At 36.9% G+C, this 243,793-nt stretch overlaps 3 protein-coding genes across 6 annotated transcripts; 1 reads left to right on the top strand and 2 right to left on the bottom strand.

Annotated features, from left to right (window-relative positions):
• Window positions 1-1,726: 1,726 nt before the first annotated feature.
• LOC121640477 lies at window positions 1,727-13,372 on the bottom strand. 2 transcript variants are annotated; one of them, XM_041986260.1, is made up of 16 exons: window positions 13,063-13,372; window positions 11,163-11,245; window positions 10,883-11,040; window positions 9,872-10,062; window positions 9,124-9,228; window positions 8,469-8,607; window positions 7,675-7,825; window positions 7,350-7,482; window positions 6,664-6,816; window positions 5,720-5,757; window positions 5,554-5,583; window positions 5,286-5,452; window positions 3,907-4,373; window positions 3,640-3,739; window positions 2,900-3,218; window positions 1,727-2,648 (listed from the first exon to the last, which is right to left on the bottom strand). In XM_041986260.1, the coding sequence occupies exons 3-16, from the start codon at window positions 11,012-11,014 to the stop codon at window positions 2,566-2,568; spliced, it is 2,208 nt and encodes a 735-aa protein (XP_041842194.1). In that variant the 5' UTR covers window positions 11,015-11,040; window positions 11,163-11,245; window positions 13,063-13,372; the 3' UTR covers window positions 1,727-2,565. The 2 variants fall into 2 exon arrangements, with proteins under 2 accessions (XP_041842194.1, XP_041842203.1); XM_041986269.1 differs by having other exon boundaries at window positions 11,163-11,194.
• Window positions 13,373-13,517: 145 nt separating this feature from the next.
• Window positions 13,518-24,889, bottom strand: taldo1 (transaldolase 1). Its single transcript, XM_041986280.1, has 8 exons — window positions 24,704-24,889; window positions 21,087-21,210; window positions 20,697-20,804; window positions 19,985-20,116; window positions 17,121-17,296; window positions 16,804-17,001; window positions 13,914-14,059; window positions 13,518-13,832 (listed from the first exon to the last, which is right to left on the bottom strand). The coding sequence occupies exons 1-8, from the start codon at window positions 24,801-24,803 to the stop codon at window positions 13,800-13,802; spliced, it is 1,017 nt and encodes a 338-aa protein (XP_041842214.1). The 5' UTR covers window positions 24,804-24,889; the 3' UTR covers window positions 13,518-13,799.
• A 4,455-nt stretch (window positions 24,890-29,344) lies between these two features.
• On the top strand, window positions 29,345-214,580 carry tspan4a (tetraspanin 4a). Of its 3 annotated transcripts, none has more exons than XM_041986311.1 (8): window positions 29,345-29,466; window positions 80,098-80,177; window positions 147,899-148,090; window positions 164,166-164,240; window positions 190,452-190,553; window positions 192,489-192,620; window positions 210,348-210,431; window positions 214,077-214,580. In XM_041986311.1, exons 2-8 carry the CDS (start codon window positions 80,115-80,117, stop codon window positions 214,143-214,145), a joined length of 717 nt encoding a protein of 238 aa, XP_041842245.1. In that variant the 5' UTR covers window positions 29,345-29,466; window positions 80,098-80,114; the 3' UTR covers window positions 214,146-214,580. The 3 variants fall into 3 exon arrangements, with proteins under 3 accessions (XP_041842245.1, XP_041842236.1, XP_041842227.1); XM_041986302.1 differs by lacking the exon at window positions 29,345-29,466 and adding an exon at window positions 77,886-77,991; XM_041986293.1 differs by lacking the exon at window positions 29,345-29,466 and having other exon boundaries at window positions 79,685-80,177.
• Window positions 214,581-243,793: the final 29,213 nt, after the last annotated feature.

Raw genomic sequence — 243,793 nt, 5'->3', positions numbered from 1 at the left:
GTTATTTCACTTCTATATCCAAGAATCCACCTCTGGTGACAGTGTTCTTCACTACTATATATATATATATACTTATTTTTTCAACTTTTTTTTTGCATTGTCTGGTGGCATTTGAAGACATGAACATTTAGCTTTCTTATCTTTTCTGTCTTGTGATGTTATAAGAAATCACAGTTTGTAACTGGAAAATCTTTGGCACTGATAGCTGATGAGGGAACTGCTGCATTAGCTATTCTCCACTTACCGATGTTTAAGATTTTCTGAAATAAGATGTTTACTAGACTAAATTAAACTGGCAAACAGGTTATCATTTTTTTTTTAAATGGGAATCAGCACTTTTTCTATGAATTTAAAACAGTACAAATATATAATATTTTTTAACTTTTGTTTTTTTTAGCCATCTGCTCACTTGTCTTTTTAATTTCAAGGCAAAAGAGACCTATTTACCAAATATTAACATAATGTAGAATAAAATTTCATATGGTAAGGCATTATAGGGTTAAAGTAACTTTAGATTTATTTTATTGATACCAAATTACTCATAATATTGAAATATTCTAACATGATCAAGCTTCTCGTAGCTAGTAATAGGACCTTGGAGCTTAAATGATTGTATCCCACTGTTCTCCAAAGTTTTTTTTTGTTGTTTTTTTTTATTAAACTTTTATTATCAAAGTAAGATTACAAAGAACATCAGGGTCAGTGGGTTATACGTCTTTCATTATGATGATGCAATGACTTCAGTCTCCAGTGTCTCTGCACTGAGACTTGTATGTCATCCATTTGTCCCATTTAGCACTGAATTCAGTTTGTTTTGGCTCAGTATGTATGTGAGTCTTACCACCTTGACAATCTCCACAATTGTGTTCATCCATTTCCTCAAAGTGGGAGGGTCTTATCTTTGCAATTTCCTGGTTATTTCCTTCTTGGCCTCAGCTGGGAGTATTTTAACCAGACACCTGTTGTCACCCTATACATTTTCCCGTGACACGTTACATAGGCAAGGCAGGTTTATTTGTATAACAAATTTCATGTGCAAGACAGCTTAAAAGTGCTTCATCTAAAGCAGAAGCATTACAACAACATGTAAAATGATTGAGTAGGAGAATTAAAAAATACTAAAAAAGAATAAGCGAGATGAAAATAAAAAAAACCAAAAAAAAAACCAAGACAAACTAAAAACAATAAAGGAAATTAAATAGAAAGAGAAGAAGTTCAATTAAAAAGAGAAAACAGAATACAAACAAGAAACATGATACAAACAGACGTCAGGGGGATATTACTGTCCATTTACATATGCAAGAAAATATATTTAAAAATAAAAATCTCTACCTTAATTAAAGCAGTGGCAAATAAAATAGTTTTAAGACCTAATTGAAAGGAGGCCTTTCTGTGTATGTAGGTGTTCTCTACAGGTACTTCGGCTTCCTCTCACCATCCAAAGATATGAACTTCAAGTTAATTGATGTTTCTAAATCAAAATTTTTATTTTCCTCTCCGAATTGTATTAAATTACGATAAACCATATTTTTAGAGTGAATCTAGTGATGGAACAAAAATACTCTCATGTTAACGTACTTGTGCATCCTTCTTACCTATTATTGTTGGTGATGTTTGTATTTTTACTGAAAATTGTTGGCTTTTCTTATACTGCTGATGCCATTTTCCTCAAATAATAACTTATGTATGAATTTGTCACAAAATACACAAACACATATTTTTTTGTGCCAAAGTGTTTATTGATGTTTTTCTGTTTTACAAAAATATAATTTGAGGATTACAGAAAATTATGTTTGTTATTTTAAAATACACTTGAAGTAAAAAGTGAATGTAAAATTTGCACAGCCATAAATTTTGTCTATTGTTTCTTCTTTTAAAACTTTATCTAGGCCCAACACATAATGCCAAAATTGGAAAAAAGGTCTTATTCAATATTTTACTCATCTTTAATGTACATTCTACGATATACATACATATATCCACAATGTTACTAAAAATGTAAAATAAGCTGATAATATTTAGCAGCTGTAACCAGTAAATGCAAATAGACTAAAATTGTTTTAAAATGCTGCTCAGTATGAACATCCATTCATACAAACAGGTTGTTTTAGATGGATTTAATTATTTATCTTTAGTTAGTTTAGCTTTGCTACAGTAGTGTATCCAAGCATACTTCTGCCTGTGTGTGCACATTAAATACGTTGAATAAATTCAGTGTCTTTTGCACAGTAAGTACAAATACAACATTTTAACATTTTCTAATATTGCTTATTTGATAATATATCAATATAGTTATAATAAAATTGCATTCATGTATTAGAAACAAGAAAGAAGTATTATGTGCAACATTGCGTGCAGATTTTGCCAGTGTCTCAACTGTCAGGCGTCACTGGAGCACAGTTTTCTAAAAGCTAGGGAAATAAAAGCCTTTTATTGTCTCATTTTAATCTTTTATCTTCTACCTCTGCTTCTAAGACAGAAAACTGTAAGGTTCGTTTGGTTAAAAGTCCCAGACAGAAAAACATGCAGTGCTCCAGTCTGACAGATCATTGTCCAGCAGCACGATTAGTAAAGGATGATCTTTTGAAGAAATATTCTGATAGTTGCCAGAATAATCCCCATCGACATGGATGTGGCCATTTCTGGAGCTGTGTAAGAAGAGGAGTTGCATAATCTCTTAAAAAAAACAGTAAAACATAGATATTGCTCATGGAAATAACACATTAAATATTACATTTTTGGATGAACAATTTTATATGGAATCATTTAGGAGTATGAAACGCTCAATATTGTCCTCCAAACTGAAAAGAAGTCCACAAATTAATAGGCTAATTAATTTAATGACTTAACACATATTTTAAAACAGTAACTGAGCATTGTTCAGAAAATATCCACCTACCATGAGAAGTGGTGGTGCTCTGAGTGGCTGTGGTGACTGCAGCAGAAGTTGCTGAAGTAGTTAAGCTAGTAGTTGATGTAGTGGTAGTTGATGTAGTGGTAGTCACTGTTGTAGCATTATTTGAAGTTGTAGGGACAGTTGTTGTGGATGGCGCAGGAGTGGTGACCGTAAGGCTCACAGGACCTGAGCGGACTGTGTACGTACTGGTGAACACGCTGCCAACCAGAGTCCTCTGATTTGTGGCGCGGCTGCACACATCCGGGCACTTATCAGAAGGCATGGTGGTGATGCACAATTGGACTTTGCACTCGACAAACATCTGCAAGTGAAGAGACAGTTAACAGTGGGAACAAATGGTGCAAATTATATTTCATAACATCAGTACATAAATCAACATCAGCTAAAAAAAACCCTCACAAAGATGGAAAAATGCTAAAAACAAAGAAAAGCTGAAGAGACGGTATCTTAGAAAATTCCATTAAAATATTTCTGTTTGCTCCATTGATGGACCAACAATGGATCAACCAACGTTTCCATTAAAATTTTGTCAAAATCCAGGAATTGGCCCAAACTGTAACTTAATACGTCTGTTCTTGTTGTTGGAAATGGTTTAACTTAAGCTAAACATCAACAATATATTGCAGAGATTTACTCAGCCCTGCCCTAAGTTAAGAATTTAGAAATAATACACGGAAAAGAGACATACACGTTATGTGTGTGTGTTGCATGAGTTGACTCACCGTTGATCCGGTAGTCGCCATTTTGCTTAAATCAAGACGGTAAATCTTGGAATTTGATTGAGACGTCACAATCTCTAATGTGTTGTTGGACGTCACGCACCTGAAACAGAAAGAGGGAGTGAACCATCTGAATTATGTAACATGCTTAAAAATCAGAGGGGACTGATTTATATTTCTCTGAGCTCACTGCATATATTATCTATTTCCATCTATTTCCATCAAAATAATTAGTTCAAATCATTTCAGGAAAAAAAAACAATCACTGACCCGTTATCCATGATGGGATTACTCGTTGCAAAGTCCTCCGTCTCAGACTGAATGCACTGGGTCACAATCATCTCAGCTCGTTCCACGCTGCAGTTGGACAACAAATAGAGGTCCAGCTGCTGGATCTTGGATCCGACGCTTCCTGTTGCTGTGTCATTATTAACAGAGGTGGTACTGGAAACTGCCCGGCGAGCTCTTGCTGGTGGGAGGAAATTAGCGCGAAACTTGGGAGTGACTGTGAATTTTGAAAGGGGCCCCTGTCCTGGAAAGTGAAATTCTATCCAAACTCTAAGTTCACCAAAGGTCTCCTTCTCTGTGGGCATGCTGATGGCATACTGTGGTCCCTTGACTTGGGCTCCAGCGATCCGGCAGGCCAGAGGGAGGACAAGGGAGGGCTGGCGGCTGACCATAGTGTAGGGACGCACACTTTGCAAGGTGTTGGTGTAAACCAGCTCTGAACCAGAGTGCTAAGAAAAAAGAGGGAAATGAGAGGAAAAAGCTGGAATTTAGATTATGAGTATTCAGTCAGTGGCAAACATTTTTGAACCTAAGAAACCTGAAGTATATTTGAGAAAAGTTGTATGTATTTCAGCTTGGTGAAGCCTAGAAAATTGTTTTATATATAATACCTTTACCTTCATTTTTCACCTTCATCATTCAAACTGGAAATATTTAATAGTTTGTAGATTGCTCTGGGCCGCCCTTGTCTGCCTCTAGCCTGCACAGAGACGTGGTCGCATTTGTACAATCACACTCATCTCTGATCACTCCTCATTCCTCACACTCTGCATGCTGACACAGTCACTGAGTTGTCCAGTGCGTTTACACACTAAGAGCTACTAGTCTGGCCCACTGTTAATCAGATTGTCATGTATGTGGCCCCTGAACTAAAATGTAAATGGACACCCCTGGTTCAGGGGTAACTGAGCTGAAAAATGATCCTACAACGATGAAAAAGGTTTGAGAACCACTGACCTAATTCCATTAATGACAACATAAAACATGAAAAAAATAAATCAACTATAAACATATGTATCTAGAGTCTATTATATATGTATCTATAGCCTATTATAAAAATAACTTTTTTTTGCTTTAGATTCTTTATAACTTTTTTAATGACAAAGTGTCATATTTATTGAGGATGAAGACGCTTCCTAATAACTTTATCAAGAGTTCAACATTTTATGGTTTAGTGGTTTATGGTTTGTTAGGGCTTCAGTAGAACTGTAACAGTTAATTGTTATTCAGTTAAAGTTGTTTCAGCCTTTAAACAATTATTTACATAATGGATTGAAAATGTTTCAGGTCTTAAAAAAAGAAAAGGAGAAAACTACAAACAGAAACTAAGAAAAGCAAAAGAAAACTGTGCAGAACTTTACCACAGTCTTTGTACCACAGCCTGAGAGGGAGATGTGTGCAGTCAAGTGTGTGGTGTTGTAGGTGACGGGACAGGTGGGGCTGTTGAGCTGCAGTTCAGCCAGCTTGATGTTAGTGAGGGAGGCCAAGGGCAGCACCAGAGTCATCTCGGTCTTCTCACATGTCAGCTCTACAGGCAGACATCAGCAGCAGATTATTCCTGAACACATCTAACAATCTTTATCTTACACACAACACTTCAATTTAACTAAATATGAAAAATTTCCAAACCTGTTCCAGCAGGAAGCGTCCTCATTTCCTCTAAAAGGATTAAGAAAAGTATATTTTAGCTGTCAGTATATAAGAAAGCATGCAGTGAAGACAGGAGTGGTTTATTGTTGGTTGCAGTGAAACACAATTAACATTCTTATGATGTTTGCAAAGCTGAGGGCCTTACTTTGATACAGCCACACACAGCGCAGGTCTGACTGCAAACTGGAAAGACAAGAATGCCGCCAAGTGTCACAAACATGCAACCTTCATAATATGCATATTTATGTGGTACTGTAATAATGGGTGGGCACAAATAATGTAGCTGTAATAACAAACATCTGCACAGAGAGACAGTGTGTGTGATGTAAAGGAAAATCAAACACCTCATACAGTGAATACCACATATAAAAAAAACTGCCTCATCATTCCCAGGACAAAGCTGAGCACCATTGTTATTGTTATTCAAACTTATATTTCTTCTGCTATTTTAACTGAACATTCTAGTAAACTCAGCTTCACTATATTTTTCATAATCTGAGTGTAGTTATTACACTGTGTCATACATTTTATTATAAACTAAGAAAATATATATACATATAGTTTAAAAACAAATAAAAACTGTATTCTGCGTTAGATTATATCAATTACATAAAGAAGTTCTTGAGGCCACTTTAGAGCTAACTTTTCATAGAAATAAAAATTCTTTACATATTTTGTATATCCATAACTTTATTACCAAAAAAAGAAGGGATTGCTCTGCTTAGTTTAGTTTAACAATATTAGATGTATCAATCATCCCTCAGCCTCCCGCGTGTAATGTAATAAATTTTTTTTTTTTTTTTTTTTGGGAAAGTAAGAGGGAGATGATTAACTTTAGCTATGCATCCAAAAGAAAAATAACCAATACTGCTTCTATAAAGCAAGAATTAAAAAATGAATAGAAATAGAAATAATTTATCTAATAAGTTCCAAACAAACAGAAAACTGTATTATATACATAAATTCTATCTAAATTTGATTCATTACATACATATACATATTTAGAATAGGTAAACAATAGCATTTAATAGCGTTTAGGACTTATGGACTACAAGATTCAGCAGAAGTGGCCACAAGATAATCACAAACCTTTTGGTATTGGCAGCAAAGCAGACGGGTAAAAGACGGGTCAGGTTGTTTTCAGAGCGGATCCAGGCCATGCTCATTGTTGCCAGGGAGCCGACTGATATCAAGCCAACTCTATAAAGATCAGGGGGGCCGACCACAGCGACTTCCAAAACACTGCAAATACAGAGAAAAGTTCAGCTTTCACTTACATGTTTCACAGCTCGATTTAAGTCCATTTACACTCCTCGTCAACCCAGGCAGATAATAAATCCACTCTCGTAGAGACACCAGAAGAAAACCCCAAATTACTTCTTGTCTTGTATTTTATTTTATTTAGCAAACTCTCCAGTTCACACATTACATGCCTTAAATTGTGTTTATGTATTATATACTTTTATTTTGCTGGGGAATGGGGATTAAGGTACTAATGATGTGTGCAGTCTGATACCAGAGGAACTGGCCAGATTCTCTCAGTGCAGCCGAGGCCTCATTTAAGATGAAGAGATGTTTGTTTTTGTTTACTCCCTTTTCTCTAATTACCTTACTGATTTCACCCACAATGTCTTACTGTGTTTTTAAAGCATTTTATTGCTTATGGCTTGTTGGAATTTTACTTTTAGAACTGTGGATCAACTAATGTTGTAAATATGCTTAATGAATAAACTTTAGATTGATAATGACATATTAACAGCCCCTCCGTGACACACCTCTCCAGCTCTGACTTGTAGTTTACGTTGAATTTCACCTCCTGGAACGGCAGGACAAACATTACAGAGTTGTCTTCAGGAGTCCCATCCATTGTCACCAGTTCATCGCTGCAGCTGTAAGCCGACTCTTCCACTGAAAGAACAGTACAGATATTTTTGAAACTTCACATAATATCTCAACAGTATGAAAGACTTGACTGAAATTATTTTTCAGATGCCTTTTTTCAAAGCAATTTACAAGTGAGGAACCACATTGAAGTTTCAGTACAGTAAGAAAGCCTGGCATAAGTGACATTTTATTAAAAAAAAAGTGATTCAGACCCACCACTAAGAGAGAGGTGAACAGGAACAGAACTGAGGGGTTTGTTGTCAAAGACTTGGCTTATTTTGGGCACAGGAATCTGGTCCTCAGCCATCAGGTAGATGAAATATTGTCCTGGGGCTGCATTTCCGGTGAATGACATCATGCAGTTTTTCTGGAAAGACAAAGTTGAGCTGAATGTTTCTGGAATAAGTTTCCTGAGAATTCCAATCAAGAAGAGTCAAATATCACCAGAGTCGGGTTGCAGTGACAGCAAGGCAAGATGCAAAACAAAGTAGTTGCTGTGGGGCCAACCAGTAGGCCACAAATGACTGGCGGTTAAATCCTGCATCAAACTAAAACCAGTTTTTCTGCATAAATTATTTGACTGACGCATGATATGAAGTTATTTGCGGTAACTGGAAAACACTTTTTTTTATAAAGACAGCATGCTGGGAAATCAACAGTAGGTAATAACTTCCTGTTTTAAGTCTCTACAACTGAGCTGAGTGGTGAAAGAAGAAAATCACTGTTTTGAGAGGCGTTGAGTTCTTCCCCATTCAATTACTTTCATTTAAACTTCACTGTATTGGTTTTAGGTTTCAGTGTCACCATTCACCTGGTAAAAGCACAGGAATGAAGCCAGATTTGCCTACTTTAAACTTTTTTTTCCTTTTTTTAGAATATAAAACTAACATTCCTCTAATAAATAGGAAATCCTTTTTTCCAGACTGAAAAATTTAACTTTTACAGAAAAAAAAAAAAAAAAAAAAAAAAAAAATCTAATTTAGGTCAGGAAATCTTGTAGTGAAACTCACCTCGTTCAGTTCAATAAAAGGGAGCTGATTACAGTCAACACACTCTCCTTTGTTGGAGCTGGCAAAGCGGCATTTCACAGTGTCGCCGTCCAGGTCTTTTACTGACAGATGGAAGTCCTGAGGACAGTTCACACGGGCCCTGATCCGATTACAGAGTGAGAATAAGCACAGAAAAAGAAATAATCAGCTATAATGAGAAATAACAGTTAATATTAAGTAAAAGAAACACCTTCCCTTTGTTTTTATGACTAACCTACTTATTTAATCGTCCAGCAGTCACAACCCAACATGTTAAAGCTCAAAATGCCCCTTTGTCCACATTTTTCATTTATTTTGCTCTCTAACCATCTGATGGGAATATCAAGATCTTTTAAGACCATTGTGACAGAAGTGAAAGAAATCTGTAAAGCTAAGAAGAGCTGAGACTTGTGTTCCTATGCTTTTCTGAAATTCTTACAAAGCAAAGCATTTCCCACCAGCATCAGAAAAACCAAGTGGGTAAAAACTTTTCAAACCCATGAAACGTTGCCACTTGATTCATTCAACCCTGTGAAACTTCAGCTTCTTTCAGGGAACATTTTCATTTTTGTTAACACAGCAGGAGAAGCGGAAGACTGTTTGCTGGGACATTTGTGTGCTTCTGTAGGTGCATTACCTCAGCGGAGGCGGGAGGGCCACAAAAGGCGGTCGGTTGAGCTTCCCATTGTTTGCCCGAATTTTCGGCTCTGCATTTATACGTACATAAAACTTTGTACTGGGCCTGAAAGGTGTAAAAAAATAAAGTGCATTAGGAACAAAAACTCCTTTTACTTGAAAGCACCTGATTCAAATTGGCCCAACAAATATTAATGAAACAATTAATGTTACAGATTAATTACACATGATTAATACACAAGCTCAGGATATTCATATTCTGTATGAACTTCTTGCTGTAAATGTTAAAGATAATTACACTTTGAAGTTTCTATTTTACAGAAACTAAGAACTAAAAACACTAAGTCATGAGATTAGAGTGAATTATCAGAGTATGTAACAAGACATGAAGAGAAATCTGCAAAGATTGGCAAAAAATAGCAAACGAAAAATGTGCACTTCTAAAAAGATAATCCATACAGTATGCTGTCAAATGTATTAATATTGTGTTGTGTCACTTCATCCTGGAGGAAAACAAAACAGCCTTTTTCACCAATTTATCTAAACAACATCAAACACAACTGTAAATCACCACAAAGAATATTATCAGGTTCCACAATCTTGTGAGTTACTACACACACATGAAACACTCAAACAACGAAACAAAAAAAAAGCTTCCTTCACGTAATCACAGCTCATATGGATTTACTGTAAAGGTGGACTGTAAAACATCAGCAGGTCTTAACAGAAGAAAAATGTAGGTCACATACCCTAAACTGAGCTCAGCGTTATAATCACTGGGAACGGTTTTCTGCCACTGGCGGACACACCAGCCGGGGTTGGGTTTGGTGCCGTTGAAAGGAAACGAGGTGAGGTAGGTCACACAGTCCTCTCCTGTCGCACAGACTGATGAGAAATCGGGACAAGGAGATGGAGTGATGACACTGAAATGAGCCCGAACCTGCAAGGAAGGAGATGAGGCGTCATTTTGTCTGCAGCAACCAACACATAACAAACCCTACATATTTGCATCATTATTATATGACTGATGACTGCTAATGTAAAACTCATAAAGAATCACAAAATAAACGAGAAACACAAAAAAAGCACATTTATCTAAAATTATTAATTCAATTTATGACAATAATTTGTTGAAACTGCAAGAAAGTAAAAGTAATAATTAAACTGTATATTGATGGAGTCACTAGTACATTGTATTGCAGGTTTTGGATGTTTCTCTGGTCCAACACAACCAGATCAAATGGATCCAAAAGTGTGTTGTAAAGTTTTACACAATAACCCATTAATTAGTGTTTTGAAGAAAGAAAACATCTAAAACGTGCAGCACAGCGGCCCTCGAGGACTGGAGTTGAGATTCCTGCATTAGTGGTTTAAGTGATATCTTATCTTTTTTTCTAAAATATAAATCTACTGTAATTATATGTTAATAGATACAAATTCCAACTCGAGTGAATTTAATTAGAAGCCTTTTTGATTAAATTACAAACACTACAAATTTCTTTACTTATGATTAAATCATGGAATGGGCAGATTTTGGATACAAATAACTTTACACACAGAACTGTTTTATATAGTAAAATTAAGTCTGTAAACAAATGTAAGGCTTGTAGAGAAATTATCAGGGATTTGGTACATGTTTGAAAACTCAACAAAGCTTGAGAACACAAATGAGTTTTAAAGAATCTCTATCAGCACATGGCTTCTGGGTTGAAGACTAGGCTTGTGGACACTGTGATGTAAAACTAGAAAACATTATCCACCGTTTTCCCTCCATCGCTGCCCAGAGGCACAACGTTGACTGTGAGCCCCAGAGATGTGGCTTCGTACAGCGGGCTCAACAGGAACAGAGTCAGGCCCTGAATCAGGATCCTCAGTTTGAATCTTGGTAACATCGCTCAGTATGACGACTAGTCCAAACCTTTGGGGAAAACAAAGAGTGAAATTCAGACTGAACAAAATATGTACTGTTCTGAGTAAATTCTGACAGGTTAAGGATTATCTCTCAAGGATTACTAAAATATTAATGCAGTCCAGACCTACCCAGCATAACGAGTCCCACTGAAACCAGTCTGCTGTGTGGTGAAAAAGAGTGGATTCTGTGTGATGTGGTTGTTACAGTATTTCTTGTAAGAAAATGGCAAAGAGATGATAAATGAGTTTTCATTAGTTTAATGATGAAAATAAACAAGTTTTTACTTTTGCTGCTACTGGTGTATGCAGTCCAAAGTTAATGATGCTAGCTGAGTAAAAGTTTGAAAGACAGAACAGCATGCTTAACTGCATAAAAACGTACAAACATTGTTTTAGTTCATAAAAAGTGATAATTCAAAATGCAACATATTATAAACATTATTATATTGTTCTATAAATTAACTAGTTTTGTTGCAGCTTCATTCAGGATTCTTGGAAATTTGACTTTCTCCAGTAAGAAAAAAAAGTATTATTAAAGAAACTAGCATTATAATCAGGCATGCCCCAAAAACTAAAAAAAATCCCTTTTTTTTGTTTGTTTTTTTGGTGAAAGTAGGCACTTATTCATTGTTGTTTAAAACTCCACAACTATCATCTGGACTGTGTTACAAACACTGCATCAAAATCCTTGTGGAACCTTTTTATTTTGGAAGAAAGAATGAAAGAAAATTACCATTAAACTAAATGTGGGAGGTGGAATGGTAGGTTAAAGGGGGAAACAACGGACATTGAGCAGTGACTTTGCATAAACATGTTCCCTGCAGCATGCAATGCCTTGTCAAACACCTGTCGTGGACATTTCTGATTGGATAATCTGGATACATGTCTATACAGTTACTTCTGTGCAAGGCAACTTACCATGACTATGGGTTTTAGTAAATGTTATTCATAAATACAACAACAAACGTTGGACAAATGAAGCCAGATACAACTTAAATGAATATACCAGTGTTGATACGGGGAATGAGGAATCATGGTCACAATGTTTGAAATAATGTTAAGCCATGCTCATTACCATTAAGAAATGTGGTTTGGGATTTTTTTCTTTTTTCTTTTAAGTGAAATAAATCAGTTTTTATACAACTTGTGGCTCTCGTTACAAAGGATCAGGTTATGGGTTAATGCAACCGCTGTACCTTCAATATCTAACACAACACATTCAAATTCAACACATCTCGGATTTGTAGACAAACTACATTTATGGTTGTTCAGTTCAGCAAGTTTATTTCTTCTCATAAGTTGTATAGTGATAAGTTTAAAATATGTTTTAGAGCATTTTCTTCTGTAACGTTTGGCTATATATTGTTTAAAAAATACAGTCAGACTCCCCAAAGGAGTAAAGTGTCTGATATTGAGTAGTCTTAAATGTACTGGAGAAAACAGTTAAATTTTAAAGACAAATTCACTATACAGATTTCAACCTTGTAGTTTTCAACATTTCTAATATTTAACTGTTTGTTTACATTAGATACAATTTTGAAAAATAACATGAGTGACGAGCTAAAAACTCAAGATTGTCCAGTGTTTAAGAGGAACCAGTTAATTTTGCTCTACAGAATGCCAAACGTTTCTGAAACTGTCCTAAATACATTTTAGAAATCAGACATTAATCACACATTAATGCGCAAACACACGCTACCAGTCAAAAGTTTGAACGCGCTTCACCGTCAGCTGGAACATTTGTTGTTACAGCCTTGATATCGTAATTAGGCCTGGTGGAGAAAGTAAATATTTCCACTCTTTATCTAGGTCACTCATTGGAAACTCTGCAGAAAACTACTAATTCTGTATAGAAAAGATAAAATCCATGTTCACTGTTCAATTTGTGTAAAAGCAGCAAACCATATCTTAGAAAGTTTTATTTTAAATGGATAATGGCTTAAATGTATCTTAAATAAAACAAACTTCTGAGTAAACACTAAAATATAACAAATCCATAAATAAAGATTGAGAAAACCAGTGTATTTACCTTAAGCCTCTTGATTCTTACTTTCGAAAGTTGAACTGTGCGTGATTAGTCAAAGTGTTCTTCTTTTACAAGACTTGAAATTTAAAGGTGTTGCTCAGTCAACTGAGCATGAACAGAATGGAGCTAAACTGGCTCTACCGGCGGTCATAAAAGAGGTAAGACAATAGCTGCATAGCTTTGAAGTCTACAAAATCTAAGCCTGACTACTCAGAGCTCATTGCCTTGTAAGACATAGAAAGCGTAAAAATAAAAACCCCAAAACATTGAGATGCCTTTTTTTTATTATTAAGAGTAAAATTTCAATATTTGGAAGGAGAATGGTCCAAGTATCTTTGATAGAACATGGTTGAGAGGAAAAAATAAAGAAATGGTCAACAGCAAACCGTGGTCCTGCCAAAAAGCATTCGTGGTCCTTTCAAGTAATGACATCATCAACAGAGCCAACGGTGACTGAGTCAAGCTTTAGATATTTATTTTGCAACCTTGTTCATCTTTTCTGGTCAAGTTTCTTTTAAATATTAAACCATTTCTTTACAAAATACATCCACTAGAATATTTTTCATCATTTATGTTTGATCAGAAAACAGTCCAGCCTAGGAGAGGAACTGTGTCCATTCAGGAGGGAGGTCCCTTCAGTTTGGTCCGATTTGGAGATGTGGGCCCTCAGGTGCTTTGGATCTTCCCTTCTCTGCACCTTATACCTGCTCCCTTGCAGTTGTAGACACCAGATCTGTCCATTATTGGCCATTTTTCACACTGAGCATTTTCTCCTATGGTGAAAAATAAAATAAGTCACTAGTTTATGCATCATTTGTTCATGATTAGAAAAAATACTTTTGCAATATTCTTACTTTGATCATGGTCTCCAGTTTGATGGCGTCAGCGGCAAACTTGCGGATACCATCAGACAGTTTCTCCACAGCCATGCGGTCCTCGTTTTGCTGCCAGCGGAAGTCCTTCTCATCCAGGTGGACCTTGTCCAGTTCGCAGGCCTTGGCTGAAATATTTAACCATTAAGGTGAGTGAGGAAACAGAACAAAACTGGCCTGAAGTGGCCGGAGTTATGTTCTCTGCTGCACGACCACAGTCAATCACTTAGAACAACGTGGATTTCTGAGCACCTTCTCATGTTCTGAGACGATTTATCTCCTTAAAACAAGTTGAAATAATTCAAGGTATGTAAGGCTTTTCATTTCCTCAACATCCCAGTTGTCTTTTGCCCACGGCATTGGTTATGTTTTTGAAGAACTATAAGTTATGTAATGTTGAAACTTGTGACATAAAATGCTGACAGAGTATGGTTCTTTATTTTATTTGTGTTTTATTCACAATTGTCTGATGTATGAGGTTATAGTTCTTATTTGTGAACTTGTGCTGCTCAGTCTATTTACATAACAGACCTTATTCCACAGCAGGTTTCACCTGAGATGGTAGGAGGGGTGTTTCTCAGGTGTTTTAAAACCAGGACTACACTCCACCTCTGTACCTGTCAATGTTAGTTACTTGTAAAACAAAAAATCCTCCCAGTGATAAGCAACCCTATTCTGGCTCATTTAAAATGTCTTGAAGACCCACTCAGGTTGTTGATAAGGACACTAAGACTTGTTCATCCTGATGCTGAAATAATGTCAGATTAGGATTGTTAACAGCAGGTGTACGACGGTTTCCAAGAAGACGAGCTCTAACGGCTATAGCATGGGTGTCCAGCTCCGGTCCTCGAGGGCCACAATCCTGCAGGTTTTCGATGTGTCCCTGCTCCAAAATCACCTGAATCAAATGAAGGAGTAATTGTGCAAAACATTTCTTTTTTGTCAGGTGTGCTGAAGCAGGAAACATTGAAAACCTGCAGGACAGCGGCCCTCGAGCACCGACTTTGGACACCCCTGGACTATAGGCACTATAATTTTCGACAGGCGGATGGCAGGCATAATTTTACTTTACGGGGACACCCTGAAACTCAGCTGGCCGACTGTGGGGAGACTGTTGACATGAATGTGTTGCAATCGGAGAGAAACAGCTATAAAACCGTAATATAAAACACGAGGAATAGAATGCAACATGAAAGCATCCGTGGCATGACCTGTAAGTAAAGAGTAAAGAACTGGTGCTCATTCACTGTCCGTCCATTGACTTTTGTCAACGTGATAGAAGCACAGACACAAATAAATATGTGGTCATACCACATTAAGTATCACTACTGCATAAGTGTTTGAAAGATAGGGCTTGGTTTAAAAAAAACAAAACAAAAAAAAACAAACAAACAAACAAAAAAAAAAAAAAAAACCACACCCCAATTTAAAAATCTATTAAAATGTAATAAATTCAATATCAATTCATAAAACTTGTAGATTTTATTTTTTTTTTTTTTTTAAATACGTCCTCTTTTCCGGTAATGCGACCCTACTCTCGCAAGACTTACTGAGGCTCAGCGAGATCTTAGCACACACATGCACACACACACCTGCCTGCCCGTGTCGTCTCCGTCCAAAATCCTCTTCTCTTGCTGAGATCATGTCAAATTCAGAAGTTTTTATTCACCAGTGTGGATTACAATCACCTGTAAAGTATTTTGCTGTGTATTACCATTCACATTAGCAGATAAACCTAGGACTGCACGTGTCTCTATTGAGAACAACAGGAAGTGATGTCACCACGCACATATGTACTTCAAAATAAATCCCATATGGTCATTTCAAGTCATTTCCTCTACAACAGGTTTACAAAAAGTTAACAGTCTGATGCTATTTATGTCATTTACATGACGGCGTGTCATAGCTGCGCCTGGTCTTTGTGTCCATGCAGTGAGCGTACACACAGATTCCCGTCAGAGGACAGAGTGTACGCGTTGGAAAAAACATCAACCAGCTGAAAATTGGCCAAAAATATGAGAGTTTCCAAAATTCTCTCAGGCAGGTGAAGAAGGAAGCATCTTGCTCCAGTGAGCAGCAGATTTTGTCCTGCTCCGGTGTTACGCCAATAGCGTCATGGTCTTCACGGAAACCTGCACAGCTAAACAAGCTGAATTTACGTCATTCTAGGAATTTTTGAGTCGTATTACGGGTTTAAATGATACAGTATCCTTTGTAGGTTTTATTAACATCAACACGTTATCTGAGATCTGAACTTTAAGAATACTTAGATCGATTCCACTGAATGAAACTGTTTCATCAGGTCATTAAAAAGTTTCACTTTTTTCTGTCCTCAGTTTGTTTTTGTTTTTTTGCCCCCCATCACAGCATTTCTGGCTGTGAATTGGGGGAAACATTGTATTGCTATGGTATTCCAGAAATTCATGTAGATGCGTCAGATCAGATTAAAATTATCCGATTATCCCCAGATAACAACCTTCGATTGTTACGTAAATGGACTCAGCATTTTATAAAAATATCTGAGAATGTCTTTAATATTCAAGAAAATTAGGTGTTGCTACACAATTAGCTGTAAATGAATCGATACTGAATTTAATCAAAATCACATCGAAATAGGCTGCTGTGAATTGAATGAATTCGGGGAATTAGTGATGACACCCAGCCCTACTGGAAGACGAACTTGTTCTGCAGTTATTAGTGTATCTTTTACTAGTTTGACAAAAATATGGACTATTTGTTGCACTTTATATCAATCCTCTTAGGTACATTAGTTTTATTTGGTTATGGGTGGAATTAAAATGTTACTTTAACCATATGGCAACCTTTTTATAAAATAGTTTCCCCTGAAACAAGAAGGGAAAAAAGGCAGTACCTTTCTCCACACTGAGCATTTCGGTGATTGCACTGTGATCCTGGCTGAGCTCTCCCAGCAGACCAGGGGAGATTGTTAGCAGATCACAGCCGGCCAGGGCCTTCACTTCCCCCGCGTTTCTGAAGGAGGCACCCATCACTACAGTGCTGTAACCAAACTTCTTATAGTAGTTGTAAATCTTCGTCACACTGACAACACCTAGGAAAAAAGGAAAAGAAAAAAAAAAAAAAACAATTAAAAAAAAGTGAAATATCTAAAGTTACAACATAATTAGAAATGATTTTCGAATCTAATCTGATTTGTTACAACCAAATCACCTGGGTCTTCATGTGGCTCGTAGCTTTTGCGGTCTGTATTCTCCTTGAACCAGTCGAGGATACGGCCAACGAAGGGTGATATGAGTGTTACCTTCGCTTCTGCACAGGCCACAGCCTGAGCAAACGAGAACAGGAGCGTCATGTTGCAGTGCACGCCGTGCTTCTCCTCAAGCTCCCTACACAAACAGGAGGGGACAACATTTTAAATAAATCACAAGCAGAATATCCTCATGTTAAGATGCATCCATCTACTTTACATTTTATGCAGAACTTCCTCAATATAGAAATAAAAATGGAAGAGATTACCCCCACCCCAAGAAGGAGGAAAAAAAAAAAAAAAAATCAAGCAGGAATTTAGACTTTCAGTCTCAATTTGGATTTAATCAGGGTGTGAAAGTTTGCCTGTATTCACCTCCCTGATGCACCCTTAAGCCTTTAGCTATCAGTAAAAAACTGGCCTCCCACCACTGGCCACATTCTTCTCTATGTTAGTGCTATTAGTAAACAACATCTGCCCCCCCCCTACTCTTATTTTTCTTTTACTATTCATTGGGGAATGACTGACGATAATTTGTAGTCTACATGTTAACCCACTGGTTCTATAGATAACTGGTTCTAAACTTTCTCCCCGCAGCAACGCATGCTGAATGCCTCGAATGCCACAGATGATCTCATTTAAAAACCCTCTGAGAACGCCTATATCATAAAAAGAATTTTCCATCTTTCGTTAGGGTCATAGAAGCCACTCACAGATCATAATTCTGAGTTGAGAATGTGTGAAACCAGACGTATAGAGTAATTTTTGCTTATTTAAGGGGTTTGACCTTGCATATTCCACACCCCTTCCTCTCCACCTTAGACCTGGGGCAGCGGTGATTTGTTGGGCTTTGTTTGGATGTGTAGACGTAAACAAATGTAGATTTTTAGAATAAAAACGTGCCCTGATAGTAATCTTTAGCATTGTTGGCATTTCTTTGGTGTAACTTCACTGGACATGCGTTTGTCTCAATATTAAACTTTCAACGCTTCAGTGTAAAGTATCCAAGCCACTTAAAACATTTTTCAGCTAGATAACTTGGTTTAAAGTTTTCTGTCAAGTCAGTTACTTTTACAAGTCACTGACAGTCACTTGTAAAATAATCACATAACTGAAATTTTGTCTATTCTTCACCTGCTGTAAATGTCTATATAGATAAAAAATCTGAAGAGAAAAACAAATGTTTACAATAATGGGATAAATGAAAGCAGCAAATTCTCAAAAATTTAAGCTGTCAAAGGCACAAGAGTTATATGTTGCACTAGTTCCTGGATGAAGAACCAGCACTGGTAAAATGTCACCTGCTGGGTCCCCTTGCTTCACCAGCATCTGAACAAACAGTACTTGAGTAAACTGCAAAGGCATCTTCCAACCACAGGCCAGGATATCCTGCATCTGCGGAGGAATACGTACCAGTTTACGTAGCAGTGTCACTGCTAGTTTGTGAGCCAGTTTTAAGTTCTAATTCTTAAGGACTGGTATGACTGACCGCTACAACTATGTACATAAATATGTATGTTGGTTTCAAATTGAATTTGGTCCTACAAGGCTCATAGTCTTTCAGGTTTTCAGTGGCCCCCTGTTCCAAAACACCTGACTCAAATAAATAAGTCATTGTGCAGAACTTCATAGGCTGTTGGAGGCAATGAATTTGTGTCAGGTGTGTTAGAGCAGGGACACATTAAAAACCTGTGGACTACGTTTTTGTATGCAAGTATGCATGCACAAGTGCATGTACAGAGGTGTGTGTATACAGATGTGTATATTAGTTGATATTATATCCACTTTCTTTTGTATCTGCTGCTTCCCCTCTTTATGTTCACAACACAAAATCTATTGCCAGAGTTAATTGTTAATTGTTTCTGGATGGTGAAATATATTAAGTTTGCCATGTACCAAGCCTTTGAAAGTTCTATAAAAACCTAAAAGATGGAGAAAAAAAAACAAAAAAAAAAAACAAAAAAAAACACACACACACAAAAAAAAAAAAAAACCTGCTGGACTGTGGCCCTTAAGGACTGAATTCAGTAGTCCTGGTGTACATTCTCAAAAAGAGACGGGCCTAAAAAGAGGCAGTGCAGTAGACGCAGCAACGCATGCTGACAGTTCATCTAAAAAAACAAAAACAAAAAACAAAACAAAAAACAGAACAAAAAAAAACCCCAAACAAACAAAAAAATCTGTTTGTCTCGTTTTCTCTGCATATCACCAGGTCAGTTTATAAACACAGATTTAAACATGCCATATTGAGCTTAATCAATAAATGCCACCTGAAAATATACATTAAAAAGAGGAAAAAAAATCTCAGTACTGTTAATAAATATAAGTGCAAATGATGTTTAAGAATTCAGCTCCAATTAAGCATTAATTAAGATGAGTAAATGCTACATTTTTATAACATGACATACAACATTTTATCCAGTGTGGTTGGTCATTACTTAAGCACTTCTTATTAAACATATTAAGAAAATTAGATCATACATTTCATAGTGAAATTAAAAACTAGAAAACCACAAAGATAAAAGATAAAAGCATAACAGTATTGCTGTGTCTTGTTAACGTCAAACAGAATCATGATAACTTTCTGTTGTCACTGCTGCCTCCCCACTAAAAGGAAAGGGAGAGAGATATTCACCAATGCTTCAGATGTGCTCAACAGCTGCTCAAACTTTATGGATAAGCAACCTAGCATGGATGAAACCTGCACTCTTAAGACAAGGGACATACTGGTACAACATTTAAAACTTTTTGACACGTCATGTGAATGGTGAATTACAAGTTCCAGGTATAATTATTAGTTCCCATGAACGGTGAACATTTTACATACTTGCCAGCCTGAATTCCCTCCCACGTCGAGGACAGTTTGATGAGTACACGCTCCTTGCTAATGCCCGCCTCTTCGTACAGAGCGATAAGCTTCAGGGCTTTCGCCACCATTTCATCTTTATCAAAAGACAATCTATACGATACCAAGAAACAAAATAAAATTAAATATTTGATCTCAATTCAAAAACCATTGCAAGAAATGCTTCAGGTCTGTGTCAGATTAACGTGAGAGTTCGTATTTCTGCTTCCAGTTTCCAGTGAACGTATTACTGGTCCCCTGTGTTGTCATGTCTTTGAGCAAGACACTGAATGAACCACAGATAATTCTGTGATTGCATCTAGATAAAACCCTAAGTGCAGCCAATTTGCCTAGATTCAATATTTCTGATTCAGATTCCTGTGTCTCATTTCCTAAAGGAAAAGGCACACTCTTGACTTTATTTTTTAAATTCATAAATTATTGATCAGTAATGGTGGGTGACTGATTAAGGGAAATGCTTCGAATTCCTTCCAACCCTCTGGATAGAACTGTGAAAAACATTATTCCTAGATAATGATGTTTGTTTACCGCTCCAAGTTTAACATACTGAGTACAACTGCATCCATTTAGAGGTCATTTCAGTCTACTGTGTAATATTGTGTTGAAATTCAAGAGAGAAAACATGAAACGGTTTCTTATCAGAAATAGTGCCTTGTGACATGTTTGCACCAACCTGGCATCGACCTCTGTAGACACTCTGCCCGGGACCTTCTTCAGAATTTCTAGTCCGAAACTCACAAACAGCTTGTCCATCGTGTTGGCTACCTGCTCCTCTTCAGTTCTTAAAAAAAAAAAGACAAGAAAAATAATCTGAGCTCATTATCAGAGTTAAACTAAGACACTGATACTAAAAATACATCGGATCAGGTTAAACTTGTGTCTCAACTGACATTTGACAAGTTTTGTACAGGACCAGTAACATTTAAAGTTCAAAATCTTAACATTTTTCTAAATTAGTGACAGAGTTTCCTTTCTTTTTTCAGTAAATTACTCGGACTAACATTCAGGTTTGTCTGAGAGTATAATCCAACATGGTTTCACTCCATTATCCCCAAATACTTACCCGCCTTTGGCAATGCCATATTTAATGGCTTGGTCCAAGAGGGGCTGATAGGCTGGCATCTTGGCAGCAGCCAGGATAAGAGATGGGTTAGTAGTTGCATCTTGAGGCTTGTACTCATCGATGGCTGCAAGGACAGACACAGCAAAACAGATCAGTCGTATATCCATGATAACAATCTGGTTTCTTACAAATGTAAAACCTTTCAATATGGAAAGAAACATCAATATCCATGTGCCAAAAAATGAACTGACAGACCCAACCACGTCATGGATTTAAAAAAAAAAAAAAAAAAAAAAAAAAAAAAAAAAAAGTATAGATATTGTTATTAACTAAATTGCTAATGAAATGTTTCACTGTCTGTATGTGAAGACTAAACACAAAACCACAATATTTAAAATTATTCCTAAAGTGTAATTACACCAAATCACAGACTACAGATGAACTCCATTTTTCCTTTGTGTAAGTACATAACCTCATAAAAGAAAGCTGATATAAAGAGCTACATCACCAAATAAACACACTGCTGCTATCAGGAAGAAAATGGTGCCACCTAGTGTATAAATATGCTGCTGCAACATTCTCTAAATAACTTATGTGAAGAAGCTCTTGGATATCAGTTTCTTCTCTCAATATATAATTAACATTTTCAAACAAGTAAAGACTTAAGTAGGGTAATCAATGATAGTATTTTTATATAACTCTTGTGCAACGCTGGCAATTTTCAGGCTTCAATATTTGATCAATAAACCTCAACTGCTAGAGCAACAAAAGCATCTTCTACTGTAAATATAGCAAGTATGCATAACTAGGCTTTTGATGATCTGCAAATGGTGGTAAAGATTGTATTATGTATAACATGCAGCACTTTAAATTATATTAAAGTTAATACTACTAGATTCTAGCTTCTCAGCCTATATGCACAATCACAGGGCCTTTTCATGGACCTCTGCAGCCTCGGTGGTAGCAGCCAAGTTCAGTTGGTGCTGCCAGCTTGATCCTCAGAACAAAGCTGGTGTCTGTTCTGTTCAAAAAGACGAGATCATTTTGCACATCAGTGGGTTTGGCTTGGACTGGACACACATAGCTCACTTTGCTGATTACAGCACACTCCAAGAAGCTGGGGTCTTGTCTGTTTGCCCACTGAGGCAATACAAACCTTATGCAAGCTCCAATAATACTGTTATTTAAAATACACTTTACATAGATCATTATGGGTATAAAACGCATGAGGTAACTAAAACCTATGATAAACTATGCTAATTTTCTTGAAAAATCAGCTATTAAAAAGTAACTTTTCAGGTATTCTTTACAACAGACATTAGACAGTTACCACAAACAGGCAGACTGTGATGTGGTTTAAGTTGTTGCATGTGACAGTTAAAGTCACATGATTTGGTGTCCAGCTGAGGTTCATGTAAAGCATGTGAAGAAACATTCAATTAGCCTCAAAATAACTTAAGGGCATTCTTTCCTTTAAAGAAAAAGCAATGAGTAAGAGCTAAAACGAGATTTTACCAACAAAAACTGTTCTCTACAAAAATTGTTCTTTGATGCACTGAGATGTTGGAAAGATCATAGAGATCATAATATAATCTTTTAACATTTTTTAACATTTTTTTTCTGCATTATAGAAAAAAAAAATCCCATGACTCAACCCTTCACCCTCAACATACCTGTGATGTTGGTTTGAGCCCAAATACTGTGTCAAAAGTCACACTGACATGGTATCTAAAGGAGGGTATCCTACCTAAACCATCAATACCTGAGCAGACCAAATGGTAAAGTAAAAGGTCCCTGCTCAGCCCCCTCCACTCACTTTCACAATATCCCCACAAGCTCCTCTTGCCCCACTTAAATGAAGAAATCATGTGGTGTTAACACCATGTTTCATAAGGTTTCTGTGTGAAACAGACATGTTGCAGCTTGATGTGAAGGTCTAAATATCCAACAGGTGAAAACCTGAGAGTTTGCAACATTAATGTAAAAAACCCCAGATTATATTAACCAAAACAGTCATTGTTTTTTAAATAACAAGATAATGTAAATCATGACAAACTGTTCTTTTAACTCAGATTTTTTTTTAATCAACAATGCTATAAGCAGTACCTATTAAAAAAAAAGTTTAAAATGATGCTACTGATGTAAGAAAATATTTTCTACAATTCTTTGCACTCTTGCAGTGCTGAACTGATGGGTTGCAAACTGCCAAATGATCCACACTTGTCATTCTATGATGTTATTTTTACTGTTTATACTTTTAGCTTTCTCTATAGCTCCAATGAGTTTCTATGTTTTTAAATTATAAACAAGAAATTGTGTAACCTTTCAGGATAATTAAAACTAAGGTTTTCTGTTTGTTTACGAACCAAAACATATTTGTTTAAAAATTAATGACTAAAAATTAGTGTTAGTTGCAGCCATAGTTTGCCCCACTAGTTTAGACATGAATTTTCTTGCATTTGAATAAGACAAAGCTGACCTCAAAATAATGAGTCTAAAAACTTATATACCAGTCTGTCTTGTTCTTTGTTTACTTTGTGCAGGGTAGTGTTTTCTTTACCATTATGATTTTGTCTTAACCATATCATTTTAAAAATATAGGACTTTGTGAAATTCGTTTTTAAAATGAACACATAATCTGACTTTAGTTTACAGTATATTAATTTGATCAGTCTTATTTTACTGCCACTTACTTAAAACATCCTTATCAGCACTGTCACTTATTTTCTAATAGTCCATTTTCTTTCTCTCTTTTATTTTTTTTTTTAATTTATTTTTGTTTTTGCAGTTTGAGTTATTGTGGCACTTTTCTATGAAAACTGCATCAAGACGTGCTTCAAAACTACAGAAAACGAAATTAGCAGTGAAACGAGAGAGTAGTTAGTTAACTGCCTAAGCAGACACTCTGGCCTTGCTGAGTGGGCAGGGTAACTCAATCAGTTTTCCATTGTTAAAAACCAGTTCTGTCATGTCATCCTGAGTTTGCAGGTTGTGCACAAGGAACTAGCTGGTTTGCATCACCATGCAGTTGGATTATTGCGCACAGTTCCTCATTCTCACCGGTCAAATACAACCTTTTCCATTGTGAAAGAAATGAAAAAGAAGGAAGGCGGAACTTGGAATGATATACCTCCTGTTGCATATTAATATTAAATGCAATATAGTTTATAACATCATCTTCATCATTGTTTAGTCACTATGTTGTCTCAAATTTCGCACATAAAACTCTTGAATATATGTAAATATCTGTAAAACCCTGTAGGAAGCATTATATTATTTAACAATTTTACGTTTAACGGAATAAGCATAGACATCATTTTAGCTAGCGCCGTTAGCTTAAGCGGCTAAGATAAATGTTAGCTAACGTTAATAACAAGTAATCAATCTACCAACTTTAGTCATTTATCAGTAAACTAGCATAGTTTCGCATGCGCTAGTTAAGTTGATATTCACAAAGCTAATATCAGTCGGCCTGCCTAGCCAGGGGCAAATTAATGCTCACACCCACTGAGTGTTATCGACCTGGGGGTCAGTCCCATTGAAAGCTGAATCCTTCCTGGACAGTTACTTAGCATGCTAACCAGCTAACATTAGCATGTGGTAGCTGTAGGTTTTACCGTTAAAATCGCCCGTGTCTGCCACTACCACAGTGAACTTCTTCAGCTGGTTTAGCGCTGACTCCATCTTTCGCCGTTTGTCTGGAGACACACTAGACATGATGAGCGCAGGCTGGGACCCTTTTATACAGACAAAACACGTGAGCGCAGACGGAATGTCAGAGAGACGAGAGCGCGCATGAGACTAGGAAGAAGTCACCGAGATCGCGCAAACAACAGTTCCAGGAAGCAAAAAGTGAAGTATAACATTTCAAATGAACACTTTAATATAATTTATTTTAACACTGCGTATATAAAACATGTCTATTTTTCCTGGCAAATAAAATTTCTTTTAAATAAGAGAAACAGACACATATATCTTGTAAAATGCAGTGCAGTTGTCACGTCTGAACTGGATTATAACACAGTTGCATGTAAAAAAAAACAAAACAAAACAAACAACAACACCAACCAACCAACCAACCAACCAACCAACCAACCAACCAACCAACCAACCAAACAAACAAACAACAAAAACAAAAAACAAAACTAACAAACAAACAAAAAACCCAAGTGTTTTACCATTTATTTATTTAAAGGTTTATAGAAGGCCTAATTTCTTAATTTCTGTCTATTGCATCAGGATCTTTTGCCTCTCACAAAAAGAGAGATAAAATATAATCAGCAATAACAATAGTAACATTTAAAATGACAAAGTAAAACACTTTGTTTTGTATTTTTGTCATATTAATCTTGACAGTATTTATTTTTATCTTTAGTAAGAGGAAATCATAATGCACATGAAGACTGAAATGGACCTCATTGCCAGTGTTTAGGATGGTAAAACATCTAGAAAATGTCAAGTTTTGTATTTTTACAAATACAATGAAAGATTCAAGTAAAAAACAGTGCTTTAGAGAATCTACACTATGTAGAATAATTCAATCCATATCTGAAGAATAATTCAGTCCATATCTGAAGAGTCTAAGAGCCCCCCCCCCCCAAAAAAAAAACAAAACAACAACAACAAAACAAAAAAAACAAAACAAAACAAAACAAACAAACAACAAGCAGTAGAATGGTCCTTTATGCATACTTTGGATACCTTGGATACATCCAGTCAACCCACACATGATGAATGCCTCGATACAATCAGAACTGAATCATGAAAAGTGACTGACTTTAAACAAAAACAACTCCCCTTTTCTGTAACCTCCTTAGCCATTTGTTTGGGCAAGTTTGAACCAAACCTTGACAATATGGGAAATATAATTCTGGTGGAAAAATACAAAAGGTCTTCAATTACCCGGTCAAAGAAAACGAAAAACACACTAGAGAAGTATACAGCTGTTATATACAACCAATAACATTATAGAGACTGTACTATCATAGATCACAAGTAAAGTGTAACCTTTGGTTCAGACATGTTAATGAATCCTGATGATCTTTGAAAATGAAAATTAGTACTGGGTAACTAACTTGAAAGGATTCACTTTTTACCTGCTCTGCAAAATCATTTAAATTAATCCATTAATCACAGCATGTTGCATTGAAAATGTAATATTCTAAATATTTAATCATAAAAAATGAAAGTCATCTAGGCAGTATTTAGATGTTAGATTTTTACTTAACTTGATTTTGATTGTTTGATTATGTCTTTAACAGTACATGAACACTGGTTCTTGGTAAGAGCCCTCTAGTCCCCTACTACCACTGTGGGAACAATGTTTATTTCAGAAACCATTACTGTCAGCATGATCTCTTTTCTTGCTTTTCAGCAAATGTGCCTGAATTCAAAGGCAATAGATCATCCCCCAGGGTTTAACAGCACAATGATACTGTCATGTACTTTATAGGACTCCTTTATAGACATATTAATGTTTAATATCACAGCTAATGTGTGGCACACTGATAAATGATAGCACAGGCCCAAAAAGAAATAATAAATAAAAAGTAGTGATTATCTGTAGATAAACATCCACCTTAAAGTTATAAATAAACAAAAACATTCATCAGAAGAGTTATGATTTTATGTTAAAGTAAAAAAAATAAAAGCATCATTACAGTTCTTTATTATGTCTGATATGCCTGTTTGCTAAGCAAAGTTTGTAGACCTGTTTATTTTCTAGGTTTTGTATGTTAGCTCTACAGTACAATCACTCAGATTATTTAAGGAATGCATAAATCACACATATTCCTCTTTCTTTCCAACAATCTGTTTTCTTACTTTCTTCCACACATTCAACTCTTGGACTATAAAATTAGCTATGTGAAGTGTCAGAGTCATTTCTGTGGAAGTGCTGCAGTGCACATATTGCACTACATTTATATTACAGAGTAACGGGAAGAATGTGCAATAGCAGAGCCATTTTATTTGCCAACAGTTGCATGCAAGTCTGAAGAAACTGAAAATGTTCTATATAAGTATGGTACTACATAAGTATGCAACTACCAAATGATTCTAAGGTGGAATTAGTTTACATAAATTAAATACCATTTGTTAGTTTAGTAGAAAACTTGTGATAAAAAAAGTCCACTATATTTATTAATTAAAAAAAAAAAAGAAAAAAAGAGAGCCAGAAGCTGAGAAGCACAGGCTTAATCCATATATCTGAATAATACTTAGGATTTTATTGGACCTTTCAATCTTGCACCAACATTACAACTGTTGCCATCCCTACCTGAGCAACTCCCCCTGTCCCTAACAACAGAAGAAGTGGGAACTCAGCTCAGGAGACTTTAGCCAGGGAAAGCTGTAGATCCAGGTGGAGTGTGTCCATGGCTTGAGCAGTCTCTCTTCAGAACCTCTTTAGCTTTCAGGTGGAAAAAGTCCTGCTGCATTGGAATCTTTCTGTCTCATACTGATGCCCAATATGGGGCGACCAGTGGAGCTTTTTAAAGCTTCCTCTGCACCTCTCTGTAATGCTTTTAATGTTTTATGTAAAACATCGAATTGCCTTGTACATAAATGTGCTATACAAATAAATCTACCTTGCCTAAACCTGCCTTCAGTGTCTGCATTGGCAAGCTGCATGTGTTTATTCATGCTGTCATTGCAAGTGGCTTCATATGGACATAGAGTGCAGATGTCTCAGCAAAGTGGTATAAAAAAGTCACTTCAGTGCTAGGCAGGGGACTGGACTCTTTCAGAAGGGTGGTGGAGTAGCTGATAAGGAGCAAACTGCCCGCTTACAGTGCACAATAATGAACACCCTACTCCACAACACCCTGACAAGAGTTGCCAGTTGTCACAGCTAATATATAAAACATGTTAAGCACTGAGGATCTTGCACTTTTTACTCTTTGCTCTTTGTTCTCCAAGTATAAATATATGACGATGTTGTTGTCATTAGTTTGTGTTTCTCCTTTTCTTTCTTAGCAAGTATACCTGGCTTAGAGTTATGGTGTTTGTTGACCCTTCTGTCCTCTCTGTCTCAGACTGTTCAAGGCAGATGGCTGCTTTTCCTGAGCATAGATCTGCTGGAGGTTTTCCTTCCTGTTAAAAGAAAGTTTTTTTCCTTTCTACTATTGCTTGCCACCCCATGTGTATTCAGGTTTGGGGATTGAAAAGTAACTTGAGAAGACTTTAATGTTAATTGGCACTAAATGAATAAAGCTGATTAAATCAGATTGTTTTTTACTCAAATAAGAAACCTTTGCAAGTCCAGGACATGGCTGAAAACCAATATTTAACTATAATGATCTCCAGGCCCTCTGGCAGCATTGCATTAAGAACAAACTGCAGAAATCACTGCAGTAGCTCTAAATGGCTTCTGGAAATAATAAATTACTACAGTTTGCTGCTTTATCCACAAATGCTAGTTAAAACTTTACCATGCAAAGAAAAAACTTAAACACTGCTGCATTCTCTGGGTCCAAGTCCATTGAAGATTCATTAAGGGGACGATGAAAAATGTCCTATAGAATGACAAAATCATTTTAGGAAACTATGGACACACATTCTGTGAGCTAAAGCACAAAGCAACCATCCAGCCTATCATCAGGTTGGAACTGATGATTATTATTTAGGTACATTAGTACACATGGCATGGGCAGCTTGCTGCCATGCAGAAGTCTTTCCAGGCTTATTTCAGCAAGACATAACCAAACCATCACAGGCCATCACAGTAACATGGATCTGCAGTGGATGGATGCTGAACTGCCTGGCTGCAGTATGGACCTTTTATTATTTTGGGGATTAAAAAAAAACAAACAAAAAACAAAACAAAACAAAACAAAAAAAAAAAAAACAGAAGAAATGAAGCACCAAAACTGTTAAATAGCGAAAGAGTAATATCAGACAATAAAGCACACAGTCATGCAACATACTGGCAAACATACCCTCTGTCCCAATTATCATTTTCAATTAAGTTGAGAGTTTTAATGACTTGCGAATCATTGCATTGTTTACATTTACACAGAGTCCCAACTCGTTTAGAAATGGCTTTGTATGAAGCCATTTATATTCATCAGATGCTGCTTTCAACTCACCTCCAGAATCACAGCAAATTAGCCTCAAAATTAGTTTTGGAAATAGGAGGCCCACAGCTCTATAGATGATTTTCTTTTCTTTTTTGCCCTGTGCTGTAGCTTTTCTACTCACTAGATGTCACTATTTTTCTGTTGGCCAGTCTGTGACAGCCACATGTGCGTCCATGTTGAGAGAGAGAGGGAGCAGAGAAGGAGGGAGTCTGTGGAAAGGACCAACTTCAGAAGTTTTGTTATACACTGAGTGAAGAAGAGGGACAGCACGGAGTGAGTGCAGAGTGTCTGATAAGACAGTGGTAAGTCATTTCCACTTTTCTTTTTACACCTGTCAAGCTCTCGTTTGACTTCTCTTTGCTTCTTCCACTTCCACTTTATTATCATGTAATCCTGACACATATCAGAGACTTTGCTTTGATGTTTCAACTTTGATAAATTGTGAGCTTTTGTGAGTGGAGTTTGTCTAAATAGAAGGGATAAACTACATCCTTAAACTATGAAGGGCAGGATTACATCAATCATATTTAAGCTCAGTGTTCAGTGTCACAAATGAAAATCCCTCCTTAACGCTGTTCTGTTGTTTTTAGGTAGTTGCCCATACAATCTCATCGTTTTATCTGTGTGTTGTGATTGTGGAAATGAGATGATGTGTGAGAATGGAGCCCTCTGATTGGCTGAGGAATGTTTTCCTGGACCTCGTTGAAACAGACAGAAATAAACTTGTGGAGAAGAACAACATAGCAGAATACCAACCATTCCACAAGATATCCCCTCCCATCAGTTTTTCTTCTCTTTTTTTTCTTCTTCAGGGGTTACAGGAACTTAAGGCCTCACTGACTGCCCAAAGCCAAGGCTGGCTGGCAGAGAGTAAAGGAATGTGCCGCTATACAATGTGCCCTTATGTTAGGTTAGCAGAGGTTATATGAAGCTGTTCCATATTACATGTGCTACATTAAAGAATAATGGCAACTTTATTAAATGCAGTAAGGCTGGATAAAAAAAGAAAAAGGGCCCTAGAATAGGAGATATTCAGGGCACTGAATTCCCAGAACAAATTGTAGGCTTGTGATATACTTCATTTTTGTTTTTGTTGCATTTGTTTCACTCAAAAGCTGAAAAAATTCTCAGCTGTCCAAAACCATTCGCACTTAAAAAAGATGTGCTGGCATTCGTCTTCCTGAATCAAAGGAAACGATTTTACATTTTGTGCTGATTCTCAATAGTCACACATGAAGAAATATATTTTCATGGAGTTAGAAAAACCATTTTATGTGTACTGACAGAAGCCACAATAGATCTGAATGCAATGCAACTAGAACAACGTTTGAATAACAAGCAGCATTCTGTTTGTCAGCAAGAAAGTATCACATTTTGTAAGCAGCTGCTGTTTTGAGCACATGTAAACAGTAATGGCTCCATTTAGCTGTCTTAGACATTTCTTTTACCTTAGAAGTGCTGTCCAAATTTTTCCTCTGCAATTCATATATTTTGACATACAGTTAGTCTCCATTTTATTGCAGTATGCAGACAAAGGTCGGAGCTTTGTTTGGAGGTTCAACCTGCTCAGAGAGGCGTTGATGCTTAAGCTGCATTCAATGGTGTTGTTGAATTATAAAACAATATACTCTCTGGTGTATCTTAAGTTATTTCTAAATCATAGCAGTAAAACTAATTTCATGTTTAGATATCAAGAATTCAAAAGGCTGCAGCTTGAAAGGGGTTTGAGATAAAGGCATACAGTAAATGAGATAAATATGAACATGAGATTATGATGGGAGTAAGTTTACTCATCTCTTTTTCTTATTGAAGGAAAATAGCTGAGAAAGTACTTCAACAGTCAAAAAGTGTTTTGTAGATGCTTTCCCTGTAATCTGCTCTGTATCACTGACAATGAGCACATCCTCATGAGCGCAGTAGGGTGTCTTTCAAACTCGATTTTTCTCATAAACATTTAATATATCCAACCCCCCAACACACACAAGCAGAAAAAAAAAAAAAAAAAAAAAAAGAAGAAGAAGAAACTCATGTTAGGACCGAAGATACATGTGTCTAAAATCTCATTGTATAAGGAGGTAACAGGTTCTGGCTCTCTTTCTGTAGATATGGCCTGTTTGCTTGGTGCCATATTAACTCAGTCTAAAAAGAAAGTTTTATTTATTTATTTTTATTAATATATTTTTGCATAAACATGACCTAAAAATAATCCAATATTCCAGCAAGGCTGATAAATTATTTGACTTCATATATGTCATTTATTTATTAGTGAAAAATGATTTGTGTTACTGACTGAAAAGCATACGTGGACGTTTGCTCTCATCCTCCTGTGCACAAATAACTGCAGCTAAACAGTTCTGGCTGTAAATCAGCCTGAAGAAATTTTAGTCAATTTCTCGGCCCAAACAGCTTTAACTCTTGAATGTTTGTGCGTTTTCTAATAAGAACTGTTCTCCAGGGGGCCTTTCACATTTCTATTCCAGAACTTTCCAAAACATTAACTTCCTTGCTTTGGGTCTTGGTTCATGACCCACTTTCTCCTGAGACATAATTCATAGACCGATGACCTGACATTTTCCCCCAGAGTTTACTTTTATAATTTAGAATTCATTGTTCCATCTGTGATGTCCAAACCATGATACTACAACCACTTTGTTTTACCCCTGGGAAAAAACTCCTGAGCTGAAATGCAATGTTTTACTTACTGTAAAGGAAACAATCTTTCTAATTAGAAGCACATTTGTGCTTATTTGAACACAAAACACATGATATTTTGCAAACTGCAACGGTTGCAATTGTTTTTGCTGAAGAGAAGTGGCTTTTATTGTTGCTCCTCAGCCCAGTTGCACCCCTGTTGTTCAGCATTGTCCTGATGGTGGACTCATACTCATCAATATTAGCCTATAAAAGTGAACTTTAGTTGCTTAGAAATAAACACATATTCTTTTGTGCCCTCAAGGTTAATTACGAGTCTTGGAGTAAACTTTGCTGGTTGACCACTCCTAGAGAAAATAACGGGAGAATGTGGTCTTGAATGTCTTCTATTGGTACTCTGACTGTAGTGATGAGAAGTCCAAACCCTTTAAAATGAGAGTTGTAACCTTTTCCAGTCAGAACAATGACTGTTTTTTGTGGTTTTAAGCAATCTCCTTTGTACAAGCTTGACAAGCTGTGAAGTTCATCTTTGACACTATGACTGATAGATCCCTGTTCTTTACAGATAATACCTGAATCTTATTTAATTTTCAGTTTAACTCATGATTCAAGAAATCCCCTTGGTTTTGCTATTTAAATCTGTATTATTGGATCATTTCCATTATGTGTTCACACAGAGCAGTTCAAGTGTCTCAAGAACCAAAATGTTTCATGTGAAATATGACCTATCAGGTTTCACATGTTCTGTCCATTTTGTCCATGTTCTGTAAAATCTGTGCAGTTTCAGTTTTATTGAGAATGAAATTCTCTCCATGACAACGATTCTGTGGAAGATGTTGATCCAGTCCTTCACTGTTGGTGCTTCAGTTGTAAGCCACCTCCTGGTGACAGCCTTCTTACTCGCTGCCAGAAGAATATATAGTAGCTTCCTTTCTTTACTATTCTAGGTTTCCAACACATTATTCCCCATGTATTCTGAATAAGCGCACGTATTTTACTCCAATAATGATGGAAAACCTGACAGGCCAAAAAACATGAAAATGATGAGCACTGGGAGCTCCACACCTCTAGCATAAATCACTGTTTACATAGTTTTTTTTTGTTTTGGTGTTTATGGACCAAATTACAAATAGTTATTAAGTGTTATTGCCAGTTTTCTTACAAATGCGGGTATACATGTAATAAAAACATATAATACCCCCGTTTTTGGTTGCAAGTTTGATTCTCTTACATGTTCAAATACATACACGAAAAGGGCTCGACTATAGTTTATCATTAAAAAATAACAAAACCTGACGGATCAAGTAAGTCAATCATGATATAATTTGAACCTTTAGACTAATAAAATAAAATTATTCAGTAGTAGTTTTTTAAACAGAGCTGTCCTTTTTCTTTTAGCATAATTAATGGAATAGCTTTATGTAATCTGTTGGGATTCAATTTAAAGTCTGTCATCGCAGTAAAAGTCATGGCACCAGTGCTTTTTACTTAAATAAAGACAACTACCTCAGAGAGAATAATTTTCAATTTAACTGATGATCCAAGAAATCCCCTTGGCTGCAGCCCATCATGAAGCTCAATTAATGATTTTTGTTTCATTGCTAATTAAATTACTATTTTACATGGATGTGCTCTGGCTGGCTGATAATTCATCTGCTGTGCAGGATGAGGTTTGTGGTTGCTCTTGAGCATTTGCCTGAATAATTTTTACTTTTGGTGTAAATTTCTCAATTTTATTTCTATTTTTAAATTCAGACACAATTAGTATCAATTAACAGAAGAATGTTGCAAATGAAGTAACTGTCAGCTGCAGCTTGGATATGAAAAACAAAAGTAGGAAGAATTTTGGAATAAATATCCACACTTCAAAGAAGTTATTTACACCTCAACTGCACTGAATATAAACAGGGAGCAAATTTTCCCTTTAGAAATAAACCCTTGTTCCGTTGTTCTATATATAATCTAATGACTACAGCTGATGAAATCTCTGCAGCTCAGAGTGACAGTCAGAAGCAGCCTTGACACATTCCAGGATGGGCAGATCGTGGAGAGAGAGAGAGAGAGAGAGGCAGCTTCCTTCCTCCATGTCCTCCCATGTGTCATCAGCTCCAGTGTTGCTGAACCGATGATAAACTGATGGCTCTGGACAGTTAGCAGCTGCCTGTTGTTTACATTTAGCTTGCAAATACTGAGCAAAGCTGCTATCTGTAACATTTTTTAATATAATGTTTACCTCTTCAGTTTTCTACTTTGTTTTGTAGCATCTAGCTAGTCTGTTCTAAGCAGTGAATATATGTTTGTGAGTTAAGGTGTCGACTGCTTTCTTTAATAGTCACAGCTGGTGTTGTTTGTGCTAAGTATAGGTCTGTGGTCAAACGTTGGGCTTCCCTAGGTGTGGCTGCTCCCAGGGTGATTGCCGTGAACACTGGCTCTATAGACGGTGGTTATAACAAGGCTGCATTGTACTAGTGCATGTGGATTTGTGTGTATGTGTGTGTATGTATGTATGCCATGCTCAATTCACTCACCCAATTTTCCCTCAGTTTCTCTTTCAGTGCATTTTTTTCTTTTGGTAGGTTTCAGCTGGTTCTCTCTACCTTTGTTCTCTGAGTAGATTTTATGTTTGTAATTTTCAGCCTTGTGTCCGTGTGCTGCAGTGTTCTTCAGGCTTTCCACATAAGAAAAAACTGAGAATGATGGGACTGAGTATTTCATGTTGGATAAATTGTAGGTAACATAAAAGGTTTTTTCTTTTTCTTGTTTTTGATTCAGATTTTTTTACTCTAAGACCAGTCTGCATGATAACACGAATGGAAAATAGGCATGCAGTATATCAATGCAACAGAAAAAGGATAAGGAGAGGTAGAGCAAAACCAATGAAATATATTTTGTTTTATCCTAACAGGATGCAACTCCTTGGACCATTAGATTATACCACAGCAGATATGAGATACTACAAAGAATAATAAGGCCACTATAAATTAATTAATAGGCCAAACAGGCAGAGTATTAGACAAGAAAAAGGGGGATTCAATTTTCAATCATAGTAGCAAGTCTAAATTAAAGTGATAGTTTTTTCACTGCTAGCAAAACATGGACAAATTTGTGTAAGTACCAATGGGCGAATGATGATGAATCAACAACAGAGATTTCAACAACAAAAAAAGAAGACAACAAAATATAATGAGGCATATCTTGCCCTAGGCTTGAACAGGTAATGGTCAAGTAATGGTAATCAGCACTGGTGGGTAATGAAGAGAGTCCAAAGTGTGTTGTATGTCTCAAAATAGGAGTGCCTGACAGCATGAAAACAAACAACTTACAATGCTACTTGGGGACTTCTCATCCTGAACACAAAGAAAAAGCCAGATGATGACTTTAGAAATAAACTACTCAGCTGTTGTACATAGCAGAGCTGTTTTACTAAAGCAGCATTCGTCTCATTAAAAGCTCTGATGCTCCAAACACTAAATGGCCTAAGCTTCCTCAGTCCACACTGTCTCTTCTTGTAGATAGCCTCTGTATATTTCTTGTATCCTTGATTTAAATAAGTGTCATATAGACATTTCAAATGTTAAAATTGAAAGTCTTTTAGTTGAACCATCACAATGTACCTAAAAATTAAAGTTGTAAACCGCCTTAGTAATATATTTTAAATCTGATTAAACAATAATTCATTATTATCTGACTGTTTCATCCATTAAGGGTTACGGGGAAGCTGGAGCCTAACCCAGCATTTAGCAGGTGAGAGGCGTACACCCTGGACAGAACACCATCCATAGCAGGATCAACACATTTAACTGTGTCGGCCAACTGAACATTTAAGATTTAATCTGGAATAAACTACAAAAATCTGCATGTTAATTAGTAAAATTTTAACTTGTTGAATAATGAGACAAATTTTAAATTAGTCTATGAAATCATCTCAAAATGTATTAGTTACTCAAGACATTTAAATACAGTGTTTTAGATTTAGTTTTTAATCAGCCACAAACCTTTGAAATCATACTATCTGACAATTTTAATATTTTTCATTTACCTTTTGTGTTCTGGCTCTTAAAAATGAGCATAGCCTTAAAAAAGTAGTATTTCATTGAGGAAAGTAATCTTACTAGATGTGAAAATTCAAGCTTAAAATGTAGGTTTCTTTCATTGTGCAGCCCAAGATTGCACAATAAAATAACAGATGTGCTGTAGGCCTTATTCGCAAAAATTAAAGGCTGCACACTTTTGAATTCATACTGAAGGAACTGAAATGAAACTTTTGTCATAGAGTGTAAGAGATAGATTCACCGCTGCCACAGCCAGAGGAAAGAGACGGTGATAATGGCAGTGGATATATCTTACCAGATGGCAGCAGGGTGAATAGGCTGTGGCTGTGGTGGATATATTTTGGTTATGATGCTTTTCTTCCTTTCATTTAGACGAAACAAGCATCAAAACACTGTCAATCTGTCTGTTAATTGTAAACTTGCATCCAACAGCTGTCTGACAAAATAAAAAACTGCAGTTAGAGGAAAACTGGTAGCCTGGTTCTGTCAGGTAAAAGCATATACCCACCAAGACTTGTAAGACTTAGGCCTAATAATTTAAATGATATATTGTTTGTTCAATTGACAAAATAGAACTTCAAAAGGAAAGTTTGTGATTTTCTTGAAGAGGATAATGAGATTTTTATTTGAAGTTTGTTTAAGGTCACCCTCAGCACAGAGAGAGGGGAATAAACCAGTGTTTAACAACTTGAAACACACTGACAATAATTTGCACTTAACAGCCCACACCTGATGCAATGAAGTTGTTTATTTTTCAGCCTGTCCTCTCAGGCTATAAGGAACCAGCAGGCCTTCTTACACTCTGAAGGGTCTGTTTTGTGTGTTCCTCCTTGCTGAGACTCCACTGAGATGTTAGAGTGAAAACCACAAACCATAACCACACACTTTCAGTGGCGCTGACTCCCAGTCTCACGCCCAGTTTAACACAGAAAAAAAAACACAAGGCAGGGTGTCTTTTTTTTCTCCCCAAAATTTTATGTTACCTCGACTATTCAAAGCCTTTTTTCCCTTCCCTGTTAACTATAAGATACTACACAAAGATACTGTCCTAATTTCTTTTAGTTTATACTTCTTTTGTTTTTTAGAGGTGCTAAAAATAGCAGAGGGCATTTACATTCTGTCTATAGCTGCACATATTTAGCCTTCCCTTTGGTGCAACTGCAGACTAATCTTTATGTAACATGTAATTTTGCATTGCTTGGTGAATTCTTTAAACATGGGATCCCTCACATTTCCTGTATATTACACAATGAATTACATATGAATGTTATTTTTTTTCCATCGTTTTATATTGAGCAGCCTGCTGAATAAAGAAAAGATCTCAGTGGAGGCTGAAGCTAATTTGCATTCATTTCTGGCAGCCACTTGTGGCCAGTTTTTACTGATCTAAACAAATTTAGTCTAACTTTGTAAAGGCTGGATCCCCAGACACTGATCATGCGATAGCCTCGGAGAGAAAATCAATTTTCAAGACTTCAAAATGTCTTCTAGTTGTAGAAGTACAATCCTCCTTAGAAAGTGTCCAAACCCCAAGACATCCTGTAGTGTGCCACATTGAATACAAAGTAAAGTGGAATTAGTTGTTGACACAGAATTGCCTATGAATAAAAACTGAACAGTTTTTTTTTTATCACCAGGCTTATTTAATCTGAGACTTTGTTCACTAAAAGAATGCATGTGCTCCTCTAAGCATTTGTCTTTGACTCTTTTTGAAATCTAAATGTTTGTTAGCTGTTCAAGATGTGTAGTTTTCAGCTCAATAGGGAGCTTTTTGGAATTCTTTCTTCAAGTCCCTGCAGAGACTATGATTAAGGCTCACTGTGTTTTTGTTTGTTTTGCCTCAGCCGTTCAAACTCATACTAAAGCTATTTCATCTTATGTTCTTTTTAGATATGGATTACACCAGGGGTGGCCAACGTCGGTCCTCAAGAGCCACAATCCTGCAGGTTTTCCATGCATCCCTGCAACAACACACCTGACTCAAATTAAATGGATCCAATAGCCTATAAGGATTTGCACAACGACTCATTAGTTTGAGTCAGGTGTGTCGGTGCAGGGATGCATGGAAAACCTGCAGGACTGTGGCTCTCGAGGACCGACACTGGCCACCCCTGGATTACACAATCAGCAGCCTCTCTTTGCAACACAAATAATTAATTTAATTAAAATCTCTCTTCTTTTGACCTAATGGAGGTACAAAATAATTCATGAATTAACTGCTGATTAAGATTTAACTTTTGTATGCTACTCTACTGCAAGCTGCATAGCCAGAAATGATGGCTACTTTTTCTTGCCCTTTAAATCAGCCAAATGCAGTGTTGCTGGATCAATATCGCATAAAATCACTCTCTACGATCTCTAACGGGCTAACTAAAAGTTATCAACAAAATCTTTATTTCACTTTGGCTCTGCATGGCATAAAACACCAATGTTTTGTTTTAATTTTAATATCGCTATCTGTACCCTTTTCTGTTGATTTCCCTTCCTTCTAGATTCTCTGCAACATGGGGTAACTTGTCAACGTATGCAATGTAAATAGATACGATTTAACATAAAACTGTAGTAGGTATTTAACAAAGACTAAAATTGCTCAAAAGTTACTAAACTTTGTGGGCTGCAAAACAATCTTTCAAAATTGTGTCACACGTACTTTTTTAATTAGTTGACTGTCACAAGTGCTCATAACTCCTAAATGATCAAATTCTTATATTTTCAAGCTCTAGAAACTTGAAATGTATACATTTTCCTTTCTGAGTTATAAAATATTTGTGTTTTATGTAAGCTGTAGCATTAGTGATGTTGCAGGAGAATCACATGTTCAAAAATCTTTATAAGAATGAAGGGTTTGACTAATGTCAGAGATGGGGACTTGAGTCTGGGACTTAGACTCGTAATAGAAAGACTTGAGACTTGACTCGGACTCACGATTTGAGACTTGTGACCACTCTTTTTTTTCATGATTTTCTCTTCTCTCTGTCTGATCGCTTCCTGTCTGCTGTCATTACTCCAGACACAACTCTGACATAAACACAGACACACTGTGCACAATCAATCAAAACATTCGCAGCAACTGTAAATACAGCTGTTGCTGTAGCGCCATTGTAACTTTTGGGTCTGTGGTATAAAAATCCAGGATGCCGGATCCACCAAATCCCCCTTCATTCAACCTAAAACATACCTGGAGAGGTTAGTTGCCATAATAAGAAAGCTAATGCTAGCATTTATGTTAAGCTTGGAGCCACAGTGGCATAAATGTTAGCATGCTACTATGTTTGTACCATCAGATTAGCTCCATTGAATGTGTTCAGAAGAAGAACGAGAAATTTACTGAACAGTTTCCATAAATGGATGACTTTGCCACGTTAAACTGGGATCAGACCCACTGTAAACAATGTGGTTTTACTGGGTCTGTTTTTTAAAGAAAATCACAGCTGTTGCTAATTTAGGAATTTGCAGGATTTTTATTGGGTCTGTAAGTATTGCATCTAAAATAATTCAAATATTGAGTTTTTTAAATTTAATTTTAAAAAGTTTAAAATAATTGTAATGTACTAGTCTCAGGGATCACCAACTGTGGACATGTTGAGCCACTGTTCTGCAGATTTCACATATTTATCTGCTGCAATACACCCGAGTCATATTATTAATGGGTCATTAAGAGGCTTGTGTAAAACTTGAAAACAAGCTGCCATTTGGATCAGGTGTGTTGCAGCAAAGAATTCTAAAACTTGCAGGACAGTTAGTGGTCCTGCACTAAAACATAGCATACTGGCCCACCTCTCTACATTTATGGGAAAAACAATACAATGAACTGCGGTATTAGTATTTTAAAATTCTCTGTGGGTTCAGATGGATTTTGGTTCACATTAAAAACTCATGGAATAGTTATGTTAAGAACATGTTTAGTAATCTGAATAAACTAAATATTCTAAATAATGTTCATCTACAGGTTAGACTGCTTTTTGTCAAAGCTAATTTGGGTTAGACATGAAAAAATTGGCTTCGATAATAATCAAAGCAATTATAAATAAGTTTCCATACATAAAACTCTGACTCATATTGATGGCACACTGACATTTACAGTATTATGCACATGACTAAAATTGCCTTTGCACTGCATTTTTATAAGACGTAGAAACTGAGCCCTACAAATCTATTTTTAGCTTGGAGCATCTTGTTACAGCAGGATTTAACTTTATGGTACACCCCAACAACTGGATATCAAGGTACACTATGGCTAATTCAGCAAAGAAACCTAAGAGGACATTATCAGAGAAAGTGAGGAAAAGACCGAGAGAAAGTGACAGATCGAGAGATAAGAGTGAACATTAGACTTTTATTGGCAGGAGAAAGCTCAGAGAAGAGTCAAGATGCAAGACGGGGGTGCCAAATTGTGAAAATCTGCCAAGTGAACTAGTGCCTCTTTAAAAGATGGTTAGGTTTTAAGATTAAAAACATGGTAAGAATTGAATGTTAATAAATACAAAATTACTGGTTTGCATCACAATGCCTAAATACTTCCTTATGCAAAACAACTGAAAACATTAAATCCTAGAATTTCAATGTCTTTAACAGGCTTTGACTATGTAAACAAACACATTTTCTGTTGAGATTGGGCTGATTTGGGAGTTTAATTTAATTTTTAGGGCTATTCCTTTTTCACAGTCTTTGCTAAAGCACAAGTGATGCAAATTTAAAGCTTCATAAGTGCACCAGCTCCAAACGACTTTTGACAATCTACAGCTGCTCTGGGATCCTCTAAGTGGCTGCCAGACATATAGAGAATTAATGTGACTGCCCACAAAACAGAATAAGACTTTAATAAGATAAAATGTTTTAACTTAACTGCTTGTCCTGGTTGTTATGTAATCCAAAAATGGCAGTTTACAGAAATGATGAAGGTTTAGCAGAGGAACTGCAAAGTTTTTCACACGGGCATTGTTAAGCCTCATTTGAACTGTACTCAGCAATGTCTGGAACACAGCGCAGTGAAATTTCCCATTTGAAATCCTTTCAGCCAAATCCGGTCAGTTTATTACCGCTCCATGGTTTTATTTCCACCTTTCACTCTGACAGTGTTACCTGCAGGTGCTGCAACCTGCAGGTAACACTGTTAGTCCGTGATCGAAATGGTTATAGGGCATGGGAACTGACGTCACTGTGCAGTGCATTCTCGAATGTAAACAATACTTTGATACCATTTTCTGAGGCCATAGAGAAAAAACCTGACCATTGCAGATCGATAAGTATTTAAACAGACAGGCGAGGCGAGAAGACGCTATACGGAAAAGATAACATCGAACTTAATGATCCATATAAAATGTTGGCTGAGTGGATCTTAGACCCGACGCCTTACCTCCTCTGACTTTTCCTGACATTTTTGTGTATCTGGTCTGTGGTGTGAGCGCCTTTACTGGGGCTCAGGTGAGAAATTTTATGTCTTTGGTGACTCATGTACAGTTTACAAACCCTCTATTTACTTGATCTAATGGCAAACAACAAAGGGACTATTAGGAGAACTGTCAGAAACAGTGACACAAATAGCTCCAAAATAGCCCTCGTTCTAGCTGGGTTACATCTAGCTTCTCATAGCTCGGGTAAGTTCTGTTTGGATCCCATTCATTCACCGCACGATGTTTGACCTGGCCTTCCTTAACCTGTTTACTTGCTTTGTTGACCCGTGTTAGGTTAAAAACATGCTTCATTTTCTTGGCTACGGAATAAATTAAGCACACAATTGTCTCACTAAGCCAGAATGAAACTGCCTTCATCACACTTTCATCCAGCCTGGGATATCAGTGAAATTTATATCTACACCATCTGCATCCTCCTTGTTCGTTTGGACAGATTTTTTTCCATGTCGGAAAAGAATAAAAAGACAGTCCATTTGCTATTTTTTCCTCTGTTGATTGTGTGTGCAGACATTGTAACCCACTATGCAACAAGTTCCCCCAGGTTGATCAAGGCACCTTACGAGTGGCCTCCAACATTGGCTATTTTTGAAGGATTTAACAGGAAGTCCTCAAAATGTGGAGCTGTATTTTTCAAGAAATATAAACGGCTGAAATTATGTTAAGAATGTCCATTAAAGAGGGCATGGAGATCCAGAGACAGAGAAGGTGAAGCAGAGGTTTGGAGAAAAAGACCGAACAGATCCAGAAATAGAAGAAGCAACTTCTTCTATTAGTGGGTCTGATTTAGGTCATAAAGCCACAGGAGACGGCAGATGCCCACAGAACATCACAGAACAGAGCATTTTATTAATTTCTGTGGTGATAATGAAGGTGAAGACAACCCAGATAAGTTTGGAATTTATAAGGAGTAAATAAAGAGTTTGATCCTTTTCTGGTCAGATTTTACCATTGACCATTAAAATTACTCCTGGATTATTCTGTTGTATTCTACATGAAAGTAAAACTACATAATAAAATCATGTCCTGGTTGAATCAGTCTGCAGAGCAGTGGTGGTGACCTGTGACCGGCTGCTCAGTGGTTAGATTCCTGTTTGAATCAGTCTGCAGAGCGGTGGTGGTGACCTGTGACAGGCTGCTCAGTGGTTAGATTCCTGTTTGAATCAGTCTGCAGAGCAGTGATGGTGACCTGTGACAAAGAGCATAAAGCATGTTTAGAAAATGGATAGATGAACAGGCCTGCAAGTTGTCTAATAGGAAGTGGAATTAGGTATGAGGCTCTTCTATAGGGGTGGAAAATTTTTTGGACACCATTAAAATTTTACACAATCTCAAATGTTATCATGAAACTTTTAGTTTTGAATGTTTTCTTTTGTTTTTTTTACGTTTTGGTGTAGTAGTTTGGCTGTGACTGTGCTAAAAGAAATTGCAGTAGAAGACATTAATATCCAGGTGACCTCAAAATTTGACAAAATCTATGGAATGAATTTGCTGGAATCCTTTCTTTTTTAAATTAATTTATTCCTTTACTTTGCAAGGAGGCGCTGAGTGGTATGAATTTTACATGTAACACCTGAAAACGTTAATTATAACATTTGGGCAATGTACTTAATTTTTTTTTAATTTGCCATCACCAGTCCAGCAACCAGCTAGCTGCCACCTTTGCAAAGATAGGGTGCCCCCCTCTTCACATGTCAATAATGGAAGAACTTGATCCTTAAAACCAACAAAATTACCCGTTTGGAATAATTTCAGATTAAACTGATCGACTGAAGAACCGCCCTTAAACCAGTTTGCCTTCTTTGCGGACGTGTGCAGAAATAATTCTAAGACTATCTGCTTGCATGAAGCATGTACAAATAAACTCCCCTGCTGATCCTGTTATGCTGAGAACAGCAGCTGCATACTGCTTTGCTCCACCAAGCCTTAATCCTTGCTGTTTAGTAGCAGAAGTAGATAAGAAAATTAAACTTACTTGTTTAAATGTAATATCTTTAAATAGATTGATTTGGCACAATAAAAATCACAGTTAGGGAGGAACTCAGTTGATATATTGATCTGAAACTATCACTATTGTTTATTAAGTTAATTAGGATAGTTTGCATGAAGCTTTCAAACCTTCTAGTCTCATATCTAGCAGAGTCTATGCTGTCACTCACCTCCTTTCCAGCTGTATCTAAATGACCTTTAGTGAATATTTTCTACCACTTCAAAGCAAAGCAACTCTGATGTTCTTCTGGTCCTGATCTGTCACGTGACTTATTCAGAATCCTCTTTCTTGGTTGCTCAGTTTGTTAAAATGGCCGACCCTGGGAAGAAACTGCAAAGGCTTACTTTCATTTTTTTTAATGATACCACATGCTGAGCTCTTTTAATCTTTAGTTTTTAATGTTCAGCTTCTCTTTCATGTGTGAGGCAATGCATGTTTAGTTTTATTTCTAATTGTATCCATTTACAGCGTCCAAGCTGACAAGCTAACTCATGTTGCAGAGAATCTAGAAGGCACTGAGGGAAAATGGGATTTTTCTTTTTTAAATTTTTTTTTACAATAAACAATTCAAGTAAGGATCAAGTAAAAATGATGCATGTTTTTATGTTCATGCATGTGTGCATGGAATATAAACAAAGTCTGTTTCCTGTTAAGTTGCTTATTTTTAACAGAATATTCACATTCATTTGGCTTTTAAATGCCCCGAGGTATAAAACAAAACAAAACAAAACAAAAAAAACAAAACAAAACAGATTTTTATCATTTCATTTATTTATTTAATTTTTGTAGAATTTTTGCTGTGAGTAATCATGCATATTCTTTACTTGAACAGTGCCTGTATTTCCCTTGATATGCCCTATTCTTTGAAAGCAGTGACACATTGATGGCTGAGTAATAAAGAACTTATTTTCATGCAATTTTTGGGTGATTAATCTTATTACATTTCCAATAAGCTCACCATTTCTAATGCCACATCTCATTATCCCCTTTCAGGAATAATTTTCCCAACACTGTAATTAATCCCCATGTAGATGTCTTTGTTGCCTTGATTACTGTGCCCTTTGTAAGGTCTGCTGCATCCCGGTCAAACCTTTCCACAGATGTTTATTTCATACATGTTTTTTTCCCCCCATCCTCTTAAAAGTATAAATGGATAGGTAAATGGCTCTACTATGCACAGGTTCTAGTATTTCTTATGGCCCCTAAGGATAAAAAAAAAAAAAAAAAAAAATCCTGTTAATATTTTTTTGTGGGCAATAAAAGAATGACTGAGATGACAAAGACAAAACTTTGTCTGAAAAAATAGAGATAAAAAGAGAAAAATGATGGACAAGACTCACAAAATTGCTTGACAGATGAAACAGCTACAGACACAACTTGTCTTAACAGACCAACCACAAAGACCAAAAGACAGTAAATGCAAACACAAACAACTTGTCAACATAAATTACAGTAACTACAAAGAGATGCACAATGGCTAAAAAAACACATAATGTCACATAATGACATGAAGGAAAAACAGCTTCAAAGTACCTGCAAAATATAGCAAAGAAATAAATATGAGGAAGGACACAGAGCATCAAAAGTCATTACATTGTGTGAAATAATCACAAAAGCCAAGAAATGAAGGTTGAAATTCTATATCCAAGAGATGTTGAAATAAACATACAAAGAAATGGAAAGCAACCTCCGGTGAAATTACAATGACTACAATCACTATTAAGAGAAAAAAGACAAAGGTACTTGACGTGTCTAATAAGAAGTGTTAAAAAAGGCATAAACAGATGCAAAGGGATGCAAAATGATTATAAAGAGACATGCAATTATTACAGATATGCGTCTGCAAAATGTGCTCAAAGATCAATACAAATGATCTTTCGATTCACTGAAACATTTATTTTCAAAACAGCATAAAGAGAAATACACACCTTCAAAGGAGGTGATTGTGTACAAAATGCTTAAATTGTCTCTTTATTTTCTGTGTTCCTATCTAGGTCTGCGATATCATTAACATTCATGGTCTGCCTCTTCTCAGTCCACAGCGACTTGTTCTCATTGAGAAGTTCACAAGGTACTTCTTTACTGCTACAGCCTATGGATTAGTTGCTATGGTGACAAAGCTGTCGGAAGTCAGGAGGAATATGCTACCCATTAGTTATGTTTTCCTTTTCCAGTGGAAGATATGTTACAGAGAATTTTGAAAGGTGCTTTTTAACTATCAGGGAATTAGTATTTTCCACATGAACTGGAAATATCTCAACAGATATTTATCCTCTTGCTGTGTCTTCACTCTGTCAATTTATTTTGAAGTTTACCAGTGTCTCTGGTTGTTACTCATTATTTCTTCAAAAGACAATCTGGTGGTGTTTGAAAATATGTCTGATATTCAGTGATGCTGTTAGGCAATATCCTGGTGGGCACTGCTAAGAAAATGCATTTTGTTTTGAAAAAAGACAAATTATCATTTTTGATACATACAGTATATACTATAGGAAATTTGTTTTCATCTTTAAAGAACCACATTTTATTTCTGCTTTTGGGTTTGTAATTTAAATTTTTTTATAAATACATATTTTTTTTATTCATTTTAAGTATGTATATATATATATATATATATATATACATACATATATATATATATATATATAAATACAGGTAACTTTAAATATGTGTCAAAATGACCTATAAACGTAATATAACAAATATGTGTACAAAAATTACCTTTACACATATATTTGTTATATTTGTAATATGTACAAGTTTTATTTTTTGTAATTTGTTTGATATTTTTGTAAGATTAATATTGATTTAATATTTCATATAAATATAAGTTGGGCTGTTTTTTTCAGTGCAAAATAGTAAATTTTTGCATTATCCTGTCTGTGTGTTGAGCCTATGCATAACCACAGATCAAACAACAACTTGTTTCTCACTAGCCAGGAATATGAGCATCTTGCTCCTTTGTTTTTTCTTTAGTTGACAACTGAAAAAGCGAGTAAAACTGTAGAAACATACAACAGAAAGAAACTTAGTGTCTGTTTAGCACTGTGTCTACCACTCCTATTAACAGGCTATAACAGGAAGCTCCATGTGGCATTTTCTAACTGCTCACACACATTAATGAACAAATAAACCGACAAAGTTCACTGTTCATGTCTACAGTAAACATATGTGTTAACTAAAGTAAAACCACACTATACACTTACTGTTGTGGGGAAACAAAACCAGCAGAAACTTCAAGGGGAACTCTAAACTGTGATTTTACCATAAACAGCAATGCATTAAATAAAAGCTCAGCCTTATAAAACACATATTTCCGCTATAAATGAACATCATATTCATTGTATAAATAAAACGTATTGCAAGTAAGTCACAAAATATAACAAGCACATTAAAACATTTCCTTTCAATACAAGTGTTAAGCCTGAGAGCAGAACAGTTCAACTTTAATTTACAAGAAATTTGAAATCAATATTAATTTCACAAAATAGGAAACACAATATATGAACACTTAACACAACTTACAGTTATATATTACCTTTATATACAGTTTATGTGTCATCCTTTAAAAATGTATATCTATCAGTAACAAAAAGACTCAAGTCCAGGTGTCACAGAGAGGTTAGAGTAAAAATTTATTGAAAAAGACTGAAATCAAAGACATAGAAGAAAAAGATATTAGCTGGTTTTGGTGTTATTGTGGACTTCCTTGACAATACTAAATAAATAATGACAGCTTTATACTCAAAGATGAGAAAGAATATAAGGCTTTAATGCATGTTATTAAGCCCTGCAGTTATATTTGAATTATTCAAAGATATGTGACAAATAACATTTTGATTTACAGTCTTTCACAGCTTCACATTTAAGTTTTCTCTTTATCTGTCAAAATTTGGCACCTACAGTTTAATGTGTTGGATGTGGCAAAGACTGCCAAGTCAGTGGGTGTTTATGTCAAAACCAACAACTGATGAAGCTAACAAACTGAGTATTGTTATTCATTTGGCAAAACAAGTTATTCAGTCTTATTTGATGAGCCCCTGGACATAAACAAGAGCACCCACACCTCGTGACAACCCTGTGCGATTGTACCAAAATTACCAATTTGTGTGACTGCTATTCCTGCACAGACCTGCCTTTCAGATAGACTCTTAGCCTTGAGAAGACTAATTTGTGTTTTTTATGTCAGTGTATAAACTGCCTACTTAAAAAAAACATAACTGTGATTGAAAGACAAATGTCCCTGGGACTAAAGGTACAGCATCCTTTAGGAAAAAAAACATAAGGTAAGGCAAGTAACATCTAGCTTAGTGGCTTGCTTCCCTTTGCTAAGTCATAGCATACCAAGCTAATATAGCTCCCCTCAGCTAATGGTTAGCATGCATAGTTTAGTAATAGCTACCGACTTTTATCTTACAGCTAATGATTACCATTTTAAACCCAATTCAAGGTCTCATAGTGTACTTGTGCACAAGACTTATATGACATGAATTTGAATCAGGATTTCTTTTTTTTTTCCACCAAAAGAACTATGCCTATTGCAGATAGGCTAACAATACATGCAAGAGATCAACCATAACAACATGAACATTTGTTTAGAGGAGGGTATGTATGAAGACTTATTTGTCTTTCACCTCTTGGATTAGTGTTTGAAAATTGGACCTATTTAGGTGTATACATTGATCCCTTGTGTAGAGGCCCCAATCTTCACTTGTGGAGGTGCAAACAATGCCAAGCCAATTTAAGAACTGCCATTTGTAATTTCTAAGAGTCATTAAGGATCATAACTGTACATTTATTACACGTACACACAATGCATTCGTCTTTATGCTAAAGGCAAGTGCGCTGAATATAAGGAATATAAGGAGTTTTGAAAATGTCAACATTGTCACCATAATGGGAGTTGCTGCATTATGTGATGCATACACAAGTACTGTAGCCTATTATCAAGGTAGATGTTGTGTATTGGTGTTAAATTTAGCACATTTCTAGTTAAGCAACTTAACTAGAAACTTAACCTATTTTAGAGCAGTAACCACTTAAGTTAAAAATATAATAAAATGTTTGTGCACATATTTGTATTAGGACATCTGTCAAATGTGGATAATTGTCAAGGGATGGGTTCATTGCATCTGAAAAAATCTCAGAATATCTGCTGCATGCAGTTTTGCTGCATGTTCCTGATCAATGAAATATATAATTGCATTCAAAACACTGAGAAGGCAATTTTATAGAGCTAGATTTCTGTACCTTAGGAGGTTCAATGAATATAAAACCTCCATGAATAAACTATTTGTAAAAGTAGAGAGAGTAAAAACCAACCCTGCTGTTGGATGCATTACAAAGAAAAAAGAAAAAAGAAAAAAACAAACAAACAAACAAAAGCAAAAACAACAACAAAACAACAACAAAAAACAAACAAACTGTCACCAGAAAGTTTTTATTTTGAAGCAATATTGGCTGTAAACACTAGAAAATGGTCACCTAGCTATATTAAAGTCTGACAGGCAGTCATGCAGGTGTTACTGCCCCCTGCAGGAGAACGTCAGGATTTTTTTTTTTCAGAAGTCAGTTTTTTGAACTGGGATCTCAGAAGAGTAGATGTGGGGTGAGAATACTTTAGATGTAGACTGCATTCAAACTAATGCTGAGGCAGCATAGTAAGAAATGATTGTGAAGTCTTTAGAGTGGAAACATTGCCATAACAACTCCCTTCTGTGGAGAGCAATTTGACCCTGCAGAAGACAGAAATGACTGCTCTCCTCCAGTATGTTTTGGTGTTTAAAGGACTCAAAAATTTTTTTACCATGTTTTCTAGCATGTATGTAATGTTAAGACAATTTGGTCTAATCTTAAAGACTGTGAAGGGTGGGACCTTCAAGCAGCAGACAAACTGTCAACTGAAGGCAGAGAACTTGATGCTTTCCACCTCCTTCCATCTCCCAGTAAGAGCTAACATGAACATAAAACCCAGACCTAACATGCAACATGAAAACTATCACGGTTGTCATGTTGCAAAAGTGAACATATGAAATTGTCATCAGTAGCTTGATGAAAGTGGAGTCTGTGGAAGCAGGGGTACCTATGTCTAGTCCCATTACATATGGACAAGTTGCAAAAATTAAATAATTTTCTTTTTTACAGGTTCTTTAGGTGGGTATTTTTTTGTAGTGTAAACACACATCAGTCCAGATACACAACACACACAATTACAGATACAGAAAACAGATAATGATATTGTCAAAGCTCCCTAGCACAAATCTAACTGGGTACTTTTAGTTATATTATAGTATCACAACTGTCAGGAACTGCATATAATCCCCATTCAGTCCCTTTAAATGAAAGTTTAATATTTAATATCTTCAACAATGATGCACATTTTATAGGTTTTTCATGTTGTCTTCCCTCTGCTGTTGGGATTCAGTAACATTGTGAGTCACCATAGAGACAAACTAATAATTATAAGACAAGTAAATCTCAAGGATACAGACATCATATAACAGTTACTAGATCTACAGTGTTTACTGTATTTAGATTGGCAGAATTGGACATTCATTCAAATTCCTCTACACAACATGAGAGCTAAAGGGTTTGTAAGAAAAAAAAAATTGTCATCAATTTGTTGCTATTGACTTGTTGCTGTCCTGGCAGAATGAAAAGCACTTCAGCCTTGTCAGTTTTATTACAGAAGGAACTCAACATAAGAGACCAGGGGGAGTGCACTACTTGAATGTCCTTCAGGACCAATTTTATAAGTATTTTCAAACAAAATTAATGTTGGATGAAACATGATTCTAATATAAACAAACATCACCAACTCATCTCCTCGCAGTTTGTCAGGTCCTATGAAGGATACCTTTGAGACTCAGGCTGAAGGGAGTTTTTTTGTATCATGTATAAATAATACCAAAAGCCTTGTGAGTACACGACTGACGAAGGTCCTTAAACAAAAGTGGAACTCACACATTCACACACACTGAAGACAAGAAAAAAATGCACAAAGACTGAAATGCATCCATTGATGTGGCTTTGGCTTGGTCTGAGTTGTTTCATGCCAGCTCCAGGGACATTATCAGTGCTTAGCCCTCTGCTGTTTACTGTCTCCTGGATCAAGCAGGCCTGCCCACACACAGCCACCTGTCTGAACACAACTGATGAGATTACTCACGGTGGGATTTCAGCTGAATGTGTGTACATGTGTGCTTGTATTTTGATTTTCTAGTAATTCTAAGAATGAAGGCCTACAGATGTCTTTAGGTCTGGGTTGAAAGAATACCTAAGAATTTAATTCACACATTTATCTAAATTATTACATTCGGTCTCCACATTGCATCCTATTAAGACTCAACAGCTTTGTTTAGTGGTTTAATTATTCATAGACATACAGCAATCAGAAGGTGTCTATGTTTGCTTATATTCCTTTTTAACTGTAAACTTTGAGTGTCCTTTTAAATTGATCTACATTCATCTGCATGCATTGCTCATGAGGAGTCTATCAAGACATCAGCACTCAAGAGTTCATTAAGAAATCACTTGGATGAAAATGCGAATTAATTTACTTTTAGCAGAAATTGGTATATTTAAGGATTAATGCAAATTAGAAAATGAAAAGCCTGTTTCTACCTGCTCCATTGAGTTAACAGCAACAGAGCATGCTAGAGTCATTTTTCAACCCTCATGCTTTTATGTAAAGTTGTGACAGCCACCTAAAGCACCTTTTAGATATGCACTGCTTTCCATTAATCTTGTGACAATTAAATGTCTAAATCTCATGTTTGAATGAGCAACCTGGTACTTTTCCATTGTTTTGGTCATAAATCAGACAAGTTCGGACCAGTTAACATATTACTTTCCATGTGACACAAATCTAAACACTAATGGATATTTAACAATATTTTAAATGGCTCCCATTCACAGCATTTTCAACACAATGAATGCCTAGAGAGGTTTTATTTTTGTTGACACAGTGTTATGTTATTAGAAATCTACAGCATCATTATCGTTGACTATAGAAAGGTTTTTTTTGAGCTGTGCCTTTTCATTTCAGAGTGATGACAGCAGTGATGTTGTCCTCAGGATAAGTCAGAGATTAAATTGCGATAACAATTAGGGGTAAGTCTTATTTTAAAAGTGCAATTAAACCCTCAGAAGTGCAAATGTGACTTATCAGTAACCTTAAGCATGCAAAACAGTGATACTTTTAGCCTCTTCCACCTACTACTGCTACGTTTTATACAGACTATAATGTGCTTGGAAGGCTAACATGAATTGTTGAGGCAACATGATATCGTCTTGGGAGAAAACTGTGTCATTGCTAGGAATTCTGGGTAACAGCTTACTTGAAGCATAGCCCAGTCTTGGACAAATGGCAAATTTTATACATCAACCTTGGTTCTTTCTGTCAGTTTCACATGGATGTTTGAATAGATTTATTAGTTACATAAACATAAATGCAGCATTTCTCTTATACTCTTATACTCTTGACGAATTTAGTTCCTTTTGATGACCTTGGCCAAAAGTGTTCACACACAAAAACTGCTATGAAATACAAACATCAGTATGTTTTTTTTTTTAAACTTCTGTCCTTCTTGAAAATAACAAACATTCAATATTTTTTTGGATTTTAACCCTTTAAATGTCACTTTGAATATTTGATTTAGTGCCTTACTCATTATAAATTAACACAAAAACAGATTTTTTTTCCGTAAAATAAATATTAGATGGATGGGTCTTTTGTGGTGATTAGAAACTTGCATATGTCAAAGTCAACAGCTAAATTGACTTGATTCCATTTGTAATTTTTATGTAGTCACAGAAACCTCCTCTGAGGACTTTCATAGCAAAACTGTACATGTGCAAAACTTCTATCATAATATCATAAATGATCATAAAGCTTTATTTCTTTGCTTTTTTTTAAAGAAATCATATGAATACCTTCAGGCCTGCTCAAAACACTTTTTAAGATCTTTAACACTTTAAATACCAGTTTAATTATTTGAATGATTAATTATTCATATACAAAACATGTGGTAATGGGGCTTTGGTAGTGAGAGTCTTGGATATGTCAAAGTTCAGGAATCCTGGTATTTTTGCCATTTATATTATGGCGCCATGGGGGACCACCAACAGACACCAGGATTTTCTTTTGTGTAGGTGTATGTGTGGAATTATTTCCTAATCAACATCTAAATGAACACTTTGATGATTAGTAATTTCACACACTTGTGCAAAGAAATCTCTCTTAGTGACCCCTGGTGGTCCCATGATTCCATACTAGAACTGTCAAAAATACCAGGATTCACTGCATTTTTGTAATGAATGAGGATGTAATTTAGACAATAAACTGGCATTTAAAGGGTCCTTGGTATTTTTTGAGTAGGAGATGTTTCGAGCAAGTTGTTTAAATGATTTATGAAAAAAAAAACTGAAAAAAATGTTGATGTATGATGATTTTATAGCCATTTTTGTGCATTGACGCGTTTGGCCATGAAGGCCACCAGAGGGCACTAAATTTGAGGAGGGCACAAGGGTTAACAAAGCAATCAAGATGTTAATGTTAAGAATTTTATGTGTAAAAGGGATTGATGAAATCACATTTAAATGCAGCAGCAAAGCACTTCTTTTAAAACGCCTGATCTCTGAAATGATGAAACTCTGCTGAATGTTTCTGGTTGTGCTGCAACCTTTTCTCTCTCACACACAGTGAGCAGCAAAGTGGAGTGTGTTCCAAGATGAAGCAAAAGATAACTGTTTAACAGATGAAACGTAGAAAAGCCAAATTTTCAGCTCTGTGGTATGTTTTACTCAACAACAGTAAACTTCATTCAGTCATACACTGCCCACTTTGTTCTGTATGTAGATAAGTTGGGAACAGACCCATTTTTTTAAATAAATGAGAATATGCCATTTTTTAACGTGTACAAGGGGACAAATCAGACCATCTTATCTAAGCATGCAATGCACAATGGTATGTATGGGATGGACCTCACCGCTTCATGATAGACTATCCAATACATGTAAATGGTGCAAATGGATACACATCACCATAGTCTAGCACAGACATAAAAGTATAACATGAAAGCAACAACAAGTGTCTTTTTTGGGCTCCAACATGATTCTAACAAAAGTAAACTTTAAATTCTGTAAGAATTTTGGTGTTATACCTCACCTGATGTATCATCCAGTGTAGGCTACTGTATGACTGACATCAAAGTGACCAGTGTCTGACCAAATGCTGCAGCTTAAACAACATCAACAAAGCCATTAAAGTTAAATGTTTCATTTCTGGAAATAGCTTTTTGGCTTAAGTAATATTTTGGTATTTCATACTTGTGAAAAAGGGTCTTTACAAATCAGATTCATGTTGCTGATTCAATATTTGACTCAGATTTAAAGAGGAGTCTTGCAGTTTGGCTCCACAAATCACATTTCAGACTTTCCTGTATGTGTGGGCATGTGTAGTGCTGAAATGACACAATCAAATTTGGCTAAAAAAAAACTAAAAAAACACTGAACGTAGACACTTTAAAACCTCAAAAGCAATACAGCTCAGTCGATTTTACTTTGCAAATAAGCATTAGCCGGATAATTTCAGTAATAGGATTTAACTAAATCCAGTGTGATGTGAAATTTTTTTTTTACAGGCTAAAATCTGGAAGAGGCAGTCGTGCACTGTTTGTATGAGACTGTCAACTGCCTGTCTCCATGTTTTGACAGTGGGGATGGTTGTTACATATATCTGCATGGCACAATGAGTTTTATATATATCAAATGTGTGTTTGTGTCTGAATAATAGATAGATAAATTCATAGCAACCCCTTGCTGCTTTCTTCTTCCAGGATATTTCCTCCCTTCATATCTGTAAATGCATGTCCAGTTGTATGCATATTTGTCTCTTCTTGGGCAGAATTTCACTGCCAAGCAGGGTAATAACCTTTCTGCTGGGAGGGATTACTGTAGCAGCAGAATGCAAATGGCAGATTTGACACATATGCATACATCATGTTTGCAGGTGCACAGGTTTTCCACTGGCTGCTCAGAGGTGTGAGTCAGTCATAGCAGGAATATTTGGTGCACTGATTAAGATGAATAGATGGAGATATTCATAGCTTTCAATGACTTTTTGTGCCAGGTTTGATGGATTTTCACAGACAGGTTGGCAGTATTTTTCACTGACTGATTAATGTTGCATCTGGATGTCATTTCCATGTCAGTTTGTGAAGTGAGAAAAAAAATTATGGCACAATCAAGTAAGAGATGCTGTTTGTTTGCTTTCTGTATGATCTTCATCAGGTGTATTTATATGAAATAAACTGGACTAATAGGAGGTGTAAATAATGTAAGAGTAATCCACAGTTGATCTCTTTAACTACTTGGTTGTGTTAATCACCATAGCTTAACCATTATTTACACACAAAGTGGTATATTCACCATTAACCGTGGGCTTACTCAAAACACAGCTCCTTTTCTAACTTACTAATTTACGGTAACTCACCTCTACTGCCAACCACTGCAATTCAATTTTTCTTTTTTCAGTTTTGTTGCATCAGGTTTTATTTTTATTTGTCTCATCTTAGATTTTTGATCTGACATTAATTATAGCTGACTAATTACTCTGGTTGGAGGTGATGGTGGGTGGATATTTTTAAAGATTTGGGTAAAGTTCTTTCCCATTTCTATTCTTTGTAATTATCAGAACAATCTGACATTCATGTCTTAACCTTCCATATATTTATTAGTTAAAAACAGAATACACAACATAAAAGGTCAAACTATCTCCTTAACAAATTGTGAGCTACTAAATAATGAAATGTCAAAATACTGTTATCCATCAGGGAAGCAGAAGGAAAAAAACCAAAAGGGCTTATATGATGCAAACTTATGATTCTAGAAGTTTGCAATATCTAACCATTTCTCAGTCATCTTTTGGATTAATGGTTCAGAGTTTGGCATCATTCCCACACTGTCACACAATTCTGCTTTATGAGAGATTTTCAAAGGCTCTTATGCAAAAGCATAGTCTTTTCCTCACCCAAAACAGAATAATTTTGTTGATTTAAACCAGCCAAGTAGTAACTGAGAGCACAATAATAAAAAATTGGGACATAAAGAAACTGGAACCACAGTGACAAATCTTCTACCGCTACCACCCCATCAGTCCTCTCATATGTGAGTAGATTCTTGTAGATGACACCTGCAGAGATGCATGCTACATTTTAAGAAACAAGAGATGTTGATATATGCAGAAGTTCCAGATACATTCTACGGCATTGCTTTATTTCTAGCAACTGGACTGGTGTCTGTAATTGTAAGGATAATATGTGCAGAATTATTCAAACATGCAAAACTATAAAACAAAATCTCAATTATTAGTCCATGCACAACTACAGAGTGATTAATGCTGTACCCATCAGGTCTTACAGTCCTTTTTCTCTTTGTAAATGCAGGTTTTGTTTTTGCAGCCTGCTTCACTTGAAGCATTATGTTCTTGCACTTTATATTGATTGGGGCATGCACTTTGATCACTTTAATTTAGCCCATTTGGAACTAATTATCTCTGACACAGAGGTTATGTGGTCAACACTGTTTATTTGTCGGTTTCTAAACAGGATGAACCAAGAAGTTATTAACCTTTTTGCATAAATATCTCACCAGAGATAGGGCATGACCCAACTTTGATGTGTTTTTAACAGTTCAAAAGTGTTACAAACTATTACTTATTCCTTATCTATTCAAAAACACTATTTAACTTTGAGAAAGTAATCTTGAAAGTCAAAAGTCTAACTTCAGTTAGCTGTGGACCTTTGCAAAATAATAATAATAAAAAAAGTAAATAAAATAAAATAATATATAATATATTATATTATATATTTTTTGCCCTTGAAAAACAAACATTTTATTAGTTCTACTCAGGCCAAACAATGTTTGAGTCAGAGATTGTTGTGAAGTCACAGTGTGACCTGGGGAAGGAATTTTGATAATATATAGTATTAAGTAATTCATTATATCTAAATCTGTTTATTACTTTTTGTGTTGATTTATCTGGGAACATTAGAAAAGAAATTACCTGCAGATAACTTTAAACCAAATTATTAGTTTCTGTAAAGGTGATGAAGAAAGCAGTCTGTGTTATAAAAGTGGTATAAATAATTAAAGTTCAATTTCCTCAGTCACCATCCCTGATGATTGGTAGTTATGTGTTGGCTATCTGAGCAGCCACAAAAACAAACGGTGATTATTTATTGCTTAGATTTGTGTTTGGTTGATCTATTACAGCACTGAGCTACAATACAGAAGACACGTGGTTGATACACTTGTAAAGTGAAAACACCAACATGCTGTACAATGTAAAGCCATTTAGGAAGTTCAAACTCGATGCACACACCAGCTAAATGAGTGGCCTGTTTCATATTTGTCAGCTGGTTTGTGAGCTACTCTGGCAATGAGAATCTGGTAGATTTTAAGGTAGTAAAATACCATTATGAAACTGTACAAGTACTTCTTGTACAACAACCGTCATTGCTATGCTCTGTCAGTACATCTCATAACAGCAGTGGACTGATTGTGTGAGTGAGACAAGCAGATGGAGAAAGAGAGCGGCAGATGGGGGAGAGAAAAAAAAGACAGTACCAACTTTGCAACAAATGGGCTTCAAACCTAATAAGACCTGCACATTTCCATGTGGAACAAATTCTTTATCCACTCCATCCAGGTGGTTATTCTGATTCCAGCTTTTACAAACAGGCTAATTCAAATCAAACAAATTGATCTAACTCTAAGAGAATGATCACTGCTAATGGAAGATTTCCTAACTTCATAGACATATATTAGAAAACATATACCTTATGTTACTGTGGCAAAAACTGGAATATTAAAAATGTCATTTTTTGTTTTTGTTGACAACGTCTTTGATTTTGAAACAGACAGACTAGACATCCATTCAACATAACACTTCCAAATGCACTGTTCAAATACAGACTATTGAATTTTTAATATATAAATATTATGTTTATATCACTTACATACATGTACTATGTTATTATATCATTATATCCAATCCAATCCAACTTTATTTGTAAAGCACTAAAACAGCCATAGTGGACAAAGTGCTGTACAGAAGACTAAAAGTACAGAGAATAAAATAAATCAAAACAATAAAATCAAATAAATAACACCAGTTAAAATATAAAAACAGAAGCAAAATGTTAATGTCTCAACAGTGTGAAAAAGCCAAGGAGAACAGGTGAGTTTTAAGAGGATTTAAAAACAGGCAAGGCTTTTAAGGTAATATGGTGCTTGGTAGTGAGCTGTTGATTCCATCCATCCATCCATCCATCCATCCATCCATCCATCCATCCATCCTATATACCAGTTTTCTCCTGTTCGAGGTCACAGGGGGTTGGGCATATGGTATACATTTGGGGGAAAGGCAGGTCACCATCCCCACACAGAGCGAATACAGACACAGACAGAGTCTCTAATCAAAGCAAGAGGTAGCTGTCACATAAATTAACACAAACCAACTTAGTGGTTAGCATTTTTTTCTGCTACACTTTTCTTGTTGTTACATATAACTAGAGATATATGTATAATTTATATGTATAAATAATAATAATAAATTGCTCAGCTGTCACATGAAATTTGACATAATCTTGCAAGATGGGGTTGAAAAACGGTTCAACAAAGGAGTTTTTTTTTGTTTGTATGTGAATATAAATATTTGCCAATTGCAACACTGAAGGTGTCTCTCCTTTCTTTCTTATTTTATTTGTTAAAGATCCCTTTAATATTTTCACTTAGATACATCCCCATTGCAACTGATGCTCCATATATATACCCTGATTTAAAAGAGGTTATGGCTTTAGATCTATATTGGCTTTGGCACTAGTGTTTTACCTGTAATTGTTCTGGCAATATAAATGTTTAGCAAATGGAATATGGTATTTTGTAAGTAACACAAATAAAGCCTGGTTTTGTCCAATTTGATTTGTAATACAGAGCTGTGGCATTAGGTTAATGCATTATTTAAATAAACACACAGTTGTTGCAGTGCCAGTCTCATCCTGTTTGCTTCAGACAGCCTGAACATGTACAGTATCATAAATGTAATGTTATGCTTTGAGTTGGCTTGTGTCATTTTTTATATATTCTACAGGCTTGCAAGTAGAAGTTTATAAATTTCTAATGATTTTGAGTAATTTCTCATTATTATTGTACTACGAGAAGCCAATATATCGCTGACCAACAGGAATGGCAAAGGCAAACACTGTTTCATTGTTCATTTTGAATGCAGAGTAAAGGACATGTTCGTTATATGATACACCCATATAGGTTTACTGTGTAGGGGCTATTAAACTGTCAACTGCTTTAATAGAAAAGCTGGGTTTTGCATATTATAGTAAGTCTCACTTAGACACCAGAAAACAGGCTTTTGTTCTGGACTAATTTCAGCTGCAAGTGAATACACAGGGGGAACAGACGGACAAAATTGGCAGAGCTCCTTGTATCAAAGGACCATGCAACAATGTGGCTCGTTCATGTGCAAAGTTGTTATAATACATCTATGAAACTCATATGAAAAATCTACCTTGGCAAAAATGCTGAACTCACCAGTCTTGTTCATTAAAAAGATTGCAGATAAGACATTGTCAGCTAGATATACAGACTTTTTAAAAAAACATACTTTAAATCAAGAAATAGCTGAAAACTTCCATAATTTTGTTTTTCTACAATTTTTTCTTTAGACTGAGTACATGACAATGTGATGGTAGAACAATAGAAATGATTATGTGATCCTTTCAGAAGGTAATTCAACACAGACGTAGCAAAAGATGTTAGATGTTTCCAGTCAGCTGTATCTAAAAATTTGATCAAGTACAAAAGGAAATGGGAAGGTTGTAGAAACATATAGGTGAACAAAGAAGACTTCAAAGTGTTGGCAGAGAAAACTCAAAGAAATATACCTGAATATAAAAAATGTTCAACAAAAGAAATAAAAAAAGAAAAACTGATGGTGCATGCACGTTTTCTGGTTGATGTCCAGTAAAATATATAAAGGTAACTGCCTGATGAAAACAAGCACATTTCCACTTTCATTGATGGGGATGATGTCAGGTAAAAGCCCAAAGGAGAAGGCAGTCATTACCGCTACAGTACATGCACATATGGACATAGAAATGTTTCTACACATTTTTTCTTTCAATAAACAAAGTGATGATGAATTGTCAGTCTGGATGGTAATTCAGCTTGCAATAGAGCAAAGAATATTACAACCCCTTTTAGAAAGATGTATCAACTCAATGGCATGGCCAGCACACTGTCCGGATCTCAGTCCATTTGAAAACTGATCTTGGAAATAGGAAAATGTGGTTTATGACAAGGCTCTTTCTCACAAAGCTGAAACTGCTATGCAAGAAACCTGGAACCTCATAGATGAGGACTGTAGTTAATAATTTTTGGAAGTCCATGTCTCAGGGAATTAATCATAGCAAGAAATGTTTTAAAAAAGCCAATTATAACAACGTTATAATATTTATATATATATATATATATATATATATATTGTAAGTGTAACATTCAGTTATGATAAATGAGTATATTTTGATTAAGCCTCCTTTGAACCATCTAATAATATCAAAACAGAATCTTATGCTGGACTTTAATCTACTCACTTGTTTCAACTTGAGCAGTGAATACGTGCATTAGAGAAAATAATAGCTTTATCTTTGAAACACTGAATGGCCTTTGTTTCCCTATCACAGTGTGTTAGGTCTGGGAGCAGGGGAGCCTACTGGGTATAATTTCTATTTTAGGTCACAAAACAACCAGCTTCTAGTCAACCAGCTGCAAAACACAGACAGTGACTTATTTCACACTCTTTTACCTTGATGTGCAGAAAACACAAAACTACTCTGAAGCCCACATCCAAACTCATTTCTTATACAGTACGTTTGTCTGGATTAAAGTCTGACATACTGTGTAATTACATTTGTAGGCTCTTCAAGAAACACTTGCCTGTTAGGTAATAGGTTGGCTCACATACTTTTCATTGTTACTTAATTGTTTTGTGCTTCCCCATGTAAAATCCCTCTGTTGAGTTGAGACATTCATTAAATCTGTTGTTAACAGGAATAATTAATTGTAAATCATAATGTACAGAGGTATAATTAATGCATTCAACTTATGGTCACCATGTGTTAGTCATTATTCTCCCTCAGGTTTTATAGTCATGTTATCCATTTGGTGGTGAAATTACAGTTCTTGTTGATAGGAGTTTTTCAATTTGCGTTTGATTTCCTGTACCATGTGAATACAATGTCTCTGTGAGCCGCACTGCTGTGATATTAGCATTACTATACCAGTCTCACCAAAACGGACTCCAGCGGAGGGCAAGGGAACATGTAACTTTAACTCTGTGGGGTAAAATCAAAGTCCACAATCTGTGTCATATCTCTCCCTACAGATTCAGTTGAACTCATGTAATCATGTGACGGGTCGTGCATACTAAGTAAGATAATTGAAAAAGCTGTTTTTCATCAACTAAACAACTTTTTAACACAAAACAACTGCCATGATGTCTTCCAGTCAGGTTTTAGACAGCACCACAGCACTGAGACTGCTCTGACCAAAGTCATTAATGACATATGTTTGAACATAGACGATGGAAAAATGTCAATCTTAGTCTTACTGGACCTCAGTGCTGCATATGATACAGTTGACCACAATATATTACTTAAAAGACTGGAGAACTGGGTGGGCCTCTCTGGCACTGCACTACTCTGGTTTAAATCTTATTTAGAGAATAAAAAATACTTTGTGTCAATAGGTAACTTTACATCTGAGCAGACGAGAATTACATGTGGAGTTCCCCAAGGTTCCATCCTGGGGCCTCTTCTGTTTAACATCTACATGCTCCCGCTGGCACAGGTCACAATGAACAACAAAATTAGTTACCATAGCTATGCAGATGACACACAGATATATATTACAATGTCACCAGGAGATCGAGGCCCTGTACAGGCTCTTGGGAAATGCATTGAGGAGATTAATGACTGGATGTGTCTGAACTTTCTCCAGTTAAACAAAAACAAAACTGAGGTGATGGTTTTTGGAGCCAAAGAGAAACGATTAAGTGTCACCACAGAGCTTCAGTCTATACACCTAAAAACCACCAATCAGGCCAGAAATCTGGGTGTAGTAATGGACTCAGACCTTAACTTTGAGAAACACATTAAGGGAATTACAAAGTCAGCCTACTATCACCTTAAGAACATATCTCAAGGGTAAAAGATCTGATGTCTCAGCAGGACCTGGAAAAACTAGTCCATGGGTTCATTTTTAGTCGGCTTGATTATTGTAACAGTGTCTTCACAGGTCTACCTAAAAAATCAATTAGACACCTGCAGCTTATTCAGAACTGTGCTGCTCGAGTCCTCACTAAGACCAAGAGAGTGGACCACATCAGTCCAGCTCTGAGGTCTTTACACGGGCTGCCTGTTCGTTAGAGAATAGAATTTAAAGTTCTGCTGCTGGTCTATAAAGCTCTGAATGGTTTAGGACCAAAATACATCAGAGACCTCTTGACCCAGTATGAACCTACCAGAACCCTCAGGTCATCTGGTGCCAGTTTCTTATCAGTTCCCAGAGTCAAAACCAGACATGAAGAAGCTGCATTCAGCTTCTATGCTCCACATGTCTGGAACAAACTCCCAGAAAGCCTCAAATCAGCTGAAACACTTAGTTTATTTAAATCAAGGTTGAAGACCCACCTGTTCTCTACTGCATTTCACTTATTTTTATTTAGAAATCCAAATCTGCATTTGGTTCTTTTACGCTGAAATCTTAACTTTATTTAGTTATCTGAGCTTTTTTATCTGCTGTTTTTATGTAATCAATTTTATCTTTTTTTAATCTTTGTTTTTCTTTCTTTTTTTTTCTTTCCCTGCACCTTGCTGTAATGTTTTTATGTTTTATGTAAAGCACTTTGAATTGTCTTGTACATGAAATGTGCTATACAAACAAATTTGCCTTGCCTTGCCTACTGTTGCCTAGATACAAAGCCTGTCACTTCAAGACAAGACCAAAGATCCCCCTCAAAAGGCAAAATTAGCACACGAGGTGTCCTAATTTTGCTTTTATGCTATTGAAAGGTTTGACTGGAAGTGGTCATTTATACCTGACCAATTTAACTTCTCTTTCAGGATAAAAATACATGTGTATAATCAGCAAAAAAACAAACAAACAACTACAATAACAGCAAAAACAGGATTTATATATATCTATATCTATATCTCTATATATCTATATCTATCTATCTATCTATCTATCTATCTATCTATCTATCTATATATATATATATATATATATATATATATATATGATATATGACATATGATCATAATGGTAATCTGCACTGTTTTCACATCACTGAGGTTTTGTTCTGAGTAAAGACACCCACCATTAAACCCATTAAGTCTGCCATGTGTGCCAGTTAGTGGTGAACATGCTAGCTGTTTACAAAGTGATGGTGAAATTATAATAACATATCATACCATACCCTATGATGATATGGTGTGGTATGGTATGATAGCATGACATACCACACCACACTATGCAGTGGTATGGTATAAGGTGCAAGTGATTAGATTTTGGGGGTGATCACCGCCTGGATCCAGACATTTTTCAAAGGACTCTTTACTATGGGGATATAGGGATAATTTTGCTCTTAGAGCTTCTGCTTATATTTATGAAATGTGCTGATGATGTCAGTGGCCAGTCTGGGTGAAAATGCCAGGGTTGAATTTTTGTCCCGGTCCACGCTTGTCTACAGTAGCTGGTTTGGTAACCCATTTCAATTCAATTCAATTCAGTTCAGTTCAATTCAATTCAGCTTTATTTCAATAGCATCCATTCACAACAAAGTAATCTTAAGGCACTTTTAAAGATACAGTCCAGTCGATAATTCATTCTACTCCAAACAAATCCATTTTGTGAATATTAGAACTGATCTTGAAAGACGAATATGTGTCATGAGCTGTAGATGTGAGGACCCATGTGCAGGCAGAAATGGCAGGAGGCAGACTGGTGCAGGTGAAAGGGTTTAATAAAGAATAACTTAACTTACAGAAACAAAAAGACTCCGAACACAACTCCAAAAACAACGAACTGGCAAAGGAGGAACTTAAACCAATGCCTTAAATACACTGAAGGAGTAATCAGGAATAGGTGGAGTACATGAGCAATCAGACCAGGTGACCTAATGAGCAGGAAACAGAAAGCAACACAGAACACACAAGGAAAGGAGCTACAAAAACAAAACAGGAAAAAGAATTAAACATGCACATAAACCATGATCACGACAATATGATATTTAAAACAGATTTAAACTGCCTTTAAAATATTTTTGATAAGACATCTGATTAATGAGTATCATTTCTATCCAATATAATATTTCCTGAACTCTTTTGTTTCTGCTAATTGTCTTCTTTCAACTTTCATTTGTATTACTGCATTAAATTTAAATCTATTCCTATGTTACATGAAAGTATGTGTAATCTCCTTTTTGTCTGGACTCAGCGATTATCTTCAGGACATCAGATAATCCCACCTACTTAGATGTCAGAATTTTGCTAATTATTCTATTCTAGGTTGTAGTTTTATTCATCTTAAGGACTCCAAGTGACTAAAAGTGTTTGCTAAACTAAAGGTTCTACCCCACAAAGTCCTTTTTCCAAATATAATATCTTAATTTATATCACTGAGCCATTTTATTGAGGGCTCATAGATTATTTATTTTTCCTCATTTTGCAATGCCAGTTTCAGTTTGCACCAAAGGCACAGTGTTTTTGTTTTCTATTAGTATCTGTTTGTCAGTAGTGCAAATTTAAATACCACATGACTTTGCTTAGTTGGATGAAACATGTTTATTTCCCACAAGAGCTGTTGTGATTAATCTTCCTACCTCTGAATCCTTAGTGATCTGTGGTGTCGTGCTGCTGTTAAATTGTGTTTTCAGACAGCTCATCTGACTCACACACAGCTGTGTATCAGGAAAGTCATATCCGGACAGCACCTGAGCCCATCAATTTCTCAAGTCAGGATTACTTAAAAGTGATAAGTGTTGAATAATCAACAACATGTATATATAGCAAATTTATATAAAGCAACAAGGCAAGTTTATTTGTATAGTAAATTTAATGTACAAGACAATTCAAAGTGCTTTACATACACTTCAACTTTATGTACTGTTTATATGTATATTGAATGTATACTATACAGTATATAAATTTTTTTTTTTTAAATTTAAGAAGCAACTTTAAGCTTTTGCTAAAAAAAATATGATACTGGATTTTTGTTGAAGAAAAACATGTTTTAAATACCGAAAAGCCTTAGTTGATCTATAACCTCGATTCATGACCTCATATTAATATGCAAATAGTAAAAATGCATATAAAGTATGAAAATGTCACCTTCCCAGAATAGAATCATGTTAAAAGCATGAACTGGAACTATTTTATTGGGTTGCATAAGCTAAAATTCTACCAGGCAAACAGCTTTAAATAATTTGACAGTCTTGAGTAAAGCCACTCTCATTTCATGTGCTCATATTGCTGCTCTGAGCACACTGCTGTTATGCTTTTAGCCTGTTCTGTCATTCATTGAAGATTTTCATAGGAGACTCATATTTCTACATTAAACGAGGAAAGGAAGCCCATTTTCCCCTTTATGGCTGTATTGATTACAACATTTTACACTGCATTCTAAACTTTCAGTCTGAAGACAGATTCATTTTATCATGCTTTGTACCACATTTCATTGCTGCAGCCAAAACCTTTGTGTTTTTTTTTCCATCTGTGTATTTGTACATGCTGTGGACTTCAAAGCTGCTGCCACCCCCAGGGTGCTGCTGTGCATCTACTTTGATTGTGTGCTGATGTATGTCTGCGTGTGTGTAGGTGTGTGTGCATGTGTGTTATTTGTATCTGGAGTCAGGCTGTGTTGATGTTGGGTCAGGAATGACAGGAAGGTGTTTTACTTTGGGGCGTCACAGCATGTTAATGACAATCTACTTACAGACGCTTAATGAGTTTCTGCTACGTAATTTATCTCAGTCTGTATATTTAATGAGAGTAACAGAAGATTGTGCCAATTAGAAGCATAACTGACATCTACATAATACCAGCATTATTCTGTATACTGTAAATACGTAATTTTATTTGATCATGTTAAATCACATTCTATGATATGATGAATGATTGAAGAATATAGATCATATCTCGCAAATATAATATTAAGTTAGCACAGTTATGATAGCTGATAGATGTATATTTAGCAGATTTTGCACTTTGTTGAACCTCAGCTATAAACACACTGCTGGATCAGGGATTAGTGATGAGTGTCTGTAGCCATCAAAAGTCCAGAGGACTCACTCAGGTAACTCCCATAACAACAATACATACCTTTAAGGGTATGTAGTTTGCAGTAAGAACACTGAGCCGATGTTGTTACCAGTCAATGGTTAGCCCTGTTAGCATGTTTCTGACATTTTTTAAGTGCTTATGGTTTAAATTCTCTTAGTTGACACTCTCCTGGTGGATGTATGACGTGTATATTAATAAAAGCATTGCACAGCAATTAATGAATGAATGAATGAACAAATTTATTTCGAACAAAAAATAAAAAATATAAAATAAAAATATGTTTCAAAACAAGAGAAAACAATTCTTTAGAAAACCAAAACACATTGCTTGTACAAATCAAAATGTTAACAGGTTCGAAAAAGGAGTGGGAAGAAGTATACACTTTTTGTTACTCCCACCCCTTCCTAGTCATCTTTTGTTGTGACGTTATATGTTTACATATTACCAATATTCTTATCAATATAACTTTTACTATGCATCCACTTTTATTGACATATAACACATAAAATAATTTCTCTTCCATATATATTTGTATACACACATACATATTCAGACTACCAGTTTATCACATAATAATATATCACCTCATATATAATACAGTATAGCTATGTTTATCCCTCCTCTTCCATGTATGTTACTAGAATTAATTCCTTATACCTTTTTTTAAATATATTTATGTTTAGGCTCTGTTTTAACCTATCATCCAAGCTATTCCAAAAATTCACCCCACAGTTTGATATGCACATACTTTTCAGTGTTGTTCTTACTTTATGTTTTTTAAAATTTAGATCTCCCCTTAGATTGTAACCCCCTTCCCTATCGGTGAATCTGTCCAGAATGTTTCTTGGTAATAATCTATTCCTTGCTTTATACATTATTTGAGTAGTTTTAAATTTAATCAAATCCATAAATTTCATTGCATGTGATCTAATAAAAAGTTGGTTAGTATGTTCCCTAAATCCTGTTTTGTTTATTGCCCTTATTGCTCTTTTTTGCATTGTGCATATCGGCTGTAGGGTGCTTTTATAGGTATTTCCCCAGACTTCCACACAGTATGTCAAATATGGTAAAAACAATGAAGAATAGAGAATATGCAATGATTTCTGATCCAACATGTGACTACTTTTCCTAAATATTGCAGTGCATTTTGCTAGTTTTGTTCTTATGTGGCTTACATGTGGCTTCTAGCAGATTTTGTGGTCCAGAAGTACACCAAGAAATTTAATTTCATTTACTTTTTCTATTTTCATATTGTCAATTATGAGTTCTACATGTGAATCAATAAATTTATGTCCGAATATTATAATCTTTGTTTTACTCAAATTTAAGGATAATTTATTTTTATCAAACCACAGTTTCAATTTGTTTATTTCTTTTGTCATCTCCCCCAAAATCTGCTGCAAATTATCCCCAGAATGAAAAACACTTGTGTCATCTGCAAATAAAATAACTTTAAGTAACTCTGATACTTTACATATATCATTGATGTAGATGATGAATAGTTTTGGACCCAACACTGACCCCTGCGGCACCCCACATGTGATATCCATACACTTTGATTTATGATCCCCAAGTTGAACAAACTGTTTCCTGTCCTTTAAATAGCTCATTACCCATCTCAGCCCCACCCCCCTTATCCCATACCTCTCCAGTTTACTTAACAATATGTTGTGATCTATGGTATCGAAGGCCTTCTTGAGATCTAAAAATACTCCCACAGCTATTTTTTTATTATCAATACAGTCAGTGATTTCTTCAGTTAATTCCATCAGTGCCAGTGATGTTGATCTGTCCTTTCTAAATCCATACTGGGTTTCTGAAAGTAAGTTATGTTTTTCTATGAATTTATTCAGTCTCTCTGCAAATAGTTTTTCAAGAATCTTGGCAAATTGCGGGAGAAGAGAAACAGGTCTGTAATTGGTAAAATGATGTTTATCTCCATTTTTAAACAATGGAATTACTTTAGCCAGTTTCATTGAATTGGGAAATGTACCTGATTGAAGAGACAAGTTACAGATGTAGGTGAATGGTTTTACAATTTCATTAATTACAGTCTTCACTGTTGTCATATCAATATCGTTCCAGTCTGTTGAGGTTTTATTTTTACAATTTCCTACTATTTTAATTATTTCTCTTTCATCAAGTGCTTCCAAAAAAATTGTACTTGGATTTTTCTCCACCATATACTCTACATCTCCCATTTCAACTGAATCTGGTTCCTTTATTTTTTTGGCTAATTCTGATCCCACCGTTACAAAAAAATGGTTAAAACCATTCGCCACATCAACCATATTATGAATAGTCCTGTCCTCAACAGTGTAGTATTCTGGGTAATTTATATTTTTGGAACTTCTTCTCACAATGCCATTTAGAATATTCCATAAACCTTTAATGTTATTTTTATTTTTTTCTAATAGTTTATCATAATATTCTTTCTTACAATTCTTCTTGATATTAGTTAGTTTATTTTTATATTTCTTATATTTTTCTTCAGCTTCTAATGTCCTCTTTTTTAGAAATATCCTATATAACTTGTTTTTCTTCTTACATGCTTTTTGCAGCCCCTTTGTGATCCACGGACTGTTTTTATGTCTATCTGTATACCTACATGTTTTTACAGGACAATTTTTATTATATAACAATTTAAATATTTCTAAAAACTTCTCATATGCTTTATTGGTATCTTTTTCTTCATAGATGATATCCCAGTTCTGTAATGATAAATCATTTTTTAATGCAATCATGGCTTCTTCAGTTTTTAATCTAAAATATCTACATTTATTAACATTCTCTTTCTTTCTGCAGTTATAATCATGCAAGGCAAAAACAGGTAAATGGTCACTGATGTCTGTTAGAAAAAGTCCGCTTTCTGTATTGTTTTCCAGTATGTTTGTAAATATGTTGTCTATTAGAGTTGCACAGTGGGATGTGATCCTGCTTGGTTTGGTGATTGTTGGATACAACCCTATGCTAAACATCAAGTTTATAAAATCTTCCGTCCCTTTATGTTTCCTTGGATTCAACAGATCAATGTTAAGATCACCACAAATGTACAGTACTTTTTGTATTATTGCTTTTGTAAACATGCTTTCCATCCAATCCTTGAATACATCAATATTTGAACCAGGTGATCTATATATACAGCTGACCAATATATTCTTCATTTTTTCCAGACAGATTTCTATTGTTATACACTCAAGTAATTCATCCACAGCTTCAGTCATATTTTCAATAACTTTATATTTTAAACCATTTTCCACATATATTGCCACTCCTCCTCCATTTTGGTTTCTCCTATTTATATAATTAAATTCGTAACCATCTAGTTCAAAATCTTCTGATCCTGTTTCATTCTTAATCCAAGTTTCTGTGACAGTTATAATGCTGAATGGAGTACTGAACTGGCTAAGATAGTCTTTAATTTTGTGGAAGTTGGCATATAGACTTCTGCTGTTAAAGTGAATAATTGATATTTTGTGCTTAGCTTTGATTTCTGCATTGTATTTATTTTCTGTATAATAGTTGCAATTGGTAATGATATTGGTGAGCAAGTTGTTTTCCGGATCAATATTATTTTCCATATCTTGTGTTTTATATTCAGTGTAAGTAAAAGTGTCCAGTTCTTTAGCCAGATGCTTTGTCATGATTGTTAGTTGTATTCAGTTCCCGCCTCTCTCCATTTAGCTACTCGTGTGCTTCCATCAGAACTTGTCCAATTCCCCAATGTCACAGATAACCAGGACCTTGTCCTCTTCAGGAGTACCATTCAGTTTAATAAATACTTTGCAGTTTTGTGTCCAAGTGTTCTGTATTTTTCCTTGCTTCCTCAATAGTCTTGCCTTTCTGGCTATATCTGCATTCTTTTTAGTCAAATGTTCATTCAGATAGACATCCGATCCCTTAAGTTTGCGCCCTTGTCTTAACAGATCCATTTTATGCTTTTTATTTGCAAAATGAATTATTACGGCTGATTTTCCCGTGTTGTTATTCCGTGGGAGAGGGTGACATGCGTCGATGTTTTTGTCGCTTACCTCAATCCCTTTGGATTGAAGGAATGCCATCACTTGTTGCTCTACAGAGTTCGCGTTCTTCTTGCTCTGGTTCTCTCCCTCTTCCCCCGACACTGCTCCTGCATATGACCGAGGTTTGATCGGCAGCCCGGTCACAATGATTTCATTTATACGGGTGTATTGCTCCAGGTCTGTCACTCGATTCTCGAGGTAGATGATCCGCTTCTCCTTTTCTATGTTCTGCAGTCGCAGAGTTTTAACCTCTTCCACCAGGTCCAGGATGTTCCTTTGTTGGATCCTGACAGTAGAGACTTCCCCAGACAGAAAGTCCAGGGATTTCTTTATGTCCTCTATCTCCTCTGTTGAGGGAACTTTCTTCGGCCCCATTGTTGTGCCGCTAGCTGTCAACCGAGCTGTGCGCTGTCACTTGCAACAGCCGGCTCCACGAGCTGTCAAATGTCTGGACTGATCGGTTTTCTCAGTCCAAACAGTGGTCAAAACCAGTAGTCTGTGTCAATCCGTTCCAGTTCCTTAATCCAAAATCAGTTATTAGAGAGGGAAAAAAGTAACTATTTTTCCAAACTTTTCTTCTGAGAAGGACGCCAACAGCGTTGTGACAGTAACCGGAACACTGCAAACACTGACTACCTAGGGGAAACACTGACCCAATGTGATGGTGCATGGATTTAAAGACTCAAAGGCAGGGTAACGAGGCAGGAAGCAGATTGGTGCAGAAGTCAAGGTCATAATAACAAAAAGTCAAGATTAACAATGATGAAGACTAGGGAGATGGGACGATACATAACAATAAAATGGCAAGAAGGAACTGAAACCAACGGGCGTAAATACACTGAGGACAACTGACAAGAAACAAGTGAAGAAAGTTAGACCACTATGGTTATAAAGGGGGGTCCCCTTAGCTCTCCTGTAATTCAAACCCTGCTTGGTAGTGTTCAAGTGAAAATGAAAATGAAGTGAAGTGAAAATCATGTCTGGGGACATAAATCAATACAGTTAGTTTTTGGGACTATTTCACTTTACTGAGAGACTGGGCTGTGTGTTTAGTCCTTTGCATATAAGATCAATAGTTCCTGGATGTCTTGTTCAATTCAGTGTTTTATCAATGTTTATGCAGGGATTAGTGACCACACCAGTTATGTGTTTTGTCAATTAGAAAATCTTTACATTTACACAGTCTAGACCAGAGATGTTAAATTCCAGTCCTGGAGGGCTGCTGTCCTGCAGGTTATAAATATTTCTCTGCTTCAACACACCTGACTGAAATCAATGGGTTATTGTTTAGAACTTGACAACAAGTTGGAATAGCCATTTGATTTGAATCAGGTATGTTGGAGCAGGAAAACATCTAAAACCTGCAGAATAGAGGTGCTCGAGGACTGGAGCTTTACATCCCTGGTCTAGATTGATAGTTTCTCTTGTGATGAGAGTGTATTGTTAGGAAAGAGCTAACAGTTCTACAAACTACAATAGTCATTAGCTCCAGCAGTGCAGACACAAAGAAGACAAGCTACTTTCATCCATTAGTTATAAGAACTAGGGAAAAGTTATTCTGATCAAAAAGCAGCTAACAGGAACAGTGTGTAAGACACACAAGCTACATAAAGCTACTAAAAAAGTACTTGGTCATCATTTCAATTAGTCTGGTTACCTAATACAAGATCCTGTGGATCTTCTAAAGTGGATAGCTCCACAGGAACTATCCACTGTGAACTCCTTTGCAACCCCCTCCCCCTCCCTCCCCCCTTAGGTACAATATTCAAATATGTACTTTTAGACACGTTATTCTACAGTTATTTCTATATAAAATTACATAAATAATTAGCCTTTGCAGGGACCATTTCTCACAACCCCGAGAGTGGAGTGGGTTTAAAATCGGCTGATTAATGACTAATGGTAAATCGCAACACTGTGCAAAAGGGAGGCATAAAAGTAATTTTTACACATGCACTGCAGCCCCTGAAATGTTATGAACATTTTCCGGAGGGGCTGCATGTAAAAACATGAAGGACTCTTTCAAGTTACTCTGCCAACTCCCCGGTATTAAGTCCAGAAAATCTTACAAAGGGACTTGTGAGAATAAAGCAGGTAATTCTCTGGAGTTAACAACAAGCTAGTGCATTAGCTGTTCACAGTTTCTGCTTCTTACTCTGCTCTGCTTTCCTTCCTGTGTGTTGATTTCCACTCATTTATCAGTATTATTGTTGACATGTAGCATCGATATCAATTCAAAATCATTTATCATGACAGATGGGTGAAAGATCAAAGAAGCCCCATCCACCACTGTGAATATAAAACACTGCAATTCCACAAATAACTTCTTTATACACTGCCTCCCGAGTGGCACTACAGCATATATCTAATTGTGAAACCATATCTAACCAAGGATTATTCTGTTGTCTTTTAGGACTGTCATTTTTCTTTAAAGCTTAAACATCTGTTTGAATGCAGGGAAGCATCAAACATCAGGACCCATCAGTAAATTGTAATATATTTAAAAAATTGCATATTTGAAAGTGATTTGATTTGATCTGGGACAACGAATCTTATGACAACTTCTTTGCCACATTTTTTGTCAGTGCTTGAAGGGTGGCCACATAAGACATCATACCAACTGAAATAACAAAGCACTGATTTTTATCTTGTTAACCTGTGTGTATTCTTGCTTTTGTTACATCATCAAAGCCTATTTCTAAGCTTGCCAGGACTAGTAGACCTTATGGGGGACCAAAGCTCGATCCTAAAAAGTCAAACAATATCTGGAGTCCTGGTTGGAGTTAAGTTTGTTACATACATAGAAGAGAGAATTTTTATTTTTTCTTAAGGTGGCACAAATAAAGTTAGTTCTTGCCTGGTTATTTCATACTTCATAAGAAGCTTTGTCTATGGTGGAGCAGGGATTTGTGCAGGTGGTGTCCGTGTCTTTATGTACCTTCCATGTGGTGTATAGATTTTCGTACTTCCTCCCCACCTTGGCCAGCTGTTTGTTAAAACTATTCATTCAACCATGTTGAATCTTTCACATGAGCAGGAAAGCTAAAATTACAACTTTTGGCTTCTCTGCTTTTCTGCATTAACCACACCCCTTCAAATTTCTGACCAATCAAACAATTGTTCTCAGACACCACATGAGAAAAAACGTCCGCACAGATGATGTTTTGAAAACAAGCTTAAAAAAATCCCAAAAGAGGGCTGTGAGAACACAACAACATCATTTTGGTCTTACTACTCTGAGCACAAGAACAAAGTTCTCAGTTCTTGTGCAGTAGGTTTCGGCTTCAGAGTAAGGTTTGGGTTGGCCTGTATACAGTTGTCCTTACTAAGGTATCAGTACCACAAAATACAAGCTTTTGTGATCAAGACTGTTTCAGCAAGGCCAAATGTGCTTTTGCTGTCAGCTATACTGTTGCAGGGAGAGGTAGGCATCTCGCCCAAAGTAACAAAACAAAAGAATTTGTATTTGTGCAGCTTGATAAAAATTCTATATTTTCATTTGCTGTTTTTAACTGAAAGACATGTATTTCAGCATGAGATTTGTTCATAAAATACTTTTTAAAACAAAAAAATCTGTATATAATTGCTGTTTGTTTTAATGCAAGCCAGTAAGTTCTAACGTAAATCCAATCCCAGATAAGCATGTTTGGGCCGAATCTGGGCTGCTTTTTGCACTTATGGCTCAGTTACGGCACTGGCACGTTGTGTGGACCATATGTCAGTCGCCACCCTGGCTTGAATCGTGGCAAGTCTCCTGCAGGCCACTTGTGGTCCAGATGCAGCAAGAATTTTGTGGGCCAGAAGTAGTCCTGATACAAAAAAGCCCACCTCGTGGGCCACATATGGTGATCACGTGTTTGGGTTTTGGCAGCCACACTCACATTTAGTCAATGCTCTAAGTCAAGGCCAGATTTGGGCCAAAAAAAAAAAAATAAAAATAAATAAATAAATGCGCAGTTGGGTTATGACCCAAACATTTTTGCCATCAATGATGAAACAGCGGTTGGAGGAATAAGATATTTAAAGTTATACAGAACACAGCTGCAAGATTCATACTCAGGGCTACAGCTTGATAATCCTGCAACTGACCTCCAAATACAGACTTTGTTTATAACAGTCCTCTTGTGGCAGTTTCATAGATTGCTTTGAGACTTTATTCCGATGCTAAGTTAATTTAACCCTTTAAAAACGGAGCATCCGGAAGTTTGCGATTAGCATAATTTCAATTAAACTGCTCTAAAATAAAACAATAACAGCTAGAACAACAATTGTTGTTTTTAGCTGAAAGCTAAGACTCTCACCTTTCAAGACATCACTACGAGTCAATGACGTTATCACTTTATGCTACGTGTGATGCACAGCGGTCATAAACACACAGTGGCACCAAGAAGTCGTGGGAGAGTAGGAGCGTTCAGTGTTGCCTAACAGAAATTGAGAAAAGGCGAGAGAGATGGAGAGAATATTTTTTTCTGCAGTTTATAGTGTGTTTTAGATAGTTTTTTTTTTATTTTACCACCGTTAGTCAGTAGTTTTAGCACAGAAAATTACTCATTTTTACCACAGATCTTCAGCAGGCTTAGCATAGTTTCTTGTTTGTTTTTAGCACAAAATCAGTAGTTATTAGCCTAGTTTACAGTAGTGTAGGTTTGATAAGTCTTACCATAGTTCCCTGTTTTTTCTGCACATCTGAAGTCAAAGGCACAGAGGAAATACTCAGGTGAGGGAGCTGTTGTGAACTTACTGTACAGTACTTACACAATAAACATGCACTCTGTACACAAAAATAGGTTCAGAAACAAACTAATAAACAAAAATATATATATATAGTTGAAATAACTTTTCTGCATTTATAAGTGTTTTGATTAATTGTTTTTGTCTGAATTTGAATTAGCATTTTTTTTAAGACTTTCAGTGATCCATAACGTTTTTGTTTCTATTGTACATATTCTAGTATGGTGGCCGGAAATACAAAATAAATTTACATCCAGTGAAACATGTTTACATTTCGCGGTACAAATTTACATTGACGCAAAACACTTTTACAAGTTTACTGAAACACTTTTACAAAGGTATGACCCGGAAGTGATATTGTGAGGTAGGGGAGGGTGTAAACAGGGTCATATCTTTTAAAAGTATTTTGGTAAATTTGAAAAGTGTTTTGGTAAACTTGTAAAAGTGTTTCGCGTCAATGTAAATTTGTACTGTGAAATGTGCACTTCCCGGCCACCGTATTCTAGGGATATAAAGCACTTAAAAATGCTCCATCAAATAACACCAGAGTGTAAAAAATGATCATGTGTATATTTCAGTTACTTTGTATTGCAGGTGAAATCAGTAAATCAATCAAAACACCTTCGTACTCTGTTTCTAAAAAGGCGTGTATCCCAAAAACATAAAGAGACAGACTGTAGCAATAACATGTATTGCCTAAAGAATCATTTTATTTATTTTTTTTTAATGTTTTGTCATGAGACTAGTCTCTGGAGATGGATTGCCAGCTCTTTTTAGCATATTTTATTTTTCCTGAAACCAATGTATTAATTTAGTCTGTCCTTGGAGAAGCTTTTCCAAGTGACATTCATCAGTTGTGAACACTCTTTGCAGTGCCAGCTTTTCTAAGCTCTGAAGCTAAATAAATTTCTTTTAATGCCAATATAAATGAGATGTTATACATGGTATTTCAAGTGAGATTCATTAACAGCAGCTGGTGATATTAAACACTGAACCAATGTAAATAAACACAGTTGTAAACAGCGTATATGAATGCCACTCTGCTACAGACAGCATAGCCCTCTTGATCAGGGTTTGGTGATATAAAAATATTAATTTGCAGGGGAAACAGAGGAACAATGATCTTGTAAGTTTACTTTGCTGCCTTAACATCACAACAACATCAACACTGAAGCTGCGTTTTTAATTGTTCTCTCTTACATTAGAGCTAACTAGATTCTACACTGGACCATTTTTATTTATTTATTTATTTATTTAAACCATGATGGTGGGGTCCCTGGGTTCTGTCATTCGCTACAGCAGAATGATGGTCTGGTTGCCATATTGGGCCAAACAAATTTATCCTGGCATTTATCCTGAGCCTTTTGGATATGGGGCACCCCTTGTATCTTAATGTTATTCTTTGTTATATTTCTAAAATATGTTTTTGCTTATAACCGCTGGACCAGAGAAACAGCTAAAGGAAAAGGTGAATAGAAGAGAAATAGGAAGAGAAAAGACAGAAAACAGGAGAACAAAACAAAAGGTAAAAAACAAACCACAACAACTGCAATCAAAGTTAAACAGAGCTAAACTAAACAGCTGCTACACCTGTGAAGAAACAGTAAACATCCTAAAGTTTTCTAAGAGAACACAACAGATGATCTATAGGGGGACCTGTGACAGGAAAAACTGTAAAAACCATGAAAAGCAACGAATACAACAGCAACTAGTATATGTGTGTGGGTGTGTGTCTGCATGTGTGTATGTTTCTGTGTCCAGAAGTGTGGTTGTGTTTGTAGGTGTGTGTGCTTAACATTAGGGGTGAGATTTGTTGATTGATCATGCAAAGACAACTGTGCCCTCCCTCCAAGGCTCAGAGGCAGACCAAGAGGGCCCCAAGCCCCGAGCAACCAGCAGTCATCACAGAGAACAGAACTGAGACAGCCCACAGCAGGAACGGCAATGCGTCCAGACAGATGGAGGCAGAGCACTTCACCAGTGTTTAAAACAGACACCCAGACACGCCATATACCACGCAGCTCACCCCTCAAAGCCTTGTGTGTGTGTATGTATTTTGTAGTGTCCTTGTTTTTATGTAAAGATGACTAAGTGTGATTAAAACTGAGAAGCAAGCCACCCCAGGGTGCAGGAGAAGCAGCCACTGAGGCCCCTCCACCACACCCCATGCAACATGCATGCTCCCTAAAGCCTTAAGTATGTGGATGTAAATGCAAGAGCAGGGGAAGGAGGGTTGTGAGGAGTGGCAAGACCGGGGAAAAGGGAACCTCCCCCTGGAAGATGAACCGCTCCTTGTGCGGCAGTAGGCACCCCTGTTTCCCATGACTCCCAGGGCAGAACAATCCAGGCCCTCCAAGCCCAGAGCCCAAAGTTACAGCAGCCAGAGACCCACAGCGCACCCCCAATTGCTACCACGCACCACACCCTGGAGATTGTTATTATTATTATTAATAATAATAATAATAATAATAATAATAATAATAATAATAATAATAATAATAATAATAATAATAAGAAGAAGAATGTACACATGTATACTCTTATAAACACACATACACATATACAAATATTCATATATACATACATTCACCTTCCCAAACATACGTCTAATAATAATTGTTATTTTAACATGCAAGTCACAAAGTTTTATTTGGTCCGGTTTGTCACCATGACGCCACCACGATCCCTGATGTCTAGCAACTCTCAGTTCTAAACCAGCAGTGGTTTGGTGCTGCTCAAACACCAGTTTTCTTGGCTGGCAGTATTGTGGCTCATGACAAGAACTGTTTTAAAGTTAGATTCTGGCTTCAAACCAACATCAGAGCTGTCTCAGTTGAATGGTCAAGTTTCTATATGTTTACGTAGTAACTGGTTACTTTTTATCAAAAGAATTGCAGCTGTAAGATACAGTCAGAGGACTTTACTGATATGTGATTGAAATCAGAATGAAGGTTGAGTTTGAGAATGGGTGTAGTTTGTTTGAGTTAAGAGTGCCAGATGTAGAAGCAGATGGTCCCTTTGCACTGCACACCCCTGTCACACAGAATCTCTCATTTCTTTGACAAATCACTGTAGAGTTACTAGAGGAATTTCTAAACATCTTCAGCGTATCCATTTGTTGTGTTTAATAAAGTTAAACTCAACAAGGGTAGCTGGTTTTGTTTTTATTGTTTTTATAGTCTAATCAGTGAAAGTCAAAGTCTGTCTTCATTTGGATTTTCTCAAAAAATTCTCAAAGAAAACACCTACAACCCAACAGTCTTGCATGCTCTTTTCATGTCTTTTAGATAGTAAGTCACACTGAGGCTTCTGTGCTACCACTGACTTTACAGTCTGATAAAAGTGATTGGAGGAGACAAAACAGAGATCCTTTAAATACTTGATGCAGCCAGTAATATAGTCTATTCCCTCTGCAGCTTTCATATATGCCTGTGGACTCATAAAACCAGTGACCCAGATGGCGACAGGGCTTTGGAACGCATGCAGTGATTTTGTGTGAATGTCAGCGGCAGTGCACGCCTCCCATATGTCCACGCAGGGATGTATTTCAGGTGAGCTGCTTGTAGAGTGAGAATCTGCGCTGTGTGCTGATTCACAGATATTGTGTGACCCAAGTTCAGGTCCAGAGGGAGAGAGAGAGAGAGAGAGTGAAAGAGGGACATGACTGAAGCCAAGCACGCAGAGAGCAGCCAGGGTTGCGCACAAGAACAACCTCTGCATGTGGAATGAGTTCTGGGCAGGAGGCAGAGGGGAGAGGAGGACGACACACTACTCCAAGTACAAGCACACACACAAAACCTGGTATGTTAACAGCACACTAGGTTTTGTGTGCGTGCATCTGTGCTTGCACATACATTGTGTATGTGTTATGTGGTAGATGGTGGAGTGTGCATGAGGGAAGATGGAGCTGCTAAACACTGATTGGTTGTTGCGCCCTGGTGGGGTGTGGCCAGAATATGAATGCCTGCCTTGCTTGGCTTTCGCTCTGGCAGGTTCTGGGGACAGTGACCGGAGAGGGATGGGGTGTTTGAAGTGTGTGTGTGGTGGAGAGAGCATCGGCACTTGTGAGAGAGTGGAGGAAAGAAAAGAGAAGGGGGAGGAACAGAGAGAGAGGTTGTGAAGAGAAAAGAGGGAGCTTTAGGCAGCGAGGCTGGACTACTGCTCAAACACTGCAGTCTTTCTTTGCTTCTCTGAGGAAACTGTCTTCTTGCTCCTTTTTCTCTCGCTGCATTGCCATGACCCTGATGGACACCCTGATCTCTTTGCCAACCTAGAGAAGAGGAAAGAAACGCTGTAGCGGAGGAGAGAGAGAGACACAAGAGGAGGCGACACTGCACACTTTGCCTTACTGATGAGAATCTGGAAATGAATGAACCGCCGTCAGCATAGAGGGGGAAAGCAGAGAGGATCACAGTAGTAGAAAAAAAGAGTTAAAGAGTGTAAATTGCCAGGTGTGTGAAGAATAGGCTGTAAAGAGACACATAGTAACCCTTAAAACCCTTTTCTAAGGCAAAGGGGACAAGTTAGGGAGGACGCATCCTGCAGGAAGAAGTAATTAGGCAAGGCAGTGATTCCATGGGAATACTACTCCAAGAAGCCAAAGATCGGTCCAGTCAGAAGCTTCATTCATTATTTATTTGTCTTTCCAATCTTCTTCTCACATCCATAACTCCATCTTTACCTCTCATCTCCTTGTCTATTTGAGTTCTTTCTTTTTGCATGTCAGCAAAAGCACATCAACAGCCACAACCACATGCTGAACACTCAAACTAAGACCACAGCTCAGCGTTGTTTTCTCAGTGGATGTGTCATCTGTTACTGAGTAAAAGAAATTCATTTAGCCAAAGCAAGGGTGCTGGTACTTGCTGGCCAAGGTGCACCTGATCAGGAACTTCTCATGAGACCAGGTAGGACACATTTGCATAATTTTGTCACCTCCAAGCAGCTGGAGCGGTTAAGCTTTCCAGTCATTTGCCTGATTGAACTGTTATGAGATGAAACTACAACCAAGCTTATCGCATAGACATCTGTGGTTTAGGGATTATACAAAGGGAAACAGGGATGTGCAGATGTATTTGTGTATGGCAGGACTATGTCCTAAATACACAGAATTATACAAGTATTGTGCCAGGATTATGCAAAGTCTCTTGTTGAATATAATGGCACCATAAGATTAAAGAGAAGAACTCAATTCAAGTGAATAGCAGCACATTATCTCCAACTCAGATAAAGTGTGACCACAGTTTGTTAGGGGGGTCTTAATTATTTGAGGTTAAACTAATATTCGAAACATTGTGGAAATCCATCTGCCAATCCCTGATGGAATAACTCCCCGTGCCCGATTGTGGACTTTATTTAAGACTGAAGTGCACAGAGTGACTATTAAAGACTTTTGAAGGCTCATTTAACTTCCACAATGAGACGCTCAAGCACAGACGAGACTCCGTATCGACGCAGTCCATCTCTGGACAGCAAACCTGACACACCACCATTCACCTCCGGGTTTCACCGTTTCAGCGGGGAGTTTGAGTATAAGCGACCACCTTTTGCGTTTGGCTTCCATACGACGAAGGGGCCGCAGAATTCCAAGGGGCGCTACGCCCAGGGGAAGAAGTATGTGGTGTTTTACCTGGACCTTTCCTTCATATTCCTTCTAGAACTGCGGCGTTGCAGGATGGCCGAGGGTTGCATGATGGCCCTGCGATATGGAATGGTCTTCTTCAACCTCCTTTTCTGGGTAAGTTCTTAATCATCTTTTTTGTGCATGTGGATGAGTTTTGGGAGGCATTTGTTGGCAGAAAGTGACGCTTTACTTTGTTGACTTCAACATTTTTCTTTCTTTGGTTCTCTGATTTCTCCTGTCTTGTTTGAACGGAGCTCTTTTTTATGTGTCAATGCAATCACAGTGATGATAGACGAGTGAGGAGGGCTGATGTGAGAAAGAGAAAGATCGTGCATGTAGATCATGTTGTACAAAGCCTATTGTGTGGGTGAGTGATTCTTTTTCTGTTCCCAATACACTAGTTTCAGTGTGGGTGTACACTGCATTGTTTTCTGTGTTAAGCTGTGGCATATTGGGAGCCTGCATTGTGTGCAGACTTTAATCACAGTGTTGCAATTGTGCTGGAGTTATTTACCTACTGCTGCTATATCCTCCTCCGAGCACAAGAGCACTTCACAGTCCATCAAAGCATCTGCTGTCAGTCTGCTCTATCTGGCTGATAGTATCTGTTGGCTGTGGGGACGTCGAAACTCCAGTGTGTCTTCCTCTGTCAGTCTCACTCTGATAGCCCCACAACAGATCACTTTCATTTGCACTGTGACGCCTGTCGTGCTCCCTTGCTGCACTTCACGTTTAAAGATCCTTAGCTTGTGTTTTCTTTGCCACAGACTCCCACTGTGTAATCTGTCGTAACTTGACAGCGTTGTGAAGGGAATCTAGCCTCTGTAGTTACTTGTCGGGAATTGCTTGATTTGTCAAGTGTCTGTTCTTATCGGAAATACAATGAAATGAGGCCTTGGATGGTGAAATGTAATCTAGCAACTACAATGCAATCTCCCTCAAGGAATGAGGGACCTCTTCACCTGCACGCCTGCTATCAGCTATAACTGTTGTCAAAAAGGGGTGATGGTGTTTGCTATTAGCGCATTGTGTGTGAGTGTTGCTGCCGGTGCTAAATAATGATCACAAAGAGCTATAGCCCTATATTCTTGAGAAGTCATCTTTGTAATGATCCCCCATGTTAGAGGAGAAGGGCTCCAATGTTAAACCAGACATCAATCTGTGCCAAAGTGGATGCAACTAAATATTGGAAGGTTCATCCACACCCATCGTTTACAGGTCTTATTCAAACTCTTGATTTCCAAGATTTCCTGACAGTAAGATCATAAGATCACAGACCTGACATAATACGTTTGACTTTTAGTTTTACTTTCAGAGCAACACAAAAAATAAATCCTGCAGGGAAAATGATGACGATACTCTCAGTATCAAGTCTCATATTGGTTATTTTTATTGGTGAGATTTCTTGCACCTGCACTATAACTGTTAAAAAAAACTGACACAACATTTTCAGAGGAATTAATGTATTAAAAAATAACACTACCTTAATCAAACCAAGGCAGTAGAGGTGTAGAAGTGCTGTAACAGTCTTGTGAAACAAAAGCCTGTCAAGCACACAATGTGTCATTATAGCGATATAAATTTCGCTGAATAAGGTCTAATATGTCCCTGCTGAAATAATCAAGGACTTTACTAAAAACAAATACATGAAACACTAAAGAATAAATTATATAAAGTAGTGCATTATAGAGTTACTTTTTTTCTCAAAGTAAAGCTACTGAAGTAGAATTATCTTTGTAAGAGCCAAACACTGTAAGTTAGCCACTCCAACAGCAAAAATATTCAGGAGAAGAACCAATCTGTCTGCCAAGAGCAGTCAGTGTGCAGCAATTTGTTATGTTGCAGATACGCATCGACAACTATTTTAGAAAGTGACAAACGGCACACTCTGAGAAAGCCATCAATCACAAAAGCTAATGTTGTGCAGTGACACCCTAAATTATTATACTTAAAATGAAAATGACTTTGTTGAAAAGGTAAAGGAACGATATGACTCCACATGCTGTGTGAGAGCACAAAGTCTATGCATATCATTCTGCTAATATATTATAGATGTTAAGGAAACACTCCAAACTATGCTTTCAGTATAAAAAATTCAGCTCCTTTGATCCCTAGTCTTTGTACTATACAGTATTAATAACATATGCTTCCTGTCTCTCCTTCATTTCTCCTCTTGTAGAATAAAAAAAACAACTTTGTCATTATTTGCCTGTTATGTGATTATGATGACCCTGAGGCCATAAGCTTAAATGGTATGGCAGTGGTGCTTTTCTTTGCTTTACTTTCGATCCAACTTATCTTTTCCCACCGCGCTTCATTTTGAAGAAGACAGACTTGTGTCCACAATTGTGTATCTTCTTCTACCGTGTTCAGGTATTATATAAAGGTATTATATTATATATTCAGGTATTATATAAAGGATGTACACTAAAGTGTGTAGTTTTTCTTTTTGTAGGGCAAATAAAATCAATTTCTCTTGACCTGCAAGAATAAAATATTTGTAGTTTGTTCCTACAGCTGCTGACATTTTATTTTTGATAAATTTAGAGGGAGATACAGTTCTTTAACCTCTTATGACCTAAAATGAAGCTACCTCACCACTATTTATTCAAACTTTTAATATCTTAAAAATACCTATTTGATTCCACTGGTGCCATGAGGGCAGAGATTTTAAAACTATCAAAGAAGTGTCTCTTAGTGGTGTGTTTAGGTCAAGTGAGTATAACAAGGTTTTAGATTGACACAAGACACTTTGCTGTGTTTCTTTCCAAGTTAATATGGTGTATTTCCCTTGCTTGCCAGTAAACTGCCTTTCAGCCATGCAGTGCTCCCTGGAATCAGCAGGATGTGAAGGAAAACCAAATGTGCTGCAAGAGTTTGGAGATGCTCTACCTTTTTTGTGGCTGGATAAAGAGATGATGCAAACCTCTGAGCCTCTTCTGGTTTTTAATTTGATATGAATCATTTTAACCACAACCACTAATACTCAGTTAACACCTCCATCTGTGGTGAACTTCTACATATCTGCCATACCCTACAGCTACAGGTAAAAAAGTATGAATGAGGTTATGTATAGGTATAGATATGAAAGTTTTCTCTTTGACTACCGTCGTGATTCAAGGATGGGAGGAAGAGATTAGGGCCCACTGAAAAAGACAATCAGATGAATGTTGTGAAGAAGGACAAGAAAGAGTTGAAAGGGCATCAGAGATGAAGATGGAAGATGGAAGAGGGAGAGAGGAGAATAGATGAATGAAAAATTGAATGAGTGGGACGGAGGATGAATGGGTGAGGGAGGATAGATAAATAGATGAGGGATGAAGGATGAAAAGGATGAAAGGATGAAGGATGGATAAACAAAAGGTTCGAGGGAGGGAAGATGGGTGAATAGATGGGTTAGGGAGAGAAAGATAGATAAAAGGATGAGACAGGTAAGGATGGATGAATAGATAAGAGAGGGAAGGATGGATAAATGAATGGATGAGAGAGGTAAAGATGAACTGATGTGAAACAGACGGATGAATGTGTGAAAGAGAGAGGATAGATGGATGAATGAGTGAGTGAAGGATAAATGTTTGAGGGAGTAAGGAGAAAAGATGGAAGGATGAAGGATAGATAGATGGATGGACAGATGGATGAAAGGAAAGGATGAATGAATGGCTGTGGGAAAAGGACTGATAACCAGATGGATAAATGGATGAAGGGATGACATGATGGATAAATGGATGGACAAGGGAGGGAAAGATGGACGAATGAACTGATGAGAAAGGGAAGGATGAATGAATTGAAGAGGACGGGAAGGATAGATAAGCAGATGGATGTGGGAGGGAAAGAAAGATGACCAGATGAGGGAGGAGAAGGATGGAAGGATGGATGAAAGAAGATGAACAAGGACAGAAAGAGAGGGTGGAGTTGAGATAATGAGACAAATAGTGCTGAGTGGCTGAACCAGGTAAAAGAAAGTTCAACAGGTGATTAGAGCTGGTTGAGGTGTGGCCCTGTTCCTGGAACTAAGTTAACAGGTTAACTTGATAAGTTATATTCATTCAAAATTTAATTTCTCTTTAAAAATCATACATCTTTCTTAGAGCTAAAATGGTCTCCATGCAAAAGAAATCCATTTGTCTTTTTTGTAAATCATTATTTTATCTTTTTCTTTTTTTTCTACTGCAGTTGATAACACAGTTCTGGTTTAAATTGTGAGAAAATGGTTCCATGTTCCTAAAGTAGAAGAAGCTGTAAGTTTAGTGACAATAATACACAAACACACACACACATACACAACAACCAGACATGTCAAGCTTTTCTGGTACAAACTGCCTTCTCATGTGGCTGCAAATTTGTTCTGAAAGCAACTACAAGATGTCAGGGAGTCAAAGTGTGACTGGTTAGTGAGAACGGTGGCTTTGATTGAGGTCAGAGCTGCTGGTTTGTTGCTGCTGAATGAAGATGATGGCTGAGATGAAATGTCATGCTCAAAACATAATGCGATAAAGACTTTGCTACAACAATGACAGGTTGCACAAACATAAAACTTTACTTAACAAAAGAATGTTTACTTTAAAAAAAAAAAAAAAACTGCCATTCTTACTGTATGTGTAATTTTTCATTCACTCTCAACTTTTGAAGTCAAAGATGATGCATTGCCCCCCTCCCCAATAGTTTTAAGCTATTTTTACTCCAAAGTAAGCAGATTTTTTGCAACGTCAGATGGGTTTAAACTTATCAATCTCTCAGATTTTATGTCCTCAAACAACGCAGTTATTGATTTGAATAACTGACAGCTCAAACAATGATTCAGGCAAAAGAAAGCAAGAAGAAAATATTAAAATGATCATTTTACATCCCAGTTCATTTAATTGAAACTTCAATGAAACTGATGCATTTGTCCTACAAATAGAATTCACATTTATACATAAATAATTAGATAAAAAAATTTGAAAAGGAAGTTTAAAGCCTAAAATCCCACTTAGTGTTATCAGTGGTTTAACTAGTTCAATCATTACGTTACATATTTGACTTTTTAAGAAAAAAAATGGAACAAAAGCATTGAACAAGTTCATTAATTTGACTGCGATTTAATGCTTTCATGCCATTAAAAGGTGCATCAGCTTTCAGATTGTCATGGAAACGTTCCTTTTTTTGAGCACAGCATGAAAAGGAAACAGCAGGTCTGTTTGTGTGGGCGTAGATGTGTGTGTGCCCACATACATGTCACACACTGAAGTGCAAATTAAGTCAACAGCAGTAAAAAATGTCTCACTCACACTGAAGGCCAAAAGGGCTTCACTTCATTTTACTTTCCTGTTAATTCATGTTACTGTAAGTGTTGGGAAATAAGCTCAGTGCTCTGACCTCGTACATTAATGCCTGCGTGGGTGAGAGCTGCCTGGATATCTCTTCTTCCCTGACAAAGTGCCAAAATAAAAAGCAACACACAAAGGGAGAAATGGATTACTGTGCTTTGGGTAAGTGCTGATTATACCCTAAATCGAAGCGCAATGACTCTTCCAGAAAATTGGCCAACTCGAAAATTATTCACATCACTAATTGTCTGCAGCAGAAACCACCACAGAGCTGGAAGAAACAGCCCACAGACACAATACACCAAAAATAAGACCCTCATTTACAGACACTTTTTAATGAATTTTGTTAGCATAAACGTGTCTTTTCCACACCACAGAGGGGAGGAGGGGATGAAATTAAGCAGCAATAGGCTAGACTGGGACAACGAAAGGAAGAGAGCAAGCAGAAGGAAGAGACGGGAGACATGTCCTCTGAAGTTGTGTTTACTTGTCATCATAATGTAGGTCAGAGCCCAGCGGAGGATCCGTAGATTGCTGGAGTTGTGAATAGGTTGCATTTGTCTCCACTGATTTAGCCAGATCAATAGAAACTGTCTTTCTACTGATTTGACATCTGTCAGCCCCACCCAGCCCATCCCCTGCTGCCGCACAGTCCATCGATTTGCAGCTGCACCGATGGGGGGACGTGCAGAGCATGAGCGGTTCAGATAATGGGCCTGCAGTTTGCATTTGCTGAGTTTGGCATGTTTGTGCACAGAGCTCGCAGGCAGCAATGTCATTCGAATGTGAGGAAATGTCTGGGCATTGGAAAATAAAAAAAGGAGGACTCTGGGGATGTTTTCACACTTTTCCTTTCTGTGTATCATTATATTTAGAGATGATGCCATGTTTTTGTATCCATACATCAAGTGTTCTACCAGGTCTGACATTCTGTCATATTAGAGCAGCAGATAGTTTTGGGAGACTGTGTAGTTTGAATTGAATGAATGCACATACTCTCAACTGGAAACCTGCCTATACTAGAATTTATTTGTGACAGATTTAGTTGAAAATGTCCTCTGCTAAAGCTTTCCAGGGTTTTTATTGGCTCATAAAGAGGCTTTAGGTGGTGCCTTGGTGCTGCAGCTCTGCTTTTATCAAGGCTGCCAGTTTAATACTAAAAACCCTCTGAAATTCCAGTTTTCAGCATTTTCAGAAACACGATTTTGGCATGGCCATAACACTGACCTACTTGAGGCATTTATTTAGCATTTTGAAATCCAATTTTGCTCATGTTTCCATGGTTGTAAAAAGGATCAGCCACATAAATTTTTCATGTCATAGATGACAGTGATATTTTAAACTGTTTAATTTGTTATTTTATAAAAGGATTAGCTCAGATTGTCACTATTAGGAATGAAAGGTTTTTACACTGAATGCCCAAATTTGTTCATTTCAAGTTTGAACATTATAATAGAAAGAGATTCTTTAACTGATTTACTTCAGGTAAATTCAATTGACAGTGAATTTATTTTGTTTTTCTCTTGATCCATCAAGGTGTCAAATGAGTTTCCATTCTCACCCATGATAAAGAATCCAAACATTCAGGGACGCCCCCTGATTGTAAAAAAAACTGTTATCTCTGTAACCTGGCTCTGTTTTGCAAAGAAACAAAGCTGATCTCAGTTCTTTTTCTTATTTTATGAGGATATTTTTGTCACCTGCTTAGCTTGACATGTCACTTTTATTTTTATCCACTTTTCAAAAGTTAAACAAGTTACTTTTGTATTTTGCACCTCTGATTATTATCTCACTAAAATACAAAACCAGATATATTTCTCTGTCCACTGGTTACTTATCATCGCTGTTTTACATTTAAACTGCTCCTGCCTGCTTTGGCGACCTGCAGACATAAAGTAGCAAGACGAATTCTCAACATATTCTGAATAACAGAATTTTACAGCAGGTTTGTGGTTAAAATCATGGGCATAAAGCCCGGTTTCAGCCCTACAGTTGCCATACTCTGATCTTATTTGCTTTTTGTGCTCACTGGAGGGTGTTTGTGTCACTTGGAGTAAAAATCAACCAGCCACGGCTTCTTAGGTAGAATCAGGAATGTCAGAAAGATGTAAAAACAGAAGCAAAAGAATTGTGGAAAAAAGATGAACAAGTGTGGGCTGTTGTAAATCCATGTACAGAGATAACTCTTTAATCTTTCATTGGTGAAAAAATGTTTTATGTCAGCTAGAAATGTCATGGCTTAAACAGACATGAAGAAGGTCAAAAGTAAACAAATGAACATCCTTCCAGTTTGAGATCCATATGAACGCACAATCCACTTACCATCATTGGTTGGTGGATTTTGTGGATGGTAGCTTACTGGCTTACCCTGTTTCCAGTATTTTTTTGCTAAGCTAAGCAAACCAGCTCTTGGATGTAGCTTGATGTTTTACCATCCATACATGAGACTGGATTAAAACGCTTCATTTAAATCCTGACAAGAGCGCAAATAAGCTAATTTCCTAACCTCTAAACTTCCCCTTTAAATGGAAGCAGCCACATTACCACCATTCATTGCAGAGTGTGTATGTTTATTTTCTGAATAACCCATTTAAATGAAGATTCATTATCAGCTACACTTAACTCAAAAGAAGAGCTCACACTTCTCTCCAGCACATTTTCATATTGGCCTCGGGACTGAGTGGAAGCACTTAGTGAGCAATGTGCTCACTGTTTTGTCAGTATTCTGACAGTGAATTATTTCTACTGCATCAGTCTGGCATGGCTGCAGTCAAGCTGCACTCTGCACACAGATCGTCTGCTCAAGGCAATAAATGACACCTTTTTAAACAGGTGTAACAAGACAGTCAATCAGAGAGCACTTCCTCTGGCAGAGTTAATGTCCTGTCTAATGTTTTAAAGACAATTATCTGGATGGGCACCAAAATCTAATTTATTCTTCCCTTGCTCATTTGTCTCTTCCCACCAAATTAAATTAAATTAAGAGGTTTATTAATACTTAAATATGTATAATTACATACTATTGGAAACTATGAAGATGAAATCAATGTGTTGCAAAGCGTACCACTAAGGATCAACACCAACATGTACTGATTTTTTTCAAGTAGTGGGCCACCTATGTGCATACGCTTTCTGTAATTCAGTGGGTCTGTGCAAGTGTGCTAAAATGAATAATTATTGAGTAATTGTAGCTGACAGATCTGATTCATGAAGTCTTTTTAAATATTCATGAAGACACTTGAAGATTGGGTGCGTTCATGTAAGGTGCAGCTTCATGTAAAATCAGCATATAGCTATCTGTGTTAAAATAGATTAATCCAACAGGTGTGTCATATTTAAATTTTTATCTGGATTTAAGCCTCTGCCTATCATGAAGTTTAGGAGTAAAATGATTTTAATAATAATCTATTTATGCAAGATTTATGCCGAGTCAAGAGGCTGCTGATTAGTATAATCCCACCAGTTCATAGTTTGAATTACTCTGCTGGCTCTGTGTGGTTATGTGAAGAGTTTAGGAAGGCGTCCAACTGCAAAACTGGCTCAAAAGTTGCAGCATGTTTGTAAGACATGAAGTAAATTGAGTTTTATTGTGTTTGCATACAGAAGTGGGCTGTTATCTTTATATTAGCAAGGGATCCTACTCAGTGTATTCCATTACAGATGGAGTTCTTGAAGGAGGCAGTGAGCTAAAACAACTCACAAACTGCTGAAGTTGGGAGGTAAAAGTGCCTAATTGACAGTGTGGTATCATGAAGAAGGTTTAGTTTAGGGTGCAGTCCCAAGTGGAATGCATTAACAGTCGAGCGACACTAAACAGAGAATGAGTGGATTTTTCTGCAGCTGAAGAAGGAGATGCTAAAGGGATCTAACAGTAGAAAAAAAAAAAAAAAAAAAACAAAACATAAAAAACAAGTCTGATCTGAGATGCAAATGAAAGCAATGGCAATGTTGATTATCAGTAGGGCACAGTGGAAAATGACAAAAACTACTTGGATCCCTTTTGTTTGAAGAATGATAAAAAGTAAGTTTTTCCACTGCTTTGCCCCCTTGTGTGAATATTCTAGAGGATGCACCACATTTTCAGTCAGTCCATTTAAAGAAAATTTAAAAAGACAGAAAGAGAGGATTAAAGAAAAAAAAAAAGGGGGGGGGGCATCTTTTATTGAAAGTAATTTAAGCTCAACATCAAGCAGCAGAAGAATAAGTAGTGCACATTTAAATAGAGGCAGAATTTCTCTCTGATTGTGGTTTCGCTATTTCAACGTTATTGACTTTTCTTTCCAAAAGTGCCTTGATTGTGTGATTCTCTATTCTGTCAATGGTGTCTGTGATGTCACAGGAGAAGCTTAGCAGCCCTCTCAATATTGTCCGGCTGTTGGGCTTATTTGGTGTGAGATAGGGGCACGCCAAGTCAGGCTTTTATATTGTACATTTCATGCATGAGCAAAACACAATGTGGCTCCAATAAAATGCTTTAGAATTGGAAGAGATATGTTTAATAGCAATAATAAAAAAGAAAAAGGCACAGACATGCCTACAAATAATAGAAGAAAAGCATTTTCCTTTTCAATTTCCTGGAAAATTTCTTCCACACTTGTTTATGCCACTTAAACTCTGCAACCACCTAATACAGCTCCTCAATCAAGTTATATCAAACACACATTAAATTTTATGCACCAGCACTATTTCATTAAATGGAAAAGATAATGTTTTGAGTTTGTTCTAAACATATTTTCTATAAAGTCAGCCTTTTGCTGAAAAAAAACTTTTGCTTGACTCACTTCAATGTCCAACCAGAACATGTGAAAGCTGCACTGATTAAAAATATAAAACTTTGCCATTTTCTACAATATTTTCAACTGCTCTTTTGTTTTTTCTACTAGGTTTAGGATTTAAAAGTACATAGTCAGGACTAAGTGACCTAACCAAGGGGATGAATTTGGATTGGGTTTACAGGTTCACAGACTATTTTTTTGTTTTTGTCTCTGATATTGGCATTTCCTTAGCAGTAAAGGAACACTATCAAACGACCACAAGAACTGTTTTAGTCAAAAGCCACACTGATGAACTTTGGTAGATTTTCTCAATAGGGCGCCCCCTGATGATGGCTAATTCTCTCTCTTCTCTGGGCCCTCTCCAGCAAGTAAAAGTCAGTACAATGTTCAATTTGATCATATTTGTTAAGGTGGGTTAATACTTGCGTGATGTCTGCATGCGGTCGGTTATGGCGTATCTGATGCTGGTGAGTTTGTTCTTGCACTCGAGCGTGGAGGGAACGTGTCGTTTTGGTGTTGTGTTGCAGTTTCTTCTCCCAATCTGGAGGTGGCAGCAGGGGTGGTATCGGCCGGTAAATTCACCAGGTCGGAGTTCTTTTGATGGTTCACTTCAGTTCCGGTAGATATTTTCTGATTTTAAACAAAAAAAGTGTCCAGTATGGTTCAGTGTCTTTATTAACTTGTGGATAAAAACAAAGAAATAATTTGATCAGCTTCTCATCAACTTGATCCACTGGGTGTTGCTTTTAAAAATTTCGGTTACACAAATTCAGTGAGAAGATACAGAAATCCGGAAACTCGAAATCCCAAATTGACCAATCATTAGGGAGTTCTTCTGCATAACTGTCTTGTAGCAAAGATGCACGTCAGGTCTGGAATAGGTGTGCGTCGGGCCTCGGTGGAGCTACACAGACGCTGCATGAGTATAAATCCGCCTTTGAGCTTGTTTCATACTCAGTGAGAAGCTTCATCTGCAATGGGACAAGGATTACTGCAGGGGGGATGTTTGTGTTTTTATGTGCAATTAACAGCTGACCGGGTTATTTCATATTTAATGATAGATTTTGTCCGTGGTAGGGTGGGTTTGTGAACGCGGTAGTGTCCGTATCTATAAACTCCACATGTGTTGTATACATTTACTTAGTATCTCACCATCTCGATCATCTGTTCATTAAAACTGTCCATTCGAACTCGCATTAGGGAGAACGTGGGAGCCACAACTATCCGCTTCATTCTTTACTGTGTTAACAATGCCCACCTCAAATGTCTGACCAATCACACAATTCTTCTGGGAGCCCCACGAGAAGAAAGGTCTGCTCGGCCGATGTGGCAAAAACAAGCTGCAACAAACCACGTCTGCGAGAGCAAAATGACGTCATTTTGTTCTCATGGCCTCGAGAACAAGAAAAAGGTTCTTGCTTCTCTCGGAGTATGTAACAGCCTTTAGATTGTTCCTTTCTCTCTTTCTTTCTATTTGCGTTGTCTAATAATATCCTCCAGGGTTTCTTTGCTGAATCAGCCATGGCGTGTGTTTAAAATAGACAGTGTGTTGAGATCTAGTTGCTAGCATGATGTGGTGCAGTAAAGTGGGATGGAAAAAAAAGGTTGCATAGTGCGGTTTGCTGGGCAACGACGGCTACAAGAATGTACATAATAAATGTCACTGTGCCATCAAAATGAGTCAGAAGCTGGTGACATGAACCATGTGGTTGACCTACTTGTTCATGACACTATCAATCCAACCATTTCAGAAATTTGAACACAAATCCATATCTCCCCATGCAAAATATAAACCAGTACAACAGTGGCGATCATATTAATCAGCCTATTCATAGAACTATTAATCACAATTGCCATAGACCATGAGGTACCTTTTTCAGCTCCTCACTTATATTTAACAGTGGAATTTGTAAAATGGTACCTATTGTAACAATAAATGGGTTTTAAAAATCCAGGCAATTCAAAAATGAATGTCTTTTTCATTTAGATGGCAGCACATACTTAAACCATGTGATTTTCTACCATTTCCACCTCTGCCACAATGAATCTTTTTTAAATTTCTTTCAGTGAGAGAAATGACATTGCCTTGTTTTTACAATTCCTAGTTTGGCTCATAAGTACTGAGGGTGATCCTGAGAGACTCATGCAAATTTTCATCGGTCATAGAGCAGTGGCCCCTTGTTTTGATGGCATTCATATGAGAAAAGCTTGACTCACAAGTATAAGTAGATCCAAACATTGTATTAACAAGACCATCTTTCTCACCGAGGGACACCGATATGTGTTTACATATTTAGAACCAAAAACCATTGCACCATCGGCCTGCAAGTGCTGTTTTAAAGCAAATGAGGACTGCAGATCAACTAATTTTATTTCAAAGGTGCCCTCATTAATGCAAGACATTGCCTCTTTGGCTTTGACACAAAAGTCTGTCTCATGTTTAACCGAAAATGGATCACGAGCAAACTGCAGTACCTCCATAGAAATGCTAAAGTCTTTGAATCTTTTTCAGTCAATTTTGTCATAAAATCTGTCATAATGGGCGTCATCTCTGTCTATAAATGTGTGAGAAGTTGAGGGACGTGCAGCTCTTTTTGACACAAGGTCTGATGTGAAAATTGTTAGCTTTGTCTTAAAAGCACAAAGCTGGAGAGCCATCAGTAACCTACAGGCAAACTTTTTTGTAAATTAAGATCTTGTGCCCCACAAAACGACACAATACAATATAAAACATCACCTCACCTGTGGTGTGTCCCTGAGGTGGCATACGCCCCAAAACCCCCCCCTGAAAGCAAACTCTGTCAGAAAACCTCACGAAGATGCAGAGCTGAGCCATGTCATTACAATCTGTTGATCCATCCACGCCGACCGACACCATGTCAGCTTTTTTAAGTTCTTCCGACAGCTTTGTTGAAACATCCTTTGCCAGCAATTGCACTGTGCGAAGAGTCATTTCAGATAATGGAAGTTTTTTATGGTTAAAAAGAAGCTCTCCTTAACTTTTTCATCAATGATAATTTCATCAGTGACGGCAAGTATACCATCTCTCACAGATTCTCACAGTAAAAGGTCTCTTTTGTCCGGTTAAAATCCAAACTACTCACAGAGATGATATCATGGATGTCTCCTGTTTGGTGCAAAAGCGACTGATGGCAACTTGACTCCTTTGAAAAGATGAAAGCAGCATCTGTAAATCTCTTCATTCCTTGGAGCCCTCTGGAAAACTTTGAGAAAATGAGACATATTTTGATTTGTAGTGCTTATTCAAGTTGTATTCTTTTATCACAGCAATGCAGTCCTTGCAGAGAAGGCACATGGGTTTCATACTTGTGGTTGTGGGCAATGTAAATAAATAGTTTTCAGCCCACAAAAAATTTAAAAAAGGCTGAATCTGACCCCTTTAAAAGTGAGCAAAAGAATCTTAAAATCAATGCAAAAATGGACGAGCAGTCGGTGTAAATCTGCTAAAACCAATGTGCATATCTTCTGTGATCTGTGAGATGTGCAGCAGAATTCTGGAGGAACTGTAGATGATAGAGAGATACGTGCTCAAGACTAAAATATGAAGAGTTGCAGTAATCTAGAGGTTAATGAAGGCATGAATACATTTTCTTAGACAGACATAGGATTTTGCTTTGGCAGTCTGCTGTAACTAATAAAAACTTGACTACTGTAAAAACTTGCTTCTCTAGTTAAATGGCACTGTCTAAAAACACTCCAATATTTCTAGTACTTTTTTTTTTTTTTTTTTTACCTAATCTGTATTACTAACATAAAACATCAGTATTGTGGTGTTCAGTCCACTTTCAGTGTGGTGGGAAAGATAAATTTTGACCAAGTTTTAAGTCTGTCTGTTTAGTGTTTGTCCCTTGAAGAAGCAAAAGCTACAAATACATATAAACAAACACACAAACACAAAAAGAAAAAAAAGAGAGAAACAAAGAAATCTATGTTTTTATACAGAGTTGATATGAGCTACCAGAACCCTGCTTTGCATGTCAGGCGCTGAACTTACCATGCATCATGACCAAGAGGCAACCTCCGCTAGTATAATGTGAAGCCTATGCAGAAGTGCAAAAAATTGCAGTTCACCCCTCATCTGCTAGGGGCTGGCACCATAAAAGAGTCAATCCCCATAGACTCCCATGTTAAAAAAGTCAACTTTACAGCAGAAATAAACATGTTCAAAGCCTGGTACAAAAAGCCATTTTAGGATTAATAGGTCCAGTTTACCTTCATGACAACTGTGTGGGGGGTGAATTTTTTTTCTAACTCATCCGTTTGGATGATATTTAATTTTGAAATTTGACATAATTAGGGGTGTGTCCTTTTGATTGACAGGTATCCAATCTCTGTGACAAGAAGGAAGCGCGCAGCATAACCGTAGTTTTTAGCCGGCAAACAGCGCGCCTTAGCTTTAGCCCGCCTACCTCCGTTAGCTGGTTAGCTACAGACAGCTCCACCTCTTTGCCCATTTTTGGATTTTCCGGGAACAACGACATGTGTGACACTGTCAAGATAGTGACGGTGGGAACCGCCCAATGAGCTTCAATTCAGCTCTTCAGAAACCTACGGGTGATGTCACGGAGGCTCCGTTCATCTTTTATATACAGTCTATGATCATGAACAAGACAAAACATGGCTATTTTTTTCTATAGTTTGTCCTTGAATTCACATTTATATATCAGCATTTTTTAGCTTTACTGGATGCTGGACACTCAGATCTAAAACTGTAAGACTCATGAACAGCTTCGTCCACCAAGCCATCAAAGCCATATGTCCAAAACATGAACCTCATCACTTCGTCTCATTAAGGTGTTTGTGCCAAACTGTGGAGAAAGTGTGTGTGTTGGTTTGGCTTTGCATCCTCCATGGGTACAAAGCCCATCCAAGAGGGAGAGTCACCCACACACTCCATAGTTATGCACAAACACTAAGGTACTCCAGCATCTGTTTGTGCTGCAGCTGCCTCCTCACCTGTCCCTCTCCTGTTGCTCCTTGAAACATGACAACGGCGCTAAGACCAATAATAATAATATCAGTGTATGACATTAGGGAGTGTGGGCAGCTAGATGTAACCCAAATCCAATGTAAACAAATTTGAAGCTGAGATTTTGAAATTTTGCCTAGGTGCATTTTTTAGCTCTTAAAAGGAGGACATGTCCAGATAAAAGAGGACATCTGGTCACACTGTTTGTTGTGGTTTTCCTTTGTTCATTCCAGTAAGTTTTGATTACTGACTTTGTTTCACACCAGGTTTTCGATACTGACTACTACTCCCTTGTGTTAGTCATTACTCCCTCTGTATTCTTTATATAATGCCCAGATTTTCTATCTTCTTTGCCAGATCATTGCTTTATCCTCTTTATTTTAATCTTGTACCATTCAGCCTGATTTGTTTTTTCGGGGTATCTTTCTATGGGCTTATTTCTCCTGGTAATTCTGCACTGCTTTTAGGTGCCAGTAAGTTATTAAAAGTTAGTTTTCATTCTTCATTCTGCTGCCTCCTGTGTGTTCCTGCTTTTAAGTCCTCTTCAACCAAACATCTTGACATAAATCTTGTTTTGTGTTCACTCAGGCAAGCTTATCTGTCCATTCGGTGTGAGGGCTGAGTGGAGTTCTTGTACAGGAGTGTCTGGGAAACATTAGCTTTTTACAAGAAGGTGCTGAAGTTGTGTAGGCCCAACCTTTTTCTTTCTAATTCAACAACTTGCAAGGCCACACCTTCAAATCTCCACACCAGTCACACTGACAAGAAACAAAGTCTTTCATGTTTTTGCATAAGCTGAGTAAGCCATATGACATATAAACTCATTACATAGACACTTAAAGGTTAAATGACTTGGAAATGTCAGGTTTTAAGGTTTAGGGTTTTGGTCACAGCTGCTTAATTGAAACACCCAGTATTATAATTTAGTTTTTATCAGTATGGAAACAACCAGAAGCTTAACACATAACTCTAAATCTACTCAAAAAGACTAAATAAAAGCAGTTTTTGACCTCAGGAACTGAGTTGTTAGTATAAAATAGAGCAAAAGAACAAACTATCATATTTATAAAGACAGCGTGAAAGATGAGTCAGTTTTCTGAGTAAACCAACCCCTTCCTTACACAAAGGTTGGCAGCAAAACAGCATACGCCCCCACTTGAACTTCAGGACCACTGAAAACCCTTTACAGTACAGGAACAGAGTACATCCTCACAGCTGAAGTTATATCAGCACTCAGCCTTTAATGTTGTGTTGTTGTAAATCACACCTGTAAAAACCTTCCTACCAGGAGAGCCTCACCATCAGCAGCAGTTTAATTAGAACAGCTAACAATACTCCCTTTTGACATCCATGTCCAACACCTGCTTTCTAGTCACACTCATTTAAAATCTCAGCAAGAGTCTTGGAAATGGGTGATACATTACACCATGCTTTTTTATTATTTCCACAGTGTGGTACGCAATTAACACAGCTGGTTTTCAGTGTGTATAAAGTGTTTATTTAAAAAAAAAAACTTTCTTCAAAATCCAACTTCTTGAGAGAAAACCTTGAAGGATTCTAAACTGCTTTCCACATTGCCTCGAGCCATTACGTTCCTCTGATTTAAACAGTTCTCACATTTCAATGTCATATTGTTTCTCATCTTTATGCCTGAAGAACTTTCTCACCCAATAGTACAATTGATTTGATGTAATAGTCACATATTTTCTGTTTTACACAGCTTATTTCCTTTTCTTCATTGCATCTATAAAACTGTGATCTTTCTGTGAGATCTTGTGTAACGGAAGTACACAAGGCTTGGACAATAAATTCCCAACTTTAAATCAGCAAAAACTTTCAAAGACATCATCCATTTAATCTCAATATGCAACTTATAAAAGTGCAACTCTGTCGAGTGCATCTGTGATGCTCTGGCATGCTCCCCCTTTGAGACGTCCATTTACACACATCTGGTCACTCCTTGTTAAAACACAACCTCACACAGTAACTGCAGAGAAAGGATGCAGAGACTGGGCCCTTTTCTTCAGCTGGCTATAAAAATAGAGCCTTTTATTAGCATTGATAAAAAATTCTGTCTTCTTATTGACAGGGGAAACAGAGAAGGGTGGGAGAGTTTTTGCTGCACTGGTGTTTGGAATAAGGATGCTTTCTGGCAGATGCAGAGCTACAGACACAAAGAGAGGGGAAAAAAGATTATTTGAAGTGCAGTGGAGAAAAAAAGGGAGAGCATCTGTATTAAAGTGAACCCAAACAGGGGCTAAATGGGTCTAGACAGTAAGAGGATAGGGTTATAGTGGGAAAAATAAATAAATAAGGAGGAAGTAGAACACAGGGAAAAACCCAACAACTACAGAGAGACAGATGGAGGGAATAGAGAGAGGCAAGGAAGAAGGCTGGGTCTGTTGCTGTCCATTTTGTGTATTGTGGTTTGGTTATTGCAGAATGGAATAAAGAAAAGAGAGAAAGAGAGAGAGAGAGAGAGAGACTGCAGTGTGGTGCAGCAGTGAGTCCGAACAGTAAGGGTACAATAACTGGAAGATGCCTGCACACCTTGGGACTTGTGCTGAATGCAGGTAGAGTGGTGCAGAGCCAGAAGCGCTAATGGATGAGGAGGGGAAAGAGGCTGCGTGTGGGAGGGGTTTGGCAGGGAGGGGGAATGTGACGAAAGAAGGAGGGAGGAGGAGAGAGGTCCAGGTGTCGAGAACAGGTGGGGAAACTGCAGGGGATGAGGGGATGAAATGCAACAGACAGGCTACATAATCAGTGCTTTCAAAAACAGTCTTATTTTTTATGGCTTTTTATACAATTAAAAATAAATTCAATAATTAACAGTTTATTAAATATTACACATGTAAAACTGGAAAAAAGTCAGTAAACTGTAGAATGAAAAAGATAAAATAGAAAATAGATTTTTGCAAACAATTAAACCCCATATTTATTAAAATCTATAATTTATAGGATTATATTCTAATAAATAAAAAATATGCTTGTATTAAATTTGACATTGAAAAATAAATTTTATCACCTTCTCCATAATCAGCTGTAGCATTTGGGTCAAGGTTACTTACTGCCTGCCCAAGGGTATAAATTACACAAGAGGTTTTGGGGGTGTATTTTTGGGCGTGCACCACTACTTTTCAAGTTACGTGCACTGGCACATAAAAGGGCACAACAGAACATATCCAAAATATGGTTACTGCCAAAACCATTCAACTACTACTGTATAGAGGTATTAAACCAACAGAAAAATCTGATATAGAGAAATCATACAGGAACGGCATACAACTAACAAATAGCTCCCATAGTGAGTCAGTCTTATTACAATAGATTAAATTGCCTGCCTTCATTACGTCTTAGTTCAGAAACACACTCACATCATAATCAAAACTATAAAATACAAAGCCAGTCCTGTTAATTATCCTAAGCCACAGTGTCCTGGGCTGTTAAACTGCTTGTATTACTGTTTTCCACAATAACAAAGTTCTTACTGACCTATTCAATAACACACTGCGAATGAGCGGTATGGGTGGCTATGTAAATCCAATAAGTGCCACTATGCCTGTATGGCCACAGAAAGCATCAAAGCTAAATGTTCCCATATGCTGACAAATTAATACTATTCTGTTAATTTAAGAAAATTGAGGAACCTTATTGAAAATAAAAAAAAAAATTTTTAACGTGGACAGCTGAACTCCTCCTTAGCATCTTCTAAGTGGAGTGCATCTACTTTTCAGGGAATGCCAAGCTGCCTTTTGCTGCCCGATTTTATGTGTTTAAGCCTGAGTTTGGTTTTTAGTTAGTTTTGGTCCTTTCATTTCCTACCGTTGGCATTGCTTTCACTTAGTTTGATTAATATTGTCTAATAGCTTTTCCACTAAAATTTTTCCAGTGCTGGGGCTAAAGTTCCAGCAAAGAACTGGTTTGATTATCAACAGCCAGAAAACCAACATAAAGCTGTTCGATTATGTTTTCAAACAAGTCTTGTAAGACCTTCCCTTTTAATACTGCATATTCTGAATCTGGACCACAGTGCAGGGAAACAGTTTGCCTCGTTTTTGATGTCTGATTACCAGTCAAGATTTAAAACACTTTTTCAAACCATAGTTGGTGTTTGTGAATGCTCTCTATAGCACCAACGGCATTTCCAAATGCTAAGCAGAGTTTAGGTTTGATGATACAAACAGGATTTTTGCAAGCAGTTTTGAGTGGAAAACATGAACACCAGCTGACTATAAAAACCCAACAAAGTTAATAAATGTAGCTGATAGCACTTGAAAACATTTTATGGTGACTTTGAGCACACATCTATATGACGCTTTGGGTTGCATTCACAGATGCGACTAGCGATATAAAATATTAAACAGATGGAAAATAAGAGGGCCACTGAGCTCATGTTCTTCTGCTGATGCGTTCACTTCACATCCTTGTTGCACTGCAGTTTTTTTTTTTCTTATTTACTTCAAGTATACAAACTGCAGTCCAAAGAATTAGCTTGAACTGGGTGCCATGCTCTGATCTCCTAATGAGCACTGTGTTACTTGTTAAGAAGGTGTACTGTATTGTGGAATTTTTAGCATTTTCTGCTGGCAGCTGGTACAGGATGCAGAGGGGAACCTGGCAAAATGTGGCCAGAACTGCAATTTTTAGCCTAGGATACTTACTGAGTGAATTTCAGTGGCTGTTTAGTTCTTACTGTCCTGTTGCTTTAACCTATGGTGTAGTTCATAATAATTTTTTAAGCTGTAATGCAGCACATGGAGTTATTATACATCAAATGTATAAACATCCTTACATTTAGCATAAAAAGCCTTTTTGAGTTGGATGTGCATATTTTTAATGTAACTTCAATACTTTATATACTGTCCTGCTTAATGGCAAAAAAAGGAAAAAAAAAGATGTGGTTAGCCTATAGCTCCTTTCAGCTTTTTTAAAGATTTTTTTTTTTAATTATTATTATTATTATTATTTATTTAAATAATAATAATAAAAAAAAAATCAGGGACTGGATATTTAACTTTTTTCATGGCAACATGCTGACAACATGACATGCCTTAGTAAATATCAAGTCATCATCCTCCGTTTCTCCATGATCATGTTCCCCAAGTCGCCCTCCCCCTGCAGCCTGTCAGCACTGTCCTTGTGGTGGGGTCGTTGGACTGTATAACCAGTTTACCTTGCCTTGCCGCTCTCTTGAGCAGCCTGCTTTCCTTCCAGGTTGACCCTTGGGTCGCCTCTGAACTGTTACATCCATCTGCCCTGCTTTCCTTTTTTGTTTTCCATCTTGTCCTTCCTCCTGACTTCCTCCACTTCAAGGCTCAATTTGAGAGTTTTACTGTTATGGTTTTAGCTTTTCTTCAGGGGATTTTTCCTGTCTGTGTTTCCTCCTTACCTGTTTCATATTTAGTTGATTACGTCTGTTTTACTCCTGGTAAACCCACACCTGTTTGTCATTTGTTGTTTCTTGCTTAACACCTGTGTATGTCTGCTCCTTGCCAGGTGATCTATGTTCCTACCTGCTAGCCTTGTAGCAATTTCCCCTCCCCTCTCTGTTGTTTTTGACCTGTGCTTATTTATGGTTTCCACCTTTTGCCTTGCCTTGTTATTATTGTTTACTCCGGGATTATTGACCGTCTCTTTGTTTAAAAGACTGGTGAATGCTCCCCGGTCTGATTGTGTACTATGCTGACTGATATTCTGTGTGTCTGCTTAGCCTTGTTTAATAAATCTATTACCTTTTGGATTTTATCCTGTGTTTTATGTCTGGATCCCCCACCCAGCCATGACAAGGACTGCAAAGTCACAAAGCCAAGTCTCAAAAAAGTTATTTATTGTGTCTGACAGATGACACAGTTCCTAAAGTGCCTTGTTGGTAACTGGCTTTGTTTCCTTACTTGGTTACATCAATATGTTAATATGTTGATAATACCTTCTTGTTTAGTGTGTAAAGCCTGAAGCAATATTGGCAAGCTGACTTAATTTATACTTAAAGGTGCAGTGTGTAACAAAATGGAAGGTTAATAAGAGAAAATGTTAATATATCATTAAAAACTATGTTTCTATTGTATCTAATCACTAAATCACTAAAATATTTCTGGTCAGTTGTGTAATATATCAAATGGGTCATCCTCTAAATGTACGACTTGAAAACTGGCAGAATCTTTATAAATAAAGAGGATGAAGTGGTTTTTGGTGGATTATGACAAAGCACCCTTATAGCCGAAAGTCTGCTTCTCTTGCTGAGATAATACAAAATTTGGATTTTTAATATGGCATGAATAATAACTCTGTTGTTTATGCATTAATGCATTTTGTTGAACAAAAACAAAACTGAACGATTTAAGGTCACCACAGAGCTTCAGTCTATACACTTAAAAACCACCAACCAGGCCAGAAATCTGGGTGTATTGATGGACTCGTAAACTTTGAAAAACACATTAAAGGAATCATAAAAGTCAGCCTACTGTCATCTTAAGAATATATCAAGGGTAAAAGATCTGATGTCTCAGCAGGACCTGGAAAAAATAGTCCATACTTTCATCTTTAGTCGGCTTGATTATTGTAACAGTATTTTTACAGGTTCTACCTAAAAAAATCACCTGCTGCTTATTCAGAACTCTGCTGCTCGGGTCCTCACTAAGATCAAGAAAGTGGACCACATCAGTCCAGTTCTGAGGTCTTTACACTGGCTGCCTGTTTGTCAGAAAATAGACTTGAAAGTTCTGTTGCTGGTCTATGAAGCTCTGAATGGTTTAGGACCAAAATACATCAGTGACCTCTTGACCCAGTATGAACCTGCGAGGACCCTCAGGTCATCTGGATCCAGTTTCTTATCAGTTCCCAGAGTCAGAACCAGACATGGTGAAGCTGCATTGAGCTTCTATGCTCCACATGTCTGGAACAAACTCCCAGAAAGCCTCAGATCAGCTGAAACACTCAGTTTATTTAAGTCCAAGTTAAAGATCAACCTGTTCTCTGCTGCATTTCACTTATTTTTATTTAGGAGTCCAAATCTTTCTTTTAAGCTTGAATTTTTAAACTTGATCATGTTTTAATACTGTTTTTATCCAGTGTTCTTTCTTTTTCCTTTCTTTTGTTTTTAATGTTAAATTATGCTTCTCGTATTCTTTAAAGCACTTTGAATCACCCTATTGCTGAATTGTGCTATAAATAAACTTGCCTTGCCTAATGCATTAAAAATTCACTTCACAGATTAATCTTTTTGCATTAATGAATTAATTTTGACAGCCCTAATAAAAAATTCCTAATTTATTTGATAAAGGCATACTATATATTTTATACAATGATCTGGCAACCCCCTGAAATTGTCTTAAAACCCTGGAGGGGGTTGGGACCCCAGGTTTGGGGAAGGCTGTGCTAGAACATCATTTGGGATAAGTATGCCTTAAAAGGCCGATAGAAGAAGACAGTACAACAACATAAAAACATATTTATGTCTGAAAGAATTTTGGTCACTATATTGTATCTATATTAAAGTCTGTTAGACATAAAAAGAAACAAGCATGAATTAGTTTGTATATTTTTATATGGGTGTCATGATAATTTTATCATCATAAAAATCTTTAGTCATGATAATAAAAGTAAAGCGTCACCATAAACTAGACTCTATTTTACTCTATTTTAGAGTAAAAAGTAAGACTGTTTTAAAGCCTACAGTACATATTTTGTTTTTCTTTGATATTCTGTCTCATATCTGATCTTTTAAGAGGTTTTCTAAAAGCCTCCTGAATGTTTAAAATAAGCCTTGACATGTGATGGGGTTGTTGCCCTCTCCATGCGATGAAAAGCTTTCTTAAATTAATCTCTCAAGAGAAGGGAGGAATAAATTCCCCTCCACCCACTGCTGATTTCATGACATCTGTAATTTTTGTTCAACCCATAACATTTTGATCCCACTGAATACGGCAGAGTATTTTTCCCACATTCATCAGACTTATGCCACCTGCTTCCATGCACCATGGTGGAATTACATCTAGAGGCTCAGTCAGACACTGCAGACCCTCACATATACTCATCACTTTGTATTCAAGTGTCCTCTGAAGGTATCACTTTTGTCATCTGCACAGTGGGTCTCATGCGCTCTGCCCTATTGAGAAATTGAGAAATTGCTTCCCTAAGTAGACAAATGTTCATCCAATCAATCTCATGATAAAGCAGGGTCATACCTGAATATCTCCAAGAAGGAATTCTGTCCTGTCCTCCTTTATACGTACCACAATGAAATCCCTAGAGTCTTTTGCTGATCAAAGACATTTTGCTCCATCTTTTGAATAAAAATGAAGCACATCCATTCCTATTACCTCCTCTGGTGCTTTTCATTGAGACAGGCCCGATTGTTTGGGGGATGCAATTGCGTGGGTACACAGTGGGATATGAAGAGAGACTGCAGGGCACAGCAGCTTCTGACACAGCTTTGTTAACTGGTGACAAGATAAACATGAAGACCAAACCCAAATGCACTCATGAAATATGTATCTTTCCAAAGGGATATGGGGCATGTTTATCTTAAAGGCTGTGTACTATTAGCACCAAATATGAGAATCCACCAGTGGCCTTATTTTCACAATTTCTGAGCTGTGACCATGATGAGTAAAATCTTTGCAAGCGACTTGTTTACGCCAGCAATTTCATCTGATGCTGCCTTCAGCATCTCCTATTGTTTTATGTACTGTATTTCTGTACATTTCCAATTGATTCTTAATGGCATGTGCAAAATATATTACATAATCTGAGTCAACAACATTGATCTTGTCTACTTTAGATAAACAGCCTTGAAAAAAGAACCAACTTCAATGAGTCGCTTCAACTGGTAACAAGCAAATTAATTAAGTTCATTCATGAGGAAAAAGTAGAAAAGAATTGGTTTCACAAAAATACTCTGCCATCAACAAACAAGAACACTAAATGAAATTCTTAAGAAAACTTTCTTTATAGTAATTATATCTTAAAACTATAGTGCATGGTGAAAATATGACTGCATTAGGGTTGTTGCATGTCAGTTGAAATACAGTATATTGACAATAATCATGAAGATAAAGACTGAAATTTTTGATAAAAATCAAAACAACAATGACATTGAATTGGGATTTACCTGTAGTTTTTACAGTTCCTTACCTCCTATTTTAGTGTAAATCAATCACAAGCAGAAAAACAGAATAAAAATATAAATTAATTTATAGCAATATGTCTTTTGAAGTTTTCCATTAATAGCATGATAATATACTTGTAAATATATTTGAGGATATAGTTGTACTGTAAAAATATGATTACATAACAGCTCAGGTGCCAACTCAAGCCTCGTATGAATATTGCCAAAGAAATTATCACAGTTTTATGATTATCATGATTTTTGTGTGTTACGTAATTTCACAACACTATAAATGTCTAAGATCAGATGAACACCTGTTATAGGTCTTTAAAGTTTTATTTATTTGTATATTTTGATGCAAACATAACAAAATAACATATAAAGAAGTTAAAGTAAACAAGAAGTCTCTTTCCAACAATAAAAAATACTACATATTAACTCTGGATTACTCTCAGAGAAAACAGATGGAAAAGATTTCAGCTGCCTTTTAGCAGCTTTTTGAAACATAAATAACACTGCAACTGTAAAAATAAATAAACAAGATCATAAATTTGTATTAAAATGGTAATAAAATGCTATTTTGTCTACAACCCACTGTTCACCACAGACTAAAACCATAAACCTTTTTTAACCATCCGTTAAAAAACAAACAAACAAACAAAAAACAAAAAAAGAAACAAGTATTTTGGTTTTTCTGGATATAATCTAACTTTCAGTGAATAAATTAATTGTGGCATTAAATACGCCATTTATTGGGGAACTTGAGTAATCATGACATCCCTAATTCCACCCTTAAATGTTCATGTTATTCTTTGTTTTCTAGTGGAAGATGACACACATTATTGCTACAATATAAATGTTCAATTTCCAAGTACTTTTTCAGAGGGTTGGCTAGATTTTTAATTTTTTTTCAATTTAGATTTTCCTTTTGGGTTGAAGACACTCCTGGCTGTCCTTTAATTAGAAGCTTAATTGTTATTTCTGTTGTGTTTTCACTTTGTGGGCACCACTTGCAGTCTTATGCACTCTAAACAATGAGTAAGTCATGCTTAACAAAGCCTTGATATGATATAAAGCATAGGGAGGGAAACAAATTCTAATCCTGGTTAATCTCTGCTTTGACACAGATATGAGAAGAAGGATAACATATTGAGAATGCACACCCTTTTTTCAAGTGAGTCACAACTGTGAAAGTGAGAAAGTAAGTTTTCCAAAAAATTTTTTCTTAATGATACTTACAGCTAAAGGCTTCAATCAGAGACAGAGCATTGCACTTGCGCACCATCTGTCATGTTGCCAAGGTTCCCATGTGGCTCACTGATAAAGCAGCAGCTGGAGATGACTAGTTTTAATTATAGATCTGTTTTTATTATTTTCAAATGGGAAACCAATTAAAAACACACCCACCGCAGTTGTGCACTAATGCAGGACCTGCTGGTATTTGCTGCAGTTTCTCCTTGGTAGGATTCATGAGAAACTTCCTCATAGGAAGATATATCTAATTTTGTTTCATAGCTGATTGATTTGTCATATTATCCAGAGCCTGGATGAAGCCACCAAGTTGAATTATACAAGCTAAAGTTGGATGTCAGAATTTTATTAATAATTTACATTTAATTACATAGTGTGGGGCAAACAGTACCGATCCATTCAGCAATATGCCTCAAAACAACATTCAGGCCAGCTGTCCAAAGTTTACATTGGTCAAACTGGCACTTGGTTAAACTGGGCCTTAAAATAACTCCTTCACACAGAACTGGTTAGTATAAAGGAGAAGCAGACGTGTTGCCTTCAAGAACAAAGTACATATAAATAATTCTGAAAAAAATATTCATTTCAATAAAACAATAAAATGATTAAATTGTGCTGGTGCTAGGTGATCTGTATAAGGAGAAAAATATGTTAATTAAAACATTCACAACAAACCTACTGCTGGGGAATGCTAGCAAGACATAAAATAGTTTTTATTTATTTATTTTTTTGAGTTTAGCAATAATCGCTTACATGCTTCCCATACACAACTCAACACAACTCACTCATGCACACACCCACCAGAAAAAAGAAATTAAATCACAAACAGGTCAGCTCCCCCATGCAGTGGGCAGTTACCCAATCTCCTGCTCTATGTTTAACAAAAGTGACCCATAAGCAGCATGAACAAAAAAAAAAAAGAGAGAACATAATAAGAATCTATATAATGAGGACGTAAATATGGCTGAATAAGTGTCAGTAAATGAATAAATAAATAAAAATGTCAGCTGACACTACAGATTCACCCCTGGTGAATGTGTGAAACAAAATGAGATATATCTTCCTGTGGTGATCGGTCGGTCGGTTGGTCTGTCTGTCTGTCTGTCTGTCTGTCTGTCTGTCTGTCTGTCTGTCTAGTTCAAATAAATAATTTTGGGAAAAAGAAAATATAAAAGCAAAATAATACAGACATAAATACAGGTATAAAAATAAGGAGGAAAAAAAGGTAAAAAGCACTAAATAAATAGAAATATAAATTTAGGTCACATTTTATAGGTTGGCAATAACAAATAACAAAAAGGCTCTAAAAAAGTAACCTTTACATTGGTAAACGGTAAACATAAATATTAAAATATTAAAGCAGGTGTTAGACGAATTTAAGACAAAGGCAGACCTCAGCAGGGATAACTCAGTTCACTCTATCACTGATCAGACGTGTACAACTCAAATTTCTTCTTGCCGGGAGCACCACTTCTATTTAAAGCACTTGCAGATTTTTACTCTGCTGTGAGCGCTGTAGTTCTGCCCTTATAATGAAACTACGGCACCTGCTTAATTGAGCTGACCTGTCACCTCAAGACAGCAGCCAATGCAATAAATAATGGAATTAAATTAATCTGCTATGTTAAAGTCAATTTATGCTCCCTTACGTGCGTAAATAGGGACGCCCGTTTCAAATGTTGTCATAGGTTGTCATCCTCATACTCCCATGCATGTTTTGTCAGTTTCGTCAATTTCAGACACCGTTTTGCGACGGTAGTGCTTTGCTATAAAGTTGTTTCCAACTGCCCAGCACAATCTAAACACTCACATAAAACCATTATTCAAAAGCTTGCACGATTTCTACAGTTTCTACATTCTTCTTCTGCTTTTTTGTTCCCTTCCTGGTCCTCTACTTCTTCTCTGGTGTGTTTCTTTCGCTGGTCGCATATCAGCTATGCTGCTCGGCACTGCCCCTGCGATTTCTGGTGGTATAGCTCCATCTTCTGCGCCAAGCGACAGATCGCTAAGCTCCCTGAAACAGGACCAAATTATTCGCGTATCCGACAATGTGTCGAGCATAAATGGACTTTTAGAGTGTTTTAGCTTTGTATCAGGACAGAAGGAACAGTGTGGGAGATGCAGATGAGACAGAGACATACAATCAAAGAAACCTTTTGGGTATGTTGAGGAAAGTCATTTGCATTTGAGAACTTTTCCAGTGATGCTCACCTTCCTCTTGCTACAAACATAATTATCTCTTTCTCTTGGTCATTGCATGTGGCTCAGCTGGTCTTAGATCAGTGAAATATCTCTGTAAATAAAGGATAGTTCAGCTTCATTTGGCAGCTATGCCCAACATAATTGAACCTACCACTATGTTTGAGTCAGGAAATGCACTGCCTTAGGTTACCTTCCATTCATCCCCCCCTCCCCCATGCACACACACACACACACACACACACACACACACACACACACACACACACACACACACACACACACACACACACACACCACCCATGCCCAGGGTCGTCTTAGAAAAAGAAGAAAAGAAAAAAAAAAGACAGCCAAATCTGTCCTTGGATGTACTTTGTATATAAACCCTGTGGTAAGATTCATAATCCTTGCCTAAAGATGAGCAATTCATGCCTACAGATCAGATTTGCAAAGGAGTGTAAGCATCATATGTACAACGTTACACACTGAAAGCTGTGAAACTTATAATGCAAAACACAATTCAGAATTACATCTACCCTTAGATTTACATAAGTTGCACTTACTATGGGAATGTGGTCACCATCCAGAAGCTCCATTTGGTATTTTCTAAAGAGAAAAAGGTGTTTGCAGATTCAGATGCATTGTAAATCTGCGACAAAGGCATTAAAGAAAACACAGGGCATGGATTATAAATCTGTGGGCATGGATTCTTGACTTTAAAGCAGCCACAAGGGGCTTTTTCTTTAGTATGCAAATGATTTTCTGCTCATCCATCTTAGCTCTCAAACAGGAATATATGAGCTCTAGTTTGCATGGACTAACACTAAAACAAGATACAATTGCCGAAGACACATTTAGTTATTAAATGTCCAGTTAGTTTGCCAGTCAGTTACTAAAGGAACAGTATCCCACCTTCTATGTAGACCTACAGAAATAAGTTGATGCTTAACACTTTGAAAATGGTGACAATGATTTTATATAAAAAATTTTAAAAAGCAAAAAATGTGTTACGATCCAAATCCTTGATGTCTGGACGTTTGCTCAATTTGTTTTCGTTTTGTTTCATTCAGGTTTCAAAATTGCTGTTGTCTCACAGCTGGTGATATGTAGTGTCCTTTACAAGGACCTCAAGGATCTTCGACAATAACCAACAATAAACATTCAAATATCTAAATTGTGTGTTTGCTCATAAACAGATGACAAGGTCCTTATAAGTTGACCGGTAAGAAGTTCTTACAATGTCATATCACTTGCAATGAAATGCAATTAAAATCAAAATATCTTTTTTTCCCATTCTTTTTTGAATCCCACAAAGGAAATTATAAAAGTTAAAGGAAATATATAAAATACAAGCACTGCTTTTTGGTTTAGTTTAGGTAGCATTATTTCCTGTTAAGGTTGTGGCTCTACCTGTGTCTGTTTAGTAAGGCTGAGGGCTTTGACAAACATGGTGCTGTTGAACTGAGGCAGACCTAATTGTTAAAATCCAGGTGCTCTGAAGGTACTTTAACATCTTACTTCTTATCTCAAACCTGCCCAAATGCAATTCATTTATTACCTAAAATGCTTACTGGAATTCTTATCAGATGATCAACACCACTGCCCCGGGAAGGTACAGCTGGCTGGTCAGCTTAGGCAAGAAAAGAGTTTATTTGTGTTTCTTTTTTGTGTTTGTTTGTTATTTGTTTGAAACATACCAAATTGAATTATAGATCAGGTTTTTATTTGTATTGTAGGCCCAGAAACTGTTTACCCCAGCAGTTGAGTCTTCAGGAAATAACTGTGCATGGCCAAGGAAAAGTTGGCAAGCATCCCCACAGTAAGACGAATTGTCATTTTTACACTTTGGTTTCCAAGCGGATTAAGCAAACAAGATATAACGTGTTAATCACGGAGCTTTATGAGTTGCATATTTTGTTTCCAACCTTATGCAAAGCTGATATACTGGCTTAGCCTCGTAACATGAGAGCGTTGCAGATCTCATCTGATTAGAAGCACGTGCAGGAGTAGACGTCAAGGTATTCCCTTAACTGTTGTTGCGTCAGATCAAAAAGCAGTTTATGTTTAAGGAGAGTGGTTGCATCGGTGCAGACGAATACCGTCATCCCGCTGGAAACAGTTACATTGTTATTTTGGGTAAAAAGCAGAAAATAATTTGTTTAGCTGAATTTTAGTTTTGTTACTTTGAATTCTCTTAAACAAATAAATAAATAGCAGTTGAGTTAAATCAGTCTTCACACTACTTCCCTGGAAAGGCTGCAAATTGATAGACGTATGCTAATTGAAATGTTGTAGGAAGAAAAGGAAGTGAAAAGAAAGAAATTCCAATAATCTAGCAATGACTTCAATTTTTTTATTTTATCTGTTGACCAGACGTGCAGGTGCCACATGACAAACATGTTTTGTATTGGAATCACTGCTGGTTGCTTTCTGACAAGCTTTCATTTCTTGTAAAATCTCAGTGTTTTCTTTTTCTTCTCTGACATCTTTGTTGTCAGTGTGGCTTTATTCCACCTGCGGCGCCTATTTCTCCCTTCGTTTCTTGTTTACAAAGGAAAATATACGAGCCTGAAAATTAAGATGTTGGGAACATTAAACAGTAATTTCAACACATTAAACAGCAGCCCCACCTACACCAAGTTCTGTAAAGAAGTGCAAATAGGACTTTGTTCACCGTTGAATTGGCATGAACAAAACAGCAACAGGTACATGTTTCAAGGGTGCATTTGTAGCTGTTAAACTCACTTGAGACCAAAGAGGTTTCCTAATCTGGATAATTGCTGAAGAAGACTGAATGATCTGGCAGTCAGGAGGGGGCTTCTTAATTAGGAAAGAGGGCCAGCAGTTTCTTTAAAGGTTGATTGGCCCCTTGACATTCATACAGCTGCACAGATAACACAGAGGATAGCTCAGTTAAAGACGGTTAGGTCTGAGTTTTTTATTTGGAATTGTTAAGTTCAAAATTATATATATTTTTCCCACATTATGTGTGTTATTTTGTCAAATTTCATCACTTTAGCTGCACAAGCTGAATGCAGATCTTGTTCAGTTTTGTGGTTATTGGTGGAAACATCTGCTCCTGGTCCCTGATTCCCTGATTCATTTGAGAAGCAGGTAAATCAAATATCACATTTGGTAATATTTACATTGCCAGTGTAATTGTACACAGGGCTGCCATCACCTGCTCTGTAGTGAAAAACTTCCTGCTTGAGTTCAGGAATAGCAAATGACAGTAGGACTATGAAAAATGAATTTATAAGAAACTAACCAGACTACTGACATGCCCTCTCGTATTTGCTCCAATAAGTGGTTGGAAGGGCATCAGATATTATACTTGGTAAAGTGGTAAAACCCTCTTACGTTGGGTAAAATCTGCAAAACAGTTGTCTAAAAAATGAAAACTACAGACCTGGGTCCTCTCTGGTATTGCTGATTCGACATTACATTGTCTCCAATTAACTTTAATCTACTGCTTTCAAAGTTTAACATCTCTGAGTAAGACATGAAGAAGTCCCATTTGTTCTGTCACAGGCATAAACAAAACTCGATAGGCTACCACCTTTACAAGTGGAAAGAGAGGAAAAAAAGAAACAAAAAAAACCTGTTGTCTTTTTTACATACCTTGGGTTAATTTTCAGGTTATGCTAAGTTCTTATTTAATTTCAGAATATGTAAACACATACAAATCAGCTGTAAATCCCAAACTGCTAGTAGTTAAAATTAGTTTTTTCAGTCTTCTCTTTGGGAAATATGTGCTGTCTGATCTCACCTCTCTGAGTGTTGGTGTTGATCTCTTACCATTGGCTGAGTTTACTCATCATCAGGGATGTTTCCAGTCTGTAAGAACACCCTGGGCTTCCATCTATCCATTTTCTGCCGTTTATCTGGAGTCGGGTTGCGGGGGCAGCTGCCTAAGCAGGGAAACCCAGACTTCCCTCTCCCCGGCCACATTCACCAGCTCATCCGGAGGGATCCCGAGGTGTTCCCAGGCCAGCCAAGAGATGTAGTCCGTCCAGCGTGTCCTGGGTCTTCCCCAGGGCCTCTTTCCGGTGGGACGTGCCCGGACAATTCACCAGGGAGGCATCCAGGAGGCACCACAACCAGAAGCATGAGCCACCTCATCTGGCTCCTCTCGATGTGGAGAGGAAACTCATTTCGGCCGCTTGTATTTGCGATCTTGTTCTATCAGTCACTTCCTACAGCTCGTGACCATAGGTGAGGGTAGGAACATAGATCGACCGGTAAATCGAGAGTTTTGCCTTTTGGCTCAGCTCCTTCTTCACTACGAGAGACTGATGCAGAGTCCGCATCACGGCAGATGCCACATCGATCCGCCTGTCGATCCACCTCTCCATCCTTCCCTCACTCCTGAACAAGACCCCGAGATATGTAAACTTCTCCACTTGGGGCAGGACCCTGTTGCAGACTCCACCCTTTTCCGGCTGAGGACCATGGTCTCGGATGTGAAGGTGCTGATTCTCATCCCAGCAGCATCACACTCAGCTGCGAATCGCTCCAGTGAGAGCTGAAGATCATGGCCCGATGAAGAACCACAACAGAACCACATCATCCGCAAAGAGCAGAGACCCAATCCTGAGGCCACAGAACGGGATCCCCTCAACACTCGGCTGCGCCTAGAAATTCTGTCCATAAAAGTTATGAACAGAATCGACAAAGGGCAACCTTGGCGGAGTCCAACCTGCACTGGAAACGATTCTGATTTACTGCCGGCAATGCGGACCAAGCTCTGACACCGGTAGTACAGGGACCGGGCAGCTCATACAAGTGGGTCCGGCACTCCATACGCCCGGATTACCCCCCACAGGAGTCCGCGGGGGACACGGTCGAATGCCTTCTCCAAGTCCAAAAAGCACATGTAGATTGGTTGGGCAAACTCCCATTCCCCCTCAAAGACCCTGAAGAGGGTGTAGAGCTTGTCCACTGTTCCACGAACCACCCTGGGCTTTTTCATCGTGGTTCAGTACTGGAAAAAGTTGAGAACCACTGATTAGGTATAATTATTTAAGACAATGGTATTATTTATTGTTGTGGCATAACGATTATCTTGTTAGTGAACAGCATGTTCTGCAATAAATACTTCAACACTGAGCAGTTGTACATGTGCATTGAGAAGTTTAGAGAAATTATGTCAAATTAAATCCACCTGTAAAGATCATAGTGGAGTTTAGGTTCATGCTAACATAATACAAAAAGCAGAATATCTATAACTATGTGTAAGTAGTATACAGTCAGTGACTTCTCCAACCATGGATCAGATTTAAACCAGTGCTGCAGAAGTTTCTCCTTGTTCCTCCTTGAAAGATCTTTGTAAAGCTCTCGTGTTTTGGTTGTGCTAGAAGATGGAGAGGAGAACAGATACAAGCTGAAAAACAGCTGGACTAATCATACAATATAACTAGCAAAAACACAATTAGGACTTTTGTGGTTGTTAACCTGCACAGAATACATTGATTTGGCCTTAGGGGTTGTTTTTTGTGGAGAGTTTGTTTACTTCTGGAGTTTAACCTGAAGAATGGGCCTAAAATACAGTGCCTACAAAATACTAAAACTCTCTTCTCCTCCTCTTCCTCTCTTCTTGCCTTGCATTATCTCACTGTCACGTTTCTGTTGCTCTTCTTTCTCTCCATCTCTCCCAACAACCCTGCTCAGTTGTTTTAGTCTCTGATTCTGTCACCTTACTCCTGTGAGGAAAAACTAGAGATGCTGCTTTTCCTCTATATTTTTGCAAGATTCCTTTATATTTATGCAAGATTTGAGGCAACCTTCAAGTGTTTCAAGTGTTTTAGCTTTTCTATCCTAGACAAACTTAACCTCAGACTTAGTCCAACATTACATGCACAGTTAGAGAAATAAAGACTTTTCAGTCGACTCAAAATCCGCATCACAACTATTAGCAGCTAACAGAACAGAGTTGTCATTATTATTTAATTTCTTAATATGATGCTTTATTTAGTGTTACCTCTTTCCATCCATGCTACTGTGTTCTGTCCTTGCAGATCCCTCCTTGCTTCCCTCCTCTGTTTAAAAAGAAAGCTGTTTCAGGTGGCTGTTGCATTACCTCATACTGCATTCAATGTAGTCGGACTTCAGACATTCACGCTTGTAAACGTCAAATTTGCCATGATTATTATTCCTTGAATTTGACACTGCCAGGTGGGGAGACAGTAGGGGTGGCACGGCTTTGATTTAGGGTGGCAGTTGCCAATTTGTGTCACCCCTTTAGATCCACCCATTGTGGCTGTTAAGTTTAACAGTAAATGCAAAGTACAGGTTATAGTTGTTTTGGCTACCAGGAGCTAGACTCAAAACATCCAGGACAAATTGATTGGCTGCTCATTATGTCTTATAATGCTAAATAAATGATGATAAAAAAGATCCTTTGGACGTGTTACGAATGTTAAAACACTGATTATTATCGGTGGGGAGTTTTTGAAGGATCAATGTGTTTTAGTTAGCCGCATCTAATGATCAAGTTGACGATACAACATCCTTTAATTCCAAACTGTCACTACACATTCAACAAATAGCTTCTATACTGGTGGACCAAATAGCCTGCTGAGGAGGAAATAAGTAACTTTGGTCATCATCAATAATTTCTAGCTGGAAAAAGCCACAAAGTTCACATGGTGTTGCCTGTTCTTGCATTTCATTATAGTTATGATCCATACAGTAGTTTCTCATTAGCATTTTTAGAAAATTCTTACAAAATAGTATCCACACCTAATTTTTCCACTTAGTGACCATGAGCTCTTCTATGTGCCGTTGATAGTGGTAATATGACCATTCTGCTGTGTAGGACTAACTGCTGTGTTAATAGAGATTTGTAGCTTAATATAAGTTAATAAAAACATTACGACTGATTTATTAAAGTGATAACATACCAATTGAAACCTCATTTTTAATTGTATAATCAATTTCCTCGTAGATCTTGTTTCAGAAACAGTACTTTTCCTAGCCTCATTACAAGCTGGGCAGGGTTGTATCACTCCTCACTCTTCCTGTGCACTAGTTTCACATCCCTTGTGAATTCAAAGCCGTTTGATTCTGCAAAGTGCCCACCTCCCACCCTGCCTCCCCTCTTTCTTTCTTTTTTTTTTAAGCCCCATGTTTTTCTTGTGTGCCTTGTTCTACTTGACGCACAGGCCTTTTGAAATATTCAGTGGTTCCATCTTATTACCTGGTTTCCAAGTGGATGTATGGCAGCAGTAGGCTCCCTGCTATGTGGCTTCAGCATAAGTGTCTATGTGAGAGGTGTAAGCTTAAAACCATCCTTTTATTTTATTAATCCTCTTCTTAACACCACCTCCTGCGTCTGCTCAGCTGAGCAGCATTGGTTTGGTCGAGCCTGCTCATGTGCTCATGTGCAAGCCTGTTCAACCCGAATGGATCTTCTACATTAGGAGGCTGGTGGGCCTAGCAGCAATTTTAACTAGCAACTCTTAGAGGATGACAGAGAGAAATAAAGAGGTAAGAATGAGATGAAAGTGGAGGTGGATATAAGGAGGACAGATGGACAAAGAATGGCAAGATAATGAAGGCAAAGGAAACAAAGAAAAAGGGATGGATAAGGGTCGATGGAGAGGTGCAAGATGGAGAGGAATAGAGAGCTAATGATGGTAAGAGAGTGAGAGAGGAGAGGAAGTGGCTGAGGTCTAACAGAACAAGTAAAGGAGTCTTGAATAAATGAGGTGTTAATAATCAGAGTGGACCAAGAGGACACAGAAATGTATCAGCGTGAAAGAAGAAAGAGGATACTACAATTAAAAAAGAATTAAACTTTAATTGAATTCGTCTGGGAATCAGAATGAAGGGGTTTAAATAAATGACCTCACTCAGGCAAAGCATAAAAACAAACAAACACAAGCAGATGATATATAAATGGCAGAGAAAAAAACTGTTGACAACCAGCTGCTGGATAAGAATCAAGACTGGCATTTAACATGCTGATTATACTATAATTAAAAGCTATTTGTTTACGCAACTTAAGTGTCACATTTGTAAGACTGGAACAAGTAAATGCTGAAAAATTACAATTCTGATGTACTATCACTGTTGGGAACTTGTTAAAAAATAAACTCCCAAGAAAGCTTAAAACTGTTCAGACTTGATCGTCCCCTCCATAAGTTGTGTTAACCTCATACTCACAGAAGTAATTACAGATATGGGGTAATACTTTTCTACCAGAGAGACCAACAAGGCAGGAAACACATGCAGTTACTCGATAAGTGAAACTGAGCTTATCTGGAACTGCAAAAATAACTGTTTCCACAAAACTGGAGCAAATGCAAAGCATCCGTTCTGAAGCAGAAAGGTAGGCTATGAACTATGAAGGATGTTTACAACAGGTTCTGAATAAGGTGGTGCTGCAGTGATTCACATCATTATCTACTTGCAGTATTCCAGATTTCAGCAGTTATCATTGGGTGCAATGTGCAAGTTCACAACAAAATTACCAAAAAAAAAAAAACAACCCAGAGTTATCAATAAAGAGTGTTACTGAAACACCCATTATGTAAATTTTATTAAACTTCTAAAAACTGTTGGTTGTGGAAAACCCTGGTTTGACTTATTGACCTTTAGAGACATAGACATGTGACATGTGGGGGTTTTGTGTGATGTCTAGAACCAGGATATTGAGACCTATGGTCTTGTGGGTCGTGGATTGGACTTGCTCCGGCACATCCTTCAAATGTCACAACTCAGAGAAAAGAGATGGAGGAATCCAGTGCAGAACTAGAAGTTTGGATGGAGTTTGGAGTTTGGAGACTTAAATGAGACTTACTTTAGAGCATACAGAAAGCAAGAAACTTTACTGGCAAGGACCACATCTCAACAATGTGAGTTTACTGGCTTAATAAAAAGGTATCGATTAGGTTATAGATGGACTGAAAAATGATAACTTAATCTGGGATGTCTCATAATTTGAGAGGAGGAGACTCGGGTTGAAGGTTGTCTCAGGATTTTATCGACCCAGGAAGCTACCACCAGTCCCAAAAAAAGAGAAACAGATGAACAATATGATGATGGAAAAAAAGAAGAGTTGAGATGGATGGAGTATGGGATAAAGAGCATGATGAATGGATTGATGAGGTAGAGAGGAGGATAGATGAATGAGTAAATAAATGGAAGAGAGATAGGGAGGAAGGATGGATGGATGAGGGGGGCGGGGTTATAAATGGATGAGGAAGAATGAATGATGACAGCGACTGAGAGGGTAAAATAGGATACATATTGTTGGTTGGGTAAACCAGGTATAAGAAAGCTCACCAAAGCATTAGAGGTTAACAGGTTTATTTATTTAATTTGAAAACTGATGAAAACCAAATTGCTTATTAATGATATTTGTTATGGTGACTTGTTATGGTCTGCAACAGTGTTTTGGGTGTCAGCGTATGACAAGCATAAATGTCAGGATGGTTTCCCCATTAGAACACTGAATTTTAACAAGCTGTTTATAATGATGTGCCTGATTGATTTATTTAAAGCACATCCCCTCATGACAACTGCAGCAGCATATGGTGAAGGTTTGGGAAAAATCGAGGCAAACATTCACTGCAATCAGCAAACATTAATTAGGGGTTCTGTCTCTCCATAAAACACTATTTCACTGGCACTTTCTGCAAATCATGATGTGAGGGATCATCTCATATGAGCACAGTTCTTGGAATGCTGGCAGGGAGTTTCAGAATAAGTCAGAGTAGATTTGCCTTGGAAGACTGTGGAAAATGGAACATCTGTTACTGTAAATGCAGTCTCAAAGGGGCTGCCTACTGCTCGACAACACTGACTGAGCCAGCCAGTCGGACTATCTATCACCTTCCTTTGCTTTGTTGATGCTCTCTGATTATTTCCGTCTCATTGCCCTCCTTTCCCCCTCTGTCTCTGCTCATCTTATTTCTCTCTTTTGTTCTTGTCATGCTTGTTTTTTTTACACTGCATGCCACTGTATTTTGTCATGCGGTACTCACGGGACAATTTTTGTTACTCAATCTAGTCAATATCCCTTTAACTCTCTTTCTGGTTTCCTTTCAAACCACCATTCTCTTACAATATACCTCTCCTGCTCTGTGTGAAAGTTTATTCTCTCGTCCACTTCTGATTTGTTATGCTACTGCCATTGGCTTGTACACGTCTCATTGGTCACTGTCTGCTGTGCTTTCTATTACCCTCTCACTCCTGTCTCATTCTTTACCCCCTTCTTGTGTTGTTTGATCTCATACTTTCGCTGCCAGAGATTTGTTTCTCTCTACAACATGCTACTGAGGTGTTTTCATCTGTAATGCCTTTATCAGCAGAGAGCACAAAGGGTGAGCTGTGTCGGGAAGCTGCATGTGAGGCCAGCAGCTCCAGATTTCTCCATATCTCAGTTCAGGGGAATTATGTAGCGCATGCAGCACACACAGTGCAGGTATTGCTATTTCAATCTGTCATTAGTAACAATTGAATGCGTTCAGGAGGATGCTCGGGGATATGAGCCCATTATCGGAAAAATAGAATAGGTACTTTGTAAAGTAATGTATTCCTGTTACATGTTAGATGTGATTGCGAAACTGTGACTCTGTGTGTGTATGAGGGCAAATTTATGGAAATGCAACATCATGACAAAAGGATTTTAACTTTGAAGTCATTGAATCACACACATAAAAAGATACTGTACAGCAACTCAGGCAAATCATTTCTCAGTAATTATTAATTCGCAGAAAGTGTCAAAAAGTTCAGTAATGTTTCTGAGTTTAAAACTTCTAGTGGGTTTTTCTCACACACCATCAGACCCTTATTGAGTGAGAATGGCATGACCAGCAACCACTGCAATGTTATATAACAGATCAATTAAAACACTGAAGGAATGGTGCTTGTGTTGGCAACAGATCTTTTACAAGTGTCTGACTACATTATCAGGAGGATGCAAACAGAGATAAACTTTCTTGTTTAGGTTTCCTTTCCAACAATCTCCATTGCATCATCCCTTTGTTCGTGTATTATTCATTATGTGTATTATTTGCTCACAGGGAGATGCTGTGGGATTCTATTAATCAGAGCATTAATTTTTAGTGTTTATGGTCTCAGATAGTGTAGAGGAATTGCTATCAAAGATTTATTTCTGTTTGCCAAGCCTGAATATTTAGTTTATTTGGAAGTGGAGTTCCTTGAAATGACAGAGGATGAGGACAAACAGCAGTAACAGCTCAAGTAGAACTATTTTTAGCTGATAAACTGACCTCCACACAGTCCACCATAAGTCTTTTTGCTCTTGGAACAGCTTTTCCTTTAGGAAAGGTGTTTTATCTTGTAGGATTGTTTGACCAAATCCAAGTAAAGACTGCAAAATTTTCAGTGTTTGATGACCATAGTGCACACGACACAGCATCTTTAGTCTTTTTGTTTAGTTGCAGTAGGTTCACATCATGATTTATCAGCTGGTCATGACAAGATTTTTACCAGACTTCAAACCTTTAACTTGTCCATTTGGGCTTCACACATATGGAACAATTAAAGGGAAAGATGAAATCTTGTGACTCCATGGCCTATGGTCTAGTATAGAGCAGAACATTTCCACAATATGTTGCATGCTGGAAACATAAAAGATGCTGAGATGACCAATTTTTGCTGGATGTTTTCTTGTAGTCATCACACACGCACACACAAACAAAAACACAAGCACACACACAATGGTGTAATAAATGATTAACTGGCTTTTACACACTGCTGTGGTTTCCTTCCTCATGTGAGACTGTCGGCGGAGCTGAAACGTGGCCAGTAGCCTTGCTCGTTGGAAATGGCAAGTGGAGCAAGCCACTTGGAGGGATGGGGGGCGAGGAGGGTTTAAAATTTAGATTGACCAAATAACATTATGTTTTTGAAGTGGCAGAAGAGAACCCATGCATACATGGGGAGAACATGCAAACTCCACAGAGAAAGGCAGCCATCAAACCACCATGCAGCCCATATTTAAGTCCACCATTTGCAAATATGCACTTTGCATTCTTTTTGTTTAATTGTATAGTATATACCAATGCAGATGTATGCACCTCAATAAAAAGGAAAGAACTGAAAATCCCAGAAACATGTACATATTTGATATCATAGATGAGTTAGGAAGTAAAATACATTTTCTATTCTAATATGGTGTGTAAACTGTAGCACCAGTTATTTCTTCACATGACATTATGAGATTAATGACTGTCTTCAGTTCCAAGGGCAGAAATAGCATGAGATAGGGGAAATGACCGTTTAATGATATCACAAGAAAAAACTGACAGCATCAATTTTGTTCCTGCATTCCTGCATTGTTTGAAGCTGATGGGATGAGGAGGAGTGGCTGTAAGGGTTAAGGCAAACTATTGTAGCTGAAAAGAATAATATCAGCAGGATGAGAGGAACAGATAACCAGCTGCTCAGGAAATAATCCGGAACAGGAAAAAATCTAGTCACTCCAGCTCAGAACTATTTTAGCTAAATTCTGCATAATGCTTGTCATTGGACATATAAAAAGTGCATCTTTTGCTTTGCTCTGTGTATGTGCTGGTAAAATCAAAAGCAAACCAGAAAGGTAACTGAGTTAAAAGATGTATTCACACATCTGGTCTAAGGCTGCCTAAGAAAAAAAAGTTTGGGAAAGTTTGTATGAAGACAGTGGTTGTGGAATCATGATGAGGTGGTGTCCTACATTTCCTCAAAGGTCACTGCTGTCAAGATTATCTATCTTTTTCTCCCTTTGTCACAAATACACAAGTCCACCAAAGTTGAATGCTGTACAATGTCAAGTTTCCTTTTACAGAAACAAACTGATATGATTCCATTGAAATAATTAAAAAAAGTTTTTGACCCTGTCATCTGTCCTGGCCTGGACTGATTACCAGAAAGCTCATGACTAAATGCCACAAACAAGGATCCTGGAATGTTTGAAGCTGAACAAGGTCAACAAAAATCTGAGAACCTTTGTTGCAAACTATTATGTGTGTATATATATTTTGATAAAGGGCCAAATAAAGACCTCATATTTAAAAAGTTGGACTTTTCTCACCATTTTTTCATGGGTCGGGCCTTAAAGGGTTAATGGCTTGTGTCAGAGATCCATTTAATTTGAATCAGGTGCGTCGCAGCAGGGAAACCCTGATAGTGGGCCTAAAGGACCAGGGCTGGGGATCACTGCCATAAAGAACGTCCGAATGGATGACAGGGCCAAAAACTTAAAAAAACAAAAACAAACAAAAAACAAAAAACAAAAACACACACACACACACACACACACACACACACACTAATGATATTCAGAAAAGTAATGGGTTGCTTTTGAAGACACATGAAATTTTGTAGCTATGTGAAAATGTTGGGAGTTCACCAAGGTGCAATAATGAGTGAGTGAGTGGCCATTAAAATTAAATGGGTTAATGGTAATCCAAGGTTAATGCACAAAGTTAAAACACAGCAATGGAAACAGCTGAGTCTGATAGGCTTTTTCATTTATAAATTTTTATTATTTCTTACGTCAACACTGGTTTATGTTTAAAAAAACTGCCTTAACTCCCTCTTTGCTACCAGTGTTAAACATAAGAGGGTGGGCTTAGTCTCATATAAAGGCCAGGTTATATGAGGGAATTTTATAGAACCAGATGTGTGCATTAAAGTGCAAATACTGCTCTCTTGTAATGCCCATATTTTCTATAGTCATTAACTCCCACTACTTTAATTATTAATTAACTGGATTCATGGGTGGTTTCATGGACACTTAATGCCTTTCATGACTTGCTCAATCATAACCTAAACACTGGTGACTGATTATTTTGTACCCACAGGAGGGTTTTAACAACAGTAGAATATGAATCAGACTTGAATGATGTGTGTTCGAGAAAGCCTCTTACCTCAAAACTCTTCACTAAATATTTTATGACACAGGCATCTACTTCCTTAATCCATCAAAAACCTCATATAAAGACAGGTCCACTCTCATTGCAGCAGTTCAAGGTCAACCTAAATGTTACCTATCAAACTCCCCCCTCATACTTCTCAGTCTAACAGTATTACATACATGTACAGTATATTGTATAACCTTGTTAACTGCAGTGAAGATGTAATGGTTTCATTGAGGGAAACATCTTGTTCATCTGTTCAGCAGAACATGTTTTTTCCTTAGATTTCATTTCAGACCCTTTGACCAAACAATAAAGGATCAACTGGGGGGGATCGTGTTTTCAATTTTTCCAGTCCAAAAAAATTGTTCTCTTATTTGCAGGACCCAGTTATGTCTGCAGGGTTTAAATGTGGATTATAATTGGAGTGTAATGCTATTACTGAACTGTATGTGCTGGAGAACTTCAAGAAATACATTTTATGGTTTCCCTCATTTAATATACATCCATTCTGTCTGTGCCTTCTACTTCTTGTTGCTGTATTGGTTGTGTGATTGCTTTGGTATTGATTTATGTTTACTTTTGAAAGCAGTTCTTAAACTGGGGGTTGAAAAAAAAAAAGATTGAATTGTTGAATGAATATAATTTGTGAGGGAGCTTTCTTTAGCTTCTGAAAGACATAAAAAACTTTGAGGATTGCTGTGTTAAAATGTGTACTTTTCTGTTTATTTGTCTGTATGCATGCAGGGCCATGAGGGTTGAAATTGTCTCCAAATCTAGACACATTTAAATCCATGTTAAATACATTTCTTTTCTCATGCATGTATGCATGAAATCTGCTCAGTATCTTAATCTAAATCTGCTTTTAATCTTTTTGATTTAATTGATTTAATGATTAATAAATTCGCCTCATCTTGCCTACTGTCATGGCAAAATGTGTAGTAGAAGCATTCACTGCATTTTATGTTGCCCAACAGAAAAATGCAACTTGTATGAATAAATGCAGAGGTCGATCATTTGTTTCATGCCTTCTTTCGGGATACTGAGACTCAAATCTCATGTTAAACCTTTACTTTTTGACTCCCATTTGACTTTTACTTTAGATTTTGCATTCCTTAATCTAGCTTCTGTTTGTTAAATAAAGAAATTGTTGGAAGTGCCAATGTTTCTTCAGACTTTAATCATTCAATCCAATAAAACACACAAAACAAGAGTCAATTGCAGAATAAGCTATTAGGCATTGATAGAGAGGAGATTTTTTTTTATTGGCACAATCCACATACTCAACTTTGCTGCTCAACCTACAATTGCATTTCCTTACAAATGTAGCAGCGTTTAAACAGGCTTTCCACCAGTATGAGCGTTGTTGCCAGAAGCATTGTTAAAACAAAGAAATAATTAACCAAACATACATTTCCTTATTTTTTGTGCTAGGTTCTTATGTTATCATCTCATGGTTCTAACTGAATTTTGACACTCCTACATTTAGAGAAGTTCAACAGATAAAGTTACTTTTACACATTCTCTTGAGAGACTGGGCTCTAATAAGTCACTGGAAAGTTTTTCTGTGTAAAGCCAGAACCACAGTCTTCCCCTAACAGTTCATTAAGCAGGTAGTTGGTTTATTATTTGGATATTTTTGCAGAATATAAATAATATGTGTTGCTAGTTTTTTACATTAATCCTGCAACTTAATAAAAAAATAAAGACACTATAAATACAATTTTAGCTGTTTCCTACTGTAGATGTCTATAAAATGATAGAGTTGAACATAAATAATGTATTCAAGATGAAATAAGTGGTGAGCCTAAATATATATATTTTCATATCCTGAGTGCTTTTGTGGCTTTTACCTGTTTATTATCATCCAGTACTTCCCTGTACTCTGGGAGTACTTGTGTGCATTTCACAAAGTGAGTCGTGCACAAATAGCCTGTTTTCAGATGAGGCCACATTAACATCAAACAACACTTGAAGCGACTGGGGACTAAGGGTAATTGACTTCCTTTATAATGAATTCCAAAATGGTTCAGAACTTGGGGAACTTTCTGAAATGAGAGCCTTGATACTGAAGGCTTGGATATTGAGTTCTCAGTTGTGTGGGCTATGAAGAAGCTATCTATCCAGGTCAAATGGCACTTCTTTCATTTATTCAGATGAGAGGCACAAATGTATTTACTTAATGCATAACATTAAGTCAGAAACACTATGTTTTTGGATAGCTGCTAGATTTAATTCTAATGCTGCTAAGATTAATGCCTTTATTAATGTACATATTCAAAGCTTGATTTACAGACAGTGTTAGCACCTGGCATTAAAAAAATAATTTGAGGCTTATCAGCTGTGTGTAAGCCAGCCCCTTCCTCGATGACTTTGCCGTGGGATGACTGGTGACTGCTGTCACCATATCTGACAAACGGGGTGCCGCAGCAACAAATCAGTCTTCTCCCAATCGCTGTCAATATTATAAGGCCAGACCTGCAGGCAGCTCAAGATGCTTGTGTGTGTGTACATGTGTGTTTCAGGCTGCTCACTGAGAAGAGGGAGGAGGGAATACTCAAGAGATTGGAGATTTATTGATCACCCTTTCCTCCTCCTCTTACTCCTTCCTTCTTCCTCTCTCTATCTTCCCTGGGTCTTTCATTCTCTGGCAGTTTATTTATAGAGGGTTGGACGAGGCTGCATTTTTGGCTCTGCAGTTTGTTACAGACTTCGAGTGACTCTCCTTCTCTTAAAACATCATTCCAAGTTCAGTGTAATGTCAGGAGAACACGAAGCCAATAATGTCTTTTATCATGCAGGATGTCACTTTAAGTCTTTATGAATGCTCTGCTGTCTCACACAGTTGCACTATGAACAACATTAAAATGCAAATGTTGCTTTTTGGTGGAAAAGGATGCACTCTGTCACAGCTGCTCTGATAGGCATGAAAGACAGCAAATTGTAGACATGTAGATGATTTCACCATGCATGTGTCTGTGCTATTTGATAATGACTGTGTTTGGAAATGGAGCGAACAAGAACGAAGGGGGTGGCGGGGGAAGGTATTGGTTTAGACTTGGCAGTTTATATGAAGATTTGCTGGAGGCTGCAGGTTTGTTACACCAGGATGTGTCAGCTCTGGAGGTCTGCTATAGAGGCACAAATTATAGTATGATACAGGCTCATGCTATTGAATCGTATCCTCCATCCCAATATGAGTTAAAATATGAGACTGTTTTCTATAACAAAACAACAGCATCATAGATCTTGGTAAATGCTCAAAAGTGGCACATCTTCACTTCTAAACCCTCCGGCCTTTAATCATGAATCTACTCTGGTGGGAGCGCACAAGTATGTCAAGTATCATGGAAATCACTAAGTGTGCAGAGGGAGGGTAGATACAGTATATTAACAAATGACTAACACAGTCTCCCTTTCTTAAAAAAACAGCCTTTTCTTTTAATAACGATACTTTTCTGTCCTTAAGCATGTAGCTTTTGGCCATTTTCAACCTTTTCAAGCCAGAAGATTTCAGTACAGAGTGCAGGCTCTATATTGTAGGCAGGCTAGTAAGTCAAGATGGATGAAGCATTTGCTGTGCTTCATTTCTGTTGCATAAGTCACACTTGCAAATTTGTAGAGCTGCCTCAATAACATGAATTTAACTGACTCATTGCTTGTTATTTATTCTGTTATTTACCAGTCTAATATGGCTGAAATAAAAAATGGTAGCTTATGCTGGAGTCATTTCGATCTGGCTATTAAGTAGAATTGGAGCAATTTTCATACACTTTAAGCCAGAAAGTAAATGTCATACGAGTAAGATTTAATATCATTTATAAAAATTACATATAATTGAAAAAAGTAAGTATATTTTGACACTGTTTATGACAAGCTAGTTAAGTAACCATGCAACTGCCATCAAATCACTTTCAAGATAAACAAACATATTTGAGGCTGTCTGCTGTAGGTTGAAGTCGTACCAAATATCAAATGGGACGTGAAAACAAATATCAAAGCTACTTTATGCAGACTGTGTGTAAAGGGGTGTTCACAACAAGAACAATAACTAACAATTAAGCTTCCATTAGACCAGTAGTTCCCAAACTTTTTTTGCATGGCCCTTTTTTCATTGACAACAATATTGTCTCGTTCTAGGTACCACAGGTAAAAACTGTCCCTCAGACCTCAGCGCCCGTGCCTGAGCATATATTTTGATAAGGTCCGTGATATATGGTGGGGCGAGTCCATGTTAAACCGTTGTGTCTTACCGAGACCATGGTATAATTTCCAGTGCACAGGATAGTTTCATCCCAGCACTTCATCTCAAAATGCAAATTAAAATTCCACTAAATGTAGGCTGACAACAGAGCTGACAGGCTTAGAACACATATGCTGATAAAAGCACAGCACTCACTAACAATTATCAGCGTCCAGCCGATCTACTCCTCTTAACAGACGTTTCTGTCCATGTTGTGGTACATAATCTCATCAGCAGGATATGGATAGAGAATTAGTTTGCTTTTAAAGGAGTGACAGTGATGATAAGACAACTTATTTCTGAAAATTTGGATATTTCCAATGAGGAGGGCTTGATGTGGCCTCAAAATAAAAAGTGGAGAACCCTGATTGGTCAACTGCCGGTTGTTGGGAGCGCACACGATTTTTGTCATAGAAAACACTGGCGGAACTCATAAACAAACAAAAGGAAAATAAATACTCAGTAAAATATGTTAACAAAAAACATACAGCTGTATATGTTTGAGCCCAAATCAGACCCCCAAAACAAGAGTGAACAACTCAGCAGCCTGCAGCAAGGAATGCATCAGGTCGTATCTGTTTGGTAATTACTCTGCGTATCAGCTATAGACAAATAAAATGTCGCTTGCCGTCCTTCACTCGCCTTATTTATTTGCACATGCCCCTGTTAATAAGTGTACATGTGGCAAACGTCCCACAATGCAAACAGAGGTGGAAAACATCTGTTGCCAAGAAATAGATAAGCTAATGATGCTATTTGCTAACACTTTCATGCATCGTTACACTATCCATCCATCCATCCATTTTCTGCCACTTATCCGGATTGTTACACCATAGTTAGCTGTATTTCTAGCCACTCCATGTATATCTAATGTTTCAAGTAGCTAATCAGCTGGGTGTTACGTTTGGAGAATTTCCATCTACAGTGTTGATCGCAAACTTTCTGGTTATCATTAGATGTGTGTTACCTGCTGGTAGCATTCAGTGTGGGTTAATTCCTTCAGTTTGACCGTTACTCACACATTATCAAAACAAAATGGACAATTTATTTGATTTTACTTAAAGCTTGTGGCTCAGGATCAGATACGCAGTCCTTGATCGTAGGAACAGACCCTCCTTTCACCTAAAGCCTGGTCACAAACCCCTCGTTGTACCGGCCCTTATTCATCCAGCAGTGTTCGGTAAAGTGCCGGTCACCAATACAAACGATGGTGCAACTCTGTGGGTGGCTCCCAAAAACAAACTTTATCCATTGCTTTTTAACTGTTGTTTCCTTCAGGAATTTGAACAAATGTAGCTTTCCTCACAGCCAAAGCAGCATTTCTTGTGTGACATGTTGACATGTTGACACAGAAATTGTTGGTGTCCACTGCAGTGTTTTCCATCTTACACTGAGCAGTGGAGGTCAGTGCGTCTTTCTTCTCGTGAATGTGCACAACCTGGAGAGTCCTGCCCCCCCCCCCCCCCCCCCCCCCCAGGACATCACTGAAATATAAAAAACTCAAACGTGTCTATGTGATAAAATACGGCACCACTCACTTGTCTACTGAGTATTCAACACTATAACACTGAAGAAAGCTCAAAAAAGTCGAAATAGCATAATAGGCACCTTTAAAATCCTTATGTGGAGCTCTGAAGGGAAGAATAACAATATATATTTTACTCAAAAGAGGAGTTATTTTCAGGTAAGGTATTCATCTTTTTGTGTAAAATTCCATCAGACAACTTTTGCTAAAATCAATGTTGCCTATACAAATGAAGTCAAGAATTCACTAAATGTGGAGAAACTGTTTAAAATTATTTGAAACACAGACTTTTTGAAAGCCAGGAAAATAAATCCATTACATGAGCAAGATGCTCAGCTATGTTGGCCAGTCCAACTTTCTCTACGAGTCCCCTATCAAAGAGAGAAAAGAAAATAATACACTTAGAAGAAAGAACATTTCATTCATTGTTCTGGAGGGAGATTGTTCAGCCTTGTACCTGTCGAAGGAGGCAACAAGCATCCATACAAGCACCCTTCAGGATTAGAGATTGCCTATTCTCCATCTTGCCAGCAAATGCCAGGTTTAGACTATACCTCCGGCCTAAATGAGTATTTCAGTGTGTCCCAGACTGTCAGAGTAAGAGTAGGAGGATAATAGCAGGAGGCTACACTACACATTTTGTGTGAGAGCCGTTTCCAGTATGATTTTATCACAGAACATCAAACACCTGAAGGGAAATATATTTCTTTTATCCTACTGCCCTTGCCTAATAGATAGAAGATATTGAATATCTGCATGCAGACATCCTTTTTTGCAATTCTGAATAGAGCTGAGATTTAGGGGAGATGCTGTGAGGCCCAATGGAGCAGTCAGTTAAAAATCTATGTACTTAACTAAACAGAAAGTGACAGTATGAGTACATTTCACCCTCAGATGCAGAAACCATACATTCCCTTTATCCTTGAGAATGTGTTAGTATGAATTTTGGATGAGAAATAGACATTTTCTTTCCCCTGTGTTTTAAATTAATGGATCATTTGATGTAACTTGAGAAATCTGATTTTATTTGGATAATATACAGATCACCATCCTTAAACAGAAACGTGCCCACATGCATGCAGATTAGAAATATACTGCCAACATTTTCATCTGAGAGGTTAAATACCTTTTCTCATTAACATGCTGGGAGAAATTAAGGTAGAACAAGATCAGCTGGATTGTCAAAATTGAAAAAAGCTTATAAGTAAGAAGTCATAGCTGCTTGTGAATTCTGAAGTAACAGAGGTTTTTATCTTTTCACTCTCTACGTTTAGATAAGAACATCATCTAAGTGCCTGAAATGAATGTAAAATGTTTTAAATTGAAAGAGAAAATGACTGCTAGGAAGGAGGCATTGAGGGTTAGAGTGACTTTAAATCTGATTGCTGTAAATCAACATTGCAAGATTGGTTGTTGCACAAATTCCATTCACTGACATGTCCTGCTCTTTTAATCTTCTATGGTTTGACTCTTTTATTGACTGTAGCCATCTTCTTATCTGATATCTAAGTACAGATGTTAATGCACTCAGGAAATGTTAAAGGTCCCATATTATGCAAAATTCACTTTTTAATGGTTTTGGAACAGTCATACTGGTCCCCCCGCATGTGTAGGAGACCCGTAAGTGTGAAACTCTTTCAGGCGCTCTCTCTCCCCCCTGCTCCACCTCTAGGGAAGTAAGCGCTGAAATGAGCTTGTTTGAAAGCGTGTACGTTATGACGTCATAAGGGACAATAACCACTCCCCACAGAGCGATGGACCCGTCTACCGGCTCTCAAAGCCCGCCCTCTAAAAATCACCTAGCGCCCAGTGTTTTTCCCTCTTCGGCAACCCTCGTTAGCGGACATGGCTAAGCGACAGAAGCACTGTTCTGTTTGTGGCTGCATAAATGAACACGAAAACGTTTTTTTACTTCCATCCACTGAACCCACGAGGACTGAGTGGATTAATTTTATTTTTGGAGGAAATGTACCCGGAAAACTTCCAAAGGTTTTGCATGTCTGTGGCCAGCATTTCAAAGAGGACTGTTTCCACAACATGGGGGCATGGAAAGCAGGCTTCGCCAACCGTTTGAAGCTGAAGCCAGGTTCAATACCAACTGTCCGTGACACAGCTGGAGAGGTAAGAGCTGGTAGTTATTTTATCGTTTCGGCCTTATTAGTCTGATAGCTTGAAAATATATTAACCTGTCAATCACCTCATGACGGGCGATGCGATGGGCGGAGCCAACAGCTGAGCTGCTCCACCAGGGTTCCGCCCACCATAAACGGCACATTTCTGAAGCTGCTAAAAAGAGGGAGGTGAAGAGAAGCCGCTGCACTCAAACTGAGGGTCGATTTGTCCATACCATGGCGGAAATATTTCATTTAGATATTAATGAATGGTCTCAGATTGGGAATAAAGTGTATAATATGGGACCTTTAAGAACAAGCTGTGATCTGATTTCTCAGACCACATTGGAGGTGATCTGATTCACTTATTGCCAATTCTTCAAATGTAAATGAATCCACATTGAAGCCTCTTTCTCACAGATGGTAGGCCCATTGTTTATTAATCAGTTCATTCATTTTCTAAGAACAGACTACAGAACCATGCATACTTCAACTTATTGCTAGAACGCAAATTTAAAATCACCACCTAACTTATGCACGTCTTTGGACAGAACGGACCAGGGCATGACAACTGACAACTATGCTTTGAAACAGGAAGCTTCTTGCTTTTAGGCTATAATGCTAACCACCATATGCAGCCCTGCAGGCCCATCACTGACACTGTTTATTTTCTATAAATTATCCTTCAAATTGGATAATAAAATAAAGCAGTTTTGCTGAATAACTAGTCTGTAAATGTTTTACAATAGTCAAAAACCTGCTGACATCTTGTGTTTAATCATCACATGGAGCCGTGTTAAAATGATACTGCAGTAGTTTTAGGTATCTATGGACTCTGTCTCCAGTCAGCATCGACTGGAACAACACCTGGGTGCTCATGTTCATTGTCAATGAAAGTGCAGCAGTCAGGGCGACAATGTTGGCACAGCTCACTTAAACACATATATCTGTGAGATTACCCTAGATATTTGGGTGTAACTAACTGCAAATGTTGGCCTATGTATGATACAGACAGCTAATATTTTGAAAAACCAAATGAAGTTTGTGTCAAATCTCCATATATAAAGCAGGAGAAGAAGAACCAATCACAGGTGGTTGCTCAAGATGCAACTTAAATTCCATTCTGACAAGAGGTGTGAACAATTTTAATGTGAATTGTCCACTTTTAATCCCATCATCCATCTGAACACATCTGAACCTGACCTGTCTGACTAATTAGATCTCTAAGTGAGTACTCCACTCAGCACTCAGGCTGAGTGGAGGCTGCCAGTCAGTCATAAAGGAAAGTGAGTCAGCATTTGAATGTCAACATTTTTCCTCCAGGTATACAGTGGCAAAGACAAAAAAGAGGTTATTCTGTTAAGTGTTTGTAAACTCTACTGGCACCATGGGAGGCAGAAGTCCTTGAAAGATTGACAAAGTGATGTCGGAGGCAGACTTTAATGAACTCAAACACTAATACTATTTTTGTGTATTATTTTAGGTATCAAGACATCATTGGAGAGAAACTTAACCATATCAGGTCATAAAATGAATAGATTAATAACACCATCAAATATGACCCTGTGTAACTAATTCAAAATGCACAGGCAGTGTGTGCAAAACTAAGTATGCTCTGACAGCTTCGAAGCAATTAAGAAGGTAAATAACTGCCAGATCCTTCTAAATAAATACACTTGATTCACTGATCATCAGCAAGTGTATGAATGAAATGCCAAGGAGCAAATGCATTAGCAATGAAATTAAAGAGGCAATAGTTGCTTTGCAACAATTTGAGAAGGATTTTAAAATTTTTCTAAACAATTTGGTGTCCATTATTCTACAGTAGCCATGTGTCCATGGATGCAAGCAATTTAAAGCCTGACTGGAATAAAAATGCTTGATGTAAACATAGCAATTGTAAGATTATGATCGGATTACACTAATTCGGATCAAAAAAACATTCTGATCAAGATGAAGGGTTGGTGTTCTGATCCGTGTGCATGAAAATACATAAATTTGTGTAGAAATGAGATTTACTGCACATACCTGTTATGTTAGCCATACATCAACAAACCCAATCCTATACTTTATGTCATGGTTTGTATTGCACAGTTAGTTAATACTTACTAAAGTTGATAAATATTTCTTTTTAGCAGCCATAGGACCTGGAAACTTTGCAGCCAATGAACTCATACATTCACCAAGTATTCCAGAGCTAAATTTGAGGCAATCTGTCTGAAGCTTTCATCATACAAGACAAACATTCTGACAAATCAAAAAAGTAATGGTGCTAAGAGAAAGAAAAGAACAGGGGTTTCTGCAAACTTTTGCTTTATATATTGTTTTTACTGAAAAAGCTTTTTGATTTTTGTCCAATTTTTGTTCAAATAAAAACATGACAATGAAATATACCTAATTTTAAGATCTGGTTTTATTTTCCCCCTTTTTTTTCATTTTTTTCCATTCACTTAGAAATAATTAGAACTGTATGAGAACTTGTAAAACCACTGGTATTTTAATTGTAAAGCTGTTGTAATTTCACTGGAGCAGTGTTTTGTATGCGGGACATTTTTATTCTAATGATGCAATTTACATTAATTACACCTATCAGACAGCATCAAAGACGTGGGTTTGTGGAGCTACTCTACACTGCTGACGTGTAATGTTCTAGGTGATTTTTTTTTTTTTTTTTTTTGGAAGGGGGAAAAAAATCACGCTCACACTTATACTCAGCTTCTTGGAAGATTTCACTTAATAAAGCCCCAAAGGAAGCACAAATTGCTCTCTAAGCTTCTGACTTCTTTCTAGCAGCCAGATGAGACTTCTGAGTTTTTATTGAAGCAATGTGACATGGTGCACAATTAAAGATGACTTATATGATTCATAATAGTAGGTTGCCAAGGTGGTTCGTGGTTAACCTTGATGCCTCACAGCGAGAAAGACAAGTATAGTATAAAACATTCTCCTTTATGAGATAGAAACAGACTGGTCAAGTTTTATAATGATGTGTGCGTTCATTGTTGAGTTGTCATTTCAGGTGGCAGCCTTCACAGTCTGTCTTTTATAACACCTTTTCATTTATAACAAGCCTTTTATGACTTTCTTGCAGTCAATGCAGCATCTCAGTAGATGTTTACTCAAAACATCATCATGTCAATTTTGTTTTTCATTTGGCCAATAAAATATAAACTAATCACTTATATCGATTGAGAAAATGGATTCTTTTTTTCCTCATTTGGTACTTTTATTTTAGGGTTAAACAACTTAATCGCCAAAAATTAAATTAGATGGGGAAAAAAAAAGTTCTCAACCTGTGAAGAGAGGCTGAGAAGTTTGTTTACGCTTTGAAGGAAGACTTCAAACAGGAAAATAAAGATCACACAGTTATAGAAGATGGCAAAAACCTTCCCTTGATACTAGTTTGTTTAATTATTGAAGCACAGAAAAAAACAGTAACGCTAAATGCTTATCATTGTTTTAATAGAAAAAAACAGGCTTGGGTTTTTATGCATGACTTGTCGATGAAGCCTTTTGCCCTTGTCATTTTTGTTATCTTGCTGAAATTCCATCAGGCACACAATAGAAAAGTATCAGAGCCTAGAAAGGATTTTTCACACCAAGTTTCTTAAAATCTAATCAACAAGCTGATCATTGCAGAGACTTTGCTGTTACTCTAACAGATGGACTAGTTTATTGTTCAGATTCTTTCCAACAGACTTCTAATTTATGGCTTGGCAGTCAATAATTAATTTATAGTGACTTTTCTGATCTCAGTTGCACCTTTTCTTTATCATACCTTGCATTGAATTCCTATTTCACTGGATATTTATTGTATAGGTATAATATTTCTGCAGGGGCTATTTGATTGTATAACACTATATCCCCCTGGCTTATAATATTTCATTTTCTCAGCTCAGTAACGGATGGAAATAGATTAGCTAAACTGGCACATTGTCAGAGGAATTTTAGAACAAACCTGCAAATGTTTTGCAGCACTGAAGCATTTTTTGGTTCCTTTGAAATGACCAGAAAATCTTGTGCCAGCATCCAAACTAAAATATGGAAATGATGTAAAACCAGTTGCACTTAGCAATATGCATCTTTATCCTACAATGAATTAACCATTCTACATACAAACTACCACCTACATATAATGTCATAGTTCAGTGTTGTATAAAACAGAGTCCACATGCAGATATTCAGCAGTCTTGCATCAAAATGTAACCACTACAACAATTCGTTGCACAAGACAGATATTTCACAATAAAGGATGTGAAACTGAGAGGATCACCATTATGTGATGCAATCAGTCTTGTAAATAACATTATTTTCCAATATATTTATGAAATAAACATAAAATTAGACATAGACAAAACCTAAAACTTCTAATACTGCTGGCTGATTAGTTTGAAGTGGAATGCAGCCCTGCATCAGCCTGCAAACAGGCCCAAATACAACTGGCAGATAGAAGCATCCATAGCAACCACGTTAGCATCAATACCGCGAGATCTAAGAGAGACTTTGTAAATAAAATAAGACCGTTTAGCATTTCTATTCATTAATCAAATTTGTTTAAGGTCCACTGGGAATGAGAAGCAGCCTTTGTGTTGTTATTTTGCCCATAGTCACAATTTAAATGTCCTAATTTTATGTGTTTTCTTCTGAAAATGTGCTGCAATGTTAAGGATTTGAGGTCTGCCGTCTGACTGGATTCCTGTTGGATTGGGTCAGGAGTGTTCCTGCATAATAATACAGAATTACTGACTAACATGGATTCAGTCCAGTGATGGCGTCTGAATTCAATGCGAGTGCCCCAGTAGTAGTTCAGTGCTCTACCAGCCTAAACTTATTACATAAATTAGCAGTGAATTGATGACAGGAGAATAAAATGATCTTTTCAGTCAGGGAAAGGAAACAATCCAAGAGTCGATGGTCAGGTTTAATTTAAAATGATCTGATGTGAAAAACAAAACACGTGCATCACATAAAAAAGTGACATTATTAGAAAGCAAAACTTTCATAGTGTAGCACTGTTGATTAGGTGAATTTATGGGAAATATATATATATATATACGTATATATATATATATATACATATATATATATACATATACATATATATATATAGAAATTTTCCATTTTTTGTTGTTTTGGTACCAAAAAAAATCCTGCAGACAACACGACTGAGCACCACCAGTGATTTATCATTGTCCAGATGGGCTCAGGGTTTTGTAGAATGTGTGCAATTATTTGTGCATTATCTTTCATTAGAAACTATACAAACCATTTGTAAGAAAAGCCTGAATGAGAAATTACCAAAACCTCTTTAACGTCCTTTCACGTGGTCACTGCAATAACTGTGTCAAAATTACAAGAAGGCTTCCAAAATCTATAGCAGCAATAAGAGTCAGTTTGCTATGCTGGATGCACAAATTCTTTTATAAATAAGGTAGTATGAAATGGTTAAAGGTCCATTTTTAGATGCAGGAGGAGATGTCTTACAGAGTTTCTACATCAGACCATAATGTTTTTATTTTGTTCATTAACTGCGTCACACTCTTCATTACAGAGCAAAAGAAAACAAAGGAAAATATAAACCAGCCCACAATTTTAAAATGTCCATATTGTTAAAAATACTACACTAATGCTGAACAAAGTGGGAAAAAAGATACTTCTCTGGCACATTTTATGAAACAACTAATAAATCATGTGTCCATGACCTGCTGTTTTCTTTTGAGTACAATTTTAATAACTGAAATCAAAAAGACATTTTGGTGAAATATGGTCATATTTTGCAAAGACTGAAACATTACAGGGACAACAGGGAGCAGCTGAGGAATCAGTCCTGAAAGTCAAAAAGAAAATGGCACACTGAGAAGCAAACCTTCTGCAGCAGATGCTATTTTTTTCCTGTGGGGTTTTCCACTGGTAAAGTGATTTAAAAACCCCCCTGCCTCTTATCTTATAGCCTATGACTGTAGTGATCTGGCAAAGCAATTATAGTCCAAGCAGATCAAATAGAAAGTCTGTTGGATGAAATTTTCCCTCTACAAATTTCTCAATAAATCTGTATTTACTGCATTGTTCATACCATACCTAAATAGTGACAAATATTTACATTGCTTTGGAGTTTGTTTGACTAAATGCGGAAATAGGTGCAGTAATAATTGTGCTTTTTATTGCATCCCATATAATGACTTCCTGTTGCATAGCAAACATTCAGATTATTTAAAGTTGCTTGTCCAACACGGCTTTTACTCATTTCTAAATGTTAGTGTTACTGATGAGAATAAATTGCCATAAAACCTTGCTATTGTTGAGTATTCAAAATGGATAGTTTTGTTTAAGCTCTCAGTGTCTGGGACCTTAAACTTCTTAAATTCAAAGAAATATTAGCCCTTTCATGCAAAGTAGCTACTACAGTGGATACCTTTAAAACTGTTTTTAGTATATTTATGAGTGGGGAATGGCATATCTGTGAATTAGCCACTTGAACATTAGTGAGTCATCCTATACACTGCCACTGACTCTAGAATAAATAAATATATAATTTAACATATATGTTTACATTGTAATTATCAAGTTTTCCTAAGTGATGTACAGGAAAAGAAAATGATACAGATATATTTTTATAGTATATTTATAATATATCTATATAATACCATACTATTATATACCTAGAGAAGAAAAAGATAACATAAATGAAAATAAAATGTGATTAAAATATATAAAAAAGAATCACTATATATGTCTGTAGAAGTAAAGTAATGTACATTAAAAAAAATGTGGCACTGTCTTTTTAAATATTTCATGCATGAAAGGGTTAAGATTGAAAACTGAGCTGCACCGTTCACACCAGTGATGGGAACTTCTGCTGAAATCCAGATTGCTATGACATTAACGCATCCCTGTGCTTTAATATTGATTCTTTGATTTAGGTTTCAGTCATGTGTGGCTGTGCTCCCCTTACTCCCAGAAAATACATTTGTCCTCCTGCAAGATCTATTTGTATAAATTCTTTTGTCAGCATGAACAGATAAGTTGGTTGGACTGGTGCATCTTGAGATTACTTAAACTCAAATGGATTAATTTGTTAAACTGAATCAGTTTGTCTTTCTAGATAACCTATGGCGTAAAAGGGAAGGAAGCAAGAAAATGAGTAATTTTTCAAAACACCAGTTTCCTTTTGGTAACACATGTTCAGCAACATTTGCTTAAACTTAATATGCCTTCAATTAATTAGCAGCTCTAATTAACAGTATATTCTAGTGACAGCTATCTAATGAGCAGCAAGCTGCATGGGTTTAAGCTTGTGCTGAAGAGTCTCTGCACTGTAAGACTGTGAAGACCAGAGAAGAAGGTGCTAGAGGGATATTTGGCGTACTTTCCTTAGCAACAAGGAGCAGATTGTTTCGCATCTTTAAATCCCCAATCTGAAGGCAGAAAACAGCCTGTGGAGAGGAACAGCTTCCTGTTTGCTCAATGGCTTATTTGGAAATACGTAGCACTTTCACCAGTAGACATTATTAGTATTTATTAGCTTTAATTTATTATTCTTTTTGCTAAAAGATTCATAAGATCTTATCAAGTCTTGCACTACTCGCTGTAAATATTCCAAATGTTACATATTATATGTATACAGTAAGACTCACTCTTGCACACAGTAAAAACAGCTGTTTTTGTATTGTTGCTGCATTGGATGACTTCAATGAAACCCTCAGGCATTTTAAATAGGGGTGGGAATCTTTAGGTACACACAATTTGATTTGATTTCAGTTTGGATGGCTGCAGTGTGATTATCAGTGCATCTCTGTACATATTTTCCCCTGTATCACTACTTGACACTTTTAAAAGCAAAGTATTTACTATTACCCATAATGAGTTTACTTTTTTTATCTGTTATTAATAAAACAAGGGATTCTATAATACATGTTGAAGGTTGAATATGCTAGCATGTATCCCAACATTGCAAAGAACCGTCAGAGAAAATCTGCCCGTGGCAGCATTCTTGCAGTAAATTGATGTGTGCCTCTAAGAACTACTCTATCCACTTTCTCCAGTAATTCCATGAATTTGCTTTTAGTCTCGTTGTAAAGTGTGGGAATTGCCGCGTCAGTAAAATATCTTCAACAATGTGAAAGGCCTGCTTCTTAATGGCTGAATACAGATGCAAATCCTTAGCAAGTAAATATGCAACAGAGTTTGAGATTTGTTTTTGCATTTTTACGTTGGGTAGAAACTTTCCCAGTGCTTGATGGTCCTCTGGTTGGCAGCAGCTACAACCGGAATTTTTCTTACCTCCACGAATGAAAATGTGTGACATGGTTTTTCAAATTTGTCATGTTCCCAACATATTTTAGTTTGGTTTTATACAACTTGCATTTAATGGGGCTCTTGTCCAGATCCTTTTTCCCTTCATCTTTCCTTCATGCTAGCTGTTAATGCAGATAATGCCAGTTTTCACACTCAGTCCTCCTGTTATGTGCATGCCACAGACTGTCAGAGCAGCGCACCCCTGCAATTTTGAGTTCTGTCTGTTACATTCCTCAACATTGTGTTATTAATTAACATTTAAAAATTCAGTTCTTTATAATTCGTACATTGATTGAGAAACATCCACGTCAACATTGTGTTGCTTTTAAAAATTAACTTTTCTCTGCTAATTTTAAACTCCTCCAGTAGTGACATGACTGACAGGGATCGTACTGACCTTGATAAAAAAAAAATATATTATTGAAATTTTCAGCGAGATGAGCTCCAATGAATGCCTTTAAAAATCATTCCTAATTGTTTTACATATTCAGTTTCTTTCGCTACAGAAAAAAAGACTTCCTTTTTATCCCACAGGAGAGTAACAACGCCTGAATGATAAGCTAACTTTGTGTGAATACAGTTTCCCTGCTGACTACAACATTGGTTTGTGTATAAAAACTGACAGGAGTGAGTGCAGAACCCTCAGGAGAGCTGGCGGATGAAAAGACCTTCACTAAGAATTCAGTTTACCCATAAACACTGCAACATCTTTGTCAGAAGATCTGCTATCCAGCCAGTCACTTTCATACATTCACTTGAGATGAGATTAAAGCGTTTCATCTAACAGATGTGGTGGGATGGTGTTGCAGGCTTATGAAAAACTCTGAGCTGTGCAGGAGTCTTTAAACCATCCACACTGCTGGTGTAAATGTAATACAAGCCAGCCCCTTATTAAGTATACTAAAATAGAGCCATCTCTGTCCCAGTGTGGTGTCCTATATACAGTCCTACATAGATAAAATAATTTCTCAAATGGCTCAATGACCAAACATGTGACTGTTTCAGGACCTTTCTTTTGCAACAGGGGCCTTATTTGTCTGGGGACTCTATACTAACATCTAGCCTACCTGGAATAATCTACTGTACAATAATAACCAAATGTGCACTGGCAAACATGAATTCTACTTGGCTCCAGGGAACTTGGTTGGCAGAAGAAGCTACAGAAGGGGAGATCTCAACAACCCAGAAAATAAATGCCATTTATGTGGCACACAGCTTATTAGTGGCATCTAATTTTACAGAAGGAAACTGCTGCAGCCATTAGGGCCAGAGCTGAAAAAGACTTGTAGCACAGGCTCAACTTCTCTTAGTTTATTAGTGCAAAAACATCAGACTTCTACCTATGAGACCTCACCAGACTTTGAAGAATAATTTAATGTTTTATCCTCATTGAGCATTGTGGTGGAATCTCCACAGAAGCATCCAACTGGTTGCCTTTTCTTTAGTTACATGTTGCTAAAACTCTAAATCCTCAACACTGACATTATTAAGGGTGGCACATCAGAAAAAATGCTTGGAACACTTCTAGTGACTTCATAACTTTATTTGTTGATTTGTGTGTGATAACTTGTTTTTTTACTTTAGCATGGGTTATTTAAGAATTTTGTTTTTTACACTGTGGTGGTGAGCATTTTTTACGTGGTACACATTTTTGAACAGTTTGCTTCAGGCACAATGTGAAGCAACATTGCAGCAGGTTTCTTTGTTGGCAGCCCTGTCTTATTCACACACGCTACTCTGTTTTATATCAGTGAGATATGAGGGTTGCATCTTGATAAATAAATGTTAAATGTAATTTCTGTCAACCCCCGGAAATGAAAAACCTTTACTTTAATTTGAGAATCAGTTAAATGTTGCATCAACTAACCTTACAAATATCCCTGATAAAAGAGAAATTATTGCTTTAATATAGTGAAAATTCAGCCCAGCTCTACACACATCTCACTTAAAACTAACTCATCATATTGTCTATACACCATTTAAAATGTATAGCTGAGCCTTTCTTTTTGGCAAAAAACATCTAATCTAAGATATAAAAAATTGTCGATAACTGTGTCAATCCACTTTAACAAGACCAAACAATAGTAGTCACATTACATGACTGGCTTGTACAGAAAGTCAGAGTGCAAACAGTGCTGCTTCTTCAGGAGACCTTCCGGCATCAAACTGTAATCACTGGGAAGCCCTAAGCATTTTTTTTATGAACCTACAGAGTTAATGTTGCAGAATGGAGTATTTGAAGCTCAACTATTATCTTTCCTCACTTAAAGTTAGCCTAAAGCAAGCTGGAGCGCCATGCACCTGTGCAGAGACGACCTCAGCTTTGACAAAATGACAGCATCTGACACTGTGGGAATAAGAACGGATTTGCTGGTGAGGACCAAGCCAAAAGAATAAATATCCTCCCAGGAAAGATGTCAGCATGAGTCATTTCAGTACACTCAATTGTCAAACTCTATACCATCAGCGGCACCTATGACTCTTATTAACCGGAAGCAAAGAAGGAAGTCAGTTTTGTCCCTGGAAAAAATTTCTTCTTATTGCCTCATACAGGTACTGATAGTTTCCTTTGACCATACATGATGGCATTACCACTGTTAATAATGATGATGATGTCCTGCTCTTCCTATCCAGTGTGTTTGTTGGAAAGCAGCTGATTATAACTTTTAATTTCTTTCTAAACCTGGTGACCAGAATCAAAATTGGATAAAGCAATTTGTTGCATTTGGTTTTAGGAAATAGTGTAACAATTCATTATCTAACAGGAAACTGGGGTTGTTTCATTTTCTACATAAATGTTAGAAAATATTGCATTTTTAATAGTAAAACTCCCCTAAGATGTTTCACTATAATATAAATTCTTTACCCACACTAGCAATACCCTTTCTGTTAATTATCTTCAAGGACAAAGACTTTGATCTGCATGTGATTGAATTTCAACCAGAAGAAGAAGCATTATTTGTCTCAAAAATGTCTTGCATCACTTGTAAAGTTTGGCATTTTAAATTGGACACAACTTACAATTTAAAATGATCTATTATCTAGTGAAATTGCCAATACATTAGTGGATCTCATTTTTCTACAAGCAGTGATGCTGTCACAGTTATTTAGTGTTTGACTTCATTTTCTTGCAGAGGGTTCATTCTCCCCTGATCCTTCAAACCTCACCATTAGGCTGTAACCATGAGGACAGATTGAAGGACAAGAAATCCCCCTTGAGGGTCCAACTGCACATATGATTCTCACTTCAAAGTACCACAAAGAAGTAACAAATGAAGGACATGAATTCAGACAGCAAGTCTTTGCTGTTGTACCCATAAAAACTTAGCAATCCTCCACATTCCACATTTGACTCATGCATTTACAAGAACTTATGTAGACTGAAATGGTATCAATATTTAGTCAAAAACATACCCTGACCCATCATTTGGATGAATAACTAATAAATGTATTAATCAAAAAAGAAATTCACCTCTGTTATGCTAAACATAGAAAACCCAGGAGTCCACTTAATGCTACTGGGAAAATTATTAGAGACATACTTTAATCACAATTGTTAGGAAGCACTAGCTCCCTCCTGCATTTTGTTATTCTTGTGTGCAAAGGTGAATCATGGGCACCTAACATTCACTGTTTTTTTTTCTTGTTGGTATCAATCATTTCCTGTCAAAGTGTTGTTCTTCTAAGTGAAGAATTTGTCATTGTTCAGTGAGCAGGCCTGTCTACCATGGAATTTCCTTACAGCTTGTATGTATGTGTGTGGGTGCGTTCTCAGTCTTAATTGAATAATTGAATGGAAATAATGAGAAAGTTGAAGGGAAAGGATTGTACTAAATATGTTTGATTTTCTAAAATTCTGTTCTGAATTGTTAATGTGTATACTGCAGAATTAAGCTCATGAGCACATAAGAATATGTTTCAGGATCATGATGTTTTGTTAATCAGCTTGTTACCTTATTTTTCAGAAGTCTGCTGTGATAGGTCTGTTGGAATTGAGAGGGTGGGGCCTTGGGTAATAAATAGGAAGTGCTGCCAAGCAGACTGGTTGGACTGCCCAGAGGGATGAAGTTTGTTTGGTGTGCAGAATGGCCAAATAAATTGTGTTTTTTTCCCATACCAAATGAAAATGGATTTATTCTTCCCATGCTCACACATCGTCTTGCCACAACAATATCATCAAAATTTTACTTGTGTGGATATTTCTGCTGCACTGTCCACAGTTTTCTTTTTTAGTTTTATGTTTAAAGGTAGTTTATTTCAAAGATAGTCAGTGAGGTGAACTTAATGTTCTCACACAGAATAGCCACAGTCCAGGGTCCAATCAGCAGCCAGGTTCTGATTCAATACAAAGGCCTGCTGTGAGATGGAGAGGCAGTCCAGAGGCCTGCTTCAGTTTAAACACAGCAAATCTGTGAGACTGAAAAGATTCAGGCAGCTGGTTTTGGGGATGGGTGCTAATGAGAAACTATTGTGATCAGTGTGAAAGTGAAATTACACGTAAAAGCTGTTGGAGGTTTTCAGTTTTTTTTTTTTAACTATCTACTCAAACAAAACAATTTTTTGGACACTGATTTTATTATAAAAATAAAATACTTTAGTATTGTGTTTAAAAATATATATATATTTCACACAGAATTCTGGAGAGAATGACAGCACCTGTCTGCTGATTTCTATTTGCTTATTTATGTGTGCTTAAATTGAGAGACTCCTCAAAATTCAGTTGTGCTTGCTTAATGACAATAAAGATCCTAAATCTTGAATTAAAATTGTTCAGTTGTGAGAATTTCATGTTTTTCTGTGCATCAGATTACTGTTAGTAAGCAAAAGTGTCCCAGATGTGTTCAGTGTTATTGTCTCTTGTCATTTACATATTGTGGTTATATTTTACCGGTTCTTCTTTTTCAGAACACACACTAAATTATTTATAGACTAATTATTTCTGAATGATTAAAAAAAAAAGAAAATCATATTGCGATTTTTCTAATAAATATTGTGATTTGGTTTGCGATTTAATCTTATATATTCCAGCTTCTGTTTAGTGTTCACACAGAAATATTTTTTTACATGAGATGGAGGATTATCAGATTTGATGACATCAAAATTTAAACTGCTTTATATTCTAATACGGATGCAAAGTCGAGTCATAAACGGCTTCACTTACCAACTGCAAGATGCAACCTTTAGCATAAACACTGAAGCCTGAGGGTTGCATTACCTTTACAACATGTTTATACATACAGTCTGAAGTTATTTACCTTATTTACACCACAGCGTGTTATTTCTCTCTACATGCTTTCTGTATCTTACGTGGAGTTTCACCTCGATGCGCACACACAGGTGAGCAGGCTCACACCGACAGACAGAGAGCGCATGTCAGAAAATATGTTGCTTTTAATACTTGCTTTATGCTAAGAACTTCATGTTCATCGTGGAGATGAAGCTGAACAAACTGAATCTACCGTCATTGTAGTCATTTCTTAACCAGATCGCAGCTTTACTTGGATCCAATATTCTTTGTAGCTTTTGTTAACAAGTTATCTGAGATCTCAACATTAGTATTTGCATGCTGGACAACATTTTAATCCATTTTCATATCTGAATTAGTCAGTCAAATGAAAAAAAATCTAAATAATTTGGACCTTGTAATATTTTTGGGAAACTGGACCAAAAAAATGTGTTAAATATTTTTCATCTGTTATGTGAATATTATTAAATTTGCATAAATCTTCAATGGCAATGCTCTTGTTTGACTAATTGAACCTTTGAAAGAACAAATCTTTTTCACTAGTATAAAACAGCTGTGATCCTACTACTGCTGCCTCATGCATGACAATTATTGTTCAGTCCTTTTTATTTCTGTCCTGCCTTTGCTGAATAACTCAACATTAATACATTAATAAGCAAATCTAACTTGAGAAAAAGTACATTATTTCCACAGTTAGATCCTCTTCTTAAGTTAGAAGATTTTTCCCTTAAAATGCATTTACTCCCAGCTATTTTATCCTTCACTCCTCTCAGTGCTGCTGGTCTTCATTATAGAATACATACGATCATCATCATTGTCTCTGGCTACTATCAGGGCATGGGTTGCTAACAAGGTCTCTACAGTCATCTCCTAGTAGAGACTCCACTTTGGCTCATAATAATGGTCCATTGTGCACAGCAGTGACCCAAAGACCTGAAATATGCAAGCTTCTGAAATCTCCCTGCTGTGGTAGATTAAGAAGAGCATTTGATTTTTTTCCAACTTTGCCCTACTTCCAGCTTAAGAGCTCATTAGATAAGATCTTGAGCTTTAGCTGGAAATAGAAAGTGAAGAGGGGAAGAAACAATAATCACGTATTTAGCTATGTAAATCTTATTGCCTTTGGGAGATCCAGGAAGTTCCCATATTACAGTGTGTGAATGATGGATGCTTCCTATAGATATGCAAACCTTTGTTCTGCCCAATAGAATTTGATGCTGCCGAAGGCAAATACAGTCTGGATTTTAAGGATAAAAATAGAAAGGCGACATTACCAGGGCCGGTTATTGAGTTCAAATAGTGCAGAACTCAATGCTGAATGAATCATATTCAAAAGAGCTTAAATGTGTCACATAGCTAAACAGAGATGGTTAAAATTAAACTGACAGAATCTACAAACGGATTTCATCATATAGAAACAAAAGTGTATTTCCACCAATATATGTTTCTTTTTGGCTGACCAAAAAGATCTTTAAATGGGATAAGTCTGTTTTTCTCCTGGTCATGTCTTTGCAGTATTTTCTTCTTCTGATTTATATTTTTAGCAACAATCTGCAGTGTGAGATAGGTAGTGTTACACAAAAGCTGCTTCATCTCCATAAGAAACAACAAAAGAAGGAGACTTGGAGGAAACCCAAACTTAGAAGCTATGTTCAAATAAAAGAACATTATTGTACAGAACCATATCTAACAGTAAACGTAGGGAGAGGTCAGAGGTCATTGTGTGCCCAGCTAAGATGTGGTATGTCCTGGCGATTGAAGTGGGCAGGTATACCTGAAGAGCGGTCGTATATGTGCTGTGTGTTATCTTGATGTTATTGAAGATTAAGTTTTTGTTTCAATCCCTGTTGTATAAACTGAGAAAATCCTTGTTAAATAAAGTTCAGAGGAAGAAACCTGATTAATTTTGGGCGTCTGAATATGATATGTTGAGTTGGATCTACAAGGAGGAGATTTGTGTTTTAGTCAGGTTTATTGAAAAAATATGGTCTTTAAGCCAGAAAGCATTGAACTCTACATAAGTATACAATTTTCTATTATAATTTGTATATTTTGGAAGATTTGTTTATATACTTTGACTTTTTTTTGTTGTATAAGTTGACAGATAAGTCTTTTCCTTTCTTTGCCATCTTCGGATTGTTAATATATATTGTATAGTGTCCTGTAAGCCCATGTGGGCTGGACACAGTAATGTGCATGATACTCAAATAAACTAAATCTGACCATCACTGCCACAGCTGTAGCTGCTATGTACTCTACCTCAGGTGCAGTGTAACTGCTGAGGACTCATTTGACTTGGGAATCGGTGCTGGTTGCCTGCTGCATGCGCTGTGTGAAATATGTCACTGCACAGGGCCTTGTGCTTCAGAGCTTTACTGTTGGCAAGTTCTGCATCCAAATCTCAGGACAGAAACAGTCTAGATGTCTTCCATGAGAAGAAGATTTATTGCAAAGAGCTCCTCAAACAATTTGTTTACTCAAAAGACCTGTGAGGATTTTCCCAAACTGTTCCTCCTGATTTTTGCCTCCAACAAGTCAAATAGTGACTTTAACTAAGTTCATCATGGTGAGTCAAAGTGAGGGTATGCACCTGCAGCTATATTATTCTAGCCTGCTTGGTTAAATGTATTTCCTATTATACAGCCTGTACTCTTTTTATGGATATATAACTGTGACTGTAAGCCATCTTAGCTGCACACTTTGATACAAAGCAGGTTGTCATTTAGCATGTCAGAATTAACAGCTGAGATGACTTAATGGAGTAAATAATTTGAAGCTTATTTGTATGAAATGCTGTGATATGAAGCAGTCACGATGAGTAAAGTCAGTGGGGGTTTTATTGTGAATAAATCAAAATACAGCATATTGCACTGACATTACACATGTTAAAGAACTTACAGCCTTGTCTATGTCACTGTGATTACACAAACCTCACATCACATGTTTGGGCTATGCAGAGCCTCACGGCGCCTTTCATGGGTCATGCTGGGATTGTTCTTGTGCCTTCTCAAAAGAAAAACCTCAACACCAACTAACCTCTGGTTTTTGTCTTCAATGGGAATGGCGAAGAGTGAGCAAAGCCCCAAAAGAAGTTTTGAAAACACACACATTTATTACTTGGCTGTGGTTTTACATATTACCATATTATTTGGGTTGGCACATTTTTCCTTTTTGTTTTATTATTTTTTTTCTTTAATTGTAGGCATTTCTCTTTTTTTATTTACTACAATAAACTTACATCTCATCTTTACAGAGGGCCTTATAGTCCTTTGCAATAAGCTTGCAAAAATACTAAATAAATAATAGATAAATTGGTTGAATGCAAAACTTACAAATTCAGGAGAACATTTTAAATTTCAATGTACAGGTACATACAAAGGATTTATTTTTTTGCGTAGCACACGATTTTTGATCTGATTCTAAAACTGCTCTGCTCTGATCCCTCTACAAAAACAGGATCATTTTGTGTCTTTCACATGGCACTGCAATAATCAATAGATGGTCCCCCAACACTGAGGGCTTACTGTCTGCAGTGGGAAACTAAATAAAAACGAGATGAGTCGAGTTACCTTGAGCTGTACCACCTTTGATGTCGACCGGGGCATCAACCGGATAAAAAAAAGTTGTAAAAAAAAAGTTGTAACAGATCAATTTTACCAGTTTGCAAGGTGGCTGGCAGCTCACTCAATCCTGCTGGGTCTCTCTCTTGCAATTTAGTCAAAATTAATTACTATTTCTCAGAAAGTCAGCCTTAGAAACAGCTGTGGTCCACTACAGCCTGCGGGACAGTCAAACACTACTGCTTGCTGTTGCAGAAGTCTGCAAGGTTGTAATTGGGCTGTATGGTACCAGTGTACTGATGATAACTAGACTGCTGCTGGAAAAAGGGAAGATTTGATTGCTCTATTCTAGGTATGTTTTTGGTTTTTTTTTTAAGGATAAAGTATAACAGAGTTGTTGGTGGCTGTTAAATGCAAGCAACTATTTGAAGCACAAATTTGTTCACAAAACATTCTATAAAATAACTGAAATATACAAATAATTCAGTTAAAAATCAAAATGTATGAAAATAAACATATTAGCCTTTCTATTCATAGTTTACCTTCATTAATCTGTGTAAAGTTGTCATCCCATATTGAGTTTGTGCATTAGCTTGTTTTTCTTTTTCCGCCCTCTTCTTTTTTCTAAATTTAGCATCTTAAAATGGTATATAGCGGGTTTCTTGTTTCTCAATTGTTTAAATAGGTATAAAAGCTGTTAGTCAAAATGTGGTGTGAACAGTTTCACTCTTCTTTAGATCATTCACTTTGGCTCACTAAATGTGAGATTTGGCATGAATCTGAGGGATATTCTAATAGTTTGTATTGTGTAAATTGCTAATAAAACAAGGGATTTTAGGTGCTACATCAGACCACTTCTCAAACAAACAATTATCAGATGCATCTTCAGAGTCTATTAGTGACTCAACAAGAGCCTCTTTGATTAAGCAAACTTGTTTGCATGGCATGTTAAGTAGTGATTTTTACAGGTGCCGGCTGCCAGATTTCTTCTACTGCAAGCTAGCTGACTGCAGCTTTGTGTTTACTGGAAAAATTTAAAAATAATTTCTTGTTCTTTTAAACTACTCTCTCTCTCTCTCTCTTTTTTTAAGACAAATAATTATATTTTCTGGATACACCAAAACTTGCAACTTTGTTCTGAAACTATTTTGAACCTTCACACAAACTTTTGCTTCTTTTCTAGATTCGAGTTTTTGATAGGAATTTTTTGTTTTGTGTTGTTTTGTTTTCTCTGTGCACTTTCTAACAAAAAGTCACAACAAGACTAAATTCTTTATTGCAGCATCATGTTTGCCTGTTTGCCCAGGACTATTGTGAGTACATTGTCAGCCTTGTGTCTCTTTGTGTTTTTTCTGCAGTTGGGAGGATGTGGCATACTTGGGGTTGGGGTCTGGCTGTCGGTGACACAGGGAAACTTTGCCACCCTATCCTCATCCCTTCCCTCTCTGTCGGCAGCCAACCTGCTCATCGCTGTGGGGACCATCATCATGATTATTGGCTGTCTGGGGTGTGTGGGAGCTGTCAAAGAAAGTCGTCCTCTGCTGTTGACGGTAAGTTATCTTACAGGATGGCTTGTCATGCTGCTGTCGTCTCCAGACAGAAGGTTGTGTTGCTGTCAATGATGACATTCCACATTACAATTTGTTATTGACATGACAAATGCTACCACTAACAGTAAGCACTGACATCCTCAACCTGCCAGTTGGGTGTTTTGAGACGATTCCTAATGATTGATGCAACCTGGGTATCAGTTCAATAAAAAGCTTTGTCATGTATTGTCATGTGTGTTTTTCCCTGGTATTGTACACAACAAATCATTAATTTTACATCTGGAGTTTATTTGTAGCAGAATTGCATATTTTTGAATTCCACTGTTCACCATCAAACAGAAAGAAAGATTGATAAGTACCAACAGAAACTAAACATTTTATCACATATTTAAGGAAGAAGGACCTGGAGTAATTACACCATGTTGGTGCAGTTTATAACAAACTCTGGTTCTAACTCTTGTTATATAGGTTGAATATTGTATGGTAGTTATTTTATTTACTGGCAATTGAGGAGCAATATGTATCAGCAGCATAAACTTGACCCTATAAGTCAGGGGTGTCATTTGTACGGCCAGAGTGCCAAAACCAACCCACCTGAAGGTGCAATCTCGCCTGCGGGATGAATAAATTAAAAACAATAATAGATAGATAGATAGATAGATAGATAGATAGATAGATAGATAGATGGGAAATTCTGCTCTGCATTTAACCTGTCCATCTCAAGATGTACTAGAAAACAGTGGGATGCCATGTTTTTATTTGGGGGGTGGGGGGATAACATGAGTTTGACTCCCCTGCTATAAACAGATTTTAAACATGTATGCAACAAGGGTTTGGTTTTGCAGGGAATTAGGATAATACATAATAAAATAGTACTCCCTCCAATAGGTCCCACATGTTGTAATCCCAAGGCACTATAAGAATTCAGGTCATATAACAATGTAAAACAACTGAATGTTTCTTTCTTTATTTATTTTCTTTTAATTGCATGATTAACAAGGAACTCCTGCCTTTTTTGGTCACCCAGGAGAAAACATACCGTATGGGGTTACCACTTGTAATCACCCCAGAAGCCATGCAGACATAATTACTTCCTTTTTCAGTTTAATGTCTGGAAATATTTCCCCAGTAGTCTGTATTCGTTTGGGTGTATACCAGCTGCTGTGATTAACGGTGAAGCTCTGGCACAGGAAAGAGCAGTGCAGCAGGAACTGTGATCCATGATGAATTTTAAGTGAGTGTGAGGTTGCAGTTCCTGCACCTGAGTCTTTAAAGACCTAACTTTTAAAGGGGAAAAGATGTTTGTGCATACTAACATGCAGATCGAATTAATGAAATATTGAAGTATTTTGACAAATACATTGCTTCATATAATCAAGCATGACACTGCACAGCAGTTATTATTAAAAAAAAGTATCCTGAGTGAGGAAAAGATGCATTTAATTAGTGAAAATTGCACAGCAGGAGCAAACAATTATGAGCTCTGTGGGAATAAGTCTCAGTGTAGATCATTAGCATGATGCATGACATATTCCCCACAGTGAACAGAATGATTCTTGTGCTGTGTCAAAAATATGACAGTGTGTTTTAATGAGTGACAGAGCCATGCGATCTTCATGGAAGTTAGAAAGGAATTCTAATCTCTAATTTCAGGGCCAATTAGTATGTTGATCACTAATGAGGGACACCGAACATGCTAACATAGCTGTAAGATATTTGAGGAATTACTGTTGCACTTATGGCCGTAAAACATGTGATTTCTTTTTGTGTGCTTTTTAATTTGTAGCGTGCAAACATTAGTTACTCATTAACGCAGTTCAAAAATTGCTTGCAGCTCTGTGATCTGGGTGACTTCAAAGACATCTTTAGGCTCCTATCAATGTAAAACTTCACACTCATATTTTATAACCCTTTCAGTCATCTCCTTTTGTATGATCCATATTCATGTTCAGCAGCGGTGCTTCAGAAACCTTTGAACAAAGTTAATTAGACAGAATGGTGGAACTATTTCAATGTACTATTTCACTGTGGAATCTGATAACTCAAAACTCAGCTTTTAAAGAGACTTCAGGATCTGTTACTTTAGCTTTAAACCTACAAAATGTAACCTAAACATGTTAAATTTGTTCAATTTTAAATCTGTGAAAACATATGAAGAGCTTGTCACCATGGTGCACTGGTTCTTTAGCCATAGGAAGAGTCCTGGTGATTGGTCAACTGAATAAAGTTGCCAGACAATCAGCAAAACAAAGAGGTTGCTGTACCCTGTCCAAATATAGCTTTTTTTTATTTTTATTTTTATGTTTATTTAGCTTCAACATTCCAACTTGTTCCCAGACTGTGGACAGTAAAGAACATTGGCCGGATCTGTTAGAGGCATCTACAAAATTTGGATAAATTTATGACAGTCAACGATTAGTATAATAAGTCCTGTGTAAAAGTTTTAACTGAATCAGCCAAGGTCTGGCACAGATAGAGGAATTGTGTGCTAATTTAAGAATATTGTCCCATTGATTTTCTGCTTGAAGAAGCCCTGGGTCTCGTACCCATAAATTTTTTGTCTGTTGTGGGAAGACTGAAGTAGTGGAATCCATCCAATCCACTTTTTTTATAAAGCACCTTTTAACAGCAAAGACAAGTCTCCAAAGTGCCGCACATCAACAATCAACAATAATCAACAATGTTGATTAAAAAATAAAAAATAAAAAAAATTAAAAGATAAAATAAATAAAATAAAAACTTAAAATATATATATACTAAAAACAATAAAAACAAGTAAAAAGATCAAATAAATTAAGTGAAAAAATAAAATAAATAGAAAGACACAGAGGACCACACAACTCACGCAGTGTTAAAAGCCAGAGAATAAAAGTGGGACTTTAGATCAGACTTGAAGCATTCCACTGTGGGGGCAGATGAGACATGGAGGGGCAGAGCGTTCCAGAGCCTGAGGCCGACTACAGAGAAGGACCCTTCCCCTCTAGTTTTACGTCTCATCTTAGGCACCACGAACTGGGACTGGCCCTCGGACGTCAGAGTGAGTGCTGGAGTGTAAATTTGGAGGCATTCAGTAATGTAGTTGGGGACCAGTCCATTTATAGCTTTAAATGCAAACAAAACAATCTTAAAATAACTTCTACAATATACAGGTAGTCAGTGCAAAGCAGCTAAAATAGGGTTGATGTGTTTGCATTTCCTAGCACCAGTTAAAAGTTGTAACATGGAGTTCTGGACTAAATGCAAATAGAAAAGTGCTTTATTGTAGATGCCTGAGTAAAGAGTGTTGCAGTAGTCCAGACGAGAAGAAATAAAAGCATGCACAACCTCTTCAAATAGATTAAAAGATAAAAACAATTTCACTTTTGATAAAAAATGAAGGTGATAAAAACTTGATATTAAAATGGCATTGACCTGTTTGTCGAGTTTGAAATCACTGTCCATGGTGACGCCAAGGCTGGTGACTTTGGGACAAGCATAATTTTGGAGGGGTCCCAAGTCAGAGAGGGAATTTCCTAACAACAATATCACAGTCTTTTCCTAATTCAGTTTAAAAAAAATCAGCTAATCAAGTATTGATGCCATCAAGACAATTGAGTAGAGGTATCAAGGGGCAGTGGCTGTTTTTGGCAATTGGCATGTAAAAATGGCAGTCGTCAACATAGAAATGATCTTCCTGAGTGTAAGAAGGTACAGGACAAAAAATAATTGGCCCAAGGGTAGACCCCTGAGGGACACCACAGTTCAGAGGAGCAGAAGATGAGGGGTAGTCCCCTAGCCTAACTGAAAAGGATATCCCACTCAGGTAAGATTTAAACCACCTGAGAGCAGGCCCCCTGACACCCACATAGTTCTACAAATAAGATAAAAGAGTTGCATTGTTTACTGTGTCAAAAGCTGCTGTCAGGTCTAAGAGCACTAAAATAGCAGAGCTACCAGAATCAATCTTTAAAAGCAGGTCATTAAAAACCTTAAGAAGTGCAGAGTCAATGCTGCGAAATGCTCTGTAAACTAACTGAAACAGGTCTAATGTGCCATTTGTGTCTAAAAACGGTTGCAGTTGAGCAAGCACACATTTCTCCAGGATCTTAGACAGCAGTGGTAATTTAGAAATGTGCCAACCATAGGGTCAAGGCCAGGTTTTTCATCAGAGGTTCAACAACAGCCTTTTTACAAAAAGTGGGAACAGTACCAGAGACCAAGCTCTTGTTAATTATATCCCTGACAAATGAGCCAATGGTGTCCCAGATCTCTTTAAAAAATCGAGGAGGGACGGGGTTTGTGGGAACATTCTTCTAAGGTGGCAGTGGCACAGGCTCAAATTGACAAAGCAATCAGTGACCTCTGAACCACACAATGAAGAGAGAGATATATTGGTCCTAATAGCAGCAACTTTGTTATTAAAAAATAAGAGAAATTTTTTGCAGGTTTAATTTGCAAACTCTAGTAAAGAGGAAGGAGTAAGGTTAAAAATAGAACTAATTGTTTTAAAAAGAGCACAATGCTTGCTGACATGCGAGATAAAATTAGAGAAATATTTTGTTTTCTCAGCTTTAACAACTGTCTGATAATTCTTCCAGCTTTCTTTAAGAATCGCGAAGGAAACCTCCAGATGGTCCTTTTTCCATCTCCGCTATGCCCTACAACACTCAAGCCGAACTGCGTGCATGGCATCATTGAGCCAAGGCTCCTAAAGAAAAACAGGAGGTCAAACAGGTCAAACATCAGACATGGATTTAAGGGGAGCTACACTATCCAGTACATCAGAACAGGTGGAAATAAAAGAATTCATCAATTGCTCCGTATTCATGGATGCAGTCCATGAGGCAATGTGCCATTCCGGTAAAGAGAGGGTTAAAAGCAGCAGCAGTGTTAGACTTAATAATATGACCATGATGCACGGCCAGCAGTTTTGTGTCCATAGTTTAACTAACATTAAACATGACAAGGCAGTGGTTGGAGAACATGGCATCCTCAACAACAACATTGCCAACAGCAAAACCATAAAACAATACAAGATCTTGCATCTGTGTTGGGCCAGTAACACGTTATGTCAGATTAAAAGCTTCAATCAAGTCCATACACTCTCTGGCCATGGGCTTGGATGTACAACATACATGCACATTAAAATCTCCAATGATCAATCCAGAGGAATTTTGATATGGATTTGTCCAATTTAACAAGAAAAAAAAGAAAAGGTTTAGAAATAAGTACAGGGATATCTTGAAAGTGATAGAGGAACCTTGGCAAAACTGACATTTTGATAAGGTCTACCTTGCCTGCTAAAGACAGAGTTAAAGATGACCATCTCCTAAAATTTTCCTCAACTTTACCAATAGAAGGGAGACAATTTTTAATAAAAGTGTTTGCCAGTGCTTTAGTTATGAAAATGCTTAAATCCTTAAAGCCATTATCCACCCTGTTAAACAGAGATACATTGTCAGGGAGGTCCCCAACTAAGCTGTTCAGTGCAAACAGCTTACTTTTTCCAAGATTCAGCTTATAACTGGATAGTTGGCCAAATTGTTTTAAAATGTCTAAGGATTAGATACATAAAGGAGCAAATCATCAGCATATAGTGATCGCTTGTGTTGAGTTTCATGCCAAAGGATACCTTAAAATCTCTCAGATCTAAGCCATATAGCTCAATGGCTCAATAGCTATGGCAAAAATAGGGAGATAGTGGACCCTGCTGTCTTTTGGTATTGTGAAATTGGAAGAGCGGTGAGGTCATATCGTTCATTTGTACAGATTTTACTGGAGAGGATTATAATAACTTTACCCAAGAGATGAAGCCTGAATCCAAGTCCCACTCCACCCTGTCAAAAGTTTTTTCAACGTCCAGTGACACCACAACTTCTGGAGCTGAACATGTTAAGTATGTTAAAAAGCCTTCTGGTGTGGTGGAGTGAGTGCCTTCTTAACATAAAGCCTGACTGATTCAATGAGATGATTCAGGCAGAGCCTGCTGAAGACAAAGAGCCACGATTTTGGCAAGAATTTTATTGTCTAGATTTACAATGATATGGGTCTAAAACAAAGTAAAGGATCCTTGTCTTTTTCTTAAGAGAAGAGTAATGGTATTGCAATTGAACCAACTTAGGCCTCCTGTAGCACTAGTTAATAGAGATCCAGCTCTGATAATAAAACAACCTCATCATAGCATATCAATGTTCCTCAGAGACATATGGCTAAAATAAAGTCGAGCTAAATTAAACGTTGACAATAATGCCTATTAACAACGTATCAGAGAAAGATACAGCTAACAAATCTGGGTCATTGGTAAAGGTAGTAGCTCCTTCTTTTTTCTCTCCCTCCTCCCTCCTTCAATCTATGAAAAGGCAAATGTCATCTACTCCTGTCCTCTGCCTTGACGAACAGTCATGCTGGATACAGCGATGAGGGCTTGAGTTGGAGAGTGTAGAGCTGATGCATTACCTCCTTGTACTCTGTGTGCTGGCCAGCACTTCAGGGCAACAGTCATCATATATGTAGACTGCTTTGCCTTCCTTCCTTAGTCTGCCTCGCTTTCTATGAGCAGCACAAATTACCATGTCATTGATTTGGAACTTGTGGAAACAGATAAGGACAGCTCCAAATATAACTTCTTAATTGATTTTTGTTTGTTTGTTTGTTTATCATCTCACTAGGTAAAGCTTTATATTTAGACATATAAAAATGACCTGATATTGATGAAAAATAAACATACATTAGAAAAAGGCTCAGTTTAGGATTAAGGGTCACAACATGCTTTCATTAACATTAGTTGTGATATTAGTATTAATAGTATCTTTCTTGTCTGCAGCACTCTCTGTAACCAGACTTTTTCTTTTTATCTAGTTCAGGTTTCAGTCTTTTTTCTTTGAATTTTTACTTTTGCTCTCCCAATTAAATTGACTGCTACTCAAAGGCAAATAATGTGTTTCAAATTTAATTGAACTGAATAGCTGCAGCCTCTTCAGAGGCTGCGAGTAAACTATTGCCATTCAGTTGCAGAATTAACTGTAGATAATTTACAAAGCTTCTCTGGTGATATCTGTTAACTTAGAGTGACAAAGACAGGGCTCTAAGATATTAAAGTTTTGGTCATCTGTTCGTGATAACAATAACTTGGGTTACAAAATTCTGAAATGCACAAAAAATAAAATAAAAGAATAAAAAAATTTTACCAAACAGGATCTGAAGAGGACTATTTAAACCCACCAGAACCAGAACATTTAGTTAATTCAAGGTTCAGATGCTTCTTTCTAATTTTTTTGTGGTTAATTACCTTAATAGAGAACATAGTGTTATGCAATATACTTCAACGATAAACAGTTGTAAATATGCATTCAAAAGTTTAATGATATCTAATTAAATTTACCAATAAAGGTTATCCTGCAATTTTGGTGCATTCTGACATTATAAAAAGCGGAATATCCCATTGGAAGTGGTATATATATCCATATATATCTATATCTATCTATATATATGCATGTATATCTATCTCTATCTATATATATGTACAGTATGTATATCTATCTATCTATCTCTCTCTCTCTATATATATATATATATATATATATATAGAGAGAGAGAGATGTAGCCATGTTCTACTGTGCTTATTGTAAAATTTTTTGTTCTTTGTTTAATGGTAACAAAAAGAGAAAAATGTTGGAAAGAAAATTTATTTATCATAGATTGAACAATCTTGTTGTGATCTTTTGAGTCCATGTAAAAACAATTAGCAACCAGTAAAACCATTTAAAGTGTAACTACACCCACTACTTTTTGCGTAACTCCACCCACTGCCAAATTTTGACAAGTGCCTGAAACTGCAAGGGTTGGGGTGTGGGGTGATCAGGGAGGGAGAGAGGGAGGGTTGGGATATATAGGCAGAAATGATTAACAGACAGCAACTCAGCGCACTGGCAAGATTCAAAGATTCACAAAGCACCTACGCCACAGAGTGGTAATTGAGGTGGAAGACTTTTCCCCTCTGAATTCCCTCAGCTATACAAGAATGAGGTGGTCCTGAACCATGTCAGTCAGAGCTGTTAGCGCTGGTCTGTTAACAGCTCCAGCAGTTCTGGAAAACTGTGACGACTCGCTGCAGGTTTTACCAGCTGCTGGAAGTGCTCCTGTAAGTTGCCACTGCTACAATTTGAGTTGCAGTCTGTCAGAACCAGATGAGGATCAGTAGGTAAAGAATAAAGCCTGTGTTGCACCATGAAAAATAAAACCTGGTTTAACCTTGTAGGGGGTGTTATGGGCATTTTTGGCCCAAGTTTTTTTAAAGAAAATAAAAATTTATAAATTTTATCAACATAATAGGTGGTTTTCATCACAATTATGTAATACTATGTTATTTACAGCTCAAAAAACACATTTTAGGGTGCACTACTACTTTAAGTCTGGGACTTACCCGTCATTTTCAACGGGTGCATGTGCGCCACATTACTGCTGTGCCACGGTTTTATTTCGTGGTCCGTGGTACATCAATCCAAACTATGAAAGTGTCGGACGTAAAGAACCCCACGAGTGCAGTCCGCCTAGCTAGATCGAAGAAATCACAAAATAACAGGAGAATTGGAGAATCTTGTGATTCTGCACTTCCAGGATAAACGTCTCATTCTCCATGATTTAAAAAAAAAAACACACACACTGACTGGTTAATGATGTAATGTTTGCATGGTTCAGCAGCACAAATCTGCACGGGGGCTGAACACCTGAAGCTTTTACATTGCTCCTGTGTCTGATTTCCTGTCTGCCCCTATTTGAACGGCAGAGTTTGATGCAGAGATTGATTCTGGGTGCGTGCTCCATCAAAAATAGATTTAGCGTGTAAATTTACCAGAGAGTCGCGACAAGGCGCTTCTGGGATGCTTCTGAGATGCGTTGTGGCGCACCCAGTGGGAACCAAACCACTGCCTAAAATGACAACGAAACTGACCACAGCGCAAACGCACCTGGTGGAAATGAAGAGTTAGTCGCTACCAAATAGGTGGAGTGAAGATGCAAACATAAAGCCCAAACAGGTTCCAATTCAAAACCTTCATTTTTTGACAAAAAAAATGTTTTCTACATTTTAATTCTGCCCATTACAGGGCATGGTGGGAATATTTTGTTAGTTGTTGTTATTTTATGGGTTTATATGCAAATCTGTCTCCAAATGTGTAATAACAAATATTTAGTTATTTTTCAGCCTGTACAGGAGGATGGTGAAGTATATCTGACTGAATTTGACTGTTTACAGGATTAAAATCAACCACATGTTGAGTTCTTCATAAATGACTATTTGTCTCATAAATATATTTTTTGACTGTTGTATTTAAGTCAAAAACATGTGATAGAGAAATGTTTTTAAAGGAAAGCAGCCTTTACCTGCAGAGTATTGACTGGCTATGACATCATAACAGATTTTAGGCTAAATCCAATATCTTACCCTTTTCAGTTGAAATTATGAGTCATTTAAAGGTGCTAAATGACTCCAGAAATGCCACTTTCAGCAGTGTAATGGGTAATTAACTTCATGTTTTACACCATTAAGTGAAGACAGTCAATACCAGAGCAAGTTGGAGGGCACAGAGGAGGTGTGGTGGGACTGTGACCAATACTGCCCTCAAATTAGACCAAAAGGTGACATCACTGCTGTGAAAATGAATTTTAGAGGCTGTAAAAATGATTAAACCCACAATGTGTCATCACCTCTAAAGTTTCCCTCTATATGCTTAAGACTGTGAGAGTCAAAAGATATTCATTTTGGAGCCACTCCTGAACGCTGCACCTGACATGACTGCTTCACTGATCTTACTGGTTTGTAATAATACAAAGAGCCTCAGTGGCTTTCAAATTTGTAAATGAACAAATCAATACTGACCCCAAGATTCCTTATCAAATCCTTCTGATAAGGAATAAATTGCTACTAAAAAAAGAAACAGTATAAGTGTATGCACAGATGTCGGTTGACTCTGCTGTATGAATTTCCAGAATGCATGAAATCTACATTTAGGCTAATAAAGCTGCTGCTCTTCAGATTTAAAGCTTACCTAAATGTAAATATTGCAACACAGAATAAATAGCAAAGTCCCCAGTGACTGCAGCACTGCTGTCGGTGCTGTGAACCACCGTTTGGTACTAAAATACAAAAACTGCAGTCTGGTTTTCCAGTGTCAGTGTCCTGCAGCTTAATGTTTCTCCCAGTAGGCATCAGTTAGAAATAGACCAGCTGTGGCTCATTAACTCTCATCGAACAAAAACTCTAATGGAACCAAAACCTGCAGGATACTAGTTCACCACAACTGGAATTGAGTGCTTTAAATGGACCAGTTGTGTGTGTTGTATCTCCTCTGCTACACTGACATGATTATATACCTCATTACATTTGTTACTTCTGTCTGAAGTAGGACCTCGCAAGTAGTTTAAATTCTAGGGAAAAATCCCTGTACTGCTTTTCTTGTATTAGTGTTATATAGTGTGATAATTCAGTCTGCTGCTCAGTGTCACACCAGACCCGGCATTATAGAAAAGAAATAGAAATTATAAGAGAAGATGCAGGTCTCTTCAGCAAAAAAGAAACCAGTCCTGCTTTTTAAAGGCTGCATACTGATCAAGGTAAGATTTCTAGGTATTAAAGCAGCAATCTTTTGAGATGAAAAACTGTTACCATGTGTGACCGTCTACTACAGAGTAGATAGAGGGGAGATAGATGTACTGAAGTACTACTTTACTTTATTTGAAAGGTTGTTTCAAAAACTTATGAATACTGTAGGAAGTCATCCAAATCCAATCTTTATTCTTTATTTACACCCTGGTCAGGTTTGCTAGTCAATTGCAGGGCCAACATAGAGAGACACAAACATATATACACGCATACACACACACACAAATGCACACATGCACACACAGACACACACACATATATATATATATATATATATATATATATATATATATATATATATATATATATATATATATGTATTAATATTAACCAACTAAATACAGCGGTTTCGAAATACTCAAGCCAATTTTACACCTTTCTTAAAATATTATTGAAGCAAATTGCATTTTACTGCCATACATTATCCTTTTGCATCCAGCTCAGAGAAAAAAAGTTAAATTCATTAAAAGAAAAGAGTATTACAATGGGCCAGTTTGTTTTTCAGGTGTAGGTGAGTATCAGTAATCATTCTTAAGAATGTCCCCTTACTCTGTGTTACACATGGCTTGAAGTACATATTCAGGAAAACACTGAAAGAAACCTTAAACGATTTAAAAGTACTTTTTGAGGCTTTTTTACATGCTCAATTTTAAGATCAAGATTAAGATTTTAAGATCGATCAATGCACTTAAAATAAATAATAAAAAAAAAACAAACAAAAAAAGAAACAACTTTGTGTTGAATTTGCCTGTTGAGATACAGCCAGCAAAGTTAGAAGATAGCTGGTGTAGAAAAATAAATACTGAGCAGCTTAAGAGCCACATGTTTTATTCAAAAGCTGTTTAAGAACCAGAGCCAAGAGGAGAGTGTGTAATGGTGGCCAAAAATCTAAAAAGATGCTCCAATTCTGCTAATAGCTTGGTCCAAAATCACTGTGTGCATCTTTGATTCTTAGTCAATGACTTAAGCTGGCTTAGTGTTGGGCATAATTGCTATTTTCAACTGTCAGAGGAATAGTAACCAAAACAAACAAACAAACAAATAAACAAACAAACAAACAAACAAACAAACAAACAAACAAGCAAAAAGACCAGAATTTGCATTATAATGACACAACCACTGGCCATTATATGTCAAGTTATGATTTATCTATTGGCAGGGTAAACAACGTGATAACTGCTCCTGTAGCAACCAGATGGTTGCTAAACTTGTTTTGGACATAATATGCCTTCAAGCAGCAAAAATGAAAGCCTAACTATATGCACTGCAGTTTAAGTACCCATACCAACTCAGATCTGTCTTGGCTTTTGACCTTTATTACTCATAGTAAATTTCTTTTAGTGTGGTATTACAAGAAATGCAGAAAGTCATTACAGAAAGTCAGACATGGCTTTTTAAGTTTGCCACCTTGTTCCTGTCAATGTAAGAACTATAGTATATCAGTAAAAGTGATTTCTGAAGTACAGATATTTGGAGTTTGAGTAAAACTGAAGTGTCCACTTGGCTATTGACATTTTTAACTTCTCTAATGATTTCCTCAGTTTCCAGTGTTGGATTTCTTAAATCCACAGTGAAGCATATTTCCTCAGTTAAAATGCAAACTTAAAAACGTCCTCCTCATTGGGTGGAGGTACACAGTGCAGAACACAATGTTCAGACAAGTAAGCCTGACAGAACAGTAGAAATTGATTTCAGAGCGCATTTGAAAGCACATCTTAAAAACATTGCAAGTGAGTGAAATACACAACATCTTTATTCTGCTGTTGCTTTGTTATAGTCATTTTCTTTCCTTCCAGCTTTGCCACACAGATTTTACCCTTTTGACACAAAGTGACTCATTCACGTAGATGCTGCCAAACAGACCTTGGGGCTACTGACAGACCTGCTCAATGCCAGTCCTGGGAGCTACCAACACTCATATCCACTGTCAAAGAAACATCTGGCATACACAGAGGACATGACACAATGACACACACACAAATATATATATATATATATATATATATATATATATATATATATATATATAAGCGTTTGGTCTGCTTTAAATAAACCCTGGTCCACCTCCACTGAAAGTATAATTGTTTACGAGTAGTGTGGGTGCTCAGTCACACTGGTTTGGACCAAACAAGTAAACTCTGGTTTGTTTGAAAACCGAGGTCTCGTTTAATTTGTAAGCGTACCCTGGTGCAGTGTGCTTACAGTGTGGAAGCAAACAGACCATCCAGTGAACCAAAGAGAGGATGTGATGTAAAATGCATCATAGCACAACAAGCTGGATAGCTTACTGTCTCTCCTGCTGCTCATCCCAAGCAGCTTCTTGTGAAAACAATGTTACGTTTGAACACCAAAGTAAAAACATAAACCCCAAGACGGCATCAATTTGGTATTGCTCCATTCTTTACTTGTGGGGAATCGGTTGGCTATAGAAGGGGAAGGATTTCCGGTTTTGGTCTTGGCCAAATTTTCTTCTTCATCCAGCTTTTTTTCCCGTCTTGGCCAGTCATAATGTTTTTGGGAATATCACCCCTCGGGAGCAGTTTTAACTGCATGATGCTGGCCAGGCAGATTGGTCCTCTTGAGTAATAAGCAGTGTGAAAGCAAACCAAACCAAAGTAAGGTGTGGGATTTTTCTGGATTCCCCGCCCAATCAAACTGAGTCCCCCAGATGAATGAGTTGAAAAGGATAGAGATGGAGCAGAAGATGAAGGAGGATCAGAATAAAATTGACCTCTATCCTACACATTTCCGAAGCTGTTGCTGCCCAGCAGCATCATGCAGCTAAGAAACTGCACTATGCAAACTTTCACTGGGACGCAGCATGACAATGCAGCTGAGTTTTGCTTTGCGCATGAGTCACATACTAGCAAACAGATGTGCATCATGTGAGCCATGTCTGATTTAGCAAAGAAACATTAGAAGACATTATCGGAGGAAGAGAGGAAATAAAAGAGAGCAAGACAGAGCAAGAGATAAGACAAGCATCAATATAAGACAGTTTTTTCTTTTACTGTCTGGGGAGAGCTCACAGTACAGGTAGGATGCAAGATGGATGCCGAATTAATTGGCAATAAGGGAGACGTCACTGAGAAAATGGCATTGTTAAGTAGTGCATCTTTAACAAAAACTCAAGAAGCAAAACATCAGGCCAGATTTGTCCAACTCTAAGCACACAGTCAGGCTCACACTTTTTGCAAAACACTACACACAGTTTAGAATAATACAAAATAAACCTGTAAATACCGTTTAACAGAAACATATGATGTCACTTCACTGCCATTTCAAAACACTGACTTTCAAATTTACCACATTAGTGAGTCAGTGGGTTGAACAGCCACCACAAATGGACACACATCAAAATAAAATACATTATTGGCACAAGGCTATTGTCATGATACCAGAGTATCATGGAGGTAATATTCCTCTTTGTGCTGCCTTCAGACAGATTGGGGTCCTGCACCACCACACATCCCAACTCTGCTCTGACTCTCCTCATTTTCAGACAGATTACACAATACCATCATAGCAGCATATGAAATGGGCCAGATGTAATACAATGTGACTTTCCAACATTTTCCACATTTTAAATTTATAAAACGGGTTAATCAGCATTCACAATTTGACCCCTCCCACATCTACTTCTGTCCTAAACCCCATCTACAAGTTTTTCTCAGATTTTTAATCTCCAGGCATGTTTCCAACCATGGAGGAGGGCCTGTGATGAAATTGATTCAGCCCTGCTACAAAATTGATTTGACATTCAAACGGGTTCTTCATGTTGTCTCACCAGTGAGAATATAGATTACAGCATAAGCTATGTCCCATGACCAGATCCAACCAGGTGAAGACATAGCTTTGTTTATTTTTTTCCCTATAGTAACTGTAAACCAAGCATTCATGCTTTTCCTCATTTACTTGTGGTGTGTCCATATAAACAACTGTATATATGAAGTGAGCACCCTCTGAGCTTTTTAGCTGGAATACTGACTTTGTTTGTAAGATGCTAGCACTGTTTGGGTTACGTATCGCCTTAAAAGGCACCTGCAAGATGACAGTGCACATGGACACAATTTTGAAGTTGACTATAGAGCAGTCATTGCTGCTGCTAAAGCCACTGGATCCACTTAGGGATGAAAATATGTCTGAACATGTCTGGTTTATTTCTAGTTTATGACTGAAAAAATGTTGGCCATTGATGGTCACCGTCCTTTCAGTGGTGGTATTTGAAGTGATTTTTGTCCATTTTTACAAAAAGATGTCAGTAATTCTCACACTTTGTGGGTCTAAGTGCTTGAATCCTTAAGAAAGCAAAAAATAATTTTAGGTTTATCATGGTTATTATAACTCATTCAAAAAGATTTAGATCATATAACTTGTGTATGCAATTTGACAATAAGATGCATTAAAAAAATATCATATTGATGATTGTTTCATTTAATAGAGGTGTGCTGCTACTTGTGGAAGTTGTGTCAACTATGTTCAGTGTTTTGTCAAAATGGGAATTGTTTTAAAATAATAATAAAAATAACTTTGTAACACGATGGACAAAATTCATTAATATTAACTTTTTTAAATGTTTGATTCCAGAGCTTCCCTTTCAGTAAGCGTCCTGGTTGGTTGTGCAGGGGAGATCTCTAAGCTAATACAAAATATTTGACCAAATTGAGAACAACTGATATATCAGTCATCAAAATGGCATCTCTGAAAAGATCAACAACACCTTCCTTTGAGACCTTGATTTGGCAGGACTAAAAAAAAAAGCTAGCAGTCATGTATAAAAATGCAGCTCAGTGCTGATGAGATCATCTAGAGACTTCTACTGATAATTAAGTAAATGCATGGAGTTCATTTTGTGACCGTCTGGAAAACTGCAACATTGTCTAAATATTTCTCTCCACTGTGATGCTGACGGACTTTTCTCTCTGTGTGAATCTTATGCCAGTCTTAGCATAGCAGCTGATGGATGAGCTCGTAACTGTTTTAAGCACTCAAATGGGCCCACAGGAAGAAGATGTATTACCCATCAAGAAGCTCACTCTCGGCGCTATACAGAGAAGAGGATAGGTGGGGATGGGTAGGGAATAAAATGTGGCTGCTTTCACAAATTCAAAAGAAGATGGAGGAAAACTGTAAATCAGCTCCCAGAGTCTGTCCTGCTTGCTTTGATAGTCACACCTCTTCATTTCTCTGCTCTCTTGACCTGTCAGAAACAGCCCATCTGAACAATGCATGGTTATTTCTCTCTTTTTGCCAACTCTTTCTCCTTGACACTTTCTTTTCATAGGTTTTACTTCCACTCTTTAACAGATTTAGTTTTCTTTTTAACAATAATACATCATTCTTACTACACAGACAAGATGCCCATTATTCCCTTGTGAGTTTTCTCTTACTGCGCTGATAAATAGTGTGTTAAATTACTTTGTCTTCTCTTCACAGTTCTTCATCTTCCTCCTGCTCATCTTTTTTCTGGAAATCCTGTCCATCATGCTTTTTTTCATATACCAAGATGAGGTAAGACACCTTGATGACTCTCATGTTAAACTCAGTTATTTTCTCCACCTGCAAATGAGAGGAAATTTGCTTCGGAAACGAAGTGAATGAGTCATCCTTCTAAGTTACATTCAAAATCCCTTTGCATTAAAAGGTTATGTTTCATTCCATCTGTCTTCATTTTAATTAAGAATATGAGGGCTGTGGTTTGGATTACTTATAAAAAAAAGATCAAACAAAACATTGATGTTCAGTATTTCAAACAGCAGACCCAAAAAGTAATGTGAAACCACAGATAAGGACTCTTATTTGTCCATGAATATCTATCAAACACAAAATAAGTATCATCTTTATAAACTTGGTGAGATTATCTTGACACTGTAAGGCATAACATACCAAAACAAGTCACAGCTGATTATTATGGATTAATCAAATATTTGAATTATAAGCAAGTTTCTCCCAAATAAAAAAAGCCTTCCTTGAAGGGCCTTAAAGATTATTTGTGGTATCTTAAAGCAGGAATTAGAGAACTGCTTTGATGATTACAAATTTTATTCTAAACAAAGAATAAAGAATCCACATTATGTATTGTTGCTCTAATCAAAATAAACTGCAGTTAAACACTATCAACAACTGTGAGGAAATGCCATTGTCCAACTCAGTGACTGATCCTTTCATTTTTATTTCCATTGTAGAGTAAGCTATTTTTTTCAATTATGTAATGCAATAAGAAGTAATTAGTTAGGATTATAGATTTGTCCTGTGTGTTAAACCACCAGACAGCACAGATGACACTGTAACGACATGCTCTCATCACCAAGTTCAATTAAAAATCATTGTAAATCTCTTGGAAACAAGACATCGTAATGTTTTTATTATTATCTTTATTCAATTCCTTATCAGTGGGGTCTTTGGATGTGCTCATAGCTGAACACAAGATGACAAGAGAGATTTTCTTTGTAAGGCCTATTGTTTAATCAATGAATGACAACACATATCATGACTGTAATAAACTTTAACAAAGTTTAAACTCTTAATCAGCATTATCATCTAACTTTCTTTTGAACATAAATTCGACATCTATTCTGGCCTGATTTCATAATTTTTTTTAATAATTTAATAGTGAAATTGGGCTTTTAAAGCTATATAGTTTAGGGTGGTGCATTGTTTTATCACTTCAAAGTTGTTCTTTCTTTCAATATTTCATGATTTGAAAGTTGTATACAGGTTAATTGCCAAGCAGAATCTGTCAAGGTTAGTATTTAGTAATCCTTCTTTTGAAAGTATCACAGCTCTGTAATGCTTTTTATAACAGCTGAGAGTCTTTCAATTCCTATTTAGAAGATTTGTTACTCACCACCTTTCCAAAACGTTGATCTGTTAGAGCCTGACTGCTCTGCATGCACTGTACTTTTGACGTCCTTGCACATTTTTGCAATGGTTACTGACACTAAGAGAGCAACTGGTAAAATCTTCAACTTTAGGTAGTCCATTGTGTGTTTTGAGGTGTGTTTAGAATGATTATACTGATGTAGAAGTAACCCTGTTTTTTATCTTTAACTTTTGCCCAGATAGTGGGATGTTTACCTCCAAAGGTGCTGATGTTCAATTGCTTCAATTCTTTATTTCACCAGTAAATATTCCCTCTGAAACTTGCTCTAACTGAAGCCAAATGCACGATCAATTCAAACTCATACAACCTGCAGAAATCCTGGACAATTTTCTTCAAACCTTTGCAGCAATGTAGCCTTTTGCTTAAAACATCAAACAACAAAAAAGTACTTTCAATGAAGTCTGTTTAGATATTTATTTGCAAACTTTTTTGTGAATTCTCTAACGTGAGATTTGTGCATGTTTGTGAAATTATGGTGTGGCTGCAGAGAATAATGCTACAACACTCTAATCTCTGGCAAATCTTAGTAGACATCTTATGCTGTCAATCAAGGATTTTAATTAGCCTTCCTTGCTACTATTAACAGCTCTTTTGGAAAGTATTAATAGCCTTTCAGACCTAAACTTAACCCTCGCTGTTTGAATTAGCTGGTATTTCTTAATTACATTACAAACTGGGGGAAAAAAAACACCTGAAACACCATCTTCTAAAAGCTTTGCTTTGCCTTGTGGGCATCAATTATTTTAATATCCAGAATGATGGGCAGCTGTTTGAGGGATACAATAGCCTTGAAATCTGCATTACCTGGTCTGTAGAACTAGTCCAAACAGGCTAAACATACTTGTCTGAGATCTTGGTAAAGGGTATCATGAACTCACATTTTTTGGAGTGTCTCAACTTTTGTTGTGTACTTTTTTTCTTTTGTTCTTATAAATCTTAAAAAATTTAAAGGAATGTTTCATCCTAAGTTTAGTTAATTTTCTATTGACTTAGCGATTGATCAACCAATTTTAATCTGGGGAATCAAGAATTATCCAGAACTGCATGTAATTTTAGGTATATAACCATAGCCCAGCTAAGTGGATGCAGAGAATAAGATTGCTTCATAAATCACTGGGAAATTTACAGCTACCTCTGTTACATTATTCATGTGATGAGACAAAGACTGTTATCCCCAAAGACTTAGGCCAGTGCTAACCCTGAAAGTAATTCCTTTATTTATATTTTGGTAAATAAAAGCCTGCTTTGATATTTATACTTCTTTCTCTTTGAATTATGTTTGCGACCATAAACCTTGGACCTGCATTTGTTCTGGCTTTTATCTCTTTGCTATTATAATTCTTTCATGAGTATATAAATTGCCTAATGTGTTGCATTTCCTTTGCCATTTGTCTTTGGTGGTGTAACCTACTTTAGTATTTCTGTAGATGCTAACACTATAGGGCTTTCATCCAATCAACATTGCTCTGTTCTGCTTTTAGTGAATCTTGTTTTTGTAACACATAACCTTTCTCTTAGTATCTGCGCTGCTTGAGTTTTAGTGTACTCCATTTTTCAGCCAATGATTAATTCTGCTTTTTCTACCCTGGAGGTGATACATGACAGAAAACAGTAAAAAGTAAGGGATGGTCTAGATCAGGGCTACTCAATTCGGTCCTACGAGGGCCGCAATCCAGCAGGTTTTCCATGTATCCCTGCACCAACACACCTGAGTCAAATTAGGTGGCTCTAACAGCCAATCAGGTTCTACACAATGACTCATTAATTTGAGATGTTATGTGGAGCTGGTGCACTGTGTGAAATCATCTGCAACAAAGAATGAATGTCCATTTCTAGGATATGTATATTTTTCCCCAAAACACCAGGGAACTAAAAAGTTAGTTTGTTCTGCTTTGAAAATAGCTTAAAGTAAAAGGTTTCATGTAATGAAATATCTATTAAACACTATGGTTAACTTTATACTTTGTCTGTTTGCACAGCAAAGCTCAAAATTAGTTGTGACATTCATTCATTTTTCTTTGGCTTTATGAAAATGAAGTGAAAAAAATGATTCTGTCACAGATTAACATGCTTAAACTTAAACATCTTGGAAATGATCACTGTCATGCCAGAAGCAATCTCATGATTTATATATGGATGTTGTTTCAACCTATGACTTCAACAGATAGAAATGACAAGTGTCAGAAAACAGAAAAGAAGCTCCTCTGCATCTTGTAGCATAAGCATCAGTGTTCCAATCAAAAAAAGCCAATTAGTCATTTGTTTGTATCCTTTAATGTAATCCATAGTAGCATACTCTAAACTGCTGCCCCTGCACAAGACAAGAGGATAAATATGACACGTATATGCATTTCTTCATGCTGCTTTAAAGTGTTTCTCTTAACAAGCTGCAAAATCCTCCTAAGGAGAAAGGAGGAATTGCATAATCATGAGCAGCACTTTCAACTATGCAATGCAAATTTGATATCCACACATAATTTTTTTTTCTTCTCACTGCTGGCTTGTGTTCAGTCAATAAAATCAATAAAAAAACACTTAACTAGATAATCATTATCACTTCCTTTTTGGTTTTAAGCAATAACATTCCTTGGTTAGGGCTAGAAATCAAAACAATACAATAGGTTAAAAATATCATCGTCAGGGCTAAGGCAGAATCATTGTACTACTCCCCTGTTACTTCAGTGAAAGTTATTATGATCATTCACATGCAGTTTCTTTTACAAACACTCCAAGGTGCATATTCTTAGACAATATCTAAAGAACATTACTGCCCACATGAACAAATCATACACGCTGTTGTTTGGGGAAAGCAGTCTTAATTAAAGAACTATGAAAAAAACAAAATCCCCTTAGTGGTTTGAACATGACTAATACAAACCCAAACAACATTAAAAAAATCTGTATATATTTATATATTTTTTTTCTTTTTAGCCGCTGTTGTGTTTAGAGGTCAACATTAGTTCTGGGAAGGTAGAAGACATCTAACCCCAAGAGAAGTAAAAGAAAAATTTAATAAAAAATAAAAAAGATATATAGAGTAGTTAGAGATTTTTTTCCCCCAAAGCAGCTCTACTATTATTACAGCTACAACTTATAATGATGGTATTGATCGCATTCTGCATTTGAAATTTGATCTTCTTGTCTGTAAAGAAAATACTGCTAGTTTTATACCTTGAGATAATCAAGCCAATTAATTTATTCTATTAATAAATAAAAAAATAATCAATGTGGAATAATAAATCATGGCATCAGCAGTTAATATTAATCTTGTGTCCTTGTGATATTATTGATGATTTTGGCCTTTCATTGACTCGTTGAATGAAACAAAGATCTCTTGGTATTGCTCATCTCATAAAGGCATATATCTAACTCAAGGCGAAGTGGTAACAATTAGATACTGAATAGTGCATTTTTATCATCAAATACACCTTAAAGCAATCCAAAAACATCCACTTTTATCTTGACTCTGTCATTCTGTAGTTCATTCCAGAGATCTAGTAGTGCTGAGTGTTGTGAGCAAAAGATTAAACGCAGAGTATCTATGAAAGAATTCCCAGAGGAAATTTATTTCTTATTTTAACATCAGACATTTTTAATAGACTTTTAAGCCAGATGAAAATCACAAAACAAGCATAAAGCTACTTTTTGAAATAAGGGATAATTTTCAGGATAACATTGATTTCTATCTTCTAGATTCCTGCTTGCTTTTGAAAGCCAGTTCTTATCTGTGATTATCAGGACCAGCTACCGTTCACCTCCTCCATTGCCATGATAACATCCTAGAAGCAGTCTTGTAGAGTACAAGCAAATGTCATCTCTCTTTCTAGATGCCATAACTTAAACAGAGTGCAGCAGTAGGTGCATGTTGATGAACTCCATCCTACGCTTCAGGGATGGTCACGCTCAGTGGTCTGGTTTATTACACCTGCTTTAGACCTGATAAAGAGCTGAGTATCGCAGCTGGAAACTACTTCAAACAGCTCACAGATCTTTCACATGCCTAAAACGTTCACCATTTGTTTCACTTTGTTGATTCCTAAGGATGATGAAAGGTCCTGTGAGGTTAAGTTCAGTGGAACCAGTGTGCTTTAAAGTGTCACAGGGAATAAAAATAGGAACTCGGTGGTGGAGTTATTGCAAATGGATGTATCGGTGCTTTATACCATCTATGGATGGCTTTATAGTTTTGTGCTCTTGGCTTTTCTAATCCCTTGAAGGCAAAATTGACCTTATCAGTCAAGCGAAGAGAAGATATCTGTAGTCCTTTGCTGAGATTCAAGTTTTGCATGTTTTACAAAAGTTCCAGTTAAATGAAGTTGGGAACAAATGCATTCAGGAGTAAGTAGTCAGTATTTAGTCAGTATTGGTTCCTTAAATGATTCCACTAAATGATTCATTTTTAGCAGTGATTTAGCCAGATTCTCTTACTTATTTCATGTTGAGTGACTACTAATGCTCCTTTATAAACCCATCCTATAAAGAATTCCAGTTCATAGAAATGAAAATTTTGAAATAATTTAATCATGCAGTCTGTGGTAATGTTTAGGACATACAATATAATATTATAGGGTCGGAGTTTAGGATTTTGAGGGCATGTGCACCACCATACCAACACAAAGATGTGCATTAAACACAAAAAGCTAATTTTCTGTGCATGGTATCTTGTGGTTTGGGATTTATTAAGGACAAGTAGTGAAAACCTTGCACTGTGAGGACAGACATTTATTTTCAAGTGCTTTACTCACTTCCAAGAAAGCATTTCTATTCAATTTAAGCTGGCATGGCTGCATTGCTGCAAAGAAAAGGTGCTCAAGGGATACTTAATGACAGAAAAGAGACAATTTCATACACTAAAAAATATCAGAAATAGACAAATCATGTCACAATCCTTGAACATGGTAAGAAGCCTTCAACAAAAAGATCTTTGATTTTTGAGCACTTATGCATAGGTTACATAAAACATAAAACATAAAACAAGCCAGCAAGCCCTGCATAAATATTTCCAAAAAAAAAAAAAAAAAAAAAAAAAAAAACAAAAGCAAAAGTGTGACCAGACTTATTCACAAAATTAGGTTAATGTTAAGGTATTTTGTCCATGACCCTCCATGTTGTTTACGAATCCCATAGTTTACTGGTTTTTCAAACACCTTAAATGTCATACCTGTACACAGTGTGTCCTTATTAAGCATGCGTCATGCCACAGTAATTCCACCCTTCCTGGGCTTCAGTTTGGTGAAGGACAGGACAATGACTTTGCTGCATTTTAAATGTGCACTCAGTCACATTTTCAACAGTGACAGACGTAGTTGTAGAGCTCCTTTCATCTGACTTCTGTGAACCAGTGTCATGATCCAGTGGCGTTTCATAGGTGGCTACCATAGTCACCTTCACACCTGATTGTCATTTAAGTGTCAAACTGCCCACATTGCTGAGTAAGCTTCCTGCACCAAAAACATTTAAATTAGAGATGTGTGTTTTCGTAACAGGTATAATCATCTGATTACACCTACATCCATAATTAGCCCCTTTTTGAAATTCTCCTCCACATAACAGGATACTTCCATAAGGGCAGTTGCTTTCTGGACCCAAGTCTGATGTGGTCTACATGCAAATAACATGAATAAAATTAGCTTTATGTTTTATCACTAGAATAAAGACTTCTCAAATCATAAGCTGTGCGTTAATGAATCTACATGCACTGAGTAATTCAGTCTGGACTTGAACATCCTAAGCTTTGTAGTTTTTAAGCAGGACCTGGTCTAATGTGGTCAAGGTCCCCCAAAAAAGCAGAGGAATCAGCCTTTGTGTATATTACAAATCAGAAGGTAACTTCAGCAATGTAAGGCTGCCGTCTCTGCCCATTTCTTCATCCGTGCTCAATGCTTGTGTTTAAAAACTAAACAGGCTTGTCTTATTTATCTTATTTAAATGACAGCATGTCATTTCTGACCCTACATGTTCACACTTTTACAAGTCTTCTACGCCCCGGTGTGCCAACAAAACTGATGGGCCGTATCCCACGTTTACTAGCTATTTATCAATGTCTCTATCTTGTGTGCAGTCCAGCATCTATCTAGAGTGCAACTGAATTTCTCAGCTGATCACTTTCTAAGTCCCCACTCAACATCTGATTGGTTAGTAATGTGTTTTAGTGTGAGAGCAAAGCTATGTTCCTCCCACACCTTTCGATGACTTCAACACTATGATAGCCCACTTTAGCCCACATGTAAAGTTATTAAATTCTCTCTTTTTTCTTTCCGGGATGGATTTGAAATACTTTAAGCTCTGCATGTAACCTAGAGGCTGGCTGAATTTACAAGGCAGCAGAAAATCTAAGATTTTGCTTATAATCTCCCCTTGCTCAGCCTCGGTGCTTTTGTCATACCGCAGTTGTCAGAAGAATAATAACACTGGTACCTTATCCTGCAGGCAAAGTCAAACAGAAGCTCTGAAACACACGAGGCAACAGTTAGGAGGTCATTTAGTGATGTGCAGTAGAACACGTGTATTCAATTTTGAGGTGCTTGCACCTTACTTGTACTTTATATAGATTATACATAGTACTCCAAATTATTTGGCAGCTTTTGTCACTTCTTTCAAGATTAATATTTCACACAACTGATCATGTGGTATTAATCTTTAAAATAAAAATGTTAAATATTTAACTAATGATTTCCAATTTTACAAGTAACACATTTTTTTATGAGGGTTTTGTTGATTTTTTTTATGTACAAAGAAACCAGCTCATTTATTTGAAATTTTTTTAAGTACTGTAGCATACACTTGTCTGATTTGGGCTGGGTTCACTTTTTCATTATAATAATCAATTTTGCACAAAGATTAATTTCAAAATGACTTAATGAAATGCATATAATATCTCAAGAGGGTTCAATGTATGATACTGAGACTACATTGAATCTTTAAATGAATCTTCCCACCTTGTTTACATTCCATTTCACACATTGTTTCAATCATTGACACCTGTTCATGAGTTTGCTAATAGAATCAACATAAAATTCCTTTGAGTCATTTATCAAACTAACCGATTAAATTGCTCATTTAATAAATACCCTCAACTCGTGTGAGATTGCTTGTGCGCACACACATTTTTCCTGTATATGTAGCAAAAACAAATGAAGCTCCTCTATTTGCAACACAGATACAAAAACAAAAAGCATCAAGAACAAAATGTGAACCCCTTCAGCCCCTGACAACTTTATGTGACCCATTTCCAAGGAATTGTCTTAAACTGACCTTAAAGAAGAGTGCAAAACCAGCTACAATAAAATGAAATGGCAATGCACAAGAGATAAACTGGAGCAGCAACAAAAAGTGACAAAAAACAAAGTAAAAAAGTGAAAAACACTGAATGGCGGAACATAGAGAAAGGAGGACATAAAACTAGATGTAGCTTTCACAGGATTGCTAAATGCAGGGACTCTTCAGATGAAAGTGTTGTTCAGTGGTTATTCCAGTATGATTACAGAGAACTCTGTTACAGCTGTCAAGTCAACAAATGTAAGATACTAAGACAAGATACTGATACTGAGACATGCGTGTACTTTGATCCAAAAGCAGCTGGTCTAACAGAAAGCAGATGAGCCCTACTTTGGCTGCTTCTGATGAATTACTCTCCTGTGGTTGCAGTATACTCAAGATTAGGTCTCCACCCATGTACCAAGAGGAACCAGAGGGGTCAGAGTCGGCTACATTCTTTTGACTTAATAAAACAAATGATCTGTAGCCTTCCTGCCCATTTTGTTAACTAGGCATGGCAGTACAGAGTCCCTGCATTGGTCTTTTTGACAGAAATCTTTTTTTCCCTTTTTCCTCACAAACTAACTCGTTTCAGAATATATCTACCGCCTACTGCACAGATCAAATGTCTGTAAGACCAAACTGTAAAGACTTGTTAAAAGGAAAAAACACCAAAAATAACTGCAACTTTAAAAAGAAGAAAAAGTCTGTCCAGTAAATGGTTGTTTTTTTTTCCACAAACTACAGAGAACCATTTACAAAATTATAACATTTGTCGCTACAGTTGTGATAGATTCATCTTGGCAGTGACATATTTTTAAAAAATGAAAATAAAATGAAATGAAATAAAATAATAATAAAAAAACAAATAATAATTATTAAAGGACTTTTGGGACCAGTTTGTTAAGTTCATAATGATTTTTTGCTTTGTAAATTTTATGTTCTGATTTGTTTCTAGTTAACTTTACTTCCTGTTTTGTTTTTATTCCTGGTTCCCACTGTCTGGTTGCCATATCTGCTTCCTATTTGCCATGGTGTATTTTCTGCCGTCATCATTGTCAACACCGTCGTCAGCCTCAAAACATCCTCAACATCGTTGCCACCATTGTTATTGTCTCCAATGTCTTCGTTGTCTTTGTCAGTTTTGTCTTCGCTGCTTCTGTAGTCATTTCTGTTTCCTCAGGAGTTTCACAACCTGAAAAACAAACATCTAATATAGTTTGTCATGTTTCAGCTACCACACAACTTCTAAAAAAATAATTTATATTATATGTATGACTTTAAAATTTGTACTTTGGCTAACCAGTTTTACTTATGGCTCAACATATAACATGGAAGTAAGAAATGTCCCAGCAGTCTCTCTGCTCTAACCATAAGCCACCATTCTTAAAAATCACTATATACATTAGCATGTATTTTAAATTATAAATGCAGATAGTCGTTTACTTTTGTTGCAAAGTTGGGTTAACTTTTACCGTACAATGTGTTTTTACTTTCTCTGGTGATATTCTTCAACTACTTCACCCTCATTTTCCAAAGCTAATTAGTTTATCAGTAAAAGCAAAATACACTAAAACACTTGCCTGGAGAGGATCTGGACTGTTGCAAGAATCTGCAAAATCTGCAAAAACTCCAGACATTAAAGCATGAATCCAATGTCCAAAAGCTTGGTCATGAGAGAAGGCAACGGTCATACACAGAGGGGCAAAGAACAGACTACTAATCAGGGGCAGGCAAAACTCTGTGGTCGTTCTGAGCAGGGCTCAGTATCCAGAAAGGCACCTGACAAGAATAAATCTGGCACGGGTCAGGCAAGGGAAATCCAAACACAAAACAGGGTCGATAACAGGAGGTCTGAAACACAAGAAAATGCTGGTTCTCAACAAGGTTAGTAATGTTGACCATCTGGCAGGGAAGCAGGTACTGGAGAGTGTTTAAGTAGGGCGGAGAGCAGGTGAGGAGAGCGAGTAATCAGGGCAGGTGGAGCAGATGAGCTTGATGAGGAGCTGGAGGCTCAGCCAAGCAGCAATCATGACACCTATGTGGTTGTGTTATAACTGAAGAAAAACAAACAGCATGAAAGCACCATTTTACACAGATGGAAAACTGTCAATTTAAAATAAGTGCAGCCTCTTAAGAATTTGTTCCTATCGTTAAAGACTGCCACCTCGCACGCATTTATGCTGACACGTTTCTTACACTCTCACACCACACACATTTGTTTCCCGACATAGTAAAAAAACATATGCATGACTGCTAACACTGTGGCACAAAGAGGTTAGGCAGAAAATGGCAACAAAACACAGCTAAAATATTCACAAAACTATAAATCTAAATTTATTTCCATACATGGTACTGAGAGAAATCTACATTTGTTGCTGTTTGCTGTAGTGTTCCCATTCACACACCTTCCATGAAAAAATTCTACTCAAAAATCGGCAGCTTCAAGTTACATCAATTCAAAGGGCTGCTAGATAAAATGGGAGCAGCTGAAATATCTTATAGGTAATATGTCTTCAAAATTGAACTGTGGCACACATAACAACAGCTTACCTTGTTGAAGCGAAGCAATGACCTCAGGATAAATAACAGCAGAGAATATAGCCTTTCAAGCTGTTGACAGAACATACAGAAAATCACTTTAAACTTGAGGCAACTTAAAATCACAGGTCAAGTTACACTTTTTATAAGAGAACCAGAGTACTACATACTTGCATAGGCTTAGTCATATCTGTCACATGTACCTATAAGCATGTTAGCTCACCAACAATATGCCTAAGTAATTAACATTTTATTGCCCATAGTATTATAATTTTGTTCCTATAAACAATTTTGCCTTTACAGAATTTTCTACAGTTATAGGAAACCCAAAACATCCAAACTGAACATGGAGGGAAGTTTTGCCATAAGCAGACAGAGTAACATTAGCAATTATACTAGCCATAAAGTTTCTGGTAGCTAGCTAGCATCATAGTCAGCGACTGTCTGTCTTGAAAGATAAAATTATGAGTAATTAAAAGATTAACGCACTTCCATTAAACTCACAGTTTAAAAATGAAAACAAATTTAATGTAAACTACAGCAGAAAGCTGTACCAGCAGAACTACATACCAGCAAATTGTGATCACTCTTAGCCTACATCTCCTCAAAGTCATGAAAGATATCATTTAACACATTTCATTGACGATAAAGTAGTTCTTTTATGAAATGCTACAGGATGGACTGAAAAAGCATTACAGGTCTTTTCACTTCTCATAGCTAATTATTCCATGTTCATGAACAGGTTTAAGGGGTTGTGCTTTAGCGCTATAGCACATTGAGCATCGCATGGAACGGAAAGGTACCGTTGCTTAAATGGGATGTTTCTCTCATTTTCTTTCTTTCTATTTTTTTTATCTTATACAATTTTTATGTATGAGTAATTGACAGCACAACTCAAACTGGCCTTTCAATTGATTCATTTAGACATTCTTTTAATGCAGTTCTGTAGTAATGATTGATTTAATATTTTTTTTTATAATGTTTTTGCATAGTAGTTCATTATCTATTATATCCTGTACTATCTGGCACTGATGAGTGTTTTGGTGTAATTGTTGTGTGTTTGTATTTGCATTTTAGTTACTTAAATGTAACTGAAAGGGGCATTTGAGGACAAGAATTATATATTAGCTTGCAAAAACAACACTAATGTGGTCCTTCTAATACTTTTAATTGCAGTAGAATTCCTGTAATACGTGCTGTAAGCATTTATATTGTAATATTCCTATATTCTACTTTAGTAAAGTATCTAAAATATAATTCCATTATTAGACTGCATCTTATATATCCTTGCATAACACTAAGGCATTGATCAATCATCCACAAAACACTGGATAGAAGCAACTAATCGAAAGTGCAAATGCTAACATGTTCAATGCAAGTTATAGACAGTATTGGTCATACATCTCTGATTCCTTGAGAACCTAGCACCTTATATAAATTACCCAAAACAAAATCAATAACTGAAAAGCTGTGTTTGTGCATTGTGGTTTGAAATCTTTATTGGATTTCCTAACAATGCCCTCTGTGAAAGGTGTAGGGAATCATCTTTTTATCTAAAAAACTTCTATAACCTTCCACTGCAGGTTGAAGCCAATTAATCAATATTTTGACGTGCTGACAGATGTCTGTAGAAGTGCCTTTGAACTATGAAGACTTTTGAACTGGCCCAATTCTGACTTGCAACCAAATGAAATGTAAAGAAAAAAAATGTGCCCTTCGATATTTGTTCAGTGTCATAAGCCAGGGATGATTATTGCAGATCTTTCAGGATGAAAAGTTATTACTCATCATGATGTTGAACTTATCTAACCTCAGCATACTTTTTATTTTTCTGCTAAAACTAGAGTTAAAACCCAAATTCCCCCTTTATATCTGAAAAAAACAGGAATATAACTGAAAGTGATAGTCTATTAGACCTGGAATCTTGCTTGAGGGACCATTATATTGCCATCAGTTCAAGCTATATTGTGTGGAGAAACTTTCTGACTTTGTAACAATAGACTTGACTTGTATGATTTAATCTTATAGGGAAAAAGAGTCTGGAAAAGGTCAACTTTGATTCTAGACATTTCTACTTTCTAAGGGTGAAAAATAAAGAAAGACTTGTTTCCTCAAAAAGGTCAGGGATAAAACCTCAAATTTAATATGGTGTTTGCTGTTGCTTTGAAATAGCTTACTGGGAAGATTTGTGCAGATTAACTTCATATGATGCAGAGCCCTTCCTAGGTTTGCTGAAACAAGAAGAGCCTTTTGACAAATTTGTTTTCCCAGTTTGTAAACTGTGCTCTCTGTTTCTTTATTTATGTTCATGTTTTAGAATCTGCATCCTTGGTTGAGCTGTCAGTGACCACTGCTCCTGATAGGGATACCATAGTGCACAAAGGTGTATCTGCTCAACTAAATAATATTTAATAATAATATTTTTAAGGCATATTAAATATAATTTATGCTTAAATAAATTTTTTACTACAATTTAAATTGTATTATAAAAACTCCACATTTAATGTAAAAAGGTCCCAAACTAACTGTGTGATCACTTTAAAGTTTCTTTACGCAGTGTTTTTAATTAGAGCATTTAGATGGTAAACAAAAAAATTAATTCAGTCCTACAACTGCAGAATTTAAAAGTATTATAGTTACAGTTAGCATTTAATAGTGTAAGACCCCAATACAGGCTCCAGTACAGGCTTAATAATAATAATAATAATAATAATAATAATAATAATAATAATAATAATAATAATAATAAATACATTGATATAACAAAGGCAATCTGACTGCAAATATAGTCATCAAAATAAGTTTGGAAAAGTAATTTTGGTCAGTGATATATTTTTCCCCCCATTTAATAATACTAGTTGGTACTATGGTATATGCAGTTGGAACACCATTCACGTACCAGTTATACACCTGTGACTGACACACCTGGCAGCACTTGAAGCTCAAAACAAGCGTGAATACCAACAGGAGAATATTACAGTGGATTTTATCACATTTTTAGTAGCACTGCCCACATGTTTAGCTGTGTTCCTTTCCAACTATGTATAATACAACAGCAGTTGTACTATCAAAGGGGAGAAATAATTGACCAAAATTGTCTTTCCAAATTCTTTTTGGGAAGTTTATATCGATTTAGGTACGGACTAACACAAAATGGGTAATTGGCAACTGGTAACAGAATTCAGATGTGAAATACGAACCTGATTCAAAATTAAACAGAATGCACCAAAGGAAAGGGGGGAGTCTGCCAGCTGGAAGGTTGGTGGTTTGATCACCGGTCAAGTCCATATTTTGAAGTGTCAGTTGGCAAATCACCCCTTGTTGCCTTGGATATGTCCATCAGTGTGTGAATGTGAATAATAGAGAAAATGTACTTTATTATCAGAAACTCTGTGGAGACTGATAAGTGCTGTATGACTGGAAATCACTGAATGAGTGAAGGTCAACAGTCAGCCATATAAATACAGACCATTCTACATAATGAAATGGGCATTAAAATTTTCTGTGGTATGAAAGGAAAAACGATTTCAATGTAAAACAGAAGCAAAAGCAGACTAGAACACAGCAAATGGAAATCCAAAGAACAAGACAAAACAAAAAAATATGTAAATAAAAAAAAGAAAAATTAAAACCTTAACGTTTATTAAAAAAAAAAATTAAACATCATTAACAAGCCTCAATATTTTCTTTTTTATCATGTTGATTAGTGATCTGATTTTAGGGGTTTAACCATAAAGCTACACTTCTTCAGAAATCTGCTCAGTGGAGATTGAGCAGTCAAACATTACCAGGCCCAAATCTTAATTTTACTGTGTGCATATGAATGCATCATCACATCTTGATCAGCACCTTTGGGTAAGAGGTAATAAACTGAAAATTACTGTTGGTGTGTTGTAATTAATAATAAACTTTTTCTTGCAAAAAGCTCAGTAATAAGTACACTAAACAACAACAGTACTAACTGAAACATCAAATTTGATTTTAATCTTTTGTCTGTGCTGTTTTTTGTCACTTGAGTGAATTTTTCATTAGCAGTTCAGTGTAAGTTTCTTTATTGTTAAGCTTTAAAAAGCTTTTAAAATAAAGAAAATCATTTGCAACTGCAATACATACTATCAAACTGATCTGTTTGTGAGTAACTATCAAGGTTTCGTAGCTTATAAATAAAAGTTTGCATCACTAAACAAGAAATAAGAAACTGTATGTGGCACAAATATATGTTTTTCATTTTTTCCTGTTTTGTGAATAAATGCTTGGCCACAAATTCATCAGATTTCTATATAACTCTGGTCATATAGCATGTATTGCAGTCAGAAAATGAATTAAATGTTTTCCAAGCTGGCAATGGTGTAAGTCTTTTTCACTAGTATCCCCAATTCAGATCTCTGAAGCCTTTTAAAACCAAGAAAGATCATCTGTGGTGACTCAACTCAGTCTCTTGTTTGTCTCAAAATAAGAAAGCCAACAAAGCCAGGATAAAAAAAAAAAATAATAATAAAATAAAATAGAAATCTTGTCATATAGTCTCTGCCCTTCTTCAGCTTCATTATACCATGAACTTTGGAGCTTTACTCATCCTGCCAGGACCATTTGTGTTCTCACCTCTGCACGCTGTTAACCATTAGCCAGTGCAGTGTGAGGCATTCTGCTGCTTAGAGGGTCATGGCCTGTGCTGTAGAGGTGATTTAATTTCTGCCTGAGTGCTTTGGGACAGGTCAAGGTGAGGTAATACAGCTGTAAAAACGATGAAGGGCTGCAGTCAGGCTGGATTTCTCACAGACCTCATCCACAAACCCAAAGAGTAGTAGAGACATAAAAATGAATCATGACCACAGTTACATTACCCACTGCAGATATGGTAACATGTTTTTCACTCTGTGAACTTTCTAAACCATTAAAACGTCTCTTGTATTACCATGATTTTAAAAAATGCAAGAACAGAATGCAATTATATTGACTTAGGTGAATCAGTAGCTTTTCCTTTATTGGCATTATCATTGTTTTTTTAACCATTTACCCACAATGCTTTTACTCACAAAGCTAATGATATATCCATAAACCTCAGCCGGGCTTCTTGTCATGTCAACATGCCATGGTTGAAGTAATGACTAATGGATTAAAATAATGTCAGCCCAGTCTCCCAGCACAAAAAGTTAGCAGTATCACAATAAAGATTTGAAATTGTGAGATGGTCTGGTGATTAGAGATTACAGTTTCTCAAGCAGCAGGCACAGCTTTGAATCCCAACCGAGGGTCCTACATGTCAGGATCTCTCTCTCCAATGGATAAATAGTTAACAAAAAATACCTTCTTACCTCCATGAAGTGGTTTTGGGGCATCTTAAAATAAACAAGCACTATTTTCATGATAGATTCATGTAATCTAAACACAGACATATATTAAATTATAGTCATTTACAACTTTTGAGCCTTTGTGAACCAATTTAGCTCCCAGTGTGGCATCAGTATGTTATATTGTTGTCAATAACATAGTTTGCATATAATTCTAAGTCTACTTTGTTCTGTTTATTTGTTATTTACTCTCAAGATTATTGTCTCAGCAAGTTTGGTCTTTAACAATATTATGTTATGTATATTATATTCAAATAAAATAGCTTGCATGCCAGTCTGGATCTGAAATAAATCACTTCATTTGATGTTTTCTAATGTGTTTTAAACTAAAATCCACATTTTAGTGGGAAGATGTCTCCTTGTAAATTCTGTTAACACGCATCATTTCTTCTAAGAAGCAATGTTTGTTTCTGCTGTCAGTCACACTATCTTCCCTTTTTGGCTGTCTTCCATCTTTTTTAGGCCCTAAATGAAAAATTATTAAATATTTTGATAAGGAGATGGAATTACTAAAAACTTTTCACTTATAAAAAGTCCACTCCTAATGCAGATTTAGATAAACCATTTGTGCAGAATGGGAACAACAGGGATTGTTATAAGTTCAAGTAATTTTATTATTTATAATGGGAAACTTAGTTTCCTGTTTCTGTTTGCAGCCCTTTGAAATCCTGCATCAAGTGTGACTGATTCACACTGTCTGGATCATTTCTGTTTCAGTATCATCATCAAACAATTTAGCTTGTCAATTTTTCAAAAAGTAGCTTCCCTGCCAGAGTACATTTTAAGCTTGAGACATTTTCATTTCAAGCAGACTGTGGAAGTGCAATTAGATAAACACTCCTTGCTAATTACATTACTAAAATATACCCACGTCAGGCCCATGTTCATACCAGTGACAAATTGAGATGATCAGCAAACAGCCAATGCGTTTGTTTGTGGAGTGTTATAATAAATGTGACAAGGGAATGTGCAGTTTGAGTGCTGTAGATAATGTGAGGGAATTGCAAAGATGATAATTATAAGCAATTTAAAATGCAATCAGGCCGGTATACTAATAATGAAAGAAGACACTCCTGTGAGCTTTTACAGAGGGAAGCAAAGTGGAAAATGTGAACACTCCTACAAATGCATTTGAATAAACATGAAGATTTTGCATCAGCCAGATGTAAATGCAGAGAAAGCAGTCTCATATTACGCAAGCTAGGAATTATTTATTCTCATATTTAATGATTAGAGGTTCTTGTGTTAACCAAAAAGACGTTTTTGACATGATATACCCAGCTATAAGCCGGGTGTGCAAGGAAGCAAAGAGAGAAATAAGCAAATAAATAAATAAATAACTGCAACTTTTCATTGAGCCCTGGTTTTTCTAAGAAATACAGTAAATCGTACATAAAAAACAAATAAATGGAAACTTTTACTACTTTTGTTTTTTTTTAAGTCATGTTGGAAATGGCAGAAAAGATGTTGTACATTCACTGAAGAGCTTAATGACATTTTTTTCAAGCATAATCCAGCCCCAAGACCCACCAGGCACCCACATCAGAAAAGTCACAATGTCACACAGAAGTTTTTTTCTATTATTTTTGTTTATTGTTATTTACACTTACTTACATGCATAAAATTATTTTTAAAAAACAGCAGTAAAAGAAACATATTTAAAGAAACATTTATAAAAAAAAATGTGCTAGAAGGGTTAAAAAAGCCCAAAGGGTTTATAGGTAACCCTCCCCATACTTAACACTTAACATCTCCCTCCCCACTTCTTACCCCTCCTCTCCGACACAGACAGAATGCACAAACACGTATGTACATATCTTCTTCTCATACATACAGATATATACAACACAGCATTAAACAGATTATTTAAAAAAAGAAAAAAAAAAAACATACAAGACACAATGACTAGAGAATGTGATTAGAGCATCTGTAGGGATTTTTTAGCTTGATTAGATTTGTTTAAGTCAAGTCACAAGTCACAAGTCACTTTTAGTTGCAATGAACCATGCGATGGCTGCCAAAAGATCTGCTTAAGACCCTGCATTATAATATACAAAGAATCTAAGATGCATACTTACCCATTACCTATGGCATTTTGTGACAGCATTGATCTTTAGCTTAAACCAGGTACTCTTCACTGGTCCTTGAGGGCTGGTGTTAGGTTTTAGAAGTTTTTATCCATTGATTTGAGTCAGGTGTATTGAAGCCTGGAAACTTCTAAAACCTGCAAGACAACAGCCTTCTGGAACCAGGATTGAGGATCCCTGGCTTAAACAGAAAAATCAAATAAAATAAAATCAAATCAAACTTATTTTTATAGTGTTTTAATGCAGAATTGCAGCACAAAGAGAATCATATAATATTTTTTTTTTGCATCTTAAAAACATTAGTCACACACTAAAGTTTATTATGAAAACAAATCAAAGTATACATGCAGCTAAACGTGGTCTCTCTTTCACACACACAACCTGCTGAGTTAAAGGCTCCACAAATTTAAGCACAAGGCATCTACTAGTCATTTGCTGCACTTAAATGACACAAAAGCCACTTGCTGTAAGAAACATTAAATGCATTGTGTGCTGCTCTGTCTTGGCTACTGCTGATCTGAAAGCTCTCTTTTGTTGCTGCTGTTCAATAGAATTTCAAATGAAAGTGTACCCCTACTACCACCAATAACCCCCCAGTCTATGTTCCCCGAGGAGGGAAGTTATTCTGTTTTTAAAATCTTTGCTTGATTGTAAGAATAGACAACGTCAAAGACTAAAAAGGCAGAAGCTAAAAGGTGATAAAATGTCAAAGGATCAAAATAGAATACTTTGATGTAAAACCATTGACAGGCTAAAGGCGATGATGGCTTTAAAGAAATGCACCTCTTGATATCAACAGCTGCAGGCAAAATACTTTAAGAGATAGTCAGCAGTGTTTTATACTTCACATACATTTATGTGAGCTTCAACATGAAAATACAAAGACCTTTGTTGAATTTCAGGTTTTGATAAATGAATGAAATCCCTAAATCACAAAGTTTCTGTCTCAGAAATTATGAACCTCTTTTCTTATTGCGCACCAACTTGTCTTTACTCATGCTACCTTGATTAAGGCTGTTCAGGTGTTATCCCTTAAAGCCTTGATTATCCTGGTTCACTGCTTTCCTGCAGTTAGAGATATTGATTGTCTGCTCACATTTGCCAAGTTTGCCAAGTGTTAATCAGAAACTGATTAGAAGCAGAGGATGGAAAGAGCTGGGCTTGTAATTGATTTGCCCTGGCTAAGGACTGAGATTAGTTACTTAGAGGGGAATGGCAAGTGCTTTAATAATTAATGTTGGTTATTGCTGTTCCTTAGGACAGAATTAAAAGTCAGATCAGAGACAGAGACCTTAGAGCCTTGAGACTTGTTTGCCCCATCATTATCTGTACAAATTCCAGGGTTTCTTCTTGAGTTTCTGGGTTTAGGGAAGAGTTGTCTAAATTTAAAGATATTGAGCGATCTGTCTTGGGGCTAAGAAATAACATATGTGGATTTATCAGATAGATGGCAGGTCCTCTGTAACTCCTGTTCAAAATGCAGAACAACTCTTCCACATGGTTAGACTTTTGTTCCAAGCTGAGAAAAGCAAGTCAGACTGGATTCTGTTTACAGTCAAAGAGTCTACCCTTGAAAAACGACACCTCTGGTCCAAATTGGGTCAATGTGAAGGGAATTTAATCTTGTCACCCTCTGCTGAAGGATAAAATTGAAATATTTGAGGGAAATCAGCTCTGGCCAGTAAGTGTGAGCACCTATTAGATGAAAAAAGAAACGCTGGAAGTAAATTCAGAAAACAGAGATGACCGAACAAGCAAATCACACATATTTATTACAAACGAATCATGATCTTTAAATAAGCCCTTCAATACAACCTTTACTTAGGGTGAATTTAAGATATAAAGATAGCAGTGTCATACTTACAAACTTCAGACTTCAAGGCAGAGAACTAAGAATAAGAGCGGAAAGGAGCTTTTTGCTTTTCTTTTTGAATATTGTCATTGTAGGAGATGAATTGGGGCATGTTTTATGCAATTTGGTATCTTAGAATGAAATAATTTGGCAACAGGAAATCTGTTGGAAGCATTATCAAAGATCTTTCCTCTTTTTTCCCCAAGTCTCTGTCTTCTTTTTATGTATCTCTGATTCTGTCTTCCCCACACATTCATGACAAAGATAATGGATATCTCCTGTTTGGAGAGTGCAACTAAGTTAAGGTATTCCTTTCTCATTATTTCCTCTCCTCTCAAGTCATTGTCTTGTGCTTCTTGAAACCCTGGGTACTTCCTCCTAGACTATCACAGATGAAAAGACTGTACTGCCTGTATCATCTAGAATTCATTAGCCACATTACCACTTCACCTGCCTCTTAGTGTATTTGTTTTTACATATTCTGTCCATCATTGCTTCTGGGCTCATCCTATCCTTCATTTTCCTGTTTACTTCATCCTGCACTCACTATCTTCCCTACTTCCATCTCGCTCACTCTCTCATCTTGTCTCTCCTCTGTTCTCCTCCCCATATACATCTCGTATCTCTCCTTGTATTGCTGCCATATAAATAATTGATGGCCCATCCATGGCTCGCCTTGTGTAGTTAAAGGACGACTGAAGTCCCGAGGATAACATCAATACTTAGCTAAGAGTGCAGCCGTTGCTTGTGCGCAGTCTACTTGCTCACTTTTACTGGAGTCACTCTTAAATAATGACCTACTTAGATTTAAATGAAAAGTATTTTTCTTTTCTCTCTTTTAAATTTGCACAACTTCAGAAGTCTCTTGGCTTCCTCCAGTTCACTCAAATGGGGCTCGAGGGCTCCATTCTGAGCTGAACTCTTACATCAGTTTGCAGCACGTATGTTGCCTTTTTGTTTGACTTGCAGTGTCTTGCTGCAGCTCATACAGCAGCCAGTATGATTTACAGATCAGTTCTTTATTGTTACTAGAAATTACACTGTGTCATTTGTCTTCTCATTCAGGATTCTCTTTTATCGTCATCTCTTTGAGGTGTTCGACTCATGTTTTTTTCATATTTACAGGTCAAAATGCTACATTGTATTTCTGTTGAGCAATGGCATTTTGCTGAGAAGGCCTAAAAGATATTACATTGTAAAACTAATAATGCTCAAGAAGTACACTAATAATTTCCCAAAAAAATTATTTGTTCAAAATTAAAGCTTCACTAGCCAACTATTTAACTATTTAATATAGCATTAGTTTGATGGATGGAAAGGGGTTAGTCACACTAAGAGTGCATTCACACCAGGACGGTCTGCAAGACTCTGGTCACGCAGCACTTTTCAAACCATTCAGACCTTTTAAATAACATGTTCTACTCTCCACAAGAGGCGGCGCTGCACCAAGAATTACAGAAGGAGAAGACGAGACTCAAAGAAGAAGAAAACTCATTCATCGATTGGTTAATGCAGAACAGCTTCGGTTTCTAGCACATATCAGCTAAATATGGAGCTACATTGGATCCTAGCAGTCTTGAATTAATCATTTTTCTATCAAAACTTTTCCCAAATTCGTCCACATGTGACCGTGAGCCATTTCACCGGTCCTGAGCTGCCTGTCAACCCACCCATGTGTCGATTGCTGTGCGCTGAACCCACAATGCCCTTGTGTTCTAGTCCACTCCCTGTATTTTGTCCACTTGAAGCAGACCGAGACCTGCATTTTTAGGCAGACCGAGTCTGCTTCTTTGATTCGAATCAGAATCCATTTGGGCATTCACAATATCCTGAACTTTCCAAGCAAACTGACTTAGATTTGAATAAAAAAGGCTAGTGTGAAAGAGCCCTAAGAGGCAGAAAACTCGCACTAAACTTCTGTGGTATTGAAGAAAAAACTCTCTGAAACTTCAAATAAAGAGTTTGATAGCTGCACCAAACAGAAAGGGGAATGTTTAAATACAAACTAGTATTACTTGAAATTAGATTAAAGTAAAGCGGAAATCAAAATTAGAGAGAATGTGTAATTCATATTAGTGAAATCTGCAGAATTTATAGTTAATTTCCTTTGTCTCTTTTAAATAAATGTAATAAATTATGCAGCTTGAAAGATGAAAAAGACAGAATATTGTCTGATAAGGAAGTGTTGGATGTTGATCAATTAAATCTTGAAAGAAAGAGATGAGATGAACATTATTCTTGGAAAAAGTAAGAAATTTATTCATAAAACAAGGCAGACACAAAGAAAGTGATCATTTTTAGCTAAATGTTGGGGTACTTTGATCATAACAGTTGTTCCAGTGGCAACCAAAATTTTACGTTAGTTCATTTATAAAAGGAAACATAAAGATAAAAATGATCGGAAATAGCTTGGAGTATTTACGTAGACTATCTAGTGTAAAAACTGTCAGCTTTTCTTTTTTCTCTTTTATTCACCCCATTAATAAAAATATTTTTTTATTTGGAAAAGTTTCATGTTTGCATTCTAACATTTATTACACAGACACCACATCTACACACCACTTTACTTGACAGCAGCATTGAATAAAATCTCTCTTTTTTTAAGGTAATAGCAAAATATCACAAATAAATATCTTATTTCAATAGTTTATTTTACTATATTAGGGTATTTTTGCCTATTGCAGTGATATCTGTGCTGTAATATAATAAAATAAAAGTGCCTGTGCAGATGTAGAGCAAAATGTTATTAACAATGGATAGACTGTGAGTTAACACAAGGCTCATCTTTCCCCAGGGGCGCTGGTACACGGAAATACACAGGTCTGAAGACATGTCAGTGACTTTTAATGAATATATAATACAGCCTTAAAAGTATCAGCTTACATGTGGAAGCTACAGTTTATTAAAATAAAATCACCTAGTATCATGGCATGCTGGACAAAAAGACATAAATTTACACTGAAACCAGAAAACTTAGCAAATACATGTCTTTGCTGAACAGAAATATTCATATATGTATATGTTTATTATTTATTTCCATCCACATTTATTGGCTTTCTGTCTTGCGTTTTGTTGTCTCTGGAGCAGTGATTTATGACACTCACTTTCAACTTTAGCTAATTAGCCAATCACATGGTGGCAACTCGTTGCATTTAGCTATGTAGACATGGTCGAGATGAGCAAACAAGACCAAGTGACTTTGAACATGACAGGAATGTTGGTTCCAGACAGGCTGGTATGAGTATTTCAGAAACTTCTGATCTACTAAGATTTTCACACAAAACTATCTCTAGGGTTTGAATGGTCTGAAAAGAGAAAATATCCAGTCAGCTGCAGATGTCAGGGAAAAAAAACAGGGCTTGTTGATGTCAGAGGTCAGAGGAAAATGAGCAGACTGGTTGGAGATGATAAAAAGGCAACAGTAACTTAAATAAGCATTTGCCACAACCAGGGTATGCAGAACACATAGTACATCAAACCTTGTTGCAGATGGGCTACAGAAGCAGAAGATCATGCCAGAGTGCAACTCCTGTCAGCTAAGAACAGGAAACTGACTCTACAATTTGCACAATATCAGCAAAACTGGACAAAAGAAGACTGGAAAAGTGTTCTGGTCTGTTCTGATGAGTTATTATTTCAGATTGTAGGGGTCAGAACTAGAGCATGGGTCCATTATCACTTATATCAGTGGTTGAGACAGGTGTTGGTGGTGATGTAGTAATGGTGTGGGAGATATTCTCTTGGCACACTTTGGGCCCCTTAGTACCAAATGAGCATTTTGTAACACCCAGTCCTACCTGAGTATTAATACTGACCATGTCAACCCCTTTGTGACTACAGTGTAGCGTCTTCTGATGTTTACTACCAGCAGGATAATGCTCCATGTCACAAAGTTAAAATCATCTCCAAGTGGTTTCTTGAACATGACACTGTACTCCAAAGGTCTCCACAGTCACCAGATCACCAGAATTAAGGCAGTTCTGAAGATAAAACTAGGTCCTGCTTGGTACTGGTAAGGTATACTTAATAAAGTGGCTGATGAGTGTTACATGTTACATTAACAAAATGAATACTCTCATTAATACATTGTCAATCTGCAACCGAATACCTTACTTACCAGCTTATTTAGTTATTTATTTTGGTGAGTTATGGAGAAAACCATTAAGCTCACAAAAGAGATTTAATCAAATTTGGATTTAAGAATGGTGAGTATACATCTGAAGCAGAAGAATCCCCCTTATTATCAATTTTTTCAAAACTTAAATAGCTTTTTTACATAAAAAGTACCTTCAACATACTATAAAAGTAAATATCACAAAATGTGTGCAGCGACACATGATTCTTGTAAATATTGCTTTACAAAATGAAGGTCATATTCACTGGCTGGGTGTTTGAAGATTGAGGTTTAACAAGGTGTTTGGTATCTGAGGCACTTCACAGGCTAAAAGGTTTCAGAGCAGGAGACAGCAAAGACAGTGGAAATCAATGCTATATTGATGTCTGACCATCTAAAAAGTGTAAACAAGGCTGAGCACCTTGTACATGTTCTCTTGTTCTGAGTTCTGAGCATATGTTTCTCATTTTTATATAACATCCGCTGTTTGATTATATAGTTAATTTACATGACTGCATTTTAGATTTAGACTGCAATGTTTATCATGTGACAGCATTCACACCACAGTTTGTTTTCTTCTCTTTCAAAGTTTCCTGGAAAAGCTGATTGTGTTACCTTTTTTTATCTCGTTTGTTCAGGTACAAATTCCTGAAACCAGATGTTTTAAATCAAACCTGCACAGAGCTGCATGAATCCTGTTTATTGAACAGTGGTTGAGTAATTTGTTGTCTAAATGCAGTTCAATCTCCTCACTGTTGGTTACAGTTTATTGATCTTTAGACCAGATGAAGACTTGAGGAGCTGTGAATTATCTGCATAGAATAAGCTTCTGTCCATTCAAGCATGCTGCTACTTTTCCCTGAATTTAATACAGCATCATTCTAATGCAAGGTGATCTTTCATGTGACCTTAAGAGTTGCTAGTACTCTGGGAAAACCAGGGATATATCTTCAAACCTTGTGAAGTGGAAATTTGTGCAGAAAGCTGGTTTCCAAAATGCAAATCAAATAAATAACCCTTAAGAGTTCTCAGCCATTTCTGCTGTAACCAGGAAAATGTGCAATGTTCTGTGTAAAGATTAACAAAAAATATCTGTATAATGTCCAGACTCCTGGATTTTCATTGTTTTGTTTTAACTTTTGCATGTCCTACATGTGTGTTAGTTATTTTAGTGCATATATTTTCTGTTTTGGTTATACTATGACACATTTCATGCCCAGTCTTTTCTTATTCTTTTCTTTTTTATCTCCTAAGCCTGTTTACCTGTCATACAAAAGCAGCTCTTCACCATATAATCACAATAATTCATAGCTTTCTTTGTGCCCGAAAACAAATGTAAACCTGCCACAAGAGTGCCATATAAACCTAACAATTTGTTGCTTTGGTGTACCTCTAACAGATGTTTCTTGAGAAGCTTTGAGGTTATTTGTTACCACTCGAGTTCAGATCATTTTCTCCCACCAGAAGAAAATGGAAACTTGCTGCTCCAAACATCTAATGAGAGACCTAAAGGCATCTTCCATCACATCTAGTGAAAACTCACACAGAGGCAGAAGTAGTGTTTATGGTAAATAATCTTGTTTTGTTTTTTTTTTCTTCTTCTTCTTCTTCTTCTTCTTTGCATCCTATTTCCTCAGATTGATAGTTATGCCCAGAGGGATCTGAAGAAGGGTCTCCAGCTCTTTGGCACTGAGGGAAACGTGGGTTTGACCAACGCCTGGATGATAGTACAAACTGATGTAAGATATGAAATCATTGGATTGGGTGGTGTTTGGGGTGTTACTGAAACATTTAGGTCATGCTGCTTTAAAAATAAAACTTCTGGCCCTTCAGTATCAGCTAAAGTGCAGTTTAGTAAGACAAATAATACAGAATTTCTTTTCTCAGGCTGAAATACATGACATTTTGAGATTATATTTATTCTTCCAGGACTTATTTTTGCAATAGACACCACTGTAATGAACTGTGAGTGAGCAGTTTCCCACTGAAGTACCATTTTATTTTACATAGCTTTATTGCTGTCACCTATTATTGTAAAATCTGTATCATGCACTGCCATCCTTGTTCCAAATAAAGGGATTTGGACATTTACAAGCAGGCTGACAGCAAAATAAATAAATAAATTCAATCCAATAAATGGCATCAGACAAAAAGCCTTTACTGGTTGCGCAAACAAAAAACTTTTTTGGTCTAAATGCTGCGTTAAAGCACTGAGAGATTAATACAAACATAGACTCTCAGAGGTAATCTTTGTTTCCGGCTCCAGCTTTGATGTACTTTTCTCACTGTATTATTTAGATTTCTCTTAGTCAAATTTGTCTGCAAAGAAAACACAATGAGAGAAGCAAAGATTGGGAATTAAGGATTGCAGAGGGTGGATGCTGCTTGCTGCTGCTGGAAAAACCCTCTGGGAGACATCAAATGATAGATTGGAGACTTCAGACTTCTTTGAATCCAGTGTTATGGCTTGTGGTTTTGTTCCATTTGCTAAAGTATGGTACTAATCAAGATGCATATGCATCTTATTTATGGAAAGTATACTGTGTAAGTTTGCCTCTATGGTGACTAAAAAGATTTCAGGGGCAACTGAAAAATCTATTGCTATGCAAATAAATGCAGGTGTGAATCTGTGTGTGCTGGCGGGAAGGTGCAGAGTTTTTATTTTGCTGCATACAGGATGAGAGCAATCTGCTTGAATAAGCCACTGTTTGAAATTTAGGCTTACAAGTGTAAATGTGCGCTTTTATCCTTGTAAGATCAGTACAGTTGTGTGCACAGAGCTCCAACAAAGTCTGGTGGAGGCCAAGATCATCAAAAGGTAGCTTTTATTCTGTCACAGCATCTTTTTCGAGTCTTTTTTTTAACACATGCTGAGTCACTGAATGAATAACGTGGTGCATGATCCCAAAGCTAGGTTCACAATGAATAATCTTTATAGTCCCTAACTGCGTGGAAGTGTACCTCTATAAGTGGATCCACACAGATAAGAAGCAGTAAAATATCCACAATACACAATGGAAATGCAGATATAATAAATCTGAATGAGTGAAACTCCCCAATGGTTGTTAACTTCCCAAGGTGGTTACATTTGAATAAACTCCATGCAGTCTTTAGCCTTGCATTTGTTTTCAAACTCTATAACTTTGTGTCAAATGCTTTTTAGGGATTTAAATTCTGCTGTACTCCATGATGAATTGCAGTCTTGATCTATTGTGTAAGTGAGTGTGAGAGATTTAAATTAACACTGTTCTCAATTCTGCACATGCTGTGGTGTAGGAAGCAGCTCTGGCTGCCTTATTCCTGTGTGGAAATATCGTCCAAGAGATGAGCAAAACATCATTTTATCTTTTTTGATGAACTGAATTTAGGTAAAAGTCATGGTCCCTTTTCAAAGATCTATAGCAATTACTAACAGGAAGTTGTAGATTAAAATAAGCTGGTGAATAAGAAAGATACAGCAGCAGCTTTGAGACAAATTGTACAATAGCAGCTGAAAATCAATATCATGTAGATGGGGTATTTTTCTACAAATACGAGTATTTTCAGCCAGCAAATCTCATTCATGGGGGGTGAATAATATCACAACCTGTGATGTTAATTTGTTATGATGAAACAGGATATTAGCTGGTAATAAAAGCCACACTATCTTGACACATCCCCTTTTTGTGGTGCAGTTTCGTTGCTGTGGAGTCACCAACCACACAGACTGGTTTGAGGTTTACAATGCCACACGTGTGCCAGACTCCTGCTGCCTGGAGTACAGCGACAACTGTGGACTGGACAACCCGGGAACATGGTGGACAGCAGTAAGTTCTGGCTTGACAATCAAAGTATATCTCCAATAAGTTTTTTTTTGTTTGTTAGCATTACTCTTAACTAACTGGGCAGAGAAGGCTTGTAATGACAACTGGAGTTCAACAAAGTTTGCATATTGCAGTCAGACATACCTGTTATCACAATATGTTCTCCAACCACATTCAAATCCTCCAGTCGCATACATCCCCACTCGTGAAACATTTGCTCTACCAAGTTGTCACCAAACAAATGGGGTCTATACATGATTTTATTTTAATATATCATTCATGTTAGAGTATTGTGTAATGCAGTGGTTCCCAACCTATTTTCCTTCAAACAAATACTAAGCAGCTTTGTTTGCTTTATGTGCATGAATGTGTGTGAGAGATAATGATTAGATGTGTTTTTATTTCGGTTAGGTCGCATATTTGGGGACCTGAAGTCTTATTTTTAACTTTAGATTTTATGTTGAAATTATTTTAAATTGATATTTAATTTTTGCTGTTATTATGTAAAGCACTTTGTACTGCTTTTGGTATGAAAAGTGCTATGCGAATTAAATTTGATTTGATAAATAATGTATTTTGGCAGAGTCCTACCCTTCAATAAAGCCTTACCTTTTTTTTTTTTTTTTTTAATAGGGTGAAATCGTCTACTCTTGGTGTTTCTCAGACATAGTTCACTAATTAAATGTTAATTAAAGGTACAAGGACAGACATGAACACCCTGTGCTCTTTGGAGGAACTCTTGGGGGGTCTTGGACCCCAGGTTGGGAACCACTGGTGTATTGAATGATAATGCTGCACATTTATTTTCATATCTTACAGGACCACCAGCTTCAGGCTAAAATCCTTCTTACTAATGCCAAGTTGTCGGCTTGTAAGGGATTTTTATTCCCACAACAGCTTTGTTCTGCCTATAAATGACATAATCAAGTGATGAACGATGACAAAACATTGTGTTGGAGTTGTCATGGTAAATCTGAGGTCAGACTTCACATATTTGTCCACATGTTCAAGCAGTGGTAGTATCACAGTCCAGGACTAAAAACTGAGTGATGGCAGTTGAACGCCTCCACGTGAAATGACTGGAACAGCCACCCAGATCAATAGTGTTGAACATGTACATGTTGTCATGTGACAAGGTGTCAAACACCTAGTTTATGATGGACATTCCAGAGGTTCAGCATCACCATGATCAAGCAGCCACCCATTAAATGTTCAAAATTATTTTTACCCATTTTCCAAAATCAATATCAAAAAGCTGGATTTCAGTCTGGACTTAAACAGGACCACTTCAAACTATACATTTTCCCTGTTAACCATTTACTGACAAATGTAGCTGTACATTTTTTCTGTACAAAAGATTTCCAACAAAGTCCTTAATGTTTTAAATCAATATTTTGCTGCAGTCCTCTTCTTCAAGAAGTGCTCAAATCCAGGGTCACACTAATAAATCTGCACCCAGTAATCTCCATGAAAGCTGGCCGTAGACAGTCATTTAGCCAGGTTGGCATACTAAATCTCACATTGCTATTGCAAAATTTCTCTTAAAAAGAGTCAAAATGGTCTTCTTTGTACAACTTTAATACTTTTAAAGTTTTTGATGGTTTGTGCTCTTATACACCAAACCAACTTAACCTTTTCATGCATAGTGTCTACGACAGTCCACACTTATAATAATGCTGTTTCGTAGTAAATGCATGGGTGAGGATGGTATATTTGCTAATTAGTCAATTCAGTGAACATTAGTGAGTCATTTATACACTGTCACACTAAAGAATAAATAAAAATATAAAATTTCATATATACACAAACATTGCCCCAGTGATAAACAGGAAAATAAAATGAATGAACAGATATATTATATACAGTAAATATGGCAGAACTTTATTTTATAAATATTTTTTACAAATTAGCTTATAATAAATAAAAAGCCAATTAAGAAAAAAAAAGTAAAGCATCATTGTGGGTGTCTGTAGAAGTCAAATATTGTATGTGGAAAAAAACTGTGGCACTGTTTTTTTTAATAATTTATGCATCAGAGGGTTAAAGAAACAAGAGCACTGTGCTGGTTCTCCTCAAGTTGCCAACATCTGAACAAATAAAATAGCACTTGAACACACTACAAAGACAAATTACAACAGTTACTAAGAAATGTTCAGACTGTTGCAAGAAGACAAAGCTTGCTAGTGCAGAAAAGACAGAAGTATTTTATATGTTAGGATGAAACAGAAAACAGCTAAATTGCACAAGGCTGGTCTCTCTTGGGTTGTGATTTTCTGTTGGTCTTTAGTTTCTTCACTCTACAAGGGCGCATTTTTGAGAAAAGTGTTGTTTGTTTGGAGAAATGAGGGTGATAAATTAGAACAGATAGTGTGTGAAATGGCATGTTAACATAGCCATTAGTTGCCACCTCCATTCTTGTGCAATCACTATTCTAAACAGTCAGTCAAAGTGAGCTCTTTCAGCACCAACTGTGATGGGAGTTTTGGAAGTTAAATCAGCTGAAAAAAGACAATAAAGGAGTTTAAAAATGGCAATAATATGCACATTAAAGTCCAAAAGAGACCAAGGTGGCTTGGTGTCTGAGGCCCTAATACCTCCAGTAGACATCAGAGTGCTTTAAATTTGAAGAGTTTAGGAGAATTTTCTGCAGAAAAGCCTCAGTTAACGCAACTCAGAAGATGGCAGTCAGAGGAACAAATGTTTACTTACTCTCTTCAGTTAATGGATTGCAGAACATCCATGTTGGGATACAGTCCATGATCTTATGCGGTATAGCATGTGGACATAGACCCCATGTGTGTACTGTAACTGTCTGATGCAACTGAACTAATTAAATATATCTATGAAAAATAAATGATTTCCTATAAGTATATTATACAACCCTGCTTAAGAGAAAATGTCAGTCTTTGCATACACTGATATGACTTTCATTTAGCCAAAGAAAAAAGAAACACCCATAATGCAGTGTGATTGTGGGAAGGAAATTCTTTTTTCTGTTTTTCACCAAAGCACAATTCAACCTTGTCAATTTGAATGGCAACATGAAAAAAGCGAGTCACATTAGGATTCTCCAGGAAAACAGCCAGTAGCATGCAAGGCAGTTTTGCCTTAGGCAGCATTTGACCCTGCAACAGGAAAATAATGCAAAATGTAGTCAATATGCTCAAGAAATCATGAACAACAAAAAAAGAAACAACATCAGTATTCCAGAGTGGCTCAACCAATGTCCAGGCACAAACATTAACTTTTAGTTACCCTGCAACTTCGGATGGAAATAGTCACGTATAAAATTAATTTGCATCATATTTCACATAGTGAAGCATTATTTAAAGTATTGGAGAGGTTTATGACCTCTCTTTTGACACTTCAGGTAGAGATTCAAAGACAGAAAAAACAAGAGAGAGATTATACACCTGGGAGGACGGTGTCAAAATGTTGCTTATGTTTTATTTATATGTGAATTGGTAATGTCAGTTTCTGCTCAATGTCAAGTCGTTTCAGTAGTTAATGCAGCATTTCCATTATAAAATATCCATTTAAAAACGATTTGTTTCGCAAATATTTTGATATGAAAAGGCCCTATCAGCAAAAAAGGTTTTTGAACTTTTGATATGCAGTACCTGATCTCTAAAAGCAAACAGTATGGAGATTTGTATTTATTATTACAGATACTGAATTGAATATTTTTCAGGAGGACTTGACTGCTGGTCATACTTATGCTTTTCTAATGTATATTTAGTGTCAACACTCCACGATACCTACATATTTAGAGGTGTTTGGCCTGTGGTGCATCCCGCTCGTATCTACTCATCACAGACTGTTAAAACATCATTGTGATGTTGAATCATGATCCTACATTATAGTTTTAAATCCAATTATATGAGCTTTTTTCATAACAAGAAAACTAGATTTATAAGAGTTTAAATTTCCAATAATATGGCAGAAAAAGTGCCTGTTCTGCTGACAGAGGTTGCATGTTTATAAATGAGAGCATGTCTGTTTCCACTGGTGGAAAAGCACAATAGAATCTGCAAAAGATTGCACAACTGCATTACCATAGATCCAAACAAGCTCTATAATTTTCTGCAGATTTGTTGTTATGGGTATCCAACACTTGGTGTTTTTATTTATTTTGTGTACAATATGTAAATGAATTATTCTGCACATGATTTAGTAACACTGGAAGTTGTTGGGAGTGAGGTAATTGAGCATGTTGAGATAATAAAAAGGGACAGCTGGTATTAATTGTGCATTAGTTCAGAATTAAAATAACTCCACCTACTTGTGGCCTGTTCATCACATTGGTAAACTGCTGACCTGAATGTGTAAACAAAGTTTTGTAACCATGTTCTTTCTTGACACTTTCTATAAACATGTTAGTGAAACAAAGAGCCCTAGCTTTCTGTAAGATAATAAATGAAGCTACAGATAGAGAGCTGGCATATATTATATTTTGCTTGATTGTGAATTCCAGAGAACAGGGACACTTCAGCCTAGAGCAACTATAGACTCACCTTCAAAATTCCCTTTCTTCCCATAACATTAAAAAATAATTTGTTAAAAGGTTTCCTTCTTTTGTTTAGAGCCATATGTAGTCTGGCTTCACACAGTCAGTTCTTTACAAAGATCTGTTCTTGGCAGCTGATGCATCAAAATTGCCTTTATCGAACTTTAATGTCAGCCTTTGACACAATAAACCAGAGGCTTCAAACCATTTTAGGAACTTTTAAAAGAATGGATTCACACAGCAGTGGGAAGGAGTTAGTATAAGTTCTTTTTTGTTGTTGTTGTTGTTGTTTGTTTTCTCCAGTGCTTTTATTTAGGTTTTGAAAGCCATAAACATCAATGAGACTATGTTTAGATTTACTTATTTTCCATAAAGTTTTCAGAACAAAACTAATCCTAGCTGGAAACACAAAACCAACAAATATGAAAAAAGATGATGGGGATGCATATTAGAATAAATATATATATGTATTGTAATAGTAAATCTAATTAAGTAGTATGCCTGTTAACATTCCTATTTTTTAATGGAAATCCAAGAGCTCAGGAATCACAAGCTCAGCTAAGAACTAGCCAAAAATTTAGCTGTGAACTTTGAGTTATCCAGGTCAACTCTTGGGTAAATAAGCTGGATTCTCTGGAGCCACAGGAACAGAGGGCTAGCAAAGTTAGCTCACCCTAGCACTCAGCTGGAAGTTTAGACAATCTCTAGTCCTGCTAGTTAGCCAAGCTATCAAAGCTTTTCATCAAACAATGGACTCTTAGCTGGGAGATTCCCATGGCTCTAGAAATTCCAGCTCATTCATCTCAACCTCTCAACTAGCAAAGTACATTGGGAACTTAAAAGCTGTAAGAGCCTAGAGCTAGCTAAGCTTGAAGCTGAATAAGCTTGATCCTCGAAGCTGAAGACCTCTAAACTAGTTTTGAAGAGATGAGAGCTATAGCTGTACTCACTGTCTGAACCAGGAGCTCACTTGTAGAAGCTTCTGGCCAACAAGTGATGTCTTTTCAATTATGAAAGCCATAGCAAGTGAATACATAAACATTCGGCCTGTTAAAATTGAACTTCCACTTCTTATTTCCACCTTTTGGAAGTTGCTCTCTGCTTCAAACATTATACCCCAGAGTGGTCTTTGGAACCCACTGCCCTTCATGTTTTAGATATTTCCCTGCTCCAACATACCTGAATGAAATGGTTGGACTTCTTCAACTGGCTGTCATCAATTTCTTCGCAAGTCTGATTACAAGCTAATTATTTCATCCACACTGAAGCACATATGCAGGGCAGTGAGTCTTGAGGACTAGGATTGAGAAAAGGAGGCATACCTACACAGAATCAGAGTAAACAGGGAGGACAAGTGTCAGCTATCATGTTCATAGCTCTACCTGTATTGAGGAAAAACTGAAGAGTCAGCCCCAAGCAATGCGCCAATCATTTTAAAATGTATCATACTGAGACATACAGGATACGTTCACTTACAGAATTTTGAAAGGGAATTATTACTCCTGGAGTGGGACTTTAAGAGTCAATTTTATTGCAGAAATCTTGAAGAGACATAAGTTCAGTTTTTTGATCAGGTTTTATAATTCCTATTTTTGATCCTAATTATATGTTGTACACTGTGTTTGTGTCTGAGAATTATTATTTCTTCTAATCTGATCTGCTGTGTTGGCCAGGACACAGTTGAAAAATCAATTTAAATCTCAAAGTTTTCATTTTCTGGTTAAATACAAGTTATCTGATAGACTCTATCAGATAGAGGCTCCAGCATGTTTAATGTTGGATATGTAACAATGATTTTCTTTTCTTTACATGCCTTATGTTACTTACAGGTACCTTGAATAAACTGATGCACTGTTTCCATTCAATTTTGTTTCCTCTTTACAAAGAACATTATCCCAGAGGGACTGTGGATATCTTTAGAAGTTTTTAAAAACATAAGTCCTGCGTTTCAGTACCTTTCTTTTAGTAGGAATGTTCTTCTTGGAGTTGGCATATTACTCTTTACTTGCTGCATTGAGCTGCGTATGGTAGCATATTGTAGGCTGATTCTCTTTAGATATCAACACATACATCTATCTTACTGAGTATTTGGTGAGCTCAACATTATTATATTTATAATTTTGGGATAATAAAACTTGTTGAAAAAATAGCAAACAGCTGAATTAGATATTGTAAAATGTTTGACTTCTGAATTAAAGCCTGTGTAAGCCAAATGAACCCTGGTGTGGCTCACTTACAGTGTGAAAGCAAACTGAACCAAAGAGAAGAAATGATGAAGAACAAATCGTAGGGCAGCATTTTTGACATCTTGCTGCTTTTCCTGCTGCTCATACCCAAAATATTTTTTCTGAAAACTGCATAGATTTGAACATTAAAGTAAAAACAGAAACCCCAAGACTGTTTAATTTTTGTTGCTCAATTAGTGAGACAGTTTCTTTTTATTGCCCCTAGTGTACAGTTGTTGTAACTGCATGACATTGTCCAGGTAGTTTGGGCTGCTTCAGTAAAGCACAGTGTGCAAAAAAAAAATAAAAAAATAAAAAAAAGACATGGGTGGAAATTTTTCAGAATTCCCCATCCACTGAACGGAGTCCCTAGACTACTAGTGTGAATGCACGCTAGTTTGTTTGTTGTTGTTTTGAAAGATGGTTAAGCCACACTCTTGACCTGCCTCGCTACTGCTGATCACCAGGTTTTTCTAATGTCACATATTTTCAGAATTATAAATAAAAGAGATCAATCCTTTTTACCCTTTTTTATTATTATGCTCTTATTTTTATTTATTTATACCCTCAAACCCTTTATAAATCTGCAGCCCCAAGGACTGCAGATGGAAATTAGCTGGAAAACTATTATCTGGTGCAATGAATCTATATTCAGTTTAGTCTGATTTAATGTTTGTTTTTTTTCCGCCCCTGAAAAATAAACTGTTAAAAAATAAATAATTGTGCAAAAGTTTACTAGAAACCACAGCAGTCAAAAAAGTGTGCCATACATCTTATGCTCTCACAACTCTCAAAACCCATGTCAAATGTGAGCTTCTTTGTTTCATACTGTTAAAAATAAGGCTCATCACCATCATCATCATCCCAGCAGACTCAAGCTACTATACTTAAAAGACAAAAAAAAAAAAAAAAAACACCATCAGGCCAACGCAACAGCTGCTCAAACTGCAAAGAAATTATACAATGGCATCATCATGAAAGATTAATAATATGTGCTAGCAGGAGCAATGAAATTAAAAATAAGTTTAGAAGTTGATCATCATCATTAAGAATGAAGAAAATGTGACACAAATGAGACTTTTACAGTCCAGCAGTGCAAATGCTATCACACATCATCATAATGAGTGAAGATGATGAACAATAATGGCAGTGATTTCTGTGCAGTGTCTGATGATGTTACAACAAAATGGTAAATGGGCTTCTTCAGAGAGCATATCAAGTCTGCCAGATGCTGCCTGTTGATATGTTTATAAAGCTCGTAAGAATGTCATACCCCTTTAGAGTATTTTATTTCATATTTCAGTACATCATATTTAAAAACTTTATAGGCTCTAAGTTGCACCCTTTGTGCTGGAAAAGTCCCTATATTTTCAAATAGTCTTTTACATTAACAAAAATCAGTACTGGTGATTTTAAAACTAAAACTGAAAAGTCATTCAAGTGTGCAAGAATCCACAAAACCTTTCCAGCCTCTGTGTTCTGGTAAGGATCATGTTGTCGAATGAAATGCTCCAGAGTTCTCATTAAATGTTCTTTTTGACTCCCTGAGGAAGGTTTGCATGAGAAACACAAGTATTATAGCTCAAGATGACCTTAATAAGATGTTACAGGCCCGGTTCAGCTAGGGAAAAGGGAGTGCCAACACCTTGAAATCCTTAAATTTTCACCTAAAACAGGTTTTTATGGATAAAAGTCTTGTTGTGAACCGACTATTTCATTGGAATACTTTTACTTTTACTTGCTGATGTAACAAGACTGCTTTTGTTGCAGCATCATCTGCTAGTTGAATACAGTATGGCTTCAAAGATAAACTGCAATGGCGACTGCTCAGAAATAAGTCTTTACTGAATTTGCAGTTATGATTGTAGCCTGAAAGGGTTTACATCATTCAAACCTCAATAATCTTATATGGCGTATGACGTGTGTAGGTACCTGGAAGGTAGACTGAGTAAAATACATATTTATTTGTCACGTCTCACCCATGGGATGTCTGGTACCAACAGTTTAATAACTGGAAATGATAGTTCAAGGCAAAATGGTTTATTAATTTAAAAAAGGGAGATAAAAGCAAAAGAACACACCCTGAAAACAAAAGAAAAAGGAAACAGTAAAAAAGTAAAAAAAAAAAGAAAAAAAGAAAGTAACTATACTAACACCTATAAAACAGATAGTAATTATGGATTACAACAAATTTGAGACCTAAGGTCATTTACAAGAATACAACACAGTTCAAAGTCCAAATAGCTCACCAAAAGCTTTTCACAGGCAATACCCTCTACAATAAACAGTTCAACTGGCACAGTCCAAACCTAACCATATGTTTACACCCAGAAACCACAAGCGGCAAGCTGCTCTAATCTCAACCAGCTGCCCTGAATGATTGTCTAACTCGTGTTTAAATAGTGGAGCCCCAGGTGGGCAGCAGACGATTGGGCCAATCGCAGGTGGGTGATGGAACAACCAGTTACTGAGTTCACTCCTTTTCAGTCAGCTGGTCAATTACCCGAAGAGAAGTGATGATGAGTTTGGAAAGAGGAGTTTGCCGCTTAGATGGACGGAAAAGCGTTTTTGCCAGTGGGAAGAGGGTTTACCAAATCAAAAGAGGCTGAGCAAAGTTGATAGCAAAAATAATAAAAAGTTAATAATAAAGTGATAATTTTGCATGCATTTGTTTCAGGCTGTAGTCTGCAAAGTGCAAAAGTGTCCATTGGAGGTTTCTTAACAATTGTTTAAATGCAGTATAAAGGAGGTGGATCCGGTCATAACTTTACAGCTTAGAGCAACTGAACATAATCAGAATTTAGGCAGAAGTTGTTTGGGGAATCATTTTAATGTGCAGTTATCTACTATCTAAGTTTATCTGAAAACTCATTCTGATTTGTTTGTTCTACTCGTGTGTTTAAAGTAGCATTCTTGCCAAAAAAAAAAAAAAAAAAAAGGTGATAAATGGTGCAGACCCACTTGCAAAGGGAATCCAGGCATCCAACCAATCACCTGGTTGCAACCAAGCACAAAACATTCAGTATATAGCCTGCACAAATGCCAAGGCCTGGGGTCATCACATACATATGAATCAAAACATAAAAAAACTGTTGAAAAGAGAGTGTCTATTTTGATACTCAAGTCTCTCATGAAATGGTTGCTGTGGTTAAAAATGTTTTTCAGGAGATTATGTGACTATTTGTACGCTTGGTTAACAATTTTACATCATACTCAAAATAAAACTCTTCTTGAGTTTAATCAATAAAGTGAGTAATTTAACATTAGTTATAACTATCAAAAGTGAATGATGAAAATGATGCCTTGATGGTCGCAGAGAGCCCTTTTTATCTCTATACAAAGGCTTCTCAACTCATTTTGGTTTGCCACTTAGCAATGAAAGGACTTACTTTGTTTAAAGTGCAGCCTTTTTCCAATTTCAGAAATGAAATGTGTAACCTTTTCAAATGCTTTTCCATTACTTTTCTTGAAACCGCATCCAGCACAAACCATGGACTAATCTTTTTAGATTACATCTGTTTACCTCCTGAGGTGACAGCTTGTTGGCTGTCATGCAGACCACTGAATTCAGCTGCTATAAAAAGACATTTTTATTTTAATGGTTTTCTTGAAGATTAAGAATTTAGTCACTGCAGTTTACATTTCAATATACCAGCTCTCCCTTCCAATATATTGGTGGATTCGCATCTTGCAAACATATCCTCACATTCCTAATTTCATTAAATGTATGTTCCCTTGCTGCCCATGCTGTGCCGATAACATCTGTTTTAATTGAGCTGGTCCAGATTTTCAGCTTAAAATTGCATATATTGTCACTCTGGTGATTTCCTAATTTAGGTTTTAATCAGCTAAAAGAAATCAGTGAGGCTGATCCAAGGCTAATCTTTGGAGTTGGTGTTCAGGGACACTGTTATTTAAATCAATATTTCATAGTTTTTTTACTCCCACATGTACAGGTCACTGCCCCCGCCCACCCCGCCCACACACACACACACATTTTTTGGACATTTAAAATCGTTGAGTGTTCAGCAAGATTCGTAAGGACAAAAAGGCAGGTTTCAGCTGCAATGACTGAATTAGATGTAATGAATGAAAGTCTGCAATGGCAAACAAAGGAGTATTTTAGCAAAGCAGTTTTTTAAGGCTACATCCACGCAGAGATTGAAATTCTTCAATTTAAAAAACATATATTTTTAAATAGACAGCATTGTTTAAAGAAATATGTGCATCTACACAAAACCACTGACAATGCTGCCAGGCATGTTAGTGGCTCTGCAACACTGCCACAGAAATACACAAAAAACAGAATAAGATATGGAGCATGCACATGAAGTTGTAGAATGTAAACAAAAAAAGAAGCTTGAGGAGAACAGAGCTAAAAAGGAAGTATTTGTATGGATTTTTTTTTACAGATTTAGCTGTAATAGCCATATCATGCTCAGTTTCTGCAGCACAAATGTAACGCCATTGTTGTAGCTGTTGGCCGGGTTGGTCCATGCAGGTTGTGGGAAAGATAGCTACGGCTTTAAACAAGGAAATGAAACCATGGCGTTTTCCAATTTAGTCCCTTTTAGTTACAGTTGAAAAAATTTGAGCTTCCAAAATATTAGTTACACGTGAGGAAGTTCTGCCCTTTACCCCATTATTTGGAGTCAGGTGTGTTGCATCAGGAAAACACATAAAACCTGCAGGCATTGGCCCAACACTTAAAACGACTCTGTTTGAGATAATTACAGAAAATATGATTATTAAACATTTTATAATTGAATGAATAAAAACAAAACAACAAAAAACAACTTAATATTGTAATTAATTCAGATTGAATGCTTTCAGGTCCAATAAATAAAGCTAACATTACTGAAGCAGCAAAAACTTCAACCTATTGTTCGAAAAACTGCCCCTCTAAAACCAGTTTACAATTAATCTGATGGACCCAGTTTAACTCACTGTGTTTTGTAAATGTTTCATTCTTTTTCTGAACACATCCAGTGAAGCCAGTCTGATGGAGTTATTATATTAGTACAAAGGTAGTAACAAGCTAACATTTATGCCACTGTGGCACTAAACACGTTGCTAATGTAGATGCTAACATTAGCTTCATACCACTAACCTCTACTAACCTCTCCAGGTGTGTTTTAAGATGGATGAAAGTGAATCCAGTATGCTGGATTTTTATGCCCCAAACATTATAGTTTGTTGCTCTGTAATTTGTCCCTCATATAAACAAAAGCTACATTCGTACAGCAGCAACAAGTGTGTTCACCGGGCTGCCATTGTCGTTATTGATTGCGCATGCAGCCACGGACACATCTGTGTTTGTGTGATGTTGTAATGTCTGAGGAAGTGACAGCTACGGGAGATCAGACAGAGAGAAGATCATGAAGAAAACATTTTTCTATCATTCTGTTTATTTCAACTATTAATTTCTATTTTTAAAAACTATTTTAGCTTCATCACGCTCATCCTCAGTAATATTTATTACGTGATGTCACTTATTAGAAGAATGTTACATCGTTTTGGACTTGCCACAACATTATTGTTTCTTCATTAATGTCACAATGCTATATTTTTATTCCTGGCAATGGTTTGTTTCTTTATTCTACCAAAGATTCCTTATTTTTACTATGTGTAACCATCTTAAATTAAAAAAATGTATTCATACCCAGGCACACAGACTCCTTGTTGATTGTTTCCATCACATTACTGTGAAAAACAAAACAGACTGGAATCATGAACAGTTGATAGTGTATTATAAGTTAGTGTGCGTAAAATGTTCTCACTCAAAAGGGTAGATTTGGTGTTAAAGGATGCATGTCTTGTATGAAGATGGAAATCAGATTTTCTTGATGTTGTTATTACTTCTGTTCATGTGTGCAGTTCAAAGATCCAATTATTAGTAGATACAAGTCGGGTAAACACAGGACATGATAAATACAAAAACACAAGCTTCAGAAATCTGAGTCACATCATCTTCTTATGTATAAAGTTTCCACAATGCACCAGCATAGCTGTAAAGAAAGATTGTTAACCACATCATATGGTGTTTGGACAGAAAATGATCAAAAACTTTGTAGCTTCAGTTGCAGCCTTTTAGAGCAAATGAAAGAGAATTAAAGGATGGAATGTCTGAAGAAAATGCCCTTTAAATTACCCTTTATGAAAAAGAGTTTCTGTTTATAAGAAGATATGGAAACAGTTTTTATGAATAAGTTAACAACTGGTCACAAGAACCTTCTGCCATCTCTGTCTCCAAAGAACAAACATGAGAAATGCTCTGACATACTAATAACCATAGAAACAAGGACCTGAACATCTTTTTCAGTTTTTCCCTTGTTAAAATCCAAGGCAAATAGTTATTTTTATGTTCTGCAGCTTGAGCTTGTGTTTCCTTTTAGCAACGACTACTTTTTTTATACTATGTGCAATAGATTATGCAACCATGTTCAGACAACACTATATTAACATCCGTTAAACCATCTGATGTGTTTTTTCATAGCAATTTATCTTAAGTTTGCTTCAAATTTGCTTGAAAATTGGACACAATCACATATTTAGTGAAGAAGGAGGAGGACAGAGAACTGGGATACTGCCAGTGCAGAGAGCAAAGTGAAGAAGAGGATGCTGGGGCTCTCTTCAAACCTGAAAAAAACACTCATAAATCAACAGGGGCCACCTAGAGCAGCCCACTGTGATTCTGGAAAGAACCTCAAGAAGTCAACACATATAAATCATTTAGACACGGTACTGTTGCTGGTGTTTGTATCTGTCTACATCAAGTCTAACTCATCACAGTTCTGACCTCATTAGAAAAGGGTTAAAGTCATCAGGCAAGAGGCTGTGGGCCACTTGTGTGAGAAGAAGAATGCAGAGAACATCTCTGACCCTCAGCAGGAGTTTTTCTAAACTACTTATTAGGTCACACCAGCTACCTCAAGTCGATTCCCTTATTTCTTCTCCAGTCAGGCTTTCCTCACCTGTCAACAAGGACCTCAGTCACAACGTCTTCACCCCTTCATCGCTCAGCAGGACCAGCAGGATCTCCTCAGCCAAGCTCTGTAACAACTTCTTCCCTCAAAAAATGTTCAACACGTCAGCCAACACCCACAAATTCCTTTTTTTCTTTTTTACATGCATAAATGCCATAAGACAGGATGGTGTTTGTGTTGAACCAAAAGTGACATCCTAAGAAAAAGCATTTAATTTTTTGCCTTACTGTAGCAGTGTCTCATTTGCCTCACCCCTTTTATGTATGACTCTAAGACTACATAGCCATTATATTTTGATCCCTAAAACAAAGTAGTAATAATAATAATATTAATAATAATACATTTTATTTCAAAGTGACTTTCAAGACCCCCAAGGACACTTTACAACATTAAAGTAACAACATTAAAAATAAGACAATAAGGACTAAAAGCAACATACAAAGAGAACAAAGGAAAAAATACAGAAATGGATAAATGGTAGAGTAAATTTGTAGTTCAGTGGTTACAGTGAGTAGGCACGTTTGAACAGGTGAGTTTTAAGTCTGGATTTGAAGATGGCAGGAGTGTCAGAGTTCCTGATGCCTGGTGGCAGAGAGTTCCTGAGCTGGGAAGCAGAGCGACTGAAGGCTCAGCTCCCCGTGGTGCTGAGGCGAGCAGGGGGCACAGTGAGGTGCACGGAGGAGGAAGATCTAAGGGAACGAGATGGGGTGGCAATGTGAAGGATATTGGACAGATATGGAGGGGTGAGGTTATGGATGGCCTTGAAGGTATAGAGAAGTTTGAACAGGATACGGTAAAATACAGGGAGCCAGTGGAGTTGCTGTAGGATGGTTGTGATATGGTGATACGTGGGGGCTTTGCTCATGAAGCAACCAGCAGCTAGTGTTTGTGCTCCGTGTGTGTTTTGCTTGTTTATAGCTGGGATTTGAATTATTTTATTTTATTTATTCTTATTGGATTGTGTGAATCTCTTCACTCAGCACTTTGACATATGCTAGTGGTTCTGATTTTGTTTTTGATTATCATGATGTCCTGTATGTCTGTGTTCTGGCTGCAAAACCAATTTCCCTCCAGGGACAATAAAGGAATTGAATTGAATTGAACTGAACTGAACTGAACTTACCTGAACTGAATTGAATTGAATTGAATTGAGTTGCAGTAATCAATACTGGAGGTAACAAGACTAAAGAAGGATAGCGGCAGTATGGGGGGGTGAGGAAGGGGCGGATTCAGTTGATGTTTCGTAGATGGAAATATGCAGACTGGGTAATGTTATTGATGTAAGATTAAAAATGACAATGGAGGAGGGAAAGCCCAACGACAAGACTTACACAGGTTGAATGGTAATATTGAAGGTAAAACAAGAGAAAAACGATTTTCCCGCTGAGTTAAACACTGGTCTGTGAAATGAAAGAGCATATGTTAGACGCATCTTTCACTCCAGTCTGTTTATGACATTGTTCCATTTTCTGGCTGAAAAAGCAGCTGCTTGAATGGGGCCTCCAGACTGAGCTAGTTTTTGTTGCAAATGTTTTAAAAAAGAAAGATAAAATGGCCACGTAAGCCGACACAGAATGCATGCTTTTTAAAACTTAAAATATACATACTAGACATCATTGGGAATGTAGACAAATATGTTTTCTGGCAACTGACATGTTAAATGGACCTAAAAATAGTTCAGGGTAATCAATCTCTAAATTAATTCATAGAAGGGTAAAAAACAACTTTAAGTATCTTCGTAAAGTGATGTAAGCATGCATGAGGTATTTATTTTCACCAACCTTTTTTCTTTTTAAGTTATGTGCAGAAAAAAGTGGATTTTAGTCTTTACAAATGATCATACTGTGTACCTAGTCCTTGCCACTCAAATTGTCAGAGAGCAGTTTGGTCCCACCGAAGGTGATGCTGAACAGGAGGTGACCAATCATAGTGGAGGTGGATGAGGAGGGCGGTCACAGTCCGATCCGCAGCCAATTGCTGAGATGCAATCGTGCAGCAGCATGTAAATAACACAACCATGGGCCAAAGACCTGGGGATGGGACATTTTTAAACTGTAAATGAGTCTGCACATCATCACGTTTTTACAGGACAGAAACATTTGACATTGATACGTTTTTAGGGGATCATATCTGCCTCTATATGTTTTGTTAAAAAAACAACATAAGCATGTCAGTGGCCTTAAAATGTCATACTGACTTTTTATCATTTGCAAATCCAAAGCAAAGATCCTAGTGTGATGTGTTTTATTTTAAACCAAGAAGCTGAACAAACAGGATTAAACTGGACATCAAGCAGGCAGCTTAAATGTATGTCGTTTAAGGCACGATAAGATCAAGTGTGTATCCAATAATGCAGTAAGATATTACAATTTATGCTGAACTTAATATCAGACATATCAAACATATCCAATAGTTTCAGAAGAATATAATAACTCATCTGGGTTTGACTATTCACTCTGTTGGTGCTTCCTTGAGTTTCAATCACATCCTGGGGGAAGTTTCGGGTTCTTTATCTGCTAAATGTGCCACCATCAGCTTGTCGCCAGCTGTATGGGTGCACAGTGGATTTCAGCTGTTTTACTGAAGATAGCTGCCTGCTGTGGCTAAATCCGCCACGAAAGAGGTGAAGTGAAACAGATTCAACACGGGCAAGTTGAGGACTGGCAGCAAAGGCCTGGCATTGATTTTAATTTTATTTTGTCATTTAAAAGAATATCAATCACACCTACCTGGAAAACATTTTTACACAAATCTGTTTTGTTGTAGGACATATTGGGTCTGTAACGATGTGCACAGCCTCTAAGGTCATAGCAGGTTTTTTTGTGTGTTTTTACCATTTCTTTGGGCTTATGGGACTCAAACAATAAAGATATGAATTTATATCATTTCAGATGCAGCCCTGCCATCTGGGAGGTTTGCACTTGGGCAGCAGTTTGATAAATTATCCCGACACCGTCTTAAATTTTGGCTTACTGCATGACTTTCCATATTGATCTGGTCCAGAAATATTTTGCAGTGTGTTGAAGGAAAATATATTTTCTGGTTCTCTGACGTTTCAAGCAGCAGTGAAATGGAAAGATGATTGTGTTTGGTTTCCCTGGCTCTGACTCAGCTCTGTGATGTAAGGAGATTTGAAAAAGGAAAAAAAAATAGTACGGGAAGGCATGTCTGCAGAAATGAATAATTTAATTAGAATAGCTCAGTAGCCTGGTATGATTTTCCTTTTTCCTACAGTATATCTTGCAGCTTTTTCTCCAGTGTATCCATCTTCATCCAGAACACAGTTTGGCACACATGACAGATAAGGTCTACAGAGGCATATGCCTCACCTTTCATAGCAAATGTCACCCACAATACTCCTGATGCCAGCTCTGCTCTTAGAAAACCACTTTCTTTGCTTTGATAATTCATGTCTTTACATCATTTTCTTACATCACTGACCCCAACATACTCTAATCATATTAGTGATAATTACCTCTCTTTTCTTTCTGCCTGTCAGGCTCAGAAACATGTTAGAGTTTCTAAAGAGATTTTTAAAATGTACTTTTCGTTGTCAAAATGTGTTATGAAAGAGCAGTGAAAGAATGAATAATATTTTTTTTGTTCAGTTTCCCACAGAATGCATTCAAAAAATGAGAAATTATGTCATTCTTATTCCTTAATGACAGATGTGATGCATGTTTTGCTTCCTATTACCACTGAATAGAAAAGAGGGTCGCAGGAACTTATTTATGTTTTGGAAACTTTTTCCAGAGAATATTAGGTGAGAGGGGGAGAAGTGAGAAAAAAGGATGTTGCCACAAGGTATCCTTCAGCCAAACAATATTTTTTTTATCATCAAAGTTTCTTTACACAGGAAGAAAGTGCTTCCTGTTAATGCATGTTTAGGGGGTGCAGCATGTAGAATAGTTAGCATTTAAATGGTGAGTTTAGTTTTGTTTGGCAGTGTTTGCTCATGCTCTGTGCCTGTGTGTGTGTGTGTTTTTTTTTTTTTTTTTTTTTGTCTCCACAGCCGTGCTACGAGCGAGTAAAAGACTGGCTTAATGAGAACCTGGTGGCGCTTTGGATCTTTGCTCTATGCACAGCACTTACTCAGGTAAGTACGGCTGTGAATTTTTTTTTCCTTTCAGCAGTTACAAACCCGGGCCTTGATATTTACAGCCTCTGGAGAAGGTTCTGTCTTTGACAGAAATAAGTTTCACACTGTCACAGCATTAAACACTGAAGGCAGGCATTATTTGGACAGCATCTTGTGTTACCACTGAGGACCACATACAGGGGCTTGACTCTCCATAAAATTCTTTTATCTCCCCTCCAGCCAAGCAATACGTGATGCGCTTCCATATTGTGAGAGGAGAAACACACCTTGCATCTGAAAACATCAATCGCACAGAAATCCTGTGATGCTCCAGGCTGGATTTTTAGTCAGTGCTCTTTTTGAAAATCCTACATGGATATAAATGAAAACCACAAAGAACATGTAATGACTGCCAGGCTTATCTCCAACCTATCCAGCATTTGCAAGCTGAGTTACAGCCTCATATGAACCAAATACTGTCATTTTACCCAAGCTAGTAGAGTCTCTAACATACAGTATGCACTTTTAATTCTGGTTTAAACATCTTGTAATACTTGATGTCAAACTCTGCCTTATTAACTTATCGTAAATATTACATCAGAAACATTATCTATTAGTTTAGACACCAAAACCACAAGGTTAGGTTTAGGAAAGGATTAGTTTGGTATAAAGTATACCCAGTCATAATGTTAGCCGTTGCACATAAGTATAGATAAGTATAAATTTAGGGCTGGGTAATATATTGAGATTTTTAAATATATCAAGACTTTTCCACACATGATATAGAATGAGGGAAAATAGTTTATTTTGAGGTAGCTTGCTTTGAGTTAAAAGGATAATTTCTTTTTTTTTATTTTGCACAACAGTGTTTTTGTTATGGTCTTTGAAAAGGTTTTTTTTTTAAGAGAATTTAATTTAAGCTCTTACTTTCACAGCTTTGGGGAAGAAGCTGTCTCTCAGTCTTTTTGTGGTGGTTTTATTGTTCCCGTACGGCTTTTCTTTATGGAAGCAGTACAGACAGTGCATTGCCCGTCAGTCACAAATCTGTGTTGATTTAGGTATCAGTCCTTTAAGTGGCAAAAAGCGAAACATCGAATCCTGGTTGCATTCTGGTGAATATGTTGTCCCACTCTCGGCCATTTCGCTTAAAAAATATGGCCACAGAAAATACACACATGCTGCCATTGCTCACTGGGTTAAAGCCTTATATAAGGACTTCATGGTGGTGTGAAAATGAGTTTCTGCACCTGTTTGTGACAGAAGGTGAAAATGTTCAGAAAAACAAAAAATCTGTGTATCTTATTGGTACTCTTAGTTATGAATGATAAAAGTAAGGTTGAAGGGAAATCTGGCATTTACACAAAGAGTCTTTCCACACACACAGGGCAAATCATCTCCAAACGGAACTAAAAACACAGATGTCTACAGAGAGCTTCATGCACACCTTCTGATCAGAATATTTGGAAGAGATCAGGCCCATTATACAATGCAAAGAATAATGCAATTATCCTCTATTTTAAAGCACATAAGATGATTAATATCTATTTATGCAAATGAAAGTGTGCTGTTACACCTGGTTGAAGCATCAGTTCACTTCATGTAGGAACAAGAAATTAAAAACAAGTTATACAACAGGACACCACGTTGATAAAAATATGTTCATAAAAGAAAATCCTCCCACAACCATCTGGAAAACTGTAGGAAACAATCAGTATTTCATCATAATTTCGACCCCCAAACCAAGTTCAGGCTGTATGGGAATTACATAGGAGGCACTGACATGAAAATGTTTAACTGTGTTAGAGATCAGGGTGAAGCACCTAAGAGATGTGACACATAAAGTGTGAGTTCCCAATGAAAAATTAATGGACTCAAACTTTTCTGGGGCAATTAAAAAAAAAAAAAAAAAAAAATGATCCCATGATCAGAAAAAACCAAGAGTCTTCTAAATGTAAAAAAATATTCTTTAATTTATTCATGTGAAAGTAATATGTGTCCACAATAAGGTTTTTCTTACATCACAAGTGACAAAACTCCACAGTCCTGTAAGAGTTGTTCCCCCACACACAGTGAAGCACCAGAAATTTTTAAGGTCTAAAAACCATCAAAGTCAGTTTAGCTTTGTGAAAAAAAAACTGTTAAATTTCCTAATCCAGACTTCCAGACCTATTATAAACAGCTTAATGTGGGTGTTATATCTGAGCATTTAGGTATGCTGATCAGCCACAATAATCAAGCCACTGACAAGTGAAGCAAATAACACAGATCAGCCTTTGTCCAATACAAGGCTCTGCTGGGAAATTTTGGCTCCTGGCATTCATGTGGTTTTTACTTTGACATGAACCACCCACTTAAAACACTGCTGTGGAATGAGAAATCCACGGCCAAACAGAAACAGCCCTCAGTGACAGCCCCAGTTCCCCCCAGCAGAACAATGTTTGACACCACACTGCTAAAACTGCTCAGAAACAGCTTGAGGAACAAGACAATGGGCTTAAAGTATTGACCCAGCCTACGTTCTCCCCAAATCCCAATCCGACTGGGCATCTGCCAAATGTGCTGGGAAAATAAAGTGAAACAAATCTGCTGTTGCTACAGATCACAGGATTCAGCACATCCACTGATGACAACCTGCAGCCAGACACTGAAGGCCACCCCCAGAGATCAGAGATCGGTCTGTGTCCCAGCAGGTTGAACACACTTTGGCAGCATGTGGGCGAACTGGGTGCATTTACTCAAATATTGTAAATCAGAAAGACTTTTGGAATCTTTTGCATTTTTATACTTTTATACTTATATTCATAAGTATTTCAATTTTTACTTCAGGTTTGAGAGATTTTTGCACCAAAATGATAAATATATAAAACAATGTTTTGTTTTGATATGTTGTTTTGCAGCTGAAATGTTTATTCAGTAAACCACTGGGTTGACTGACAGAAAATGGGCAACTATTTAGAAAACTGTCAAAAGCAATCATGGCATCATTTCCTCCTACTCACCCACTTTCACTTTCAGAACTGCCTTAATTCTTTGTGTTATATATATTTAACAATGTTTCAGAGATTTTGCTCCATATTGACATGACAGCATCACACAGTTGCTGCAGATTTGTCGGCTGCACATCCATGAGAATCTCCCGTTCCACCACATCCTACAGCTGCTCTGTTGAATTAAGATCTGGTGACTGTGGAGGCCATTGGAGTACAGTGAACTCATTGTCATGTTCACGGAAGCAGCTGGAGATGATTTGAGCTTTGTGACATGATGCATTATCCTGCTGGAAATAGTCATCAGAAAATGGTACACTGTGGCCATAAACGGATGGACATGGTCAGCAACAATACTCAGGTAGCCTGTGGCATTAAATGATGCTTTGCTGGTACCAAGAAAATGATTAGAAGCCAGGATGAATCCATAATTTCAGGTTGTTTAGAACCGATTTTGACCCTACAGTCTGAAAGTGGCAGCTGAAATGTGGACAGATTCTCCTTTTTTTAAAATCTAATAAGTTTTGGATATAACAGTGCGAGAAAAAAAATCCTTCTGCCATTTATGGTCAAGTTGGTACATTATGATGCAACAAAAGAGCCGAAGCTCTCCTTTTAATTTCCACGGGGACATGTCATCCCATTAATGTGTGATGTGTTTCCTGTGTTTGTGCAGATCCTGGGTCTGGTCTTCTCTATGACAATGTTCTGCCAGGCAGTGAAAGTAGAGACTTTCTACGCCTAGCGATTGACCCCAGTCTGCCCTTCAGAGCTCTTCGAGGGACATATATAGACCCACCCTCCTCCTCCTCCTCCTACTCCTTCATTGACAGACTCTTCTTTCCGATGCCTGCCCTCTCTGTGACATTCGCTCTTGTATGTCGTCAGTTCAGTTTTTCTGCTAACTATCATCCAGAACAGTGTCAATGTTATTCCTCAATCATATGGTTTGCTCTGTGTTTAAAGCTAATTCTGTGATACATTTTATGAAACAGTATTATGAACATGTATAAAAAGAAAACAGCGTAACCCTTTTTTAATATGTGTTTTGGTTTAAATTATTTTATGATTTGTATGTGTTTTCAAAATGGGAGCAACAGTTGAGAAAAGTGCACTGTGTGAAGTGCTGCAAGTGCATGTCTCCTGCGATGATGTGTAATAAATGTTTTGGCTCAACAAATTGCTGCACGTCATGTTGTCATGTCTCAACAGGAAATGCTGGAGGTGTTCAATGTGTAGTCCTGATGTATTCATGCCTGACATCCTGAAAATTCAGCTGGCAAACAGAAGCGATAATGCAAAATTTGCAAGGAACCAGCCTGTAAAATTGTTAATTTTGCCCCACTGCTGAGATGCACTGAAGTCATTAAAATATTTTGTAGTGGATAGTTAATCAAGCATTAATTAGATAATGCAACTAAGTGATAACTCTGAAACATGTTTTTTTTTTTTTTTTGGCTGAACTAGGGTGAACTAGGGCATTAGAGTTGCAAGATTCTGTTGGATGGATTTAAATGAACCGTGCCATGGCAGGAGCCTTGAGACTGGCTCGGGGCAATTTTCTCTCCCAGCACCAATCAGCATTCATCTGCAGTCTTTGAAGTCTCCTCTGGCCATTTTTTGCACCTTAAGTCCTTTCTTTCCATTTCCTTTCTTGGGCCATCAAGTAAAAACCAGGAAGTTAGTACACTAGAGACACACTGTGATTAAATTGCCCCATAGGAAAGAAAATACTTTAGTGTCTTAGTCTGCAGTTTGAAGTCCAAGTACTGCAGGTGCTGGAGCTCTTTCTGCATTTGTTCAGTTTCTTTTAGTTTTTTTTTTTTTTTTTGTTGTTGTTTTTGGTTTTTTTTTCTATTTTTAATGCCTGCAAACTATCTGGACCTCAAAGAGCTAAAGTCCCAGAGCAATCAAATTGGTGGAAACATTTCAAATTTCACCCCTGAAGTCAGACAGAGAAATTATAACCAATTGGCCGAACTATAATGTGCAAAGTTTCTTTGTATAATTTTAGGTGAGTTTTCTAAACTTTTACTCTTTGGAGGCACATTTTTTTTATTCTAAAGGAGAATATGAGTATACTCCTTTTTGTTCTTTATTTTGCTATGAAATTGAAAAGGTCTTTACAGATTCGTAGAACAACAGGAAGTGAAGGTACCACCTTACAAAAATCTTGTGACAAGCTACATTTGAGATGATAGGGAGGAAGATAGCAGAGGGAGCACAAAGAAATGGGAAGGAAGGCATAGTAAAATTAACAAAATGGGGAAAAAATTAAACAAGATGAAAGTATTTCCTCTTTAGGCTGAAGTAACTCATCACAAAGTGTGGGTACGAACAAATGCCGGCATGGTACATGGATGTATTAAGAGGATGGGGTCTCATCATGGAGCCCCATTCATCTCAATATAAGTTATTCACCCGACACAGTTTCTGTAACCTTTCTGTGGTACCCCTGCTTTAGGACTCAAAGAGCAAGAAAATTCAATTCTTTTCACAACTGACTTCTGAAGACTTCCTGCTGGCTTCCATTTTAAATAAATGACATGAAAAAATCCTCTAGCTCATGCTGCTTTAGCTTAAGGGATTTTTCTCTGCAAGGCAACCAGTGATCAAGTTCCGATTTTACCCAGATTTGTTTTCTTCAACTAATGGAAAGAGCTTAAATTTGAAAATAATTTTATTTGTTTTTTATAAACAACTCTGCAGGTGTATCATCTTTGTTAATGTTTTCCTCAGTAAACAAAAGCTTACCTGAGGCTTGAATGTCAGATCACCACAGAGCCATGAATGCTTCTCCAACTCTTACATTATGACAGATTTTCATTTAAGTACATTGTTAGCAGTTAAATCAGCTTAGTCTTGTTAGTACTAACGTCAATTTTTCTCTTAATCAATTGTTTAATTTTGAGAGCACTGGTAAAAATACCAATTTATTTGATAAATGTAGGCTATATATTGTTTACACTTATGGCAACCCCCTGAAATTATCATGTGACCCCCAGTTTAAGAACCACTGCTCTACACAACTTAAATGTGTTGATTATGTTCATTTGGGTTGATCTAAGTATCTAGCAGGCAGAATTCAAATAGGGCACATATAAAACACAAAGAAAAGAAAACTATAAGATGCCAACACTACAAACATTCATGTAAGAGACTGATAACTTCTGAACTTGTTCTGCACAATTGCACTTTTCTACTTCCTCCCACTTGTCTTATCTTATTTTCTGCCACCTGAAAATTCAAAATACACTTAGCCTACACATGTTACTACTGAAAGACCTTGATTCCCATTATGTCAGGTTAACACTGGGATCAGTTGGATCTGCCACATGTTGGACAAGTGAAGAAATGTACACTACTGTTCAAAAGTTTGGGGTTTGGGGTGCCATGGGATTCCCTATTGAATCCCATGGCAAAAGTGACCCCAAACTTTTGAACAGTAGTGTATATATTGCTGTGGTAGCTTCCAAGTAGACTGACAAACTTTTCCAGAATTGTAACTATACACATCTCAAGTTTCAAGTGCTGCGACTTCTCTATTTTATTTTTTTTTCTTATGTTTATGGGTTAGGGTTGGCTGTAAGACAAATCTTAAATGCAATAAGTTTCTTGTGTGCAGTTTAAGCATCATTAACAAGCCTGCACTACCCAATATAAACATAATTTGGTTTGCAAGAAGCATTGCATTTACGCAAATCATCTTTGTGATGCCTGCTGAGCCGACCAATCACAGTCCTTAAAGTCTGCAGCACCACTCTGTTGTTCCTGAGGAGATGCCACAGGTACTCTCTGTGTTTATGTGTTCTTTAAGTATTAATGAGGTTTAAGCCTCAGATTCTTTTTGAGAAAACATTCACACCTAAGTGCACACATCTATATTTTATTAGGCAGGTTTGTATGAAATTGAGCCACAAAATCTTACACATAATAAAACAACTATCTGAATTTTTCTACAACTTTTATTAAACTTACCCAAGCAGCAAAGGCACCAGTATCACTGACAGAATGTTAAATTCATGCAAATTTTACACAAATCGATAAAAGATTCAACATGTATAAATTTACAAAGGGACTCATGATTATGCTAGATCACTGTTGGACGTATTCTGTATAACATGAGGACCAATCTGGGAAAGTATTTTAAAGAAAAATATTATTTCTTATATGTTGATGGGTTTTGGCTATTGGACTTGCTGTAGTACAACTACAAAGTTGTGATTTTTCTCTTACCTTCACTTAAAAACCTGTACAGTACACTAAATTCATCATGCTGAGCTGAAGCTTAAAAGTACCAACAGCTCACAGCTACTGGAATTACGCATAAAGATTTCAGGGTTTGGTTAGATATGGCCCATGAATCTTTGCTTTTCTACCATGCAGCATTTAAAGTGTTCAGATTATGAAATAAGTCAAGTTTATGTGTGTAATTGTCAAATGCAGAGGCTCCAAAGGTTCTGCAGCACCAGCATTATGAAACAATAAATGAAATGACAATTTATGTGCTTTGAGTGAAGAAAAGAAGAGGATCACAGAAAAGCTTGATTCACAAAATGGAGCTTTAGTTTGGCTGATGAGCACAAGGCTGTCACTGTGTCCTGTTCCTGTCACTAATACCTCAGTTACTGTGATCTTAAAGCAGCAAGAGAATAAGCTATAATCACTGTGAAAATGATTCATGAACCCCTAAGAAATTAGGCAAAAGAAGATGAAATGTAAAAGGAACATACTGACCAAAGTTATGGCTTCAAGACAATAAAGCATGAGGATGAATGGTTACTGACCAGTTCTAATGGACACAGGCTTTTCAAATGTTTTTTTCTGTGCCTGCAGAGCTCTATTTAGAGGCACAATATGAACACAAAGAGGTAGAAAATGACTGCAGAGATAATTAAAAAAAGGGATACAAAGAGATGGAAAAACTACCCCTAAGTTGTAAGCTGGCCACAAAAATGAAAGATTACCATCAAGGAACCAAAATCAACCACAGGAAGATGCAAAAAGATTAAAAACAAAAGAACAAAATGGATACATAATTGTTGGAAAATAACAGTATAGAGACACCAATCATTTACACACCTTGTTGTTTAGTAAAGTTTTGATTTTATCGAGTTTGGATGGAGTTTGTGTTGTCCTCCTGAGCTCAGATGTCCATTGTGTCATAACTCATCCATGTTAAGTGGATACAAGGACATGGCACATTTCAATTCAACAAAACCTGCAAACAGTTGCCAAGCATTCACAAGTGTGTGCATTAAGTCAAAGCAAGCATAAAATGTCTGTTTGGCTCCATCAGCTGGGAACCGTGGTTGCTTAAATCACAAGAAACCACCTCCAAACCCCAATGTCTAGTCTCATCCCTCTGTTGCTTCTCAAATTCACCACATTGCTTCGGTAGATCTCTGTTTCCTCTTATCCTATCTCATGCATTATTCACTCTCATGTTCACAGGCTTTCTCCCATCTTGTGCTTGATCAATAATACATACCTGTGCGCTTGCTCCCTCACCTCTCCATCCTTGTCTTGCACCCAAAGCCAAAGCAGGAGCTCCTGCTGAGCTGATAAAACAGCATTGATGGATGGCCTTTTCAAACTGGGAGAAAATGACTATAATCCAGGTCATCACTTGTCAGCATGAGCTGTGTTTCTAATTCTGGCCGTGACAGGGAGTCCCTGTATTTGTCACTGGCATTGAGGTCTTCACTATAAATTTAATAAAAAGTGTTGAAAACTTAAAAAACAAAAAGATGCTCTGTGCGTAAGTTGAGCTCAAAGACAAAGCACTGTCCAGAACATTTCATCAGCACAGAATAAAATGAAGGCATGGTCAGTGTTCTGGAAAATACATGACAAACTGAGCTAAATACAAGCAGTTAAATTTTCTTCACAGCTAAACTGTATTTCATTGTATCAAGAAACTCATCATATACAGTCCAACCCTAACTCAAAGGAAGTTAGGACACTGGTAAATATATATATAAAAAAAAAACAACAACAAAAAACAAACAAAAACAAAAAAAAAACAGAATGTCACATTTACAGATATGATAAACCAAAATTCTATTTAAAAATTTTTTAATTTTGAATCATATTTTATCAAATTTTATTTTGAATTCAATATTTGAACTTGATGGCAGCTACAAGTTTAAAAAATTGAGGCAGTGGCAACAAAATACTAGAAAAGTAAGTGGTACTACCAAGAAACAGCAGAAGAAAGATGTTGCGACTAATACATTTGTTTGCAACATGGCAGTCACATGACTGGATATATAAAGAACACCTTAGAGAGGCCGAGTCTCTCAGAAGGAAAGACAAGCAGAGACCAGCATTCTTCAACTTATGATCTCATCTTATTACATTTGAACTTATCATACTCTGTGATGCTATTTTGATTGGTTTTTAACATTTCATTATGTATAGTTTGTCCTTTTCTGTATCATATTACTCTGCATCCATGACAAATTGCGCCTGAGGAGAAAATACATAAAGTGTTCATTTGAATTAGAATTTGAAACATGATACAGTGAATAGTTTAAATGTTCCATCCTCTTTAGTAAATAATGTCATCAAAAGATTGCAAGAATCTGGAGACATCTCTGGATTCAAAGGATGAGGTTGAAAATCGATATTGGACAGAGGTAATCTTCTGGCCTTCAGGTGGCATTGCATTAAAAACAGGGAAGATAATTTTATGGAAATCGCTGCATGAGCTCAGAAATACTTCCAGAAATTAGTCTCAGAGAAAACATTCTGCCATAAATCCACAAATGCAGGTTACAGCTTCTTCATGGAACAAATAAGCCACATGTGGTCTCAGAAGCCATCCTCTGCAACACACTGGGGACCTCTGTTGAGTCCTTCCATGTCCTGGGCACCACCATCACCAAGGGTCAAGCAGAAGCATGACATCAGCTCCCTAACCTATTAGGCTCCAGCAGACTTCCAACTGACAAAGTTTCACCTCTTGTGAAGTTGATGGTGAACTTCTACACTGTTATCACCAAGTCCATACTAATATCCTCCATTACAGGGGGTTGGCTGCAGCCATGGCCATGAACAAGGACAAGCTGTGATTCATCAGCCACACAAAAGGCCAAACAGCCCACCCAGAACCCCCTATATTTTCAGCCTTCTGGATTACCAGATCCAGAATATCAACATGGTCTGGGTCAAAAAATTTCGGATTAGAACATCTACCATGATGTCATCTTGTCATTTTATTTTATTTTATTTTTGCCAATGATTCAGGGCATTATCTGATTATCTGATGAATTCCTGAATCCAGCCAGTTCTGACATTTTCTTGAAAATTTAATCAAAATCCATCCATAACTTTTTGAGTTATGTTGCTAACAGACAGACAGACAGACAGACAAATATTCACCACCAAAAACATAACCTCCGCTGTGGTGGAGGTAATAAAAGGGCAATGAACACTTGTTGGAGGGGCCCCAGAGACCCGAGAACTGCCTCTGCACACAACCACACACACAAACAACCAGGAGATGCACGCAATAACGCTGAGTCTAGAGAAAACAGGAGTTTTAAACCCGAATCACAGACATCACTTTTCCCTCCTAGAGATAAAAGACAAGAACATTATGAGAAATGTTCATCATAACCAGAAACAAAGAGTTTCTTCATAATGGCTGTAAGCAGTTAGAATCATGTGACTCTCTCCTGAGGAGGAGATGGAGCCTCGACATCCAGCAGCAGATTAGAGTCCATGATTTTTCTCTTAGTAATTTATTCCAATAAGTTTCCATTTCATTTATTAGTCATATCTAATATTTGGTTTGATTATTAAATAAATGACCATGCAGATGAATCTGAAGTTCCGTTAAAGGGAACCATATTTGAACTTTTTTTTTTAAAGTAATTACTTTTCCCAGTAATTAATTACTCCTACAATGCTGTAACTCCGTTACTGAATCAGTTACTTTTTACAAGAAGTGACAAGTAACTCTGATTAATTACTTTCATAAAGTAATGCGCCCAATATTGATACAAGGATGGGTTGTAGATTTATATTAAATAATTTTGTCATTGTGTGACAATATATCTGCCAGAAACTGTAAACTGATTAACTACAATAAAGGAGAGATTAAAATGAGAAGCTTTACCTTTATCAGTCGTAATATTGGGAAAAATTTGACATTGGAGCTTTAGAAAAATTGATTCTATAAAAAAATAAACTAAATTGTATGAGAGTAAGATGAGCAGCAAATGGAGCTGGTACTGATTGTGATAAGAGCCGCCTTGTACCAATTATCGTCCAGAGATAATCCTAGCTAGCTGTCCCAAGCTGATTTAACTTTGACTATTCTACTGCAATCAGAGGAGAAGAATTTAACATATACCTTTGAATGAAATATTTTTTTATTCAAGTCAGAGCGCTGGAATTCCCTCCACAACTGACCTGGAGGCATGGACAAAAAACCAGGAAATCCTCCTCTGGAAATAATGAAAAAGGTGAAGAGGGCAAAGAAATCTTAGAAGATAAATAGTAACAAAAAAAGAGAAAAGTTATAAAGGCATTTTCTGTGTAGAAATCTCTAAAAGATCCTAATCCTTTATCATGCCAGACCTAAAAGGAGGAGTCTGATGATGGGGGATTGAATAACCTGAGGGAGTATAATGTCATATATTATTCCTTCTAAAGTTTTTTTTTTTTTTTTTTTTTTTAACTACTGATCAGAATGTGTCTACCTTGAAAGACCCCACAGATGTGTAAATCTGTGCTACAGCACTGTTAATTTAATGGAGGATTATCACAACCAAATTTTCAGGTATATAATTAGGCAGCAAATATTTCAACGTTTATTTCTTGATTTAATTCACTTTAAACATGCTTTAAAGAAGTGAGTCAAGTCCCAAAACTCAACCACTGCTGCAGGTTTTGTAATAACTCAAGGGATAGTAGAGCACGGAAAACATTTCACTAACACCCAATAATGCTTGGAGAATACCCAAAAGAATCATTCATTAAAATCTCTGAGCATCTATTCTTGGACTTAAGATACAAATGCTAATTTATTCTGAAAATCAGAGCTATGTCTTTCTGCAAAAACCATCAAGGACATCAAACATCACGACTCAGCAAACTGATTCAGCACCAGCAGACTCAATCATCTACAGTGAGGATATAGAGCAGACAGCGGTGTTGTCTAAATATTTGACTGCTGATGTTGCACAGGTTTGGTATTTTCTTTTGTCATGACAAATAAAAAGCAATAAAATGTTGGTAGTTTTGTTTATTTGGAGTTATTTTTGAGAGTCAAATAAGTTTTGCAGCTCTAAACAATGTTTATTTGGTGAGACAGGAGGTAAAAATGGCTCTTTTTATAGTAAATGTTGCATATAACAAAATTAATGATGTATTTAAGGAAGAAAATTTTATGTAGACCTGAATATGCTTTTCGTGTTTGAACTTTATGCAATGCTGAAAGAAGAGAAAAACCCTGAGGGTATTTTGTAGCTAAATGAAAGCGGTCAAATCACCATATTTGCCATTTAGAATTCCGTCATTGACAAGAAGTAGAAATTGGACAAGCTCCTCTAACATAAGGGGGCTTTCCAAAATAGCATTTGGCCGCCCGAATATCACCCTTATGTTGGCATTATTATGGTAAATGGACTTGTACTTATAAAGCACTTTTCCAGTCAGCTTGACCCCTCAAAGCACTTTACACTGCATGTCATGTTCACCCATTCACACACACACTCGTACCCCAATAGACACATCGGGAGGCAATGTAGGGTTCAGTGTCTTGTCCAAAGACACTTAGGCATGTATTAGGCATGTATTCAGGGAAGCCTGGAATCGATCCACTGAGCTTATTAATCTGCTGCTGTTTAAGCATCCACACTTCCACTCACATGTCTGTTTTAGAAAATGGCTACAAGGATTTGTTTTGTCTGGCTCATTGGTGACCCACTTTCCCAGCAGGCAGATGATCTTCCAGTTCATCCTAATTACTTCAGCAAGGCAGATATTATGCAATAGTAAATAGTGAAGTAATGGCAGATCATTTTTTTAGTGCTCACTTGACTTGAGTGGACACAAACAGTTCAAAATGAATGTCTCATAAGTGCCTTAGTGCAGGTTCAGACAACCACACTATTTCCACACAGTCCTGCTCAATCTTAAGTAGCTACTCATAGTCTGTGTACTCTATTGAAAAATATAACATCTTTATTGTAATGTGCTGCCAGTGAGCTCCGCCGCCTCATAGCTGAAGTGTGCTTTCCAGATGTTTCCTCTTCACAGTGAGAGCACTCCCTGTCGACCTGAGCAGACAGACCCATTTCAGAGCAAATGTTTTGGTAGGAAAAGCACAGGTGGAACTGATAACATAAAAAATGACTGCTTTCTATTTAAGTGAGCCAGCTCCATGATTAAAGTGCATGCTGGGTCTCTGTCAGGGTTCACTAGGACACTTGATAAAACTGATCCAGACTAAATAAAACTTTTTTCATTTGTGCTTTTCAGCCATGACAGGTAAAAATGTCAGTTCTATTCGGCAAGTCCAGCAAATCTCACAGATTCACTAGATCAAGGGTGCCCAAGTCCAGTCCTCAAGATCTACTATCCTGCAACTTTTAGATGCAACCCTTCCCAAACACACCTGAATCAAATGAATACTCATTACTAGGCATCTGCAGAGCTGGATGACATGTGGATGAGGGAATTGAGATACAATATTTGATTCAAGTGTATGAAAGAAGGGTTGCATCTAAAAGTTCCAGGATAGTAGATCTCGAGAATTTGACCTGGGCACCCCTGCACTAGATTGTGGTTAATTATTAGTGCTGGAGAGAAAGTTATTGAATTGTTAAAGTGCAAATATTTGTCAGCCCTTAGCAGAGATTTTCATTTAGCATTGTGGGAACATCATAAGGTAAAGAGATAATAAAAACTTCTAAATTGTGTATGTTACCTGGTATAAGGACCCCAGTTTTGTGCACATCTATTTAAAATCTTAGTTGACTGACTCTAGTTAGCTGACAATTTGTAATAATACCTGTTTTGTCATTTTGTAATATCTGTTTTTATCAAGTTTATCCAGGAAATCCACCTGTACTGTTATAATCTTAATTACTACAGTACAACTGCACACACAACTGCATCCACCATGTTTGTTCTGTCACTGTTTCGTTGTTGTAGAGCCTTTGTTTCCATGCCTTGTAGCTATTAAATGAAAAAACAAATAAGAAATAAGTAAAGAAAAGGTGATTGATGAAAAAGATATATATATATATATATATATATATATATATATATATATATATATATATATGTGTGTGTGTGTATAGTGGAAATTGATATGAAATTTCTGTACTGTTTCCAGATAAATGAATGTCTTGGATAATTGATAAATGATTGTATTTTGTTCATTTAAAGTTTAATCACTTCCCTACATGTTTTTGAGAACTTAAGAAAACCTGCCACCCGGGCATAAAGGGCATGTCATGGGCATCAATTTTACACTGAACTAATTCTGTGAGCTCCCTTTGCTTGACTTTGTGGTGGCATTGTGAAATGAAAAGTTGGACTGGGCAGCGTCTGCTGTGACCATCCATCAAGCTCTGACTGGTTTGGTTTAATTTTCCACCAATCAACTGACATAACAAATTACAGTACAATCTGTAAGCAGCAGAAAATAACTTCTTCCATCATTAAATTGATCATTTTTCAGGCTGTGAGGTAGAAAACTGAAATAAAAGATTGCTGACTATTTTAACAGTCTTCTAATTACTTTTCTCCGTGTTCTTGCTTTTCATTGTGTAACCTTTGGTTCACAGTCCAGACCCATTAACTCTTTTATTATGCTGAAGTATGATGTCAGCGTTGATAATACTGTCATGACGCCCAACTGAACAGGACATCACTGCAGCCTAGTACATAGAGAAGAGAATTACCCCATTAAAAATCAGCCTAATGTGTCAGTGGAGCCTCTCTTGATTGGTTTTCTTTAAGGCCATATTATTGCACTGTTAGTACCAAATGCTGAAGTCATTATGAGGAGCACAGCAGGATTCCTATAACGCTGTTACTCTCTCCTAAGTGAAATTGGAAAATGTTTTGCTTAAAAAAATTAAGCCAAAATAGAAACTTAAACCTCGGGCTCAGTGTTTAAACCAGTTCCGCATCTTGAATGCAGTGATTTTTAAAGAGGAAGCATAGAGCTGATGAGATTGATTTTCTTTTCTTTTTATATACTGTGGTTTCATTTAAACCTTAAAGGAGCATTACACTGTAAGATAAAATGCTGCATCCCAAACAGCTCGTCCCTGATATCGCACATCGGAATAACCCTAGTACTTAATCTTACGGTGAAAGCAGCTAAATCAGTTAGAAGGCTCCAGAAAAAATGAAGAATATGTGGCATATGAAAAACTTAAAGCTGATTGGTTAAGAAATTTGACTTTTGACTAAAATTGTCTCCACTTGTTTTTTAACTGCAGGGGTTATTCGTTTGAACATCTGAAGGCCTCAGGGTTTTATTTATTTATTTTCAATCCAAAAACAGCACATATACAATCAATTAAACTGATTAAAGAACAAATTAAATCTAATTCCCTGCAGTGAAAGTAGTGGCAGGAAAATATACACAAATGTGCCGATGAAAATATACAGAAATTGTATAAGTTTAATTTACTGATTTTGCAACATCTCTTCTTCCTTCTGCTTCTGGTGCTATATTAGCATGATGTCACTTATATGTATCCATCATGTCAATGCTTATACTTCTTTGGATAATTTCATGGAGCACAGAGATTCATTCACAACCTTCAAAACTCTTACCATTGTGCATTATTTGCTCAGGATTTAAGGTTTGCTTTGTCCTCGCATAGACTCAGACACTGACGTTTTAATAAAGCCTTTCTTTGTCTTCTTCCTTTCACACCTAAGTCCTCAAAAGAGATTTGTTCCTGCTTCTGTGCCTAGAGACAAATCTGAAATCAGGAAAAAAAAAATAGCTACACTTGAGTCAGTCTTAGGCAGTTGGTCCAAAAATGTGAATTTAAGCTAACGAACGAACGAACGAACGAACGAACGAACGAACGAACGAACGAACGAATGAATAAATTCTTTATTTGGAACAAGTAGTTAAAACAGTGAATAAGGTATAACAGCAAAACAAAAGAGGGTAAGAGAAATAAACAGATCACAACACAAAGAAAAAAAAAATCAATCTCCATGTTTGAAAAGAAGTAGGATGAAGTAAAAAACTTAATAAGCCCCACCCCTTTTCTAAGGTTTATTGTTATATTTCATATAGATCAAATAAAGTATATAGACTAAATAGAAATATAAACTTACCAGCAGTTATAAATATATTAACTATGCATCTTTACTTAGTTATTCATATAAAACATATATGGTATGTATAATAATATATATTTATAGATTATATTTAGACTATTTAAAATGTGAAAACAACTATTATTGTAATTTTTTATTTTATTATGAATGTATTATCTGTCTTTGCAGATTTACATTGTATCATATTCCAGTAGAGAGCTGTATACAATTAGATATTGTAGAGAAATATGATGTTCACAACGTGGCCTTTATATCTCCAACTCCAACTCCACTTTATTTATATAACACTTTCAAAACAACACAGTTGACCAAAGGGCTTCATACCAAATAAAAACAATTAAATAATAAAAAGAGAATATAAAAACATACACGATAAAACAGTAAACAGTATAAAACAGTAAACAGTTAACAGTAAATATGTACACCCATCAGTCAAAATAAACAGTCAAAATATTCAGTCAAAAACCAACATCTCAACCAGTGTTAAAAGCCAAAGAGAAAAAATAAGGTTTTAATCAGTGATTTAAAAACAGTTAGTGAAGAGACTTCTTTAATGTGAGGAGACAACTGGTTCCACAGCTTCGGCCCAACTACAGAAAAGGCTCGGTCACCCCTAAGTTTCCTCCTGGTGTATGTATTATATATAATAATACATATCCAAGGTTGTGTTAAGGCCCGTCTTCCCTGTTCCTTGTAAAGATCATTAGTTGATTTTTCTTTTTAAATAGCTTGATGTTTGGACATTAATTCAACATTCAGTCTGTTTCAAAGTCTCACTCGACTAATGGTCATACTAAATCCTTTTCTGTTGTTCAATATCACTTCATTTTAAACTGTGATTTTTCCCTAAAGTCATAACTCCATCTCTTTCCTGAAACATTTGTTTGTAAGTGACATGACAATAAAGTGTGCCTGATTTTATATAGAAGTTGTGCTGTGTGAATTTCTACAATTTACAAATTTTAATTATTTAATTATATTTAGTGGGAGCAACTGGTTCCAAATGTTATGCTTGATCATTGCTCGCCCTGTTTCTGATAACTTGTCATTACTTGTCAAGCTTGGTCTTTAGTACACAGAGTAACAGTGTTACATGTTGTGTCATAGCGTATGTGTAATGATGTAACTGCTGGGGATCTGCTGCCTTGACCAGGAACTTATAGAAACAAAGATCTCTTAAGAGTTTTATTGTCTGGTGTAATGAAGTCACAGTATGTATTCATCTGTCCAGAGGACATAAATCTGTTGTTGTGTTGCTCTGGGGATAAAAAAAAATGTTCCTTTTATGTCACTTTTGTTTTCTGCTGTTCATATTTGTCTAACAACCCAAACATGTGGGAGTTGTACACTTCTGGGAAGCTCAGCAAACGACTGCAACAATGCCAGAGCTGAATAATTTAAAATTCTTCTCATCTGTCAGCAAGACAGACACCAGCAGGACAGCAAATGACCTGCAAGGTTCATGTCATATAGGAGATGAGTATGACCTCTTATCTAATATTGATGGACTCAAGTTGAGTGCCTGTAGGCCACTTGACAGATTCACATGCACAATTTAAAACCACTTTTATTTTTTTATATATTCTTAAATGAGAAGGGGTCATGCCTTTTGTCGAAAGATATTCATCACACAAGTTCTTATTATGTTTTTAGCTATAATGATTGCAGTGATGGCAGGGCGTTTAAGGTCTACTGCTGTCCATACTGAAATATCAAATGTCAGCGGTCAGTAGATAGAAGGATGACTCTACTCCCAAAAACCTTTTTTCTTTTAGGTAGAAGCTAGCATGAAGCTTCTAGCATGAAACTGTCACAGGTTATTTCTTACAAACATATATTAACAAAAAACAGACATGCACAGGCATTCACTCCTTAAATCAGTCAACTTTCATAACTTACCAATGACTGACAAGTGGAAAACAATAGCTCATATGTAACTAATAAATAAAAAAGAACCTAAAATAAGTGCAAATAAAAGATAACAAATAAAACATCCCGTCATGGTGAAAAGAGTCATTTTTAATAGGTATATAGAAATAAACAGGTATTTATTATGTATGCTTCCTAAAGGAGTGGCATCTGTGTCTGTACATTCTTCTTATATAAATACTACTGAGATGACATTCAACTATACAGGTCATTCTCCTCGGCCGACCCCATGGTTTTAGCTTGTCTCTCTGGCTAAGGATCATCACCTTCAACTAAACCTCAAAGACGAGGCTGTCATCCCAGACAAACAGAAAACTGATGACCAGCTGTCCTACTCGGATCATGTTGCACTTGTGTGTCAGTGATATCACTTTGCACTTTACAATATAAGAAAAATAAAGTTGTGTCTGACTCAGTACCAAACTCTTGGTACTGGAATACTCCAGTACTTTTCTAATAGGTCCCCAAGCATGCACAACACTGCAGATAGTTGGCTGAAGGCACATGTCATCCACTCACTGAACTCAACTGGCCATCCATGTCTGTCCACATTAGACTCAACTCACAAATGGCTGTCTCTGCATTGTAAGAAAAAAAAAAAAAAAAAAAAAAAAGCTGAGTGTATTTTTAAAAAGTAAGACAACCAGCTGCAAAGGCTGTTGAGTAAACTAAACTTACGGTTCTGGTGAACCTAAATTAAGAGGGGAATTTTTAAATTCACCGAAGTTAGTAAGATCTTCAGGTCTGCTAATGTCTTTCAAGTTGAAATTATTCCTGAATAATGGTTTCAAGTTTGTCCAACTTAATATTTCCATTTTGATTTTCACTCTTAAAGATGCACTACAGAACCTTTGCAGATTTTCACAGTGAAGCGCCCCTATTAAGGCGGATTTCTGCATCTGCATGCGGTCGGTTATGGCATAGCTGACGCTGGTGAGTTTACTCTTAGATTCAAGCGTGGGGGGTATGCGTCATTTTGGTGTTGCAATTTCTACTCCTAATCTTTAGGTCGCAGCAGGGGTGGTATCGGCCAGTAAACTCACCAGGTCGGAGTTCTTTTGATAGTTCATTTCAGTTTCAGTAGGTATTTTCTGTTTTAAAACAGCAATGGCATTCAGTATGGTTCAATGTCTTTACTAGCCTGTGGAAGAAAACAAAGAAATGATTCAATTAACCTCTCATCAACTTGATCCATTGCGTGTTGTTTTTAAAAATGGCGGTTACCACACAAATTCAGAAATTCAGAAAGTTGCATAATGCATCTTTAGTAGCATAAATTAACTTTCTGACCTGTGACATGTGTTTTAAAATAGCCGTCAATAGGGGGCGCATCACGGAGAAAGTCTGCAAGAGTTCCGTAGTGCAAATTTAATTTAAGTTTTTATTTTCTGTTATTGAGTTTTTTCAAAAATGCTTTGCAGGTGGTTGACTGACTTTTTTAAGTTTTCCCAACTGCACATGCTTTTGTTAGAAGTCTTTATTCCATCAATCTTTTTTCTAGACCCACTTATTCCCATACAGGGTTGCAGGGGGCTGGAGGACTTTATTCTGTTAATTTCCTGATAAAGGCTTTCCCTGAATTAAAAAAACAAAAACAAACAAAAAAAAAACATTTTGTTTTGTTATAGTTTTTTAAAAAGCTAATCTCATATTAACCTGTTAAATGTCGAGTGAACAAGATTGTTCTCACAAAATAAGGGCATTGATCATTGGAATATTAAGAGAAAACAATCCTGCTTATGTAAAGAAAACAACAGAAATGACTGTTTTATCTCAAGATTATTATTGTTATTTCAAGATTATGATGTTAAATGTTTTTTTTTGTCCAACATGGCTGCTCTTAGCTTCTATATTGATCTAGGTTTCTTATTCAGCTAAAGCTTGTATTTTGTAAAGGTCTTTAATGGTCAACAAGACTAGAAAAGCACTACAAACATTAAATGCATTTACCAGCAATAAAATTAAAACTATATAAACAGCATGGTGAGCATGCAAGCATGTTTTTCATTAATCAGAAATCTCTGCATATCTATAAATCTGAACATTCTCAGTTATTTGTGATTCTTACTGCATACTTTGTGTTGTATATGGTCAGTGCACCCCTGTCTGCATATTGTAAACCAAGATGTCGTTGGTTTTCTTCCTGCAATGTAATTACATGTTTGGACCACCAGATTACATCTCAACATGATTATCAGAGAAGAGATGTGTTATCACACACTTGCCTCCAGTGTGCTAAAAAGGAAAAAAAAAAAAGGATTTGCTGCCTAATGTAGGGCACCTCGACTTGCATATTTCATGCAGCAAGCCTGAGCATCAAAACCAATCCCGTCTAAGTTAACATGATTAGAGGCACTGCATTATTAATACAGTTGGGTAGAAATGATTGTGCAGAGTATGCATTAGTGAGCTTTGAGATCAGTTTTCCATCAAATTCGATCTTTACAATGAAATATGATTTCAGAAAGTGAGAGGCACTCGTTTCTGTTTTTAATCGTAAAGGGCGATGACTGCTATTCTTATCACTAATACACAGAGGAACCCTCAGTTTCTTCTTTGGTCAGACGATTATGGGTTTCATGCATTTGAGTTGAGCTTGAAATTGCCCCATCACTGTGTCAGCACTCACGCGTCTTCATCTGCCTCTGTTATTATGTATAATTGTAGGATTGGGAAGTCGAGAGAGAAAAGCAGCACTCCAATCTTCTAGTAATCCAATTCCATAATAATTCTGTAGGGTGTTAAAGGTCTAGCTTTTACTGCTGAAATCCTTTTTTTGTTTTCACTTGTAAGATGATAATATATTTTAATATTTCTTCACTAAAAATTAAGTTGAAAAGAATCCAAATTAAGACTTACAACCTCATTTCAAAACCAGTTGAGAATGTTGTTTTCTTGGTATATGACTAGAAAAATGTTTAATAAAGCCGAAAAGACAAATAAGCATCAGCTATGACCAGGTTTATTGTAGAATGTAAGCTGCAACAAGGGCAAGATAACCCCCACAGCTGCTGCACGACAGGCATGGCTGCCAGAAAGTGGAGGCTCCCTGCCAGAGCCAAATGCATTAACCATGCTGTTTAGACTCCATAAAATGGTCTGCTTGTGTCCTCAGGGGGAAAATGGAGAGTTTGTCCGAGGAAAATGTGGAGTTCTACTTACTTGAGTTTTTGACAAAGAGCAGAGGTTTTTCTTTGGTGAGACAAAAAAGTCCAGTGAAGCACTCAAGCTCCTTGATTTCCCAGCTTTGACATCAGCTGCTGCAAAACACATGAAGTTCTCCTGTAAATAGATAAATAAATAAATAAGGTTTGCCCCACCTGACCCAGCATCAGGATGAAAAACGATTAAGTGTGAGACCTGAAGAGACTGACTATGTTAATCAAGCAAGGAAACATCCCAGCAAGCATGTTTTGCATTAAAAATTAATCTTAATTATTTTAAGAAAATGCATAAAACTTTCTTTAAAAAGAAATCTCTGCTAATTATAAGCTAATATGAATAAGTGACAAGCTATGAAAATGTTTTACAATTAATCCCAGTGGAAGAATAGTATTATCCATCTTATAAGAATCACTTGTAAAACCTCTCAGTCCAACAGTGAAATAGCATTCTTTTTCAGGCCTGCTGCTTAACACATTAAATGACAGGAGTTTGGTACATGCAACATAAAGCATAATACAAATTACCTTTGACCTAACACCACAATGTAGCATTGGACATGGTTTCTGTAGTAGGTTCAGCATGCTCACATGACTTTATCTTTATTTTTAACTTTTCACAGATTTAAGTTATTTTGATACATAAGAGGAAATTATCATAAAATAACCACAGGGGTTTGAATTACACAGGGGCTTTTGTGAGAGACTTATTTATAAGTCTTATCTATAATTGTCTCATAAAGAGACAGAAAGTTCTTTTAATCAGTGGTTCCCAACCTGGGGTCCTGCACCTCCCAAGGGGGTCCCCAAAGAGTGTAGGTGGTCCTCAAGGCTTTGAACATTCAGAGCCATTGTGATTAATGTCCACATGTTGTATTTTAGGATAATTAAAAAATAAAAATAAGGCTATTTGTTGTTAATTTAACTTTGGCTTTATTGAAGGACAGAATACATTATTTATGGTGAGAATCTCACTTTTGAAAGCATAAAAACCAAGCATGGTTTCAGCACAGGGTGGGGAAGGGGTCAATGGCTTTTCAGTATTTGCATGAAGGGGTCTAAAGGGGGTGAACAGGTTGGATTCCAGAAATTCTCATCTGATGAAACAAAAGAAGTACAGTGCTTCATGGCCTTGCCTCTCACTGAAAAACAGTGACTGAATGTGTAGATGTAGTATACTGGTAGTTATCAGGGTTAGGAACTACTAAAAACGACTCATCTGAGACCCTTTTAGGCTCATTTTCCATAAGGTTCCTGATGTTTCTTAATTTAAAAAACAGCATTAATTTGTAAATATTGTGTATTTATTCATGTAATACATAAAATGTTCTAAAAGACATAATAATCTTTTCTGTTTATTTCATCAACCTGGACAGCAGCATTGTTTGTTGTGTGCTGTCCAAACAGCAACCACATAATTTACTGCTTTGTGTGGCTGTTAAATAATTCATAGGGACATCTGATGCATCCCATTGAGGGAAGTATGGTGGGCGGGGGGTTAAATAGGGTAAACTCATGCTTACTTTTATAACTACAATGATTGTTTCTTAAACTGTACTTCCTCAACTGTTTTACTAAATTTTTTACTATGTAATCTGTGTTGTTATTTTATATGTGCTCTGTATTTTCTATTTGTAATGTGTTTCTGTATCTCAAGGACTGCAGATGGAAAGAGCTACAATCTAGTAGTCTAGTCTTCCTCTGTCATAATGTTGCTGTATATGGTTCCTTTTCAATAAAGCTGAATAAACTAAACAAAGGTTAGTAAAAGAGTAGAATAAAGAGTCATCTACAAAGTTAACTATTGCTCTGTTGATGTTTGAGCCTTTATGTTGCTTCACTCCTGACTTCCTCTGAAAGTCTCAGATCTGACATAATGCTGTTTCAGAATATTTTCATCACAGATTAGCCATGTGTTGGTGTGACTGGAAACCTTTTCCTCGGTAGATACTGCTGCAGTGCTGTCAGTTATTGTTGTGGTAGCTGTCATAATAGCTGATGTATTGATATTTTGATAGTGAGTGCGGTGGGGTGTGGTTTCAGCTCAGATGTAATGAAGGGAGGAGTGAGACAGATGAGACAAATCGTCAAAGCTTGTCAGTAATCATTGTGTCTGTCTTCATCAGCAGTAGTGTGCTAAGACCCTGGAAGAAGGGAAGCAACCTGGAGGAGCCCCAGCTGACTGCTGTATGACAGCATAGCTGAGAGCTTAAATAATTGTCTGCACATACCAGGCGACTGCATGTGTGAGAGACTGCTGCTGTTACAGAGGTGTCTCAATGTAGGGCAGCTGAGTAGCTTCTTAACCAAATCTACACTGAATTTTCAATTTAACAGATGTTGTTTTATTTGGAATTGGGACAATAGATAAATCCTTGATAAAATGTTCAAGCCAGCCAAAATTAATAAAGGATGGTAGGAAAAAGGAAACCATGAAAATAGAATGCTTTGGTGTCATAGCTTAAGAAAGAATAGCTTGTTTAATGGTTCTATTGTCTGAATGTCTTTTTTACTATGTGATCCCAGATTATGGTGTCAATTCTTAAACGTAACTGAATAAAAAGACAAAAACTCTACTTTTATTTAGGTTTCTCTGAAATAAGTGGGGTTTCATTGCTTGAAATAAGATAAGCTACTTCTCTCTAGTTTTCAGGCACATTTTAATGCTTTTTTCTGGGACTGAAACTTGCTTTTCATTTTATAAATTCTTCTCAAGCAAAAAATTCTTTACTTCACTGGAAGATGTTTTTGTTTACTGCAAGATGATTTGACTCAATTAACAGCTTTAATTCAGCTTCTTTCAATTTGGGCTGTTTTTGCAGAGCTAAAAGCATACCTCAAAGTGTGTTGCATTCACATATTACTGTTTAAATAAAACATCTCTGGTTAATATCCAAGTATTAGGGATCACCAAACTGTTGCATATAAGACCATAAATTCTATGTAATAACTATTTTCTTCAATTTAAGACATCGCTACCAGACATCCCGGGGGTGGGACCCTAACAAGTATCTATACGTGTTATGCACCACTGGGAAACTAAGACTTGAGATTAGAATAATACCATTCCAGGCTACTATCGTAACTGTAGATTCAGTAAACACTTTTTTCAGACCAGTCGTAAATCCACTTTATCTTTGAGCCCATACTGTAAAGTAGCAGATTGTATGCAACAAAAACAGTCTTGTTACACCAGCAAGGGTCTAGTAAAAGTATTCTAGAAAAATAGTTGGTCCATAATTCTTTTATCCATATAAATGGGGTTAAACAAACAATCCAACACTCACACCTGATCCACTCTGAGTGAGTCTTTTTTTTCAAGCTCTTTTTCAAATGCTCTTCAACCATCTGTGGCAGGTTTAACAAAGTAATTGTAGCCAAATCAATCCATTTTTATCTAAAAATATACACCATTATCTCATTTTTTTTAGAAAATACTTGGATTAATCAGACCAACACCATTTCAGAGCTATCTATGAAACCACAACACAGCCTGAGCTGATTCACTTTGACGACGGGGTGTGAATTATAGATCCAGTGTGTGATCTCTGCATAATTCTGTCTATGCTGCTTAAGGCTGGCACACATTACAGGATTCTTCAAACCTTCTCAGATTTAGAGACCACACATAATATAACAAATGACAGATCGCACAAGAGCTCTATTTTCTGATCTTAGACTTTGTGATGTGACTATGGAGCACACAACACACAGACCAATTCTTCAGCAGAGTATCAGGTTGTTCAAGCTTAATATTCCAAATCTCGTGTGGCCAAACGTGACTTCAGTGTAAACAAACAAGGCAGATTAACAGCAAGAAGCAATTAGGTTGTTTTTTTTTGTTTGTTTGTTTGTTTTGTTTTGTTTTTTTTGTGTGTTTTTCTTTTTTTTGGCCTCTTTCTGAAAAAAATACACGAAAAAGTGGAAAAAGTCATGATGGGAATGTGAGATGGTGGGAATGTGAGCTGGTGACTAAAATTGTGTATTACACAAGTATTAAAGATAGCTTGGAGAGCAGGACTGTGTGCTATTTGTAACATTAACGCAATCATTGCAAACCACCAGTGTTCAGAATAATGTTGTTGTAAATAATGGTGTGTTCCAGTTGTCCTCAAAGCTTGGAATTCTGTGGAAAAATGAAGTGATCTTGTTTTTCCAAATTGTACGTTTCAAATGACCCTTAGATTCCAGATTTAAAGATGACTGCACCCAGTTCCACTAGTAGTCCATTGTTTTCTTTGTTAAAATTCTTTATAATATATTTTGTGTATTAGAGTTTCTAGTGTAAACAACATTGACTTGTCATTGAAAAAAAATATTGTTAAGGTGGGTTTGTTTGTGAAAAATCACATGTGGTTTGTTAATCATTATCCCCAAAATTGACTACTGTTCTCATTGTGCAGTTTTATAATGGGTTTGTGATTTTCTAGTTTTATACAGCATTAGTGGATCCTCACAATCAGCTGCTTGGAATTCCGAGACACCTGGAACGCACTATAACCCTTTGTTTTCACTTCCATCAGTCAACTGAGTCAGCTTGCATCTTGATTGGCTTTTGTTCTGGTACACGCGACATTACACATCTCTGCATGCTCAGCTGCCCTCAGAGCACCCCCCCACACTACAGGATTTCTAGTCGCCAATATTAAACATGGTCATTATTTACGATCTCTCCTTCTGAGACCTTCCTAGCGGATCGGACTGGACAAAGTCACTCTTAATACACCCAACACCACAGGAAAATCAGACATGATGTTTTTCATAACATCAGACAATCAGAGGTTTGCTGGCTTTGATCATAAGGGAGATAAAGAGACAAAAATCTTCCCGATTATCCTGTAGTGTTTACCCACCTTTAGTATTTAACATAAAGATAACTACGCTTCACCACAGCAATAGGAGAGACTCATTTCACCCATTTCGCTGTCCAGATTTCAAACATATCCTATAATATGTTTGAAATCTGCCACAAAAGTTAAAATATTCCCACATACTTAAATTTCCTGAGCAGGAACAAACACAAAAGGTGGAAGTGTCATCTATCGACAATAACAGAAATTTCATAAGAATAAACAGACCTCTGGTTAAAATGGACCAGAGCTTGTTGAGAAAAAAAACTATTAAAACGTATTGTTGCACTGAATCTGATGTTTCTTTAACATTAGCAGAGGCTGCTGCCATAGATTTCATTCATTTTAAGGTAGTGTGTACCACTTAATGTAAAGTTCAGTCATAATCTGTTTGTGTTTTTTTTTTTGTTTGTTTTTTTTTTAACTTGTCCTGTCCAGCATCATAGCAAGCAAAATGATAATCTGGTTGCTGTATTGTGCTGAACAAATTTGCTCTGCCAAAGGGAGGCCTATGGGTAAGGCTCCTCTTGATAATCTGATTCATTTATTTATTTATTTATTTATTTACTTTGAATCATGGAATCTATGTAATCTTGCTGGACTTGACCGGAGGGGACAGAAAAAGAGGGAAGAAAAAGAAAAAGAAAATAGCAAAAAGAGCAAAAGGGAAAGAAGAAAGGAGACAAAAAGATCACAGACAGAAGGAAACGACCCTTCAATCCACACCATCACCAGACAACAAACTGTTACACCTGTACATGAACACACCAGAAAATTTCTACTACAAAAACAAAAACAGAAACACACACACACAGAAAAAACAGAGCTGCTAGTCATTAAGAGTTTTACAACCGCAGCAACCAGATACTAACTCACAGGAAAAATAAAAAAATTAAAAAAAAATTATCGCTTAGTATAAAAACCCACTGGACAACTCAGTGACTGTGTCAGCATGCAGAGCATGAGGAATAAGGAGTGATCAGTGATGAAGAGTGGTGAGTGAGATCATGCAAATGCGACCACACCTCTACGGAGGTCAGAGGCAGACCAGGGCCAGAGGCCTGGGCCCTCAGCAGCAGCCCCGGAGCACCAACCCAAGCTACCCCACCATGAAGATGACTCCAGCCCCACCCGAAGGGCGGCAGAGGAGAGCCCCAGCAAGAGCCCCCCACGGTCTTGGGGCACAGGTCCCAGTGGGCCAAGATCAGCAGCCGCCGGCCCTGCCAGGGACCGGCCACCCAGGGCAGCCCAAGTAAAGGGCCCAGGGCTCCAGGAGCCCAGAGGCGGCCGCCCTACCCCCCAAAGGCAGAGGGCCTGCAACATGCCTAGGAGGACCAGGCCCCCTCAGACAGCCACCCGGCGTAGGCCAGCACACACCCTGATGTTCCAGCCGCACACCCCGGGAACCAGGGTGCCATCGACCCCCTCCCCCCACTCCCCACCTACTCCAATCTGCACCCCATATAACCCCACACTCACACCCTCCCCTGTTCCGTACCCACAAGCACTCACCATCACACAGTCACATCACACATAACCCACCCACCATGCCCCATGGGGGACACCCCAGGCGGACCAGAGGACAGCGAGCCCCAAGCACCCCCCCTTGACCCAACACCCACAGAGCTAGCAGCCCACCAGCACAGCCCCCCGGGACCCGGCCCCAGGGCAACCACCTCCCCCCGCCCGCCCCCAGCCACACACAGGGGGAACAGGGGTGTGAGAGGTCCCCAATACCCTCTCCCTCCCCGCTCCTGACTGTTTATGTAGTGTGTTGTGTGCAATTAAAATTGAGGGGCAGTGACCGCAATGAGCCGGGCCACCTAAGTAACCCCGCCCGACATGCAACGCATGCCGTGCCCCCCCAGGTGTTGTTTGTGTGTTGTGTTTCTTGTGTTTTGGTGTCTTGGTGCAATTAAAACTGAGAGGCGAGTCGCCACGGGGTGCATCCAAGGAGACCACTGAATGGCCCCCTCCGCTCCACTCCACATGGCTCCACGCCTCTGAACTCCCTACGTGTGTGTGTACGTGTGTGTGAGACAGAGAGAGCGGGAAGTAAAAGGGGTCCGGGGATGTACGTCCAGAGGGAAGCAAACTTCCCTCTGGATGATGAGCCTCTAGTGGCATTAGGCACCCCAGCTCTCCAGGAGGCCCCCCAGGGCAAGACAGGCCAGGAGAGGCCGCCCCCCACGACCGGGCCATTCAAGGACCACAGCCAGTGAGCCGTCGCCGACCCTAGAAAGTAGCCACCCTCCCACATCCCTAACGGGGAATGAGAGGATGGGGACAACGGCAGACCCACGGCACACCACCCCCAGGCCCACCCAGCCCCCCCCCCACAAGTGCACTTAGCCCCGCCCCAACCACACACATGCACACATGCACACACCTATTTCCTTGCACAATAATCTGTTCGTGTTTGAAAACAAGGTCTTTTGTAAAAGATAAATATATTGATATGGTGTGTTGGATGCTGTGTTGATTGCATATAAACCAATCCACTTCATTCCTGGGGTATTTTTACTGAGTTCAGTCTTCAGGACACAAACTGGATTTGAGTCTAAGAGCGATGGAAAAGGTGAAGAGTAGTATTGTGGCACTAGTGCACACAGGTACTTTGTTTCCTGGGATTTTTTTAAACACAAAAATATTGGGGTATATAGCTGTCAAAACTTTATCCTTTAATCTCTTAGAAAAACTGGAAAGTACTGGCAGGTGTCAAGGCTGCCTACACCAAGCAGAGAGTTCATTTATCTAGAAAAGCATCAATGGTACCTGCACACACATCATCCTCTAAATTTTAGTGTTAGCTTGAGACAATGAGGCCCTGAGACAGAACGTTGTATCCATCCATAATGCATCAAAACATTACAGCAAAGTCCTCTCTCAACACCAAACATACACAAGAAAACAGCTAGAAGCTGACCAGACAGAATCACACTAACAATACAGCTTCAGGCATTGATGAGGGGTCCTAGCGGTTTGACAGGGTATGGTTGCCAACTTTATGTGACTGTGTTATAGAAAAATGTTTTGTTTTTTTATTGATCCGGCAGCATTCCTGCTGGTCTAGTTGTTTTTTTTTAACTATTTCCAGAAGGAAGATGTGCCGATTTTATGCACCAAGTTCGGTGTCAACGTGTCAGACCGTTATTAAGAAATACAGTCATTTCTCTTCTCTGTTGATTTCAAAGGCTTGAAATATCACAACATCACAAACATAGCTTAAAACATCAAAATAGCATTTCCTAACTTTTGTAAGGTTTGGCCTGAATATTGCCTGAGCCAATTTGTTGCCTGTGAAAATAAAAAAAAACTTTTCAAATTATACAATAAAATTAAATTGGTATCAGATCAACTATGTGCCACTGTGGGACCTGGGGAGCACTATAGGTACCACTAAAGACTACTGTAGGCCCCTAAACAAGACACTTAATCCCTAGCTGCTCTCCAAACACCATAATATGGCAGCCGACTGCTCCAATAGCTGGATCAGATCAGAGAAACAGTTTCTCCGTTGGGATTAATAAAGTATATCTTCTTCTTCTTCTTTTCTTCTTCTTCTTTTCTTCTTCTTCAACTTCTTCTTCTTCTTCTTATTATTATTATTATTATTATTATTATTACTGTATTTAGACCGTTGGCGATGATGAGGCAAACGTATCAACAGTTATTAGGTCAACTTGAATTCATAGAACAAAGAGTAGAAGAAAAATATTTTTTATGCTTTTTCTAAAGGACATGAAATGTCCCCTTTAGGTTTTTCTTACTCTGTTTGTTATATAGATGTCAGCACTGATGTTCAGCATCTTCAAATGTGTTTATATTCCACAACATTTAATGTTTACATCTTGCTGGTTTTTATTTGGTCACGAACCATTGTGGAAGAAGGATGAACCAATCCATGAATCTTCATGCAAGAGATCCCTGGTTTGAGATTTGTCCTGCAGAACATTTTTCAATGTCGTTAGGAGTTAAAGTTCGTGCTTAAGTCTACAAAATACTATTCCATTACTGTTGTTTCATGTAAGGGTCTACTACCATTTCACAATTTACAACCCTGGATGGTGACATTATAGACACCGTTTTGGACAGTCTAGATGTACTTACTGATTACTGTGGTTTCTCTTGAGACTTAGCTGGAAATGATAGTACTTGGCAGCATCATCAAGGAAATTTGATTGGATGTGATGAGCTATCCAAGGAAAACAGGTCTATGCCATAATAATTGGTGAGTTTTTCTCTCCACAAAACAAATTGGGCTTTTATGGATAGACTAGAAATTATCTTTTAAAATTTTTACATCTTTTAATATTGTGGAAACATGAATAAAGCTGAAACTGAAGATATAGGGGTTTTGAACTTGGCTTGTTTCAAAGGATTAAGCAGAACCTCATTTTGAACCTCAAGGTGATAATGTAGTTAAAAAATTACATATTTTAATGCACTTTAAAATTCCACCCACTGGTAGCAATAGAGAATTCAAGATGCAGACATTTATAAAAGTTTTAGCTGTCCCTGGTACCAGGGAAAGTTGCAGACTCCAAAGGCAGAAGAAACAGCTAAACAAAAGAAACACCCATTTTGCCAGTTTAGGTAATAAGATGAACATTGCAAAAATGTGTTAAACTAATTCAATTAGAACAGGATACTTGGCATGGCTGCTGATGCTCTCTGGATGAGGAGAAAGCTTGGGGCACCGAGATCAAAGACTCATCATTTTCAGTGCAAGGACCAGCCAAGAGGACCGTCTGGCTCTGGATCAGTGCGATTAAAAGATGTGAGATGAACCTGAGGGTCAGAGCAAGCTGAGGTGTGAAGATTTTGACTCTGCATGACCCTCTGACATCTGCTAAGACTCAGAAGATAACTGGATGTCAGACAATCTGAGCTGCGATTACTTGCTTCCAGCTGCCCCTGTAAAGCTTTGCGGTTTAATCAACATGAGATATTTCCCAGAGGTGGACAAACGAGAGTCTCTTACATGGGAAGATATTACCCATCTGTGAAGATGGGTGCCACAGAAGAGTGATTTCAAATTTTGGAAAGTTTTTTTTCCTTTTTTTTTTTTTTTTTCGTAGACAAGGAGGCTTTATACATATATCATATATAATATATATATATATATATATATATATATATATATATGTCAGCATCATCACAGAATATGATTGGGCCCCAGCCTGCCCTGATCTGTGCAGTTCTTGTGGTGATGCTCTCTCTGGTCCTTGGTGAGTTGGCTCCTGGTGTGGACGGATCACCAAGATTTTGTTTCCTCACCTCAGCGTCAAGCCAGATGCTTATCTTCAGATGTTATCTCCAGTTAAATTTTTTTATTGATGTTTCAGTTAAAGGCACAGAAACTAGAATTCAGAGTTTGTGTAGGGAAGGGTGGGGGGATTTGTCAGTGTGAGTGTAACAATGTGTGTGAAAATAAGAGTATGAGCAGGTGTGTGTTCTTGAACTTTGATGTTTGATACTTGAGTGTGTGCTGCTTTGTGGGTAGTTTTTATTTTTTATATATTTAAAATTTGTTTTTATTATGTAAAGAACTTTGCACTGCTTTTGTATGAAAAGTGTTTTATAAATAAAGTTTGATTTGATTTGATTTGATTTGATTTGATTTGATTTGATTTGATTTGATTTGACTTGACATCTCAGTCCAGACGAGTGTAGTTTTATGAACACCTAAAGCTCGGTTTCCTCCACCGGGTCCGGCTCAATACTGATATTTTTGTGTTTCTATAGGCAAAAACTGGAAAGTTAACTAGAATATCCAATCTGGCTCACCCTACTTTTCTGGGAACCTTCCACTGGGGTCCCAGTCAAGCAAATCCACCCAAAGAGTGGAGCTTAGCACACTGAAATCAATGAATTGTTTGAAAGAAGGAGCACTTCTAGTACAACTCTGCATCAAGAACAAAGCGGGAATAGCGCCATGTTTAAAAATACCATTGAAAAGAACAAATACAAACTTCTGGATGTTCGCCATTCTCCTCCTTTGTTTTTGTGTAATTTACCTCTTTATAAGCCAAGAAAGGCGTCATGTTGGGCTGTTACATAGCTGACGCATCTATCACTATCGGCTCAATCTGCCTACCAGGTAAGGGTTTGATTGGCTGTAGAAACAAAAGAGAGATTGGAGTTAAAAAAAAAAAATGCATCAACTGAACCACTTGGTGGAAGCTGGGCTTCAGATACTGCACAGGACCCCCAAGCTCCCAGGCCCCTGGTAGAATATATATACATACAGATATATACACACATCTAGACACTTGTGGGCAGTAAAATAGGCATTGACAGTATCACCGTGTTAACATGATTCAGTGACACACTTTATCTAAAAACTGTATTTTCTTAAAGATGCTGGAAAGCCTATATTATTCAAGGTCATGTGTTAATGTTAATATGTGCACAGTCAGCCATGCTCTCTTTGGTTTTGGTCTATAATAGCAATTAAAAACAATATTTATCCTTGCAACTGCATGAGTGCAATTATGAAATAGATTGTGGTGCTGTGTTTATGACTGAGCAAACCCACTTCAAACAGCCATTTGTTTTTTTCATATTAAAACATTTGTCAGTGGAGCTGTTAAACAGTTGTGTTGAAAGCATTGATTGATTTTTTTAATAGACTGGCATCTTCAAATAAAATTGTGAGAATAAATAAATAAATAATATCAAAAGGCCTCATTTCAACGGTCTTTAATCCAAAAACCATACAGATGTTTCCTACATGGTCCTCCTTTTGATGGACATTTGTCTTAGCTGGAAAAACAAACCCAGTCTTTGTCAACAAATTAGTATTCAGGGGTTTTTTTCTCATGCATGACAACTAATTTGATTAAACATTTGTAAACGTATTTGATCACGTTTGTGCTTCTCAATCCTGCAAAAACAAGTCCAACATCACAGCAAAAAATGTGCTGATCTGTTATCTGAACATGCAAAGTTATTCATTAGAAAACGCGTTAATTTCATCCTTGATGCATTATTGAGTCCTGAAAGTCTTGATGGGACTTGAACAAGGACGTAGCTGCTACATGTGGAAATGATAAAGGCTTTGTGAGATCAGAAGAGGGTTACAGGTTCAGTGATATAAATAAGAGATACCTATCACA

This window comes from Melanotaenia boesemani, chromosome 1 (assembly GCF_017639745.1).
Source record: "Melanotaenia boesemani isolate fMelBoe1 chromosome 1, fMelBoe1.pri, whole genome shotgun sequence".
Taxonomy (NCBI): domain Eukaryota; kingdom Metazoa; phylum Chordata; class Actinopteri; order Atheriniformes; family Melanotaeniidae; genus Melanotaenia; species Melanotaenia boesemani.
Note: the sequence above shows the minus strand (reverse complement) of the source record. Positions and strands in the feature narration are given on the sequence as shown.

Coding starts and splice junctions, on each gene's coding strand:
- LOC121640477 (XM_041986260.1), bottom strand. CDS start 11,014: ATGTTACCAAGATTCAAACTGAGGATCCTGATTCAGGGCCTGACTCTG. Junction 7,483..7,674: donor TGTTCACCTCTCTCTTAGTG/GTGGGTCTGAAT, acceptor CTGTTCTTTCAG/TGGAAGAGTCGGCTTACAGC. Junction 5,758..6,663: donor TTTGCTGCCAATACCAAAAG/GTTTGTGATTAT, acceptor TTGTCTTTCCAG/TTTGCAGTCAGACCTGCGCT.
- taldo1 (XM_041986280.1), bottom strand. CDS start 24,803: ATGTCTAGTGTGTCTCCAGACAAACGGCGAAAGATGGAGTCAGCGCTA. Junction 21,211..24,703: donor AGACACGGGCGATTTTAACG/GTAAAACCTACA, acceptor CTGTCCTTGCAG/CCATCGATGAGTACAAGCCT. Junction 14,060..16,803: donor AATGCTCAGTGTGGAGAAAG/GTACTGCCTTTT, acceptor TAAATATTTCAG/CCAAGGCCTGCGAACTGGAC.
- tspan4a (XM_041986293.1), top strand. CDS start 79,857: ATGAGACGCTCAAGCACAGACGAGACTCCGTATCGACGCAGTCCATCT. Junction 148,091..164,165: donor GTCGTCCTCTGCTGTTGACG/GTAAGTTATCTT, acceptor TTCTCTTCACAG/TTCTTCATCTTCCTCCTGCT. Junction 210,432..214,076: donor TATGCACAGCACTTACTCAG/GTAAGTACGGCT, acceptor GTGTTTGTGCAG/ATCCTGGGTCTGGTCTTCTC.